Source organism: Chelmon rostratus, chromosome 20, assembly GCF_017976325.1.
Source record: "Chelmon rostratus isolate fCheRos1 chromosome 20, fCheRos1.pri, whole genome shotgun sequence".
NCBI classification, from domain to species: Eukaryota; Metazoa; Chordata; class Actinopteri; order Chaetodontiformes; family Chaetodontidae; genus Chelmon; species Chelmon rostratus.
Genome location: NC_055677.1, coordinates 2,087,893 through 2,372,815, shown reverse-complemented (window position 1 = coordinate 2,372,815; position 284,923 = coordinate 2,087,893). Strand labels below are relative to the sequence as shown.

General features: G+C 43.8%; 15 protein-coding genes across 25 annotated transcripts in view; 11 read left to right on the top strand and 4 right to left on the bottom strand.

The window, feature by feature from the left end:
• The window catches only part of tnikb (TRAF2 and NCK interacting kinase b), a 55,287-nt gene extending 2,113 nt beyond the window's left edge, over nt 1-53,174 (top strand). The window contains exons 2-30 of one of the 4 annotated variants that reach the window (XM_041961261.1): nt 2,253-2,318; nt 13,004-13,060; nt 13,295-13,420; nt 14,014-14,124; nt 14,592-14,682; nt 14,935-15,065; nt 16,848-16,902; nt 17,707-17,785; nt 18,791-18,966; nt 19,073-19,139; nt 19,886-20,084; nt 21,531-21,647; nt 23,851-24,048; nt 26,453-26,746; nt 29,480-29,596; nt 31,339-31,445; nt 31,965-32,080; nt 32,438-32,529; nt 37,720-37,901; nt 39,421-39,535; nt 41,649-41,757; nt 42,973-43,149; nt 43,234-43,377; nt 44,205-44,339; nt 44,659-44,759; nt 45,144-45,293; nt 46,306-46,465; nt 48,724-48,863; nt 49,745-53,174. In XM_041961261.1, the coding sequence (XP_041817195.1) occupies nt 2,253-2,318; nt 13,004-13,060; nt 13,295-13,420; nt 14,014-14,124; nt 14,592-14,682; nt 14,935-15,065; nt 16,848-16,902; nt 17,707-17,785; nt 18,791-18,966; nt 19,073-19,139; nt 19,886-20,084; nt 21,531-21,647; nt 23,851-24,048; nt 26,453-26,746; nt 29,480-29,596; nt 31,339-31,445; nt 31,965-32,080; nt 32,438-32,529; nt 37,720-37,901; nt 39,421-39,535; nt 41,649-41,757; nt 42,973-43,149; nt 43,234-43,377; nt 44,205-44,339; nt 44,659-44,759; nt 45,144-45,293; nt 46,306-46,465; nt 48,724-48,863; nt 49,745-49,828 (3,696 nt within the window). In that variant the 3' untranslated portion in view covers nt 49,829-53,174. Of the gene's footprint in view, nt 1-2,252; nt 2,319-13,003; nt 13,061-13,294; nt 13,421-14,013; nt 14,125-14,591; nt 14,683-14,934; nt 15,066-16,847; nt 16,903-17,706; nt 17,786-18,790; nt 18,967-19,072; nt 19,140-19,885; nt 20,085-21,530; nt 21,648-23,850; nt 24,049-26,452; nt 26,747-29,431; nt 29,597-31,338; nt 31,446-31,964; nt 32,081-32,437; nt 32,530-37,719; nt 37,902-39,420; nt 39,536-41,648; nt 41,758-42,972; nt 43,150-43,233; nt 43,378-44,204; nt 44,340-44,658; nt 44,760-45,143; nt 45,294-46,305; nt 46,466-48,723; nt 48,864-49,744 lie in introns of all 4 variants that reach the window. The other 3 variants (XM_041961260.1, XM_041961263.1, XM_041961262.1) reach the window with 3 other exon arrangements.
• Nucleotides 53,175-54,625: 1,451 nt separating this feature from the next.
• eif5a (eukaryotic translation initiation factor 5A) lies at nt 54,626-59,317 on the top strand. 2 transcript variants are annotated; one of them, XM_041961238.1, is made up of 5 exons: nt 54,626-54,767; nt 56,856-57,043; nt 57,668-57,772; nt 58,419-58,550; nt 58,971-59,317. In XM_041961238.1, exons 1-5 carry the CDS (start codon nt 54,626-54,628, stop codon nt 59,034-59,036), a joined length of 633 nt encoding a protein of 210 aa, XP_041817172.1. In that variant the 3' UTR covers nt 59,037-59,317. The 2 variants fall into 2 exon arrangements, with proteins under 2 accessions (XP_041817172.1, XP_041817173.1); XM_041961239.1 differs by lacking the exon at nt 54,626-54,767 and adding an exon at nt 54,786-54,856.
• A 2,414-nt stretch (nt 59,318-61,731) lies between these two features.
• On the top strand, nt 61,732-63,794 carry rpl22l1 (ribosomal protein L22-like 1). Its single transcript, XM_041961614.1, has 4 exons — nt 61,732-61,772; nt 62,903-63,016; nt 63,316-63,437; nt 63,598-63,794. Exons 1-4 carry the CDS (start codon nt 61,764-61,766, stop codon nt 63,740-63,742), a joined length of 390 nt encoding a protein of 129 aa, XP_041817548.1. The 5' UTR covers nt 61,732-61,763; the 3' UTR covers nt 63,743-63,794.
• A 5,421-nt stretch (nt 63,795-69,215) lies between these two features.
• On the top strand, nt 69,216-74,777 carry slc7a14b (solute carrier family 7 member 14b). The gene is made up of 7 exons (XM_041961570.1): nt 69,216-69,516; nt 69,639-69,875; nt 70,808-71,025; nt 71,116-71,262; nt 71,356-71,564; nt 71,646-72,430; nt 74,389-74,777. The coding sequence occupies exons 1-7, from the start codon at nt 69,216-69,218 to the stop codon at nt 74,775-74,777; spliced, it is 2,286 nt and encodes a 761-aa protein (XP_041817504.1).
• Nucleotides 74,778-76,526: 1,749 nt separating this feature from the next.
• cldn11b (claudin 11b) lies at nt 76,527-78,057 on the bottom strand. Its single transcript, XM_041961826.1, has 3 exons — nt 77,832-78,057; nt 77,357-77,521; nt 76,527-76,786 (listed from the first exon to the last, which is right to left on the bottom strand). The coding sequence occupies exons 1-3, from the start codon at nt 78,055-78,057 to the stop codon at nt 76,527-76,529; spliced, it is 651 nt and encodes a 216-aa protein (XP_041817760.1).
• Nucleotides 78,058-78,812: 755 nt separating this feature from the next.
• si:ch211-230g15.5 (polyhomeotic-like protein 3) lies at nt 78,813-97,228 on the bottom strand. Its single transcript, XM_041961599.1, has 11 exons — nt 96,678-97,228; nt 92,956-93,613; nt 90,518-90,670; nt 87,930-88,137; nt 84,902-86,044; nt 84,192-84,535; nt 83,898-84,063; nt 83,125-83,236; nt 82,742-82,862; nt 80,864-81,164; nt 78,813-79,624 (listed from the first exon to the last, which is right to left on the bottom strand). Exons 2-11 carry the CDS (start codon nt 93,592-93,594, stop codon nt 79,470-79,472), a joined length of 3,342 nt encoding a protein of 1,113 aa, XP_041817533.1. The 5' UTR covers nt 93,595-93,613; nt 96,678-97,228; the 3' UTR covers nt 78,813-79,469.
• Nucleotides 97,229-100,030: 2,802 nt separating this feature from the next.
• On the top strand, nt 100,031-104,200 carry zgc:194621 (uncharacterized protein LOC795037 homolog). Its single transcript, XM_041961827.1, has 5 exons — nt 100,031-100,446; nt 102,027-102,085; nt 102,184-102,267; nt 102,386-102,462; nt 103,349-104,200. The coding sequence occupies exons 1-5, from the start codon at nt 100,031-100,033 to the stop codon at nt 103,391-103,393; spliced, it is 681 nt and encodes a 226-aa protein (XP_041817761.1). The 3' UTR covers nt 103,394-104,200.
• Nucleotides 104,201-106,388: 2,188 nt separating this feature from the next.
• LOC121623735 (cullin-1) lies at nt 106,389-128,118 on the top strand. Its single transcript, XM_041961158.1, has 22 exons — nt 106,389-106,535; nt 115,899-116,306; nt 117,734-117,908; nt 118,059-118,226; nt 118,979-119,029; nt 119,229-119,319; nt 120,305-120,468; nt 120,625-120,787; nt 121,698-121,828; nt 122,290-122,397; nt 122,521-122,627; nt 122,961-123,009; nt 123,241-123,372; nt 123,491-123,608; nt 124,029-124,105; nt 124,872-124,990; nt 125,727-125,832; nt 126,041-126,088; nt 126,573-126,655; nt 126,803-126,908; nt 127,195-127,308; nt 127,931-128,118. The coding sequence occupies exons 2-22, from the start codon at nt 116,167-116,169 to the stop codon at nt 128,009-128,011; spliced, it is 2,331 nt and encodes a 776-aa protein (XP_041817092.1). The 5' UTR covers nt 106,389-106,535; nt 115,899-116,166; the 3' UTR covers nt 128,012-128,118.
• Nucleotides 128,119-132,557: 4,439 nt separating this feature from the next.
• ezh2 (enhancer of zeste 2 polycomb repressive complex 2 subunit) lies at nt 132,558-149,081 on the bottom strand. Its single transcript, XM_041961482.1, has 19 exons — nt 148,715-149,081; nt 146,356-146,479; nt 144,811-144,939; nt 144,599-144,718; nt 144,377-144,497; nt 143,943-144,122; nt 143,089-143,194; nt 142,301-142,464; nt 140,606-140,703; nt 139,014-139,251; nt 138,444-138,610; nt 137,994-138,129; nt 136,299-136,424; nt 136,011-136,189; nt 135,801-135,896; nt 135,351-135,432; nt 135,074-135,154; nt 134,887-134,971; nt 132,558-133,747 (listed from the first exon to the last, which is right to left on the bottom strand). The coding sequence occupies exons 2-19, from the start codon at nt 146,470-146,472 to the stop codon at nt 133,687-133,689; spliced, it is 2,286 nt and encodes a 761-aa protein (XP_041817416.1). The 5' UTR covers nt 146,473-146,479; nt 148,715-149,081; the 3' UTR covers nt 132,558-133,686.
• A 752-nt stretch (nt 149,082-149,833) lies between these two features.
• On the bottom strand, nt 149,834-157,599 carry LOC121623617. 3 transcript variants are annotated; one of them, XM_041960962.1, is made up of 3 exons: nt 157,453-157,599; nt 156,731-157,097; nt 151,346-155,845 (listed from the first exon to the last, which is right to left on the bottom strand). In XM_041960962.1, exon 3 carries the CDS (start codon nt 155,523-155,525, stop codon nt 152,754-152,756), a length of 2,772 nt encoding a protein of 923 aa, XP_041816896.1. In that variant the 5' UTR covers nt 155,526-155,845; nt 156,731-157,097; nt 157,453-157,599; the 3' UTR covers nt 151,346-152,753. The 3 variants fall into 3 exon arrangements, 2 of the variants coding, with proteins under 2 accessions (XP_041816896.1, XP_041816897.1); XR_006007843.1 differs by lacking the exon at nt 151,346-155,845 and adding an exon at nt 149,834-151,004 and having other exon boundaries at nt 156,731-157,599; XM_041960963.1 differs by having other exon boundaries at nt 156,738-157,599.
• Nucleotides 157,600-164,450: 6,851 nt separating this feature from the next.
• LOC121623670 (NACHT, LRR and PYD domains-containing protein 12-like) lies at nt 164,451-177,337 on the top strand. The gene is made up of 8 exons (XM_041961035.1): nt 164,451-165,001; nt 165,130-165,249; nt 167,207-167,439; nt 167,642-169,469; nt 170,242-170,415; nt 172,581-172,754; nt 173,643-173,816; nt 175,238-177,337. Exons 1-8 carry the CDS (start codon nt 164,829-164,831, stop codon nt 175,278-175,280), a joined length of 2,919 nt encoding a protein of 972 aa, XP_041816969.1. The 5' UTR covers nt 164,451-164,828; the 3' UTR covers nt 175,281-177,337.
• Nucleotides 177,338-178,772: 1,435 nt separating this feature from the next.
• Nucleotides 178,773-182,226, top strand: LOC121623634 (caspase recruitment domain-containing protein 8-like). 3 transcript variants are annotated; one of them, XM_041960989.1, is made up of 2 exons: nt 178,773-178,808; nt 180,369-182,226. In XM_041960989.1, exon 2 carries the CDS (start codon nt 180,416-180,418, stop codon nt 181,724-181,726), a length of 1,311 nt encoding a protein of 436 aa, XP_041816923.1. In that variant the 5' UTR covers nt 178,773-178,808; nt 180,369-180,415; the 3' UTR covers nt 181,727-182,226. The 3 variants fall into 3 exon arrangements, with proteins under 3 accessions (XP_041816923.1, XP_041816921.1, XP_041816922.1); XM_041960987.1 differs by having other exon boundaries at nt 179,919-182,226; XM_041960988.1 differs by lacking the exon at nt 178,773-178,808 and adding an exon at nt 178,955-179,028 and having other exon boundaries at nt 179,919-182,226.
• Nucleotides 182,227-182,988: 762 nt separating this feature from the next.
• LOC121623647 (LIM zinc-binding domain-containing Nebulette-like) lies at nt 182,989-261,673 on the top strand. Of its 2 annotated transcripts, XM_041961010.1 has the most exons (9): nt 182,989-183,050; nt 183,720-184,019; nt 187,402-187,496; nt 206,166-206,250; nt 211,008-211,115; nt 258,116-258,293; nt 258,906-258,998; nt 259,794-259,930; nt 260,707-261,673. In XM_041961010.1, exons 2-9 carry the CDS (start codon nt 183,729-183,731, stop codon nt 260,881-260,883), a joined length of 1,164 nt encoding a protein of 387 aa, XP_041816944.1. In that variant the 5' UTR covers nt 182,989-183,050; nt 183,720-183,728; the 3' UTR covers nt 260,884-261,673. The 2 variants fall into 2 exon arrangements, with proteins under 2 accessions (XP_041816944.1, XP_041816943.1); XM_041961009.1 differs by lacking the exon at nt 258,906-258,998.
• On the top strand, nt 240,188-257,842 carry LOC121623615 (nebulette-like). The gene is made up of 26 exons (XM_041960958.1): nt 240,188-240,255; nt 240,425-240,532; nt 241,688-241,798; nt 242,505-242,615; nt 242,737-242,847; nt 243,447-243,557; nt 243,923-244,030; nt 245,418-245,528; nt 245,627-245,734; nt 246,397-246,507; nt 247,562-247,672; nt 249,965-250,075; nt 250,284-250,385; nt 250,960-251,064; nt 251,180-251,293; nt 252,705-252,809; nt 253,305-253,409; nt 253,504-253,611; nt 254,146-254,256; nt 254,614-254,730; nt 254,869-254,979; nt 255,174-255,278; nt 255,380-255,484; nt 255,830-255,934; nt 256,174-256,266; nt 257,172-257,842. The coding sequence occupies exons 1-26, from the start codon at nt 240,235-240,237 to the stop codon at nt 257,529-257,531; spliced, it is 2,979 nt and encodes a 992-aa protein (XP_041816892.1). The 5' UTR covers nt 240,188-240,234; the 3' UTR covers nt 257,532-257,842.
• Nucleotides 261,674-263,447: 1,774 nt separating the features above from the next.
• On the top strand, nt 263,448-271,558 carry ssr1 (signal sequence receptor, alpha). Of its 2 annotated transcripts, none has more exons than XM_041961016.1 (9): nt 263,448-263,580; nt 265,726-265,859; nt 266,429-266,525; nt 266,636-266,739; nt 266,878-267,036; nt 267,312-267,388; nt 267,531-267,609; nt 267,760-267,853; nt 269,056-271,558. In XM_041961016.1, the coding sequence occupies exons 1-9, from the start codon at nt 263,511-263,513 to the stop codon at nt 269,121-269,123; spliced, it is 882 nt and encodes a 293-aa protein (XP_041816950.1). In that variant the 5' UTR covers nt 263,448-263,510; the 3' UTR covers nt 269,124-271,558. The 2 variants fall into 2 exon arrangements, with proteins under 2 accessions (XP_041816950.1, XP_041816949.1); XM_041961015.1 differs by having other exon boundaries at nt 265,726-265,868.
• The last annotated feature ends 13,365 nt before the right edge of the window (nt 271,559-284,923 follow it).

The window sequence follows — 284,923 nt, the reverse complement described above, 5'->3', positions numbered from 1 at the left end:
GGGAGCGGGAGTGCTTTTTAATGTCCTCCTCCAGGAACGGTCAGTTTTATTTACAACCCGGGTCTTTATTTCTAGTTTCGTCATCAGCTGCGGTCACAGCTTCGCTGCTGAGACGTCTAGAAGAGTCCAGCAGGTCAGCAGCACGAACAAGTAACTGTCATCCAGAGCAGTGATGTGGAAATGTCGGACGTGTTGTAAGAAGCCGCTCGACTCGAGGATAACACCGCCCTCAGCGCCCCGTTCCAACGGTCCACTGCATACAAACACTGCTGCAGTAGCTCAGCCGCAAAGTCCACAATTATTTTATCACCTCCCTTAATTCCCTCTTCCAGATAACTACAAGAAAGCTGGTGTTAGTCTGAACACGTCGTCATACGACTGATTCTAAAGCAACATCAGTAAAACCAGAATCAATCATTTCCAAACCAACAGTTTCCTGAAGTGTTCCTGAGTCCAGGTATTAATCTCTTTATCCAATCACGTGCTGACAAAGTGTTGACCCTCGCTCCATCCTCGCTGTGAACCACTGAGCCTTTCAATCATGATACTCTCACCTGTTACCAATCAGCCTGTTTACCTGTGGAATGATCCAAACAGGTGTTTTTGGAGCGTTCCACATCTTTCCCAGTCTTTAGCTGCTCCTTGTTTGAAACGTGTTGCTGCATCAGATTCAGAATCAGCAGATATTTACAGAAATCAATGAAGCTGATGAGCTCAAACTGTAAATATATTGACTTTGTGCTGTTTCCAGGTGAGTGTATGTCAGAAAGGATGAACATATTTTCACATTCTGTTTGATTCATGCTGTTTTGGGATCAGCTGTGGATGCTGTGAGGAGTTTGCTCTGGAGGCCTTGCTGCTCTCAGACCTGCTCTGTTCAGTGTTACTTCAGAGGAACTCAGTCAAATGTTATGAAAAGCAACAGAAATGACGCTCACCAGTCATTTGCATCCTGGTGTTTCTTCTCTGCTGCTGTTTTTCTCGTGTGTGTGGTCCCACGGTGGGTGAGGGATGGAACAGGCGTGTGTGTGTGTGTGTGTGTGTGTGTGTGCACATGAGGCGTGGTCTTTCAGGATCAGATGTGCTTCTGTTTGACCTTGAGTGAAAGGGAACGCTGTTTTTTAAGATAATCCCCGTCAGGAGGCTCCACTGTAATAGTCCATAACGCTCTCCTGGGGCCTACAGTATGTGCACACACACACACACACACACACACACAATACCAAACACACACAGGTATGTCTAAAGATCAAGATCTGTGTTTTGGGAGGTTTATTTCATTTTAATCAGCCTGAAGATAAGATTATCTCCTGTGTGTTTGTGTGTAGCTGTGTGTGTGTGTGTTTTACCTGTATGTGTGTGTTTGCTGGCTGGCCTTCGCCCATCCATAGTTTTCTTGTGCGGGGGTGTCCTCGTTCATTGTCAGAGTTCATACTTATACTCCGTTTGCAGATGTTGATGTTGGATTATAAGACCAAAACATGACCAGACGCGACACAGAGGCAGAATGAGCAGGACTCCCCTAAAGATACATGTGTAGACACCTTTGGGTGGGTGTGTTGCCCCCAGCCGTGGAGACTAGATGAGGAGATAGCTACATGTGAAACTACAGCCAGCAGCCAGTTAGCTTAGCTTAGCATAAAGACAGGAAACAGAGGGAAGCAGCTAGCCTGGCTCTTTCCACTTCCCAGCACCTCCAAATCTCACTAACGAGCATGTCTGTACAGTTCAGGGCTCTACCTGGTTCTTTTACCTGTGTGTGGACACACACACACACACACACACACACACACACACACAGATGGCATGTAGGAATCCAGAGGGAGCACAGCTGTAAGCTCATAGCTTCCCTATTGAAGGATTAATAACAGTGTGGTGACACAGAGAGGCTTTTTACACAGTAATACCACAGGTATGCAGCGCTGGGTCAGCCTTTCAGTGTGTGTGTGTGTGTGTGTGTGTGTGTGAAGGTCAAATTCCAGGCATACAAAGTCCCACATCCATCTTGTGTCCAGTTTATGTCCTCCTGACTAACTTTATCTTTTTGCTTTTTTTGTCCTCCTCCTCATTCATCTCTCTCTCTCTCTCTCTCTCTCTCTCTCTGTGTCTCTCTCTGTCTCTCTCTCTCTCTCTCTCTGTGTCTCTCTCTGTCTCTCTCTCTCTCTCTCTCTGTGTCTCTCTCTGTCTCTCTCTGTCTCTCTCTCCCTCTCTCTGTCTCTCTCTGTCTCTCTCTCTCTCTGTCTGTCTCTCAGGACCCGGCTGGTATCTTTGAACTTGTTGAACTGGTTGGAAATGGCACGTATGGGCAGGTCTACAAGGTAAGACTTCATAATCTTGGAGTTTAACGCTGCCGTGTGTGTGTGCGTGTGTGTGTGTGTGTGTGTGTGTGTGTGTGTGTGCGTGTGTGCGTGTGTGACTTTGATGCCTATATTTAGTCATTTTCACCTTAACTCAACCGATTTATAAATATCTTTCAAATGAATTCCACCTCATTCATGTGCATGTTATCGTATGAAAACAGCTTTTGCATGTGCAGCTTCGCTCACCTGAGAGGACTCACCTGTAGCCACGTCATGTGCAGACATGCGGGACTGTACGTCCATGCTCTGTGCTGCACACGGGCCTCTGAATGGCGTGCGCTCAGTCATGCACGGCTGCACTGAGCACCACAGCGTTTGTCAGTTTGCTGTCAGTCTGGTGTCTTTATTCGCCAAAGCTCCACCTGTGGGTGGTTTCCCTCGTTTGTTGCCGCCCTTTTGATTGATGCAGCTCAATCGGACTCATCTTTGAAGCATTTCTCACGTTTAATTTACGCTCGGTGTACGACACACCACATTTTCCCAGCTGCACGTACACGGCAGCGAACCTGGACTCTGTAGTCCAGCTGAGCTGAACAGGCGGCGGGATTCGCTCTCCATGTCGCCTGCAGGTTGGTGCGATGTGGATTCTGGTTTCCACCACGCAGGATGAATTCTGTGCTGGTGTCTCGCAACCCAACAGGTCAAGGAAGATGGCCGCCCACCCAACATTTTCATTTATTTGCTGTCTCAGGGGCCGTATAAAATGGCGACATGATGGGTTATAATCCTCTCCTCCTCCTCTGACTCCAGCATGAGCTCAGAGAAACGACACAATTTCATTTTTGACCAAACCTGAAGTTACTACTGAGAGACGCCCACGCAGACAGAGAGGCTGAGCGTGTGTGTGTGTGTGTGTGTGCGTGTTCTCTCACACCGAGCCTTGACACATTCATTGTGGTTTTCGGATGTTCGGTATCGATCGGCTGTTCCAACAAGGTGACGCCTCCCTTTGGCAAAATGATTGATAGAACAAAATGATGAAAGCATGGTGGGTAAATTAAGACTTCTTATTATACACAGAGAGAAATATCACCTCATAAAAGATACAATCGCACCGAGGATCCAATAGCAACACCGAATAAGAGCGAGCAGATCAATGCATCAAGTATTAATACTATAAAAACTGACTTGAGTTAGTATTTCAGTGCTGATAATACTGTTCATACACAGCAATTTAAAACAAATGCAGAGGAAAGGCACTACAGGAAATATACATATAATCTGTAAAGATTTTCCACATTTTTACATGTCAACAGACCTGCTGTGCACTCAGCAGAAGACTCTCCAGGCTCAGCGAGAAATTAACTGGAATTAATTAATTGGAAGTGTCTCCATTTTGCCTATAATTAGTGCCAAATCACATCTTTTTTTTTTTTTTTTCCAAGAAACCTCATCAGAAATTTGCAATTACACGTCAGCCGCTTCTCAGGAAATTCACACGAAGCTGTGGGAGTCGTAAAAAAAAGCATTACCCAGCATTCTCCTCTGAAATGAAGCGGTGGAAAAGCAAGAAGTCATCCAAAGTGGCAAGTCTGAGTAGAGGAGAAAATGTACTCAGTTACTTTTCAGTTGTGACTCTGGCATTTCTTGACACACAGCAGAACCTTTTTTCATTCGCCCTCCCTGCCGACGTCCTCCAGCTGGTTCCTGTCCCCTCGGGGCTGCTGACGCCTCCCCTCCCAGCTCCCTCGTTCAGTAATCCCTCGCAGTGAGCGGCCTGAGAAGAGGAAGATCTGAGTGATGGTGGAAGGCTGTCAGTTCTTGGAGAGCATTAAAGAGTAAAAAGCACTCAAAGCGGGCGTTTCGCTGCTGCTGTCGACGTTATCAGAGTTTGGTGTCGTGCTGAGCGCCATGTTTGCAGCAGGGGAATGGAACCAGCCACCTTTTCATCGCACTGGTTTCACTGGTTTGACGAATCAGCGTTTAGAAAGTGCAGTTTGTTAAACGCGTCGTGTTGATTGACACCCGGAGAGGCTTCTGCAGCCGGCGTGCCCCGTCTCCCAGCGTCTCTCTCGTTTTGTCCCTCCGCGCTGGTGTCGTTGTTAATCAGAGTGAGCTGTTAATTCACTCACTGCCTGAAATGAGGATTTGAACGCAGCAGCAGCTGATTAACAAGCACATCTGAGAGCTTTTATTGTCAGAAACAGCTCGTGACTGCTCGAAACAAAGGGAATACGCCATGTATAACAGCGTCTTTTGGACACTTGCTTGGTCATAATAAGATTAGATAAAACAAAGATTTAAATGAAGAGTTTTTGTGTGCAGGAAGAATGTCGACATAATAACTTTAAGAGTGTAATTAAAGCTTGACACTTTTGTGGTCTTCATTTGTCAAAACTTAACGATGAATCGATTCCTACGCTGGAGGCATTTAGGCGTAGACTGAAGCACGGATCTGGTTTAAAAGCCCTCCAGCAACGCCTCCTTCCTCATTCAGGCCTCATTTTCAGCACATTCCTGGCAGCTGGAAGGCTTTTGTCCTGAGTCAGATGCAAACACGCGAGGTACACGGAAGTGTTTGATTTAGCTCCGAATGCAAATTCTCTGCTCTATAAGAGCTGATCTGAGTCCAGTGTTTCCGTCTCTCTGGTGTTCTGATGTCACAGCCTTTTGTTTGCTGGGGTTCAGTGTTTTGCAGAGGTGGAAGGTAACTAAGTATTTTTATGCGAGTACAAATTTGAGGTACTTCCGCTTTACTTGAGCATTTAAATTTGATGCAACTTGATACGAAACATCTCAGAGGGGAATATTTACTCTGTACTCCACTACTTTTATCTGACAGCTTTAGTTACCTGTTACGTTTCTGATTACTGTATACCCTTGTTTTTCGCGGGGGTTACGTTCCAAAAAGAACCCGTGATAGGCAAAATCCGTGAAGTAGAAACCTTTATTTTTTTTTTACAATTATTATACAATTAAATACTCTATTATACATTGAAAAGAAAGAACAAACCATTTTACAGGCTCAAGCATTTGTTTCACAAATAAAAGTACTTTAGAAACGTTTTTTTTTAACAAATAACTTCTGTACTGTTCTGTCAAATAATAATTTTAATCATCGATGTGAACAGAAGGCTTCAAATTGAGGAGATTAGCACCGCCCACCGCGACCCGAGTGATTGGATTAAACGGGAGAAAATTAAAAATGATTATGAAAAAATACAAAGTACAGTCGGACAAATAGTGACTCAGGTGTGTTTCACTGCTCTTCAGACTGAGCCGCTGCATCCTGACTCCGCTCTGCAGTGTTTTCTTCTTTTGAAGCCCGCGGTGCAGGTGTGTTTGTTCGGGAGAAGAACATAGTGATAGGCAGTTGTTGTCACTCTTTTTTTTCCGCATCTTCCACTGCCTTTTGGGCCCTGCCGCAGGTGCTTTTGTCGGTCCAGAGCGTTTTGTCGACATTATGGGTTTTAGAGAAACTCGAAATTGCAAGAGAATTTGCACGTATGTTTTACGTACGTGTACGTAAGAAGAAGCGGAGTGACTTTTTAGCCAATCAGAATGCAGAACACAATGCACGATGCAAATCCGTGAAGTAGCGAAACCGTGAAAAGTGAACCGCGTTATAGCGAGGGATCACTGTACAGCGATTCTTCCCACTTCCTGTCCTTCTCCTCCAAATGTGGCGGTTTTGAATGTTTGTGATGAACTGAGAGAGAAGGCTGAGTAATGCCGATGAGTCAAGTCTCTCATTTTGGGGACATTTTGAGCATCATCAGTGTCTGACAGTGACAAACAAAATAGATCATCGACTTTTAAGCACCAAATCAACACGATCGTTAACGATCATGAAAAGTTGCTCCCCTCGATCACAGTAAAAAAATAATCTCCTGATCGTTTAAACGCTGGCGGAGCAGGAACGTCCATCACATGCAGAGCTCTGGATCATTGTTGTTGTTGTAACGTCGCTGCTGTCAGTCAGTGCTTCACCTGCTGAAGGCTGCTCTGCTCTCTGATTTGAGCCCCGATTGAACAATTTGTTGATTTCTCATACATATTTTTCACCACGTTCACGATAGTTAGAGGACATTCAGAAAGCTGTTCACATTCTCTGACAGCTCCTGATTTCTCTGTGGCCACTGAATTTGGGCTTAATTCAACATCAGACTTGGACCGACCTCCATGTTTGCTTTGTTTTCAGGCAGCTTACAGTCGAATATATCGGAGCTCTCAGAAAACACAGTTTCCCAGTCGTAATTAGGCTTTGGATATTGACATAAACACTGTTTAGAAGTCAGAAACTGGTAATTATGATACAACGCAGCTGAACTCTAAGGTGCCATTTGAGCACGAAAAGCAATTGGACGAAACAGCTGCAGCTGAAAAGTTGTATTACTGTAATAATGACGTTTCAAGATTGGACTCGAGCTTCAAACCACGAGAGCTGCGTGGAGGCATGACTGAGGTTTTGTTTCAGTGCGTATGACAGCCACACAAGTCCACACATGCTTAAAAACATCCTGGAAAACCTGGAAAAGGAAGTAAATCTCCTGGGATTGCTGAGCTCTCCATTCATCTCTTGTGTTTCCTGAAAAATGTGATTCGTTGGGCAGCAGAAGATGCTCTACTCGCTCAGCTAACACCTAAAACACAGCTCTGCTTCGCTCATCAACCTTTTAGGGTCACCTCTGCCGAATATGGTGCAGTATGCTTTCCCATCACAATAATACGTGAACAGAAAGTGACGCTGATTACCCACATTTGTATGTGCTGTAATGATTCCTGTGCCGGGATGGAGTCTCGCTGCGGTGTCTTTCCGTCCCTGCCTCTATGTGTCGAGGCTTGTGTTCAGGTTAAGAATGTGAGGCTTGTCTGAACGCGGGACCTGAGGTGTGTTTTTACGCCTCAGGCTGCCTCTAAAGGATATTCTGCCCTTTCCTATCTCCAGTCATCCTCCTCCTCCTCACCTGCCACCTCCCTCTGTTCTCGCTCCGTCGCTATCTTTATCTCTCTCCCTGCATGTGTGGATTCAGGTGGTGTTTTAAGACGGCTTCCTCGTGCCATCTCGAGGCCGCCATAATCTCTCACACACGCTCACACGCCGGGAGCTCGGTGTCACCTCTGGGAGATTGTTTGGCCGGCCGTCGGTGTCGGAGGAAGAGAGATAGCAAAACAAAGAGCCTGTCTGAGATGGTATCGCTTCCTCTCATCTCTGCTGTTTTATCTCCATCGCCTTTTATTGCTTCATCGTGGTGGATCGCTGCCATTTGTCCTGCAGTCACAGCAACACTTCATACTCTTAACCTGAAGCCCAAGAAGCACGTTTGCCGAGTTATCTGGATAATAACTTTGCTGAGTAAATCCCAGAATCCCCCCAAAATGTGGAACGACTCGGTAAAGTCTCCAGTAGATCTGAGTGAGCCCTGGAAACAGCTCAGTCAAGGCACTGAAACAGTACATATCTATGAGCCGTCATTTATTTTAATCTGTGACAGGAAGCTGCTGCTAACCACCTTGACGAGGTTTCAGTTAATTCCTGTTTCGCACCTTAGACCTACAAATCACAGAGAAGTTCAGGATGGATCAAGGATAAATCTGTCAGATAAATATTTGACCGCAGCAGACACGTACAAACGTCCTGCTAAAGGTTCAGTATGTTAACAAAAACTGGTCATGCAGTGTTGTCTGTTGCAGCTGTTGGATGTTTCTTGCTGAAATGCTCCATGAGAGTCGTAGTCAAAGTCTAATCTGAAGGTTTTGCATATTTTTTATCAATTAAGCAGACACTTTCTAATGCACCTTTTAATTTTTCATGCTAATGATTCAACCAAACCAAGCTGCAGAAGTGTTCCAACTGTAATGTCCTCTATGGGAAAAATGAACAGCACTGGTTTGCTTCTGGAACCAGGGACGCCTGAAATAGCTCCACAAACAATGTCGCTCATCCCCTGAATGGAGAGTTTGAGCTCCTGCCCTGCGGAGGAGATTTAGACAAAGAGAGTCCAGGTCTAGCAGGGTGAAGTAGTCTTTTATCTCTCAGGTCGCTGTTAAGTGCTCGTGATGACTCAGCCGATGATTCGTTTCCCATTAAACTGCTGGTGTGAGTCCTGGCGGCCGATGATGTTTTTGATGGCTGAGCGTGCTCTCTGTCTCTCGTGGTCGCTTCATGTCTTCGCATTTTTTTGTGTTTGATCGTGCTTCATGTCCTGTAGTCGTGTCCTCTGCGTGTTCTGTGTTTGACGTTGCTGCAGGACATGTCAAAGTGATCGCAGCGATGCTATAACCTGAAAGAAGTTCAGAATGAAATGTCAAGGCTGGAGGTGCGGCCCACATGTTAGCATGTTAGTGCTAGCATTAGCATGTCATGTTTAGCATATTTTCCTGCCACAGTGCTAAAATGTAAACATTAATATGCAAACTGTTAAAAGATAACTTTTGTTTTTTACAACCTGGACCTTATTTGTAGCATTAAATACGACCATTTACTCACCCAGACAACTTTGGTGGCATTTGGAGTCGTTTTGAAGAAATTAGCCCCAGAGGAGCGGCGCGTATATCCGTATAATGCGAGTACTCGGGGCATCCATGCGCAGCCTCTATAAACGCATAATCTGCGGCGAAACTCGTTCATATTCCAATATTTAGTTATGATATGCTGGTGCTATTCCCCTCTGAGCCGGCGGTCGGCTAGTTTAGCTGTAGTTTGGCACAGCTATGGTTCGTTATTGTGTATTCGTAGCCGACCGCCGCAGAGTCAGCTGTGTTGTGGCTGGCTGCTCGCAGCTCCCGGCGTTTGGTAATGACATCATTCATGTCAGAGGTAGTTGTCTAGAGACGCCGGATATTGATAACATGCCACCACGGGCTCAGAGGGGAATAGCACCAGCATGAACGAGTTTCGCCGCAGATGCGCATGGATGCCCCGAGTACTCGCATTACACGGATATACGCGCCGCTCCTCTGGGGCTAATTTCTTCAAAACGACTCCAAATGCCACCAAAGTTGTCTGGGTGAGTAAATGGTCGTATTTAATGCTACAAATAAGGTCCAAGTTGTAAAAAAGTTATCCTTTAACTCAGCATAGGCAAATGCTTTGCATTGCTGGTTAGCTTGCCAATATGGCATGCTGACTTTCATGCTAAAATTCATGCTAACTATAACCTGTTAGCATGCCTGCTAGCTTGGCTTAAAATCAGACATCCAAAGTAGAGTAAGTATCCAGAGTAGATTAAAAGATGTTGACTGACTGTTAAGCTAAAATTATACAGTTCTACATATAAAGTGTCTATAAACAAGATTTTTACAATAACAATGAATGAAATAATAAAGTGAAAACAACGGTGTCACTGTTCTGGTTCGCTCTCAGCGCTCTAACACACAATTGGAGACGAGCTGGTGAACGTATAGTGCACCATTTAGCAGCTAAAGAGCCATGAATTTCCCTCAGGAGCTGGAGGAGACCAAAAACAGAGCTAAAAGAGAGAGGCTATTCATTCATCAGGTGACACAAACACGACAGCAAATGAATGATCATGTTGCTGCGTAACTGCTGCATCTTCAAATTCAAGTTCATCATATCAACATAAGTCTGTGGGGTGTTCACAAGTCGTTTCAGTTATTGCAGATTTCCTGACAGGAACGAGGCGTAAATGTTGCTGTCGTGGACATGGTGACTTTTGAACGTTGCAGCTCACACGTCACAGGGATTTAACAGTTTTCCTTACCGTTGTTCTTTCAACTCCGTTAAACAAGAATTACAGGAAAACTGTGTGTTATGACATCTTATTTCTGGGCGTTTCCATCACTGAAAAGACAGCAGCCTTGTCGGAGCAGGTAGAGGTCAGAGGTTAGCTGTGGTCGCTCTGCTTCATTTGGTTTCTGCCTGTATGTATTTTAGTGACGCAGAGGTATAAACGCAGAGTGAGGTGTGACATAAAGCGAGCATAAATCAAGCTTCAGACTGACAGTAACACTCACACTATCCTCCAGCTTATACCTCGTCCACTTGCCCTTCATATGATTGCTGCTGCTGCTGCAACATGACTGACAGAGAGACACCGAAGACTGAGAGAGAGACAGACAGACACAGAGAGACAGACAGACAGACAGAGACAGACAGACAGACAGACAGACAGAGAGAGATAAAACAGGAAAAAACATGAGACAGACAGAAAGATGGGGAAAAGAGAACAAGAGACTTTCCGTACTCTGAGGTGGTTTCAGCCTGTCAGATACATTCAGTGTCTGATGCAACACTGAGTAACCAAGTGTGTGTGTGTGTGCGTGTGCGCGTGAATCTGAGCAATTCACATGTGCAAGTGACCCACAGTGTGAAATATCATGGCCTGCTAACACACACATAAACACACAAAAACACATACACTGCCATCACTTTGCCACTTCCAACCCCCCCCCCCATTTCATTGCCCTCACTAAACAACCTACCAGCCCTGTTGCTAGGTTACCATGAGGAGACGGTCTGTGTGTGATGGGGTGGTGGGCTGGTGGTATGAGGTGGATAAATTTCCACTTTCTCGCTTTAACAGCTGTGGCACTGGCTTCAGTTTGGAGGAGGAGAAGTTGGACTCGGTGTTGGATTTAATCACTTCTGCAGTTACACTTTCATCCTCTAGTGCAGCAGCTCACAACTGAGGGGTCGGGACCAGGACTTACTCTGGGACCAGCACCTGTTCGATGGGATCCGACACCTCGTTGTCACTATCAAAATCATTTTTCATGTGAAACACTGGATGGTTTTCCTGTTTAAGACTGCTGACTCTGAACAATATTTGAAGAGTCGCAGGTCGATGTTGTTACATCTCTGTTGGTCACAAAGCAGGAAGGTTTGAAGACAGTGACTCGCTCAGGAGACGTCGGCTGTCAGCCTCCCTGTCGGCTCAAGCTGATTGATTGATTTTACCAGAAAACTATCATTTACAAGATACTTTTCTCATAATTAAGAGAAACACTAGGTCATAATTAAGAAATATGAAAGTTGCGACATAATTGATTGACAGCTTTACAAACTCACCTTAGATTTGCTTTAATCTTTACTTAAATAATAACAAACGTCCCTAAAGTTAGTGACTGTAAGGGGGAATGAATATCTTAATTTGTCTTTTTGAGACTTTTTGAGACCATCTGAAACAAAGCTGTAATTTTGACAGTTTCTACTATGAGGAACATTTAAGGCAGGCATGTCAAACTCATTCCATAAAGGGCCGTGTGGCTGCAGGTTTTTGTTCCAACCAAGGAGGAGCACACCAGGCCAACCAATCAACATCAAGGGATCACTTAGTTATCAGCTGAAGACTGAGATCAGCTGATTAATTGATTCCAGCCAGGTGTCCTCCTCCTTGGTTGGAACAAAAACCTGCAGCCCCACGGCCCTTTATGGAATCAGTTTGACACGCCTAATTTTAGGGGATAAAGAAAATAAGGTCATTTTAGTAGATGATGTTACCGGCACATGTCACCACAGCGAGTTGCTCTTGGAGAGAAGGCAGGACGTTGTCCTGAACAAGAAATCCAGAGATCTAAATTTGGAGCCTTTTGGGTCAAACGTGGCGAAATAATTTCCCGGCACTGCGGAAATATTTTTCCACGAGCTCCAGGACTGAAAACAGTATTTTTTTATTAGGGAATTTTCTGTGGTGATTTGGCGGTAAATCAACACAGATGGGAAACAATTATCTAAATTAGCTCATGAACTGGAACCTGTGATCATCAACAACAATTGTATCCAACTTAAATAAGTTTTTTAGGCAGCTTCATGAATGTTCTTCTGCAGAGCCAGAACATTTAAATACGACAGCCAATCACATATCAGCACTGAGTGGTTTGGTCTAGAAACAGGCGTGCATCTATGGGGGTCACCTGATTGATAGAGAGAAGGTATTTTTCTCTAAATATATATATATATACACACTATACATATACATATATACACTGAGAATCAGATGGAATACAGCCTTTACGACTGTCAGGGACATAATCATTAACACACTTACCTGCACTGCACCTGCGTATATGCCACTCATGATACATGCTGCTAACCTTATATTTATAACATTGTGTGTATTTGCAGTTTATGGATTATGGATTTCTGTTTACTAATATTTTTATATTTGCGCCTTCATTATATTCTTTATTTGCACTCTTCCCAACTTTGTACAAAGTTCTGTCTTATCTTATCTTAAAACATGACGAGCAATAACGTGATTTGAGAACATTTAAGGGTTTATAAGGGGGGTCTATATGCTATAGCTCTCCTCCACAAACCCACAGCAGTGACTCACTGACACACACACACAAACGCACACTCCTGATTCTGCAGAGAGGTGAACACACACAGGTCACATGTTTTCATGACAACAGATGATTCGCTGTTGTCTTACATGCCTCTCCTCGTTAACTGCAGCAGCCAGCAAAAATAAAGGTTTTTATTTCCCAACGCCAGAACGAATCTCTGGAGGAAGCTCAACATTGCTTTATTTAAAATGAACACAAGTGTTTTCTAAAGGTATCTGATAAGTCACCTGTCAGCCTTTGAATAGGAGCTGTTTTGCAAGAGTAGTGTCATTGTTAGTCGTTGTCATTGATTTTTAAATGCAATATGCATAATGACTGACAGCCCCCCCCCACACACACACAAACACCCACTGAGCCTCTTGCTCATTTTATCCCTTTTCTGTGTTTTCCAGGGTCGCCATGTCAAAACAGGCCAGCTTGCTGCTATTAAGGTCATGGACGTCACGGGGGTAAGTGCCACACACACACACACTCTCACACACACACACAGCCTTATTAAAGCTGCACGTACCCACACACACCTTGGGAATGAGCGTACGCCGCCTGGCTCGAGGGCAGTTTGTCCTCACCAGCCTTTTTCTTTATCTGATTTCCTCCAGGATTCACATTTTTCACATTTCAGTAAACACAGAGTTTCCGTGTTAGCATTGTGTTGCGTGTGTGTGTGTGTGTGTGTGTTTTAGGATGAGGAGGAGGAGATTAAAGCAGAGATCAACATGTTAAAGAAGTACAGCCACCACAGGAACATCGCAACCTATTATGGAGCCTTCATCAAGAAGAACCCCCCTGGGATGGATGACCAGCTGTGGGTACGTACATGTGTCTGGAACTGAAAGAGCGACGTAACACCTCGTTGCATCTTGAACACACACTCTGCCACCTGATGTCGGTCAGAAAAGTTTTCAGTGTCTCAATTTCTGCCTGAATTGCTCCTGTGCTTCTATAACTTTTGTAATAGCTGAATTTCTCCACACAGCAGAGTTGATTTCTGCTTTTATTGTCCTTAAAAGGGGGCGTTAGTATGTTTTAGGTTAACCTGATGTTGATCGTCTAGGTTGATTTTTTTATTATTTGGAGGAAGAAATGTTAAGAGCTGCCATTGCAATAAACACCAGGGACAACAATCAATTGACAGTCTAATAAAGTGATCTTACATGAAATTTACTAACTCAGTGGTGGATTTGGTGTTAAGTTCCTCTTTAAGTTAAGCAATTTCCTGAATTCTGAAAAGAGCTGATGTCAAGTAAATGTCTGCAATGTCTTAAAAAGACAAACTGTAATTAAAGTGAAGATAAATTAACAGTTCTTTCATCAATTGTTTTCTGATTTTAAAATCTTGAACTATAAGTAGATGTAAAAACGTATGATAATCTGTACAGTTACGTTGTTTCTGTGTGTGTAGCTGGTGATGGAGTTCTGCGGGGCCGGCTCGGTGACAGACCTCATCAAAAACACCAAAGGGAACTCTCTGAAGGAGGAGTGGATCGCCTACATCTGCAGAGAGATCCTCAGGGTGAGAACTGGAATTATCTGTCATAAAAGTTGTAAATAAAAGTTTGGTAGAAATATAAGGGAACCCCGGAAAGATCCCTGAGGAACACCTTATTCCTATATTCTGTATTATTTCTTATTTTTTCTGCTGCAGTGAAGTTGCACTCAGGACATTTTAAAATTAAAAGCTCTTAATGAGGACGTGTGTTCTCTAAAGGAACCATAGCAGGAGACTGAGGACTCATTGTATTAATGTCTGTCAGAGCAAATGTTCCACAAGCCTGTTCCACAATGTTCCACAAACGTTTATCACCTGTACTGTAACCTGGAGATATGGCCATCAAGACCTGAATGTTGTAGAAGTAGAACAGTGCGGTACAGTCGGACATGTTTACTGCAGTATACGTTCAGCTGATGAAAGGGGGGCAGCAGAACGTGTTTAAGGCCTGGAGAACAGGAAGTAGTTAACATCGGTTTCTCTGTCTCCAGGGTCTGACCCACCTCCACCAGCACAAGGTCATCCACAGAGATATCAAGGGCCAGAACGTGCTGCTGACGGAGAACGCAGAGGTTAAACTAGGTGAGAGGGCACACGCACACGCACACGCACACGCACACACACACACACACACACACTGTGTCATCTTGCATACTGTCTGCTGGTGCTGAGCAAAGCGTGTACGGCTAAAAACACTGTTTTTGTTATTGTCACAAAGGAGTAACTCGATACATTGATACTTAATAATATTGCACATGATTTAAGCCTTTAATTCTGTGTGTGTGTGTGTGTGTGTGTGTGTGTGTGTGTGCGTGTGTGTGTATGTGTCCACAGTGGACTTTGGTGTGAGTGCTCAGCTGGATCGTACGGTGGGACGGAGGAACACGTTTATCGGCACGCCATACTGGATGGCCCCGGAGGTCATCGCCTGTGACGAGAACCCCGACGCCACGTATGACTTCAAGGTACACCTGATGCGTGTGTGTGTGTGTGTGTGTGTGAGTCTACATGATGCATGACTTCCCTCAGCACATGTCTGTATGATACAGTACTGTATGTACTGCATATAGACCAAACACTGTTTAAATTAAATGAGGACAAAACTGAAATCCTACTAGTCGGTTTCAGAAAATGAGAAATGCTGTTTAATAATCTAGGAAATTAACTATCTGGATTCAGTCTGAGGTTTCAAGTCTTTGTGTTCTCCTGGATTCCGGTCTAAACTACAAGCCCAAGATCAAAAAGATGACGAAAATTAAATTTTTCCACCTTAGAAACAGCTAAAGTACCATTTATACCTCAAAAAGATGCTAAAAAGATGATTCATGCCTTCATTTCATTATTTTGAAGCACATTATTTACTGACCTCCAGACAAAAAACACTGAACTATGAACCAGAACCAAGAGGAGAGGACACGTCAGTCCAGTTTTAGCCGCTTTCTGTAACATTCAGAGTTGATTTTAAGGTCCTCCTCCATTTATACAAGCCCTTAATGAACTAACTCTGTTCTTAGTTATCTGCCTTCAAGAACACTGGGATCATCTGCTGCTGGTTTATTTGAGATTTCCAGCAGATGAAAGAAATAATAATCATAATAATAATTATAATTTTTATCTTGTTTTCTGGAGACGACTCAGTTTAGTTGTTTAGTTGTAGTGTTTGGTGAGAGTGACTGAACTGAAGCTGGAAGCTCGGAGTTCTCTTGTAGTTTTTGTGGATGTTTTTAATTTTTTTATGAATTTGTTGTCTTCTCCTTCTTCCCAGAATGCCACTGGAATATAAAAAAACAAAACATGTGATTCTTCCTTTGTCTGGCTGCTTTTGTGCAGTCAAAACAATGAGCTAAAAGAGGCTAAAAACTGCACAGAGCTACATTGATATTGATTCTCAGTAATTTGATTTAATGTTAGCATCACAAATATTGATAAATGTAAGCTGAAGTCTTTCCTCCAGATATATCTGAGCTCCTGCTGGTGAAGCACAACAGTGAATTTTCAGGCGACTGGAACGGTAATATTTGTCCTTTTGCTCCCAATGCTAAGAAATCTATAAAACTGAGCTTATTTATTGAAGGAAAATGTTGTCAGAGAACAGTGGAAACAACAAGAAAGAATGCAGTTTCTGCTGTTTTTTCTCAGATCGCCGTCGTAGAGCTCCCAAAGTTCAATTTCTCATCAATCACGGAGACGAAATGCTTGTAGCTGCGAACAAGTAACAGCAGCTGACCTTTAAAAACCTCTCAGATCTGTTGTTTTCCGGAGACATTTAATCTCTGATCTTTGCCACAAGCGGCCCATTGAAAGTCCTCTCGCAGAAACAAAGCAGTGAATCTGCAGCCTGACTCCTGCAGTCAGTGCTGTGTGAAGGATGAGCAGTAATGGGGACAGGACGAATCCCTGTGGCGAGCCTGTGGAGGACGAGCGCTGCTCTGTTAAGACGCCATTAACTCTGACCCTCCGGGGCTTTACGTGTCAAGAAACCCTCAGTTCATCTCACAGTATTAACATCAACTTTAAATAGCAGTTTGTTGGCTGAAATACGCAGATAAATTGTGTTAAAAACAGGTGATATTGGTAAAAAAGTTAGCCAGAGATCTACAATAGCGGTGGCAGATGGGTGGTTTGTGTGTCTGTATTTTTATCACCTAACAAGTACAGTGACCGGCGGACCCAAAACATGATGCGAAAAGTCGGTAACAGGTTTTCAGGATGTGAAAGTTTTCGCTTTTCTCTCTGTGTCTCTGCAGAGTGATCTGTGGTCGCTCGGTATCACAGCGATAGAGATGGCAGAGGGAGCACCACGTAAGTGTGAAGCATCACCAAACTATTACGACTGAACACAGAGAACAGTTTGTCCCCGACATAAACGTCTAAATCAATGTCATTTTTTCCCCTTTCCTCCTTTCCTCTTGCCTCATTTCCTTCTTTCTTCTTGTCTTGTCTTCTCTCCTCTTGTCCTTTCTCCTCCTTCCCTTTCCTTTCCCTTTCTTTCCCTTCCTTTCCCTTCCTATCGTTTCCCTTCTTTTCCTTTCCTTTCCTTTCCTTTCCTTTCCTTTCCTTTCCTTTCTCTTCTATTATCTTGTCCTGCCATATCTTTTCCTTTCCTTCCCCCCTTTCCTCCTTTCCTCTTGTCTTCTCTCCTCTTGTCCTTTCCTTTCCTTCCCTTTCCTTTCCCTTTTTTTCCCTTCCTTTCCCTTCCTATCATTTCCCTTCTTTTTCTTTCCCTACTTTTCCTTTCCTTTCCTTTCCTTTCCTTTCCTTTCCTTTCCTTCCCTTCCCTCCTCTCCTTTGTTCTTCTCTTGTCTTTCCTCCTCTCCTCTTCTACCCTTTCTTATCCTTTCCTTTCCTTTCCTTTCCTTTCCTTTCTCTTCTATTATCTTGTCCTGTCATGTCTTTTCCTTTCCTTTCCCCCTTTCCTTTGTTTTTTTTCTTGTCTTGTCTCTTCTCCTCTTCTGTCTTTTCCTATCCTTTCCTTTCCTTTCCTTTCCTTTCGTGTCTCATCTTGTCTCCTGCTCTTCTGTTCTTGTTCTTTTCCTCCATTTCCTTTCCTTTCTCCTCCTCTGCTTCTCTTTTTCCATCTCCTCCTTTACTTTCTCTCCTCCTCAGCTCTGTGTGACATGCATCCAATGAGAGCGCTCTTCCTCATCCCCAGAAATCCTGCCCCCAGACTCAAGTCAAAGAAGTGGTGAGTCACTAAAAGACACACACACACACACACACACACACACACACACACACAGAGATGTTTCCTCTGCACCTGTTCATCACGCCTGCTCATCATGTGCCACATTCAGCGCTAACCTGACTTCCTCTCACACAGTCAGTGTGAAGGTGCAGCTTTAAAACGTATTTTTCTGCCATGTGTACCTTTAAATGCTTTTTAAAAGTTCTTTATGTTGTGTATGTGAACAAAGCAAACTTGAAAAGCATGCTGTTTATTCTGATGGTTTAAATCATGTTGTGATGAAAATTGTCTGCCTTCAGAATTAGATCTTTGTCTCAAATAGACAAAGAGTACCTGATAAAATGAACATGACGTTCAGTATATGCTGCCCATCTTTTAATACCTTTCCACATTTGTTGTATCATAAAAACGATGCAGTTATACGTCTTTGCTTTCAGTATTTTAATTTAAGAATAGTAGTTAATGTGTTTAAGTTATGAACCCTTTTAAAGAGCAACTCAGCTGAGACTTGTGTTTTTGCTGACCTCTAGTGGTTTGACTCCTTGCTTTGCTGCAGTGATGTGGAGGTGTACTCCAGGGTGTGTCAGTGCACTGTGACATCACTGTGCTACTGCTACGATACTATTAATACTGCGACTGTTATGACTACTGCAGCAGTGGTTGATAGTATTCCCACTACTACCACTACCTCATCTGCTGCTACTATTGCTAATACTTCCACTGCACTTCATGTTGCTGCTACGACTGTTAGATCTGCAACTGCAAGCACTACTGCACTACCACTGCTATTACTTGTACTGTTGCTGATGATACTGCTATTTGTACCACTACATGCACATTTGATTTAAAAATCCTCCACACACGTCTTTTTAGCTGGGTACTAGATTAATCTTTAAAGTCATCTTATGAAGTCATGTGTGTCTGTGTGTGTGTGTGTGTGTGTGTGTGTGTATATGTGTGTGTGTGTGCGTGCGTGCGTGTGTGTGTGTGCGTGTGTGCGTCCAGGTCGAAGAAGTTCCAGTCTTTCATAGAAAGCTGTCTGGTGAAGAGCCACAGTCAGAGGCCGAGCACCGAGCAGCTCCTCAAACACCCGTTCATCAGGGACCTCCCCAACGAGCGGCAGGTCCGCATCCAGCTGAAGGACCACATCGACCGCACCAAGAAGAGGAGGGGGGAGAGGGGTGAGGCTGCACCCCCGCTGACTCACCTCACAGCTGCAAACAGCTGCGTGAACGCCGGCTGGTTCAACGTATGTGAACGCTAACCTGAAGTCTGTGTTTCCTCCAGATGAGACAGAGTACGAGTACAGCGGGAGTGAGGAGGAGGATGAAGAGAGGGACATCGGAGAGCCCAGGTATGACCGCTACTACTGATACTGCAGTACTGTTACTGCTACTGCTGTTACAACTCATGATACTACTGCTACGGCTGCAGTACACCTAATGCTACAGCTACGACTTCTACTACTTCTGTGACTGCTACACTACTACTACCGCTGCACTTAGTGCTACTGCTACTGTAGTACTGCTAGTGTTACTACAACCACTACCACTGCTGTTAGTGCTACTAGCAGCTAGCACTGCTAATACCGATGCTGTGCTAATGCTGCTACTGCACCTTGCTTCTGCTGTCACAGCTACTAGCTAATGCTACTACTACTGATGCTGCTATTACTGATACTACTTCTGCTACTGCTAATACTGCTACTGTTACTGCTGTTAGTGCTGCTACTGACTCCAATAACACTGCTAAGATAAGACTTTTAAGGCTTTATTAATCTCACAATGGAGAAATTTACTCTTACAGAAAGAGTACTACTCCTACACTCCACTACTACTATTGCTGCTACCTTTACTGCTTTTATTGCTATTGTAGCGGGTACTGTACTGCTACTATGACTGCTGTACTACCATTACTTGAACTGCTACTACTATTACTGATATTCTAGTTATTACTTCTACTTCCACTGTTATTGCCACCGCTACTTTTACTGCACATGATGTTATTGCTGCTGTTAGTACTGCTGTACTATTTCTGTTACTTGTACTGCTGTGATGAGCTGAGCTTCACTGAAAAACTTTAACTGTAACTTTCCTCCAGTTCCATCATCAACATTCCCGGGGAGTCCACTCTGAGACGGGACTTCCTGCGCCTCCAGCTGGCCAATAAGGAGCGGTCGGAGCTGATCCGGCGTCAGCAGCTGGAGCAGCAGCAGAACGAGGAACACAAGCGCCAACTACTGGCCGAGAGGCAGAAACGTATCGAGGAGCAGAAAGAACAGAGGCGACGGCTGGAGGAGGTAGCTGCGAGTCCTTCATTTGTCTGTCTGCTGCAGAAATGTGTTTTCAATCCACTGTGACAGTAAGAGACAGAGTTTAAAATACATTAAAGTATGTCAAGTGTTATTCACTCAGTTCTCAGGTGAGCTTAAAAGAGGTCTGCAGGTAAGAGGTGTTCAATGGTGCCTGAAAGGGAGACTGTAGAGCATGATAATGTAGAATTTCCATCTGGTTTGCATGCCTGCTCCGTGCTGTGCTGTGATGGAGCACAGCAGGAGCGTTGATCTGATTTGAGACTCACCCAAACTGCAGCTCTGTATCTAATCAGCTCACTGTGGCTGATTTTACTTACTTCCAATGTTTTAAACTGATCACTGGACAAGAAAGCCAAGAAAATGTCCATATCTTGAAGCAGGCACATTTGTTTTGCTAACAGTCTGTTGCTGGCCCCTGTGAAAAAGCTACACTTCCTGTAGATGCGTCACAATAAAAGTCTTGTAGTGGTTCATGGGTTGATAGTGTGGCAGCGAGTCAGAGGACCATTTGTTCATCTGTAACATAAATGTTACTACACACAGTCAAAAAATGCAGTTTCCACACAGTCGCCTGCACATGTTAATACTCGTCAGTTAACGTGACGACACGGCTCGAGTGAAGCTGGAGGCAGTTGTGGTTTGACCATTTGAGAGTAGCAATGCATGACATGCAATAGCATGCTAAGGCTCATGAGAACTTGCTTTTGAGCAACCCTGTTCGTATGCGTACCTGAATGCATACCTGTGCATTTTGCGTGTAGGTGTATATAAAGCTGTATCCACAAGCAGGCGCAGTGGGGACGAATCATCCCGTGCAGACAGCAGAACATGTTACATGAGAACTTCCAGTTTTGCACAAAGTAAAGTAAACATGCTGACACTGGAGTTTTTGTTTATGTTGAGATCATGAGAGGAAAAAGCAGCAGCTGCGACAAACAGTCTGTTATTCTTCCTCAAAACTTTCCACCACTGTCGTTGTGAATCAGTCTGCTGCCGAGCTTCATATCCTCACACTGCGTGTGACGTTAAGTGTTCTGAGGGTGTGCACAAACTGTACGAATATCAAGCTCAAAGCGAATATATCAGAGCTAGCGTTAGCTGTATCAGGCTAATACATGCATACAAATCTATGTTAGAATGTTTAGAAGCATAAAAGACACCTGAAGAAGCGCCCGTACCTACTGATGGAGCTGGAGCATTAACACCTGAGCATCACCTGGAATAATTGAGAATGACTGTCTCCCTGATTTAGCCTGTGGCTGGTCTCACCTTTAAAAAACATCTCAGCTTTCATTAGAAAATGACTTGTCTTCCATGCAAAACTCAGCACACCTGTGATGTTAGCACTTATTCAAATGCCAGGGAAACACACCTGATGTGCACAAACACACACACAGCTGAAGAGTTGTGTAAAATCTTCTCCACCTACAGCAACAGCGTCGAGAGCGAGAGATGAGGAAGCAGCAGGAGCGAGAGCAGAGGAGGAGGTACGAAGAGATGGAGCAACTCCGCCGGGAGGAGGAGAGGAGGCACGCAGAGAGAGAGCAGGTAGGAAAACACCTGACCCGTGGCATCACAGGTGTCATCAGAGAGGCGTGGCCTCTCGCTGATCAGCTCACTGACGCAACGCTCGAGGTTCACCAACCTTCTTTATAGGTTATTTCCTCCATGTAATCTGTTATGAAGTCACCAAACTTTATTCAAATGGCATACTCTTTTCAAGTAAACAGTTACTCTGTGATCAGCTCTGCCAGATCAGTTTATAAAGGATTGTTTTTATTCAGACGTCCCAAATTTTCTGCCAAACTTCCACAGCTTTTGCTCAGCACACACACCTTAATGTGTTATTGATTGATAGGTTTTTGGTCTGTGTTACAAGCAATAATTCATCCAAAAAAAACATGGCAGTAGTTCCTCATCTGGTCCTGTGAAAACTGTGATCTCAGAGGGTTGAAACGCTGCACGCAGCACCTTTAAGAGCTTTCCTAAATTGTCAAGATCCACAGGATTATTCCTGAATCAATCTGAAAACTTTAAAAATAATAATAATATAGTAATTGGGGTCATGATACACAGTCAAACTTTGTGGTGTATTTAGATTCGATGTGCTTCTAAATATGAATATTTAAATGGAGAAAGATGTGCAGAATCTTCCACATATCCAGTACCACAGTATAACAGAGGAGACAGGAGGCTGCTGACTAACAGTTAACTTTTCCTGCAGTGTAATGCTTAAACGCTCAACTTTTCAGACATGAATTTCTACCTCTTGCTCCGCTGATTTCATGCTGATCTTTAACATCTTCCCTCCAACGATTAGCACGTCTTCCTCTTCTACTAATTGCAGCCTCCCGCTGTGTCTCTCTTTTATCTCTCCTCGTCTATTTCTGACTAAATCCCTACTTCTCTGCAATAAATCTACTTTTCTCTGCCCTCCTCCGTCGTTCTCTCCTCTTTCCTGCTCTGCTGATGTCACTGGTTGCCTGGGCTCCGATTTGCTTCCCGCCTGCTTTGGCGCTCTCCGATTGGCTGCGTCTCTCGCTGACCCGGGTGCTGATTGGTTAGGAGTATATCCGTAGACAGCTGGAGGAGGAGCAGAGGCAGCTGGAGATCCTGCAGCAGCAGCTCCTGCAGGAGCAGGCCTTACTGCTGGTAACATCACACACAGACACACAAACAGTTTGCGGAACAACTTCCCTGAGGTCATGTGTTTTAGACTACAATGACAAAAGTTTCCATTACAACAGCATTAAGGTTGGTGACCATGGAAACAGCGCAGGCACCAGGTCGTGGAGGCTGTGGCGAGCGCTGGATCCATGTCATCCTGTTTGTTATTTACACACAGAGATCGTGATGGGGCGAAGGCCGTCAATACCTGATCAATACTGAGGAAAGACAGACTCGCACGTCAGCTCAGGTTTTTTTTCTTCGGGAAAAAGTTCACAAACATCAGATCAATAAATACACACAGCGAGAGGCGTGCCGGTCGATCGCGACGGCCCTGAAATGACACTTCATTCAGCTTCATTGTTCACGATGAGGTCGTCAATGACATTAAACCCGACAGCAGAGCCCGTGTGCCGTTAACAAGCGGTCCAGCTTCACACACACACACACACACACACACACACACACAGACTTTCACACACAGCTCAGAGAAATGCCCAACCTTTGCCCCGACGAGACGGTGTGAGAAACAAGCTTCAGACTCACCTTCCAGGCTGATCAGTCGTGGCATTTGTCAGGTTTGGCTCCAGAGTGAGAACTTGTGAAACTTCTCCTAATAATAAATATATAAGAAAAATAATTTCCCTCTGAAATAATCAATCAAACACTAGGCTGATGTATGGGGATGAACGCCAGTCATGATTTTTATCTCATATTGGATGACCTGTCATTTTTGCCTGCGATCAAAATGATGAAGCCTCCTGTCGAACCACGTCTGCACAGGAGTTCTTTGTATGTTTCCCTCAGTAATTGATTTTTTCTGCTGGGGCTTTATCAATTAATTATGATTTGACGGCATTTTCTGCACCGCTGAATCAGAACAGAGTCTCATCCTGCATTAAAGAGATGCCAACACTTACAGCATCTCATCACTCTGCTTAAGTTTTAGTGTCTAATAAGGGTTTAAATCACCTTTTAACCAGACATGACTGAGGTCACCAGAGAGCTCGAGTACGTGACCTCCTCGCTTACTTTCCGTTTTCTCGCCCGTTCACCTGCTGCCTTTGTCCTGTGTGATGTGCAGGAGTACAAGAGGAAGCAGATAGAGGAGCAGCGGCAGGCCGAGCGGCTGCAGAGGCAGCTGCAGCAGGAGCGAGCGTACCTGGTGTCGCTGCAGCAGCAGCAGCAGGAGCCGCCGCGGCCGCCGCAGGACAAGAAGCAGCTGTACCACTACAAAGACCAGGCGCCCGGCAGCAACGACAAGCCCGCCTGGGCCAAAGAGGTACAAACCGCAGTCCTTTACACTTAGCTGCACAGAAAACCGGGTCCAAAAAACTTTACTTTCTTTACTCCTTAACGCTGATTATCACGAATTTGCATCATTAATCCACATTGCAGCCGAATCGCACAAGCATTCCTCTAACGCCGGTTTGTGCATATTCAGCACACACCTAGGAACCTTTGCAAGCACTGGTTTCTCGTCAGACCAGTCAAAGTGAAGAGTGGCTGTTTTGATGAAATAAATGAATTTTGAATGACTTTTATGATGCACATTTATGAATTTTGAAAAATAAAGTATTTTTGTTGCATTTAAGCTTAAATGCCTGTTGTGGCTAATTTGCATCATACCTAAATTTATATCTATTGTATGTGCTACAGAAAAATGAACAAACTCCTCTTAAATTAGGATCAATTTGAAAGCAAAAACACAAAGAATTAATTTTTTAATATAATTCTAAATAAATTCGGGCGTCAAGGGGTTAAAACAAGTGAAAAAAAAGTGCAGTAAGACTATTTCAACATTTGTTTCAGGAGATTTGTGGCTTAAAAAGTCATTTTTCTTGATCCCAGCATGGAGACACTAGTGACACCTTTCTAGAATATTCTGGAGACAAACAGATGACACACAGTGCATATTTTAAGGAATAATTCAGATTTAATGCTCATGTATAGATAAAACGTACTTTTTGCAGATTGTTAGTTTGAAAAGTTAGTAACATGTAAATTATAATCAGCATAAAATCAGTTATTTACAAAGTGATTGCAAGAAGACATAAAAACAAGGATTATAACAGAAAAACATGAACCTAATGATCTTTTCATCGCATTTTATCTTTACTTATTTCAGAAACAAGTAGAAAATGACACCAACTGTGACTCCAAACTTGTTTTTTCATGTTTTTGAAGAAAACAGTTTATTTCACAGGCAGCTCTGCTAACATGGAAGACACTCAGGTGAATCTGTGCAGGTGAGAGACGGGTTTACATGTGAGAACAGGTCTACGCCCACAGAGCGGCTCACAGTTAACACACAGCTGAGTCGGCTGTAAAGTGGTAGTTTTCATGGTTCGGGCTCTCTGGAGGTAAACAGTGTGTTGGTGTGTGCTGAGTTTTCTGGCCTACAGGTGTCATCTGTACTTTACCTGCAGGACAGTCTCATCTGTGATGCTTCAAATGACAGCAGGGCCGTGACTCACATGCTGTGAAATCCCTCTTGTGTGTTTTATGTGATGCTTTTGTCAACGGCAGAGTTTCATTCCAAAAATGATGTTTATCTTGCAAGAGTGGGCTCGTATCAAAGGTGTGTGAGTACAGCCTCGACCTGAACCACCTGGAGACCTTTACTCATCAACAGTTAGAGAATAGAATCATTCTCACGTCATGAGGTGATAAATAATGTGTAGAATCAGCCTTTATTCTTTGTTCTGGGTCTTCAGACTCAACAAAGCGTTTTGGAATGAAACTCTTTTAAGTCTCGTTTGCTGTTCGGTGTTGATGTGGATCACAAATCCTCTCGCACGTCTGTTTTTGAATTGGCCACTAAAGCTGAAAAGTGGCTGTGAATTAGTCTCCACAGCGTGAAGTTAAAGGGGATGAAGGTCAAATTCAAGATTCAAGATTCAAGAGTCTTTATTGTCATTGAGCATGTCAATGAAATTTTCATTGCAACCCCCATGTTAGGAACAGATGGTAAGAAAGATAAGAAGATTAGAAAGAATAAAATTAAGATAACTACAATAAAATAAAATAAACCAACATGCAATAAAAATATTCGTAAAGCAATTAAAAATATAACAGAATAAAAATATACTAAGGCAATAAAATATACTAAACAATAAACGATAGAGTATGGAAGTGAAATGTACCGACAGAATAAAATATACCAGTGGACAATAAAAATACCAATGAAAATGAAATGTGCCAATATACTAAAATGTATATAATTTAGTTAAGTGTATGTGTGTACCTAAAAGTTGAGTACACATGTCTGTTGAGATGTTTTAAAATGTTTCAGTTTAACTGAAACAAACACGTTTTTTTTATATTCAAACCATGTAGATTATGTTCAATTCAACTGTTGTCGCCGTTGACAAGTTTGTTAAAACAAGTTTACTTTAGTTTTCAATCATAAAATGTGTCGTATTTCAGTGTAAAACAGCTGAAAACTGTAAGACATCACGTGAAAACAATGATTAGTTTGCATTTTGATGGTTAGCTGAACAGATGCTGTAATTAGCTTCATTATTTTAACAAAATCCGACCGAAGTGAAGGATGTTGTGTTGATGCTGTCAGCGGATCGGTGAACCTCCAGCATGGCTGCCATCACGTGAGGGTCCTCTGTTTTCCGGACCGTCTGCTGTGTTCATTTGTCTGCCCTCTTGTAAACACTCACCTTGCTCTCCAGGTGATGCGTCGAGCTCAGAGCAACTCGCCTCGCATCCCGCCCAAGAAATATCATTCCTTCAAGGAGACGCGAGACGTCAACCTCGACAACCTCCTCTTACTTCCTGGTTACAAACCTCGCTCCCGCCCCCCTTCCTACCCGGCCCATGTCAGTCCCTCCAGGGATCACTTACACGTGCCTCGAATACGTGTCACCTGTGTCCCCGGCCACACCCCCAGCTCCTCTCAGGCAGCGATGCGTCGACGGAGCCCCGGCAGGAGCCCCGACTCCAGGGGCCGGAGCCCCGGCCGCCGGGTCAGTCGGAGGATGAACGGACTCGTTGCTCCTCTTTCTCTCCCTCTCCTTCTGGATCCTGCCGTCTGCGCAGGCTGACTTACTAACCCTGGCCGGGGGGGGGCGGTTTCCTCTTAAATAACTCTGAACAGTTTCATTTCTCTAACCAGGCGGACTCACGCACGTTAACTCTGGCAGAAATGACAATGTGGCGTCCTGTTTTTTAATCCGTCACCTCTTCATCTCACTGTTTTTCTTCTGGTTAATCTCCTCTTCGATTGGTGCTGTCACTGCTTCCAACCAGCTTCTATCCAAATCTCCCACTTCCTGTGTGAAAACACTGACTCACATCAGATTTATTCAAAGTTGAGGCTGTTGAATAAAAGTGAATAAAAATGTGTTCTGTACTACGAGTGGTGAAAAACTCCACGAGGTGCCTTCACGTGTCATCTGGAGCTGTTTTTTTTAGGACTGTATGTTAACACCCACCGAGCGGTGCACAGCTCAGTCAGTTCACAGAAATGGTTAAACGAAACTGTCGACATTTGAGCAAAATTTCCAGTCAAATTTCAAAGCGAAGTGTTTGACAACTCGTTTCTGTCAGCGTGAAATCAGTTTTCTGATTTTATGATCCTGAACGCTGAATTTGAGGCAGTGTCGCATTTTAATTGCATTTCCAGAAAAGGAATTTCTCGTCACGGATACAAACATGACACAAGAGCAGCTGGAAGTAAACACCTCGTCTTCTTCTCTCTGAATCTCTTGTCCTGTTCCCTCCTCTGCACTCTGACTTTGAGTCGTCCCTGCAGGTTACTGGCTCTGTCTGGGTGCTGCAGGTTGATCTGTGGGATCTTTGCAAGCCTTTTACTGCAGTGGCTTTCAAACTGGGGGCACGGTTATCATATAAAATAAGCAAAAACGTGTGACAGTAAGGTAAAGAATGTTTGCTTGGTCAGATTAAAAAGACGACTGGAAAGGGAACATTTGAATCCTGATTTGGTTGAAACAGGGAGAGATACAGTAAATATTAGTTTGTTGCAAACAGGTTGAGAGCTGCTGGTTTACTGCATGCTGTTGTGAACTGGGATCTACTGGGTGCTAACTCCAACAACTCCAACTAACTTCAGTTTAATCCTCCAGGCTTTTGTTTCTGTTCATTTACTGACCAGGTTTCTCTTCAGTTCCAGGCTGTTCCAGTCTTTTCTTTCTTTCTTTCTGTCTTTCTCACTCTGTCCATACCAGGATGTTGAGTGTGTGTTACCTTTTGACCTTCCAGTGAGTTTAAAATGTCCACATGTTGTGTTAAATGCCAGTAAAGTAGCACCACTGTGAGTTTAGTCTGAAGAAGACGTGAGTGTAGAAAGTGCAGGTCAGTGCTCCATATTTGAACTCTGCTGGTTTTCTGATCACCATAAATTAAGGCCATAAGCAGTCCCACTCACATGTGAACCCCCCTCTCCAGTGGATACACACACATTTAGGGCAGATCTCCAGGCCTGCCCTCTGGTGGCAGCGGGTGGTCTGATGTAGGGCAGCTGCAGCTATATCAGTCCGCCTCCCTCTGGACTCCACACATAGAAACACACACTCTGTGCAGATAGGTCTACCCTCAAATCAGCCTCTCAGGATTTCCCTCGAAGCTTCAGAGGAAGAAATATTTCCATCGCAGAGACACAATGTTCCACTCTAAAAACAGACGAGCGCGGCTGAGTGCAGGTGACGTCTGCAGCCAGCTGAAGCTCTGCACTGTTTGAGCTCAAATCAGCTGCTTCTGTCAAGTATTTGCTAAAGTTACGACTATTTGAAACTCTCTTTAATTGAAATTTGCTTCGTATTTTCACTGCCTGACTGCATTTAGCTGCTGTGTGAACCAGGCAAAGTCATCAGAGTCAGATATCCTGGTTAAAACTGGGCTGAATTTGACTGGAAAGTCTTTTAGTTTAAATACAAAGTTTTTTTTTCTGCAGTCTTTTAAGGTGGAGGTGGGCTATCACCTCTGCTAAGAGCAGAGCCTCTATTTCACACAGTAAACGCCATGTATTTAATAACTGTGGCTGCTGTTTAGGCCGACACAAAGCAGGTCAATTAATCACGTGTCGAGATGTGTGAAAACCAGCCCGCCTTTATCTGAGCGGGTGCTGCCAGCCAGAAGAAACTCTGCCGCCAGCTCTCAGCAGCATTTCAGTGGCGATAATGAAGCAGCAGGTCTGCACTACCTGTTGAAATACAGCCACTGAAACAACAGTTATGTGTAACTTAGATGTCTAGAATTTTTTTTTTTTTTCAGCCACATTTCACTCAGGTGTTTCCCAGGTGTCTAAATTCTGATCTGGAAAACTGACAGCGATCAAATGTCTCTGGCTTTTATAATAATAATAATAATCAGCTTTAAAAATGTGCCGAAATGGAGCCTCATGTCGTTTTGACTGTTTCCAGCTAGTTGTCATTTCTAACATGAAAAGCAGAGACGAGTAAAGGGAATTCAGCCTTGAAATATTTTAAAAAGTGTATTTAAAGATTTCTTCCATAAGGAGCTAACAGAGTAATAGAGTAAACTTCTGGAAAAGTTAAATCTTCTTTCATTTAAGCCTAAAAATCAAACATGTGGGCGTCACAGATGAAACTAAATGGAATTAAACTGTCTACACACACCTCACTGCATGCTGTGAGTGACTGTGGTCTGATGTGTGTGTGTGTGTGTGTCAGGTGGAGGAGCATTATAAGATGAACAGACAGACTTCTCCTGCATTGCAGCATAAAGTCTCCAACCGGATCTCGGACCCGTCGCTGCCGCCGCGCTCCGAGTCCTTCAGCAGCGGAGGCATCCAGCAGGCCCGGACCCCGCCGATGCACCGCTCCGTCGAGCCGCAGGTGTGTGTCCTACGCTTTTATGTGGGTGCGCGATGTGTGTGACACAAACTTGCGTCCCTCGGGGTGCGATCGCAGCTTGGTTTCTTTGTTTGCATGAAGATTTCTGCTCCAGCTGCAGGAGCGTCTGCAGGTTTCGTTCACAAGTGACAGCGAGGTGGAGCGTGAGATCGGCGGTGAAGGCGAAGCTCTGCCGAGGTCGCCCCTTTTTTCACGGATTCTGCGTCTGAAGCTCATGGGCAGAATCAAAGAGTGTGTGCTGGTGATTTCAGGACTGCAGCTCTCCTCTTTGCAGATGATGTGGCTCTGTTGGCTTCGTCAGACCTGAATGTGAAGCAGCTGAGATGAAAGACAGCGCCTCTAAGTCTGAGCTTATGGCACTCTTTTAAAAAACAGTAGAGTGCCCTCTTGAGTTTGGGAGCAACTTTCTGCCCCAAGCGAAGGAGTTCAAGAGTCTTGAGAGCATCTGTAATGAGGCCAAGATGAAGGAGAAGATTCAAGGATACGGGTGTAACACCTGACATAAGAGTGGAGCTGAGCATGAGGGTGAAGCTTTTGATTTCAGAGGATCTCCTGCTCAGAGTTCGTCAGGTTGGATCTCCTCGCCCTGATTACCTGCTGCAGTGAGCTGAGGGGGCAGCTGTTCAGGGTGGAGGTGACCCTGTAGCAGGAGGCGCTGTCACTGCTGTCACAAAGGAGCAAACAGTTTTTGAACATGGCCGCTGTGAACGCACCCTGAGGCATGTGTTTCTTACTTTCCTCACCTCATCTCTCCCTCCTCACCGCTCCTCCTGCATCATTTCCTCCTCCGCTCTTCCTCCTGACTTGCATCCCTCATCCTGATCGCACTGTGTGAACCCAAATCCTGATCCTGCTCTTCCTCCTCAACCCTGCCCGTTTCCTGCTTGTGTGTGTGTGTGTGTGTGTGTCCAGATGGCCCACCTGGTGCAGGTGAAGAGTCACGGTCTGTCGGGCTCACAGTCTCTGTACGACCCCCACGGCGTGTCCTCCTCCTCGGCGTCGCCCTCCCCCTCCCGGCCTCCCATGCCCCGGCAGAACTCCGACCCCACCTCCGACACCCCTCCTCCCCCGCCCCTCTCCCGCCTGGCGCCCCCCCTCGACAAGCTGGACCGCAGCTCCTGGCTGCGGCAGGACGACGACATTCCCCCCAAGGTGTCTGCATGCCGCGACCCGTGTGTTCTCGTCCGAGTGTGTGTGTGTGTGCGTGTGTGTGTGTGCGTGTGTGTGTGTGTGTGTGTGTGTGTGTGTGTGTGTGTGTGTGGCTGGAAGCTTTTCTTTGTCTTTGTCTGTTCTGGTGTTCCTGTCTCTTTAGTTTCTGTGTCTGCTGGGAGTCTCTCCTGACATCTGATGTTTTTTGTGTTATTTTTTTTTGAACACTTGATTTATTGATTTTAATCTCAAATGCCATCAACTGCAGTAAAGTAAACATACGTTTAAGACCAAAAACAACTGTGCAAACTTGCACAAAAGTGATCTATTTGTTCAGAAAGGTGCACCTTCTCTGAGGGAATTTACTTCACTAAAGTTGTGGCGTGTGTTTTGCATGTAGAAAATGTTACACAGCTAGTTAGTTAGTTAGTTTATCGTGCAAGATGAAACCACAACAGAACAGACGTTACAGTTAAAGACAGACATTTAACAACAAAGTGGACAGCTTCACCGGCGTGAGTGATGAGGAAACACGTTGGAGGCGCTGAACCAGGCGGGGATGTCGTGTGTTTCAGGTTCCTCAGAGGACCACCTCCATCTCTCCTGCTCTGGTCAGGAAGCACTCTCCTGGAAATGGACCTGGCCTGGGGCCTCGGGCTGGAGCTCACCTCATACGGGCTAGGTACACACACACACACACACACATAACCGCTACTTCCCTAAACGTAAGCCCAAGTCTTCATCCTTAAATCTAATGATTCACATTATGGGGACCTGCATTTTGTCCCCACAGGTAAGGCGGGTCCCCACAATGTGACTGTATAAACAGATTTATGTCCCCACAACATGAGTAGTACATGGCCACACACACACACACACACACACACAGGAAGGTGTGAAGCTGCTCAGCTTTTCTTAACGTGTCACGTTCACCTTTTGTTCCCCAATGACAAATCTGTCCCTGTGAGTCATGTGACTTTTCAACCGTGGCTATCGTGGTTAGCGTGAAACCCCCCCAAAAAAACCTATTTGTTGTTTCTTAAATAACACACACACACACACATGGAACACACATACCATCCCGATAAACACACACACATGCACATACAGCTCTACTGTGGAAGTGCAGGTGTGACTTTTTTTTTCAGAATTCAACAGTTTCTCACATGAATGAGACAGCGCTGTGTTTGTGTTACCGTAGCAACCCCGACCTGCGGAGGACCGATGTTTCCATGGAGACGCCCCTGAAGAGGACGAGCAGTGGCAGCTCCTCCAGCTCCAGCACCCCCAGCTCCCAGGGAGGCTCCAACGAACGAGGTGCTCACACGCGCACGCGCACACACACACACACACACACACACACACACACACACACACACACACACACTTGTGCTTCCACACTTGTGAGGGCCTTCATTCATATAATGCCTCCCTAGTTCCTGATCAAGACGTTATTAATTTAACAAATTAAAAAGGTGAGTGCAATGAATTAATACGACCTCAAATATTTTCCAATATTGTCCATCTTTCCTTCAAATATCCACACTTTCACAAAACTACTTCTACTTTTCTAAATATGTGCTCATTTTCCACAGACGTCCTCTCCGTCCTAAAGCGAAGTCCTCGCTTTTCAGATTTGTCCACTGTCCTCAGCGTGTGTGTTTGTGTGTTCAGGTAATTCAGCCATTAAGACTGAAGGCTCCACACTTTCTACCCACGAGACCAAAGACGACAGCAGGGAGGTGACACGACCCAGCAGGCCTGCAGTGAGTGCACACACACACACACACACACACACACACACACAATAGTTTTATTACTAGTTACTTTGAGCAACCCTGATTCCAGAACAATTTGAACTCTGTGTGAAACATCAATAAAACCAGAAGCAATCATTAATTATCAGTTTCCTGAAGTGTTCCTGAGTCCAGGTATTAATCTCTTTATCCAATCACGTGTTGACAAAGTGTTGAACCTCGCTCCATCCTCGCTGTGAACCACTGAGCCTTTCAATCATGATGCTATCACCTGTTACCAATCAGCCTGTTTACCTGTGGAATGATCCAAACAGGTGTTTTTGGAGCGTTCCACATCTTTCCCAGTCTTTAGCTGCTCCTTGTTTGAAACGTGTTGCTGCATCAGATTCAGAATCAGCAGATATTTACAGAAATCAATGAAGCTGATGAGCTCAGACAGTAAATATATTGACTTTGTGCTGTTTCCAGGTGAGTTTATGTCAGAAAGGATCAGTAAATTGTCACATTCTGTCTGATTTATGTTTTACACAGCGCCACAACTTTTTTGCAATCAGGGTTGTACATAAAGTAATTAAAATAATCGCCACCTTCACCAGCTGCAACATGAAAGTGATGAACACATTAATGCATCAATATTTATAATCCAAGTCTAACTTTTACTCAAGTAAAAGTACTTCGTTCACCACTGCAGGAGAGTATGATGGAGAACACACACACACACACACACACACAGTGACGGAGCGACTCTTCTCTCTGAACTAACCACGTTGCTGTTCATTTCCACTCTCTTCCTCTCTCTCTCTCCTCTCATCCTTTCTTCCATCCCTCCTTCCACCGTCCTTCAGAGCTATAAGAAAGCTGTAGACGAGGTTAGTGGCATTTCTCCTCCTTCGCCCCTCTCTGTCTCACCCCGTCTCTCCCACCTCTCGCTCCACTCACTGAGTTTGCTGGTTTCCTGTGCGGGGCTGCGACGCTACGCGACTCTTATTTTATTCATCTCGTGTCTTGAAATCTGAGCTCTTCATCAATCGCGGTTGCTGAACAGTGGAGAGCTGACGTAAGGCCCCCTGATTCGTTCCAGTGCGACGGGTTAACATGCAGACCAGACGGCTGTCGTCCTGCAAAAAGCCAAACATCTGGGTCAGATTTTACCGTTTTACCATCTACGCTGACAAACCCAACACGTGCAAGCACCCAGTCCTGGTAGGCTGCTTTAACGTGAGCGGTGTATTTCCACCTGTTTCGAGGATAAAACGGTTGTTGCTGTTGTAAAATCCTCCTCGTGGTTATTATAAATCACTGTACAGTGTTTTGGTGTCTCGTAAGCCTTCAAACTCTTTTTCGAGCAGTTCATTGTTTCGCTGCTACGTGAAACGACACGCCCACGGCACCGGAAGCAGGAAGCGTTTTACTGTCACTGTGAGCTCCGGGTGAAACAGAAACACTTCAGTTCATTAGAAATATCATTTAAGTATAGAAAAATCAGAACAAGTACACTTTTACTTTTTGTCCTTAATTTAAAATGTGTTTGACAGAGACTTTTAAAAAGTGGACTTCTAAATAGATGAAGTCTTTAAGTTCTTCTTAAATGTGTTAAAAATAATATATTAATAATATATAATATAATATTTCAAAGTACTTAGAAAAAGTACACTTTATTGTAAGTGTATTATAAATTGTACTTTAGTTTACTTTAAAAAAGTGTACTAAATTACAAATACTTTTAATAGTAATAAAATTTACTTTTTGTAAAACCCTGTTAGCAGTTTAACTAAAGTGTACTTTAATTTCACTTCATTTTAAGTATATTGAAGTATATTTCCCACACATTTTGAATGCTCATGAATCCTGGTGGACTTCAGTACTTCAAAAAGTTTTGTCACTTTACACTTAAAGGATAACTTTCGTTTTTTACAACCTGGACCTTATTTCTAGCATCAAATACGCCCATTTACTCCCCCAGACAACTTTGGTGGCATTTGGAGTCGTTTTGAAGAAATTAGCCCCAGAGGAGCGGCGCGTATATCCGTATAATGCGAGTACTCGGGGCATCCATGCGCAGCCTCTATATAACGCATAATCTGCAGAAACTCGTTCATATTCCAATATTTAGTTCTGATATGCTGGTGCTATTCCCCTCTGAGCCGGCGGTCGGCTAGTTTAGCTGTAGTTTGGCACAGCTATGGTTCTTTATTGCGTATTCGTAGCCGACCGTCGCACCGTGTTGTGGCTGGCTGCTCGCAGCGCCCGGCGTTCGGTAATGACATCATCCACGTCAGAGGTAGTTGTCTAGAGACGCCGGATGTTGATAACATGCCACCCCCGGCTCAGAGGGGAATAGCACCAGCATATCATAACTAAATATCGGAATATGAACGAGTTTCTGCAGATTATGCGTTTATAGAGGCTGCGCATGGATGCCCCGAGTACTCGCATTATACGGATATACGCGCCGCTCCTCTGGGGCTAATTTCTTCAAAACGACTCCAAATGCCACCAAAGTTGTCTGGGTGAGTAAATGGTCGTATTTAATGCTACAAATAAGGTCCAGGTTGTAAAAAACCAAAGTTATCCTTTAAGTATACTCTTCATCAAAAAGTAGAATTTAAGTATGATGATTTTTAACCTGGGGCAGATTATTTGCTTTCAGTCCTTCATCTCGTTCATTGGAGAACCTTTAAAAATACAGGAAGCGTTTTTTAACCTCCACACAGTGATTAAAACATCCCCACAGACCCCCAACATGGCTGCCTCAGATAAGACCAACAGCCTCTGAACTATCAGGATGAACACACTGCCTTCACAAAAACAGCTCTCTGATTGGACAATGGCCTCCACTGTTGTTTTCCTCTGTCGTTACCCGGGGCGACGTGTTATTGATGGGTGATCAGTTACCGTAGGAGTCACGTCTTCATTCATTCACTTACTTCCTGTTATCACTTCAGACGTCTCTGCTCCCATGTTTCATTTCCACGGTCACACTCTTTCTCTTTCTCCCATTTTATCTCTTCTCTCGTTCTCGTCAGGAGGAGCTGGTAAGATAACCCCCTCCCCCCCCCCCGTTCCTCCCGCCACCTCAACCACAACTCCCCACATCGTCCACTTCCTGTCACCTGACCTCTCACATGCACAGCCCTTCTTGCTGCAGACAGTGAGATGTGACAGAGGCTGAATTTACGGGCTCGCGTCCTCTGAACTTTAACCCTCGGCCCTCCTGCACTGAGGCATGATGGCATCTGACCCCCCTCCTCTGCTCCTGCACTGTCCCGCTGCTCGCTGCCCTCCCCGCAATCGACACTCAGTGATGTGGCAGAAATATAAATGAATCTTACTAACAGTAGATAGTAAACGTCCCCTTTGGTTGTTCTCTCCTGCTTGGTTTTTAAAGATGCATATACAGTATACCCTTGTTTTTCGCGGGGGTCACGTTCCAAAAAGAACCCGTGATAGGCAAAATCTGTGAAGAAGAAACCAATTAAGAATACAATTAAATACTCTATACATTGAAAAGAAAGAACAAACCATTTTACAGGCTCAAGCATTTGTTTCACAAATAAAAGTACTTTAGAAACGTTTTTTTTTTAACAAATAACTTCTGTACTGTTCTGTCAAATAATAATTTTAATCATCGATGTGAACAGAAGGCTTCAAATTGCAGAGATTAGCACCGCCCACCGCGACCCGAGTGATTGGATTAAACTGGAGAAAATTAAAAATGATTATGAAAAAAAGTACAGTCGGACAAATAGTGACTCAGGTGTATTTCACTGCTCTTCAGACTGAGCCGCTGCATCCTGACTCCGCTCTGCAGTGTTTTCTTCTTTTGGTGCAGGTGTGTTTGTTCGGGAGAAGAACACAGTGATCGGCAAAACTCGAAATTACAAGAGAATTTGCACGTACGTAAAGTAAATTTGGCGAGCTGTTTTACGTACGTGTTCATATTAAACTGCAACGTTATTGACGCACAGGTAGAGAAGAAGCGGAGTGACTTTTTAGCCAATCAGAATGCAGAACACAATGCACGATGCAAATCCATGAAGTAGCGAAACCGTGAAAAGTAAACCGCGTTATAGCGAGGGATCACTGTATGCTGATACTAAAATGACTTCATACTTGCAAACCTTGGCAGAATTATTTTGCCCAATACGAAGCAGTAGAAGTGAGCACATAACTCCAGCTCAGGCCTTTACACTGGCTTTCAGTTGGTCATGAATATGATCATTTATAAGAGCTGCTGTACTTAGCTTCACGCGTCCTGATGACTTCGTGGCCACAAACTTAAAAATGTGACTTTTTCCAACTAAATTTATATTTCATTTTATTTCATTACGTTGACTTTCTTAATTTTGCCCGATGTGAACTCCTGCTACTATAAATTGAAGGCCTTATCCAGACTTATTAAGCATTTTGAGGTTTCCAGGTCAACTCTCTCTTCTCGACCACACGTAGCTGAACTGTGTTCATTCAGATTTTTACGTCCTTTTCAGATTTTCAGCTTCTTCTTTCTTTGCTCATTTGCAGTTTTGGAGCTGTAATTAGACTTGTTGTTGGGCAGCTTTGTTTCACGTGCTTCCACACAGCACAGAACTCTTGATCCGGATTTACTGCCGTGGTATCTGTCGTCCCAAACTCCGAGACAACCATCAGCATCTAAAAGTCGTCTGGCCTCGCATGTTGAATGGCTGTTTCGTGGCTGATGCATTGCGCTGCACACTGTGGCAATGCAATGGACTGTCTGATGGCGTCTGGTGTTTGTTTTCAACGCTAAGTTTCTCAGTTGCTAATTAAACACTTTGTGTGGTATAAGATATTGATCTAAATTTGAATGAAATGTCAACTATATCCCACTAGAGAGACAAAAGTAGATATTTATGCTATAAACAGCTTCCAAACACCTTTAATGTGGAACAAATAAGCAATATGTTTAATATATAACAAATACATTTCCCTGACGACATATATGATTTGCGTCTGGAGGCGGTAATTCCAGTTTTGAAAATAAAACCTGTAAAGTAGAAAAAGTTGTACTTGTATTTGCTGCATGAATGCAAGCATCACAGATGTTTAAAAAAATAATCTCCGTAGTCAGTAGAGGTAACTGTCCTGCAGGGCTCCAGCTTTAGCTTTTCCTCATAAAGAAAAACCCAGAAACATCAGAAGCGGTTTTTGACTCTCGTGGTTGGTTTTCCCGTCCCTCAGGACCTGACGGCTCTGGCCAAAGAGCTGCGAGAGCTGCGGCAGGGGGAGGAAACCAGCCGCCCGCCCGTCAAAGTGACGGACTACTCGTCGTCCAGTGAGGACTCTCACAGCAGCGAGGATGAGGAGGGAGAGGGCGGCGCTAATGACGGAACAGTGGCTGTCAGCGATATACCGCGCATTATGTGAGTATTAGTGTTCCTGTTAAATTCAACACATTTCTCCTCATCGATGGAACGACGAGGACATGACCCCCACTGGCTCAGTGGCCACTTTATTATGTACACCTGTGCAGTCCAACACAACGACTCTGCCACAACACCTGCCTTCACGAAGCTCATAATGTTCAGTTTTGTTGTGTAAATTCAATTATATGTTAATTACTGCGGTCACAACCTAACGACCTCATTGCTAAAACACATGATGAATTAACACCTCGGGGACAGTGTCAGCAAAAACATGAAGGCATCATGAAAGAGGAAGGAGCGTTAGACTGCACAGGTGCACCTGGATTGTGTTTCATATCACCAAATATGGAAGCTGTGCATCTTGAGATTGATGAAGCGCCACATTCTGCGTGCCGCTTCAGCTGTTTCCTGTTCTTCTCAGTTTCAGAAAAACCTTCTCAAACCTCTTGCATCACTTTACCAAAATAAGACACAGGATAAGGAAGTCACTGGTATTAGTTAACCACCTACAGCCCTTTTCATTTAGTGGAAGCTGGAAATTACGTATTGTATCTTTAATTCTACAGCACTTACTAACTTAAAGGATAACTTTTGTTTTTTACAACCTGGACCTTATTTGTAGCATTAAATACGTCCATTTACTCACCCAGACAACTTTGGTGGCATTTGGAGTGGTTCTGAAGAAATTAGCCCCAGAGGAGCGGCGCGTATATCCGTATAATGCGAGTACTCGGGGCATCCATGCGCAGCCTCTATAAACGCATAATCTGCAGAAACTCGTTCATATTCCAATATTTAGTTATGATATCCTGGTGCTATTCCCCTCTGAGCCCGTGGTGGCATGTTATCAACATCCGGCGTCTCTAGACAACTACCTCTGACGTGGATGATGTCATTACCGAACGCCCGCACTGCGAGCAGCCAGCCACAACACGGCTGACTCTGCGGCGGTCAGCTACGAATACGCAATAACAAACCATAGCTGTGCCAAACTACAGCTAAACTAGCCGACCGCCGGCTCAGAGGGGAATAGCACCAGCATATCAGAACTAAATATTGGAATATGAACGAGTTTCTGCAGATTATGCGTTTATAGAGGCTGCGCATGGATGCCCCGATTACTCGCATTATACGGATATACGCGCCGCTCCTCTGGGGCTAATTCCTTCAAAACGACTCCAAATGCCACCAAAGTTGTCTGGGTGAGTAAATGGTCGTATTTAATGCTAGAGATAAGGTCCAGGTTGTAAAAAACGAAAGTTATCCTTTAATGTTGTAACAAAAGGTTTGAGTCTGGTCCCATATGAGCCTGTTAAAGTTCGTCTCTAAAAAATGTAGTTTTTGGTACACAAATGTACACTTCCCATATCTTCCTATATCATGTGTCACTAATACAAAGCTCAGGAGTAAAAGTGCAAGGAGAAGGGTGATTTAGCATTAACAGCACAGAAAAGTTAAAATAATACTGAATTTAAAAACAATTAAACATTAAAAAATGTTCTGTTCCCTCTTTCAGGCCAGCAGCAAGTCAAGGTACCAATGAGTCCTTCGGCATGATGGGAGGTCACAACGACGCCCACGACGACTCGTATGGAAATAGCTCCCAGGACAGCACCCTGATGATGCGCGAGGTGAGCCTCTCGGTTCTGACCTTTGACCTGGGGACTGTAGCCTCGCTGACTTCACACATACTGATACTCAGCGCTCAGGCGTCCATTCACCAGCTCTGCATGCCTGCTGGCTGACGCACGTTTTCATATTTGTTCATGTGAGAGTGAATGAGACCCGCTCGGCGTGGAGGATATATTATATTCAGTTTGATTATGTATTTAAACAACAATGCTGTAGTTTACTGCAACTTATCATTTCAAATGCATTTAATAATTATTCCCATTTTTAATTAGTCTGCTGATTATTTTATTGATTAATCAATTAATTGTTAGGTCTGTAAAATGCTAATAAATTGTGATTTTGTTCATCACAGTTCCCAAATCCCAAATTTCTCCCTAAAAAATTGCTTAAATGATTATTAGACTTTCTGTTGTTGCAACAGAATAATCATCTCAGCTCTGTGTGTTCATGTGTTCATATTACTATGATGTTGTATAGTGTTGTTACCAGGGTCTTAGTGGAGGGTTTTAGCATCCTGTCTTTTTTTTCCACCAAAAACAGAAAAATATTCAAATCAAAACATTTTGGGGGACTTTAGTTGGCAAGAAAATTGTCAAAAGCCCAAAACACCAAAAGATGAACAGAAAACTGACTGTAGGCAGCTTCAGTCCAAAAGGTGCATGAAGGAGTACTTCTGTTGAAAGCTTTTGGTTTCAGTGCCCACCCACCAGCAACACAAGCCCAGAAACAAGCACAGCCACACACAGCAGGCTTCAGCTCCCCCCCACCCATCACCTGACCTGTCAATCACAGCCTCGCTGCACAGTAGCCCGCCCCTCTCTCTCTTTTTCCAGAAACTTAGGGAACGGAGGCGGAGCTCTACTGCCAGCAATGGTTTCCCTGGCAACGCTAATCTGTTCCCTGGCAACGCCAATCTCCCTGATTTGGTGCAGCAAAGCACCTCCCCCCTGGTCTCCCCTGGCGACGCCTCTGGGGCCCAAGTAGGTGGAGCAGCGACCCAACTGTCGGCCCAAAAACCCCCACACCTGATCCTGACAGACCGGCACCCTGTCACCTGTTCACCCTGCTCACCCCGTCACACCCCACCTGCCCACAAACCTGCAACCAGCTAGCTGTTTGCTCCTTTATCAGGGTGGGAAATTAGCAACAGCCACCAAACAGACGCCCACATGTTAAACAGGATGTTTCAGTGGGGGAGCAGACGAGAAGAATAAAAGGCTCCGAATGTAATTCAGGATATTAATATCAGTAAATCATCATTGATTTTGAGTTATTGATTTGAACAAACAGGAGCTTTATCAGCATGTGCTCCTCTTATTGAGTTGAGTTTAAGGGAAATCTGTGGAGCTGCTTCAGGACGCCATCAGATTTCTGTTGCGGCTGCTTTAATTCCACTGTTCCAACGACAAAATCTCAACTTCCACCCTGTGACACAAAGGCACAGATCAATCAGTGTTTCCTGCCCGCCGAGAATTGATTAATTGTGTCTGCTTTTTGAGTTAAATCAACACAGCGTTGCATAATTCTGTTTATAATGATGTGAAACCAGAGTGTTACAGGAATAAAAATGTCCATCAGCCAGTTGATTAGTCATGTCGCTGCTCTCCTCAGTTAAAATCTGAAATGACATGTGGCACCTTTAATTTCCCGCCCTGGTCTATTTAGTTGCGTCCCGCTTTGGCTCCAGTGTTTTCCCCACAGATGGAACAAACTGGATTTCCTCCCTCCCTCCTCCACAAGTTTTGAGCCCTCTCTTTCTCCCTCCCTCTCTGGGTTTTCCAGCCTCTGATCCAGAAAGTGTCCTGCACGTGATGCAGATAGCTGGCGGAATAAAGGAAACGCTGAGCGTAAAGTGAAAGTGATGGAAGTGGAACAGTGCGGGAGGATTTGCCGAGATCAGATTTCATTATTGTGACACAAGAGATGAACAGACAGGAAGTTATTGAATCCACTTTAGAGCGAAGAACTTGATGTTTTTGTGGCTCGGCAGGACCACAAACACACTGCGATTCCTTTATTTCAACAGCTGTCTGTTTCACTCAGTTTTCCCAAAACTAACAAACCATCAGACGACATGCGGCCAACTGAATCCTGTGTCTCTGTGACCTGCAGTACGGGATGGGAGGCGGCAGCGGCTCCAAGGCTTCCTTCACACCGTTTGTTGATCCGAGGGTGTACGGCACCTCCCCGACTGATGACGATGATAACATCTCTGCCACAGGTACATTTCCTCTCTGACTGGTGGTTGGCAACCCTCAAAAGGGGGTCACAAAACAAGAAAAACAACATTCTGCTGCACAGAATTATGTTTATTTCTTTTATTTTCTCTACAAAATTATTGAAGTAAAAATGATCCAAGTAGGAAAAATCATTCAAGCACCCTGTCGGGGGGGGGGGGGGTCATGAGTTGGAACACATACATTTTGAAGACCCTAAGATTTTGGTTAAATCAACTAATTTATTGTACGTTAGTGAGAAATTATTGCCTGGATTAATCATTTATTCTTTAAGTTACATTTACTTTCTTCCTCTTTGTAATTTACTCGCCAAAGTAAATTACAATAAGAACCTTATTGATGTTTTTTTTCTCTAATCTTCACCATTTACATCTCAGTGGTCATGTTGCATTCAAATGCTGCAGTTAGAAATTTGGTTGCCCTTAAAGGATAAATTTAGTTTTTTACAACCTGGACCTTATTTGTAGCATTAAATACGACCATTTACTCACCCAGACAACTTTGGTGGCATTTGGACTAGTTTTGAAGAAATTAGCCCCAGAGGAGCGGCGCGTATATCCGTATAATGCAAGTACTCGGGGCATCCATGCGCAGCCTCTATATAACACATAATCTGCGGCGAAACTCGTTCATATTCCGATATTTTGTTCTGATGTGCTGGTGCTATTCCCCTCTGAGCCGGCGGTCGGCTAGTTTAGCCGTAGTTTGGCACAGCTATGGTTCGTTATTGCGTATTCGTAGCCGACCGCCGCAGAGTCAGCCGTGTTGTGGCTGGCTGCTCGCAGCGCCCGGCGTTCGGTAATGACATCATCCACGTCAGAGGTAGTTGCCTAGAGACGCCGGATGTTGATAACATGCCACCACGGGCTCAGAGGGGAATAGCACCAGCATATCAGAACTAAATATTGGAATATGAACGAGTTTCTGCAGATTATGCGTTATATAGAGGCTGCGCATGGATGCCCCGAGTACTCGCATTATACGGATATACGCGCCGCTCCTCTGGGGCTAATTTCTTCAGAACCACTCCAAATGCCACCAAAGTTGTCTGGGTGAGTAAATGATCGTATTTAATACTACAAATATGGTCCAGGTTGTAAAAAACGAAAGTTATCCTTTAATAATCGCTGTGAGACACTTTGGGTGCAGTGAATAAAACCATCTGATAACGTGCTGTATGTGTGAATGTCGTGCCGCAGCACTGTTTGCCGATGAGCTGCTGAAACATGAGCAGGAGCAGGCGAGGCTCAACGAGGCCAGAAAGATCTCAGTGGTCAACGTCAACCCGACCAATATCAGACCGCACAGCGACACGCCCGAGATCCGCAAATACAAGAAACGCTTCAACTCTGAGATCCTCTGTGCTGCCCTCTGGGGTGAGACAGCCGCCAAAGCACTTCGTTTTCATTCATGTGCAGTCACGCAGGCAGTGAAAAGCAGACGTTTGTGTGTTTGTGCAGGGGTGAATCTGCTCGTGGGGACGGAGAACGGCCTGATGTTGCTGGATCGAAGCGGTCAAGGCAAAGTTTACAACCTGATCAATCGACGGCGCTTCCAACAGATGGACGTGCTGGAAGGGCTCAACGTCCTGGTCACCATCTCAGGTTGGTATGCCTCTGAAAAGCCTTGATTAGAGGCACAGTGGCAGCTGGTGATAGCTCCATTGATCACATTTAGCTGCCAAGTGTCAACATCTAAAAGGTCCTTTTACTTTGGCCATGAATTTGATGTGTAAATGAGTTTTGATTTTCCATTTATTGCAATCAGGACATTTTAGCATGGAAGCGTTGTGATTGGCTGGTTGTGTGGAGGTAAACCATTACTACTTCTGTCACTTTTCATTTGAGCAAAGCAGAACAATGAATACGTTCCAGGAAAGACTGAGTCTGGAGCCATATGAGATCAATGCATCTCCTCCCATCTATGATGGAAGGTTTTTCACTCGGTGGCGGTTTGTAGCATCTGTAGCTTTTTCGTAGCATTACCCAGCTCTTAGCGTTCACTGGAGGAGACTGTGAGAAGCAAGTGAATGCTCCCATCCTCAGTTTTCCGCAGCTGTCTTTGTCGATAATAATAAGCCTTTCTTGTTGCTGTTGCCCTTGGATGCAGTTTGCTCTTTAATTTTCAGGTGCTCCCCGCTGGGTTTGAATAAAAAAACATGCTGTGAACATGACAGAGATGTTTCTGTTTGTTTTCAAATCGCCTGTTGCTGCCTTCACAAATAAAGCTCTCACTGATGACATTTGAACGCCCAGGATGTTGGTGATGACGACATAGAAACACAGCGCTTTGCACTGATACTATAATTAGTCACAATGGACGATCGTCATCAATGCCTGAAATGTAAAACCTGTAGATAAAAACAGATTTACAGGTGAGCAGAATATTATTTCTCTGAATTGTTTTCCTTGCTGTTCTCTTTCCTAACCAGGGAAGAAGAACAAGCTGCGTGTTTACTACCTGTCCTGGCTGAGAAACAGGATATTACACAACGACCCTGAAGTGGAAAAGAAACAGGGTTGGATCACTGTTGGGGAGCTGGAGGGCTGCGTACACTATAAAGTCGGTACGAAAACTCACTTACGTGTATTGTGAGGACATGGGCCTGTTAACACACCCACAGTATGGGGACTCATCTCTAATTTGGGAACAAAGAGCTGGTACACGCAAAGTTAGCAGTTAAATTTTAACATTTTTGAGTGGGTTAAGGTTGGCTTTGATTGCTTCTGTAAATCTTTTCATTATTTGTATGACTAAAAACTAAACTATTGCTGAACTGAAGGTTTACAAAACTTTTTATCTGCAGTTTAAGCACAGTTTGGTGTACATCTCTTTATTAGCGCTACATGTCTGACTGTTCGTGCTGCTCTGCTCTCCTCCTGCAGTGAAGTATGAGAGGATTAAATTTTTGGTGATTGCTCTGAAGAACTCGGTGGAGATCTACGCCTGGGCGCCTAAACCTTACCACAAGTTTATGGCCTTCAAGGTAAGAGCTAACAAGACAAGACACAGTTTCTTTTCACTGAAGGGGGCCTGGCACAGACAAGAGTTCATAAAAACATAGAAATAAATCAGTCAGCCAGCCAACAAACCAAAGAGCAAAGAAGTAACTGCAGGCATAATGTAGTGTAATTGCTTAAAACCGAAAGAAATTACATTTTTAATGCCAACCCCCTGTTTTTTCTTCGTAGATCTGACTGTATTTGCTCGAATGATAAATGGGATTTGTTGGCCTGCTGGCACTTCACTTTTATTTTGTGGTGGCAGTGTGTGTATGTTGTTCGAAGTGTTCAAAGCCAATTTTAATGAGTTTTTCTTCGTTGATTGCACCTCAGTTGTTAATCCCTCCATCTTTCTCTCCGTCTGTTAGTCGTTCACTGATCTGCAGCATCGCCCCCAGCTGGTCGATCTGACTGTGGAGGAGGGACAGAGGTTAAAGGTCATCTACGGCTCCAGCGTCGGCTTCCACGTCATCGACGTGGACTCTGGCAACCCCTACGACATCTACATCCCCTCACATGTTAGTCTGTGTGTGTGTGTGTGTGTGTTTGTCCTGCAGTGTTAAACGCCATCAGAACATACTACTCTTTAAACTTTAATTTGATTTCATGTTTAATTGGTTTAAGTTGGCAATTTAATCAATGAAAAAATGAGAGCATGAGAGACTGAGTGAGAGCAACGAGCATGAATAGCATGAAAGCATGAAATAATGAATGTGTGACCGAGTAATCAGGAGAGCAAATAACCGAGTGAACTTATGAATCAGTAATAATAAACAAGTTAATGAATGAATGAGTGAATGGATAAATTCACGAGTGATTAGCAATTAACGGAGTAAATGAGTAAGAATAAATAATACATAGATGAGTGAGTGAGCGAGTGGAAAATGAAGGAATGGGTGAGTTAATGAGGTGAATGAATGAATGAGTGAGTGAAGAAGTGAGTGAGTAGGTTAGTGAGGAAGTCAGTGCGTGAATGAATGAATTCACTGCTTTGTTCATTCAATGAGAAGGAGAGTTAATGAATCCATGAATGAGTGATTGAACAGTTGAATTGAAAACAATTGAATGGCGGAGTTAATGAGAGAGTGAATAAACGAGTCAATGAGTGAGTGAGTGAACGATTAATTAATTGAATGAAGGACAACACGAGTCGTTAGCTTGTTAAATGACTGAGTCAATAAATAAAGTGCTGAATGAGTGATGAGTGAATGAATGAGTGGTGGAGTGGGTGAATCAGCGTCCTCCTCTAACCCTGGTCTGGTTACAGTAAGAGATGGAGGGGAAGGAGACGGTAACCACAGCAACCGCCTCACATTGCTTTTAGCAGCCATGAATCACGCTGTCCTCATGTCTGTTTCCATGGCGATTGCGTGGCTGCGGAGCGGGAGTCTCTATTGTTGCAGCAGTTTCTTCTCTCTCAGGGTGGGGAAGGGGGGTCCGAGGGGGGTCCAGACCCCCCGTAGGCTCACGGCAGCTCCTAATCCCCTGCCCCCACCCCCTCCAACCCCCTCCCGTGTGTCGCCCCGGCAGATTCAGGGTCAGGTGACCCCGCACGCCATTGTGGTTCTGCCCAAGACGGACGGCATGGAGATGCTGCTGTGCTACGAGGACGAGGGCGTCTACGTCAACACCTACGGACGCATCACCAAAGACGTGGTGCTGCAGTGGGGCGAGATGCCCACCTCCGTCGGTACGTCAACCAATCAGCTCGCTTCTCCCTGACCCCTGACCTCTGACCTTTATAAGCGGTCTCAGCAGATCATCTTTCACCCTCACTACTATCTGCCACACCTCCTCCGTTCAAAGCAACACTCCTCTCTCTCCTCCTGCCTTTTGCTTTCAGTTACACCTTTAAACAAGAAGCCAAGACTGTCGTCTCACCTGTTTCATCATGTGCTTAAAGGGATACATCAGGTTTTTGGGAGGTTTAACACACTCTATGTAACTCTGTTAGGTAAAGTGATGAAAACATGCTACGCACTGTTCCTTCATGCTAACACCTTCATCAACGTGTGTTAAGTGAAATCACTTGATAAGAACCTGCTCGTGGTTTTCGTGTTTTTTGAATGACTGGAGGAGATATTGGCAGGAATCGGCTCACACAGTTGCATTTTACATGCGTTATTACCCAATACTGGCTTTTTGAGCCAATAACACCAATATTGATATTTGAAATATCAGCCAATATTTATTTTTTAACATTAAATCATAGAATAACAAATGTTTTGGCACATTTGGTTATTAAAGAATTGCGATCAGGATATACAGCCACACCAGCGGCTTTGTAAGGCTCGTTAAACTGTTCGATTGATAAATCAAAGTGGATTGAAACTGATCGGAGAGTTTTGGTGTCAATGTTCTCATCACTTCACAGATGAGTGGACCAAAGAACAACAACCCAAAAACTCAATGTATCACTTTAATGTCAAGTGTTGAACACCCATCTACTGCATGAGCTGACAACAACACACCCGCAGAGCATTACCTCTACCCTCAAACCCACCACAGTCATCATGTAGACGCACACACGTTACGTCTTTTGCTTTGGACACTCCTTTTTTATATACAGTAGACTGTATCTTTGCATTTTTTTCGATGCATTGGGGGAAATGCTTGTGTGTTGTTTGTCTGCTGTGTTGAGTTCTGTCCTCTCGTTCTGTATGACTGCGATATATTTCAAAACGAAATTTCACACCCATTCTTACTTTCATCCTTGATTGCGTGAGCTCTGAAGTAACATAAAGCAAACAAGACATTTGTGCGATTCAGCAGACGAAAAGTGAGATCAGAGTTTCGCCTGAGATCATAGCAGAGTGCAGCGCATCTAAATGAATCTATTATTCATCAGTGCACTCAGTCAAACCCCATGAACAGGAAACTCGAGCACATCAAGGATGGATCTTGGATCTTATGATCCGAGTCGATTAAAGCCTGTGTTTTTCCATTCGGCCTTCACTCTCTGAGTCTCAGATGTCAGTGTACGATACCCTGATTGATGAAACGTGTATGTTTGACTGACTGCGTCTGTGTCCTGAAGCACTGGTGGTTGCTGTATGTGTTCTGTGTGTGGACTTCATCTCCTGTTAACATGTTTGTGTGTATTTTACTGTCAGACCAGAGTTTCTCACAGCCAAGCCCAAGCCTCAGCCCCCACAAACATAAAACCTGCATCGCCGCCGCGTTTTATTCCGCACGCTGAAGCTGCTGGTCGAGCCCCTTCCTCAACAAAAGAAACTTCGATTGCAAGGCAGGAAAAAACAAAAAGACCTTCCACTGGACTGTATATCCGTGACAGAGGAAGGCCTGCGTCATTGCAGCTGGACCCTCTTTATGACTCTTTTCCACTGGTTTGGTATTGCACAGTGCTAAACTAATTGGCTCAACACTGGTGGTCCTGGCGAGGAGAGCTGCTGATAGCAGCCTCACTGGTGTTTTATTTGCTCTCCTTTGATGCTTCAGATTTAAAGTCTGGTCCACTAGTGAACCACTGGAAGGACTTTTATTATGAAGTAGCTGCAGAATGTCACTGAAGCTGTTCGACATGCGCACAACTTCATCCAATGCTGCTGCTCACGTGCAAAGTTCAGACCACCGGCATCAGTCAGCGTTGCTCAAATAGCTCCTTAAATCAAATACTGACATCTGACTGATCGACACGAGTGGAAACCCAGCAAGCAGCCTGCTACTGCGTTATCTGTTGTTGACAGCATCGCTCCCACCGCCAAGCTTCTCCTCACATGGAGACCTCAGAGGTCGTGATCGCTGAAATCAGTCAGAAACTGCTGCAATAATCTCCTGCCGGAGGCGAGGCGGAGGAGGCCGCGATGTGTGACTGGCTTGGGTGTGAGACTGGTGCTGAGTCTTCTTCTGTCCAATCCCCCTCTGTGTGTGTGTGTGTGTGTGGTCGTGTGTGTGTGTGTGTGTGTTTACCCTCTCCTTTCCCTGCAGCCTACATCCACTCCAACCAGATCATGGGCTGGGGAGAGAAGGCCATTGAGATCCGCTCCGTGGAGACGGGACACCTCGACGGAGTTTTCATGCACAAGCGAGCTCAGCGACTGAAGTTCCTGTCGGAGAGGAACGACAAGGTGAGTGGGACAACATCTGGACATGTGTGTCCCTCTCTCCATCAAAACATCTCTGAATGAGGCACAAACGTCAGGGATCAATCTGAGTTAGATCCCATAATTAGATTTACCTAAATGTTCATTAAATATGCATCTGAGACACTGAAATCACAGCTTCATGTTCCAAATACAGAAGCTCTGGATTAATAATTGATAAGATATGATATGAATGAAAGCTTAACTGGGAGAATTTGACTCCAGAAATTGATGGTGATCCGCCAGAGAGAGGAGGTCTCACTCTGTTGGGGTTGTTGGGCACTGTTACAGAGTGCTGCTTCTCTTAGCTCTTCAACAATCTTCGTCAGGGCACAGACACAGACTTGCAGAGAGCAAACCATGAAGTTATTCATGGCATTAACGTTAATTAGTAGCAGCTGATGCGACCTTCTGCTGGCAATGTTTGTCACTTTAACAGCTGAAACAGTTAGCACCAGCTAGAACGAGAAGCTGCTCGCTAACAGATTTGTTACCATCTGATCTTGACAAAACTGTGCCAACTGGTAATAAAAAATATATGAAGAAAAGTCAGAACACGTGTCCTAATGAATCATCTCAGAGCAAAGGAGCTTTTTTTTGTCTTTTTTTCTGTGGTGCCTCACCTTAAAAGCAAATCACAATATATCTTTGATGGATAAGTGATCATTAAGCTCCATTTGTTGTAAGTGTTTCTCACATGCATAAACACACACTGTGGCTTGTTTCCGTCAGCTTTATAATATATCTTCGCTGTATCATGGGTGGATGTTTGCCACTGTGGTCAGCCGTCGCACTGAAACATGTGCTAAAATAAGCAGGAGTGAGACGGGCTAACGCTGTCGTCTCCACGTGCCTCCTTCCTGCAGGTTTTCTTCGCCTCGGTGCGTTCTGGAGGCAGCAGTCAAGTCTTCTTCATGACCCTGAACAGGAGCTCCATGATGAACTGGTAACACTTCTCCTTCGGCCCACACCCCTCCTCTTCTTCACTCTGAACTTCGCCCGACATCTGGAGAGAGGGACGACGGGATGGCAGGAGGAGAGTGAGTGTGTGTGTGTGTGTGTGTGTGCGTGCGTGTGTGTGTATACAGTGTGTGTGCGTTTGTGGAGGAAAACAACGAGCTGCTGAACAGACGATTGAGCAACTTGGAGGACGAGTTAAACCACAGGAGTGCGTCCCCCACATTGATCCCACTACAGGGGGCGCTACAGGCCCATTGATGGTGTCACCGCCTGCTGGGGGGCTCCACATACAGAAGTGGACCATGCCTTCTCCTTCCCTGTGGACTGTTCGTCTGGGCTGATGGTTGTTCTTGAGAGTTTTGATCCGGACTTTAAAGGACACTGACATCATGCCGAGTAGCCTTTGACCTCCCCATCTGACTGAACGGGGAGCTGTAGAGAAGTCCTCTGTGTAGCACATTAATGATTTCTCACAGGGTGTTCACACTGCGAGTACGATTTGTCCTTCCACTCTGCGTGTTGGTGGTGATGCAGGTGTGCTGACTGCGTTTATTGCAGCGAATCAGACATCCTTTCCTGCGCTGTGTTATAGCGACTAAACATTGCTGGCTATTACGGTAGCATCAAAAGAAGAAGAAAACTTGAGCTTGTCACTGACCCAAATAGTGGATGCAACATTTTTTGACATGTGCTTAAGTCAAGTCTCTCAATGTAAAAGTCACTCTGGGGTGAACCAAAGTCTCTTTGCAGGCGACTCGGTACATCCACACTAAGCCGGCTGAAGTTTCTCCCTCCAACCTGTCCCTGTGTCCACACTAATAAAACAAGCTACATGCAACAACACACTCTGAGCAAATGTTGGAAAACAGTGTCAGCCTGCGCAGACGCCATCGTGGACTGTTCGGCAGTAAAGCTAAGAGGCAACTGCTGACCAGACGTTTTGGTTTTTGTTTGTAGTTCGTTCTCGAGATGTCGAGTAAAGTCCTCTTGGCGATGTGGGATGTCAGGTTGTCAACTGTGCAAAAAAATAAAATAAAATCTGCGATCCACCACCACCGATTAGAAGACCAACCGCTGCCCGCATCTAACTTATGAACCGACGATGTAACTGCTGCTACGAGCAACATCTACAAACCATCCAGTCGAAATACGGCACGAGCGTGCTCATGTAATGCTACGGCCAAACGGGGTGACGTGCAGGAAGGGGCTGGATTTGGACTCACAGTTCAGCACGCATTCATCACACAATCCGACATGCCTCAAAACGAATATCGTTCAGTCTGACGCAGACTGTGACCCAGACTTTACTGAACACACCTCCTGTGATATGCAATGAACACCAGAGTGTGTAGGCGCCTTAAAAAAAGCGAGATCTTTTCAAAAACAACCTAATGTGGACTCGTGTCATTTTCAAGCTTTTCTGAATCAGCCGGCAAAGTGTGGACATTCAGCCTTTAACCTCTCCGAGCCACTGACCAAATGTTGAATTCAGATTACATACATGATGGTCTGTGGACGTCTTCTAGACCAACATCTTGTAGCAAAAACTTAAGGGTGTCTTCTTCGCGCTGTCAGATGCTTCAGAATTGCTTCAGAAGGGGCTCCATCAAAATCTGTTGACCTCGTAAAGTCCAGCTGTGGCCGACATGCGTGCTGTTTCCCTGATCATGACTCTGACGGTGTCACTCCCAGTGTGAACACTCACTTTGAGTGCTGCTGCCGAAACACCCTCTACGCCTGTTCCCCCATTGGGTGAGAAAAATCCGACAAACAAGCAGTTAGTGCCACAGGGGAAATGAGAGATTTCACACCTGTCGTTGAGGACGCTGCACTCTTGGTCTCAGCTCCTGTGGCTACTTTGTCCGGGTATATTTCTGGAAGGGAAGGAAGGCTGTAGATATTGTATTATTGCTGCAACAGCAACACAAAATCTTCACATCATTTCTCACAAGAAGAACTTGGCGTAGAGTAGTTGCCAGCTTCTGGAAGTTTCTACTTTTGCTGCCCTTTGTTCTCGCCACCGTTTTCTGTCCCTGCTGTTCTGTGTTCACTGCACTTGTGTAAATACTCACTTTGATGTTAAGGGCAGACTCTGCAAAGCAGGTGAGAACACTGAGGAAAAAAAAAATAACAGTCTCGCTTTTCTGTCATCCCTCTGTAAATCTGTCCGTTCTGTAGTTTCTCTCCGATGGGAGGTTTTTTTTTTCTGACCAACGAGCCGAGCGAAGACTTACACAGAAGTTTGGTTTGGGTTCACTCTCCAAGTTAATCTTTTTCCCCGTAGTCCATCGCTGTTTATTTAGTTGTGCATTTTGCATGGTGACATACATGTTTTGCAGTACCTGTCGTCACTCGTTATGAATGGTAAGTTTAAGGCAATACACTGACTGCTCTGACTGCAGAAGCGAAGTGACTTCTGCTTGAGCCCTGAAGCGTTTTTCTCACAACACTGAGCTGTAAATTGAAAGTTTTAACTTAGCTTAGCATCGGGGCTTTTATCTCACGAACAGTCAGATATGTCAAGATTGTACACTGGATAATTCTACATGTACCATTAAGTTTATATTTCAGGCATTGTGTGGATGCTCACACCCAGAGCAGCTTCTAAAGAGCGAGCGAGCAGGAAGGGGCTCAGCATCACTTTGGATGACGTTTTCTATATTTTGCGGGGTTGACACTTTGATGACGGTCCCCAGACACGCTGATGTTTGCGGGACTGTGAGGCAGGCTGGGGGAGAAAAGAGGTTCATCTTTTACTTGATATTTCTTTTACTGTTCATTGATCTTAAAGGATGCGATAGGTGTAAGCGATGCCACTTTAAGGCCAGCTGAAGCCTTTTACATGTGCAGGATGTTAGCATTAATCAACACCCTGTGAATAAAGGTCAGGAGGCAGGGTCAGTTGGAGGAAACATAGATAAAAAGATATATATACTGTAAGAATTTTCGTTATGATGATATCTTGCTGATCATTTTAGAGAAAGACAAAAAAATAATGTTCACTTATTAAAGCTTAGTTGTCTTTCTACAGAATAGAGAACATAGCTATAAGAATTTCTAAAAAAAAAAATACAATGTTTTTATTGTGGTATTATTTGTATTTGTATTTCAATTTTTGTACGTATCAAGACTGTGAACGTATGTACGGCTGTCAGCCTGTGAGTGTGCGTGTGTTTGAGTGTGTAGGTGAGCAGGTGTGTGCACAGGTGTGTGACATGCATGTGAGTGTATGTTTTCACCTTGTCTGAATCACTGGAATCAGTCAAAAGACGACCTCAATCTGGTAACACACATCTGTGATGTTGGAAAATTCTACAATAAATGTCCTCTCCTTGTACAGCAACACCATCTGCTCCGCTCTCTTTCTTTACACCCGATTTGGAGGTTCTTGCACCATAAGGTCTTGTTCAGGGCTGCCCAAAGTGTGGCCCGTGGGCCAAAGTTGGTTCACTGGATGAAAAAAAATAAAATAATGTTTAAAAATACAGTAAAAATCACCAATATTTTTGAATTCTGAACTATTTTTCATGTTCTAAGCACATTGAGCATAGTGATCCTCGGACCACTTTGAATCTTTTGTTTCAAATATATTTATTGTGAAGAGTAGCATCATGGTACATGGCAGCCAGAAAAACATTTTCTCTTCTTTTTTTTTTTATCACATACAGTGTGAACAACAGTGAGGAGGGCTATTCATCATTTGTTTTTGTTTTTTTTTTTTTAAAAAAGGAAATGGTCCTCACATTATAATATGAACATAGAACATAAACAGAAAGAAGTTGAAGAGAAGAAAAGAGAGGAAAACCCGTCCTCCCACTCAGACCCTCAGCCCCTCCCTGGAGTGTTACCTAATGTTACGCATAATGTAGTTAATATACAGGATTTGAATTAGTTTAGCTTTTCAAATAGGAGATTAAGGGGTGAAAAATCTTATCAAATTCTCTGAGTTTGTCTCTCAGAAAGAACCTAATTCTTTCTACATGCAGAGTTTCTGTTAACTCAGAGAGCCAGTGTTTCACAGTGGGCACTTCTTTCTTCTGGACCACTTTGAATCTTTAACAATACAATACAACACAACAGGTGTTTGTTTTTGTCCCGTGGCCTCCGTTAAGTTTTGGAAGGGAGCATGTTTGGGTAACCCTGGAGTTGGTGTGAAGGATGAAAAAAATCTCAGCTGTGAAGAAACCAAAAGCTTCCTGCACACTGCTGACCACTTGTACTCATGAATAAAATGAAAACGAGAAAGTTCTTGCACTCTATTAAATCTGTTTAACATGGGGCAAAAACTCCTGACTTTGAAGAAATTTTGAAAAAAATCACTGAACCACATCATCATCACACCACAACCTCATCTCCAGTGGTGGAAAATAACTACATGCATTTACGCAAACACTGTGCCTACGTACATTTTTGGGTCACCTGCACTTAACTTGAGTATCATCAGTGACACACCACTACATTGATTTGACAAATATTATTTCTAATCACTGAATTTCGACTTTACACAAAACATATAATGAGCACTGAATGTGCACTCAAAAGCTTGCATGTTAATGCATCGACAATATCAATCATTAGTTTTAATGTTATTCATTAGGATGGTGACAGAGATACTTTTACTTAGAAGAAGAATGTGAATACTTCCTTCAGAGTATCGCTTGTATGACTTCATTAATAACACGTTGGGATGGTGGTGATGGTGGGGTGGTGGCCCAACTCTTCTTGGGACCCCAAAGACGCGTCCTGCCTCCCTCCGTGCCTGAGAACGACTGACCTGACGGGTTGCCATGTTGGACTGCGTCAGACCTGGCATCCCTTTCTGCCAGGCTCCAACCGGAACACATAAACGCCCCCCTCCCGTCTTCCTCTACGGATGCTGCAGTAAAGTTGGCCGCGCGTGCGCACTTTCGGTCCTCTTTTTCTTGGAAGGTAAGTGTGGCATGGCGCGTGTTTCTGCCTTGGGGGGGATAAACGGAGAAGTTAACGGATTTTTAAGTGAACTGATAACCGATTCGGAGGTACGAAAGTAGTTGTGTGTTGTTTTGAGAAGCTGTGGAAGTAGTTATTTAATTTCTCGGTGGATGTAGAGCGTCGCAGGGCAGGGTGTGGGTGTCCATGTTATAGCTAACATTACCAGGTTTAATCAAAGGGACATGCGGCCTTCGGCGGCGCGGTCGGAGGAAGTCGCTTGTCATTCTCTACGCTAATATCAGATTTTCTGGTACGCGCTGAGAATCCGCGGTATATTCATCAAACGTTTAAATATTGATCATAAAAACATAAGGGCCCACACGCCAGCCGCTGTCGACCGACCATCAATCGCTTTTATTTGGACGGAGCTGAATGGATGGCTAGCGTGACTAGCCGCGGTTAGCATCGCATTAGCTAACAGAGCCGGATAACTGTCCGCTATTTGTGAAGCAGCAGCGCATGTTGCCTCATTAATAACCCTCTCGGCACCTAAAGCGTATCCCAATATTACAAACGTTAGTGAATTTGATGCAGGCTGTTAAAACTTACAGTCTAAGATCATCTCAGCTAACGTTGGCGTATGTAGCGTTATTGTTAGTTCGGTTTGTACCGTTATCTGGCGCTGTTGCACTTGTCAACTCCAGGCCAGCTAGCGTTAACGCTAACTTGTTACAGCTTGCGCTAGCTGCTGTATCAATGGCAGATCACTAAAATTACCCCTTTTGGTCCCCGGAAGAGTTTATGTTTATATCTTAAAAACACTGACTATTGTTAGCTACTAGCCAATGTTAGTTTTAATGCGTAACGAAGTTCAATTGAAGTTGCTGTTGGCTAACATGACAAACTAGTGGTAGATTTGAAAGTGGCGTAGCCGGCCACCCTCGTGTTGAGCCGAGCTAGTCGTCCGTGCTTCCACTTTTCGTTACGCTATGTTAATAATCCGACTTTATTGTTTAAAGCGAACTGAATTTATTCTGCGGATCAGATCATCAGAATGCTGCGTTTTTCGAAATCACGTTAAATCGATTAGCAGGTTAGCGCTCGAACCGCACAGTCGGGCCCTGAAAAGGCTGCAGTGGCCCCGAGCAAAAGCAGGGACAGGGCCGTTAAACTGGTATTTAACCCGCTGGAAACCAGGAACCGTTTTCTTGCCAAGTAAATTTTCACATACACGGAATTGCCATCGCGGTCAAAATTAAAGCAGAGAAAAAACGACTGCTGTAAAAGTCAAGAGTCCTATTTATATAATTCTTATTTAGCCACGTTGCAACAGTAGAAAAATATTCATTTGGTCGCAAATGGAAACCTTTGTATGAATTAAACCTAAAGCTAAATTCCTCCTATTGGGGTTTGTTGGACAGATCTTAGTGTTTTTTGATGCATCTTCCTCAAGGTTTTAATTACAGAATATGAACATTTTTATTTTGTGTTTGAAGTGGCAGTAGTTGATTGTGTTGCATCATTCACAGTCTACCACTTTAAGTAGAAATATATATTAAGCAGCCTTTTCATTATGGCAGCTGTCATGTCAGATTTAAGGTTAAGCATGCTGCTGTTCTAAACGTTTTATTGTCAACGACTCCCATTAAAACAAAAGTAATTCAGGACTTTCTCGCCCTGTCAATGGACAAACCAAGTCCATTGATTTCTAATGTAGATGTAAATCATAAAACAGCTCAAATACAGTTGAATTTTTAAAAAGTTCTGTTCGCTACTTCAATCAGTTGTGAATTTAGCTTTGTTTAAAAAAAAAAAAAAAAAAAAACCTACCCCACAACAGCTAAGCATGCATAATGTCAGTAAATTGGTTACTGCCAGACCAGCCACGTTTTTACCTCAAAGCATCAATAAAGTTTTGTGTATAAATCATGGCTGTCAAAATCAAGATGAAGTTTAAGCGTTGGGGCTGGTGTGCAGCTCCAGAATAAATCGTGTCATGGCTACATTTGGAAGCATTAGTTATCAAGTATTTACCCTTTAATCAGGGAGCATCTGAATAGTTTGTTTTTGACAGTAAGGTGAATGATGTGTGAATGTCTTTCACAGCGCCCCTGACCCATCGCACCATGGCAGATCCCGATCTTGACTTCCAGACTGGCGAGTCTGGTGCCTCCGCCACTTACCCCATGCAGTGCTCCGCTCTGCGTAAGAACGGGTATGTGGTGCTGAAGGGACGTCCCTGCAAAATTGTGGAGATGTCCACTTCCAAGACCGGCAAGCACGGACATGCCAAGGTAAAATTATCTTTAAACTCATGTAGCCTCTTGAAACTCAGCTGTTAGAGGGCATTGCAGTGTTTTAATGAAGTCTGGAAAGAAACAAACTTGACCAGTGTCGGAGATGTGCTTGGCAGAGGCCAGAGGCTCAGCTTGGGTTTGAGGATCTCAGGTTTCAGTCTGATCCAAGCGGCCTGAAGTGCTGCTTTAGTAATGCAGTCTCCTTATCTTTTTCTTCAAACACCAGTGTGCTCCCACATGTACTTTGCCCCCCTGTGGGACTTGATTATGAGTGGAAAAATTAAGATATTTTAAAAGTTGTCACGGCTATTTTATTAATTGGAAAAAAAAGGAGGCTTGGCATTTTGTATTGGTTACGTCAGGGTGCATGACTATCCTGTGACTACAGATGAAAAATAGCCTTATGGCTGACTCTGGCACTTTGACAGCAGTGTGTATTAATGTGCACTTTTCCTGGTAAATAAAGCAATAAACAATTTTTAAAACGCTTTAAATTTAAAGGTGGGTGGGTTTACTGTTTTGAATGTCATTTTGTTTGATTTGTGTGCTGCTTTCATAAACCTTGTGCTTGACAGGTGTTTTAAACACAGAACAGTCGTTAAATAAAATCTTCCTCTGTAGGTTAACCTGGTTGGTATCGACATCTTCACCAACAAGAAGCATGAAGATATGTGCCCCTCCACCCACAACATGGATGTTCCCTCCATCAAGAGGATAGACTACCAGGTATGCAGGTCCAAACATCTCTGGAACTCTCACACAGGTGTCACAGCAGTTAACCAAAGAATGTGTTGCTCAATTAGAAAGGACGTGTGGCCGCTGTCTTCTGTGCCGGCTTCAACATGAACTTCAACTCTTAATGGTCAGGCTGGATGTCAGTAGCTGCGGGCTACTTGAATAATTTATATCATGCAGAAATGGGCCACTTAGTTCGGTCATGGGTGCAATTTCTAGTCAACATTTAAGAAATCAAGTGCAACAGAAGCCAGATATTTCCAATGCATGTAATAATGGCTTAGAGAATACAGTTAAGCATCATGTCAATATGAACAAGATATAAGAAATATAAACAGCACTTCTGACTAATCAATGTCAGAATAATCAAATTGAGACATGCAGAATCTGCTGTTAGTCATTTTATTGGAATTACCAGTCATGCTCTGTCATGAGTTTTGCGGACAGAACTGGTTTGAGGTCGAATGCAGAGAACTGATGCTAAAATCATGAAGCCTGGATGTGCTCCATAGCAAATAAACAAATGGAATAGCTGTCTTTTTAATTTGACCCTTTTAAACTGTCAACAGAGGTTTTGTGTTGCCGTTCATGTAAAGGTCATCACCGACTGTTTTCTCATGTGTCCTCACCTTCCCAGTTGGTTAACATCAATGAAAACTACATGTCCTTGATGAGTGACAACGGTGACATCAGGGAGGACCTGCGTGTCCCCGACAGCGAAGTCGGCAAGGAAATCGAGACAAAGTTTGAAGCGGGTGATGAATTCATGGTAAGTGTAGAAGCTCAGGGGGCTTGTTAGATGCAGATCTTTTCTGTTACTTACTGAACCACTGCGCGAATATGTTAAATGAATGCTTAATGGAACTGTGTAATCACTGGACCGTGAGCGTTTTGAATCATGTTTTATAGACATGAGGACGCCTGACACCAGAAACTGAGAGATGTAAATGATGACAAGGCAAATTTTTTGGCAATGTTGGCAGCAGTGCGAACAGGATACCGTCTTGAGACGCGGCACACATGCGTCTGCCATGTGTTTATAATTCTGACAATTTTAATTTTCGCTCCACTGAAAGCAGACGGGATTCGGTCCTGAATTAGAGCAGAAAGTTGTCGCGCAGGGAAAATGTGAGGAGCTGCATGTGTAAAGTTTCACATGATTGACTTGAACATGTTGCGCTCTCCGCAGGTCACCGTGATTTCTGCCATGGGGGAGGAATGTGCTGTCGCTACCAAGGTCTTGGCCAACAAATAGGGAGATGGACTTTGCTGCCCAGGCAACAAGCACCACCCACAACCAGTCTCTTGCATTCTCATTGGTTCTGTCACCAAAGCGTCGGCCTTCACAGACAACCTCAATCATTCTGTTGTGATTTCTCTCATCATTGATCTTTTTTTTTCCCCCTCCCCTTTTCGTTTCTCTTTTCCATTGCTGTTGGGAAAGTTCCACCGCAGCTCGCTGCGTGGTCCTCTGCCTGATCGCTGAGGTTTTGTTTGGCAACAAATCTACTTTATATAAAACAACTTCAAAACTAATGATCGGTTGCTCATTCCTGCTTATTTTTGCCTTCAACGTGTTGGTTTTGCCACTCACATTCCTGAATGTTTAAATAACAACGGGATTCAGCTTTTGTATGATTATTTTTTTTATATTCTTGAATATAGCAGGTCTAAAGCCTTTTAGAGGGAAGGGAAGGGGGGCAGTTTTTGAGTTGTTAAAGCAGTGGGAGGGAGGGTTGCCCCTGTAGATACTAAATTCTGGTTTAGGTCGTCCCTCTAGCAGCCATACCGCTTTCCAGCATGGCCTTTGCTCTGGTTCCTGAGTGGATTGGGCACGACAAGGTCCGTTTTTCTCCTAATCGCTGGGAATGATGGTGGCTAGCACTTCAGAGCACTTGAGGTCCACCCCAGCATGTCAAAGCTCTAAAACCAAGAAAAGAGATTTTTTTTTTAAATTTCTCCCCCCAAGAAGTACAGAAACAAACTTCAGTGATTTTACCCTCATGATGCCAGTCTCTTGTCTGTGTAAAGTTTGAGGGGCGTGAGGGTCCTGTGCACTCACACCTCTGGTCCACCGGGGCAGTCCAGGGCTCACCCGGCTGCCTCGGTCATCCCCAAATACAAAAGGAGTGTTCTATCTTGTTTTGAGAGGCGTGAGTGTGTAGCGGTGTGGGCCTCCGAAATGTGGGAGGCGGTTTGCAGTGAGGCGTGTGTTTCTTTGGAGGGACTCGATCGGGTTGGGGAGGGTGGTAGAGTTGCAAACTTTTTGTTCACTCGAGGCCTTTGTCACCTGACTGGAGATGGCAAAAATAAAACGATGTAACAAATGGACAAAAACTGCAAACTATGTCTGGTTTTCTGTCTCTTAACTGGTCCAGTAATTAAGTCAGGGTATCAAAGTGGTAAATGCAGTGATCACTGAAGCACAGTGGTGGACATGAAAGTGCTCAAATCCTAACAAAACTGTGAATTCCCAAAAAATGGTGCATTTTGTAGCTTACACACGATTGTTGGAGCAGGTGTATTCTGCGGATGTCTTGATATAACAAGTGTAACTTGCACAAAAACAGCAGCTCTGATGATGAAATGAGTACACTGCCTGCTAACATTTACAAATACTTTTCTCAATACTGAAATATTCAAAGTAAGCATGCTGCTTTTAGTTTTTTTTTTATACTTGAGGTGTCAGTGATATTTTAATTATCGAAAGCTCAAAGTACATGATCTAAGGTGTTGGTGATTGAACTGTTGACATATCAGAGCTCAGCAGTGTGCGAAGCAAGTCATTCTGTGCAAATGGCACCTGAACTTCATTATGCACTGCTGATGGGGAAAAACATCTGTCTTTACTGTTCAAAGCCTCTTGCGACAGCAGAGCCACACTGACTCGTCTCCGCAGACACTAAACCTAACAGCACACTAAACGAAGTGTAGAAAACTGTTCAAGTAGAGCTGCTCTGCTGCCGCACATTTAATTTGCTTAAAGCAAGCAATGCGATTTATAGCCACGGAGTATGTGAAATGACTATTTTGAGAAACATCTGATAATGTATAATTGTGTTTAGAAGACTAACTAAAATTAGATTCCAAATGGGTCTAATTGAGAGTAACTAGGGTTAACAAGAAGCTCAAGGCAAACACTAGTTTTTGACACTCAAAGAGACAGAAGTGCAAATTTGACTGATACTTCTGAAAATAACTTGCGCACATGAACAGTTTTGGGGTTTGTGCAGCGTGTTGTGTGTGTGATCACTTGGAAACTTCTATTGTGTATCTGCACTTGGAGCCATGGCAGCAGACACACCCTGCCTGAATGTCCCCAACCGTGATGTGGCGTTCACCATCACTTGTTCCTGTCTGCACACTGAGTCACGAGTGGCACCACAATGGAAAGAAGGATGCAGGGTTTTTTTTTTTTCTTTTCAGTCTACCCAGCTGAAGAATCATGGTTTCTCTGACTCATCAGGTTGGATTTTATTTTCTCTCTTGAAGTTCATGTGAATGCAGCTGAATGCACTGGGCAGGGCTCAGGCCTGCGGCAGAGCGGGCACGATAGAGGTATGTGTGAGGAGGCTGTCAATGATCGACCTGGCTCAGCAGGTTTAGAATCAGGGCGTGTTTCAGATCTAGTTGACCTTTGGACTTGAATCATCTGACACAAACATCTGCCGAAACAACAGGCAAAACTTGAACTGTAAAGTTATTTCTGTTTAGACAAAATGTAGCCAAATCTACACGTAACTGTCGGTGCTGCAGGTTAAGCACGTAAAATAAAACTGACACGTTTCAGTTAGAAGTTCTGCCAGAGCTAATGACCTCCACGCTGGGCGTTAATCGAGCCATTTCCCAGGTTCGTGTGTGGAAATGTTTATTTCTGCTGCGATACTGGCTTCACCATATTTGGTAAGGGCGTTCCACGCGGCACGATCTACGTCACTGCTCCGTCAGATCCGGTTCTTTCTTTCCTGTCCGATCCTTAAACATGGCGCCGGTAAGTTCAGCCAGCACCTCCGCGGTTTACGCGATGTGTCGTTAAATCCTTTACTGTTTTTACTTATAGTAGTCGGTATGAAGTAAAATAAAGTACAGCTTTGATATTACAACGTTGTGTCAAACCATGAGCGGTTTTAGAGGGCAGGAAACTAGTAAGATAGCAGAGTTAGCATTAGCTCCAACTATTGCTTACGTTAGCTTACACGTTCCTCTCATCAGTCCATAATAGGAGGCCTGTCGCCGGAGAATGACTCAAGCTTTTTTTTTCCCATACCGGTGATTTTAACGCCTACTAGTCAGTAGCGTAGCATAATTCATATATTAGCTATCCGTATAGATTATAATATATTAGAAATCAAACCATCGGCTCTACAACTGTATGACTAGCTAGCTGTCACCATGTGCGCTATAGCTTGGCTGTGCATGCTAACTGAGGACTTTCAGTCTGTTTCCATTCATACTGCATATGACATGGTAAATATAGGATGAGCAAATGACCCTTATATATGAATTTTAATCCCGTTATTTCCCATACATTCCAGTCTATTCCCATAGAAAGATTACACCTTTAATATTCCAGGAATTTTCCAACCCTAACAGCCACCTCTGACTATTAGAACTGACAAAGCACTCCTGCCTGTTTCAATGGCACTAGTCAGTTTTTACATCTTGAACTGAGAACAGAGCCAGAATCTTTTTATGTCTCAGTAACTTTTATATTAGGTGCTATTATCTAATTCACTAGTGACTGTGTTAAAATCTCTTAAATGTTAAAATCTGTGTTAAAATCTTTTAAGGACACTATTTTCTGAAAGATTAACTTTCTCGTGAAGAATTTGGTGCATTAACATGCAAAGTGTTAGTGGAGATAAGGTACCTAATACTGTCTTTATATAAAATTGTAGTTTAAGTTATATATATAAAACGCTGTTTAAATATAATAAAACACCAAAATTAAACTAGTGTCTGGCAATACTAAATTATGTACTCATATTAGAATTGGATAACAGTAAAGAAAATAAAAAAGGAAAGCTGACCAGTAAAAGTTGGCATAATCAGTTCAAAAGAACAGTAACAGAAGCAGATCTGTGCTGCTGCTAATTTGAAGTTGTGCTTTTCATCTCACAGATCAAACAAAGGAGGCCAGCTGTTGGCAAGAAGGCCAAAAAGGGAACTGCCTGGAAGTTCACCTTGGACCTGACCCACCCTGTGGAGGATGGGATCCTGGACTCCGCAAACTTTGTAAGTCTTGTTGCACTATGTCACATATTACTGTAGTTGGTATGCCCTTTAACGGTTAGAGACTTCGGTGAGGAAATTTGAATGGAGACAAATTTGGTAAAAACTGAGTACATTTCTTGTGCAGCTATAATCCTAATTATTATTTAACACCGTGATCTATACCAAAGTCAGATCATCAAAGGGTTTATTTAGTGATGTTTGCAAACAGCTAACCTGGTGTCTGGACTAGGGCTCCCTTCCCTAGCTCCTGATTGGCTAGGGTTCCCTTCCCTAGTGCATCACTGTGCTCTGTCCAACAGGAAGCCTTCCTCAAAGAGAGGATAAAGGTCAACGGAAAGACGGGGAATCTGGGTAACATCGTCCAGGTTGGCCGTATGAAGAACAAGATCAACGTCACATCCGAGAAACAGTTCTCCAAAAGGTGAGATGAGATGTGCTGCAGCTCCTGAAACAACATTACTGGAAATCAAAAGACTGCTGTTGCCTACATCAAGGGTGGAAACTAGATATTACCTAGAATAATACATTTTATTGCACTTTGACATTTCTGGGACTTAACGACCTCCAACTCTCCCCTCTAGGTACCTGAAGTACCTAACAAAGAAGTACCTGAAGAAGAACAACCTCCGTGACTGGCTGAGAGTGGTGGCGTCCGACAAGGAGACATACGAGCTGCGTTACTTCCAGATCAGTCAGGACGATGAGGAGTCGGAGGCAGACGAGTGAACAGCTGCCTGTGAATCAGCAGCTGGAGCACAACAGGAGAATAAATGTGGAAAAAGAACATTTCTGTCTTGTGTTTTTTTATTGTGGTGTTCTCACAGTCTTCAAAAGTCTGCACACCTAACTGCGTGACAGGAGAGTGGACTCCCACATGGTGCTGCTGGTATTTTGGTTTACACGCCCATTAACTGACACAAATACATCAATTAGTGAATGAAACATTACCTTCCAGTTGATTAGGTAACAAAGGTGCTTGTCTCGTAAGTCTCTGGAACACGCTATCAAAAAGTTTTAAACTTGCAGGGCAACTTGCAAGCCTTTAAAAATATCTTACCCAATGACGTTGATTGCCAATTTGCATGCCAATCAAGCTTTAATTGGGTCAGTGACTATTGCACAATACTAACAGGACTTATTTGTATATTGTATCGTATTTTGGGCAGGCTGTTTACATCAATGAGGGTAGGCTTGATAAACACCTAGGTTTAACAGTACAATTGAACAGTACCACAGTTGAATGTCCAGTTTTCTAAAGCAGTTTCAACATAAACTGAATATTAACATGTTCATGAAGACACATTTATTGCCACTCAGTTAGACTCTTTAGTTCCAGCTCAGTGTACCTTTAAAGTGGCACCTGAAGCTGCTGCTGATGTTTGTCCATGCACCTGAAGATGGATGTGAAGCAGTACGCTAAAGGCCCACTAGGTGGTGCTACAGGTGGTGACGGTTCATAAACGCATCAATCAGACCAAACTGATGCAGCTGAATATTACAGCTGTGAGTAAGTAAGTAGAATAGAACAAAGTAAGTAAAATTAGCACTAAAGGAAGAAATGAAAACTAAACTATATTTACAATGAAGATACAGTTAAGTGTATATTTTGCATACATATACCGGTATATGTGTATAATATCAGTGTAATATGCAGGTTATGATGCAAAAAAGGCTTTGTAGTGCAAAGGTAATGCTAACCCTGGCAGCTTTTGTTGAGGATTTGAGAAGTCTTCAGAATGGCTTTGCTCACATCCCAAAAGTCTTAGCTGTCAGTGCATCATGGGAGCTGTAGTTGTTTAATACTAACAAGTAAATACATGTTTACATTAGCAAAAATATTTACCTGTGAATCTATGGACAGAAGCATGTGCTTCAGCTTTACAGAGATGGAAGAAAGAAACACTAAACAACAACAACAACAACTGAAGAATCATTTTCTCCTTCATGGAGTCTTCCACAGGTCAGACCGGCATGATGAGACAGTTTTCTCTGCTCCTGTGCTGCAGGAATCCCTTCAAGCTGCAGACGAAAACCTTTATTCCTTTAAACAGAAAAGGATGTTTGCTCTCTCTCCCTCTCTCTCTCTGTGTCTCTCTCTCTCTCTCTGTCTCTCTCTATCTGTGTGTGTGTGTGTGTGTCTGGATTCACTCCCATTTGCTCATCTGTTGTGTATAAAGCACATAGCCTGAGGAATGCATCCACCTTCAGCTGTCTGCAGTCAGCAGCGGCTCGTGGCGTCTCAGATCTTCACATAAAGAGACAGTTTTCTGACATACAGACACTCTGACTGTGAGCTGCTGAGCGTCTGTTACAGTCAGAGTCCTAATTTAAAAAGCACACAGACCAAATAACTCAATGAGAGAACAGATGAAGACAAACAATAAAAATGGAAGTACAGTGTGTGGATGTGATGTTTTTTTAGCTCTGTACTGTCCACAAATGAACACCACAGTCTTTAGATTGAGTTTCCATAACACACACTGTTTTGACTCTTTTAACTTAAAGGATTATTGCTCCTTTGGATTTGTCTTGTGCTGATCAATCCCTTCAAAACCCCATAAAATAAATGATTAAAAAATTTGTCATATGTTACATTAGCTTTTTTTATATGAAGCACATGTTTCGTTCAATTTATTTGTTTTAAAGCACTTTAAGCTGCATTTCCTGCATGAAAGGTGCTGTGCAAATAGTTTATTATTAAAGAAAATTACAAGCTCATGCACAAAACATTCGGAGTACAAGATGAGACTTGGGTTTGAATATCAGTTGAAGAAATACAATTTATACTGTACGCGCTGTTGACAAGCACTTTGTTAAAGCCATTTAAACTGTGAAAATTAGAGTTGAGGAGGTTAAAGAGGCCAACAGAGAGAGAAGGATACGATTGAATCTAAATCTGGGAGGATATGGTTAAATTACGTTCTCCAGTCCCGCAGAGCAGCTCACCAACAAGTTGAGGCCTGGATTCAGGATTCAGAACCAGCCCACAGAATGAACTCATCATGTCTGGGGCGATGTTACTGGTTGCATTCGCAAGAAACTCTGATTCACTCTGATCAGAAAATCTGATCAAAGACTGTTCCCAGCAGCCCAAATACATCACATGACTGCTTCCCAGACTAGTGATAAATAATGTGTCAGAATACACATTGTCAACTCAGAGAGATTGACCCTGATGATGTCATAGTGATGTCATCTGGGTTATCTCAGTTTAGGATGGGGCCCTCAAATTTATAACAGAAGCTCTGCGTTACAAACTGGAGGTGTGAAGCTTGAAAGACGCCGCTGTTACTTAGGTAGGAAGCATCTAATGAAAGGAGCTTGAATTGCATTATGGGAAATGTAGGATTTTAAAAGAACCTAAAAGACCTAAAACAACAGGTGCTGGTAGGAAAGCAAACACTGGTCCAGGTGCTGCAAACTGGATCTGATTATTAGACCGAAACAGCTCAAGCAGACAGGATCAAAGCATCAGCAGTCAGACAGCACGAACCAGCTGACACTTGCTGCTGGAGGTCTCTGGTGCTGGAGGTCTCTGGTGCTGGAGGTCTCTGCTGCTGGAGGTCTCTGCAGCTGGAGGTCTCGCTGCTGGAGGTCTCTGCTGCTGGAGGTCTCTGCTGGTGAGGTCTCTGCTGCTGGAGGTCTCTGGTGCTGGAGGTCTCTGCTCCTGGAGGTCTCTGCTGCTGGATACCTCTGGTGCTGGAGGAATCTGCTGGTGAGGTCTCTGCAGCTGGAGGTCTCTGCTGCTGGAGGTCTCTTCAGTTGGAGGTCTCTGCTGGTGAGGTCTCTGCTGCTGGAGGTCTCTGGTGCTGGAGGTCTCTGCTCCTGGAGGTCTCTGGTCCTGAAGGTTTCTGCAGAAACCGTTTTTCCCCAAACTGTCCTTTAAAGCAACCACCAGCTCATGTAGACAGCGTTAGCGTGTCTAGTTTCTCCTGTTTTAGAGCATCATGTTACCATGTCTGCAGGTAACGCTGTGATCGGACTCTGCGTATCAGATTACCAGCAGATAACAGCACAACACATACTGTACGTGCACCCATACACTGTGGACACTTTGGGCAGGTTTAACCTGAAGTTTCAGCGTATAGAAGATTCACACTTTAATGTGTTTGATTGGCAGGAGGACGCCTGCAGCAGCAGTGTTGAAATGTATGAGTGGTTTGATTTGTGTTGGACAAGCAAAACGACCTCAGAAGACTGATAAACACACAGAGTCAAGCACCAAAGCGGTGTGGACATGCTGTCATTCACGAGCTCATCATGGCGCTGAGCCTTTAGTCAAGTCTTTGATAAAAAATAATGAACTTTCCCTTTGACAAGAGATGCAAAGAGACGCTCGTAGCCAGTGAAAAGAGAGACAAGCTATCCTGTCCTCACGGCTCTGGACGACCTTTGTCAACTCAGAGAGATTGACCCTGATGATGTCATAGTGATGTCATCTGGGTTATCTCAGCTTAGGATGGGGCCCTCAAATTTATAACAGAAGCTCTGCGTTACAAACTGGAGGTGTGAAGCTTGAAAGACGCCGCTGTTACTTAGGTAGGAAGCATCTAATGAAAGGAGCTTGAATTGCATTATGGGAAATGTAGGATTCTAAAAGAACCTAAAAGACCTAAAACTACAGCTGCTGGTAGGAAACTGAACAAACTTTCCATGACACACCTGGTCCATAAACACACGCACACACACACACACACACACACACACACACACACACACACACACCTGGTCAGTTCCCAGCTCTGCATTCAAAGCATAAAGAAACGTCACCATTGGCAGCCAGCACACAAACCTTTGCAGTAGCTCTTCTACCCGCCCCCCCAGCTCAGTCTCAGGGAATCAATAATGCATCAGCCTGATCACGTGGTGTCAGGTCTGAATGATTAACACTGCCGTCTCCTCTTGTCACTATTTCCTGCAGCTCTGCAGAAGACGTGGACTCCAACCAAAAGCCTCCTGCACTTCCTCAGGAAAACACACAACAAGTGAGTGTATTACCTGTCTGCTCAGGTGTGCCTCTTTAAACTGCATGTCAGGTGCTTTCATCAGTGTGTTGTATTGGAAACTGCCTGTGCTCGTCACTCTGTTAAATCCAACCTGTTGATGCTGACCAGGGCTTGGTTTCAGCTCAGGACTTGATTAAAGGGTGAAGCAGGTATTTCAGATGTGTGGAGAAGATGATTCAGGTGTGTATGTGGTTCAGTTATAGCTTCCACAGTCGTACCTTTCCGTTGTGAAAGTAGATCCTTGGTCCTCATCAATGTTTCAGAGAGGGAGTCTCGCTCTAGTGAGTGAGGAGAACAGCTGATGGTATCCCATCATCACCTGCAGGCTCACATCATCAGCACTGGACAGGTACACCTGCCTGATATTCAGCTTTTATTCAGAAATCAGGTATATCAGGTAAATCAGTCAGTGTTGATGGAGTTTGAATGATTGTGCTGATTATTTGTTGAAGAAGTGATCAATAGCGGGGTCACAGTGAGGGAGTTTGGATTCTTGACCTAAAATAACGACCATAGACCTGTTTCTGAAAACTAACAAGTATTTAGCCTTAAACTTGACTTTCTTCTAGTACTACAACAACAATGTCGTTATTCCACAAAGTTATAATCAATTATTCTGTAACTGTTCCCAATTCTATACATTTCTGCTCAGCTCAGTGCTGATAGTTGACTGTGATCTATGCTGAGTTCTAACAGGAAGCTACTGGACACAGTAGATAGTTGTAATTTGGTTAATTATAAGGGATATTTGTGGGATTTAGAGGCATTAAAACTGATCAATCACGTTATCAATTTCAATTCCTATCCTGTATATCAGGCTTCAGTCCTTTTCCCAAACACTGTTTATAGACTCTGGACAAACATGGTATATTTTATTGTTTATTTCAGCATTTCATGAACCATAAGGGCCACTTCTGACAGGTATCTTCATTTGAGTTTCTCTTATTGTTAGTGTACTTTTGTTGTTGTTCTGTGAATAATTGTATTAACCCGTGATGGATAAATGTTGTAATGTAATAATATTTCCTGCTCTGCTTTCCACAGTCGGTGCGGTCCATTTGGATCTGTCGCTCTTAAAGAACAAACCTATCAAAGAGGAAAGAGGATGATGAGAGGATGATAGAGGGAGTGACAGAGAAAAGGTAGAAGGAGTCTCAATCACAGACTTAAACAGGTAATAACCAGGTGTGGTGATGGCGGCGTGGCTGGGCCGGATGTCTCTGGGCGACGCCTGGTTCAACATGTATTCTCGCCTCCTGCGAACCAAACCCGTGGGCTCCATGGCTCACAGCTCCGACGACCTCACCGAGCTTGCGGAGGGGTCGCCGGTTGGGCTCGCCAAGGTCCTAACCACCGTGGACCTGGTGTCGCTCGGAGTGGGCAGCTGCGTCGGCACGGGGATGTACGTGGTCGCTGGACTGGTTGCCAAGGCGATGGCTGGGCCTGGGGTCATCCTGTCATTCGTTATTGCAGCGGTGGCGTCCATACTGTCAGGTGAGATGACATGAGGTGACACAACGGAACATTTTTCAACCAGAGGCAAAGAGTAACTGTTACAAACCCAACACTGTGTTCACGCCTGTGTCATTGAACTGTGTATGTGTTTTCTTCTTGAGGCGTGTGCTACGCAGAGTTTGGTGTCCGGGTCCCCAAGACGACCGGCTCGGCCTACACCTACAGCTACGTGACAGTGGGGGAGTTTGTGGCATTCTTCATTGGCTGGAACCTGATCCTGGAGTATCTGATTGGCACAGCGGCAGGGGCGTCAGCTCTCAGCAGCATGTTCGACTCACTGGCCAATCACAGCATCAGTAACTACATGATAACACACCTGGGCACACTCAGAGGACTCGGTATGTACGATCAGTCCGCACGTCGTTCCTCAGCACGTTAAAGAGCAAATGAACACTTTTAGCTTCAACTTGCACATTTAGAAAAACCAGAATACTGTTGTTGTCCCTCACTCCCAGACAGACTGCTGTATTTGAAGAATATCAATATGCTCACATGTCAGAATGACAATGCTAACATGATCTTTAGCATGTAGTATGTTCACCATGTTTACCATATTAATTTAGTGTGTTAGCATACTAATATTTGCTATTTAGCACTGATCTGATGTCACTAGTTTTGCAGGTTTTTGTTCGTAAAGTTTTGGACAAATTCAAGCGTTGACCTGATGCTGGAAGGAAAGTTAAAGAAACACTGAGCACCAGGCTGAACAGCAATGTTTTCTCTCTGGTTGAAGGTTAAAAGACTGTCTCACTTCTGTCCACACCCAGCATCCCTGATAGGTGTGGACAGAACCTGTAATCACACCCACCAGTGATGTCACGGTGTCCTGGAGTACACCTGTGCATCACTGCTGTGAGGTGAGAAGTTGAACCACTAGAGGTCAGCGGAGACAGGTTGTCCCAGAGGTGTTAAATCACTCTTTACTGGATCACCAAAGTTATGGCAGCTCATCCTGACGAAATTATCAATGTCTGAACCAAATTTCATGGCGATCAGTTGTTGCAACATTTCACTCAAAACCACAAATGTGACCGTCATGGTGGCGCTGGAGGAAACTTCAGGGTCCTCTGGGGGATATGAACATCTGTACAGCATGACATGTGTCATGTCGCCAGCATGGCTAAAGAGAAAAAGCATAAATGCTCTTTAGCTCTTAGCTCTTTAGCTCTGATGGGAAGCCCTTTATGTCTGACAGATCGTACATGTGCTCTCTCTTCCTCATGTTGATGGAATATCTTTATTTAAATGCTGCTGTGTCTGTGGGTTTCAGGTAAGGGTGAGGACACCTACCCGGACCTGCTGGCCCTGTTTATCGCCCTGCTGGTCACCGTCATCATCGCTCTCGGTGTGCGTAACTCAGTGGGCTTCAACAACGTCCTCAACGTGGTCAACCTGGTGGTCTGGGTCTTCATGATCATCGCCGGACTCTTCTTCCTCTCCGCCAGCAACTGGGAGAGCGGCAACTTCCTGCCCTACGGCTGGTCCGGGGTGAGATACTGAACCACACGTGTTGCACTCACATCTTCAAATCCCCAAACTGACCGGAAATTAAATGAATGATCTCTCTTCGCTCATCAGGTGATGCAAGGTGCAGCGACTTGCTTCTACGCCTTCATCGGCTTCGATATCATCGCAACGACGGGAGAAGAGGCGAAAAACCCAAACACCTCCATCCCGTACGCCATCACTGCCTCGCTGGTCACCTGCCTCACTGCCTACGTGTCGGTCAGTACAATGTTGCTCATGCCCCCCCCCACAGTCTCAGGTGATCATTAACAGTAATACTCTCCACCTATTCGCATCCTTTCCTCTCTACAGGTGAGCGTGATCCTGACTCTTATGGTTCCCTACAACCTGATCGACGGCTCGGCTCCTCTCATGGAGATGTTCGCAGTGCACGGCTTCCTGTGGGGGAAATACACCGTGGCTGTGGGCTCCATAGCCGGACTCACGGTGTCTCTGCTTGGCTCTTTGTTCCCCATGCCCAGAGTCATCTACGCCATGTCCCGGGACGGACTGCTGTTCAGGTGACGGTGCAGGAGACTCACGCACACTCACAGAGTTTGGACGAGCACTTCTGCCTGACTCTCTGATTCATGTGTCTGCAGGTTCTTGTCACATGTTTCTGCGCTCACGCACACTCCCGCGGCGGCGTGTGTGGTGTCGGGGAGCTTCGCAGCCGTCCTTGCCCTGCTGGTGAGCCTCAGAGACCTGATCGAGATGATGTCCATCGGCACCCTGCTGGCCTACACTCTGGTCAGCGTGTGCGTGCTCTTACTGCGCTACCAGCCCGACGAACAGACCGACACGCACCAGTTTAACGCCGGGGAGGACGTGGACGGGTTGAAGCACCAGGACGACAGGGCTGTCCACACCAAAGACGACCAGATGCTGATTGAAGGCTCAGACGGCGATGGCTCGTCGTCCTACCACGCCGGTGGGGCTGAAGGAGAGGGCGATGACTCTGATTTCCACACAGGCCATGCCTCGCTGCTGAAAAGGCTTCTGGGAGGTCATTACTACACCCTGCGGCTGAGGCTGGGAATGCCAGACGCGTCGGCCCGGCCCACCCCGGCCACTGGACGCATTGTGACCCGATGCACCCTCCTCCTCTTCCTCATGTCCTTCCTCCTCTGGTCCACTGTCATATTTGGCGTTGAGCAGGGAACAGGTGCCGGGGCCGTGTTTTCAGGCCTCATGGCCACACTGATGGCGGGGTCCATGGCGAAGCTTTTAATTCTGATTATCCAGCAGCCAGAGAGTGGGCGGAGACTGCCCTACATGGCGCCCTGTGTGCCCTTTGTCCCTGCGGCGGCCATATTGGTCAACAGCTACCTCATGCTTAAACTGTCTCCTCTCACCTGGGCCAGGTTCACTGTCTGGTGCTTCATAGGTGAGATGAAACCTTCTTTAACATAATAATGTTCTTTTATATAATGATCCAGCTGTAATGTGCTGACTATAAAGGTTGTGAGCTGAATACAGTGTGACATTACGTCTCTCGTCACCAGCAGAACATGAGGCGTTCAAGATAAGATAAGATAAGATAATGCTTTATTAATCCCACAGTGGGGAAGTTGACAGTGTTAGAGCTCAGTGGCGAGCGAGAGCTGCTGTAACAGGCTGCCACTCGTGTGCCACCATCTTGAAGATAATATCTTAAATCCTATTAAATAATTAGGCTTAAATTCAAGCTGTCTGCGATGATTCTGTGTAATTTACAATAACTGCTTCTCCCGTATGAGTGGACCTAAAAGATGAGAAATAACTTTACAATACAACCCTCAAAAGGCAAGGCCACTTGAAGAGGATTTGAGGATTTAGGGTCCATACATCTGTTCTGGCATGTGGTTTGAGTTGCTCCGAGAGCTGCACGGTGCCTATTTTTAGTTGTGTCCATCATATACGTAGGCTCCTCTGCTCTTTTAGTTCTTGTTGTTTTTTGCACAGTCAGGACAGGTTTAGACTCCAGGACTAATTTTCCTGCCATTTGTTCTAAATGCTGTGATGGATCAACCAACCGCACATCTCTCACAGTCATGTAGCCCGACAGCGAGTGTCAGCTGTGTTCAACTAATGCTGTGAGCTCACATAACATTCACTTGTTCACAAACTTCACATCTAAATCTTTTCATCCGTCATATCTTTGGTAGCTGGAACAGCTGTAAAAGGTTTATCACGGTTTGATTTTAGCAGTTTTAAAAGTCTTCAGTGAGGCTGTGCTGAAGGCACAGTGGTGCTTTGAGTTAAATGCTAACATCAGCATGCTCACAATGACAATGCTAACTTGCTAATAATGTTTACCATGTTCAACGTATTCCTTCAGTGTATTATCATGCTAGCATTTTTAAATCAACACCTGACAGAAAGTATAGCTGAGGATGATGGGAAGGCAATTCAAATTCTGACCTGATGATGGCGCTGGATGAAAAATGAAGGGATCAACACTGTTTGTACGGTTCATCCTGAGGGGGGCATGAATCCGTGTAGCAAAGTTTGTGACAATCCATCCAACAGTTGTGGAGACATTTCACTAAAAATCACAAATGTCACTCAGCTGGTGGTGTAAGACAGAAAGTCAAGGGACCAAAGTCAGTAAGATTCATCTTCTGGGCACCATGAACATTTGTACAACCCCGATTCCAAAACACAAACCACACAATATGATCACCTGCTGATCCCTTTTAACATAAACTCAACTGAGAACAGTCTAAAGTCAATATATTTAATTGAGCTCATCAGCTTCATTGATTTTTGTAAATATCTGCTGATTCTGAATCTGATGCAGCAACACGTTTCAAACACGTTGAGACAGGAGCAACTAAAGACTGGGAAAGATGTGGAACACTCCAAAAACACCTGTTTGGAACATTCCACAGGTAAACAGGCTGATTGGTAACAGGTGAGAGTATCATGATTGAAAGGCTCAGTGGTTCACAGAGAGGATGGAGCGAGGGTCAACACTTTGTCAACACGTGATTGGATAAAGAGATTAATACCTGGACTCAGGAACACTTCAGGAAATGTCTGTCAGTGAACACAGTTTGTTTGATTGATTCTGGTTTTATTTACTTGTCACACAGAGTTCAGACTGTTTTAGAATCAGGTTTGTACAAATTAGGCATAGAAAGAAGAAAACTGGATGTAGCTCCGGATGATGGATCTTCTTCGTTCATTTTGTTGAGGTGCAGCAGAGAGAAGAATATACTGTACACCTTGTGCTCTGTTAGATCTGCAGTTGGTTGACAGATGACCAAGTGAGAGAAGACCTTCTGGACTTCCTGCAGGTTGATAACACTCTGCAGCTGGACAGTTTCTCAGCCTGACGTCTCTACCTGCTGTTCCCCTCAGGTTTGTTGATCTACGGTTGTTACGGAGTGTGGCACAGCACGCTGGAGCTGAACGCCCGGGAGCAGCAGGCACACGCCAGCTCCTACCAGAGCTACTACGACCACCTCGATGACACCTTCGCCCCCGATGACAACCTTTACCCCCAGGAGCAGGACGAGAGACCCTACCAGGGCTGGTCTGCCCTGGAGGAGAGGGGATATCACTCCCAGCAGCACAGCGAGTACCAACAGGAGAACCAGAATGACGACCAGCAGCATCACAGGCAGTATGAGGATGATGGTGACCAGCATGGATACCAGTCCGGGCCAGGAGGCCAGTATAGTAGGAGAGGCAGCAGGTCCAGGGGACAGACCAATCATGGCTTTGATGCGGGCGAAGGGGAGGACTGACTGCAGGACATTTCCTGCTCCTCCAAACTGAAATTACTTTGAAAGTGCCTTCTACACGAGACACTGAATCTAATAACCTCCAAGACAAACAGAGTCGCACCACAGCTTTTTATTGCAATATTTACCAGTGAGCCCGTGTCTTTGTCTGCTCAGTGTGCAACCAGGTGTGGGGGGTGCATACCGGGGGCCGCAGCAGCTGCACCAGCACCTGTCCTGCATCCAGCCTCAGTTTGTATGTTTGTGTGAGACACCAGGTTGTTTCAATACAAAACTTCCCTCTGGAAAATGGATAATTTAGTGTTTCTCCTCTAATTTTTTTAATGGCACTGAATCAATGGCTGCCTATAAAGGGATGGGACAGTTAGACTGTGTTCAGACTGACTGTTCACCTCACAATACTTATAAAAAAGGTAAAACATTTTTTTACTGGACTTCCTGGATCTTGTTTCTTTGTCTCACTGGCACCTGTAATAACCCCCCTCCTCCACTGCAGCCCCCACATACTGTTTTAATGCTGTTAATTTGAATGTGTGCTTGTGGACAAATGACAAGACTTTGTACGAGCCTGACTAACAAGCTTCTGTGTTGAACTCAGTGTCATTGCTCACCACAGATACTCAGATTGCAGGACGCCTGTGGACCTCGACATTCTTCTCAGTCTGTATGTGGTTTCTGTTTTGCTGCTGGCGTCTAATGAAAGTCCTTTTCTTTGTCTTAACCAATGAGACGACGGCTGTCGTCAGAATAAAAATTTGTTAAAACTCAGATTTCTCCATTGACCATCAGTCTCATGACCCAGCTCATGTTTTATTTTGAAAAAAAAAAAGATTTTAGGATCTTTCTACTTCCTGTGGCTGTTAAAGGTATTTCTGAAGCCCTGAAAGTAACTCTATAGCGTTTGTTTTTCTTGTTTGAGTGAATGTTGCTTACAGTGTTTGCTCTGTTTGCTGTCTGCAGCGACAAACTGTGTTAATGTGTGTCAATGAGAATGGCCGCCATGTTTTTTGTGCCGCAGGAATAAATGTCTCACATTGAGTGAAGTTATTTACACTGAGACTTTTTGTTATTTAGAAACTTTATTATTTGTAGCACCAGCCAAAAATTGTACAATACAGATACACAGTTGATACATGTTGGATATACTGTGAATATGAAGTCTAAAATCACAAAAAGTTAGCTATTAGTACATAAAACAACCTATTCGTATCATCTAACCTCAGTCTTTGTTCAACAAAACTGAATTCTCTGTTCTTCAGGTAATATTTTGGAAAAGCGTCCATGCTATTTAAAGTGTAATAATCATTAAAAAACATTAAAGCTATAAAACGACAGGAGCTTATCAATACACACAAGCAGCTGGCGATGATGAGCTAGTTCACCAGCGAAGAAAAGCACATTTATGATCAGACATACATCATTTATTCTGTATCATGACTGACTGTAAGACCTACAGGACATAATCAATGCATGTCAATGGAACAGCACTCATTCCCACATTACTGGAGTCTATCTAAAGCTGTAGTTGTCGGCCTACGTGGATGATTGACGGATGATTTATGTGGGAGCATTACAGTATAAAAGATTATAAGACCAGTTTTGAAGAACTGCTTCTTCGGCTCTGTGGCCCCCAGCTTCCCTTTGCAGGCACTGAACTCCACACGCTCACGTTATGAATCATTCTCGAAGTCGTATCAGCTAGAAGTGAATCATTATGATAACCTGCAGTCTATGAGATGAGGGACCACGTCCTCACACTCGTGCACTCTTGGCGTGGTTGGCGGGGGGGTCCAGCGGCATGGCGGTGCCGCCCTGTCTGGAGTAGTAGAAGCTGTTCTCCCTGCGCGGGGTCCCGGGGTCGACGCCATGGCAACACAAGATCACAGAGCCGCCCAGGAGACAGAGAGCGGAGCCGACCCAGCCGGCGTACAGGGAGAAACCAAACGACATCAGACCCTCCTCCCGGTGGGCACCGATGGGGAACCAGACGGTCGATATGATGCCACACACGGCTGGAAAAGACATGAAGACCGAGGAGTTACCGAGGAGACAGACATTTTTAAAGACAACAGTGAAGACAGAGGAGAAAAATAAACATGAGGTAACATCTGGACATGGATTCACTTTGTACAGCACTGTTTTCATGACTATGAGTTTCTGTACGGTCTCCGTCTGGCTGTCTGTCCCTCGGGCTGTCGACAGGAACTACCTGTCTCTTCCCACAGGAAGCAAGCCAGTCTGACAGATGAACCCGGTCAGGATGAGACCTGGTCTGACAGACCCTGACCCTCCTTCCACACCTCCTCCCTCCTGCAACAGCTGGGAAAGACCCCAGTACTGTACATCCTAAAACCACTGTCCTCTAAAACCAAAACTAGTGTCCCACCAGACCAAAACCACTGTCCTCTAAAACCAAAACTAGTGTCCCACCAGACCAAAACTTGCAAATAGTTTGTTTTGTTTCAGCAATTCAATTTGTGTGTGTGTGTGTGTGTGTATGTGTGTGTGTGTGTGTGTGTGTGTGTGTGTGTGTGTGTGTGTGTGTGTGTGTGTGTGTGGAGGTCTTTGGGAGGTCTCCTCACCCATGAGGATGAAGAGGACGCCTCCCACCCGGGCGCGGCGCTGCTTGACGGTGGAGGTGTCGTTCTGCAGCCTGACGCAGGGCATCGACATGAGCACCAGCAGCATCCCAGGGAGACCGAGCAGACATGCGCAGATCATCAGAGCACGAGACGTCTGGACGTAGGCTGAGAGAGCGAGAGACAGAGAGAGAGATGCAGAGACAGACAGACAGAGAGAGAGAGAGACAGCGGTTTTATAACCGAAGCGTTCTTGCTCACCTCTGGTACATAGAGGAATGCACACACACACACACACACACACACACACACACACACACACACACACACACTTATAATAGAGAGACTCGTTTTTTGGTACAAAATAGGCCATTTAAGGTCAGAGGTGTGAACAAATTCTGCATTTTAAACAGTTTTAAACTTCAGTTGTGTGTGTAATATAATAATTACTATCTGTCCCCCTGTCTCCCCCTCTCACCGGGCAGGGTGAGGATCTGGTTCAGGGCCACGCAGTGATAAAGCGCCGGGGAGATGACGCACTCTGCCCATAGGCCCCGGGAGCCCAGCTCCTCCATGCGGACGCAGGTGGCCACCGTGTAGTCGCAGGTCCGGACCCAGTCGTTGGTGGCCGTGGCGACGATGATCCCGACCCAGCCCGCACAGCTCGCCGCGCTGCCGGTGACCTGCCTGCACATGTGCGCCATGGAGCCGCCGTGCGTTTTTACGCGCTCTCCTCTGACGAAAAAATCTGTCTTAAAAATGCGGGATTTTTTTTTTTTAAAGACTTTTTCTCTTTGCAGCTGTACGAAATAAAAAGTCTTGTTTACTGTTCCAGAGATAAAGCGAATATTATTTTAGTCTGGAAAACGATGCAAAGCGCAGAGGTTAACAGTTATATTGGTATCCTTCTCTGCTCAGTTCATGAAGGATGAAAAGTTGAACTGTTGTCCTCAGACAGATCTCTGCAGTCCCCACTTACAACAGTAAAGTTATTTTCCCAATTTGTGATTTAAACAAGTATTTTACATCCGAATCCTTGAAAAATTGCAGAAATTAAAAAGCAATCCTGCTGAGTCCCGTTAGTGCGCGCGGGCTGATCCGCAGAAAAATGCTTAGAATAAGATTTATCATCGGGTGTGGTGAAAAACACCCGTCAGCCCAAACTGTAAGCCAATCAGCGCGCATGAGAGATCCTAACCTAAACCAGATATGGAGAGACAGACAGAAAAAATAGTGAACCCATCAGCAAAGCTGCAGATACGGACTGACCTGGAGCATTCTGGATCCGGACGAGCGTCCGGAAGGATCTTTGAGACATGAATTCAAATCAGTTTGGTTTATAAAATCCAGATTTTCTTCATGTTTCTCTCACCTGTCTCACTGTGGCCCTCTGCTGGTGACTTCTCCAGCCTTCTCATCTCAGCTCAAACAATAAGATCAATCAATCGTTTTGATTAATTATTCATTTATTAAATAATTTCAAGCAGGATACCATAAAAATGTGACGATTAAAGACACCAGCCTCTACCCTGATAGTGACTTTTTTTAATCCACAGACATGTTTTTGTCCAGAATATAGTGATATAAAACATTAAACTTTCATTAATCACTTACAAAGTCTACGTATCATTATTATTATTATTTTACACACCGGTTATGTTAGCTACTGGATAGATTTGTCATTGACGTCACGTTCTAAAAAAACTAAATAGACAAATTTTATATATTAAATGTTCAAAATCCTTCATGAAATAGCTTCAAATTTACACTCTCCAGCGGCATGTAAAATGTACACAAAGTTACAAAAAATGGCGCCTGGTCTCCTGCTACAGTCAGACGGCCCAAAACGGATGAAATTTCTTCTGGAATCTGGTTTCTCCACGCTTCTGCAGACCTCCTCTGTTCCCGTCTAAGGCCACACCTCGATTTATAATCTCATAAATTACCACAAATCTCTTTTTGTGACTTTGTTCTGTCATCCTTGGTGTCAGCTTTTGTTTCTTCCGGAACCACAAAAATTCTCCTGTCTCTTCTCCTTTTTCCCCACATCTTTATTGCCTGTTTTCCTTCCACATCATGCCCTGACCCTCTCGCTTTTTTCTCTCTCTTTTTGCTCTCATTGGTTTTTCAGTGAGTTGATGTGAGCGCAGATCTTGAGAGCCGGCCCCAGTTTGATGTTCATGCTGGTCATCAGGTGGTCCTCGGTCAGCAGCAGCAGAGCCTGGCCGTCGATCTCCTGCAGCCGGAAAGCCTCCGCCACGTCGCTGCAGCCTGAAACACAGCAGGACAGGCGGGGGTTGAGGTGAGTTGTAGACTAAAGTGCGTCAACGCTGAGAGGAAAACCACTTCCTGTTTCACTGTAACCGCTAACAAGATCAAAAACACCCCGTTTCCATGGTTTTACCCCTCAAGTGAACTTCTCATTGGTCAGTGCTCTGAGCATCATTTGCATGTTGTCACTACCTGAAATACCAAAACAATATTTATTTTACTACTTTGTCATGAGGAATATAAACATGTTTTTGTACAAATCAGTTTTTAATTGAACAAATTAGAGCAAATTCCTCAGATGATCACACACAGCAGAACTGTGTCTAGATGAAATACAGCCAATTAAAAGAGTCGAATTCAATCAGCTGATTAAATACTCAGTAAACACGACTATGAATCTTTACTGATTTCGTAATCTGCACCACACAGAAAGTGTTGATGCCTGGTAATAAAATAACCACGTGAACACAAATACCTGTGACAACGATGTGCGTACGTTATACTTCCCGTCTTCACCTGTTGGTGAAGACTGCCTGAATGCTGCATTACACTCCTGACTAGCGCACAGTGGACTGTGGGATCCTCCAAAACAAGGCTGCATTTCTCAGCTTGGAGTAAAAACCACATTCCAAGAGGGCTTCTCATTCATTCCTATGGAAGTTGCTCACCGGGCAATAATAAAAAATGTTTTACTCTGCTGTTGGTTTGACTGAAGAGAGAACATGAGGACAGTTTGGTTTGGAGGAGCTCTGACACGGAGCAGGTCTTGTTGGCCTGTTTTGAAAGATTCAGGTTCCTAATTTGGGGTCTAATTTACTTGCTTATATACATCAGGTTAAAACTTTGTTCACGGTAACATCACCATCAGCTTCTGAGGTGAACCTGAGGTGAACTTGCAGACATTGACAGATTGGAGTTTGGGAAACACGGGCGGAGCTTCACCCTCTTTTGTTTTTTCCAGATGTTTCTCAGTGATGTCACTCAGGCTGACAGTTGGTGGTTAAAAGTGCGCACGTTACCTCACTCAGTGGTTAATTTCAACGTTTTGCGAAACACTTAATTGGATGAAGAAGCTGTGCATGAGCCCCCCTCATCTGCAGGCGATTAAGACGCTGGAGCGTTTATATAAATCAAACTGATGGTTTGAACTGAGGCTGCCAGTTCTGAAGCGGCTGCATGGCGTCCACACGTGAGCTTTTTGTTTAGCATCTCCTCCTGTGCGGACCAGCGGAGGTTTACCTGGCAGCGTGTGGATGAAGGCGGTTACTTCCTCCACGCTCCACTGGGAGGGGGCGGGTTTGAACGTGGTTGTGGGCGTGGAGGTGGTCAAGGCGGGTGCAGACGCCCTCCTCGCTCTCCGTGCCGCCCGACGCTCCATCCTGGCCGTCATGGCGACAGCAGGATCCTCCTCCTCACCATCATCGTCTTCCTCCTCCCCTCCTCCCTCCATGTCCTCCTCCTCCTCCTCCTCCTCCTCTTCTGCCGCTGCCTTCTCCTTCCCCTCCTTCTCTCGCCGGCCGGCGCTCCAGAGATCACGAGGCTGCAGGGAGTCGTGAGAAAAGAGCGAATGACCACGGTGTTGTTGGACTGAGGGCAGCCTACAGTGACTCAATATCACCTCTTGAGGTACAAAGTGGTATTACAAGACAGGACGGGCTAGCTGGTTAGCATGCTAGCTTCAGTAGAAGTCTCTGCACCACAATACATGGATGGCTTTAACATAACATCAAAACTGCTTCTTCAGCTTCTCTTTGTTTTTTTTAATGTTTTAAACTATAATTATCATTTTGATTGATCCAAAAACTGCAGATAAAGACAATTTTCAGATTTAATTTTTATAATAAGGGATTTTAGAAATAGTCATGAGTCCAAGTTCCCTCCACCTCAGCTAATGTTTACAGACACCAAAATGTCTTCACCTAATTATTTTCTACCATTTTATTTATTTAATCGTGTTAAATGTTCAGTTATATTGGTCGGGAAACAGTTAATGCTCAAAATCAGAGTAGACAAAAATACTACTAGTATCAAAAAACAGTGTAATCAAGTGCTTGATGTTTTTAAATGGCTCATAGAGGAGGATGTGTCCGGGCATGTTGCTTTGATTTATAGGCCTCAGCTCCACCCAGCCGCCACCTTTTGCTGTTTTCTCGCTGCTGAAAACGACAACAAAATGGCCGCGACGCTCCAAAACAACCCTGCGAACTTCACTTCCCATAAGTCACTGGTGCTCGTTGACACCTGTGCAAGATGTCTGAGATGTGATCAGTGTATTCAGCTGCAGTTTGGTGAAAATATGACTGTTGGGAAAAAGCTGAGCGAACAGGTGGACAGCAGAGAAGTGGTTCATACTGCAGGAGCAGTTTAACAGGTTTCTGCGGTTGTGAGCTGCAGTGAGTCTGACCACAAACGCCGCTCTCTGTGAGCGAGGTGTTCAAGTGTTTACTGGGTGAGTGTTCAACAGTGCATGAAAGCATGCTAACATCCACAGGAACAACACAGGCTACATGCTACATGCTAACTGTGCTACTCAGTTGTTCTCGCCAGTGACTTCTGGTGTTTTGTGGATCTGAATATAGATCAGGATCAGTTGATGAAATTATAATCAAAAAACGTGTTTTGATTCTCACAAAACTAATGCTATAGTTTTTTTTAAGCTTTCATCTGCGTCTCCTGGTCTTCATCGGGGGAGGTTGCTCACTCTTCATGCGAACTCCATCTGCTGATGAAGACCAGGAGGCGCTCTTCAGAGCTTCAAAGGAAGCTTGTTCATGTTTTTTTTTCTTTCTATTGTTTCCAAAGTGAAGAAATATCCAGATTTCAAAGGGGTTCAAGAGGTTGTTGTTTTTTTGTAATTAATTCATGCACATCAGCTTTGCAGAGGTTTTCTATGGGTCTGTTTCAGACTGTGTCTAAAGTTTGAGATCAGTGGATAACAAGCATTTCACTACTTTTTGGCATTTTGGAGACAATCGTAAAAAAAACAGTACTGAAAATAATCATTAGTTGAAACCTGAATCGGGGCTTCGCTCTGTTCACTCAAGCTAACTCCAGTCGTTCATGCAGTGACTTTTCTTACAGTGTTTTAAAGACTAGTGGTCAGTTCAGTGTCCCTACCAGTCGCAGCAACAGAGGTTTTCCAGGAACTGACTCCGCCCTGTTCAGAGCTGGGCGGGGCCTCTCCGACCGACTGCCCGCGCTCAGGGCCCGCAGACGCTTCGTCAGACGAACGTTGAACCTGACGGAGCAGGACAGACAGAGACAGAGAGGGAGAGACAACGAGACACGTGGTGTGTTTCCTCGCTCTGCTGCTTTGATTCACTCCACTATCTGTTTTTAACACCTGTGTGTTCGCAGGCAGGCCACACACCACATCCTGCCAGCGCTGCTGCTGTCACGGCAACACCCCTAAACGCACTTCTGCGTCTCAGAAACCATGTCTTAAGGTCATGCAGTACAAAAGGCGCTTTTGTTTGCGAGCCAATGAAATCAGGCCTCACCCGCGTGCACAGGAAGTGGAGCAGAAGCGCTTGGACCGCATGAAGTTGTGCGCGTGGCCTCTCTTCCCGCAGAACTGGCAGTGCAGCACTGTCCTGTCGCGGTGGGCCGACCCTGGATGTGTGACACAGACGTGTTCATGGTCGGCAGAAAGCTGCTGTAAACCTGCTTTAGATTGTCACATGTTGAGAAGCTGCTGCACAGAAATGAATTGCCAACAATATCGAGTCATTATTTAAGACACCTCAAGATAAATGTCTGGATCCAGCATCTCAGATGTGAAGAGCTGCTGCTTTTCTAGTTTATTTGACATATATAAATCAAATATCTTTGTGTTCAGACTAAATCATCCCTTTAATATCACCTTGAACTGATAAATCAGATGGATGTTTTTAAAGAATAACTTTTCCCTGTTTCTAATCTTTCAGTAAGTGTTAAACTATTAGCATAATAGTGCACTTACAGACGTACACTTACATACAGATACTTATACAGAATAAAAGTATATCACTTTTATGCTGTCATTGCTTGAAATTTCGTCCGTTTTTCATTTGACTTGCGTTTGACGATGCATTTGATGCTCTGACAGTCGAGTGTTTAAAGTGATCGTCACTCTGAGTGAGAGCGAGAAAGTGACAGCGGTTTAGTTTCAGGTATGTTTCACACAAATCTCAAACTGACCTGGTGGTTATCAGCGACAGTTTCACTTCAGCACCTGACTGAGACTGAGAAACTCCTGCGCACTTTAGAAACCTGCAGCTGATCAGACTCTTACTGTTGCCGGGGTCGTCTGTGTCTCCTGCCTCGTCCTGCTCCGAGTCAGTGGAGACCTCGGCTTCTTTTACCGTGTCCGTCACAGGTAACGCTGCTTTCCCATTGGTCCCGTTCACTTCCTGTGGCTTGGTCACCTGCTCTGGAACCAGCAGGGACGAGCGGTTCACCTGCACGATACAGAGGTATTTTTAAAAAAACTAAATAATTCAGTTAACTGACTCTGCATCTGTTTGCGACTGTCTCCAGGCGTCAGTGTGAAGTACACCAAATATGTCCTGTGTGTATGTGTCCGTACAGGAAACGGTTGGAGCCCCTCCTGGATGACAAATCCCTCCACCAGGTGAGTCAGAACCTGTCGTCCCTCGGGCCACGCCCTCGGCTCCCAGGGGCAGTTCAGCGATTGGTTAAAGCTCTCTGATTCGTCCTCCGATTGGCCGGGGGGCTCCGTCTCGGTTTCGGCCTCAGCAAGGTGCTGCGACTCGCCTGCGACCACTTTGTCGACCTTCTCCGTCTCGTGCTGTGATAGGCTGAGGTCGGTCGGGTGGGCGGTCTGAGCGGGGAGGAGGGGAGGAGGGTTTTCTGCCGAGGGGGGGATGAAGGGCGATGAGGGTGGAGACTGAGAGGAGAGGCTGGACAGCGCTGCGAGGAGCAAAGACAGTGAACAGAGTTAGTGCAGTTTGTTAGTCACACACACACACACACACACACACACGCGTCCACACACTTTTGGCCGGGGCTGTTCTTCATGGTTTAGTTCAGACAGTGATATTCTAGATGTTTGTGTTCTTCATACTTTGTGTCAACACGACATGTCTCTGTGCACACCTTCATAAAGAAATGCTTTACTTGACTGCACAGAGCTGGAACACCGACTGTGATCCAGACCTGATCACCCACATCAGTGCTGGACCTCACTGCAGCAGGTTCAACACGTGGTGGCAAACATACTGTCCACACACTTTTGGCTATGTACTGTAGAAGTAATCAACATTTGACTGAAGGTACCTGACTGGTTGTCAGACTGTGTTGACATGCTTTCACAGAAGTCCTCCTGGCTGACCGGCTGGAGGTCCCGATGAGGCTCTGGTAGCCTCTGACTTTGGACAGAGACCTCCGGGACTGGAGCTGGTACTGGTACTGGTGCTGGGGTTTGGACTGGAACCGGAGCTGAAATGAGACCCAGGGTGGGTTTTGGCTCCACGCTGGAGTCTTTAACGCTATCAGGCGTTGGGATAGGGTCCGTGTTCTGGTACTGACGGAGAATCTGACTAGTCAGGTTCTCAGACTGGTCCATAGCGGCCTCTCCTTGCTCTTCCTCCTCCATCTTTTTCTCCTCGACTCTTTCTGCCCTCTCTCTGTCGCTCTGGCCTTCCTCTGTCACTTCCATCTGTTCTTCCTCTCTGACTGTTTCCACTTCCTGTTCCTTCTGACTGACGAGGCTTCCTCCCCTCTCAGGTGAAAGCCTCTGTTTCTCCTCCTCCACTTTCTCTCTTTGGTCATCTTTCTCCACCTTCAGGTCCTTACCCTCACTCCCCTCTTCTCTGACTCCTGGTCTTACCCCTCGTCCTCTCTCCCGCTGCTCCTCGCTCTCCTTCACGTCTCCTTTCGGCGTCAGAGTTTGCGTTGGAGGACCAGGCTGACTCGGAGGAGACGCTGGACTCAGGAGAGATGGGGGTGAGGGCATGGGAGAGGTGGTTTTTGGCAATGTGGGGTTCAGAGGAAGAGGAAGCAAGTCTTCACTGCTCGACGTCCTCTTTGATTGGCCGGACAGCTCAGGCGACTCTACCACGGGGGGCGCCGACTGCACGGCGTGGGCGTACGTGCCAGTTTGCGGCTGGCGGCCAGAGGAAAGGGCGATGATCTGCAGCTGCCTCGCTGCAGAAGGCGGCCGCTCGAGATGGGAGGAAACAGACATGGGGTTGGTCACAGATAATGAGCCGTGCTGTGATTGGCCAGGCCCGAGCATAGTTTGAGTCAACGGGCAGCTCTTCAGTCCGGCCAGCGGCCTGCTGATGGGAGAGGCGCGGCCGGCGGGAGCAGCAGCGATCGGCTGGAGGGTTGAGGTTTGCCTTGGCGACGCCGCTCGGTGACCGTTTGGAGAGTGAAGTCTGGGTCTCAGAGGGACGGCTCGAACTGGAGAGTAAAGAGCTGCGAGGAGAGAAGAGAAGACGCGATGAAGATGACACACCGAATTCAAGGTTAATGAGCAGCTGCTGGGTCTTTCTGACTCTGATGAACACAGTAATCAACTGATCAGTACTATTAACCACACTGAGTAATAGTTTGAGTAATATTCTATATTTATACCTTTTAAAAAAGGGCAAAACCAACAATGAATGAACCTACTAACAAGTGTGAAATATCTTCTTCCTCTGTGGTTCCTCTGCTCTCTAGGGACCCCACTTAGACCAGTAAAACCAGTCTGGCCTCTGAGCAGCTCTACTGGACCAGTCAGTTCAGGTTCTTGCTCCAGGACACCTCAGTGGTGGTGCATTTACTTTTCAGTGCTGGATGTTTGGATCAAATTTAGACCTTAATTGCAACTAATGCCAAATTAAATAATTGATTCTTGATTTGATAGACGTTCAGAATGATCAGTGAAGTGTTTTTGTCTATAAATAAATATAAAAAGTAATAAAAAAATAATTAAAAATGAATAAAAGTAGTGCAAAATGCACAACCCAGTGTCACAGAGCACAGAGGTGATGCGTTCAAATGTCGTCCAACCAAATGTACAAAAAGGAGAAAATAAATAAGTCCTTGATTTTTTGGCACTTTGAAGAATAATAGTTTATTAATAGATGAATTGTTTCTGGACTGAAAGTTAAAGTCCAGTGGTCTGTGAAGATGCAGGTGGATCCTGCTCCACTGTGATCTGATCTGAGACCAGCACCACAACACCTGTGGCCTCACAGACAGCTCGCAGCGACTGGCTCTGCTTCTGCCTCTTTCCGTTAGTTTCACGCCTGTTTGCTTCGTGCTTGCTTCACATTCATTTCACGTTTGCTGCTTCGCTCTGTTTTCTGTCACAGTAAAGTGAAAACTGTTGGGGTGTCCTGCTGGTCTGGGGCTGAAGTCCCCGACCAGTCTGGCTTCTTTTGGCTTTAGCTGCATTTACTTGGAAGTCCTCGTCACAGGTCGTACATGTCAACAAGTTGTGACCAGTTAAACGAAAACGTGACTAAACGCGTTGTTTTAATAATTTCCAGGAGCCTGAAGAGGAGAAATGATCCAAGAAATAAAGAGAATGAGAATGAAAAATGTTGTTTTGCAGACATACATTTTTCTGCTTTCGGCCATCATCAGCCCTCTCTACTGTCATTTTTTAATAAAAAAGTAGATGCAAAAAAGAAAATGACACATTACTTGCAGCCCTCGTGCAGATCAAACACTATTTCCTCCTTGTTTTTGTGACTCAGTAAGATTATTAGATTATTATTATTATTATTACCAGGTATCACTCAGATCGCTGCGCAGCACCAATCCCAGGTGAATAACTGTGTTCATACAGGAGGGGATCAAGTTACCTGAGGAAGACCTCCATGGCAAAACCTGCATCTGTACTTCACATCCAGGTCATGAGCATTTTCTGCTTTAATTAAACTGAAGTCCAACAATGATCTGCTTCATAAGTGGACGTTCCTGTCCCTAAAGAAGGGACCTGTCTCACCGTTCAGTGTCCTGCTTGTGTCCCCTTTGATTGACTGAAGTGAAATCTTTCTAAACACTGTTTTCTAGCTGCTTTAATTCAGCTGAGAGTTCATAAAACTAATAAAGTAATGGGTTAATAGGTTTTAGTAATAGTATTTTGTGGACTTCTCTTTGCCCTGGGTTTCGCCTCTCAGGTTAGACGACAGGCTGACCTACGCTGCGTTTAACGGGGCCACAAGAGTAGAAAATTAGATAATCAATCATCATTAATGAAACAAACTGGATATTAGTATTAGTAATATTAGCCTGAATTAAAGGCCACACTGACGGGAACAATCCTCCCCCATCATCACAGCCAGCTTTACTTTCCTTTGAGACCTACTTGGAGGCGGGACGGAGAGGTGGCGGCTGGGCGTGGTCGGGCTCTCTGTTGCCGTGGTGCTGGGCTGCGGTCGCGGCCTGAGAGGGGGGAAGAGGGGGGCGTGGGGGCGAGAGAGGGGAGGCGGGGCTGAGGAGGGGGGCTTGAGGCGGAGGGAGGGGGGGATGGTGAGGGCCCCGGGGGGAGGGGGCCTCAGGGTGAGACTCTGGAGCTGGAGAGAGAAGAGACAAAGAATTCTGTTCAGTTACATCTCAAACACACCTGTTGACATTCAAGCTTTGATTCCAGGTGTTCAGGGGTGACCACTCCCCCAAAACATCGTCCAATCATAGCTTAGCAACCGTAGCTAGGCACGGCAGATTTGTCAAGCTTTCTCTACAAGTTGAATTGGTGTACATGGTGTCATTTTTAAAACCAAACGTAACAAAAGTGTAAAAAATTAAATTAACAGTGTGTTTATCTGTCCTAACGTAAGCTACAGTCATTAGCACGTCCAGCTAAGTACCAGCAGTAGAAACCCAGCTTTACTTCTACAGCCGAGAGTTGGTTAGCATTAAGCAGCTACATCATTTTTTGAGGCTACAGGCTACGTCACTGTGTAGTCCCTGTTTCTGGACTGCGTGGAAGCTGATCCTGGATGCTAGCAGAGGTTTTCGGTAAAGCAAAAGTCAAAACTCGCGAACATTAGCTTAATTAGCTAGCTAGCTACGGCTGAATGCTACAGCCTCTGGCTAGAAATGAGCAGCTGCTTCTGTCTGAAATCAAACACCCATCATTTCTAAAATAACGATGAATTTCAAAGGTAAATGTGCGAGCGTTATCACTGAAAACCGCCACGTGAAAATGAAAGACTGACGGTCATGCAACAGGTGCTAAGGGGGGCGGGGCTTAGCTAACGGCCGACTGAAAGTCACACACGCACACAGGTAAAGTCGGATCTGCTCGGCTGCTCACCTGAGCGGAGGCAGGGTTAGAGGAAATGGGAGAGGAAGAGGAGGAGGAAGAGGAGGAAGAGGAGGACAAGGCGGGCCGCATGGCAGACGTAAGAATCAGCTGCAGGAAGAAAAGGAGAGAGAAGGAAGTGAAAAGAGGAGAGCAGGGATTAAAGCACCCGTGTGTGTGACGGACTCCTCCACCTTCATCTCATCCCGCACTGCTGTGTCCAGTTTACTGTCATCGTGGAAACATTTTTAGCATTTTATAGTTCAAGGTTCCTTTCCTGCCGTTCATTTTTTACAGTGGGATACAGGATCATCCGAGGGTCAAACTTCATTTCAAACTACAGAGAACAATGAGACATGGACTCATTTAAGACCAAAACCAACAACACGTGACTCCGTCTCTCGACACTTTTTGAGTTTTTATCAAATGTTACTTGGGCAGGAGGAAACATAAAGTTGTCGTGGACTATTTTCAGCGAGGGATTAATACACATTTGATGCTTCAGTGCAGTGATTCCCAAACACACACTATCACATTACTATTTATTAATATCATTATATAATTATTTTAACGTCTCAAAAGCAATACATGTGAAAATTATATGTATAAAATGACATTAAAAACTGTTAAAAATGCAGTCAGTGATGACATGGTAACTCGCAGCTGCCGGCTGTCATAGCAACACAACACGATTTCCCGCTCGGGAATTTCTCAGGAGCAGAAAAAGTGAGACGCCAGCTAAAAGAAATGCTGATACATCTCAGCCCTGAACACGGTCTGACAGGACTGAATCTGAGCCCACCAACAAAACTATAATCAGACTCAGCACGTCTTGACTTATGGTTAATGGACAGGTTTGATCTGCTGGTGGGAGACGGATATCCATCATATTCTGCTCTTCTTCTGTTTTACTGCTGTTCCAAACATTCATGTGATCTGGTTCAGGCTCGCATCCCATTAAAATGCCTGCAACCTTTTTCTGTTTGTACTTTTACACTTAAAATATAAGCTGATTTTAATTAAGATAAAAATGAAAAGAACACATTTAAAATATTAGTGTATTTAATTCTACTTTGTTAGTTGAGTTTTAAATCTTTCCATCAATATGTTACTTATTCATCAGGTATTAAATTTACTGGATCAGACAAAAACAGACATTCCTCTCTGGTTTATTTCACTCATGTTCTTAAAGTTTTTTGTAAGTAAGTATAAATAATACGTATTTCATTGATTGTTAATTTTTTCCAGTGTGTAGTTTTCTGTTAAACTTCATCTTGTGAAGCACTGTGTGATGCTCTTTAGTGCACTAAAAATGGCATGTATTATTATTATTACATCAAATCTTAAGATGGTACATCTCAGCAGGTTGATCCTGAAACGTAGCAGAATTTAATAATTAATGGTACATCATTACACACTAATGTACAACTGCCAGTGGCTGTTCAGATGTTTCTGGTCTGCTGCTTTAAAAACTGATGTGAAACATATTTTCAAGCAGAAGGGTTACAGCGTCTGTATTTCCCACAGAACATGAATGTATCATCACTCTGGCCTTTGCTCTCCCTGCTACCACCTCATTTTAATACTGGAAACCTGATTACACGAAGAAATCTATGTAAATGTTGGGTCGTGTGTGCGTCTATGTTTACCATCTGAGCTCTCAGCAGCACCTGGTCTTGGCCAGACCCTTTGAGACCTTTGCCTAGGAGCAATGTCTGCTGGGATACCCTCTGCCTGACAGGGGAGAGGTTCTGATTGGCTCGCGCAAGACCAGGTGTGCCCACAGGATGAGCCTGTGATACCTGGAACAAAGGGAAGAGAGGAGAGGGGAGGGGAGGAGAGGAGACAAGAGGAGAGGAGAGAGGGAAGCAAATCAGGAAGAGCTTCAGAGCAAGAACATCTTTGTCTTACATTTCCAAACAAAGCAAGACAGTAGTGTGTGTGTGTGTGTGTGTGTGTGTGTGTGTGTGTGCATGTGTACAAAGGGTAGAAAACAAACAAGTAAATATCTATGGATTCATATTGTGATAAATTAGAGTGACAACTATGTGTGAAGTGTGTGTGAAGGACACATTTTATTCAGCAAAAGTTGTTAAACCCATTCCAGTTCATTCATTTAGCAGCAGTATTGATGATCCACTGCCCTCGCAGAACTCCTGTGCAGCTTTATTCACCAAACGTATTCCACTGGCGACAAATAGAATCGTTCATCTTGATCCATCCATCATTTTTAACCCTCAGATCCAGCATACTCAAATCTCTTAATAATTTCAGTCTACAGCAAACAGAGCCTGAGACGTGTTACGTACTGTAAGGCTGAGTGTGTGAAAGACACCCAGATGAAAGCAAACCGAGGAAACTGACCCACAAAGCACCACCCACACCATAATACTTTATATATCCATATTTTTGTATATATGTCAATACATCTATTATATATATAAGATGAATGCTGTATCTCAGGAAACTCTGAGATGCTTCTTATGTGTTTAAGCTTCTTAATCAGCAGTAATCTGTTTACGTGCTTTGAAAGGTCAGCAGTGAACAGGATTAAGGTTCAAATGATCTGAATTTGGAGCACAGTGGCAAGCTTTTTAATCTCAGCGCCACACAGCGTGCCAAGGTTCAGCTTTATCGTTACCCCGGCTGGCCATCGTCTGACTTTTCTTAATGCTAGAGTCCAGAATCACAGGTCTTTATTGATTCTTAGCTTTAAGGAATATCTCGCTTTTCTGTTCTTGGTTTAACATATTAAGGTACGGTTCTCAGTGTAACAAAAATACGAATACCATATGTAAATCTCTGTGATAGTTAATGCTCTATTTGCATCTTTTTATCATCATTTTACTGTCGTATCTTTGACTGATGATCAATTCAAATCCTTTTAGCTTAGTTCTAGCTCAATAATATTTTGCTCAAAGAACAACTGTGGCATCTCTTTCAGCCCTGAGCCGTGTCTGAAGGTTTCCCTCTCAGGCTGCACACAGAACCACCAACATTCATCAATGAGGCCGAGCAGCGTGTGTGTAACCTTAGAGGCAAAACCCAGGCCTAAAAACCCGTTAAAGCCCTCCATGCACCACTGCTGCAGCATCAATGTTTTCATCTTCTCTTATCTGAACTCTGCTGCCCAGACTGTAAGAGAGACTTTGGTAAGAAAACCAATCGCTAGTGGACATTTGGTTTGTAGTGTGGAATTAATATAAAGGACAGGTGTTGACTCCAGGTAACGGCAGCAAAATGCACCTTTTCCACAGCAGCGCGGCTGAAACATATTTCATTAACGATTGCGGTACAGATCAGGCGGTGACCAGCAGCTGTCTTCTAGCCACACTGCATGCTTTTCTGAGCAACATGCTATTAAACACCTGTGTTTACACTGTAGCAGCACTGAGCCTCTCACAGGTGTTGACTTTTTCAGGAAGTTTTCCCACAGGGGACAATATAACTCAGGAAAACTACAGCGAGATGCAAACTGGGGCCGAACGTTTCCCTGACACGCAGTTTTTTTTGGCCGAAGTCATCAGAAATGTTTTGTTATGTTTGCTGCAAAATTCTGCGCGTCTGTGTGTGTAATTAAGCACTTTAACCTCCCAGTATGACGCAGAATTTTATAACTACCACTAAGAATTTGAGGATAATTCAACCAGAAATATACCAGGTGACACTTAAAATAATGGTTTCTCTACCTCTTCTCTATACATTATGCAGTGTTTTGTCATTTATGAAGCATTGGGCCAAAATTAAAGGAATAGTTTGACAACTAACCAACCAACCACCTGTGAAAGTACAACTTGTCATCTTCACACTTCACTCTTTGTATAGATTAAACAAACAAGATAAAACATGTTAATTAGTGAGTTTTAGAGCTGCCGGCAGGTGGATTTTGTTTCCTTTCAGCAAAGATGGGCTGTTTCCCCCTGTCTCCAGTCTTTATGCTATGCTAAGCTAACTGATTGCTGCCTGTAGCTTCATAATCACTGGACAGAAAGAAAGCAAATGTTTCTTAAATTAAAGTTTCACGTGGAGAGCGGCGTGTCTCCTCTAGCGGGGAGTTACATTCGACTTGTGTATGTGCATCCGTTACCTGTCTGCCAGGTGGACTGGCTGGCGTGTGAAAGGGCGTGATTGGTGTGGAGGTCGGCGTTGATACAGGCCTTGTGTTCCCGTTGGTCAGGCTGGTGGAGGTCTTGGTTGATATGGTGTTGCTGCTGTGCGTTGCAGAAGAAGAAGAAGAAGAGGAGAGGAGGGGCGAGGTGGTGCTGGCTACAACAGTAGAAGAAGAAATAGGGGAGGAGGAGGAGGAGGATGAAGAAGGAGGGAGAAGAGAGGTGGAGGTTTGTGTGGTGGGAGATGTCTTGGAGATGCCCGTCGGGGAGGGAAGGATTGGGCGAGAGTACGTGCGGAGGGCGGGGGTGGCAGTGGAGGTGAGTTTAGGCGGAGCCGGTACGAGGATGTGGGGAGACGGAGCGCCGGCTGTTGCCGCCGCCAGCTTCGGAGCTGCGGAGACAGAGGGAGCAGGGGTGAGAGGGGGAGGCGGGGAGGAGGTGGTGGGCGTCAGCATGGGCGCGGGGGAGTCCAGGAGCATGGGGTTTGGGGTGAGCCGAGGAGGGGTGGGGGTTGTGGGGGTGGAGGGGTCGGGCGTGGCGGTGGAGGTCTGAGGGCTGGTTCCATTGGTGGCCTCTCCGTGTTCTGATTGGCTCTGTCGAACCAGCTCCCTGTCCATCCTTCAGCACTTTAGCACACTGCAACAGACAGATAATCAATACATCAAATCACTGCAGCTATAATCAATGTTTTTAAAATATTAATGTCACCTGAGAGAGTGACAACGATGGGACGATGTTAAAGGATGAAGCTGAATCTGCAGCTCCGCTCAAAACCCACTGAACACGACCTGTAGACAGCTGGAGACGAGCTGGTGGAGCATTTAGCAGCTAAAGACACAGATATTTCCCTCGGGAGCACGTGGAGACCAAAAAAAGAGCTAAAAGAGAGAAAACACTGCCCCCAAGTGGCCAAAAAAATGTTCGGGAAGGTTTCGGGAAAGAGCGTGTTATGTACGAGCAGGTCGCGATGCCCTCTGAGGCAAACTAGTGACTAAATCAACACCAGGCATCAGTCGGTTCCAAGAAAAGCTGATTTGTGGTTGGTTGATGGCGGGGCGGTAGCTACCGCTCACCGCATTTAGGGGTTTTCGGGACTGGCCAGCACCGCCTCACCTCTCACGTCACACAAACTGCCGTGACTCAGTTCACAGATCAAAACAAGACTCCTCCTAATGCTTTATTGATCTCATCAGACGTTGTCAGTTCATCAGTGTGGTGAGAATTAACTCAGTGTTAGATGTGTTGTTCTCAGCACGCTGGTGAATAAAGCACGGTACACTTGAGAAGGTTTGTTTGGCAGGAAATCAAACAGCAATACCTCATTTTTCATGGGTTTGTAATTTCCTAATAATTTCCTTTGAAGTTTCCTGGACAGAACTGTGTGATCTGGTGCTAACTACTGACAAAACAGAGACGAGGGGACAGTTTAGTCACTCGAGTGGAGTTAGTAAGCAGCTGTTGATTCTGCCACATTTTAATAAATCTTGCAGGAAATAATGGAGCAGCAACATTTTGGAGACATTTCCTTGGGTGGGGGACCTTCTAAAATCCTGCTTATGGTCCAGGATGATGGGCATGTCAGCGGTGGGAACATAAAACTAACAAACATCATCTTTGTTAAGGGTTTTTGAGGAGCAAAGATAAGTCAAAGCAGACATCCACAGATGTAACTAAAAGAAATGTGTGAATGTTGGTTCACACTGAGGATAAAATCTACACTCACAAGGTAAAACTAATATTTTATACAGTATATATACATCCGCTGGTTTGACTGATGGATTGAACGTGTTAAACACTTTGACTGAGTTGGTTTTGAGGCGTTGATAATGAGGCAGATCCGTCGTCTGAAGCGTTTATCACAGCTGTCACTAGTGTTAAAGGTAACATTTAAACACTGCCTGTGCCTCCACTGTGTGCTGGGAACACTGTGCAGCCTGACTGACACATGATACCGTTATTACCGACCTTAGATGTGTGCTTTGGATCAGAGCCATGGCAGCAGTTAACGTGAGCCGCCGCTTTCTTTCCTCTGATGTCACGACAGACGTCTGAACAGCAGCTTGATTTGTGCCTGAATGAGTTTGCGGTAGTTTTGTTTTCTAGCGTCGCTGTAATTTCTTTTAGAAAATGAACCTGCGGCTGTTTTGACAATCGATTCACGGTTTCAGTCACAAATATCGTCTGAATCGAGCTTCCCAAATGTGAGGATTTTACTCTCCTTCTTCTTAAATCAGCAGATTAACTGATCATGTTATCGATAATTATTTACTGTCCTGTGTTCTGGAAGTGCATTACATAAATGTACTGACTTTGCATTGTCGTACTCAGCAGTTTTGTGAACTCGTCATAAGGAGGTACCACTAAACTTTTTACTTCTAATATCACTACAATACATTTATAATACTCTTACATGGAGGTGAAGTATCTGTGTGGTTCTCACAATGTTCTTTTTCTTAAGGCAGTGATGGCACTAGTGTAAATATTGTACCAACTGAGGCAACAACTAATGATTGTTTTCATAACCGATAAAATATCTTTAATTTTTAACAATTAATCGATTGTGATCTGGTTTCATCTATAAAATGAGAGCAGTCCCAAGTTCCCAGAGTGCATGGTGACATTTTCAGAGCTCTAGTTTTATCTGACCAACAGTCCAAAACCCAAAGAAATTCTGTTTATGATCAAAAAGATGCAGAAAACAATCAAATCTGATGTGGTGGAACCAGTGACAGCTGCCTCAAGCAAATGATCATTGGGAGAATTCTTCCAAATTATTTTTGTGGGTCATCAAATCAATTAATCGGCCACATACACATATAAATGTATACATATTTTGTAGAGCTGCAACTATTCATCAATTAGTTGTCATCTATTAAATTAATCACCAACTATTTTGATAATTGATTAATCTGTTTGAATATATTTTTTTAGAAAAAAAAAACACATTTCTCTTATTCCAGCTTCTTAAAGGTGAATATTTTCTGGTTTCTTCCCTCCTCTGTGACAGGACACTGAATATATTCGTGTTGTGGACAAAACAAGACATTTAATGGACGTCATCTTTGATCGCATCTTTCATTTCATAAACCGAACAACTAAACGATTAATCAAGAAAATACTCGTCAGGTTAATCAACAATGAAAATAATCGTTAGTTCCTAATATTTGTCCACTCATAATTAACAGAAAACGAGTTTGGGGGTCCCAGTGTGACGCCCCCCCCCCTGCAAAATGAGGGATATCCTTATGTCACTACACGATAACCCACTCTCACTTATCTCTGCCGCGCGTGGACATGAGTGCAAATACGGCCGAAAATCTTATCAAAAGAGGGTCTGTGGTGTAACTGGGGGCTCAGTCTGCAGCCTGAACTCAGCTAAATCCACGCAACAGCAGCACGCAGGCAGGTGCCAGTCCACGCACGGCGGGCAGATGCTGACATCTGGCCCGCAGCTTGTTAACTGGACTTGACGGGCTCACTTTATTCTCGCAGACGGAGACGATGACAGTCCGGAGCTCCTGTGCATGTCGGTGACAGTTAGGCCAGAGATCATGCATGTGACTATCAAAAAAAAAAAAAAAAAAAAAAAAAAAAAAAAAAAAAAATGGAGACAGGCCTTCACAGTGGAGAAGTCTCACGATAATAACATTTTGGGAAATTGTCATGTCCACGCTATGCGTAAAGCGCTTCGGCCACCTACCCCCTGAAATCGGCGTCGTCCTGCAGCTTATCCCCGGTGTCGTCCATCCGAAAGTGGACGCATGTTTGGAAAGTCTGTTGCTGTTATCTGATGAACGGGTCCGGGCTTTTTGAGCAGGGTCGACAGGCTGAAATGGGCGTGTGTGAAGCCTCACTTCCTCGTCTGACAGCGCAGGGGCTGTTGTGAAGTGCGCGTCACCCTCCCCCAGACAATAATTTCACCAGCCTCACCTCCGATTATCTGCCTTTAGCCCCTGCAGAGAGGCGAAAACGCAAAGTTGCAATGCAAGGCAGGCCCGTTTATGATGTGCACGGACTTGTGTGTGTCGCACTTTGATTAGGATTTCATCACATCTCGGGCTTTCCCCGCGGAGCAGTCCGTAAATCCAGCATCCACAAGCGCTCTGTCCGCCCGCCGTTCTCCGGTGAACCACCGCCGTCACACCTGCCGGGTCTGCGGTGGGAATCAGCCCGGCTCGGGGCCACCGTGTATCGGCTGCGAGGGGCCTGGTTAGTCCGCTGGTGGGGAAATGCAATGGAAGGCAGTTTTCATAGCCGTGCAGAGGCGAGACAGCACCACGCAGAGCTCAGGAGGACCGCAGAGACTCGTTTCCACCGCCAGGCTGCTGCACAGCGAGCAGTGTGATACTGTGGGAGAATACTGCTTCTAATGCACAGTGCTGCAAGAAGCATCCACATCCTTTGCTGAAGGAGCAACATCAAAATACTTCATTACAAGTTAAAGGCCTGCATTCAACATTTAAACGAGTAAAAGTACAGAATTATGGGCAACAGTTTGTTTCAAGCATCAAACTCATAATGCAGAATGACTCCTTTCAGAGACTCCTGTGATATTATTCCATTATTATAACAGATGTGTAATGACTTTATCAGCTGTTCTATAGTTAATAACTATGCATCAGATTTACAAAACAATTTACAAACTGATCTGAGGTCAGAGATATGAAATCTTGACGCGACCAGCTGTCACATAAACGTAGTGCCATATAAAAGTAGGATATATCTGTCTGAAATGGAGTGCAAGTATAAAATGAACATAATGGAAATACTCGAGTAAAACGGACAAATACACCAAGCTACTGAGGTTAAACACTTGAGTAAATGTACTTAGTTACTTTGCACCATTGCTAATGTAAAACCTGTTCACTTAACATGTATGACTGGAATACACTCATTTAACATACATGTATAGTGAGTGTGTGTTAATTAATCTGGAAACAACTAACAGCCTGTAAAGCTTTAATACAGCAGATGTGAAGTGTGTCTGGTTTGTTAGCTGGGAGCTAATTATATGAGCATTCATTACACAAAATGCATCAAAGTGAAAAACAGTCATCAAGCAGCAGACTGAGTCCTGTTTTTTATTACTGTGTAATAAATCAGATGAACACGGTTACTGATGCACTGACGTGTGGGCAGCATTTTAATGCCGCAGCTGGCCTGTAGGTGGAGCTACTGAGTGTCCTGTGTCTGTAAAATGTTCATCTGCAAAGTATGTGGCAGATGTAGTGGCTTGAAAAGTACCGAGTGTTGTAGGAGTATTAGAAGTATTAAGTAACACAGCATAAAAAAGTACCTCAAAACTATGTACTAGTGTACTGCCGACTGTGCTCACACCAAGCAGCATAATGTATTGATGTATCAGTGTACTACTGTATGTACTATATCTATACTCAGTTATTCATAGTAATGTTATTAAAGACGACTTTGTATTAATCTCTCTCTCTCTCTCTCTCTCTCACACACACACACACGTGCATCTTCAATTTAAAAGCTTTGATCTCGTCTTGAATTAACTCAAATTATTCCTCTTTTTCTTTCCTGTTTAACCTGTTTGCTTTTGATGTTTTTATTGATTTTAAGACAAAAATAAAAGTGGCACTTGAATAAAATTTAGTTATAATCTTCTCTTCTTTCTTCTCTCCCTCAGTCACTTGTTATAGAATATCTGTTTATGTGTGTTTGCTTCACTGAAACAAATTTATCTGTCCAGTCATAGATTCTGTATCGTCTAATCTCGCCGTCTGTGGTCATGTGACCTGTGTAGAGTCGCGTGTCAGTAATCGGATGAGCGTCTGTTATTGGACAGCAGACTGGACTTGGCTCTGTGCGCGCGGACACCTACTGACAACAAACACCGTGCTGCGTCACTCACGTTAATCTGCAGCTGCAAGTTCAACACGGACACTCAGGACCAAACCGGAAGCCAGGCGGCTGGGCCTTCAAAATAACACGAACGGCTGCAAATTGAGTGTTTCAAAGCAAAAGCACAATCACTGACCAGAGGAAAAAAGACTTTAAACATTCATGTTGCATCCAGTCCGCAGCACAATCAGTGACATCGCTGCAGGTTTCAGGTTGCACTGCAGCTGCGGGGTGCAGGGAAGCCATGGAGGACAGGTGATGGTCATGGAGGGCAGGTGATGGTCATGGAGGACAGGTGATGGTCATGGAGGACAGGTGATGGTTTTCTGTAGGTCTGCACTGTATATTCTATGGTCGAGAAACAGTGACGCTCTTATGATCAGCATCATTATGGATTTACCCTCAAACTGTTTTGACGGGACAACAGAAATGTGTTAGAGGCACAGGATAGTGGACATAGTCTGAATACCTGGTGTCCTGTAAGTCAAAGGACAGAAAAGCATAAAAATACTAATGACGCATCAGAGCACCACCTTCATTATCATTTCATCTAACAATTATTGTCGTGGTTAATCATTTGGTCAAAAACTGTCAGAAAACAACCCTGACATTTACAGACAGTTTGTTTTGTCCAACCAACTGTCCAAAAGTCAAAGGTGTTCAGTTTAATATCATAGAAGAAGATGAAAGAAACCAGAAAATATCCAAATTTGAGAAGCTGAAGTCAGCAATATTTATGTCAGTTCAAGACTGATGCAGGTTAATTTTCTGTTTCTTATTGATTAATGGACTAATTAATCGCTTAAAGCCAGTTTATTGCCAGGGCTGGTTTTGATGGGTGTCCTTAATGGTTGTAGTCAATGATGAAATTTAGAAATGATCACTGATACTCCTAATGCATCCACCTGTCCTGCATCATTCTAACAAATGAAACTTCAGCCCTTGATTGTTTTGTTGGTTTCCCATTCGTATTGGTTCGTTTTGATCGTTTTTGCTTTTATTTTGAAAATTGTGACCAGAAGTCCTACCCTGATCTGTGTAGCTTGACAGTTCAGTTGCTAGGGTGCCAGCTCCATAGCAACCAGCCGCTGAGAGAGAAAGTTAAGATTTTAAGTTTTTGTCTTTTAATCGAAGGGTAGAAGATGACGGGTCTGCGGCCGGAAACAGAAGCATCACCTTGAAATAAAAATGCCATCCACAAAAGTTATTAAGCCAAAGTCAGTGGAGGCGTCAGGAAAAACCCTCGAGAAAAGCACACCGGTGAAGGTAAGAGCCGTTAACGCAGCAGAAAGTCAACTCCAAGTGCCCGCTGTGCGTAAAGGCCGCGCGTCGAGCTGCCCGAGGTGTCCGCAGCGGGGCAGGTGTGAGGGGAGTACCGGAGCGCAGCGCACAGCCTCCAAAACGGGCTGTGGAAGGAGGACCAGGTCCAGCTCCACCGCTCCAACAACTGCCTCAAACTGGCCCAGAACAAACCCGGAACACCGGAGGACCACCAGCTCTGCGACACATGCTGCTGACAGCGCGAAATACCGGGAGATGACCGCCTGTCCGGGTCAGAGGGAGCAGCGGAGCGTCAGGGCTGAGACAAAACACGCCGGTCAGAGGTGAGACATGAGCGTCTCCGAGGACAAGTGTGCTTAATATCTTTCCATCAACATGAGACAGCCGGAGAGCAGCTCCTCTGGGTTTTCTGTAGTGACCAGAAAAGGCTGGTTTATTCTCAGCCTGAAGAAATTCACCTGGAAGCCTTCAAGTGAGATTTACTCACAGATTAGTGTTGGAGGCAGGTGGAAATTTCAGCACGTCGAACCCTGAACTGTAATAATATTCATTTTCTCTTTCAGGATTATTTTCGGGGCGTGTTTGCTTTGCTCAGAGACTAAAATAAAACAGATCTCCTGTCGAACTGGGGCCTCCTCAGCACCATTTCTGCCCCTCTCAGTGTGTGCAGGTGAAAACATTTTGAGGGCCCTGGCTTTAAAAGGCAGGTATACTGTCCTGCTGCTGTCTGTGGCCATCTGTTGCAGTGGATTAATCCCACACGCTTTACCACCCACTGTCATGACAGACGTGCAGCTGAACTGCAGCTGAACTGCTGCAAACCTGCGCGTCTGCGTAAACATCCAGAAACAACACCGGCTCTGTTTGACCGTTTGAGATTCAAGCCTGGAGCCACATGCACTGTGGTTACTGTGTGTTAGCCCAAATTTTCATCTGCTGAGTCCTCAGATCTGGGACCCTCAGGGGTCCTGACCCCCAGGTTGGGAACCACTAGACAAAGTGATAAAACTAGCCCTGTCACCGGAATAAAACGTTGGCATTCTGCAAACCACAGATATTTTTAGTTTTCACCGGGTTCTCCCACAGTCCAAAAACATGCTGAGGTTGATTGATGATTCTAAATTGTCCGTAGGTGTGAATGAGAGGTGTGCTTGGTTGACGAGCCCCTGCCTTCGCCTGAGACGGCTGGGATAGGCGCCCCGTGTCCCTGCAGAGGATTAAGCAGTGTATGGATGGATGGATGGATGGTATCAATGTGACGTAGTTCAGGTGCTTGTATATGAGCTGACCCTCTCATGAGGAGGGGGAGAGAGAGTAGTCTGTGTTTGGCCCGACTAAACTGGGTTTTTTTTAAATGAGTCGGGACATTTCCCAGCCTTCTAAACCAGATCTGAACCAGACCTTAACCACAGCATGAAACTGACAGCTGAAACAGAAAGAAACTTGACGTTTGAACATAAAGAAGCGCAAAGTTTCAACATATCTGTGGTTTGCAGAAACGTGCAATGCCAACGTTAAACAGCTGACCAGCTTTTTGCCTCCCAGCTCAGGAGGTTGTTTGAGATATTTTTAATTACTCTAGATTTTGACTAGAGTTCCTTCTTTGGCATTTGGGTTGACTCTGTAGTCCTTCAGCTTCACTGGACTGAATATATATCACATCAAAACATCATTCTCTGCTTGTTCAGCAGACGTAGAAAAACATGATCTGAAAGGAAAGTTCAGTTTTTTACAATCTGGGCCTCATTTTTCAGAACTTTAGCTGCTTTTTCTCTCAGTAATGTTTTACTCAGGGCAGAAAATATGACATGAAGGGAACCAGCCAATAGGATTCAGTCCCAGACCCTCACTGACTGTGTCACCCTGTGCAGGTAGAGCATCACCTGGTGTTTTTCTGTTTCAGTCACAAAGCTTTCACCGTCATCCCCCCAAACCCCAAGAAGAGACGAGAGATCCAGAGAAGTGAGTCGCGTCATCTGCGGTGTGTCAGTCAAACAGGACTCATGTCGCTGTTTTCCACGTTGGGTTAATTGTGATGTGATTTGTGATTGGTCGAGCAGAGGCGGAGGCGGAGCTCGCCGCTTTAGAGGAGCTTCGGCTGAGCAGAGCGATGGCTTATGTCTCCATCAACCCCAGCAGCGTTGGTGAGACCCAGAAACACACACAGAGGAGGAGCTTTCATGTTGAGTGTGTTATCTCTGTTCTGTTGATCTGACTGTGCGTGTGTGTGTGTGTGTGTGTGTGTGTGTGTGTGTGTAACAGGTGGCTGTATGAGTCTGGAGGAAGTCCGGTTGAAGCAGCAACAGGAAATGATGCAAGCAAAGAGGAAACAGAAACCGGTCTGACAACTTGTCACTCATTTACTTCCATTTTTACATTTCGAGCATTAAGCCGAGTGAAAAAAGCGTTTGACGAATGTTACATCCAGCATTTTAGCATTTATTATGACCACAGTTATTATTTTTGAACTGTGTCACACATATAGTTCTGCTCATCAAACATGGACTCCACACATTAATGTAAACCAGATCCAGAAAGCAACGCACTTTTAAACAGCATGACAAAGAGCTAAAAGAAATACACAAAAAGTAATTCACACAAGTTTGCTGAAAACATGTAATCTGTAATTATAACCCACTGAGAAATCAAAATAGAGGGTCATTAAGTTCTTCCTCTTAACTTCCATTTCAGACAATAAGCTTTTTAGAAAATGAAACGACCACTTCTGTCCTGTGACTGTATGTGCACCAGATCATCTAAAGGTTCCATCGAGCTGTTTCATCACAGTAGAAGTGGCTACAATACGTGTTTGTTTTGCCACATTTGGAGGGAAATCCTCTGGGATGTTTCACAGCACAAAACAGGAAGTGGGCGCTGTTCTTCAGAGCAACAGGAGCTGAAACTTTCACAGTTTCTCGTCAAGGACAAGAAGCCACTTTCAGCACGTTCATGTTGATTTGACTGGAGAAGTAACAGCTTTGACCTGAAGCAAAATGGTTTTAACGGAAATGCAGTACCTTTATTTTTAGAAACGCTGATATGAAACAGAGGCCACCAGTCACCTCAGACATGGTCTCTTGTCTGCAGTTGTTTTTACCAAAGCTCTTTATGAACGCAGCACCTTTAGGGGTCTTTCTGCAAATGTGCACTCATGCTTTCATCACACACAACGCACTTCTGTTTTCAGCTCATTCACAGTGTGTATTTACCTCGTTGTCGTTTCAGATGAAGATGCAGGTGATGGAGCAAATACCTGTCCTGGAACACTGAGCGTCACCTGTCCTCCCGCCTCCGCTGGTCTCGCTGTAGCTGTTCAGCTCACATGGTTTCAAACTGGATTCAAATCACAAATTTAAATACAAACTTTAAATGGAACATTGTTAGAAAAATGCACTCACAAAATCATTTGTATAAAGCATTTGTGTATTCTGACATTCTTGTGGACCCATTTATGAAGATTTCATACAGCTATATGTTTTGTATATAGTTGTTTAGTATGTCATGTGTTATGTATTTTGTCTGTAATATGTATGTCATGTACAAATCAAATTACAAAAAACACATTTCCTCATGTGCACTATGAGCGTCTTGATGTGAATGTTTCACAAACGGGCAGCCCAGAAGCTTTTTATTCATCTTTGAACTGATCGAAGCATCACAGATGGACTGAGAAACCCTTAAAGAGGCTGTTACTCAACTCTAATAAAGCCTTATTAGAAACTGCTACCAACATTTGACTTAAACATTGATTTCAAGACTTAATTGTGAGCTTCAGGTGTCCATGTTTTGACATGTTTTTTTTGAAAGATTTCCATTCTGCTGCCACCTCAGTACAATTGAGGTTTGTGGATTTTTCTTTTTTCTTTGAGAAATGTCACTGATGAAACTCAAAAGCGGTTGTTTCCAGAAACGATGTCCTAGTTACACAAAATAATCCACAGAAAACACGTCTACTGAAGAAGTAGCCCATGCGAAAGCTGTTCTGTTACTGTTTTTTTTAACATGATGTAATTTTTAAAACACAGTGGGAAGGGGCAAGTGGGTTGACATGCAACAATGGTTGCCAGCCAGAATCAAATCAGGGGAATTGCTATTAATAGCCATTAGAAGTCCATGTACAAATATACATAGCATGTATTTGTACTGTAAAATAAATTATAAGAACACAGAAATTGTCTTTGTGGTTCTGTCGTTCTCTCATCCACCAGCAGAGGTCGCTGTCTGCCTGCTTCAGAGCCGGTGAAGGTGCACGGGGTGGAATAGTGATGATGACCACACAGCTGTGTTTTGGTAACCCCATGATTAAATTTTATCATAAATGATCGATATAACAGTCAGTTCATAGAACTTGAAACAGGCCTATGATCAGATCACAGCCAAACATTAGCTGTCCACATGAGCCAATACACCTTTGCAGGAATCTTGTTCCCACTACTTTAATTCTGCTGACATGACACCGCGCCCACTCCTGAGTGGACTCGGCCTGGATGGGGGTCTGGAACAGGGCTATAAAACAGGTATGACTGTAAGGCGGATCTGCCTGTTTAGAGGCGGATCCGGTGCAGAGTCAGCTGTTATCTGAGTGTATTTTAACTGGGATGATTCTAATGTTGCATTGGCAGTCTTTGAATAACACACGCACACACACACAGATTGAAGGACCGGGAGATAAATGTCAGCATCGTGCGTCTGTCTCAGGAATGCATAATTTAAATGTCATATTAGGTGACTGAAACAGCCAAATGCGCATGCGTGAGATAGATTGCAACATCCGATTGTTTTGTGTAGCCATCATTGTAGTCCAGTAGAGACGCCATTGTGTGACGATGATGCTGCATTCGATGAATACTCGTCAGCTCCGATTTTTCATTGCCGAGTACTTAAAAGATTACAGATGTTAATCATCTATAAATATCAGCACATAATAATTTGATGATTTACTTCAAGTGTGTAGGATGTATGATGTAATCACTCGCTCACAATTATTGACTTTTCATATCAAGTTTTGACACAGGCTGCAGGTTAGTCTATGATCCTCCGTCAGGACTGGAATTATAGCAGAATAGAGTTTATTACAACAAAACAAAAGATCATGGCGTTGTGAGAAGTGCAACGATGTTCACGGAAAGACAAAAGTTTAATTGTGCAGGTAAACAAGTGACACCATGTTATGATAATATGAGAACAGGATACAAACATAAGGATAAGAAAACGGTTTTAAATTGTGATTTTATTATTCTTATTTATGGTTCATAAAACATTTACGATCTCTACTGCAAAATAAATAATAGTCTATGAAAGTGAAAAAAATTCCCACTAGGAATGAACACCTTTAGTGGTTTATCAGTTATTCCAAAGCTGGTAGAAAGACACAAAATCAAAAATCAAAGACATGAAGTAATATATTAGGCATAGCTGGAAACTATATCAGAAAATGTATTCTACAAGGAAGTTTTTGGAAGGTTGTTTTTATGTGGACTGAAAAAACACTTGATTGATCCCATAGAGATACATATGATAATACTAAAAGGTAAAGGAACTCAATTTTACCAATAAATGCTCTCTGTTTGCAAAGTCCACTGACTTGTCTATATTTGTATCTTCTGCATGAAAGAATGAGAAAATGTTATTCATATTTTTAAAGAATGCAGCGCTATAGAAACTTATTGGAATGATGTAATGATGCCACTTCATTCTTGACAAATTTGATGGTATCTTGTTTTGTAAATTTTTTATATAATATATTAAAAAAAACAACAAGTCAATTGTGGTTATTTTATTAGTATCACTTGCAAAACTCTGTATTCTCAATCAAAAACTCCATGAGGCTGTAATGAAGGTTGAAACAAATACAGCACAGTTTTTTAATGTTGCATGATTTGTTCTGTATGTTAAGCCTGCACAATGTATTTTATGCCATCTTATTTTTTGTAATATGTATTATTATTATTATTGTTTTTATGTTCTAGTTCTCATTGTTACTCAAACGGACCTCTGATGTTTTGGATTTCTATATCTATATTGTTTTGTTTTTCTGTATTGTTGTCTATTCTGTGTAGCCTAAAGAAAAAAGATAAGCAAAATGTTCAGCGTGCATTTGATTTAATTTCTTAAGTACGGATTATTGTTAGGATAGGAACCACCATTCTCATGGAAAACTAATTCATTTTTTTACTTCATTTGGCTGTACATGTGCGCTTTTTGTTTAATTCCCATATTTCCGACAGCACATGAAGGCAGCATGATTCGGTGGCTGCTGAGCTGATCTTTGTGCGAACGAAGCAGAGCGGTCGCAGTTAGCTACGGACAGCAAACACACACATAGAGACGAAAGACGGCAGAGGGGACAGCTTTTGGATCCGAAAATTCATACATACAACGATTATACAGTGAAAGCGACGGCCTTAAAATGGTAAGAAGACACTTCAGAGTTGTGAACGTAAGCCGGCGGCGCTGTTTTTGTATGACAATCAATCTAGCCAAGCGCTAGCTGGCTAATGCTAAACGGTTAGCCAACTGTTTTCCTGACTCATTATTGAGCAGCCCGAGAGGCTAGGCTGCCATTTTACAGCAACAACACAGGCAGTTCGTCTGCCCTGGCCACTGCGGTTTGATCGGCCAAGACAGCATTTATCTCAAGTATCTATCGAACATTGAATCGGTATTTAATTTGATTACAAATATGGTCCAATAGAGACTGTACGTGGATTTAAAGCTATTCCACTTAGCGCCAGACAGCCAAGCTAACGTTACGTACAAGCTAACTGGCTAATCGAGGCTGAGAAGCTAATGATAGCTAGCAGCATTGCGTAGCAGTGTCTGACACCATTCGCTGCTCAGTGTAGGATAATCTTAATAAACATTTTCAATAGCCGTTAGTGATTAGCTTTGTCGTATTTTATGGGATGATTAGAGTGTCATTATTTAGCAGACGCTACTCTAGCTCGTCATTAGGCAGAACAGATCGGCCCTCCACCGCTTTGGAGTGAAGAATAGTGATTTGAACCTGACATAGACTCCCACACTCCTGGAATACCTGGAAAAGACCCGGTCTTCGCCACTTCCTAGGCCTGGAGGTGTTTGGAAAATAGGAAATGCTCAGGACCCCTCGGCTGAAGGAAGGTCCTGTTGGTTGCATGCTCTGTTTCTCCTAGATTTTAATGGAAAATAAACACAGTTCGGCATATCTTGCCGTTAATGTTAAATTCACATCTATTACTTTTTGGTCGTAAACGATTAACATTGCTGGAGCATTAATGGAAAAGTTGTGGAGCGTCTTGTTTGACATGGTACAGGGACAATCACGACAAGTAATGTTTTATCTTCTGTGTCTTTTTTAAGCCAGTTTTCTCTAATGTATCCTGTGTTTTCTCAGAGGTGCTGTACTTATTTTCATACCATTTGCTTATATGAATATGTATTTATGGAAGATTTGAGTGTTTTGAATCTGACACAAGGCTCCCACACTCGAGGGAATACTGGACAGAGCCATGGTATATTAAAATAGTCATTTCCAGACCTGGAGATGTTGGAAACAACTTAAGTCCCTGGGACTGTATGGATCGTATTTTTCCATTTTAGTTATGATTCCTCTGAATGATCAGGACCCCTCTGTATATCTTGAAAGTTAAGTGAAAAAACACCATGGTCAGAGTTGGTAGTGGTGGTTGCGCTGTCTTTTTTGGTTGACAATGTGTAAGAGCTCTACTGTTGTACTGTCAAATATTTGGAGTTTTAAAAACTGAAATGTTGTCAGTAATGTACTCTTCAATTGTCGAGACAGAGAGATACAGGAATTAATCGCTGCATTTAGTTGTGCATTGTTTCATAAGGTGGAAAGGTTAAAATCGGACATTTATACTATTATTGTATACTGAGCTTAATGACATATATGGAAGAGGCAAAGAATATACCCTGGCATAAACAAAGTAAAGCTTTACAGAAATGCATGCTTGAGTGTAGAGGGTTAAAACAAACATACTCTTTATTATGTTTGTAGTATGTTTTTTCTGTAGTCAAATAGATACAGATTCAGAAACTTTATTGATCCCCACAGGGGAATTGCTGTGTTGATGTTGCTCTTTAAAGCAGATGTAGCCTAATAATAATGCTATGTTGATACATCTGATTATTTTTGCAATAATACAGGTAATTACAGGAAAATATATGCTAGGAAATTGGTTAGTTCTTTGCATGAGCTTTATTGTGACTAAATGTGAATTATGTTAAAATATTTTTAGCTTGCAGCCCTTGAGATAGCATTCAGCTTTTCCATTTGCCATGTTAGCCGAATTTTAAGCTGCCTCTTTTTAAGGGCACAACAGTTCAATTCTATTGATTATATTGATTGAGGGGCTTAATTGTACTACAGCTTATCCCCCTCAGAATCAACTTTTTTGAGTAGGTGAGTGTCCGTATGTTGGTATTCATATTCAAAAAGAGCACCTACTGTAGGATGGTAGGATTTTTCATGTATAGCATGATGAAACAGCTGCAGACTGTCCATCCTTACATACATGGTTATTCAGAGACTTGTGCCCTGTGGCAAAAAGCAGCAAAGAAAATATTCTTTCCGCACTTACATCTACTATCTCATATCTTGTGGAATTTCATATTCAAGGGGAACCATGTATGTTCACTCAAATAATGCTAAAATACTGACTGCACTGCTTGACAGTTTTACAAGATAATCTTTTGTTGAGCCCCTGAGAGGAAGTGTTGGTGTTATTAATGTTGTGGAGATGGTGGTGCGTTACATTAGAAGATTCCTGGTGGTGCAGGTTCGACAAGAATGTTGCATTTTCATATGTATGTGACGGGAAATATATTTTCAGGTTGTTTTCCGTAGTGATGTTTATGCTACATGGAGCACGTTTCTCACCTCATGCACAGCTCATACACGCTGAATTTAGTGGTCTGATTCTTTCTCTGCTCAACATCATGCTGGCATACACGACTAAAATCAGTCTGCATTAGTGTTTGAAAGCATGAACTGACTAGTGCTCCTCGTAGGACAGCACTATTGGCAAATCAGCGCAATGTCAACATACTGGTATTGTTAGAAACAATGTGCTTGTTGATGTTGTGTTTAAAGCCATGTCAGTCATAGTTGGGCTGTCCCACCTCCTCCTTTACCCAACCTGACCCATCCAGGTCTGTCTGCTTAATATGTACAAGGTGCTGTGAAGTGACAGTGCTGTGGGCAGTGATTGTAAAGTCAATCCAAAGGGGCTGCGAGTCTCAGCTTGGCTGCTCTTCTGAATGCTGAGCAGAGCAACAGAAATCAAAAGCTGCTTACACTAATGAAATGTCCTCCTGCACTGCCTAACCCAGCACATGATCGGTTTATGTACACACACACACACACACACACACACACACACACACACACACACACACACACACACACACACACACACACACAAGAATGTCAGTGTTCAAGAAGTGTTCATCACTGTGATTCAGATTCAGTTGAAGTTATTGCTCCTCATGAGTCACCCTCTGTAAATGTTTTTGTTTTGGTCACCAATACCAAGATTTAAGGAAGGAGATCAGATCCTAAAATCAGACTAAGAGACGTGTTTCTGTTGTCTGACTGTGCGCTCTGTGAAAATCCAGAAGTGACGGCTGGTTCTTGCGTTTGTGTGTATTTTGCTGTGGTTTGCATTGTTTGTGTTTTAAATGTAGGGTATTAGGTTGTTGAGTCTGGCCAGGACACACGGTGACCAGGGTAATCAGATTTACCAGGCTGAGCTTTTTTTCCCACGAGCGCCACTCTCCCTCTCTTTCTTCCTCTCTGTCTCTCTCTCCACCACTCCCCGCATCCTTCCCGTTCAGCAAATCTCTCTCACACACTCGACTCTGAGGCCGACACACTCTGGTTCCTGACTTGTGGTAATACCTACTGCACTGAAAGGACAGTAAAGACATATATGGTGTGGGACAGTAGAGACCACCAGCTGAATGCAGCTGAGATGTGGCTGTTCGGTTTGTCTGCCAGTCACTTGGGCAGATACACAGTCATCACCTAAAAGTCCTAAAATGAAAATCTGCAGGGATTTTGGATTCATCTTGCCTCTGTGGACGGCAGATAGCAGGGTAAGAACTGAATTTGTGTGCCATTTTATTTACATATGAAGAATTTGTTTGCTCCTGCTGGAAACCAACAGCAGGTTTCAAACAACGGGATGATGTGCTGGTTTCCCCTCTCTCTCCACAGTTAGTCTCACTCATCCCTCCATGAGTTTTTTTTTAAACAATACTGGCTTTTGGTGGCACCAGTGACTTTTAGTGCCTCAGACTGTATAATCAGTCACTGAAAACATTTGAATGTAAGGTAGCATGAGGCCAGGGATTACTGTGGTGCTAAAGACTGAGTCGCAGGGTCACCGTGTCTGAGTATAACTGATCTGTAAACACAGATTTTTTTAGTGACATTGACAATAAAATCATATTTTATAAGTACTCATTCCTCATAAATTAGGTCTGTATTGGCGCAGCTACTGATCCGGGTTGTTGGATCTGTGCATCTCTAACAGAGCTGCAACTCATAACTATTTTTCATTATTGTTTGATCCGCTAGTTATTTTCAGAATTAGTTGTTTAATCATTTTGTCTAAAAAATGTCAAAAAATAGTAAAAAATGGCCATTTTAATTTGCCACTAGCCAAGGGGATGCTTTCACATTGCTCAGCTCAAATCCTTAATTGAACTCATGCTCTTATTATTTGAAGTCTAAATGAAAAAGATGTTGTATTGCTTTTTGTGGCTAAGCGATGCCATCATAAATATAAACAGGCCCACTAGACTGTCAGCAGCACTTGTTGACAGACACATATAGGCTAGCTGGTCCCTGAAAAGAACGTGTTCCCTGAAATGAGTCATGACCTTTGAACTTTGCTGCCTTCCTGCCTTGTGTGAAAGAGAAGCGAAGCAACTTTGGTGCTGTTGTTGATGACCTGGTATGGGATTTCTGTTTCACAACAAACTTTCTAGAAACTGTTGCCACTCAACAAGCCGTCCAGATCCTGCAACTCCTGGTCACATTGCCAAGGAACTGATTGTAGGCCAGAAACTGTAGCGATGCATATCTAGTACCTTCTGGTGTGGGAATCTGCAATCTGATCCCAGTGCTGCTGTGAAGGGCACCTTTCTTTACCACCAGTGAATAGAAGCAAAAGAGACAGAGAGAATGAACGCTCTACCTTGTGTTGTTGAAGGGCTACTCTGAAGTATTGTCTGCCCTAGTTGCCATGGCAACTGCTGGAGCACCTCAGGTAGGGCTGCCTTTCTGAGTTTAATGAGGATCTGCCGAAGTCGAGCGGAGGCTGAAACGGGTCTAGAGTCTGGGCCGAGCTGGGTGGGCTTGCTGCCGACAGGCCCAGCTCTGCATCCATCAGTTCCTGTATGAGCCAATGCTGTTGAGGTTAGGATAGTAAACAAACACCTGAGGTTGTCATTAGTTGGATATTTGTCTGCAGTGTTGGTAAAAGTTTTGTCCAGGTTTATGTGTCAGCCCTATGAATATTCTGTGGATGTTCTAAAAGTTTCCCACCCATAAATGCACTATTAAATTGTGATAACTTTTGGAGATCAAATCCAAATCTCCGATGTGTAATAATATTATCCATTGATCACTTGTGTACTGTTAAAGCGGAAATATGCAGTCATGAATCAGTTTGAAGACGTTCGTGAGAGATGAGTGAGTGGTGCATGCTAACGTTTTTAACACTTTTCTCTCTTTAATTGAGATGGCGTTAATGTGAGATATTGAACTTTGCACAGCTCGGCCAACCATTTCTCACATCCGGTCTGAATGTTTTAAGATGTCAAGCTGCAAAATGGTTTGTGTCCCTGAAAATTAACTCTGTTTGGGATGTTTCTGGGCATCAGCCTTTGGGTATGTAGCCCCCAGCCAATAACCAGATGGCAAGCCCACATCCAAGAGGGGCTGATGTTAAATGAGAGTACTCCTCTAACGTTGTGGCAGTTCATCACCTTAGCAGGTCACAATCACACTTTGGAGATCCTGTTGTATTGAACAAATGTCTGTCTGGTTAGAAGTTTAAACCGGCCGAGGAGTCTGTGGATTAACCGGCCCTCTGTGACTTTGTAGACCCAGAATGTGCTTTGGTGTAGGTGGACTAAATGTCTTCTGCTGCATAATCCTGCTGGGTGAATATAAAAAGGCTTTATGTTGCACAAGCGTGTGTGTCGATGTTGCATATCATTCTCAGCACAAAGAACCACTGGTTCACATTTGGGAATTTAGCTTTGGTCATGTCGTGATAGCATCTTCTAAATTGTGAGCGTTGCAGGAGGTTGAGCACGAATGTCGTTTAGTTCGAATGTATTAGAGTGGCAGCAGACTGCAGCTGCAGTGGTCACTGTGGGAACAAGGGAAGTGATGCTGGACACAGAGGTTGGGCGTGGAGAGGACGAAAGATGTTAGTGACTGATGAAAGCTGAATCCAAGCCCTGATGGTGTCTGGAGCTCACTGCCGTGTCAAAGCTCGTCGTCTGCCTCGATGCTTCTCTTCATCAGTTTGCCCATAGTGTTGCTTGGAGAACTAGAATCAGTAGCTGAATTGAAAATTGTGATGCACAAGTTTTTCTACAACTGGTACTCTCATTTCATGTTTTTTTCTTAACTGCTTCACATGAAGTATTTCAAATTTAGTTTTGTTTACAATAAATTTCTTGTTAATTTGCATCAATCACATGCTCTGTCTGTTGTGATATCGGAGTTGTTTTTACATTGATACCATGATACTTAAGATGCTGTTGGTTCTCAAGTCTAATTTAAGGAATAGTAACATTACTCAGCCATGTTCTGCTTTGTATTTGGGGAAAGAGTGTGTGGTAGAAACTAGAGCTGAAAAATTAGTCGAATGGTCGATTGAAAAAAAATTAATCAGCAACCATTTTGATAGTTGATTTCGTAGCGAAAATGCAGAACATGACCCGAATTCAGTGTTCTCTTCTCCCATGTCTTTATAAGCAGCTGTGTGCTTGTAGCCGCCATATCCCCGTAGCTACTCAGGCGTCAAGTGTTCATTCATTGTCCGGCAGCAGTGGCCAGGACTTGTAAACAGAGACAGGAAGTAAACAGAGCAGGTCAATCAGCTTCCTCCCCTCTTCCACTAACTGACTATTGCACTTGGGTCACGTCCTGAGTCTCTGGCCCTAATAGCTGTGAATGACCAGTGACGGGCAGTGCTGCATGCCTGGTCCTTCTAAATATAGCAGCGCTGCCTACATGTACGCAGCAGTTTCTGCCCATACACCCTCCCTTGAGTCTCCCTGCACAGCAAGGCCCAAGCACTGTTTTCTTTTTGAATAGCTGATCTCAGATGTTCTTTGATATCAGTAACAACAACAATGTCATATCTAGGTTTCATACCTGTGTGTATTTAAACACAATATGAACCCCTAAATATTAATATGTATTATTTTACCCCTCTGATCCTCACTGGTGGGTTTGAAAGGCATGTTTTACAAAATCGCCAAAATGACTCAATTTGTCATAGCTAGACACTGTAAAAACCAAAATTATCCTTGGATTATCAATGTCCTTGAGTGAATTGTTAGCATTGCTATGAATGCTTCCATCAGGTGAAAATATAAGGTGAAAATAGTGATATTTTATCAATTTTTACTATGGCGGCTCCCAACCCGTTGTTCATAGAAATGCGGCATAGTGAGGATACAACCATTTCATACTTGAGATGTGCTGTATTCATCGTGGACCTGCCACGTGCATTCTGTTAGTTGAGAGCGCGGTCTGCGGTGTAGATCATACACTTCACTGACAAACCAGAGAATTGTAGAGTAACATTGTGCATGGAAAGTTTGTGTGTGACGTCGACACAGCTGTTGTTTGATGTGTACTGTGATTCCACGCGAGGTATATTGGAAATTAGATTATGTCTGAATGCAGCTGTTTCATAACAACTGTGTCACATGAGAAGAATGTGGATGTTCCATGTATGTTGGTATGAACGTAACCATAAAGTCTATTTCACATCAGAATTTCCACTTGCAGATTTTTAAAACGGCAATTAATTTTCTGTATTCTGAAGAATACATTTTAGTGAATACAATGGCTTACCCTGAGCATTTTTTCATAATGTGCTTTAGGTTTTTTTTTTTTTATCTTAATCATTATCCTAAGATCAGTGGTAGACTGTAGCACAGCACACATACTTTTCTCTCACTCTGTCTGCTACTTAATTTAGAACAGATTTAAGATTTTCACTTTGACATTTGAAAGAGTTTTTTTCTGTTGATCATTGTCCAAAAGCCTAATCGCTTCCACTCTGCTTCATTTAGTAAAACAATGAAACATGAAAAAGTTCAAGGGGCTGAAAGCTTTTTATTGGTCTTGTATGCACAAACAAGATATTCATGTCTGGTGTGAAAAGTCCCTCTCTCGCTCTCCCTCTCTGTCTGTGGCTTCAAAGTTGTTGATGCTGCACATTCTGGCGTTCATTTACCATCTCCTCTTGTCCTGGCAGTGGGGATGAAATTACAGCTTCAGGTCTGTCGATTAGCCTTAATGATGTGGCCTCCTTGGACCATCAGTGCCACTGTTAAACCAGCTGCATTTACTTTTGTAGTAGTGTCAGAGGGATGACCTGACTTCGTGGGGGGGTTTCACATTGTTCAACAATTGTGATTCTTACCCTCTATGACTGACGTTCTACGTTCTTCATAAAGTTGTGTTGATGCAATAAAAAAAGCTAACTAAACTGCAAGAGCACAGATGATGTGCATGTGAAAAGGGCTGGCTGCATTTTGCATAACACTCCAGCCTCAATCATCAAAAGCAACTGATGCAGTTGAAGTGTCTTTAAGACAACATGGTGAAGAAATATGCTCCGCTTAATGATTTGGATGAAACGTTTGGACAAATGCTTGAAGGTAAAAATTGGCTGGTCATGGTCTAAAAGGAACTGTGTCGACGAGGGGGACCGGGCACAGTCTTGACTGGACTGGAGAAGGAAATCAGGGAGGTGCTGAAGTGGACTAATCTGTCATTAGCTGAGTGACGTCAGAGTCTGGTCAGCTCTGTCTGCAGGGATCAGAGCCAGGTTCCAGCAGATGAATCCATATAACCTACCTGGCTAACTACTAAAGGTACTGAGGAAACTGATGCCTGGCACTCACTGCCTTTCTGAACTTGAACAGCACGTGTGCATCACGACACCGCTTGCTTTTCGTTTTGGTGCCCGTGTTAACATATGGGAGCAGCCGTTAGCAGCGCAGCTGCAGCAGATCATCAGATTCAGTGTGTCCTCTATCTTTCCTCCTCTTGATAGTCATATTGACGTCATATCAGCAACATTACACCTTTCACTGCAGATTACATGTCTGTATCTGTCGAAAATGTCATGGACGTGAAAAAATAGATTTTTTTTTAAACTCAACTCAACACTTCCTGTATTCTTCTGATAATAAATGAAATAAAACATGGTCATCATCAAAGATGAACTTGATGTAGAGCTTCCAGTAGCAGCAACGCTGTGTGTGTGGTCACCGGGAGGCACAGCTGTTTGGCGAGGTAGTCTTCATGCACAGGGAGGGGTACGCAATGTGTCCGGGTTTGGGGCGTCTCTTATTGATATTTGATGCTGGGATTTGAAATCAATCCTCAGAATCACCATCGTCTGTTTACATTTTTAGTTTTTTATGTAGCTTTTTCCTAGCAAAAACAAAGATAAATCAAAGATTATTAATCCAAATGTTTTTTTTTCTTTACCTTTTTCCTTTGCAGGTCACCTGTGAGGAGTGCCAAATCTTTTAGTTGGAGGAGTGGGAGACAGCGCCACCCAGGCGTGCAGAGTGGGACTGCATCCCATCTCACAACCGACGACCGGCTTCCTGAAGCGCTGCTGCCGCTGCCAGATGGACTGCGCACTCTGAGAACAGAGCGAGTCAGGACAGAAATCAACCGAGGAGAGGAGCCGGGGGGCCAACGCTCGCCGGAGCAGGAAGGGGAGGACATTGTTCGGTAGGGAGAGGAGAGGACAAGGGGCTCTACGATGTCGTCGAACAGGACCCAGAACCCCCATGGACTGAGACAGATAGGCCTGGACCAGATATGGGACGACCTGCGGGCTGGCATCCAGCAGGTGTACACACGGCAAAGCATGGCCAAGTCACGCTACATGGAACTCTACACGTATCCTGTGAGGTTGGGGAAGGCCGAGGCTGTGAGGCTGTGATTACAGTTTTGAATGTTGGGTGGATTTTTCCGGATTCATCTCTGGGTTCAAAATTTATAGTTAAGTCGATGAAGTAATCTTGACGTAAAATTCACTGGTTCTAACTTCTAATAGTGAAGAGAATAATTTTGGGTTTGGGTCTGACAAGCAGTTTGAATATGTCAGCATGGGTTGTGAAAGGGGAAATGCATATTTTTTAATGACATTTTTTGGCCACACGATTGAGAAAATAATTGGCAAGTTAATTGAACCACATAAAAATCAGATCTTTTAGAGCAAAATAGAAACATTTAAATATTTTTAATGTTAACTCATATTATTAACAGCACTTACTCTCTAATTATTGCTCTAATGCCTGACACATCCTAGAGTTTCTAACGATCAAATTTCACTTAACAGCTGATTTTTTTTAATATTAAGTTCAGTAATGTTAACCTTACAGTAGAAAATATTTACCAGTATTTTGCCAGTTGTTCAGTCAGTAGCCACCTTTGCTGTGTGTGTTAAGTGTGTGTTGTCGTACTTGGTGGCACTGGCTTGCTGCTTCCTTCTTTCTAAAACCAAAACCTGTTTGATAGCTTACCCAGCTGAGTCCTGACAACAGGACACATATTTGCTTTACAGAATTGCTGTTCCACTTAACAAGTTGTATGTGAAATGGGCTGGATGATGCCCCCGCCCCTCGTCATATGCCAATTCTGCAGACGTGGCCCAACCCTAATGTTGAAGGAAGTATTTATTTGAAAAACATTTTAGGGTTTCATCACCACATTGTTTTTTTGGTAAGTGAAGTTCATGAACTGTTGGATTCACAGTCTTACACAGTCTTACTTTATGACCCTTTAAATATGCAAACATAATATATAGACAATACACAGCGTGCATGATGCGAGTAGAAGAACAGAGGATTTTCCCTGAAGGCACATTTTGTTGTTTCACAATCACACGTCCTCTCCTGCACCTTTCCAGCACCTAAGAGATGTTATCGTTTCCCTGAAGTACGACATGCACACAGCCATGTAAGCTGAGAACTGTAACCCCATCACGTCAGGCAGAAGGAAAAGCACTAATTCAAACCATATACAAGCTAAAATCTGATTAACATATTTGAGTTTTTGGCCCGAGTCTGCATCGCTGGTCATCAATTAGAGCAAGCGTTGTTAAAGTAAAGTGATGTTCTGTATAAAAAGATTTAGAAGCTCCTTCCTCAAATAGTTCACTACAAGCAGCGAGATGTGATGAATACAAGGATCAGTGCTCTTCCTCATGATTTCTGCTTCTAAAGTTCAGAGATGAAGAGATCTTTGCTGACACAGTTTAGATTCAAACACCTTAGTCTGTGATGTGTGGTGTCGCTGTGCTCATTCCTTAACCCTTCCTTCAGACATGTATATAACTATTGTACCAGCGTCCACCAGTCCAGCCAGGGCAGGGGCTCCGTGCCTCCAGCCAAGCCCTCCAAAAAGTCCACGACTCCAGGAGGGGCTCAGTTTGTAGGCCTGGAGCTCTACAAGCGTCTCAAGGAGTTCCTGAAGAACTATTTGACGAGCCTGCTCAAGGTGAGTCCACAGACTTCAGAAGACCTCGTCACTGGATGTCAGCACTTCCTTTAGACCGGCACAGATCCTGAAACACCCTCTGCGTTTTACTAATGTTCTCTTCCTGTTTGTACTTTCTCTTTCTTGCCTACTCGCTGCTTTTCACTCCAGGATGGCGAGGATCTAATGGATGAGTGTGTGTTGAAGTTTTACACCCAGCAGTGGGAGGATTACCGTTTCTCTAGTAAGGTCCTCAACGGGATCTGTGCCTACCTCAACCGCCACTGGGTCAGACGAGAGTGTGATGAGGGACGCAAGGGAATCTATGAGATTTACTCGGTACGTCTAATATCTGCATGTGCTGCTGCTTTGTGTCAGAACTTAACAGATGCTTGAGGAGCATCACAGTGGAGGTTCAGTGGATACTGAAGGTGTGTTTGGATCTAAATGGGAATTTTTAGCGTAACGCTTAAACATACTCAGTTCTGTTGGAAAGAATTGTGATGTACATTTTGTGTTACAAAGCATGAAAGACGCTAACAACCAGCCACAGCTGCTGTGCGACGCTGTTAAACGTTTCTGTCCTTGGGGACAGACAAGCCAACATGTTTGTCTAATAAGTGTCACATCATACCATAAGTGGTGTCTTAAAGGATTAGCTGATTAACAATACAGGTCTGACCTGTCAAAAAGCTGGGTGTGTTGTCTGTGCACTCTTCTTCTCAGGATGTGGGAGGTCTGCACAGCGTTTCATGGTCAGATCTGATCGCAGAACTTTGTGTTGATACAGCATCCATTTCAAGGAGTTCTTGATTCAAAGCATGTAAGAGTACAGAATGAGGCCTTTGTGGTTTCCAGTTTTGACCCAATGAAGTGTTCTAAGCCCTTGAAATTCACTATACAAGACCTTGAAAGTAATTTAAAACTCATTTAATTTGATGTCAAAGCATTCTGGGGGTTCTGGATCAGACTGATCAAAAGGAATGGAGACAAACGCCAAACAAGCCCCCTGAAGTCTTGACCTTTTTGTTAACTTCTCATTCTTGTCCCCTCTTCAACCTCCCCTCTGCTGCGCTGCCGTTTCCTCCCAGCTGGCACTTGTGACCTGGAGGGAGTGTTTATTCCGACCCCTCAACAAACAGGTGTGTTTAGTTTCTTTTTATAGCAGCGGAGTGAGAAATAACAAACCGCCACAACACTCATTAAATAATGCAAACAGTTAACAGTATTCAGTGTTATCTGGTTTTTGGCAGGCAGGTTTATGTGCTGTAATCTTACCTGCAGCATTCTGTATGTGTCCTCATTACATCAACTTTATTTTTGTCATTGTCTCTTTTCCAGGTAACAAACGCTGTGCTGAAGCTGATAGAGAGAGAGAGGAATGGCGAGACCATTAACACCAGACTGATCAGCGGTGTGGTCCAGTCTTATGGTAGGTCAATAAGTAGGAGAAATAAATACAGATGCCTTTTCTTGGCATTAAAGAGAGGAAATATCCTTGTAACTCTGAGGTCTGTGAGCAAACAGAGCCTGACTCTCAACAGTGGGCACTATCCCCTGAAACTCCCCCCTGAAAACCAGAGTATTCAGTTATTTTACTGTGGTTGGCACTTGAAGGAAGTGTGACCCACCACATCTGTTCAGTGCAGCAGACATCTGGGACGCCTTATTTAAAAGTGAAAATACGATCGAATAAATGACTAAATTCTGAAACCGAAATTAAAAATTCAACATGTTTTTTTTGTTGTTGTTGCAGTCCTTTGGGCTTGGTTAAGATGAGGTTAAGATGAGGCTCAAATGTAAACACAGCCATCTTTAATGGTTTGGAGGGCCAGTTTCAGCCCTTCTGCATATAACCCAGTAAGACCTTTAAGTCTGTTTTCTCCAGCTGTGATCATGAGTATATCTCCATCAACAGTCATCGGTCAGTGGAGGACATTGATATCAGGTTTGATTGTAGGCCAGTGCTATCCTGATAGATCTAAAAATCTAATTGAATTATCTTGTTTCATGTTGAAGAGCACATTAACCAGACAACAGCCAACTGTTTAATTGTTGTTAAGAAATCAACACAGGTATATATGGGATGTGTATAAATAGAATGAATATCTCACCTGGTTTGGTCAGCTGCTTTTATGTTGAGGCTGAAACAGACAAAATTTAATTAAGTTTTATGTTAATGAAATGTTGAATCTCACTAGACACTAAAAATCAAGTCTAGGTGCTCTTTTCGTTATTCCTCTTGACAATACCTCACGTCCAAATCATCTAAGTGAGATGAAATGATTGGACAGCTTACAGACTGAATCATGTTCAGAGACCAGCAGACTAACAGGGTTTATCATGTGGTCTCTCTGATGAAGCCTCGAGTTCACCTCACGTTCATTCACCTGCTCTTGTTTCTCCTCCCTCTGCAGTTGAGCTGGGGCTGAACGAGGAGGACGCCTTCGCCAAAGGCCCCACGCTGTCCGTGTACAAAGAGTACTTTGAGTGTCAGTTCCTCACTGACACAGAACGTTTCTACACGCGTGAGAGCACAGAGTTCCTGCAGCAGAACCCTGTCACCGAGTACATGAAGAAGGTAGACCGTCTTCCCACCTGCACGCAGTTAGGAATGAATGAATGGATCCATCTGATTTGTTGCTGTCGGGGTAACATTTAAACTGCGAGTGACAGCGATGATCTTGACATAATAAGGAAATGACTGTTTGTTTGTTCCTTGTGTGGTTCTCCTCAGGCGGAGGCCCGTCTGCTGGAGGAGCAGCGGCGTGTGCAGGTTTACCTCCATGAATCCACCCAGGACGAGCTGGCCAGGAAGTGTGAGCAGGTCCTCATAGAGAAACACCTGGAGATCTTCCACACCGAGTTTCAGAACCTTCTGGATGCCGACAAGAATGAAGGTAAACCTGCGATTTTATTTTAGTGTATCGTCACATTTTTGCCATGTCCACTGGCCCTGCAGCAGCTGATGGAGCTCAAACTGACCGAATAGAAACACCATCCAACTATCAATTCTGTACTCACATTTTAACCAGATGAGTCTGCTTAAAGTTCCTCTCCTGATGTTGATTAAACCCCTAAAAACTCATCTCAGAATGACATGTTTAGAACTTTCTCCATGAAAAAAATCCCTTAAAATGGCCTAAATGTAACTTTGCTTTCATCCAGTTCCACCCCTCCACTGCTCGCCTGCAGCTGGAGACTCTCTGCCATCGTTTTGGAAATGGCGAAACTTAGCTTGCAAAATACTGATATGTAGCTACGCCTGGCTTCTGCTCTGATAGCCCTCGACCATTTCTCTAGCCAGGAGAGGCCATTCTGCTCGGCAGAAACACATAAAAACACTGTATTGATGTTTCCTCTCCCACAAAAACACACTCACATGCATAGAGCACATTAACCAGACAACAGCCAACTGTTTAATTTTAGCCGTTCATTAGCTACAGGTGATCTAATCTCCTGCCGGTGATGGTTGTCATCTAAACCGGTGAAAGGGGAAGTTAGTGCTGGCTGAAAATAAGAAGCTGCTACCTGAAGAACAAGGGGACAAGATTTCATGAGGAAGTTGAGAGTTTAGGAGTTTAACGATCTGGATCTGGACTAGTTCACTGCTGGTAATGACGAATGGAGGTTTTGTGTGATTTTGGCATTTGAAGTGGGAGATGATGCAACTTCACTCAGTAGCTTCATTCTTAATTATATTTTCTTACTGCAGAAGAAAAATCAGCAGAAAAAACTGAAGCCAGCACATTTTATTTCAGAACACAGTTCTCCCCTCAGCTAATAACACGGTCGTTCTCCTCCTCTTAGACCTCGGCCGGATGTACAACCTGGTATCGCGGATCACAGACGGTCTGGGTGAACTGAAGAAGCTTCTAGAAACTCACATCCACAACCAGGGCCTGGCCGCCATCGAGAAGTGTGGAGAGGCCGCGCTCAACGTAAGGGCTGCTCTTTCACAATTCTCTGGACTTTAACTCTCGCTAGTTTACTTTAACGTGTCGACTGATGAGAAGATGCTGATCCAAACACTCTGCGGTGTGCACAGCTAGTGTGATGAGGTCAGGTGATGATTTAAAAAGCTGGTGTAAGTAGATAATGTCAAAGCAAACATTTTTAGTGTCAGTATGAAATCCATGTGCTGCTGAAGAAGAGGTGAGCAGGAGAGAGCTGGAAAAAAACATGAAGTATTTGCAAAAAAGTGTTCAGTCATGATCAGAAGCGCTATCAGGACACGCTGAATTGATCAGTCAAGAGTTTGGGCTGCACGCAGGAATGTGAGTGCAGTGAAGGTGACTTCAGCAAGTTTTTTTTGGAAGAAGAAGAAGAAAAATGCAAAGTGAGATGTAGAATTCATAGCGATGATTTGTTATCGAACCAAAGATGCGTGTGTTTCTTCCAGGACCCTAAAGTGTACGTCCAGACCACCCTGGACGTCCATAAGAAGTACAACGCCTTGGTCATGTCTGCCTTCAACAACGACGCCGGCTTCGTGGCAGCACTCGACAAAGTCAGTAATCCCTCTGTGACGTAAACTTTACAGGAATCAGAACGTCTGTCCACTAGAGGGCAGACAAGTGAAAACATCTCGGCTCAGGTCTGATTCTAACGCGCTCTGTCCGTCTGCTCACAGGCATGTGGTCGATTCATCAACAACAACGCCGTCACCAGGATGGCTCAGTCGTCCAGCAAATCTCCTGAGCTGCTGGCCAGATACTGCGATTCCTTACTGAAGAAGAGGTGGGTGACATGTGTGCACCTGAAGGACAGATGCAGTGATATGCAGAAATCTTAGATCTTCATCCACTCAAGATCACAAATGTCTTCATCCTGCAACTGCTGTTAAAGATCAATAATAAGTGGAAGAATGAAAAAATAATAATAAAGACGTTTGAACTCCTCCAGTCTCAGGAGATCTGAGCAAACAGCCGATGGCTGATGAACGTGAGAAACCTTAAGTCCAGATTTTATTTTCTGCTGTTTCTAAGGTCAAGCTCAGGGAGAGAGACACTAACCAGCACTTATCTGTCTGTCGGGTTAATGTTCTGAGCCGTGTGTGTGTGTTTTCTTCAGCTCTAAAAACCCAGAGGAGGCCGAATTGGAGGACACACTCAACCAAGTGGTGAGATACTTTGACCTGTGTGTACAAACGTACACGTATACTGCAGAGGAGTACCTCTGCACTTCTCACCTAGTTGCTAATGTGTATTCTCCAAAACTGACTCCAGACTGTTTTGGAATCACAGTTGTGTGTACATTTGTGTCAGTACATGAAGTATTCACTATGTACAGCTGTAGCGCTGTACTCAGGTCAGCAGTACATTCGTGTGAAGTCTCGTCTCTCCTCTTTCAGATGGTTGTTTTTAAGTACATTGAAGACAAAGACGTTTTCCAGAAGTTTTATGCTAAGATGTTGGCCAAACGTCTGGTCCACCAGAACAGCGCCAGCGACGACGCAGAGGCCAGCATGATCTCCAAACTCAAGGTGTGACTGACTCACAAACAGCAGAGAGTGTCCACAGTAACTCGCGGCTGTGAGCTCCTGCATCCCGGCAGACTGGAAACCTCCGACTGAAGCCGCTTTTCTTCTTGTTCTCCTGCAGCAAGCGTGCGGGTTCGAGTACACGTCCAAACTGCAGCGAATGTTCCAGGACATCGGCGTCAGTAAAGACCTGAATGAACAGTTCAAGAAACACCTGACCAACTCTGAGCCTCTGGACTGTAAGTACACACACACACACACACACACGCGCTTTACACAGTTATTTAGCCAGACTGCTTCATTAGACTGCTTTGTGTTTAACTCGGTGTGCCTAATGAACAGGTGAGGTGTTAAACACCACTCAGGGTTCTGTTGGGTTCCACTTCAGTGTTTCCAGCAGTGTGTAGTGAACCAGAACAGTCACGGCTGCAGAAGTGAGGGCATGAGAGTATGAGAGGAAGGTTGTGCTTCCTGAGAAATACTTAAAGAAATACATTCAATTTATGGTGTTGTTCTATTGTTTTGGAGCTCTTTAAGGCATTTGTGCTCATCATACACTCAAATTGACCGAATTTAAAGTGGATCTGGTGTATCAAAGCTGGTGAAACCCACATGTTTGAATTGAAACAGATTTTTTTCTTTGTGCATGTATCTCACAGTGGACTTCAGTATCCAGGTTCTCAGCTCTGGGTCTTGGCCTTTCCAGCAGTCCTGCACCTTCGCTCTGCCTTCTGAGGTGAGACTAATTCAATATTTAAACCGCTTAAGATAAGAGATAAGATAAGATAAAACTTTATTTATCAGATAGAGAAATTCAAAAAAGCAAAATAAAAAATAAAAAAGTAGCCTAAATAAACTTACATATTATACAAGCAAAATGACATTTTTGACTATATAAAAGAAAAAAAAATGTAGAAAAAATATAGAAAAATATGTATTGCCCAATAACTGGAGTTATTTATTTATTTAGTTTTTAGTTCTGTGCAGAGTAGATTTTATGACCCAGGTGAAATAATCAATTAAGATGAAAATCTGTTACGCTTTAAAAACTGCATTCAGGAATTAAAGCTTGATCTTCCTGCTTTGAGAGAAAAATGCGTTTGTGTAGCTGTAACTGCAGACCTGTGAGCGAGCGTTGACCTGCTGCTGCAGTTTCTAATGATTGTTGATACACAGTTGAACCTTCTTCAAAAAAAGAAGATGGCTGCAGTTTGTTTTTCACTATAAATCAAAATTCCAGTCTTTTGGCGTTTAAAGCTCACATGAAGTCATCAGTGCTGTTTGTTTGGTTGGAGCACCTTTATTCTCTTAACAAGGAGGACTCACACTGATCCCCTGCAGTTTGAGTGAACAGCCGTCCTGTCAGGGCAGTAAAACACTTCTAAATCCCTCTTTTACCTGCAGACCTCCCATAAACCTTCTCCCCGGCCCCTGAAGGTCCCCGGACCTCCGTTTGAGAACCACTGCTCTGAACTCTCCTCTTTATGTCTCTTTCTGTGCAGCTGGAGCGAAGCTATCAGCGCTTCACGGCGTTTTATGCCAGCAGACACAGCGGCAGGAAGCTGACTTGGCTCTATCACCTGTCCAAAGGAGAGCTGGTCACCAACTGCTTCAAGAACAGGTACAGTGTGTTTACAGTGTTTTTACAGTGTGTTTACTGTGTGTTTACTGTGTGTTTACTGTGTTTTTACAGTGTTTACAGTGTGTTTTTACAGTGTATTTACTGTGTGTTTACTGTGTGTTTACAGTGTTTTACAGTGTTTTTACAGTGTTTACAGTGTGTTTACAGTGTTTTTACAGTGTTTACTGTGTGTTTACTGTGTGTTTACTGTGTGTTTACAGTGTTTACAGTGTGTTTTTACAGTGTGTTTACTGTGTGTTTACAGCGTGTTTACAGTGTTTTTACAGTGTTTTTACAGTGTGTTTACAGTGTGTTTGTTGTGTGTTTACAGTGTGTTTACAGTGTGTTTACAGTGAGTTTATTGTCTGTTTACAGTGTTTTTACAGTGTTTTTACAGTGTGTTTACTGTGTTTAGTGTTTTTACAGTGTGTTTACTGTGTGTTTATTGTGTTTACTGTGTGTTTACTGTGTTTTTATTATGTGTTTACAGTGTATGTGCTCACAGGTAGAGGGCGCTGGCTGCTAATCAGAAAACCTATCAACAGCTTTCTTTAAAACATTAACTAGTTCATGTCCCCCGTCAGTCTTGTGCTTTAAAAGCTGTGATTATTACAGCGTTACTTCTCACAATCCAACATTTCCAACGTCTTTGATTGAGCCACACAAACTGAAGCGTTTGTCAGACACTTGTACTTGAGGATAACAGGTTTCATACTGAACCTGTTGTTGTTTACAGGTACACGCTGCAGGCCTCCACCTTCCAGATGGCCATCCTGCTGCAGTACAACACAGAGGACAGCTACACCGTCCAGCAGCTCACCGACAGCACACAGATCAAAACTGTGAGCAGACATTTAGATCACACGTTCTCACACTCTGATGAAGTTTGAGGCTTCAGGATGGACTTTTATTCTTGTTGACTCATGAAGGGTCGCAGTTCACCCGATCTATTTTTATATTCTTGTGATGACAACACAAGCTATTTTTGGCTTTTTCCGTAAGTCGAAAAGTTAAATTTCTTTACTAACTGACATTTTCTTTTATTATCAGGACATCCTGGTTCAAGTTTTGCAGATTTTATTAAAATCAAAACTGCTGGTGAGTAAAACAAACTCTCTCTTTTTAACAGAAGTCATTTACACAAGAGTCAGTTGAGGCTTAAAGCTGCGTGTTAGACACACATTCATCTCATTAACCCCTTCAGTCTCATTTTGTCATTCCCATTCTGAGCACCAGAGGGCACCAAATACAACATTTAATGTGTTTATAGGCTGAAAATTGTTACTTTATTCCCAGTAATACATGTTAATGAAACAAACCGTCCTCACGCTTCTGTCTTCTATCTTTATTGCTGCTGGATGACAAAGTTCCATCAAATCGTCATGTTTACTTTTAATGGTGGTTTGTGATTCTGAGACGCTGCAGTGATTCACTGTTTGTTGTGTATGAATGAAAGTGGAGAACTTTTACAGAACAGTGTGTTGTCTCCAGCCCACCTTGAAAAGAAATGACTCTTCAGATCACTCAGCTGCGTCCCTGATGTCTGTCTGTCTGTCTGTTTCTCCGTCTGTCCGTCCGTCAGGTGATGGAGGACGAGAACGCCAACGTGGACGAGATGGATTTTAAACCCGACACCGTCATCAAACTTTTCCTCGGATACAAGAAGTGAGAAACTTGTTTGATTTCCTGTTTTTTAAGCAGAAGCACAAAGATGCACCACAAATGCCTGGATGCCAGCGAACGCGTCGTACAGTCTTACAGACACGATGCCGCGCGTTTGGTTTAGTTCACTTTATTTTCTCTCCACCACAGCAAGAAACTGAGGGTGAACATCAACGTCCCGATGAAGACGGAGCAGAAACAGGAGCAGGAGACGACTCACAAGAACATCGAGGAGGATCGAAAGCTCCTCATTCAGGTGACTGTTTACTCCAAGACGTCTTTCAAGGTTGTAAATGACAAAAGAATCAAACTCACAATGCAGTCAGAGTTCCTCAAAAACTTCAAATATCTTAATTTAACTAAATATAAAAATATATATATATATTTCTATTAAAAAAAAATGAAGTGATAAAGTGTAAATTACTCTTGGAATAGAGCCATGCTTGTAGAGCAAACAGGGAAATGTGGCCTCACGCTGCCTTCAGGTTTCAGTCTGTTGTGTTCAATTAGTACTGAGTGTGTGTGTTTGTGTGTGTTTGAAGGCTGCCATAGTGAGGATCATGAAGATGAGGAAGGTCTTGAAGCACCAGCAGCTTCTGGCTGAAGTCCTGAACCAGCTGTCATCTCGATTCAAACCCAGAGTTCCTGTCATCAAGGTAACACACGCACACGCACACGCACACTTTGTAACACTCATTTAATACTCAGGTTTTATTTTCAAACTTTCATGATGACTTGAAGATTTAGCTTGTCAAATAGACATAAAGCCCACGGTCCGAGCCAAACCAACGATGACTGAGTCCTACCAACAAGTACTGTGTGTATCCACAGTCTGATACTTCTTATTCCTCTGAGCCGTAGAGAATGTAGATTAATCCGCTGTTGAAAATAGTCCCCAACAAATGCTCTCCTGTTTTATTAAAAAAGAAAAACTAGTGAGCAGCTGTTTTTAAAGAAGTTAAATAACTTTTTGTTTTAATGAAATTTTTTGCATATTTGTGAGGTGTTTTTTAAAGATTTATGTGTTCAGTGGGAACCAATGGGCTTGGAGCTGAGAGGCACAGACAGGAAGTCAGAAAGTGCGTAGAGACGGACTAACAAGTTGTAGGTGTTTGTCATTTAATGGGATTTATTGACAACAAAAAACAGTAGAATAATGCACAGGTGTGTTTAAAACTGCAGCTTTTTCAGAGCATCAGACTCACATGTTGACTTTATTTGAATGGTTTTCTGTGTTCCTGGTCTCACGTTTGGGTTTTGTCTCCCTCTTGTGGACAGAAATGCATCGACATCCTGATAGAGAAGGAGTACCTGGAGCGAGTGGACGGTGAGAAGGACACGTACAGCTACCTGGCCTGAACGCCACCCTCCCTCCGCCCGCCGGCTCTCCTCAGTTTTATTTTTATTTGTTATCTTCATTTGTTTTTTAATTTTCTGTCTGAGTAATAAAGTGAGGATCCCTCTGAGTGGCGGACATGTTGTGAGTGTGTCGCTGACCATGTGACCGCCCTGATAATGACAACCAACCACCAACCTGAGGGGGAGGAGGGTGTGAACTTTCTGCTCTCCCTTCAGTGATGAAGGAACAAACCCCTCCTGTCGAGACTGGGAAACCCCGTCTACACGCTCGCCTGTCCCGTCCCATCTGTAGGACTCAAACACACACACACACACACACAGACATATACAAACACACACTTCCTTGTTGTCATATTGTAAATAACAACTACAGACTCTAAGAGGAAAAACAAACCCTACTCCCTCCTTTACATAGCGCAAATGTAATGAAGCTAGCCTACAGCCAATCAGAGGAGAGCCGCATCCAAAGGTTTCTGCATGCTACTGCCTACCTGCACCACAGTGACCATGAAAAAAGATTAAAGGTAAAATAAAAGTCGAGTCACTGGGCAGCCGACGCAGTCCACCGTACGACTACACGAAATCAACGCTGGTCCTGTAATTAAAGTCTGCGACTGAACCAGAGGAGGAGGTGGTGAGTTTAGAGCCGCCATGACGCTTCTTTATCTGCTGAAGTTGTCTCTTTTGGTTTGAGGTCGGCCGGGTTCGTGCAGGAGGCCTGTTTCATTTCTGAACGGTGGACATTTGTATAGTGTGGTTCATTTTCTAAATGTGTGATAAATAAAAACAAGGAAAGATTTCTCTAACGCTGCCTCCCTGAGACTCTGTTCACACCTGAGACACCATCATCTGTGCTGGTTTCCAAACAGCCGCCACCAAACTCAGGGTGGATGTTTAAAGGGATACATTGGTATTTTCCTACCTGGACCCTATTTCCTCATGTTTCTGCTTCTTAAATAATATTTGGGCTCGACGTGCTGGTTTCCACCCTCCCTCTTGCTCCATTTTGCATGTAACTCAGTGAATTAACTGGTTATTTCAACCAAACCAGAACTGGTGACTGCCGGGACAGTGCAAAGGTGACCCAAGGCCGCTCAGGTGAGTTTAAGTTAATGAAGTGTGTTTTTACAAAGGATAACATTTCTTTAAATGGAGTCTGTGGCTTATGTATATATGTTCATCATTGACCCCACAGCAGCCAGTGAGAGCCGACGAAAGGAAGTACCAAAAATCGAGCCCATTGCAACAGGTTGTGCAGATGATTGACGGTTCCTTCAGCCAATGAAATTCTGAAAATGAGGCTATGCTGCTTCAGTGACTAATTTACAATCAATCAAATTAAGGAATTCAGTGCAGATAGATATTACACAGGATTCAAGTAATGTAGTAAAAAGCCTAATATGACTATCGATACTCTCAATATAAAAACATTTATCTAGAATATAAAATTCCATATATATATATCAAACGGTCTTTCTTTGGATAACGCCTGGACATACTGTTCGAAAAATGGATAAAATATTCAGTTTCTGTGGTAGCATCAGTTTTTCTTGGACTCGGCGTTCCCATAGCGTTTTCCAGAGTCATCTGCAGATCTATCATTGAGCATAAACAAGCAGATGATGACTCGTGTAACCAGTCACAGGAACATGACGAGAACTTAAATGTTTTTAAGTTTTAAATGCGTTTAAATCCCTAAAAAAAACAGTTTGTTCGCTTCACCTTCACTGAAACTTATTTTAAAAAGTGAATCATTTCCCAACTTAAAGCAGTTACCTGCTAGTTTAAATCAAAACAAAGAACAACCAACCATTTATAATACTTTAATCTGCATCACTTTGAACAACAAAATCCCTGTAAACATTACAAAATCAGCACCTGTGTCATCAGAGGAAAAAAGTGGTCCTGGTTTGACAAGAAGAGCGAAAAGTGAACGCAGGCGGCGTCTGAGCGAAAAATAATCTGCAGCCGGGGGCGGGCAACTCTGCACGAGTTTTTACTCTTTCAACTCGTGTCCTTTTTCACATTAACTGATGTTCAAACACTTTGAGAACCTGTGGATACTTCAGAGGTCTGTTTTGTTCCTGATTGGCTCTTATTTTTCTGTCACCCAGCCCTCCAATCACAGACACACAACCGGCAACCTTCGTTATGCTGCGCTCACCGTCACAGTTTTCACCATCAGCGAGTCTTTAAAGAAACTCCACAGGAGCTGATTTCTCCGGCTGACACGTCGGTTTGTCAATGAAAACAGCTGCTGTCGAGTTTGTTTGGGATGGAAACAAGTTCAGAATCACTGGTTCACGTGGTCTTTAAATGCATCCACGCTGTGAGGAAGTCGGGGACGTGGGGAGGCTCGTCTGAATCAGCAGTAAAGGTTCGTGATCTTTTCTAAAAAAAACAAACAAACAGGGTTCCCACACATGTCTGTTTTGAGATATTCATCAGATCCTGGTTTTCATGCACATAAACGTCACCGACTCTGACGGATCAGTGTGAAAGAACCGTTCAGGACATGTGTAGGAACCCTGCGAGTGAAGCACCAGGTTTCAGAGCCCCTGAAGTCTCTCATCCATCAACTACAGACATCACAGCAGCACGAGACGTCCCTCTGTCTGTCTCTGTGAAGGGTGTAATAAATTACAGGTGTGAAGTACGAAGGCGGAGCTCAAACAGGAAGCTCCTCAGCAGAAGAAAGAAAAGAAACGAAACGAGAGGCTGGTATTGCTTCAAGTCGGCTGGACGCCGGGCCGAGAGTCTGTGGGGTTTTTCTGAGCACCAGAGTTCACATCAGAAAAGATGAAGAGTCAGCATGATTGTTGGTACGTTATTCAAAGGCTTAATTAACAAAAGGACTTTTAAGATTACACGACACTGATTGGACATCACGTGGAGGAGGCAGTACAGTCGCTGGAAGAGAGTCAGAGTCAGAGAGGAGGATCCTCTGAGGGGCCGTAACACGTCTTCATCATGCAGAGAGTTCGACAGACTGGACCGGTGAGTGTTCTGATCAGGACTAAAGGCACAGCAGAGCGTGGGGGGGGGGGTTAAACATGGACGAACGCCTCAGCACTAATTCATATTCCACACAAAGTGTTTCCCATCGCGCTCTCGCTGCGCTCCACTCGTACCGAAGCCTCTCAGTTCAGCGGCTGATTTCAGTCACTTCACAACGAAAATGCAAATCCAGCTTCTCAAATGTGAGAATTTGCTGCTTCATATCACAATAAAGTGAATCTGTTTAGACTGCGGAGACAGTCGAAGACATCAAAATAATTCTTGATCAAGCAGGGATGATAGATGATCATGTTATACAGTGATATCTTCAAATATGGGAAAAAAACTATTTAGCAACCTGAGCTTGAGTTCATTCTTCACTCTGGAAACTAAAACAGTCTCAACTGGCTTGTTCTGGAGCTTCAGTAGAACAAACAATTAGTCGATGGACAGAAAAATGATAACCGATCGATCGTATTGATCATAAAGCGTTTCACATTCGGCGTTTCCTGCTTCTCAAATGTGACGTCTGGGCGTCGGACAGACAGCACAGGGACAAGAAGTTAGAGCTGCAGCAGTCGATATGATGATTCAAATGACTGAAAATTAACTATTTTATTAATTGGTTATTTGATTAATTTGAATTAGGATTTAAATTATGATTTAAAGCGGAAGCAAAGACGTGGGAAACAAAGTGGACTGGGTCAGTATGAGCGGAGCGCAGACGGGACAGACGGCGGAGCCTCAGAGGAGAACATGAATGAAAACCTTCATTAGCATCAGCGGTTTGGTTGAGTTTGGTACAAGCGGCGCTGCTCAGTGAGGAGACAGCACGTGTTCACGACAGGAAACTGAAAGTACACCCAGACAACAAGCTTCAACATGTTTCCTGTGGTGGTGAAGTAGTGCTGGTTCTGTTTTCACATTAGCACCTGAAGCAGAGGCAGCGTCACAAAGCAGAGTCACCCCCCCAGTTCTCTCAAAACACGGCGACTTGTGTCCACCAATAACGTTTAGTCAGGAAACATCTGCAGCTCTGTGAATGTGTCTCAGAGCTGATGTGTGCTGGTGTTGAGTGGCAGGACTTCAGAACGTGAAGTGACAAAATAGGATTTTTTTCAGTAGACCCTGAAGGCATCGCAAGGTCTCCAAAATAAAAAGTTACAGCCTATCTGGCACTTCCCCCCCCCTCAATTATTCAGCAACTAATTTGATAACCAATTAATTATTTCAGTCATTTTTCAAGCAAAAATATCAGAAACTTGCTGGTTCCAACTTCACAAGTGTGAAAACTTTGTTTTAGATCTTTGTGAAGTGAATATTTTTGGGTTTTGGAGTGTTGGTTTAATTTCTATTTAAATCAGATTATTTCTATCATTTTTTTGAGGAGCTGACTCTGCATCATGGAGAGTTTTCTAAATGAACATGTCAGACAGGAAATTAATCAGCAACAATTTGGCTAAATGACTTAAAATGAATTCAAACTATTTTCTGTTTTCAGCTCCTTTAAACTGAACATTTGCTGCTCGTCTTGGTTTTTTATCTTGTGAAGTGATTATCTTTGGGTTTTGGACTGTTGGTCAAATAAAACAGGATGTTTGAAGAAGTCTGGACTTGGACTCTGGGGAACTGGGACGTTTTTATCAAAACTACTTTCTGACATCTCAGAGAGCAAATGATTTAATGTAATGAGCATCTTTTACTATTTTTTGACATTTAAAAGGTTCGAGGCCTCGTCTAAACCCAAAGATTCTTTTGAAAATACAAAAAAAAAAAAAAACAATTATCCACTAATTCAATCTTGAGCTGCCGACTGATAATTGCTTTCATTAGATTAATGTGCAGACTTTCTGCGACAATGCATTTACGTTTCAGTCAATAGTGTCCAAACATCCGTCTTCAAATATATTATTCTGTTCGAACAGCCAAAACCTAAAAATAATCAGTTCATGACAACATGTGACTGAGAAAAACAGAAAATACAGTGAATGTTTGGCAACAAAAATAAAAGTCATTTACCAAAGTTGTTGCCGCTGAACTTAATTGTTTAATCCGTTCTGACCTGTCTGATGACGATGCAGACGTTACGTTGGATCTGGTGTGACGCTGCTTTGTGAGCCACCTCCTGATTTACAGACAGACAGTGATCTGGCACTGAGGAGTGTGTGGCTGCTTCAGTTCACACTCTATAAACACACGTAACAGGACAACTGACCCACATGTGGCACACAGTACAAAGTCCAGAGTCGGTGGAGGATTTTGGTCCCTGAAGCTTGAACTGAAAAGCAGACAAGTCGTGGGTTTGCCTCCTCACACCGCAGAACACTTACATTAAAAAACAAAACAAAAAGCGGTCAGTGTGTTGGTGATCTGCAGCTTCAGCTGAGGGAAGATTTATGAATCTTAGACTGCTGCCTCGACAGAAGAGGAAGATTTGTTGACAGAAGAAAAACCACAAGAAGAAAAATGAGAAACAGATATGAAAAATGTTTTTTAAAAAAACAAAAACAGACCAAGGTGGCAAAGAAGAAAAAACTCAGCATCAAAATTCTGCTTCAAATATTCCCAGTTTTCCTGAAGCTTTCTAGCATTTTGACAACGTTTCCTGAAGTGAAGGTGTGTTTGTGTTTGAGTGTAAGGCCTTTGTGTCGTTGATCCACAGGAGGTAGAAGTCTGAGTCAGGCGATCTCCATCTCCCGCTCGATCCCGACGTACTTCAGAGCGTCAGCCTGGCTGTACCTGCCAGACAGACAGACAGGCAGGCAGGGAGACAGACAGACAGACAGGCAGGGAGACAGGCAGGCAGGGAGAAAGACAGGGAGACAGGGAGGCAGGGAGACGGACAGGCAGACAGACAGGCAGGGAGACAGGGAGACAGGCAGGCAGGGAGACAGACAGACAGACAGGCAGGGAGAGAGACAGGGAGACAGGGTGGCAGGGAGACAGGCAGGCAGGGAGAAAGACAGGGAGACAGGGAGGCAGGGAGACAGGCAGACAGGCAGGGAGGGAGACAGACAGACAGACAGGCAGGGAGACAGGGAGGCAGGGAGACAGACAGGGAGACAGACAGGCAGGGAGACAGGGAGGCAGGGAGACAGACAGGCAGACAGACAGGGAGACAGACAGGCAGGGAGACAGACAGACAGAGAACAACATTAGTTTTTTTCTTTTTTTTAGGCGCAGTAGTTTTTGTATTTATTGTTGCCTGAAAGTACTTAGAAATAATAATAACAATCATAATAATAACAATAAAAAAACAAAGCATTGAAAACTGAAGCCTGGGAAATAAGATCCAGATATTTGATGGGGATTCAGAGGCGGGTCTGCAGACTGAAAACTACCACATGTATCAAAGAGCTCACTTTGAGCATCAAATACTTTAAAGACAATGATATGACTGGATGTTCTCTGTTAACCTCTTTCTTTCTACTGAAGAGGAAGCTCTAAGTCCAGCTGGGTGCCAAAATCTGCAAACCAGAACTACACAGGCAGTTCAGTCAGTGGACTCCTCAGGCCTGCAGATTGCAACTAGAGCTGTAACGATTATTATTATTGTTATTATTATATGAACAATTCATGGATTTTTGTTTTCTACTGTTCTGTTTTGTCCGACTGTAAACTGAAGATCTTTATGTTTTGGATTGTTGGTCAGTCCAAACAAGACATCTGAGTCATCTGGGAAACTGGGATGTTTGCGATTTAAATATATAGATTTTTTTAGACATTTTAGAGAGTAAATGATTTATTGATTAATCAAGAGAATAACTGGTAGATTAATTGGTGATTAAAAGAATCATTACTGATTTATTAGTTGATATTTTTGCTCAATGAATCTTGTTGTCAGTAAACTCACGTGTCAAACTCTGGGTGTTACTGACCTGTAGTCAAAGAAGAGCTCCTCTCCGGTCTGGATGGCTCTCTTAGCAAAGATTCCTATCCTGTGATCCCCGTTCACCATCATCACTGCGTGACAGCGACAAAGGTATTAAGGACATCAGTGTGTTAATACACATGCCTCATAAGGCTGCAGCTCATCCACGCTGCTTCTCAGTAACATCTTCTTACCTTTTGCATAGCAGTTAGGGTTGACAGAATGGTTAGCAAAGCGGATCTTGTTGCCTTTCCTCGTGGCATCAACAACAAAGTCTGTGGAGAAAAGGAAACACTTTGTGTTGGACGACATGTTCAGATTTGCAGTTTTTACTTTTTACCACAAATTAACACTTTGATGAAGCTTGTCGGGCTTTACTCTTCTCAAATGTTCAATAGCTGGTTTAAGCGTGTATGTTTTCTTTAACATGACTGCTTAAAGGAAACCAGACTCTGTATGTGTGAGTTTTACCGTTGTTGAGGTTGAAGAGGAAGCTGCACATGTACTTGTCGTAGACTTTCCCTCTGCGGTCTGCTTCATCCTGAGAGATAATCTGCAACGACAGAGGTCCAACAAACATCAAAATGTATTCCTATTTCAGCTTCTTCAGTTGAAGAGTTATTCAAAATTTCAGAATAGATTCTCTCAGTTTTTATTTGTGTTCTTTGCATCACACAGTGGGGATTATCTCATTTAATAAATTAATATTAATAATTAATAAAGTACATTTGAGAGCCCAAACAGATTTTTCTCTATTTCTTCCTGTCAGAGGTTTACACAGAATAGTGCATCTTTATGCTTCTGTATCGATGAACTAACCAGAAATTAAGCTAATGAAGGCGTCAGATGAAACTGCGCAGGCCAGTCGGCCTTTCACGTCTCTTTGTCCCAACAGAGAACACGCAGACAGTGAAGTCCTACCTCTCCACAGTACTCAGAGATGAACTCGTTTTTCTGAACCGGCTCTTTGATGAAGATGCCCCAACCTGCCACGTCTGACGGGGCCAGCAGCAGATGCTGAGAGACAGAAAGTTAAAACATTAGAACATTAGAATGTGGTTGAACTTGAATTCTCTGAGGACAAACGTGTCGGTTTTGGTAAAAACAGGTCAATAAAATACTGTGTGCTACCTTCTTGGCGCCTCTCTGAATAGAGCAGTTCTTGCAGGACACATTCTTGCTGTCCCAGTGGTCTGCAGCGCCACAGGTCAGGCAGAGGTCGGGGTCACACTCCCTCACTGCCAGGTAGCAGGGACACTGCTTGGTGTTACACTGAGCTTTGCACCGACAACCAGGGAAACGATTCTGACCTGCATCCACACAGCAGCGCACAGGAGGGGAAAAACACCAGAATCTGTTTAATTTCTGATGAATTTCTGCACAAATCAAACTGCCCCAATCGCGAATGTGCGTTCTTACATTCAGAGCTGCACTGGCAAAACTTCTCGCAGAAGTTCTGAGCAGTGACGCAGGGACACGAGGAGTCACAGGGCTGCCGCGGGTGGTCACATGGCTGGTAGTTATACACGTGATTGGACGAGCCGTCTGTATAAGAGATTCAGCGGTCAAACTGGATGTTTCAAATCCATCTTCTGCATGTTAACAGGTCGACATATGTTTGCTCATTTATCTGCCTGTTTATTTCACTGTGGACATCATCGACTTTGGAGCTAATATGTTCAGACATGTTTTCAGACATGGATGCTGATGTTCGTCTGTCTTTCATCCTCCTGGTCATGAAATTTTTTGTTGTGCGGAAATTCAGGGTGAATCCTCGTGACTTCAGCAACACTCGGACTTTTCATCAAACACCACCAACAATTACAACATACTATTCACTAATAACTAAAGGTACAGTTAGAAGTTTCCAAGATCTTAAGAACAATTTTGGTTTACAAAACCAGGACCTATTCAGGTATATACAAATAAGAGACTATATCGGGAAAAAAATTATAAAAAAATATGAACCTGAAAATGATATTCTACAGGTTTTTGTAAAAGCTTACAAAGATGAACCTATTAAGAAGATAATTTCAAAACTATACACAAGTCTTCAATCTCTTAACAAAGAAAATACATACATGTAAAATCAAGATGGGAAACTGAAGGCAACACCAAATATTCTCAGGAGAACTGGACGGACATTTTTAAACAACAATGGAAAACAACAAATTCTCCGCTCTGGAGAGAATATGCATGGAAAAATGTCACTCGCTATTTCTGTACTCCACATCAAAAGAGAACATATTCCAGTCAGATAGATGTTGGAGAGGTTGTGGAAGCACAGAGGCCAATCACTATCATATATTCTGGTGTTCCCTGTTGTGACCCCATTTTGGTTACGTGTACATCAAACTCTAGAGACTGTGTTTTCAACAAAAATAATTTTTTGTTTCAGTTTGTTATATTTGGTGGATTTACAGGAACTAGATTGGAGGAACAAAGATAAATATTTACTGAGAATACTACTGATGGCCTGTAAGAAATCAATAACGAAGACGTGGCTGAAGAGGGAGGCACCCAGTGTAGATGAATGGATTGATACAGTGTACAGCATCTTTGTAATGGAAAGAATTACGTTTAATTTAAGAACACAAAAAGAGGCATTTATTGATAATTGGCAAAAAAGGTGTGCTTTTGTCTCAACCGTAAGACCGGATTTCAGGTCATTTCAGACTGTACGATCAGATTGCCTATATTCTCTTAACTGGAGGTGATTACTAGTCCACTTATGTATGTTTTTATTTTCTCCTCTGTACTTCTGTACTCATCTATAGGTCTTCATGTTGATTGTTTGAATGTTTGTCTGTTTACATGCAAAATCAAAAACCAATAAAAAGTAAATGACAAAAAAAAAAAAACACCACCAAAAGGTGAAATGTCCAGATTCTGATTGAATTGCACACAACTGGATATTTATATTATATCAACTACTTACCGAGCATTATGGCCTCACAGTTATTCTGCCATGGCATTTGACTTTTAGTTTTTTTATTTCATGCGTTTCAATTCAAACCGGCGTAAGAACCAATAGTAAAATAACACGGTTGGGTTCTTTTCTGGCTCAGATTAACACTTTTGTTTGCTTTAGGAAAAGATGCATTGACCTCTGACCTTTCTTCAGTTGGATCTTTCTGCAGTGAGTGGCCCACAGTCTATGTTTTCTCTTCTTCTTTCTGGGCGGTGTGTCCTCGTCTTCGGCAGGAGCCCGAGCGATGATGCTCGACTCCTTGACCCTGAACTCGTAAACCTGCAGGACATAGTCAAGGTACCAGTTCAGACTGTGTGTGTCCAGACTTTGTTTTGCCTTCACTTTTAATCTAAAACATTACAAACCAGTGCAGGGTTTTTAGTTTGAAGAGAAACTCATAACGTGAGACATGACTTTTACTGAAATATATCAAATTGCAAAATGTCTATCTTATGTTTCGTCACTTCTAAAATGTATACCTTTATTCCTTTACCCCATCTAGAACAACCTGTGAGAACATTGTCAACTTGAAGTCTGATAAGGTGTAACAGAAATGGATGATCCACTGTTAGTAAATGTCACTGATGGCTCACCTGTCTGCAGGTCTTGGTGCCGATGAGCCGTGCGATGGCACAGAAGTTGTCGTAGTATGTCCCAATGAGAACCCTGAACAGAGAGGCTTCAGCGCCACTCCACTCCACCGCTTCAGCCTCAACAGTCAGCTTCATCTTCACTGGAGTCTGACACCTTGAGTTACCCTCTGTGCAAACATAATCTAGCATTTAGGACAGGAATTTTCACCAAGAAGACCAAGAACCTTTTGAACAACACAGGAACGAAAACTGTGGTTCAGCTGAAGTTCCAATGTTGTTTCGTCTGTCGATGCGATGGAAATGCAAACAGGAACACACAAAAGAGACTTAAAATTTATAAGATTAGTTCCCCCGGTTCCACAGTTCCTGAAAGTTTTGGTTGAAAAGGACTACAGTTGTTAACAAACAGCAACACTAGAAACCTTGAATGTTGCTTGTAGCCTTTAATAAAATGAAGTTGGGTGTTGTTTGGGTTTTCCAAGGAACCTACAGTGAAGTTTATTGACAGAATGGAACCCAGCTTCAACGGCAGCGTCGTCATTACGCGATGTAACGAGTGGGAGATCGTACCTGAGCTGCTCGTGTTTTCGTCCTTCTTGTCATCGTCGTCTTTGTCATTGTCTCGTTCGTCTTCTTTGCTGCCCTCGCGGTCGCTGTCCGTGTCTTTGGTTTCCAGGGAAACGGTGGGGGTGCTGGGCCTGCTGTTGCTGTTCGGCAGTCGTCCGCGGCGACGGCCCACCGTGCGTTTAGAGGGCGTCTTGGCCCGTTCTGCAACCACACCTGAGGGGTACTCACTCACCATCCCGTCCTGGTGATCAAAGCATGAACACACTGATACACTTAATAACTGCTGGTAGTGTTGGTAATGTAGCAAACCAAGCTAATACTGTGTTTAGGGCTGGGCGATATGACCTAAAAAAAAAATCTCCGATTTTTTCACAAAAAATCCCAATTCACGATTTAAATCGATTTTTTTTTCACCCCCTACCTAAAATCAATTTGCAGATGACAAAGAAATAGTTCAAAACAAGTTTCACTTTTATTTTGTTTAAAGTCTCCCTTCTGGGGTTTAAGTTACATAAACAAGCCACAATAAAGAGATGGCAAGCCCTCCTACCATCGTAAACAGTGACAATGTAACTTTTCAGTGAGCTTTATCTAGTTTCAAAATGACACAATGCACTCTAAAACCAACTTGAAAAAATAAAACATAAAATAAAGTGCAAACAAAACTCTCAGCTTATGAAGTGCACCGTTAAACTGCATCACTCTGCTGGACTGCAGATCGGTTGTCGCGGAGTAGAACGGAACTTCTTCCAGCTCCGTAGCGATCCTTTGGCATGTACTGTTATACAGCTGAGGCAAGGCAACTTCAGAAAAATGTTTGCAGCCTGGTAGCGCGTACCTGGGGTCCAAAACTTTCAGCAGGTGAATAAATCGCGGCTTTTCCACTGTGTATATGGGCACGATATCTCTCGTAATATACATCGCGACTGCATCCGTGACAGCTTTCCACCGGGCTCCTTTCTTATCATACGGGATACAGTTTGTCAATGTTTCCAATACGGTAGTTTGTTATTTTGGTGACGGTGCTTGGGCTGCCGCGGTCTTGATCCATTAGTATGGAGCAACACCTCTCCCACTCGGCAGCATGCTTCTGTTTGTGGTGCTGCAGTAAAGTGGTCGTACTGCTACCTTTTGTAGCGACAGCCTTTAAACAGACTTTGCAGCGAGGTGCTGTTTGTTCAGTGTCTGACGCCACAAAGCCGAACCAATTCCAAATCATAAAAGTTATCTTTCCTTTCTTCGGGGTGAGATCTGCACCGCTCGCCGCCATGTTGTTTGTGTATCAAGCACCGGGGGGGCGCACTCTGAACTACGGGAGTCCAGCAGGCAGGCGTTGGTGGCGGATGTTGATAAGAAAATCGATTTTCATGAAAACAAATCGAGATTAAGTACAAATTCGAATTAATCGATAAAATCGATTTATCGCCCAGCCCTAACTGTGTTATACTTTTTAATTACACAAATGTCCGATAGACCTGTGAAAGTGGACAAAAAGAACTGAACGACAATTAACACTGTGGTGATTAACTAATTCATTCAAAGTTTCAGAAGTTAGACATTTTTATCTGGGAAGCAGTTTATAGAATTTTACACACCTGCACCAGGTACATGTAGCAGTCGATGCCGCAAGGTTTACTGTCCACCAGGTTCTCCAGGTTTTTTCGCTTGTAGGTGTTTGGAGTTGCATGAAAAGCTAAAAGAGGAGACATAAGAGTAAAACATTTAACAAACACCACACCAGCTGCCTGTTCCAAAGATGCTCGGACCACGTGTACTAAATATCTACGTCTTAGTTTAACTATTCCAGTACGACACTTAAACTCAGGTCGTTGGCCAATAACAGCACTCTATTCCAGAAAAATTAATTCTTTATACCCCGCTGCATGGATCTGATCTAGGCCACACTTCTTTGTGTAGGTAACATGACGATATATAATCCTACAAATCACCTCCCAACTTTAAGTGGAAGCTGTGAGTTATTATTTATGAAGGTGACATACTTTAAGTGCAACAAATGATGGAGCAGAACAGAAAACAATGCTGTGAGAACGATGTTTGTGTGACTAGACTGAACTATAACTGCTGGGAATATCACAAGGGTTTACTTTGGTGCCCAAAACTCACTATGTAGCCTGATTTAACTAAATAATGACTGAAATAGTGCCAGTGTCCAAGCATATCGGCTCAGTGCATTCTTACTTTTCAAGAGTTGATAAAATGGTGATTTTATCATTAGTTCATTTAAACACAAGATACTTGTGCTCAAAAAGAGGATTCATTCTCAGTGAAGAACCTTGGAGCTCTAATCTGCCTCTATACCTGCCAAAGAGCAGTGACTCCTAACACGTCTCTGGGGGTCATCAGGTGGAAACCTCCCTTCAACAGTGTTTCGCCTACTTAGTCCCACTACACCTCCAGGAGGTTAGGCAGTGAACTCCGGCGTCCCAGAGTCACCCCCCCTAGTGCCAGTTCACACTGCTCCTACACAATCCAAACAGCACTGCCACATTCAACTGACCCAGAGATGCTCCAGGTAGTGGCCAGTACCGATGCTACCATTTAACTATTGCTAATGCTAATGCTAACCGCTAGGAAGAACAGAAGAAGACAATACAGTTCCGATGCTACCATTTAGCTAATGTTACGTGCTAACCGCTACCTGCTAAGAGGAACAGAAGAAGACAATAAAGCTAGATTCACCTATGCTGTTAATGTTAATTGCTAGCTACCAATACTAACTGCTAAGATACTATCATACTCTCACCGCTTTAGCTATTGTTAGCTGCTACAATGCTACCACAGGCCTAGATGCCACATGTAACTGCCGATTGCCACACTACCATCATCTACCCCTGCCTCTCACCAACTGCACCAAGAAAAAGCGGGGTGGGAATACAAACCCTGGTTCGGGTAGGGGTTAGAAAATAAAGAGGTAGAGTCAAAAGATGAAAGTAGGGATTGGATACAGACCCTTGTTCGGGTAGGGGGTGGAAAATTTAGAAGGTGCTGAAGGTGGAGGCCTAAACCACAGACTAGATTTAACAGCCTCTTCTAACATTTCCTTCAAGAAGCAGCAAACCCTACCATTTCCTTCAAAAAGCAAACAGAGCAGGAAAACAAACCCTAACATTTCCTTCAAGAAGCAAACAAAACAGGAAAACAACCAAAAAGATCAAAAAACAAGCCAACTCTGTGTCTTACCACGCAAACTCACCTGAACATTAAATGTCTAATTCGCATGAAATGATAGCTCAATGTTATGCCTGAGAAGTGTTGGTGTGTGTACTCACGGTGGAGGAAGCAGTCGTATTTGAAGCACCGTCTGCAGAACAGAGTGTGGAAGGAGTGCAGGCTCTGTTCACGCTGCACGGAGCGAGCGTTTGGACCGTCGATGTTGGGTGTGCATTCAGGGGGCAGAGCGCCGGGCAGCTGCTGCTCCGTCAGCTCCTTGTACCTGACAGACAGACAGAAATCAAAGCTGCTTGTAGTCATGACCTAAAACAAAATAACACACTGAGACACACACATTTTTCATCCTGTCAAACTCGTAATCACTTTTTGTTCTTGTAGCATCTCAAAACTCTGCTCTAACATGAAGGTATTCAATTAATTTGGTAAAGACGAAAAAACTCCAATATGACAAAAGGAGCTTTTATTTATACAATGGAGTAAACAGATCTGCCATCTCCAAACAGTGACATTGGGAGAGTCACACTGTGTCATAAACACTTTGGGGATTTGGATTTAACAAAGAACCTGTCACCACAATACTCCTCGAGACATCTGTTTATAAAACAGCAGTCTAAATTAAATGTGTGACAAGTTTGTCTTCTTCTATTCCAAACAAAAAGACTGATCTGAACCTTGAAATGGTAGTTTTCCACAGCTGTGTAGAAACCCTGATACACATACAAAGATGATTACAAAAGCTCAAATTGCATTCTAAAAGCAGATTTTAAAACACTTAACATTACAGTAAAAATTAGACTAAATTTTTTCTCTGTATGCATAGAAATTAATTTGCCCCTGTTATTGTCACACAACACCAACACACTCACATACAAATAAACCCACTAACTTCTCTTTGAGCTCCTCAGTGGAGCCCTTGTCAGGGAACATGGAGGAGATGGCTTCAAAAATCTTGTCAGAGGGAAACTTCTTGGTGCTGTCATTGCTGGTTCGGCCTGGAGACGACACATACACGCTTTCCATCAGGGCACAAAACTCACTTTGTCTCCAATGGCTGTTGTCAGTTACCGACGTTTTTTGAGAAGAATTTAAAGCTCAGAAATGTTGTTCTGCCACTAAGGAAAAAGGGGGGTACTGAATATTTTTAACCCCTTGACATTTCTTCAAAATTAGAGCAGTTGTGTGTGGCACATATGTCTTTTTAAACCTCGAGAGTCTGACAGATTGCTGCTTAGGTCTGACTACCAGCTGTACATTTCTGTGCAGGCGACACTGAGTGGTGTTCAGTCAGCTTCCCCACGTGTCCCCTGATCCCCACGGCACATACCACTCTGCCACGCCTCCTACAGTCGTTCCTCACTCCTCTGTTGCATTTTTAAACAGACAGACTGGTGGGAGAGACGGTTCTGGCACAATTAAAAGGTGAAACTACTCTTTACGCTCACTTTGATCAAGGTTCAGCTAGTTGTGCTCAGTTAAACAACATTACTAGTTAATAAACATATCAAATGCAATGCTAGAACTGGAGCTGTATTGAGTGTCGGGGGGGTCAGTGTTACACTTTAACAGATTTTTTTCTGTTTGTCTCTGAAATTTAAATGATGCCCAATTAGCACACGTTAGCACTGACAGTGCATCAAAATGATGCAAAAGCAGCAGTAAACACTGAAACATGATGGTTGTATGCTGTCACCACATTCACATGAATGTATGATGATCACTGGTGTCTCAGTGACGACTTACTCTCATTGTTAATGAGCCCATCCTTGCGGGGGTCCTCTGGATGCTCCTTGCTGTCACACAACTCCATTTTGTCTACCTTGAAGTCTTGTTCTTCCTCCTCCTCATCATCCTCATTGTCACTATACTGTGCCAGAGCGCTGACCAACTCCACGAATATCTCATCATTGATGAAGCCACACTCTGTGAAACACAAGACATGCACCAAATGTTTTATTGAGCATAAAAGTATGTGTCCCCCTTTGTCATCTCTGCCATGGTAGATCTAATGGTGAGTCAACACAGCACAAGGTAATCCAGCGAGACCTCACCTTGGCCAATCAAATATGTGCAGGTATTCCTGGCACATGACGTTACAACATAACTGCATATTTCTACAGTTTACCTTTCAAGTGTTGAGAGGGAAGAAAAATGATGAAACGTTTGCTGATCCTCACCTCTGTCTCCGTGGACCTTTCCGTCATAGTTCTTGATGAGCTCTTCTATAAAAGTACCGTCCTGGTCCAGAATCTCGTCTCCCATGTAGGGAATGTTATGGAGCACCGTCTCATCCTCCACCTGATGCAAAAAAGCAAAACAGACACACAGAGTCGGTTGTGGTTGAAATGGTCCCAACCACTGACAAATCACTCGTGCTATTGTTACATGTTTACACACACCATGAAGTTCTGCTGCAGCGGTGACCACGAGTACATGACCGGGACTGAGGCCACAGCGTTGAGAGTCTTCAGGGGGATGATCTGCCTGGCGAACTCAGAGAAACCACTGTCCACTGTGCACTGCACAGGGCAGCAGAGACAGGGTACAGTCAGAACACTTTCTCTAGACCTTCACAGAGGCTTTTCCTACATGTCAGTGTACACCTGCTGACCTCTCGGGTGCCTCTTAAGGAGCCGACAGACGTCATGATGTGAACTGGCTGTATTCGCCTGGTCTTCCATTCCTGGTTCAAAATGTCAGTTCGCTCCATGATTTTCTGACGGTTGGTGTTGAACATGCTCTGGAAGAGTTACAAGAAATTTCAATTTACCAAAAAAAACAAAAGACAAGAAACATAACAGTCAAAATGTGCCATCATTTGACGGGTGTTGATGTTTGAAGTGTGTGTGATTATTGATGCATAGAAGCAGGTTTCCACAAGTGCCAGCTGCCAGTATCACCTCTGCTCCATCTGGACCATTTCACACCATGTGCATGTGCTGGGCGACCTTGGCCTATCTAACTTTGAGGTGTACTGACTGATTTTTGACGAGCTAAAGAGGAGAGTTCAAAATGCTGCAGATGTAGAGAGGAAATGAGAGTGCTAGCAATACCGGCATGCAAGCTTGATATTTCCTGTTGGTACTTTCATGATTGAAGACGTCTAGGAAGAGAACTGAGCATGGATTTAACTGTCTAGTCACCACATTAGGGATTGTAACTTGCAGTACTTTAGTTTAGTTTTACCCAAGGTAAGAGACCTCCGAAAATAATGGAAAGTTGAACATCTACCAATAATGTCAACTTTGTAAATTCCATCATTTGCCAATAAAGACCGGTTAGAACAGGAGTTAACAGATCAGTTTAGAACAGACTGGTCAAGAAGGCCAGTGGTGGTGGGAGAAAGGAGGATGTCGGCTAAGCTACGCTCCCTGATGGAAAGCATATCCCACCCCATGCATTGCTAAAGCAATGGAGAGCTCCTTCAGTGACGGGCTGCTTCACCCGCAGTGTGTGAAGGAGGGATACTGCAGCTCCTTCCTTCCTGCTGCTGTCAGATAGAACAATCAAAACTTATCCTAGTAAACCACACTGAAACTGACAAAGTCACTCATGTACAATATTAGCGTGTAACTGTGCAATATCAATTAACACTTCTGATGTGCAATGATGCTAAATACAACCAGTCTGTTTACCCTGTTCAACTAATTATATTATTTAGTTATTTATTCTTTATTCTTTATTTATTGCATTTTTTTAACGCTTTTTTGACGCAAATTTCCCTGCTGTGGCTTTTCTTATCATGTGCTTAAAAGTTCCAGAGCAGCAGTTTAATGGACCCTGTGGACTGTTTTCTCTTCTTAATCTAGAGCTGTTTTACACATGGAAATGGTGAAGAGCTGTAAGAGCATACTGCAGTTTTTACATTCATATTCAGTTAATGCCTTTTGCTGTTGCTAAGGTTAAAAGAGAAACTTCGTTCAGTGTCATCATACAAATAAGTAGACAACAGTCGACAAGCCAACTATAATACCATACTAAACAACTAATCCCATATACCAGTATTTCGGCTAGTGAAAACATCTATTGTTCAATTAATGTTTGTGTCATTCTAATATTGTTGATTTCCACAACTGAGCCAGCCTGTCTCAACACCAGTCCTTTAGCTGACTTCTGTGAATATCTGCTTAGTGTGAAGGTCTGTGTGTGGACAAACCTTGACCTCATCAGCCCGTCTGAAGCGTTTGAGCTGCCGAAGCCTCATGTACTCAGACTTCACCCTCCTCTTCCAGCAGGCAGGACCTTTCTCTGAGCGCTTCCCTGTCAGCACCATGATCAACCTGGAGGCAAACAGAAGAAGGATGAAGGTTAATACACACTGAATGCCGTCACATTTCATATTTTTATTCTTTACAAGAACTTCCATCATTATAAAAAAAATAATGACATATAGTATGTAATTTCAACATGCTATGTTTCTTTGGTTTAAAAGAAGATGATGAACAACAAGAAAAACTAGAGTAATGGGGTTGTCACATTGCTGCCCCCCGAGCTGCCAACTGAACTGGCACCTTCAGTCCTTATCAATGTTGCCATGTTACCAGAATTTTTAAACTTTAACGCAATACTAGCATGTATAATTAACAGAGATTGTATCGATTTTAACACCTGATATCATACTCTCATTTTGACAAGCTGGGTGCACACTCGACTGGCTTCTGACACACATCTCACAACTCTGTTCAGGTGAGGCAAATTACCTCAGAATCTGTGTAAATGATGTTTAGACTCAACTACCATTATATTTTCAATTATGTTTCTATTCAAATTCCAGAGGTGGAAAAATAAAATCTGGGCTGTGCGTCAAATGGCTAAAAGACTCCCAGCAACAATGTGAAAACAGCTTCTATTCAGTTCTCAGCTCTGTGTTCACGTGTCAGCACTGAAGATGGTTAAAATGCAGGTGACAGGATTTTCCTGTCCCCTTCGCCAAATCTGGGGGGAAGTTAAACAGGAAATCCATGTGTTCACATTTTTGTTCTTTCTCGACTCCGTGTAAATTACAACAGTTGTCCGTTCACGTGTAGCAGCAGGATCCATTTGCCACTGCGTTAGTCAGCATGAGTCCCTGCCTACCAGCCTGGCTGGTCTGATTGAAATCTCACACTTTCGATTAGACATGTCAGACGGCTGTCATGGAGACATGCCAGTAAGCCATGTGTCAGATTGTTAGAAATGTGTAGGACAGCCTTGGTTAGACACATTTTGCCAGACTTAATCTTCAAACCACAGACTGAGTTGAGATTTGAAGCAGCCAAGTATGAAAATAAAAATGGAGCGTTTCAGTGAATCCCTCTGCCAAGTCAAGTATATTTTGCTGGCAATAGCCAGGTTATTATGCATCATCTCTGCCAATAAGATCTTACAGTACACTCAGTTGCCAGTCAGAGACATACCTATTAACATCTAATCTAACCATACTGATATACAGAACATTAGAACCACCTCTCGGTACAATGCAAAAACTCAAGGGCACCACAAACTACAGAATTAAAAATGACCATGAAGTTGAATCAACTCCTCTCTAAAACACTTTTACCAAATCTGAATGTTGGGGTATGGTTTATTGCAGGGCTGATGTATTAGTGTGCAAGTTTGGTGAACCGAAAAGCTGACAACTGAGTTTATATGAAACTTCTTATCAACCTGTGGCTGTTTAACTTCACTCTGGTAGGTCGGACAAAAGCTTCCTGGGTCATGTGTCAGCACGATGGATCACTCTATTCTTCCAGTTCATATAATGTCGTGAGTTTTTTGTGTGCGCTAAGTGGCTGAATATCGCACTCATTAAGTCATGCTAGACAAAAGAAGACAGGGTAATTTTTACATCGGGGAGTAGAACTGTAACTTTTTTTTCCGGCATTCAAGTAGAGACAATCCCTCAAATGACACATGTTGATGCTGACATTAACAGGTGAAGTGTCAATCACTTTATTAATTTCAAAAATCGCCCTGGTTTTAAGAATACCCTCCTCACAGACCGTTGCTCTCCGTCTCACTCGCCATTCAACTATATAGTCATAAGAAAGCAGTAAAATGTAACGTTACAAAGACGACCAGAAAGTCGTTGACTTGGGTAACAACATAAACAAGTCTGGTTAAGAATCGTATCAACCAGCATTCTGAACGACCATCGGGCGAGCTAGCTACACATAACAAGCAAGCTTCAAGCTAACGATAGCTTGCCGATGTCGTGCCAAGTTTGTGTCCCCTCAAACTGTGTTTTCCCTAGCACACAAACCGTTTCACCATGGTCCTATAGATTGAAGCCTTCGTTTACTATCTGTCATAAATGTGTTCTTCCCACAAACTACGTTAAGAAAGTTGCCATCTTTACAAGGGACTCGGTTCTGACAGGTATACAAAATTTGGCACGACACCCCGGCGAGCTAGCTAACAGTTGGTTAGTTAACAAAGATTGAGGCATCCACAAAGCATCAAGAACAGACCCGGGCCATTTGAATCGCAAAGAAGGCGCAGTAAATAAAGACAACAGCACTGACAGCTTCTCTTACCTGCATAGGAGGCTCAGTCCTCATTCAACGGAGTGATTCGGGATCGATATGACAAACACTGGCAAAGTCGTCCTTTGTGTTGGGGATTAGCTGGCTCCGTGTTCCGGCTAGCTGTAACGTTAGCTCGGCGCCTAGCTAGCACTTAGCTCAGAAGGAGGGAGCGATTCACTTTGCTCGACACCGGCTTAACGTACCCGGAGCCGGCAAACAAAAAAGCTGCCGTTTTCACCTCTTTAGGCCTGGCTTTCACACAAAACACGCAGAATTTCTGGATGGTAATTACGCCGTTTAATTTCACCTTGCCTATAAACAATTTGTCCAATTTCAATGTTTCCGCCTCAGCACAGCTAAGGTTCAAACTGTTCACCGTCTCGCACTCACCGCCCACTACGGCTGCAGCAGATTCAAGAGGCGCCAAACGTTTGGGCCAATCACAGAAGCCGACGTTAGGTCTTCTCAGTGTGGTGTCTCACGATAGGTCGGGTTGTTAAACGGTGCTAGCCAATGACAGTTTGAGCTACGCTAGGGGGGCCTGCAACGGGGACATGTGGACTGGTTCCCTTTGTTCTCTCATATGTCATTGGAATAAAATACAAAATAGGTTATTTGACAGCTAAATTAGTGGTGACCATACATCATATTTTATTTTTCACCAGTATTGGAGACGTATGTCAGTTGTCATACTCATGTCGGTAAGATAAAAACGTTTCATATTAAGCTTACGGCTGAAATTAAGTCGAAAAAATCTTCATAGCTTTCTATGTATACAGTTTGTTAGTCATATGGCCATACGAAGCCCTATTGTCTCATTTACTGTCCCTCAATCCTGTACAGATAAACCCTGTCACCTCGGCAGTTTCTCCTCCTGCCCTGCGGACAGCTCAGGTGACAGTATCTCCTCTGCTGTCACCTGTTCATCTCGTGCTGGACAGCTTCGATTTTGGTAGCTATGTAAATCTGTAAATCATAAATGGGAACTCTTTGTCCACAAAATACACACGAAGGCTGTGATCAAGCGAGTTTACGAAATGAATGAGATTCTGTGGCCACGGCCAGCAAGGGCAAGGGTCGACAAGTTTATTGAGCCCCGCCCCTTCTAAACAGCCATTGGCTCACAGATCGACACTGTCTTCATGCTGCGTTCAAGGTCAAAAGGAAAAAAAAGATAAAATCACGGTACATTCATGTATTACGAGCTGTTATTTTGTTTTTCTTTAGGACTCCCTGTGAACATGTTCGAAGTCATACACCATCAGTCAAAAGTTTTCTCCCTCAATGTTTTTTCTTTCTTTTTTATTACTTTCTACATTGTAGATTCATACTGAAGACATCAAAACTATTAAGGAACACATATGGAATTATGTACTAAAGAAAAAAAGGGTTAAACAAACCAGAATGTGTTTTATATTTTAGATTCTTCGCAGTAGCCAACTTTTGTTTTGATGACAACTTTGCACAATCTTGGCATTCTCTCATTCAGCTCATAACCAAAACCAATATAACCAGAGAACCAACATAAGACAATGAAGAAGATACTCAATAAATATAAAGGAGGAGAATAAACATCAAAGAAAAGACAGACAAGAAAGGGGGAATACCACAGGAACACCATGAGCTGAGAGAACTGTTTGGCACAATCAAAAGGTCCAGAACAGCCCCTAAAAACACCCTGTGGTGAGATTGTTATGTGGAGCTCCTGTCAGCCAGCAGGTGGCTGTAAACCTCCTCAAAGTTTTCTCTTATGTTCTGTTTGATTCATGAACTAGTTCACACAGCCTCATCGACAGGAAACCAATGTAACTTATCAGGTACACTCTGCTTCCTTTAGCTCTTAAATTTTAGATCCATTTACAACAGTACTTTAAATGTTTGATCAGATACAATGCAAACATTTACAAACAGCTTCTTATTTGGAGGGAGGTTCAGAGCGCTCGGCCCACAGGACCTTGTCACTCCAGTGGATGAGAGACAAACTCGTCTCTCCCAGACGCTGCAGGAGCTGTTGGCTTCTCTCAGCAGCAGCTTCACGTGTTTCATGATCTTCTCGAAATACACCTGGAATGATGGGAAGTAGTTGTCGTAGTTGTCACAGTCAAACTCTGCTTCTGTTGGTTGAACTAGAACGGACTCGTCTTCAGGACAAGTGGACAGAGTATATTTCAGAGTGTATTCCAACTAATTTCCTCCTGGTGCGCAGCACATCCCGCAGCAACACATTGAGGAGGGACGTGAGCTCAGGATCAACCGGCAGCCTGTAGAACAGCAGAACCAGCGCTCGGACCCTCTCATCCTGCAAATGATAAAAGGTAAACACACACTTTACCCTCACACTTCAAAATGGCCACATCAGCAGCTTCTGCCTGTCTCATTCTCTACTGTATACTCAGAAAAATAACAGAATTCAGTGACTTTTCAGGGTCTAAACTCATCACAGTGGTCTCATTCAATGAAAGGTAAAACAAGACAAAATACACACTCACCGCCACGAGTGAGAGAGAGAACAGTTTAACTGCATAATACCAGATATGCCTAACTTTAGAGTAATGTCTGACTATCTTGCAGGACATTGTAATATGGAATGAACCATTTTGTGTGTAAATATGCAATCTGTTAAAAAAGATGCTCACAATGTGACTTAGTACAAAAACACTTTATTATCCATATCTTACTCATGTACAGTTCAAAATCTTACCCTGTGAATCTGAGCCATCCTCCTCAAGGCAATATTATTTTTGTGCTCTTTTGTATATATTGTACATGTATAGTTGATTTTGTTCTGTATCCTCTTGTATTGTCTGTTTGTTCGTTTTCTGCATCTCCTTTTAATTTTTACCATTTGTAACAACAAAATTTTCCCAACATGGGATCAATGAAGTTTTATCTTGTCTTATTTTAAAGAGTACAAAACCCCGTTTTCCTTCGTTTTTTCTTTCACCTACCCACTTGAGCATTAAATGATGTCAATATAACAACTTTTTTGTTGTCAAGATAAGATTTCAAATATATGCTGGAAAATCCAAAAGCAACAATAAAACAGAGCTTCCTTCTAGGCTTCCTCTTGCACTATTCTTCCACTGGCATAATAAAAGCATACAGATACACACTTTACTGTTTTAGGACCACTTATTCACACTGTTGAAAAGCAAATGTCCCCCCCTACTGGCTGATGAAGGTATGAAATCAAATCTCATCTGGAAGAAATTGGATTGACTGCAGAGTCAGAGTTACTGACACTACCGACAAGAAGTAAAAAGTAAATAAAAGGGTCACCTGAAAGTAGCTCTTTCACCCTGCTGGACCTTAAAATTTGAATTCAGTTTTTGTTGTTCTGGTAGTTTGTTTACTTGGATCAACATTTGCTGAAAACTTCATGACACCGGTTCTTGCTGGGACCTTACAGACAGCAATGTAACAGCATAAAAACACAAAATGCAAGTAAAGTAAATTAACAACAAACATCAAAAGTGTACTTAAATCAAATATCCAAAGCTTGAGTGAGAAGATGACAAACATCATACAAAGTGCAACAGACTGCAGTCGCAACATTTTGTAAAATGTGTTTGTAAAAGATTCATAAGTAACAGTGAAATACTTTAAATTCAGCATTTAAAAACTATCCTTGTTAAGGTTGATTCAGTTGAAGATGATAAATAAAATACAGCTTGGCTGTGATGAAGAGATCTTTATAAAGTTTATATTAAGAAAAAAAATGCACAAATTGCACATTTTGTTGAAACATATCTAAATGAATATACAGCACATGAACTCACTAGATCACAAGGTCGCCATGTCTTTATCAAATGCAAGACATGGCTATTGACAGCTGGGAAACAGTCTTTTAATAACAGTCTTTTAATAACAATGGTAGATAAGTGAAGGCCAACAACTAATTGTCTTAGACAAGAACAATATGCTCTGTTCTCTCTATTCGTTTTTCACTGTGTCAAGGAAAGATAACAAACAATGACTGATGCAGAGAAAACTTTTGTGGCCGTTACAGGATGATCAGTTTCAAACTCCATCACCGGTTCATTGAGCTTCAGCTCAAGCCAAGGTGTTCACAGAGGAAGGGGTCGGCCTCACACAGGAACTCAATCATCTCTGAACTTGCAGCGTCACCTTTCTGCCTCACTGTGTCGATGACAAAACGAGCTTTGTCTCTTCTGTTCAGCATGTCGTCTGCTGACTCCCTCTCAGAATCACTCATTACCTTTTTCTCAAGCAGTTTGTCCAGCAGACTCTTGAGAACAGGTCCTGATATCCCTTCGATGAAGCTGCTCCGGACGTCGAACAGCTTCTTATTTGGAGGGAGGTTCAGAGCGCTCTGCCCACAGGACCTCATCACTCCAGTGGATGAGAGACAAACTCGTCTCTCCCAGACGCTGCAGGAGCTGTTGGCTTCTCTCAGCAGCAGCTTCACGTGTTTCATGATCTTCTTGAAATTCACCTGGAATGATGGGACGTAGTTGTCGTAGTTGTCACAGTCAAACTCTGCTTTTTTTGGTTCAACTAGAACGGACTTGACTTTAGTGGACAGAGTGTATTCCTGCTTTGGCTGCAGTTTACAGTGCGAGGTTGTCTCTATGTAGGTCTCATCTCCAACTAATTTCCTCCTGGTGCGCAGCACATCCCGCAGCACGACGTTCCTCGGTAGCAGCAACACATTGAGGAGGGACGTGAGCTCAGGATCAACCGGCGGCCTGTAGAACAGCAGAACCAGCGCTCCGACCGGGTCAGGTGGTGAGTCTTCGTCCTTGACATTCCCGAAACCAGAGAACCCTGTGATGTTGATGATAACGTGTGTTTCTGTTATCTTATGAGGGGCGATAAACTCTACGCTGTCATCGTTCTCATGAGCAACTGACAGGAAGTCACACCCCCCTGCGGAGGAGATCTCACAGTGTGGGAGATGAAGCTGACTCACAGACTGCTGCACACATTTGATGTCAAACAGGGGTCCTGCAGGCTGCTTGTGATGCTGGGCCAGTCGCCTCCTGTTCCAAGGGATGATCCTGTAAACCACGTCCCCTTCTCCCTCCATGTGGAACACCAGGCCTGTCACACTGCACTGGTACAGGCCTGGGCAGGAGCACTGGAACCTGTAGGTTTCATCGTGTCCATCAGCAGTGACATCAGGCGTGAACTCCTCAAAGCTGCTTTTTAACAGCATGTCAGGTAGGCTCTTTGCTCTTGTAAGGGAGTTTACTGGACTCAGTGAGGGCATGCTGTGAGAACGAGGCAAACGACTGCAGCTTTGTGTACTCCAACCAGGATCTGAGGAGATCTGGAGGTGAGACCGGACTGGCAGGGTGACTGAGTTGTTTACAGCTGTTGCAGATGTCTCCATTTCCATCAGAGCACCACCGTCATCCCCTGACTCACTTTCAGACTGCAGAAACAGCAGCTCAAATGCATTTTGTGCTCCACTTGCTTCAGCGCAGACAGTTGAGTCCTGGAGGACTGCAGGCCTGCCTTGTGGACATGGAGGACCAGCAACAGTTGGGGCTATGGACTGCGAGCTGTCGGGTACTCTGAAAGTAGAACTGGACTTATCAAAGCTGCGGCCACCATCATCTGTGTTTTGTCTGTTTGGAAGATGTAAGATCTGGTCTAATGTTAGTGAAGGAGTAGAAAGAAAACGAGTGTCTCCGGATTCACAAGACTGAGTTTCCCAGTCAGAGGGGGTATGTGATACGCTATGGACACGACCAGACGAGTCATGAAGAGCAGAGTCTGTATCATTGTCATCGTTGGTGGGGAGTTGACATGTGGAAGGACCAGCTGATGCATGCAGCTCCATTTCCCTGGTTTGATCTTGAGGGGAATCAATGGTGGAAGCAGGAGTAAAGGAATATATCTTACGTTTTTTCTGCCTTCTGAAGCTTCTTAAGTTTCCCTTCAGGGGTTTATAACTCAGAGAAGACTGGAAGGGAGGAGCAGAAACCTGAAAGAAGGGCTGAGGAGAAGGGTCAGTATAATAATTCCCTGCAGAGAAGGGAGTGGATGCAGACGAGCTGAAAATCGGAAAGCTGTGGGCGCCAGATAGTGACACTCTTTCCCCAGAAACTCTCTGAGGGTCTTGCTTATGTTGTAGTGCTAAACTGACGCCAGTCAAATAATTGCTATTATTTTTGCCTGACATTTCAGGCCATGGTTTATATTGAAGACTGGCAAAAGAATGTTCTGTTTCTGGGTCATGATGGACTGTTGTTGAGGGTAAAACCTTATCTCCTGTCTCCACAGTCTCACCTTTGGTTTTGCTCATGTCAACAGGACCCCACATGTCGAGTAGCTGGTTGTATGGGTGGTTTAATCCTTCAAGTGACTGTTGATCTGGAAGTCTGACATTATGATGTTCGGACTGAGCTGAGATGATACGCTCGTTTTGCTGTCGTGGGAGAATAGAGGGAAGCGTGGAGGGAGGAAGTCCTGTGGATGGAAACCAGATTTCATAATCATGACGCCTCCTGAAGGAAGAGGGACAGGTTGAGGAATAACTGTCAGATAATCCGTGGACCCTTTTTCTTCTTTCGTTCTTCTCCTTTTCATCTGCACTCATTGTTTTTTCAAATAATTTCAAATAATTGCTTTCATTTTTGCCTGACATTTCAGCCGATGGTTTATATTGAAGACTGGCATAAGAATGTCCTGTGTCTGGGTCATGATGGACTGTTGTGGGTAAAACCTTATCTCCTGTCTCCACAGTCTCAGGTGGAGGACGTATTCTAGATTTAAGACAGCTTTTATATTCTTTTACACCCCAGGTGGGATAGGGAGGAGTTGAGTAAGATCTATCCAGTGACCTGTGCATCCTTTTGCTCAGCCACTCATCTCAAACACTCTGCTCTGAAAACTTCTCATCTGCAGTCCTCTTTTTTTCTGAGATGAAAGTACGACTTCCTTCCTGTTCGTATAATGACTCATTTCTGTCTTCATTCAGCTCTTCCGCCTCAGCCTGTGGTGAGTCACATGTCTTCTTACACCTGCCTGTGTCATACCATGAAGCAAAGGAAGAGTGAGTATTTCCTCCTTGTGGCTCCATCGTTTTATTTTTTCAACTCGATCTCAGACAGAAACTTTTAAAACATCTTCTTCATGTTGGCTTCTGTGTTTTTCACCTGGTCTCAGAGCCTAAAATAAAGAAAAGAATGAAATATTCAAGTATGAAGCACAATTCTTCATTGGTGCTTACAAAGAAGAAAAAGAAGAAGAACTTGTGGATGCAGAAAGAAGTGAACATTTTGTGTTCTGTCTGGATGACTGTTGAGCTCTTCTCTGTTCAACTTCTGTCTCCTCTCCAAACAGGTTTTTCTGCCTGTGACACAGGCAGAAAAACCTGTATGGCCAGTATGTTTCACATAGGTGAGAAATCGCCACTCTGCTCATTAATTTTCAACAATAAGACTCCTGGCACTCCCTGACATCTGTTTCACAGGTCTATACATGTTCTAATATAGATATGTAGCATACCAGATAGAATCTATTCATAAGCGAACCAGCTACTGAAATGAACGTGGAAGTCTGAGCGTGGCTGCATCAGATCAAACAGAAGCCAAACCAAATCTACAAAACTCACTGTGATGATACGACTTCAGGAAGTCACTGCACAGCTGCTGTTCAGCTTCTGCACTGAATCCCCCTGAAACTACAAACTGTTGTTTCTACATTTATGTTTGTGAACAAGTTCAGGTTTCTAAGTTTGAGAGAGCACACACAGCGAGGTGCAGACCAGTGTGAGCTTCAATGCCAATCCATCGAAACTCAGTGGAATTTAACTCAGTTCATTAACTCCAACACTGTACATAAGTACAGTTTTGAGGTACTTATACTTGACCTGAGTATTTCCATTCTCTGCTGCCTCATGTTTCTCCTGCAGGACATCTCAGAGGTAAATTTTGTACTTTTTACTCCACTACATTTAGGCTACTTGATAACTTCGGTCTACAGGAAACAGTAAAAATCAGCTCCATCTTTACCAGCTTTACAGTCATCTTTTTAAAAAGTCTGTAAACTTACATCACACCTGAGTAAATCTCGGCATTCAGGCGTTAACTCGGTGCGAGCTGACGGTGCCTTGTTGTCCTCTAACCTGGTGAGAACGTCAGCCGGTCAACTGCGCCTCTCTGGATCGGGTCGCTGAGTTGTCTTTGCTTGGACGGCCGCAGTCCCTTTTTGAGTTCGACCCGGTCTGAGGACTCGAGCCGACGAACTTCAGTCCTCCATCAGAGATGTTCTTGAGAAACTCTAACTGCCACGTTTCCACGGTTAACCTGGGACTTCCGTGTCAGCGTGCTCACAGTATTTAGAGCTATGAAGGTCCACAGTTTCACTTTTGGTTTCACAAGCGTTCACGTTACTTTGTGCAGAGTGTTATGCCCCTGGTCTAGGGGTGCAGAGGCACAACACAAAGAAAGGCGGAGGAGAAATTACTATAGAAAACAGGCAGCTTATTGCCAACAAAAATCGTACTTTTTATAATTCACAGATAAATTTACAAACCAAATGGACTAACAAAAGAAGCCTGGCTTCAGGGTGGACTAATGGCCAAAACAACAAACAAAACAAGCTATCTGAAAACCCCCAAAAAAGTAACTAAACCCTGGTAGGAACATAAATAAACAAAAAAACATTTACTAAGCCTACCTCCCAGTCCCTAGGCTAAGTAAAACAGGAGAAAATAGTCAGTAACAAAAATGCCAGCCCACCCCTACTGCTTCTAAGAAAAACAAAATACTTACAGTATTTACACAATCTGATCCGATTTACAAACAAACAAACAAACTCTCACTTAAGCTAGCTCCAAATCTATGGTATACAAATTTCAAAACGATTTACACTCAATACATTCAGCAACTACAAAGTGAGGCTTTCAGGTACAGCTGAGTTTGGCCGACGCAAAGTGGACTCCAGTCCAGACAGAATGGGTTTAAGTCCTGCCCAGCTTGATGGTACAGCCAATCATCAGCCTCCAAGTCTTCCAAGCGACGCCCCTGCTCACAGACACAAAGATGGGACAGAAAAGAAGAGGTCTCACTCTGTCACAGAAAAACAATCAAAATATTTACGGCAGGGGCGGTAACAAGAGAAAACAGCTATACAGTATATAACAGCCTATAAGGTCACACTTTAGGCTTTGACACCAGTTTAAAGTTTGAGTCTAAACAGTGGTGAGATTGCAAATGATGCAACATCTATAAATACAAAGAAGGTACGCCCATAATTCCTCCTGTCACCAGCCAGCCCTGTCCCTTTAACCCTATAATGCCTGACCCAAGAAATGATAGCAAATATAGAAAAAAGTAATTTAAAAAAACTCTAAAATGTCCTCAGTTAAATTTTACAAATATGACACTTTAAGACATACACTCTTATATAATATGTAAAAAATCTGAACCTGACAACCTGACCAAAAACAGACTAACAAATATTAATAAATAATATAACAAATAGTTTCCTGTAAATGTATTTATTTTAAGTGATTCTGGTCAAGCTAAATTTATAAATGATTGCTATAAAATCCAAAAATGGCCTTTTTAGTCAGTGCCGAATTTTAAACAGCAGCATCGCTTCATGTTTCAGGAAACATGGATTTACATGAGTTCCAACCACTCACTGTGACCTTTAATAAGCAAATATCTCTACCTACTGGCTGATGAAGGTATGTAATCAACTAAAAAGAGTTATTATTACAGATCCAGCAAGATAAGATCATTTATGGTACAATAAAATAAGACATTATTGTTCCCAAGGGGAAAATTAAACACATCTACAGATTAACTGAAGATGAATACCGAGCAGATGAAGTCATGATCTCATCTGGAAGAAATCTGACTCGACTGCAGAGTCAGAGTTACTGACACTATGGACGAGAAGAAAAAAAAAATAAATGTCCCTAAAACTTAATGACACCTGATTCTTGTTGGGGACCTGACAGAGGGAAATACCACAGTTTTAGCCTGCTGTGTTAGGGTGGGCTGGTAGAAATGATAGATGGGCAGCTTATCGTGTTTTGTTGATCACTCTCAAACTTAGAAACTGGAACTCATACAGTTCAATCAAGTTTAACGGTTCAAGTGATTGTCTGCAGCTGATGTGTTAATGCAGCTGTAACACTGCTAATGAATACAATACTGACTGTGTTGTTGCTATGTGACACCTCGGAATTAAGAAATGATGTAGTTGTTGTTGTTATTGTTGTTATTGCTCTTCTTCTTCTTCTTCTTCCTCTTTGTAAGCACCAGTGTTGAATTATACTTTAAAAAGGGATTTTAATTTGTGCTATATCTGTGCTTTAGGGTCCTGGGCCAGGTGAAAAACACAGAGATCCCCTTCACATATTCGATTAAAAAAGCTAATATGTAAAAAAAAAAAAAAAAAAATCTGTATCCAGATACGTGATCCCAGATTGAACGTGGGCCACCACATTTCACTTGCTATTGCGGACGTTGGTCACAAGGTGGCAACATTATTGTCACTCCTCCAAGTGCATCGTGGTCTTTCTTCCTGTTTCCGTGGAGACAACCAGGAGATTTAGAGAGTGGACTGCGACCCTGTTGTATAAAGTAGTCGGTAAATACACTCATATCTTTCTAAAATTTTCGTGTACAAATACATGAAGGACATTATGTGTATAAGATAATACTTTATCAATCTCAAAATGAGGAAATTAAGTTGTCACATGCTGCAAACAATAATAGATAAACATTAGAGGATCAAAGTAGTCAATAAAAAAGGTATACAGAATAGAAAATAGAAAAACAGCTGTGTATATGTATGTTATATACAGAAGTATGAGAATACTGCTGCCACAAGAGTATATTACACAGGGTCTGAAATGATAAATACTGCAAATGATCTCAATACAAGATGTAAAGCTGAAATATAAGTGCAGATAACCGGAATGAATAGAGATGGCTTTAATACAGATTGCCTGAATACAGACATAGATATTTTTCCAGATAAAACTTCACATATTTTTTGACCTTGCATGTTTCTAAAAAGAGTTGTTGAAGTAAACAGGCATGATTTCCAGTAAATGGCGAGGGGAGGAACGACCGGGACAATAAAACAATAAACCTGAATGTGTTCAGTCGTTCCAGAGTTCAGACTCCTTTTTGATTTGACAGAGCAGAGCAGACGGAGGAAAACTGAATCCTGAGGCGAGGTGAGTGAGAATTTAACATTATCACTGTTTTACTGTCAAAGTCTCCGGCTGGCTTTTACATCCAAATTGTCCCCTGTCTTAAGTAAACTTTTTGAGGAAATCCTTTCTGTGCAAAAGTTACCTTCCACAATGACTCAAGCAACCATAATCGTTTTGCCTAAAAAAGATAAAGACCCCCGCGATTGTGGTTCCTACCGGCCAATAAGTCTCCTTTGCTGTGATTATAAAATTCTTGCCAAAATTCTTTCTCGACGTCTCGATCCCCAGTGATCCCCAATATAATAGACCCAGATCAAACAGGTTTTATACCAGGCAGACAATCATTTTACAATATGCAACGTTTATTTAATGTATTGTATTCTTCCCACTCCCCCCGACATCCAGAAATTGTTGTCTCCCTTGATGCGGAAAAGGCATTTGATCGGGTGGAGTGGGAATATTTATTTACAGTATTGAAAAAATTTGGTTTTGGTTCGGCCTTTATTTCCTGGGTTAAAATAATTTACTCTTCTCCATTGGCCTCAGTGTGCACGAATTTAGTGACCTCCAGTTATTTCCAACTACATCGTGGCACAAGGCAAGGTTGTTGTCTGTCACCATTCCTTTTTGACATAGCCATAGAACCCTTAGCCATAGCCTTAAGAAAAGAAGATAAGGTCGTTGGAGTGACGAGGACGACAAAAATACACAAAGTGTCGCTATATGCAGACGACCTTTTATTATACTTATCAAATCCCATGAATTCATTCGGTAGAATATCTGGTTACAAATTGAATTTTTCCAAGAGTACTCTTTTTCCTATCAATCGTCTAGCAAGAGCATTAGACTTATAGTATCCCTTTTAATGAAGTCGAAACATTCACCTACCTGGGGGTCAAAATCACACGTTTATTTAAAGATTTGTACAGCCAGAACTTTAAAAACTTGCTAGAGCACACAAAACAAGATCTGTTGCGGTGGTCCCCGCTGCTTATCTCTTTAGCTGGAAGGGTGAACACAATTAAGATGACAGTCCTGCTGCGTTTCCTATACTTATTTCAAATGATCCCTTTCTTGCCTAATTCTGTATTTAAAGAATTGGATAGCTTAATCTCCTCCTTTTTGTGGAACAAGTCTGTCCCGCGAATGAGGAAAACTTTTTTAGAGGTGCCCAAATCATCTGGGGGCTAGGTTTGCCTCGTTTTAAATATTATTACTGGGCAGCAAATATAAGTAAATTAATGTATTGGGTCTCTACTTGGGAAACAAATCAGGGTCCTGTTTGGGCTAGCATGGAATTAGATGGCGATTTAGCAATTTCACCTATTTCATTATTGAGTTCTATAATACCTACAGGCCCACACCCTCAAATCTTAAATCCTATTGTGAAACACTCCCTAAAAATTTGGTTTCAGTTCAGGAAACAGTTTCATATTAAACAGTTAAGCTCGTTCTCCCCCCTGGTTAATAATCACCTTTTTCCACCATCTAAAACTGACACATCATTTCAAATTTGGCATAAAAATGGTCTGGTCTTTATAAAAGATCTCTATCTCAAAGCAACATTCATGTCATTCGAAACACTGCAAAGAAAACATCATATTCCTACAGCAAAACTTTGTATTTCTACAAATACGAAGTTTTGCTAGTAAACATTTTAGACTTCCTAATATACCAGCAAAGAATGTTATTGATGATATACTTGCTCTAAATCCCTACAAAAAAGGTAATATTTCCAAAATCTATACTATGATTCAAAATATTAATCCACCCTCATGGGGCAAAACAAAATTAGCTTGGGAACAGGACTTGGGCATTAAACTCTCTGAGGAATTTTGGCAGTGCAGCCTAGAAGGCATTCACTCTTCTTCTTTTTGTATTAGACAGTGCCTTATTCAGTTTAAAGTGCTACATCGCCTACACTACTCAAATGTAAAACTTGCTAAAATATATCCTAATGTCAGCCCAATGTGTTTAAGACGTCATCATAGTCTAGCTACTGTAGGTCATATGTTTTGGCACTGTCAGTCTTTGAGCAGTTTCTGGCAAAAAGTTTTTGAGGTTCTTTCATGCATAAGTGGCAAAACAATTGCCCCATCCCCACATATTTTGATCTTTGGGATCCGTCCTCCAGAAATTACAGTTTCTACATCTCAAGCTAAGGCAATCGCCTTCGCTTCACTAATGGCCCGAAGACTCATTCTCCTTCAGTGGAAATCAGATAAACCCCCCTCTTTTATTAATTGGACTAAAGAAATGCTCTCTTTGTTGCAGCTAGAAAAACTGAGATACAGTCGGACTAATTGTTATGGAAAATTTAGTGTGACCTGGCGCCCTTTCATTGAATATGTTAAAAACCTGAAGCTATCATAAAAAGTTTCCCTGCCGGAGTATGTGTAATGGAGTAATATCCCCTTTTTTTATTATTATTATTATTTATGTTTTTTTATGTATTTATTTTTTCTATGTTTCGCATAAATATGTGTAATACATAAATCCTACAATGGGTTAGGGTTAGGGTTACACACAATGTGGCTGTACTTTTTCTTTTAGACCTTAGCGCAGCGTTTGACACAGTTGACCATAAAATTTTAATTGACAGACTTGGGAATTGGGTGGGTCTCTCCAATTGTGTTTTAGCTTGGTTTCAATCTTATTTAAGTGATGGACAGTTTTTTGTCAGCCTGGGTGATCATGTATCAGAGACTCACAGCACTCAACATGGTATTCCTCAAGGTAGCATTCTTGGCTCAATTCTGTTTTCGTTATACATGCTCCCACTAGGAATCATCATCAATCACCACCAGGTCAACTACTATTTTTATGCTGATGATGCTCAATTGTATATCTCTATCTCACCGAATGACCCCACTGCACTGCATCATCTCACTGCCTGTCTCTCTGACATCAATGTGTGGATGAGCAAAAACTTCTTAAAACTAAACGAAGAAAAAAATGAAATTCTTTTAATAGGACCCATAGCAGCAAGAGAAAAATTGCACTCAATGCTTGGTGGTTTTAGCGGTCATATCAAAACTCAAGTTACGAATTTAGGAGTGATTGTAGACTCAGATTTAAATTTTCATTTTCATTTTAACAAGGTCATTAAAATTTCTTTTTTTCACCTTAGAAATATTGCAAAAGTCAGACCTTTTTTAACTCCGAAAGACACAGAAATGCTTATTCATGCTTTTATCACTAGCCGCTTGGACTACTGTAACTCTCTTTTTACTGGTTTGCCAATTAAGTCCACAAGAAAACTACAGTTAGTCCAGAACACTGCAGCCAGAGTCGTGACAAAAACAAAGAAAATCAATCATATCACCCCACTCCTTAAAACACTACACTGGCTCCCTGTTTCCTTCAGAATAGATTTTAAAGTTCTTTTATTCGTTTACAAATGTATTTGGTAATTATGTACCAGCCAGAACACTGAGGTCCTCTACTGCTTTTCTTTTAAAAGTTCCTCATATGCTCCACAAAAGTACAGGTGAAGCTGCCTTCTGTTTTTATGGCCCTAAACTGTGGAACACATTACCTTTTGACATCAGAATGGCGAGCTCTCTCTGTATTTTTAAAAGGAAATTGAAGACCTATCTTTTTAATCTGGCTTTTAATTTGGAATAATGTTATAACCCAGGCTGACAAAACGCTGCTGTTTTTAACTATTCTAATTTCAAACACTGTTGTTTTTGCCCTAGTCTATTTCAACTTTTTTTTCTTTTCTTACTGTTTTTATTCTTGTATTGTTTTATTGCCATTTTATTGTTTTATTGCCATTTTATTGTTTTCTTTCTTTCTTGATGTCTTTTTATTCTGTTTTGTGAAGCACTTTGGGCTGCATGATTGCTTGAAAGGTGCTATATAAATAAAAGTTGAGTTGAGTTGAGTTGAGTTGAAATCTGTCATTGATTAACTGATGTCTTTTGCAATCTTAAAATGTAAAATTGAAGTACAGGATACAAGAAGGTCAGAAGGATTGTGTTCCTACATGTCATTAAATTCAAGACAAGGAGATGGTTACTTTTCACTGTTTTATTTTTATATTTTAAAAAGAGGAGTAAAGCCAGTTTGTATTTTGTGTTACAGTGAGAAGGTTTAATCACAATGTGCTCCTCAGTAAAGAGAACTAGACTCTGGACTTAAACAAAAGCTAACACTTTCATTTATATTGATCTTGATAAAACTGTTGACAGTGTGTGACTTTGTGAAATATACCTGTGTTGTATATTTTAAAACATGTCTTATATGTTGTGATTGAAATTTGCAAATGGAACATTATCTGATAATACCATAAATAGTGTGTCATAAAACAGCCAATTCAGTCCAATTCTTTAAAGTATAGCTAATATCTCTAATTCAGCATGTGACGTTCAGTAGGGTTTTGAGTTCAACATGCAGAGAGTAAGGCAGCTTTTTCTGATGTATGTTGATCTTTTCTGGCAGATGAATTACACTAAGCATGATAACCATCTTAATCTTGATCACCATCAAACTTTACCAAAGGTCTAAGGTCTGTTTTATGGACTTGATAAACTGTACTCACATACAGGAATACATGATAAATATATGATAAATATGGGTCAAAAGCAAATTCTTTGTGTTAAATATTAATAAGACATGTTAATGTTTAACACTAAGACCTATTAAATTTCAAAGATGAAACATAATTGCAAAACCAAAATATTTTTCGACAGAAATTTTTGGGAAAAGATTCCAGATTTTCAGACAAATCCACCATTTTACTTAACAATTACCAATTTAATAGAAGATATTATAAAACCTACATGAAAAAATCCAAGAAGCTTCTGAAAAGCTATTATTTATTACGCGACTATTCAACTAGACTACATTAGACTGAACAAAAAATAATGAAGCCGAGAGAGTTGGTCATGAATTTAAGTCACCAAACACTTAGAGGCATCTTGCTTCACCTGTTTGTCTTCCTCGTCTTCATGCTGTACGACTTGCATGCAGGACATATTTGCCTCAACGCCCTGTGAAATGCAGAAGAAGAGTGATTGTGTGGAGGAAGATGAGGGCAGTGCAGAGCTTCTAGTATCCAGCTGTCTGTCGATGAAGAGTGACCGGTCTCAAGGTCTACCTTTGCTCTTCAGTAATGAACCTGGACCCCCAGACACACAGTAAGAGGACTGCCAGTTCTTTTAAACCACTAAAATATCAGTAACAGCAATTTGTTTATTAACAACTCTGCACTGATGATTTATCAGTGACTCTCATGAAATGAATAAAAACATCTTGGTGTTTCCAGACGTCAGGACCGCAGAAAGAGAGCGGCGTCTCCAGTACCCAGCTGTCTGTCTTTGAAGAGTGACCAGTCTCAAGGTCTACCTTTGTTCTTCAATAATGAACCTGGACCCTCAGACACACAGTAAGAGAAGTGCTACTAACGTCAGTTTCTATATTATATCATCCTTATCATATGATTCAAATATAAGACAATATGAAAGTATATTTGAAAAAGTCGGGGATGTTTTAAACCTGAGGACTCAACAATTACATATTAACAACAGGTGTTCTTTTTGAATGAACCAGTGTGACAGTGGCTCCTGCACCAAGTGTTGCCTTATGGGTAGTTTTTCTGCAAAGTCCATTCACAATGTGTCTGCGAGAGTTATGTCAGTCCCAAAAGTGTTTATTTGGTCCAGTTCAACCTTCAGGAGTTTAATGGCCAAAAAAGCACCCTGGTGTTTCGACTGCAAATAGATTAAATGATCTGTTAAACAACCAAGAATTAATGCTGTCTCAGAATATCAGGACCAGGATCTCTTTACAGAGTGATACCAACACAAATGTGGGTTTTATGTTTTTTAATGTAAGTATCTCATGTTTTATTTTTTATGAAGGACAAGGCTTGGTTGATTAGGATAATCAACCAAAAATTATCTCAAGGAAGTTTCCCCACCACCAGTCTGAAATTGTATCTTCAAAAAGCTTTTTCCCAAACCCAGCTGTTGGATAAGATGGGACCATCCTGTAATAAGGATTGTCTTATCCTCTGACCGATATGGTGTATATTTCATTACCTGCTAATGAGGTTGTGTTTTGTGGTCCCGTTTGTCTATTAATATTTTCCATTAAAATGATCAGGAAGAGGGGTTACAGGGGAACAAGGATGGAACCTATAACAGACATGAGGGGGAGCTGATTCAATTTAACAAATTTATGTAACTGAAGGAAACCAAAATCCAAAACTCAGGGAACCAAGACCACACTGGAAAAACACAAGAAACGTGGCATGGCTCATGAACAAAAGACACCACTAGAAAAACACTTGCTAGGAAAGTGGTGTGGCTAAAGACTAAGACACACAAAAAACACTTGCATGGAGCATGGCATGGGAACATAAACACTAGAGGACGCAGGACAAACATTTACATGATACTTGGCAAGGCTAGAGAATATAGAAAAGACAAGGAAAACACAAGAAACATGGCTAGGCTAAAGACTTAGATAACACTAAAGAAACACATGAAAATTGGCATGTCGTGGGAACAAAGTCAATACTAAAACACACAAGGGGCATGACATGGCTAACAAACACAGACAACACTAAAGACGCTCGACAAACACTTACATGACATGTGGCAAGGCTAGAGAACAGAGACAAGACTAGGAAAAACACTTTCAAGATACATGGCATGAGAGGGTACACGGACAACACTTGAAGAACACTCACATGAAACGTGGCACAGACATGAACAAAGACAACACCAGGAAAAACACTCACTATTTACATGACATGGGAAGGAATCATATAGGGGAAGACACGGGCTTAAGTACACAAGGGAAGACAAGTATTGACACATGGGTGAAACCAATCCGACAATTACAAAGGCGGGAAAACACAGGAAGTAAAGCCAAAGAAGAAACATAATGTGAACCTTCAAAATAAAACAGGATGTGACAAGAATGGACCATAACACAAACAGAAAACCTTCAACATAAAACAGGTGTGCTTTACTGATGTTTGCAGTATGTGTTGTCTTTGCTCGACTGAGAGCTGCGATTTTTCTCATTTATCAGCCTCAGCTCTCACTGCTGTGTCAACTGGTCCCAAAACATCTCAGAGAAGACAAGTTTCAGCTTCTGTCTTTTGTTACTAATGATGGCAGAAGGCAGAAATTAAACATCTTTATCAATAAAAGCATAATGAAAGTAACAGTTTGATCTCTTCAGTGACTGCGTCTTCAGGCTTTGACGTATGTAACTGTTGTCTGATCAAGATGGCAGTATCTCTTGTCATTCACTAAAATATTACCACATCTTTTTTACTTTGAAATACAACTCTGATTTCTAATCTGAGTGATTTTCCTTTATTTCCCCAGAAAGTTGACAAGAGGTGTTTCTGTGGAGGAGCAGCCGTCCTGCTGTGTTTTGTGTCAGGACGTCCTGAAGGATCCAGTCTCTACCAGCTGTGGACACTGGTTCTGCAGACAGTGCATCACCTCATACTGGGACCAGTCTGCTTCATCAGGAGAGTCCTCCTATCCCCAGTGTGGAGACAGATCCAGAACGAGAGCTGGACTGCAGACAGCCAGTCAGACCTGCACTGTGCAAAGTAAGACTGTCCATCTGTCTACTGATGCCATTACGTCTGATAACTGGAGTTTGTAATTTATCACAAGGATATTTGTAGTATTGCAGTGCATTTAATATTATCATGTATATCATAAATTCAAAAACATTTTTATTTATCCAGATTCTTGCTCTCAGTTTAGTCTCAGTTTAGTTTAGTCTCAATGTTTCTTCTTCTCTCTCAGCAGGTAGTAATTTGCAGGATGTTGTTGATGAACATAAGATCAGTCTGAGGAGGAGATGTGAATGTGTGACTGAAGGAAGTGATGAAACAGGAAGTGGAACCCTCCTCAACAGGATCTACACTGAGCTCTACATCACAGAGAGACAGAGTGAGGAGGTTAATACCCAACATGAGGTTTTGCAGCTTGAGACAACTTCCAAGATGGAGACCCTCCATGAGACTCCAATCAAGTGCCAGGACATCTTTAAAGCCTCACCTGACCAGCAGAGACACATCAGAGTCGTTCTGACGAACGGCATCGCTGGCGTTGGAAAAACCTTCTCAGTGCAGAAGTTCAGTCTGGACTGGGCAGAGGGCTTGGAAAACCAAGACGTCAGCCTGGTGGTTCTGCTTTCGTTCAGGGAGCTGAACTTGATCAGAGATGAGCAGTACAGTCTTCTGACGCTGCTCCGTGTTTTCCATCCAACATTACAGAAGGTCACAGCAGAGAAGCTCGCTGTCTGTAAGCTTTTGTTCATCTTTGACGGCCTGGATGAAAGCAGACTTTCACTGGATTTCCACAACAACGAGGTTTTGTCTGATGTCTCGCAGAAGTCATCAGTCAACGTGCTGTTGACAAACCTCATCAAGGGGAATCTGCTTCCCTCGGCTCTCGTCTGGATAACTTCCAGACCCGCGGCGTCCAATCAGATCCCTCCTGCATGTGTTGACAGAGTAACAGAAGTACGAGGCTTCACTGATGCCCAGAAGGAGGAGTACTTCAAGAGGAGATTCAGTGATGAAGATCTGTCCAGCAGAATCATCTCACACATCAAGACGTCCAGGAGTCTCCACATCATGTGTCAAATTCCAGTCTTCTGCTGGATCACTGCTACAGTTCTGGACCACATGTTGAATACAGACCAGAGAGGAGAGCTGCCCAAGACCCTGACTGACATGTACTCCCACTTCCTGCTGGTTCAGACAAAGAGGAAGACGGAGAAGTATGATGAGGAACATGAGACGAGTCCACAGGAGCTGATGGAGGCTGACAGGGAAGTTCTTCTGAAGCTGGGGAGGCTGGCCTTTGAACAGCTGGAGAAAGGAAACATCATGTTCTACCAAGAAGACCTGGAGCAGTGTGGTCTTGATGTCACTGAGGCCTCTGTGTACTCTGGATTTTGTACAGAGATCTTCAAAAGAGAGTGTGTGATCTTCCAGAAAACAGTTTACTGCTTTGTTCATCTGAGCATTCAGGAGTTTCTGGCTGCAGTCTACATGTTCCACTGTTACACCAGCAGGAACACAGAGGTACTGGAGGGTTTCCTAAAAGACTCAAAACCAAGTTCTTTTCTTGAGAAGATTTTAAAGCGTTTTGAGAATGACAGCCTGGATGTCTTTCTGAGGAGCAACATGAAGAAATCTCTTGAAAGTAAAAATGGTCACCTGGACCTGTTTGTTCGCTTCCTTCATGGCCTCTCTTTGGAGTCCAACCAGAGACTCTTAGGAGGCCTGCTGAGTCAAACAGACAACAGTCCAGAGACCATCCAGAGAGCCATCAACAACCTGAAGGAGATGAACAGTGATGATATCTCTCCTGACAGAAGCATCAACATCTTCCACTGTCTGATGGAGATGAACGACCCCTCAGTACATCAGGAGATCCAAGAGTTCCTGAAGTCAGAGAACAGATCAGAGAAGGAACTCTCTGAGATCCACTGCTCAGCTCTGGCCTACATGCTGCAGCTGTCAGAGGAGGTTCTGGATGAGTTGGACCTGCAGAAGTACAACACATCAGAGGAGGGACGACGGAGACTGATTCCAGCTGTGAGGAACTGCAGAAAGGCTGAGTAAGTCCAGATGTGATCAACTTTCTAAATCTGTGTAGAACAGTAGTTTAGTGCTTTAAATAAACACCAGAGAATTATCATTTCTAAGCAGTGTTCCACTTGCTTACTGCAAAAAAAATTTTGGTCAGTTGTATTTTGCCACAGATGTTCTTACGCTGTTTAAAATGTTGAGAATTTTTCAGTTGGATGCTTGTAGTTGTCAAGTTAATGAAGATATTTATTCTTTTTATTTCTAATAATAATTAATAAGGGACTTTTTCTTTTCACCACTACGCTGATAAGGTTGAATATCAACAATTTGATTCTGCTGGCTAAATATTATTACTCATATATACAATTTTAAGATTTTCTTCTGCTATTTAAGCATTTAAAAAACAAATACTTCAGTAACTAATTGGATGAGTGATGTGGTACCACAAATAATGAATCATCATCAAATCACAAAACTGATGCAATGTCAATTAGCCTCCTGCTAACTTTCTGGAGACACACATGGGATCACTGACAGACTGTGGACATTATGGAGTGTAAATGTAACTACATTTTCTCTCAGTCTGCAAGATTAAAGCAAAACAAAGGTGAAAAGTCTGCAGGAATGAAAGAGAGATGAGAATTACAGTTTCGTGGTGGGATAAAATTAGTTGAACAATGATGTGAAGAGTAAATGTTAATGAATGCAGGATGTGACAAACTGTTTTGACATCAAATGCATGAAGTAACCTTTCACTGTAACCTTTTTTCATTTATTTTTGTATTATATGTGTCATGACAGACTCTCTGGCTGTGGACTCTCAGAGACTCACTGTGAAGTCGTGGCCTCAGCTCTGAAGTCCAGCCCCTCCCATCTGACAGAACTGGACCTGAGTATGAACAAGCTGCAGGATTCAGGAGTGAAGCTGCTGTCTGCTGGACTGGAGAGTCCAAACTGTAGACTGGAGACTCTGAGGTCAGACATCAGTTTTTACTTCTGTGCTGAGATTAATATGATGTGAAAGTTGTGTTGACACTAAACCTTAATATAACAAGAAAAATCTACACTAAATAATTATTCATTCTGAACCATAACTCATGAACAGAAGGCAGACTGTGAACATATTTCACATTTGGTCAGATGCTGAATTGGTGACACAAATCTTGGGCATCCACCTTGAAACTGTGCTGATTGTGTAGATCTTCTGTTGTCGGGTTTGAAGTATAATGTGGAGGGAGCGGGTTTCTGTGGAGAAATAATCCGCGACAGGATGACATAGAAGCTTCTTCTATCTCATCCCACTTAGAACACAGTTTACCACTAAAGTATTCAATAATGTGACACAAAATAGTGATTAAAACATATTTTATTGATTTAAAATGAGCCTACTCTCGTCTGTCGCCGCTCTCACTGCGCAGCGGCTCTGAAAGTAAAAAGATGTAGCTGGAGACAGAGTTTGGTTTCTATGATTTTGTACTGATGGATAAAAGTCCCGCAGCAGCTGATTTCTGCATTCAGCATCATACATTAAAAATCTGTGTCCAGTTTTGTCTCCACTAAGCAGTCTATTAGCAGGTCAATCGTCCATGCTGTGTTTTTCTTGGTGTTTTTTTCATGTCTATCCGCTTCAATCTGGTCGATCTTTGTGTCCTCAAGCTCTTGTGCCTTAATATTGCTTCTCCTGTCGGTCCAGCTTTGTTCTTTACTTTTCTTGTCTTTTTTTACTGGGAAGTAGTCATTCTCCAGCCAAGTGTTTGGTCTTCTCCAAACAAATTCAAAGTATTGTCCACAAAATGCTCCATATATTGCCACTGAAATCTGCTGGCGATTTGTTATTGAGCTTGGTACATTAAGGGATTGCCCCTTTAGTGTCAGGAAGGTGGGGACTAAGGGAGAACTATTGGACAGAACCTAAATGCAGACACACGGGGTGTGGATTCAAAATAAACAAATTTATTTAACTCAAGACACGAAAACCCAAGACAACTAAAACTCAGGGGACTAATGACTAATGACACACAAGGGTAACAGAATTCACACAACAACGAAGCAACACAGGGAAAGACAACACATTAACACAAGACACATTAGAGCTAGGGACAAGACTATGAAAAACTATCAATGAATAAGATAACGAACAGAAAACGCTTCTGAAGGAGGAAAACACAAAGGGCTATGAAACGGAACTGACCAACTGAAAGAACTAGATATGAAAAACTAACAACTCAAAATACACTCCTAGAAAACGGAGAAACAAGAATCTAAATAACAAAAGTAGTCAAACAGAAAATCACTCTTTAACGAGGAGAACAAATCGGCAATGCAATAACTTTGAAAGGAAAACAGAAACTAGATTATTAAAAGTTACAAACAAATATCACTCATGAAAGGACTATGGGCTGGAAACTCAACTAACATAAAACAAGGCATAAACAGGAACAAAAACAGGAACAAAAACAAGAACAAGACAAGAAACAAACCTACCGGAACTGTGGCAAACAAAGGACAAAGACAAACCAAGGAGACAATCACATAATTCACAGCGCGGACATGAACAAAGAGACATAACAAAGAACACTCACTTACATGGCCATGGCTAGGACTATGACTAAGGCAAGGAAACGTGGAAAACAAGGTGACGTGGACAACAAGGTAGCACAGACATCTAGGTGACACAGACAACGACCCGATAAAGACAGTGGAGAAGACACGGACTTAAATACACAAGGACGGAACACTAATGACACACAGGTGAAACACATCAGACAATCACAAGGACGGGAAAACACAGGAAGTAAAGTAAACCAAAACACATAACATGAACCTTCACAATAAAACAGGATGTAAGAAAACCCAGACAAAGACAACACACAATGGGAAACTTAACAAAAACTGGCGTGCAGAGCACGGGTCATGACATTTAGTCTCTGACTGGTAGGAATTCCTGAGCAGGCGGCCGTCTGTCGAGAAATAAACACCACTGAATTTAGGCGTCCTGTTGGGTTCAGGTGTTTGGAGTTTCCATTTTCTAAATTTCCACATTCCGAAGCTTCCTCAGATCTGAACAGATTATTAAACAATGAATGATTTCAAGCAGGAACATTGTTTTCTAAAGTCACATAATGTATTTCTTTATTCAGGTTGAGTTACTGCAGGTTGTCAGAGATCAGCTGTGCTTCTCTGGCCTCAGCTCTGAAGTCCAACGCCTCCCATCTGACAGAACTGGACCTGAGCTTCAACTTGCTGCAGGATTCAGGAGTGAAGCTGCTGTCTGCTGGACTGGAGAGTCCAGACTGTAGACTGAAGACTCTGAGGTCAGACACCAGTTTTTACTTCTGTGCTGAGATTAATATGATGTGAAAGTTGTGTTGACACTAAACCTTAATATAACAAGAAAAATCTACACTAAATAATTATTCATTCTGAACCATAACTCATGAACAGAAGGCAGACTGTGAACATATTTCACATTTGGTCAGATGCTGAATTGGTGACACAAATCTTGGGCATCCACCTTGAAACTGTGCTGATTGTGTAGATCTTCTGTTCTGTCGGGGTTTGAAGCATTGTAGTCACCACTAGCTGATTGGTTCTGCTGATATTGATCTGTCGGTGATTGTTGTTGTACCATGTGATGAAGCTCTCTATCAGTCCTCTGGACAAATCGTCTCTAAGTGAAGACAGCATGTTTCTCAATCGTCCATGCTGTGTTTTTCTTGGTGTTTTTTTCGTGTCTATCCGCTTCAATCTGGTCGATCTTTGTGTCCTCAAGTCTCTTGTGCCTTAATATTGCTTCTCCTGTCGGTCCAGCTTTGTTCTTTACTTTTCTTGTCTTTTTTTACTGGGAAGTAGTTATTCTCCAGCCAAGTGTTTGGTCCTCTCCAAACAAATTCAAAGTATTGTCCACAAAATGCTCCATATTTTGCCACTGAAATCAGCTGGCGATTTGTAATTGAGCTTGGCACATTAAGGGATTGCCCCTTTAGTCTCTGACTGGTAGGAATTCCTGAGCAGGCGGCCGTCTGTCGAGAAATAAACACCACTGAATTTAGGCGTCCTGTTGGGTTCAGGTGTTTGGAGTTTCCATTTTCTAAATTTCCACATTCCGAAGCTTCTTCAGCTCTGAACAGATTATTAAACAGTGAATGATTTCAAGTAGGAACATTGTTTTCTTAAGTCACATAATTTATTTCTTTATTCAGGTTGAATTGGTGCAAGTTGTCAGAGATCAGCTGTGCTTCTCTGGCCTCAGCTCTGAAGTCCAACCCCTCCCATCTGACAGAACTGGACCTGAGTGGAAACGAGCTGCAGGATTCAGGAGTGAAGCTGCTGACTGATCTGGTGGAGAGTCCAGACTGTAGACTGAAGACTCTGAGGTTGGTAGAGGGTTGGAGTCAGTCCATGCTGGTCTCAGTAGCCCTCTTTCCATTTTTTAGTCAAGAAACTTTTAAATGAAATTTTGAAATGTTGCAAAAAAGAAAAAACACAGAAAATGCAAATTAGGCACGTTTCCATAAACTGGTTTGGAGCGAATAAACCGGGCTAGGCAAAGCGTAGTTTTGTCAGAAGTTGCAGGTATAACCTGCATCACACAGAGTTATAACATACAGAGTAGAGGACGACGAATGTTGAAAACTGGAAGCATCTGAGAGAAAATGGAGAGAGGACTGCAGGAATTTGCTTTGTTTGGGCAAGTCATATTTGATCTGACATGTCAGCTAATATTGGTCATGTGTCATGGTGTCTGGAGATGAAGATTCTGAAGATGGTGACAGCGGAAACAGCTTCTTCTTCTTCTTCTTCTTCTTCTTCTTCTTCTTCGGTTTTGTTGTGGAAGCAGCTGGTCAGTCATGGGAGTTACAGTATGTTCACCACGTCAGAAGTTATTTGGCAAAGGTGTTTCCATCTCTAATTTAGCTCTTTAACACCTTTTAGAAAAAGGTAAAAAGCAACTCAAACCAGCATAAAAACTTTTTTGTGAAATTAAGGAAGTTTTTTTTTATTCGCCATTTCCATCAAGCTTTTAAAATGCACATAAAATCACCTTCATGGAAACATGGCAGATGAAGCTGTGAGAGGAGAATGGTAACATGCTTCAGGATTGGACAGAAGGACAGAGAGAGAGAGAACAGTCAGCCAATCAGAGGAGTCAGAATCTTGTTGTGATCATGTGTTTGAGTTGATGTGCAGACGACTGTTGTTGTTGTGTTCATGTCTACAGGAAATAAAGCTGGATTACAGCTGACAGCATCACAAGCTGTATAGAGACAGAGGTCCTCCTTCATCAAACTGTCGTACCATCAAATCTGATCTCAAACCGTTTGTTCTCTAGTTTCAGCACTAAAGAATTGATCAGCACTAAAGCATTGATCAGTTAATGTTTGTCACAGCTCTCAGATCAGTGTGACTGAAGCCTGCACATCTCTGGCTCTCATTTCAAAGAACCATCATTACATTTAGTAACCATGTGGTCTCACACATACAAGCTCCTTTTGAGCAGAGAAAGCAGTTTTTCCACTGTGTACTTGAGTGAAATGTGTAGAGTAAACAGACTTGATGGCCAAAGTGTCTGCAGGTGTGTGAGCTTCCAGCTCAGTGTGTTCACTCCAACACGTTAACATGAGAGCTGAGAGGAAGCTGGCTACGCTACACAGCCGCTCCACTTCTGGTCTGAACAGGACTGAAGTCCCTGCTGCTCTTTATACTGGATGTGCTGCATCACTGACTGCCAGCTGATGAAGGAGTCTCTGTAAACTCTGATTCATGACTTCTGTTGTCTGTCTTCTTCTCTCATCAGATGGACGTTATCTCTGTCAGAGTGTGAGCGATCAGAAAGGTGATTGGCTGAGAGCCGATCATTGACGGAGTATCATCAGTGTATCTGGACTGCTGTGCTGCTGCTCTGTCCTTCTACACAGTCTCTGCAGACTCTCCTCCACTCCTTCTGCTCCTCACTCACACACCTCCTCCACCTGGAACCTAAACTTCCAGGTGTAAGTCTATATTCGATCAAGGCTTTGCTGAAGTTTCTCAGCTGACGACAAACAGATTATATCTGAAAAAGGGAAACAGACTTAGTGAGTAAATGATGATGTACATAAAACACATATGACTAAAACTTCCAGTGAAGAGCCGAAAACATCAGATTTGTGTGGAGTGATGAGGAGGCTGTAATCTTCCTCACACTAAGACATGAAACTACATAGACATAGAAATGTCCGTGAATGTTTTTTCTGTCATGTTTCCTTCCTGGTTTTCCATCGTTTGACCTTTGACTGGAGCTCATTTAATGACACTGACTGGAGAATTAGCTCCACCTTCTGTTTATCTCAGGTTCTCCCTCTTCCTCTGTGATTTTTGGAAATGAAATACTGAAATCACAGTTCCTCCTTCCTCCTTTTCATACAGCAACAGAATAACTACCTTTGATCAGTTTGTGGTGCTCATATTGAAAGATTCAACAGAAAAGCAACTATATTAACAAAACTGTATCTGGGTATATATATATATATATATATATATATATATATATATATAGTGTCTCTTTCGTGATGGACAAGATTAAAATGGAAAATTTGGGTTTTGAAACCAGAAGATTTTTACTTTGTTGAGTGAGAGTGGAACATACAGCCCATGCTTTATTCATCAATCTTTAAATGCCTTCTCTCTTACTGCAATGTATACAAACTAGTGTATGACAATTCTGTTGAATACAAATACAATTTAATCTCATTACGCATCATGTGTCCTTAAAAACATACTTACTGGTGCAAATCAGTTGTGTATAAGCAGAATTTGGAATTAATGTAAATGTGGGAACTGTGTGATCTGCTCGATCAACTGACTCAGATGTACAGCTTGTGCTCATTTTTTTTATTTGAATACATCTCTTCATCACAACTGCACTTTTTTTATATACAACAATAAGCTCTTCAAATGACTCACCTGTACATGTTGACCGTTTTTAAATGCTGAATTTAGAGTATTTCATTTTTACCAATGAAGAAATTTAAAACACCTTTGACCTCACGCTGCCCGTTTCTCTCTTAATCATTGAGTTAATCTTTAAAGACGCTTCATTTCCCTCCTGGGCAACAATAAAGTCTTTTTTTATTCTACCTCAGATGATCTCATCTTACTGGATCTCAAAATAATAACTCTCTTTAATTAAGTAAGACGTTTGCTTTGTAATGATAAGTGGTTAGAAAACAGTAAAATCTACTGAGATATTTTTTCCATTGTACCAGTGGAAATTTAACAGTGCAAAAAGAGCCTGGAAGGAAGCTGTATTCTGGCATGCCCTCCACCTCTGGCACATCTAGTGGCAGTACTTCCCCCTCCCTCCTTTCCCTGGCAGTGTGAGCATGACTGCCACGCTGGTGGAGGGCAGGTGCAGCTTGTCCTAATTAACAGATTGTTTCCAGCCGTGGTGGGGAGTGGTCTCCTCATCTGGAGCATTCACCAGCCCGTATATAAGACTCCAGCAGACCACTACCCGACACCAGTCCGTGAATGAACTCCATTCCGACCCTCTATGCCGCCTGGAGATCCCTCCTGCCACACTCATTTGCCTCTGATTGTCCAGCCTGGAAATTCCCCTCACTCACCTCCATTATAAGCCAGCAGCAGCCACACTGCCACTCCACCCAGCCCTGGACCTATTCCCTTTCATTTCCCATTTCTGTCTGTCAGTAAGCTCTGATCTCTTGTTGATTGTTTCACTTCAGCCTGTGTAGGATCTTATGTTCATTAGCCTTGTTAATCTGTTCAGTTCTCCGTTCTAGTTTTGTTGTCTAGTAGTTTGTTCGCCTAGTCGCTATTGAGCACAGGTAGTTTTGTTTTGACCACGACTCCCTGTTTCTGCAATTGTGGTTGTAAATAAAGTTTTCCATTTGTACGCTTCTGTCTGCTGTGTCTTTGTCTGCGTTTGGGCCTCTGAACCTGATCCGTGACAGTATTCAACACAAAATAGTGCTGTTTTTTTTTAAAGGCATATACTTGAAATCATATCTTGGCCACAATTATTAAAAATACATTTAAGGGACTCTAATCAAAAATGTTTGATGTTTGTTTATGTTGGAACATCATTTGTAAGGATATTGTTTAACTCTCAGGTATTGAATGGCTGTATTGTTTCAAGTGAGGGGGTGAAAGAAAAATGAAGGAAAACATGTTTTAGTACGCTGAACTGTGTGTTGTTACCATATTATTGAATATTCATGTTTCCATTAAAATACTCTCAAATACTGATTTTGATATATGCCTTAAAAGTGCAACAGTGATCGAGCTGTAAGGTTGAGTTTATTTTTATGTTGGAATTACATTTATGACAAAGTGTAATATTAAAGAGATTTTAAGCCTTTTAAAATCACCTTTTAATGTTTTCTGCTATCTAATCTATGGATGTATAAAGAGACTTATCACTGTGCATTGAAGTCATGGCAATGCACATTACTTTCTGTACATTACTCCAGATTCTAACACAATGATCTTCCTAGACTCAGACTTGAGATGTCTTAACCTTTGAACTCTGTGTAATGTCTGTTTTAATTCAGAGTATCTGGTTAGAGATGGGGTCGAATCTGAACAAACTGCTGCTCTCACTGGTCTCGACTCTTTAGGCCACCTTCCGGTTAAATTCTGGACAATGAATTCAGTTTTATTCACTGAATTCTTTGGAGCATCTGTATGGATCTGAATTTGGCTGTTGTCGCGACTTTCTCTATAATGTAAACATTGTGTTTATTGTTTGTGAATTAATGTAAAATCTCCAGTGGGAACAAGATGTATTCATGGTCATGTTGCTGGTAGCTGTACAGCTGACTGATGCTTTGGAGATATTTCTAGTTCTGTTGCTTTCTGCAGAACTGTCCATCCACAGCTTTTAATTCCCCTTCTCTGCTTTTCCCAGTAAGGCTTTAATGTGTCTTGTGTTGGATGATCTTGACTTTGAAATGTATGTAAATTCACCCAGTAATTAAGTGAAAGCAGTATCCGTTTTATTTATAACTCCCATTCAACTTGTAATGTTGATACTGGACTTGTTCAAAAGGCATGTGAACATAATCTCTGATTTAAAAAGTTTGGTGCAGCTGTTCATTAAGACACCTCGTCATTATTCTCAATTTTCTGTTAAAACTTTTGCCCTCAAAGGCACATTTTTATCAAATAGGTTTCAGTGGTTTTTCGGCTCTGGAGTGTAATACAGCCGCCGACCGGAGATGGCGGTGTTTCCAAAAGGAGTGGAGAGCGACTAAGAGGCCTATGCGGCCATGTTTGTAGTTCCGTTCCCAAAAAGGCGGGATCGGTTTGAGGAGATGCTGTACGTTTCCGGGTACGTGTGTGAGCACGGCTGGAACTGAATACAGGTGAGCTGTGATCTGGAAGACTTTGCTCCTCGTTTTGTTTTTGTTTGTGTGGTGAAGAGCCGGAAATGTCCCGATATAAGCACTGAGAAACAGGCTGCTCTGGTGTGGGTGTGCCGACAGAAAGGAGACGGCGATAAACTGGTTCACAGGAACAGGGAAGTCCTGGTTGAGCCTTAGATTTGTTTGAAAATGCGTCTCCTAACTGTCTGCATTCTTTAAGGTTTGTAAAACTCTTCACAATCACTTTATTTGAGACTCACATTCATGAATTTATTCTGACACATTTCTCTCCAACAGCGAGAGCGTAGTGAAGTTAGCGTGAGGATAGGCACGTGACCATGTCCGGTTGTCAAAATAACACTAACGCACATCAACATACCTGGAAATAAGATTAGTTTGAGTAAAATAAAACATATGAGCCATGTCTCATATATAAGTAAACTATCCTTTAAAATGAAAAACACTTTACTATTTGCATAGGCGCCGATTAATGTTTCTGCCGGTGGGTGCTTAAAACAGCTGAATGCCCCTCTGGCACGCCCAAGATAAACCTTGTGCAAAACTGAAGCCCACATGACTTACTGCAATAAAGATTTAGAAAAAGTACACAGAAGCACTCATTTCAGCACCATCGGAATTTAACCGCAACGACACAGGCACACACACACACACAGAGGAAAAAAATACTCGGGGATTAACGATTGTTAGAACACGTCACACTTAAATACTCAATTCTGATATATATATATATGACACGTTTCGTATGTTTCACTATAATCAAATTAATCTCATTTCCAGGTATATATTTGCTGTGCATCTTATTTTGAAAACCGGACATGGTCAGATGTCTATCCTCATGCTAGCTTCACTAGCTCTCTTTGGAAAGTGAGAACTGCGTCGGAATAAAGTCGCTCACTCTCCCCCACAGCTCGCGCTTTCAATGCATTTGCTGTAAAACTGAAAATACGCGCGCACTCCAAGTTTATTGCGGCTGTTTTAACCACGGATTTGCGGATGACAGCTGGCTTGACCGCAGTTTATGATCAAATTAATTTTTAACTTTTTTTATGGGTGAAATTAACTTTGCATTTTCTGCTTTGCTTTCTCAAGGTGAAAATATGAGCCAAAAACAGCACCATAAACGTAAAGTCAGGAAGAGTCGAGCTGGCACTGCTGAGTTTACAACATGTGACTCCGTTTGGGATGAAACGCTGCCCACTAGAGGAAGGAAAGAAAAAACAACGTTCCTGTGGCGTCCCGTGTACAGAGCTCCTTCCTTTCCTGTCTTTTTCTTCGCTGGTCACAGAACATATATCAGAGTGCCGTCCAGATGTTGTGAAGATGAGTTACTTCACACTGGCGAGCTAGTTGACTTAATGCACGTTCTACAAGACATCCGCTTTATTGGAGATGCCCTCGCGAGCAATGATGTGTATTCAGCACGAATGATTGCGTTTATAGGCAGAGCTAAAGAGTCGTCCATGCTCAGCTACATCTTACACTTCATTCACGCTGTAACTTCTGTTGCTCACTTTTTACTCCAACGTTTACGCCGTTCAGGTATTTTCACAAGGAGTTACTGGAGGAACCATGAAGCCCCGGAGGAAATGGAGCAACTTGCTATATCTGAGCAAAACTCAGCTGAATCCTCCCTGCGAGGCCATTCCCACCTCCAACACCCACCAGAGTACTTCAGGAGCAGGAGTGACTCCAGCTGCTGGCCCTCACTGAGTCCAGGACACTCTGCAGAAAACAGGACAGGAGCAAAGAGCCTACCTGACATGCTGTTAAAAAGCAGCTTTGAGGAGTTCACGCCTGATGTCACTGCTGATGGACACGATGAAACCTACAGGTTCCAGTGCTCCTGCCCAGGCCTGTACCAGTGCAGTGTGACAGGCCTGGTGTTCCACATGGAGGGAGAAGGGGACGTGGTTTACAGGATCATCCCTTGGAACAGGAGGCGACTGGCCCAGCATCACAAGCAGCCTGCAGGACCCCTGTTTGACATCAAATGTGTGCAGCAGTCTGTGAGTCAGCTTCATCTCCCACACTGTGAGATCTCCTCCACAGGGGGGTGTGACTTCCTGTCAGTTGCTCATGAGATCGATGACGGCGTAGAGTTTATCGCCCCTCATAAGATAACAGAAACACACGTTATCATCAACATCACAGGGTTCTCTGGTTTCGGGAATGTCAAGGACGACGACTCACCACCTGACCCGGTCCGAGCGCTGGTTCTGCTGTTCTACAGGCCGCCGGTTGATCCTGAGCTCACGTCCCTCCTCAATGTGTTGCTGCTACCGAGGAACGTCGTGCTGCGGGATGTGCTGCGCACCAGGAGGAAATTAGTTGGAGATGAGACCTACATAGAGACGTCCCCGCACTGTAAACTGCAGCCAAAGCAGGAATACACTCTGTCCACTAGTCTGGAAGACGAGTCCGTTCTAGTTCAACCAACAGAAGCAGAGTTTGACTGCGACAACTACGACAACTACTTCCCATCATTCCAGGTGTATTTCGAGAAGATCATGAAACACGTGAAGCTGCTGCTGAGAGAAGCCAACAGCTCCTGCAGCGTCTGGGAGAGACGAGTTTGTCTCTCGTCCACTGGAGTGACGCGGTCCTGTGGGCCGAGCGCTCTGAACCTCCCTTCAGATAAGAAGCTGTTCGACGTCCGGAGCAGCTTCATCGAAGGGATATCAGGACCTGTTCTCAAGAGTCTGCTGGACAAACTGCTTGAGAAAAAGGTGTTGAGTGATTCTGAGAGGGAGTCAGCAGACGACATGCTGAACAGAAGAGACAAAGCTCGTTTTGTCATCGACACAGTGAGGCAGAAAGGTGACGCTGCAAGTTCAGAGATGATTAAGTTCCTGTGTGAGGCCGACCCCTTCCTCTGTGAACACCTTGACTTGAGCTGAAGCTCAATGAACCGGTGATGGATACAGTTTGAAACTGATCATCCTGTATTTTTTTAATCTAATCATGACCTTGTGGGTTTGAAGTTGAACAATGTTTTTCAGTTTGGTGTCAAGTTAATCTTTAGGGACACTCACTGTCCCTCCTGGGAAACAACAAAGTTTTATTTTATTGTACTTAAATTATCTTATTTTACTGTATCACAAAGTAACTCTCTTTAATTGATTTTATATCTTCCTCGGCCAGCAGGGGGCAGTATGTCCTTGCTAATGGTCAGTGATGGTTGGGGCTCTGTGATGTGATGATGTGAGACTGCTGTTTAAAATGCTGCTCTGACAGTTTGGCTCTTTGAGATGATTCATCACAAAAATTAGATGATCTTTTTATATATTTGCACATCTTGTCACAGATTTATTGGTATCAGCAAACATGTTGAACAGTAAGTATTCAGAGGCTTTTTTCAAATGTGAAATGTCCGGCTCAGTGCATCACTGAATATTCATGCTGCAATAAAAAAACACAAAAACTCACTTCTCAAGGAAAAAGGCCATCACGGCTCAGGCTGTGAGGCTGAGGTGTGTTTTCATGTTGGGATTACATAAAGATTTACATTTTGACAAAATTCAGTTGAAGACTTTTCAGATGATTTTATTATGTTGCCCGTTCTCTCTCACCTACAGGAGGATTTCTGGGTGTCATGCAGATGGTTGCACCGCTTGTTACTTCAGCTCTCTGCAGCATCAGGGGAGATTCAAACAGTCACATTTTAACAGAAATACAGATAATGACATTTTACAGCTTCAGTTCGTGGATCTTCTCACTGCACATGAGGAGCTGAAGCAGTAACCGTTATGTATTATTGTGACATGAATTCAAGGAATCCTATGTTGTCGGTGAAGGATGAAAGTGCCAACATTTAGCAGGCGTTGCACCTTCACAGTCTGCTCGATTGAGGGTTTGTATTTGGGGACGTCACTGTGGAATTCTCTGTCTTTGAATTAGACGACTGAGGCTTTCAAACACCTGTTAAAACCTCATGTTTGTCACTGTCCAGGTCGTCTCTGTACCACTTTCTATAAAGCATCTGTAAGTTTTTATTAATGATCATAATGGATCAGGAAATAATTTATTCATGCTTTATATATCACTAGCAAGCAATTCATATGAACATGTTTTGGGTTGCCAGATTATGTGTTTATCCTCCTGCAGCAGTAACTGCTTTCCCCTCTGACAGAGATCTGCAGAATGTCTGAGGCAGCTTGTTTACATTTGCAGCCTCGATGGATCTTTATAAAAAGGACTTACTGTAAATCCATTACACACAAAGTAAGTTAATAGTAAGTAAAAGTGCCAAACGTTTCCTGTTCCAGCCTCTCAGACTTGAGGTCTGATTTTCTGTGTCATGTAGGGTACTGAACGTTTTATCTTTGGCTTTTGGACTTTTTTAGTCTGGCTAGTCTAAACAATTAAATAATTGAGAAAAATAACAGTAATGACAATAAGATTAGCCCTACTAACAGCCCAAACTCACAACTGATCAATAAACATTTAGTAAATGATGTATTAACCATAAATGAAGCCATTTGTTAAAACCATCAGGTTTGGTTTGGTAAAGCTCTTCGAGCTTCATTATTATCATTATTATTTGTAGTAGTAGTGGTAGTAGTATATGTAGGGCTACGACAGATGATAATTTTCATTATATTTTCATATTCATTGTATTATTTTCATTTTACAATCACCCAAAAGTAATTAATATAAGACAAGGAAAGGCAGCAAATTCGTACATTTGAAAACCTGGAAGCCTCAAATCTAAATTAATTTAATAAGAATTTAACAATTATTTAAATAGTTTCTGATATTTTTTTGTCAATCGCCGTGTCAGCTTGTTCGTGCAACTGTTCTTATTTTTATTTATTTTGAAGGGATCATATAGGCTTGCTTCCTGTTTTGTCCTCGCTAACTTCCGGTCTCCTCCTGACTAACTCCCGCCAGCTTGTCGCGATGGAGCCCAGGTCCCGGCGCAGCATCAGGCAGCGTTCAGACCGGACGCTGAGCCGCTGGGTGCAGGAGCGGAGCCGCGGTCACTCTCACACGTTTCTGCTGGTCCGCTGGTTGAAAGGGGGGCAGCGGGGACCTCTGGGACTCTCGATCCGGACAACATTAACTATCTCTCTGTATAACAAGTGGACTGAAGCTGCCGGAGAGCAGGAGGAGGTTTGGAGGATGAACCCCCAGTGCGCCCGCTGTGGGAAGATCGTCTACCCGACGGAGAAAGTCAGCTGCCTGGACAAGGTGAGCACTTTGTTTCCGGACCAAAGGAGATCCAGAATCCCTCAGGTGTTCCTGTCCTTCACAAACTGATAGCTGGAGCTGGATCACAGGATCTGAGAAGTTGTTAGACACGCAGGTGGGGGTGAAGTGGAAGGAAAACACTTTTCTCTGGCCTTTAAGATCAGAACATGAACATCAGAGCGACGCCGGGCTCCAATCACACTGCTGGGAGTGTGTATCAGAAAAAACAAGCTGATGCAGTTTATTGATTGATTGACTGATTGATGGATTGATGATCATCTGCTTTTAAAGGTCACTGAGTTGCGCTGAGGACAGAACTGCTCTGATATTTAATAAGGAATTATTAAATAATGACGTTACTTGGGTAACATAAAAGAGAAAAAGCGAGTTTCATCGATTAAAACTGGTCATCTGTGAACTTTCTGCCCTTTGATCTGTTAACTGAATGTAGCTGATCATTCAGACCATGTTCAAACCTATAATCATGATTCAGTTAGAGCAGAGCTGTAGGACGGGTTTCTGGTGAAATTAGCCCACTGTGTCTCATCTCATCATTTTAACTCATAAAATGTTCCTTTAATGATCAGCCTGAATGAGTCCTGCTCTGCTTTTATAAATAATTGGCAGCTTGTGATGAGTTTGTCACATTTAATGGGAATTCCTGTCCTGTGGTGACGATGTAATCCTCAGTGCTCAGGTGCATGTGATATTTGCAGCAGTATTTATGCAAGAAAAATCCTATGAACCAGTTTTTATGTCATACTCGAAGACTTGCACAGCAATGGCAGAAGTTCTTTGAAATAGCACAAGTGCTGATATTGATTATATGATAATATCAGGAATATTTAAAGGTCGTCTTTGCCTTTTTAAGCCAGTACACTAAAGTAAGTGTTGCTTTTTGTGTTTGCATGGTAACACCTCTGTAATAGTCTGTTGCATAATGCTGATAAATTATTAATTTATCTTCAGCAGTCTCATGCATTCACTGTCTGTCCTATGAGGCATCAGATGACACAACAGCATGTAGGCACTGCACGTTACACCAGCTCCCACCTTTCACAATAAAAGACGAGCTGTTAGCAAAGGCTGTTTGTTCCAGCTTCTTCAGTCAGAGTCCCTAAAATCAGCAGGACCCAGTCTGTACGGACCAGAAAGCACCAGATTTACCTTCTGTCCTGACCTGTAAGAGCTGACATGACTTGCTTTGAGAGAGACTATAAAAGAGCTGAAACAGTGTGAGAAGCAGTGATGTGGAGAGGAGGGGGCTGGCAAAGAAACAAAGAAGTAAGAGGAGAAAGTGAGAAACGGAGTGTGAGGGCGAGAGAAAGGAATCATTTTGCTGTCCGTTACCTCAGAGTTCCCTGCTGTCGTTTACAAAAGCCTGTTTCATCAGGCCCTCTGATGAGCAGGTGTCACTGCTTCCACATTTCAGCTCCACACACACACACACAGGAAAGCCACATTTCAGGAGGGAATAAGAAAATGTGTTTTTCCATGTTTGTTATTTCTTCGCTGGAAGTTGCTGCAGGATCTGCTGCTTACAGGAGGCTTTGTGTGGGAGGAGAAATGTTTGCTGCTGCACAGCAGAGATCAGATGTCACGTGTGATTTTAGCCGCTTTTAAAGGTGCGTAAACCCACAGATTTCCCTCGAGTCGTGACGGGATCTGAGACGTTATCGGTGGGACTCACGTTCTGAGTGACGACAGCTTCACAAAGTGGACGCACCACAGCGTTAACGTTCTGGCAACTAAAATGCTTCGGTTACACCTCCAATAACTGATTTTTTTGGCCACTTGGGGGCAGCAGAAACAAGTCGTGAACACAGCACTGACATATCATCACCTTTTTCATTCATTCAAACTTTATTTAAACCTTGAAGAATCACTGAGGGCGCGTCTTCATTTCCAGTGATGTCCAGAGGACACATTAAATACTCGTTATTAATGAGAGAAAACAAACCACAGACAGACAGAACGCACTGAAAAATGCTGAGGATTGAAGTTTGTTAATGTGTGTTGAAATTCAGTATTTGCATGCAGGAGTTTGGGCATTAGCCAATCAGTAGAAGGCGTCAAATAATGACTGTGGGACCAGTATAATGAGGAAGTGATGGCATGTTTTTCATAAAATAAATGTCTGCCACATCTTTCTGTTAAAGACCACTCAGCCTGTGACGAATACAATAACTGTCACCAGTAATGAGTCTTAGGGTGGAGTGATACTGAATGAAAACACAGCCTCAGTTAGCAGCTTCCTGCTGAGCAGAGGGAAATCTTCTGAACCTGATACAACTCACCATCGCTCGTTATACACCTGCACTTTGATTCATCATTCTTTCAATGCAGCTAAGCTCAGGATTAATGCATATGACCATATTAACAAGTCAAGCAGCAATAATCCTGACGCAGGTCAGATGGAGGGCGATCTGATCTCGATCTGAAGGAGCTAACGTGCGGCCGTAAACTCTTTTTCCGCATTTTGACCTGAACAAATGTCAGTTTTCATCCAGCTGCTTTTATATTTAGTTCATGAGAGATTTCCACTTGCTTCTCTCTAAACACTAGCTGTCACACTGCATCAACAGAGAACCCGAGGCAGACAGTCCCGCCCCTGCAGTTTGATTGACAGGACACATCTCAGGCCTTTCTCTGCACTTGCAGACGTTCAGCTTGTTGTTATCATGTGACCTGTGGTATTTCAGTCATGTGATCACCGGTCGTAGAAGAAGTCAAAGTCATCTGTTATGCCTGAACATCTAGCCAGAGTCACGACTTGACAACGCTGTTAGATCTCTGCTGTCGCTTGCCTTTATTTTCATTAATCTGCAAATTATTCTCTTCATTCATGATTTGCTCCGTAAATGGCAGAAAATATCTGACTTTTGTGCATGAAAAATTACTTTAACATTTAATTAATTATCAAAATAGTTGTTGATTATTATTCTGACTGTTCTCTGCTGGTACACGTTGAAGTCAGGGTCACCTGACAGGAAGAGCAGAGCGGTCTGTGACTACAGGTAACATCTGTAGGCAATCTGCATAATTGGCGTCGGTGGACGACCCGAAAAACGATGAATGACGTCTGAACAGGGACACCACCCGCCTGCACCCACAGCCCCGTGCTATAACATGACCAACACCCCATAGTCACGTGATAACAACTGAACTGTCTCCATGACAACCGAGAAAACGCCATCAGCAGCAACGACATGGGGGAACGGGATGAGATTTGTTTTGTCTGAAGTCTGAAGGTATTTTTTTGTGAAAAATGAGAACAAATCTGAATATTGAAATATTACTGTGTGTGTGTGTGTGTGTGTGTGTATGTGTGTGTGTGTGTGTGTGTGTGTGTGTGTGTGTGTGTGTGTGTGTGTGTGTCCAGAACTGGCATAAAGGATGTTTCCACTGCGAAGTTTGTAAGATGACCCTGAACATGAAGAACTACAAAGGTTACGACAAGAAACCCTACTGCAACGCGTGAGTCCTGCTCTCTTTCTCAATGCAACATTTAGGTCTCTCTCCCTCTCTCTCTCTCTCTCACTTTCTTTCCACTGTAAATAATATCATACCGCCTGATGTGTTGCCTGTTTTAAACTGTATGATCGTCTCATTACAATCACTGTAACGTGCTGATGTTGAGCTTATTGATCCCTTATGTCATCTATGCTGAAAGTTGTTGTGTATTTCTGACCTCCGTCAGAGAGTAAACACCGTCCTCTGCTTGTAGCTGCTGTGTTATTCTCTGCATCTGCTCCCGGCCTGCAGGCTGTTCGTATCTGTGGGGTTTTTATAGCAGCGCTGGTCACGGTCCGTGGTTGTTCTCGGTGGTTTTGGTTGCGAGCCCAGCCCTGCTTCGCTCCCCGCTGCTGGTTCTGTTTACAGCCCTGAACCCGTGCATTCTTCTGCGCTGTTAACATGCTCTGCTGGTGCACCATGATACGCTGCACCGCCAGGGCCCAGAAAGACAAAATCAAGATAAAAAAAGCCTCAGAGGAGGTAAAACCTGGATCTGTTTTCATGGATGTCGGCGGTGAGGCTGAGGCTTTGACCTTTGACCTTGTCGCTGCTGGTCGCTGATGAACTGGGAGTCGTTAACTTTCCACAACAAACACTTGATGGGAACTGAATCGTTCATTTGTTGTTGAGAGAACACACTTAGTGCACCTCCTGTTAGACAAACACACACACACACACACACACACACGCGCGCAGTGGACTTAATGGCAGAGCGGTTAAGGTGACCTTTGGCCCTGTGAGGTTAAGAAGGTGTTTCCTGTCGGCTCGTGGAACACGCCGTCTTTGTTTCCATCCTGCAGAGAACGTGCATGTCGCCGTTCATTCGGCCGTGAAACGTTGCCTCAAACACTCACCGCTCAGACAGAAACATTGACAAACTCGTTATGTGACGTCTGGTTGTTGATTATTTGAGCGGAAACTTGAGTCCATCTTCACGTCGTAGGTTCAGCGGCACGTAGACTCACTGACCTGCAGCACGCAGAGCCGCCGCCTGTCACTGCGGTATCTAGTTTCCTGTAGCTGATGTTTTATAATCTCCTCCTCGCTATGACAACCAGCTTCTCATCCCACCTGCTCGGCGTGCGTGGTGCATTGTGCTGCACAGCCCTGCTCTGTGGACTGTGTGTGGAGCAGCGTCTTTGTTAAGGTTCTCTGGTTGTCATCGATGACTTGTTGAAGTTTTGTTTTGTGCGTCCACAAACTCTGAGTGCAGTAAAATCTGTTGATCAAAGAGGACACGGCACAGGTGCACAGGTGAACAGGTGCACAGGTGCATCCTGGTTATTGTAGCTGACTGATTTCTGCACATCGTCACTGTGGAACAGCTTTAAACTGAGTAGGAGATCCAGAGGGAGGTGAGATGCATGATGGGAGCCATCACCATGGTCGCCGTGCTGTGGGTGTGTGAAGCTGCTGCACGTTCACGTTTGTCTTCAGATCTCTGCGGGTGAATCCAGGCCAGTCGTCCTCGCCGCCTCACACACTGAACCTAATGTCTTCAGAGTGTGTTTTTCTTTCCACACGCCGTGTCGGAGTGTGTTTGCTCTCTGCTGAAGAATGTCACAGCAGGTCAATAAGGACCTGCAGGGTTATTTATTCCACTTAACACGACCGCTGGAAAAACTGAACCCAAACTTCGACTGTCACACGTCTCAGGTCTGACGTTGGTTTCCAAACTTCGTCTCAGTTACTCAGCGTTTGTTGAAACGGATGTCCTGAAAAATCGTGTTTTTTTAACAAGACTTTAACCCCTTTTTTTAGTTTTTGGCAGTTAAAATCATTACGGTCATTTGTTTAGTTCAACTCTACTAAAAATATAGATTTTCTTTGATGAGAAATCAGTAGAAAGTGCTCAGAGCAGCCAGATTCCTGTTTGTTAAATGTTGCTACGGCTGCCTGTGTTTGTCTGCGTGTGAAGTTAGTGCGACGGACAAGTTCACTGTGCAGAAAACAGCTGCAGACTTCCTGAAGGGCTTTTTGCTCGTCAGTGTTAAATGTCGCGCTCGGCGTCCTGCAGTCACAGAGAGGCTCCGCGAGGCTCCGTGTCGTCCGTGTCATATGATAACTGCTGCGTGTCGTGGAAAAGCCCAGCAGCTTTGTTTTTCTTGGCTCTTTGCGTCTGACCTGTCTGCATTGTTGAGCTGTGGCTGCGGTCAACACAGCTATGACAACAACAACGTCTGAATTGACGGGCTCAGCTCTGCCCGCAGTGGCTTTCTATTCTTTTCTTCTGTAGCTGCTTCAGTTGATTCTTGAGGTTTTGGATCCTAAAACATCCGACTGGATCCACGGAATGAGTAGAATCTGCACTTCCTGCTCTTGTTTTATTTTATTTTTTTCAAATCTATTTCAGAGCAGCCACTTAAAATAGACTCTGGAGAAATATGCATCGCAGCCAAGTGGGTCAGTGGTGATACTGAGTGCTGCTTCACTCAACGGGTTTTGTTTCCTGAAATCAGTTTTTCACTCCAATAAACAACAATATTGTCGTACTTTTAACTGCATTACCTTCTGCAGTTCAACCTGCAGTGATGATGTTTTCTCAGGAGGGTGGAGGCCTGCACCCAGCAGGATGGGATGTGTAGGCTGTAGAGTCTAACTGTATGGTGCACGTGAGACCAAATATACAATAAATGCATACGGTGACTAGTTCATGCTGAATGTTCATCCCTTCATATGTTGTTAAGGGAATAATATTTGCAGCTTTTTCTTCTGCTGCAAGAAAATTTCAGAATGACCATGACTCTCCTCTGAACGTCAGTCCAGAGGGAACTTAAAGGTCTGCGGATTTTGCGACCGTGGTCCCGTGCTTCTTAAGATCCTATCTGCAGGCTGACCAGCAGGAGGGGGATTAAAGAAGCACATGAGACTCAACACACTCTGACTGGCTGACTTTATTAAAGGACTAATAAGAAAAGAAAAGAGTTTTAATGAACTTACGACGACGTAAAGATGGAAATCAGGCGTGATTTTAAAAGTTTAAGATGCGACGCACAGAAACCACAGAGAAACACACCTGTCGACATGCAGACGGATTCCTACGGCAGGTCATGGGTTTTAATCTGCAGAGTATGACTGCCCCCGTGAACCAGGATGCCTAATGACCTCTGAGCTGTTCCATCAGAATCAGAGTCAGAATCGCCTTTATCGGCCAAGCATGTGTGCACATACAAGGGATTTGACTCCGGTTTAAACACTGCTCTCAATGCACTTGCATCAGAAAAAAGACAAACAATAAGTTAATTATGTAATATAAAATCAACAATACAAAATACACAATATATACAAAGAATGATGTGGCAATCAATCAATTTCTATGAACACTTCTGAACCAGATCTTTCCCGCTGTCTGGAGAGAGACCCACAGTTATTTATCTGTTTTTTATCTGAATTTGTGGTTTGTTGTTGTTTGTTTGCCATATGTCGAACCCACGCCCCATGACTTTCCCCACTCTTTAGCAAGGCTTGTGACGTGTATGTGAAGTAAATTAGTGTGTCAGGTGTTCAATCAGAGCGGTATAAAAACTCATCTCTAGCAAGTAGTGTCTCCAGATTAGATCTGAAACAATAAACTGATTCATCGATTAGTCAATTGACAGGAAATTGAAGTTCAGCTCTTTGATAATCAACTAATTGTTTCAGTCTTCAGTCAAATGATTGGCACATTAATCAGTAATGAAGATAATTATCACTTTCATTCCTACAACAAATGCACATTTTGTTTTTTGTCACAACAATGGAAATGGCTTTAGCGCAATTCTACAAAAGGACAACAGTAAGAACAAACTCTGAGAACACAAAAGACAGAATAACAGAAGAGAAGTGGTGGACTCACATCATAATGAAATGTACACAGTGTTCATCATATTAACCTGACATACACCTGACTTTAACCTGACTTCAACCTGACTTTAACCTGACATTGACTGGACATTAACTGGACATTAACCAGACCTGCAATAAACTGTCTGGAAAAGAGCAGGCGCTTTCAAAAAAAATACTTGGCAGGTGATTGGATGAACCGTCTGTCTATCATGAGCTAACTCCAACCAATCAGATCAATGAACTGGAGTGAAAGCATCTTTTCATGGAGAAAAGCCTCCAGTGACGTACTTTGCTCTTAGAACTGATGCTGCAGCAGCTTCCACGCAAACCTCTGTAGGAGCCGCCACCATTGTTGTCACACTGAAATCATGTCTGTAGCTGTCAGTACTTCCTCATAGAACGCTTTGGCCAGAAGAGCTTAACTTGAAGCAGCAGCAGGCTCTCCCTGACCTGAGTTTGTGTTTAAATTCACAGTTTTTTCCTGCTGAACCAGATATGTTGGATTAGCCTCCTGGCCCAGAGGGTCATCCAGGTTTGGGTCCATTTCTCATTTTGGCATCTATTTGATGAGCAGCTCGGTCTGGTTTTTCTTGCATAATGTTCTGTGGCGTCTTTTGATTTGAACGGATAAAGTCATAAGAACAAAAGTAGATAAACACCAAACATCAAAAGGTACATTAGAAAAGAAATCTTTGACATTGTCAGTAATAGATCTCTGACTGATGACGCCCATCCAGCGACGTGGCAGAAGGCGTTTCCTGTTGGCTGCCGGTTTAAAATACAAACCTGAGCAGTGAAGCTTCAGCCTGCAGCACAACAGAAACACTGATGACGACATTCGTAGCAGTGTGTGAGAGACTCATGTTTAATTAAGTTACCCTTCATGCTAATTAGTAATAATCAAAGCTGCTTGTGTAACGCTGCACAGCGGCTGAACAGGAAGACACATGTGACTGCGGCCTGAACGAGGTCACTTCCTCTTTCTCCACGTCTGTGTGGAAGTTGATGTGTTAACGTGATTTTACATGTGGTGTGAATCTTAATAGCAGCTCAGATTGTTGTGATGAGGACTGTGTGATTATGTAACGCAGCTGCCCACATAACCCAGATTACTGCTGTCTCACAGAGCAGCAACACAGCAGAACATTTCTACTCTTTTCTGTCTTCATCGTCTCACCGAGAGACTGGAGACGCAGGAAGGAAACAGAACCTGCGGCGGCGGAGGACATGGTGTCATTTACATTAAGGCATGAAAATGTACTTTTACAGTAGAAAAGCAGAACTGATGTGGTAGAAAATGTGTGGTTCATTGATAAAAAGTCATAGATGGAAGCATCTGGATGTAAAGGATTAATGAGAGAAGGCTGAATTCTGCTGAAGCGAGTTGAAATCCGTGAGTTCATTCAGGAGTTAACGGTTCATGGATTCAGGAACTGTGGTGTTTTGTTTCCTACAGCTGTGATTTGACAAGGTGTGCGCGTTGCCCAACGTTTCCACTGGTTGGAGGAACAGTCGACCAATCGTAGCTCAGCATGCTGCAACCCAGATTCAGTCTGAAGTCAATATATTTACTGTCTGAGCTCATCAGCTTCATTGATTTCTGTAAATATCTGCTGATTCTGAATCTGATGCAGCAACACGTTTCAAACACGTTGTGACAGGAGCAACTAAAGACTGGGAAAGATGTGGAACGCTCCAAAAACACCTGTTTGGATCATTCCACAGGTAAACAGGCTGATTGGTAACAGGTGATAGTATCATGATTGAAAGGCTCAGTGGTTCACAGCGAGGATGGAGCGAGGGTCAACACTTTGTCAACACGTGATTGGATAAAGGAGATTAATACCTGGACTCAGGAACACTTCAGGAAACTGTTGTCAGGAAACACAGTTCGTTTGGAAATGACTGATCTGGAATCAGCCGTGTGACACCTCTTAAATCTGCACATTTCTTAAAATCAGCCGCTGTGTCAGCTGATGGGACAAACACGTCATTTCACACTGACGGGCGAGGACACGACGAAACAATAGAATCCCCCAAACAACAACGAAGAGTTTGTGCCATAGCAACAGCAGAGCTAACGGCTCCGTTATTCGTCAAATCAAACTAAAGAAAAATGTGATTTCTCAGTAATTAACCGCTGACTTTAATCTCTTATATCGCTCAGTTATCCAGGAGACTCCCCGGCTGCTGCTGTTAATAACACCAAGCTTATCATTTAAAGGCATCAGCATCAGCTGCGTTTGAGAGCGGGAGGCTGGACGGGTTTACACCTTGACCCAGATTAAAACCCTGAGACCCTTTAAGGCGACATCAGCTGCCAGACTGGCCTCTGCTGGTCAGCCAAAGGAAGCCATGAAGGTGAGTTAGAGATCTGCTCAGAGTTCAGGGATTTAAAGAGTGACACCACAGAACAACCGGCTCCATCTTCCAGAGAGAGAGAGGAAGAGGAGAAGCTGCAGGGAAAGAGAGGAAGCTGAGAATAAACCCAACTGTGAGAAACAAAGATGGCGAGAAAGAGAGAGAGAGATACGACAGGAAGCTTATGTAACCCTCCGAATTTTCACGGTTGGAGTCGAGGATCTGCTGAAGGGGGACGAGGAGCAGCCGATCCCAAACAAAGACCGAGTTCAGCACAGTTTTCAGACAGCGAACAGAAGGAGGTGCAGGATCCGAGAGGATGGAGGGATGGAGGGATGGAGGGATGAGGGCCGGCGGAGAGCGTCACGCATGAATGAGTGAAGAGAAAGACGGAGGACGGAGAGGACAGATCGCTGGAGACGAGTCCTGCTGTGTGATGACACTCTGTGTTCGCTTGTTGTTTTCTGCTCCGCCATGTTTAGACGAGGCCCAGAGAAACAGGAAGCTGCATCATGTTTCCTCTCCAGCCTGTCTGCTCTTTCTTCTTCTCTTCTCAGCTGTTGCTTCCTCTGTTTCCATTTCTTTGCTTTTCTTTATCCTCCCTCCATCTTCTCTTCTTCCTCTACCTCTCCTTTCCTCTCCTCCTCTATTTTGACTTCTCCTTTCCTCGCCTTAATTATGATTTCCTTTCCTCTTTTTTATCCTCTCCTTTCCTTTCCTGTCCTGTCATGTCCTCCCATAATCCTTCCTTCCTTTCCTTCCTTTCATTCCCCTCCTTTCTTCTCCTCTCTTTTGTCTCCTCTCCTACCTTCTCCTCTCTTGTCTTCTCCTGTCCTCTCTTTTCTCCCCTCTTGTCCTTTCCTCTCTTGTCCTTACCTCTCCTCTCCTCTTCCCTTCCCTCCTCTCCTCTCTTGTCCTCTCCTCTCCTCTCCTCTCCTCTCTTGTCTTCTCCTCTCCTCTCCTCTCCTCTCCTCTCCTCTTCTGTCCTCTCTTTTCTCCTCTTTTGTCCTTTCCTCTCCTCCTCCCTTCCCTTCCCTTCCCTTCCCTTCCCTTCCCTCTTGTCCTCTCCTCTACTCTCTTGTCCTCGCCTCTCCTCGCCTCTCCTCTCCTCTTCCCTGCCCTCCTCTCCTCTCCTCTCCTCTCTTGTCGTCTCCTGTCCTCTCTTTTCTCCCCTCTTGTTCTTTCCTCTCTTGTCCTCGCCTCTCCTCTCCTCTTCCCTTCCCTTCTTTCCTCTCCTCTCCTGTCTTGCCTTCTTCTGTCCTCTCTTTTCTCTTCTCCTCTCCTCTCCTCTCCTCTCTTGTCTTCTCCTGTCCTCTCTTGTCCTCTCTTGTCCTCTCCTCTCCTCTCCTCTCCTCTCCTTTTCTCTCCTCTCCTCTCCTCTCCTCTCCTCTCCTCTCATCTTTCCTTCCCTTCCCTTCCCTTCCCTTCCCTTCCCTTCCCTTCTCTCCTCTCTTGTCTTCTTCTGTCCTGTCTTTTCTCCTCTCTTGTCCTCTCTTGTCCTCTCCTCTCCTCTCCTCTCCTCTCCTCTGTCCCCATGATGAAGATGAACTGCTAAGGCCAGTCAGGACACTGTGGTCTCTTGTCAGCTCCCTAATAAAGACGTAAACCTCTTTTAGAAACACTACAGTTTGCTGACGGAGACTCAGAGGTCCTGTCCACTCAGCCAATCAGCTGCAGCATCACCTGCAGGTGTGCGAATAGGTGCAATAAATACGGAGACTGCAAGCTTGTAGTGACTGCACCTGTCACAAATCACGCTTCTTTGGTAAAGTGAGCGGTGATTGGAGGATGATGGAGGAGGACGTGGCGGGTGGTAAATTGATGTGACAAGCCTGATTCCCACGGAGACGAGGTCCCAACCATCAGAGATGGAGATGGAGAGTTTTGTACCTTATTTTGAAATGAGAGGATAAAGTGAGATCTGTTTTCCACAGAGGAGGCAGAATAATAGTGTGAAAGTGTTTTTTACAGAGGAAATAAAAACGTGAGGTTTCTGAAGGAACTTCTATAGTTTGCTTCCTCCTGATTTTCTCCTCTTTTCTTGGAATGATCCCTCCATCATTTCTCCAGCGAGTCCGACGCTTGTTCTGAGCTCTTCTAATCGCAGCCGTTGATCAGCCCAGCAGACAGCCATTAAATCCTCTGGCTGATGATATCTATTACTTAAATAAGCACAGCCTGAGTTAACGGCCCTCATCTGTCATGGCCTTTTATCAAAGGCTGCCTACCAACAGAAAAGACGAGGGGGGGCGGTTCGAAGCATTAAACGTTGCTGATGAAGGTGAAGTAACTAAACACGAGCTGGCGCAGAACTTCAGCCTTTAAAGCCCGTCACACACGGTGCAGCAGGGCACTCGCCTCCACCCCGTTAAAGGTGGAGGGAGAAGGTGATGAAGGTGGTTTTGACTGATCCTGTGCTGATGTGACACAGAGGCACCGTCCCCCCCTGCTGCCACACACACATTCCACACACTCGTACGCTGCATCGGTCCACGCCCGGGGGTGTATAGATGCAGCAGAGTGTCTGATGTCAAACTAGGCCACTGGTTGCAGAGCAGACTCACAGGGTGGTGGCTGCAGTCATCAGTGTGTGCTCATACTGTTTGTGCTACGCCTCGTCGTGGCTCCTTTCTGGGCTGAAATTAGAATATTATGTAAGAAGTAAAGTGATCCGGTGCTCAAATTATTAGTGGAATGATTGTTTGAAAACTCGTCCGGTGTTGAAAGATGCTGTCACAGTTTTCCAGGTGGCATCAGCAGATCTTTGAGGAGCCAAAAGATGTTTTTATCTTTTAAAACAGAGAAAAGAAAATCCTAAAAATGTGTAAATGATTCATCTTTTTATCACAATAGTTGACAAATACTCTTTAGTTGATTGATAATTGGTTAATCAGCTGTATGGTGGAGTTCATCAGAGTTTCTGCTGTTTGTGCAGTGAATAACACAGCATGTGTCTGACATAGAGAATATTTTATTATCTATCAGGTTTTTTACAGCAGGGACACACCATCTCAGCATTGAAGGGGTTCTTCAGCGATTTATTTTTCTACTTCCATAAATTTGGACGACTTGTGAAATACGTATTTTAAAAACTGGGTCCATGAGGGTCCATGCCGCCCAGCGTGCTGACCATCATCTGATGGTCATTTTTAGTCCCCTGAACTGGGAAAGCTTCAAAAAGCTCGAGCCTACATTTCCCATAATGCAGCGTGATATCATCTTCTCTCATTCTCTCACACCCTGTCTGACTGGTAAACAGCCACAACTTTCAAACTCCTTGCTCCCACTTTGCAGCGCAGGTTCCTCGAAGGCTTGGCCGAGATAACCCTGATGACATCACTGTGACATCATCAGGGTTATTTTATTACACTTGGCAAAACTGTTCCAGACATTTTCCCGCTGTGTTCACAGGCGTGCGTGCGTGCGTGTGTGTGTGTGTGTGTGTGTGTGTGTGTGTGTGTGTGTGTGTGTGTGTGTGTGTGTGTGTGTGTGTGTGTGTGTGTGTGTGTGTGTGTGAGAAACAGAGCAGCTGGACTGATGTTGGGTGGTGATTTCATATTTCCGCCTGCTGCAGATTTTTCTTGGCTCTTGATGCTTTGCTTGGTTGTGGTTCCACGTGTGAACAGTTTTAATATTCACGTTGTGCACATCACTTCCTCTGAGCTGACACCATCGGACGCTTTCGTCTGGATGAGTTTCTCAACTTGAGGCTGCAGCTGTGGCACAATGGAAATGTCGGTCAGCTGATCGTCCACCACTTTGAAAGATGGCCGTGAAATTTGGTTTTACCCTGCGCACCACCAGGAGTATGACTTATTCATTTACTGGATTATTTAACAGGGACAGTGCACATTAATAAACATTGCTGTAAATCTGAGTTAGCCATGAGGCTGTTTTTCATCTGTCGTCCCTGGACAGAGTCACTCTATAAACAGAATGTAAGATCAGAGCAGCAATAAAGAGGAAAGATGATTAATCATACAGGACATCATTCAGAGGGATGAATGGATTTGATGATCTGCTCACTTCTCCTGTAGCGCCACCAGCAGGTTGACATTGAAATATCCTGTGACTGTGATTGGCTGACTTTGTATCCAGCGGCATCATCAGTTTGTCCAATAATTCAGTTTATGACCAAAAAACAGTGCTAATTGGCAAATGTTAGCATGCTAACACGCTGAACAAATGCACTGTGAGCGTGTTAGCCTGTAGCTTCAGTGCAGCCTCAGTAGCCCAGCTGCTAGCATGGCTGTAGGCTCTTTCGTAGAAGAGTCAGAAGCTGTGGGTGGAGGTGCAGACATGACTGGCGTCCTTTCACTCGTGCATCATGTGACCTGTGTTTCTTGCGTTATCGTCGCTGGCAGGTCGATCTGCGAGACGCTCTCGCGCCTCTGTGTGACAGTCCAGAGTTTATTCAGTGTTGGCTTGATTCAGAATTTCACTGAAGCAACATCTCACTGCTTTGAGAGGAAAAATAAGACTGAACATAAAGTTTTTAATATCTGCATCATCGCAGACTTCCAGTTGCCTCGCGCGTCGCTTAGTAACGTTACACATTTCCTGTACTCCTGCAATCTAAATTTCATATTATTGCTAACCGGAGGATCTTGATTAGAATTTAAAATGAAGTTACTGAATGTGTTTGTTCTGACTGACCTGCTGAAGAGGCTGCAGGGTTGAGCGGGTCAAAGAATTTGAATAGAAATGTCTGCCAGATATCGTCTCTGCATCTATGAATGTCTGAATATTTGGTTTCCTGAAACATGAATGTCTTCAGGCTTTTCTCAGAGATGAACATCAACAGTGAGCAGAAAGACATTTAGGAATTCTGGGGCGTTATTATGAAATCACTCGTCTTTGCAGCTACCAAAACACACGTTTGAAGTAGAGTGTTTTTGCATATTTTCACATGGTTTTACGTAAAAACGCTCCCTGCTTGTGTAACTGCAGTGACTGTGATACAGAAGCATCAGACTCAATACGTTCCCTGGATTTAATGTGTGTTGTGCTGCTGACCTGACAGCGAGGTTCACAGGAGCCAAGCCTGTCCTGAGCCCACACTGAGAGTTTCATCAACACCTAAGCAGGAAGGTGGAGAGCAGCCAGGCTGACCAGCGAGAGCACACACACACACACTGACAGAGAAACACACACACACACATACACACATTCAGCTGTCATCCCTGCCCTCTCTTCCTCCTCTTCATCTGTCTCACTCACCAAAAGAGCATCCACGTTGCTTCATGTCAGTTTGTAAAGAGGCTCCAGCAGCTCCTGCGTGGACACGTGGCACCGTCCGCCGTCCATGTGCTGCTGCTGCTGCTGCTGGTGCTGCGGCGAGGACGGTGGTGTCTCAGCCCCCATCATGCACCACGCCTCCTGGTCTGCGTGGCATCAGGAAGCTGTTCGAACAATGCGTCTGTCATGGATTTATTACAGCTGATAGGATGAGGAGAGCCAGCTTTCTACGTGCTGAAAGCTCCTCAAACTGTAACTGATGCACTATTTTGATCAGGCGAACATGATGAACAACATCCGGATTATTTTAGCCATGCTAGTGGCTAAGGATGGCAGTATCTGCCATATACGTCTGCCGGCTGGTCCCTGAGAATGAGCTGTCATAACTTTGATCCTCTGACTGTCCAGTACTGAGTACGTTTTTGATGAAAGCTAATGAGATTCCCATCAGCCTCAGCTGTGCTGTGTGTTTGTTGCTACAATTAGCTAAATGAAGGAAGTGATCACGCCGACGACACGTTAGCACCGTCATCGTGAGCATGCTAGCATGTTAGCATGCAGCTCAAAGCAGCACAATGTGTACGAACAGCCTCAGAGAGCTGCTGGCATGGCTGTGCACGCCGTCCAGCCGCTTCGCCTCACTTATGTCTGCGTCACGGATGCGATCAGGTGAAACGAGAAGAAACAGAAACCTCTATTCAGCCGTTATTTACATTTTGTATTAGACTGCGTCCGCGTGAGGTCGTCCTCTCGTGAACTCGTCCCACCCTGAGCTGGATCAAAATGTGTTATTCGGATCAAATAGACGTGTAAAGATGAGGCTGCGTTTCTCTGGCGCTCGCTCAGACTCGAGTGCGTCAGCGCTGCTGAGCGAGGAGACGCTCGTCGTTTGGCAAATGCCACGGCAACATTCTGCACAATGGTTAATCTAAATCTGTATCCACAACACACCCACTCACACACACACACACACACACACACACAGTATTGTAAATCTGGTGTCTTAACCAAGCAGTGAGAGAAAGGCAGGATGTGTCTGAGGGTATTACTGGAAACAGTTTAAAGGATACTGTGTGTGTGTGTGTGTGCGTGTGTGTGTGTGTGTGTGTTATATTTAGCACATGTCGTAGATGAGTGAGGTACGAAACACCTACACAAAGTGTTTGTTAAGCAGCGTGTGTAATTAGTTTTTATCCTGGAATTTGTGCGTAATGTGTGTCTGTGTGTGAGAGACACACACACACACACACACACACACACACACACACACACACACACACACAGTGAAAGTGTTATGTTGCTTGAACCCGTTCAGTATTTCCACCTCCTTTCAGGTTTTATTGCTCACCGTCGAGGTTGCAGCTGGTTTACCTGTAGCAGAAATCCATTTCAAATGTAAATGGAAAGGTTGAGTTTTTTTACTGACATCAGTCGTTTCCTCAGAGCTGAGATCAAAAGATCGACGCTGTCGTTTGAAAGGATCATTCAGTCGTTTGAAAGGATCATTCAGGAGATTTGGGTTTCTCTTCGCTGTGGTGTGTCTGAACTACACTTCCCAGAGGTCACCTGTCATCTTGTCCTGCTGCTTTTCTCTCCATGTTGTTGCTGGTGGCAGGGTTCAGAGGCTTGAAGGACTTGGGCTTACCAGGCAGGGAGGGAACTGTTGAGTTGCATTATGGGAAAAGGAGGATCTGGTGATTTTTGAATCTTGGCCCATTAAAGCCAGGATGAAGTCAGGACGCCTGCGGCAGCGATTTCTTTGCTGTTTTGTTTAATTTGCATTGGTGAAAACTGCAGTTTTTGGTGGTTTGAGCATAAATTTGTTCATCAGAGTCTTTGATTTTTGTCGTTGGCCAATAAAAACCGACGTCATGTAAAGGACCGAGCAGACAGGCCTGTTTGTCTCCTGCAGCCGTCTGGACGGCTGTTAAAGACTCCACACAGACTGAGTTATTGTCCCGAGCTGCTTGTCCAGCCAGCACAGAGTTACCTTGGCTAGCAGTGTGTGTGTGTGTGTGTGTGTGTGTGTGTGTGTGTGTGTGTGTGTATGTGTGTGTGTAAAAGTGTGTGAAATATCCCACAGAGCAGCTCTTTGTCTCAAAGGATTGGGTTGCACCAAACGAACAAAGCATCCATGGTTGCCAGTAGCGACGGGACCAGGTGAAGTGAAACTTAAGGACAAAATTAGTTTGTGTGTGTGTGTGTGTGTGTGTGTGTGTGTGTGTGTGTGTGTGTGTGTGTGTGTGTGTGTGTGCGTGCCTGTTTATATAAGACTAAAACTATGAGTAACAGTGAAACAAAGGGACTCTTAGTTGGGAAAAAAGCCAGAGTTTCACACACACACACACACACACACACACACACACACAGTCAAGGTCGCCTCTGGCTGTGTTTTCCTGTCGTGCTCTCTGACGGGGTAACTAAGCCTCTGCAGGAAGTCTCTCTGTGTTTGTGTCTCAGGGAAAGAGAATATGGGTCAGATGCCCATAACAAAAGCAGCAAGACGAACGTGAGACGTGGAGGTGGAGAGAAGAAGAAGAAGAAGAAGAAGAGGCTCGAGGAGCCACGCTTGTCTTTTTGAAATCAATAAATCACTCCAGAGTTCAGGGAATGCGTGAAAAGCAGCGACAGGTGGAAAAAGAAAACATTGCTCCACAGCGCCCCCAGTGGTCAAAACCCCACAGTGGTGGTGGTGTTAAAGTGCTTCTGCGCCTGAGATGTGATGACCAACAGATATTTCATGTGAGGCTCACTGTGTTCAAACAGAAAACGAGGAAGAAGACAAAGACAATGTGCCGCAGCAGCGACAGTTTTAGGAAATGTCCCACACATGCGAATCGTTTTCCCCTCCACGATGTTGTTTTCCTCACACAGAAGCAGCGAAAGCAGCGAAAGCCTGAAGGGAACTCCTGTTTGTTGGTCCGTGTGGGTTTTCTAACTATAATGGACTCGTTAAGAGCGCAGACTTACTGGAGACAAACACGCTGTGAGACAGACAGACGATGATGACTGTTTATGATCTCCCACTAATCATCCGTTCAGAGACCGCAGCAGACTGCTTGTGACCCATAATTATTATCACGATGATAACTATTAAGGAAAACAAAACATCTGCGGCGGCAACATAATGATGCTGTTGATCCAAGTCCAACTTTAGCAGCGTCATTTAAAACTGTGGGTTTGTGATGTTTTACATGTGAAAAACACAAAAATACAGTAAGCGGAGTCTGTGTCAGGTAACAGGTGATTCACCTGTCCAGGTGTGTGTGTTTGTTTCTGTGTGTATCTCATAGTCTGTGTATTGTGGTTGGTCTCCAAGGGTCAAACAGGGGTCAGAGGGTGGCTTCAGTAGTCGCCCCCACAGACCCACTGGCAGCTGCTGTGGCTAACCTTGTGGCTAACCTGCTGTAGCTAACCTGTTGTGGCTAACCTGTTGTAGCTAACTTGTTGTGGCTAATCTGCTGTGGCTAACCTTGTGGCTAACCTGCTGTAGCTAACTTGTTGTGGCTAACCTGCTGTGGCTAACCTGCTGTGGCTAACCTGTTAGCAAACAGTTGCCTGTTTACACATCCAGCAGTCGTGCAGCAACGTTAGCGTTCACTTTGTTGTCTGCAGTGGTTTAGTCTCCACTAGCACCTGAGCACAGGTATCTGCCTCTTCACCAGTTAGTGTCTCACTGGTTTAACTGGGTTTATCGGAGTGTGTTTGATGAAGACAGCTGAGACTGAACCAGACAGGAAATAAGACAAAAAAAACAAAACTGCGAGCTAAACAAGGCTGAAAAGTAGAGATGAGGAGAGCGATGATGAGTCATTTCCTCCTTTCTCATAGTCAGCTGATCTGTTGTTGATATAAAATATTGATGAGCAGCTTTAAGTTGAACTTTTCTCTGCAGTTAATCTACAGTTCTCATTGGTTCGTTGTTTTTTCTTCTCCTGTTCTGCATGATAAACATGTATTTCAGTCGGTAAAAGGACGTAACAATGACGTGATGGAATGAATATACATTTAAAGCTGTAGAAAATTGCTTAATTCGAGGAAAATGTCCGAATCGTTGAGGTTGAACTGGTCTTTAAAGGCGTCTCACAGCCTCACCACACGATACCAAGAGGAAAAATACAGCTTGAAATGTGGATTTTAATCTTAAAATCGATCACATGATGTGAAAAGAACACAGTCAGGTGTGACTGAGGATACAAATGCTCGTGTGAAGAGATCGTTTGGTTCGGTCCAATCATCAGTGTGGGAGAGAGAGTCCATGTGAGAGTGAGAGTGGGAGGAAGAGAGAGGTGAAGGACAGTTCAGTGGAGTGGTGAAACGGTGCTGCTGAATATGCTGCTGGCATCGATGACAGACACACACACACACACACACACACACACTGTCAGCAGAGCTCTCTTAGTGTTTCTCTGGTTATTTCATGTGTTCAGCTTTGCAGCTCAGACTAAATGCATGTCGGTCATTTCAGTGGCTGCTCATTGAAATGACGCTTGTTTCTGCTCAGAGATTTATTTTAAATAGCTTGTTGCTAAACTGAAGTCTAGGCCGAACTAATGTCAAGAAGAAATGCTCAAAGACAACTAATGTTGACGGACACGTGATGTTGTCTTCAAACGATGATTGGCAGCGGAGGAAGACAAAACTACGTTTCTGGAAAAAACTGGATGGAGGCGACTAAATTGGACAAAACTTTTTTGCTAAAGAGGTTTTAAACTAGCTGGAGGTGTTTTTATTCCTTCATTCCTACTTTGGGTTCATGCAACAACCTGCTGATGGAAGCGTGTTCGTGGAATAAATAAAGAAGTGGAGAATATTCTCACTCTAAACTGGGTTTAAGGACTGTAAGTGATCTCCAGGAGAACATTGTCCACTGCTGCAGCCGGAGCAGAGGCCGCCTCCTATAGCTGAAAACACTCATTATTGGCACCTCTCTGCCGTCACCCTGCTTTGGAAAGAACTAAGGTCCCGTATGAGCTGAAATGGAGGAACCCTCCTAACAGCAGTAACATCTGCACAGAAAAGTCATGTTTTATAGACCAGCTGATGGAAACATCATCCCCTCTTTTCATTTTTTATCCCACATTTTGCCATGTAGCCCTCACCAGTCCAGTGAAGATTAACCTGAAACACCTGAAATTGAACGCTGTTGTTGAACCGAACTTTGGTCTCTTTTGAAATAAAACACTCTGAACTTTTATCCCCAGCGGCCAGAATCACTGTAAGTGCTGCTGGTATTAATACAACATTGAACACACTGAAGTAGAAGATTTTTTTCCACTTATATATATCGTCACCCTATTAAAATAATGGCCTAAGTCATATTTTCAAGTTTTTGGGAAAACACAAAAAACTTATTCAAATTCAGAGCATATGATATTTATTAATTATTTTAAACAAAAAGGCCTTGACAGTGGATGACTGTTGACATACATAGATCATTGTGTGTCAATAATGTAACATTAAAGAATAAACTGACTTAGGCCAAAATCCAAACATTCTACTGTGACTTAGGCAACTTTATACCTGGCAAAAACTGTCTTTTAATTCAACAATGCAAACTCAAAATTGAAATTTCCCTGAGTTATATTAATCAAATGTCAGGTAAATCAATTTGTAACAGGAGGCAGTCTCTGTCCTCACTTCTGGGTTGGTTTTTTATTGAACTTAACCCATTTTGAACATCTATTTTTCTAAAAGTGTATATATATATATAAGTGTGTGTGTATATATATATATATATACATACATATATACACTTATATATACACATATATACACATATATACACTTATATATATATATAAGTGTGTATATATATATACACTTATATATATATAAGTGTGTGTATATATATATATATATATATATATTAATTATTAACTGTAAAACACAATGGTATGAAGCCTTCCACTAGTCCAAGATCAATAAAACCTGATTACAACCCCACAAAAAATGAATGTTTTCATGTTTTCTCTAATGGTGTATCCAGGCATCCCCAAAGAAGGTAATTTATTATATTAATCTACATACATAATCATCTATATTCATATTTAACAGCTATATTTGGGCTGTATGTACCCAGGAACCATTTCAGGAACCTCATTTACATTTGATATGAGAAGAACCAGGGAGTAATGTTCCTCAGTCAGGGGTCAGTACTGAACAGGTGGTTCCTGTGGCTCCATGACCTCTCTGGTTCCCACCTCAGCATCAAGCTGTTTGAAAGGTCGAACATGTGATGAGAAATATCGCAGAGGGTTTGTCTTCCTGCGCTAAACGCTGCTAAGCATAAAAATACCTTCAGATGTGGAGTGTGGGGGTGCCATGGGGTCCCAGCAGCAGCCTCACACAGCAGATCTGTGGTCTGCTCCATTGTCCTTCACGCTGTGTGTTCCTGCTTTGAATCCAAACTCACCGCCGCTCTTTTTAAACATGAGCCAAAGGTCAGGAGAGATTAACGCGTATCCTTCGCTCGGCCTCTCAGGGGGTCATTGTTCCTGCTGGTGTCGCCGTCTCGGTGGGTCATGAGCTCATCGAGGTCGCTCTAATTGTTGAAAGGCTCTGACATTTTTCAGGCTGCAGCTTTTATTGTTAAACAGGACTGAACATTTAGAAAAACTCGAGATTAATTTGGTCTTTTTTTCTTCCTTTGTTTTGTATGTTGGTCGCACACTTCGGGGGTAGGAGCCTCGTGTGTCATTCATTTTAAATGCCAGCGTGGTCGAACGCTCAGCACAGCTGCTGTTGGTTTTGTCTGATGTGATTACAGAATGAGGGTTTTCTGTGTTTTGACGACTGCAGGTTAACATGTGGTGTTTATGGGCCGCCATTAAATCATTTCATCTATTTCATATCATTCAGAATCAGAATCAGGAAAATGAGAACGGCTGCATTGTGAATTCATCTGCTTTAAGAAACACAGTATAGAGACTTAGCTTTATGTTGAGGTCTCTATGAAAACCACCTGCTGGTCCAGCTGCTGCCTGTTGGCCGTCTGGTTCGGTTCAGGTTGTAACGGCTCGCGTTGCGGTCGGCTTGTCGTCCACTGTGTCCTTTTGATGGCTCAGTGTGACCCGTGCAGTCGCTCCCTCCTCTTCCTCGTTCTTTCTGTCTTTCTGTGGTGTTTTCGTGTTGATGAAGGTGTAACATTTACATTCTGACTCGAGTAGATTTAATGTGTTAAAACTCTGTTTTGTCTCTTTTCAGACATTATCCCAAGACGTCGTTCACCATCGTGGCCGACACACCAGAGAACCTGAGACTGAGACAGCAGAGCGAGCTGCAGAGCCAGGTGAACACACACACACACACACACACACACACACACACACACCTGACTGGAGAATAAGCTCCGCCTCCTGCTGCAGGAGTGACGTAGGTCTGTTGGCTTCATCCTGGTTCCCTTGATTTTTACACTGGATTCTGGTGGAAAATAAGATCCGTTTTTCTCAGCGAGACGCCACTTTTATGATATTTGAAGCGTAAAAATCCAGAAGTGAAAAGCTAACGGTCACATGAAGTGAAAGCCTCAGAATTCATTGGTGATGCATTTACTGACGTGTTTTATTTAAACATGAAAATATCAATTCCGGGCATCGCACTGAAAACCTGCTGACTTCAAGACGAGGGAAGCGGAGGTCCAACAAAGCGAACTCACGTCCTGGTTTTAGGACTCCTTCCTGCAGAGCTCCAGACGTTCAGCTCCTGGTCTTTGCAGAACAGTAGAGGTTGGAAACACAGACTCGTTTGCATTTTCTTCTTCTTGAAATTCTGTTAAAGTTTGGACAGAAACCTGCCTGCTGTGATCCAGCAGATCCACTTCAGAAAGGAATCGTTCTTCTGAAACAGAGAAAAGGATTTTGGACCGTAGTTTTGACTTGACTGAGAGGAACATGTTGGTTTCTGAGCGCTGAAGCCGACAGATAACACGTAACGCCTCAGCTTCAGATCCTCGTAGCTTTGCCCATGCTCAGTTCACAACATCTGTCTGACTGACGTCTGGTTTAAAGCAGCGTTCTGGCTCATATCTCCGCCCCTCTGGCGCCACACGGAGATGAAAACAAACGCTCAGGTGTGTCAGTAGAAGCTTCTCTGACGGCTCCGGCGTCCTGAGGGCGAGATGAGTCACTGTGCGGATTTAGTGACACACAAACTGATGCAGAGAACATGAAGGAACCAGCTTTGCTTCTGGGCCACATGCCCTCATCCTGTGTGTGTGTGTGTGTGTGTGTGTGTGTGTGTGTGTGTGTGTGTGTGTGTGTGAGCCCTGCAGACTGCAGTACAAAAGGACAGATGTCCACTCAGCGGTCAGCAGAGGGGGACGTGCTGTTTGTCATGGGATGTGTGTGTGTGTGTGTGTGTGTGTGTGTGTGTGTGTGTGTGTGTGCTGCTCTGCCCTCATAAAATCCCTTTATTACCAGTTTGTCATTTACAGACCAGAGATTTACACATTCAGTCCTTCACTCTGTCTCCCTCTTCTTCTTCATCATTCTTTCCTTCTTTCTGTCTCTTAATTTAAACATGAAATCTTTTACATGCAGGGTCTGATGTCCTTTAAAGCACAGAGCAGATCAAGATGTAGAGCTTTGTTTCATAAGATAAGATAAGATAAGATAAACTTTATTTCTCCCCAGCCGGGGAAATTTGGGCATTACAGCAGCATGTGTAGCAGCGGGAAGAGAACATTTGAAAAAACAAAATACAAAATAAAACGTAGACTATATATATATATATATGTACGTATTATACAAGCAAAATGAAATCTGAATATATAAAAGAAAAATAAGGTATGTAGAAAAAATATATAAAAAATATGTAAAAAGTGTGTATTGCCCCAGTAGCTGTGGAAAAAGAACAATGTAAGCTGCCTTCAGATTAAAAATAATAATAAAAAGTGTTATCCAATCAATCCATCTTTATTTATAAAGCACAGTTTAAATAAACTCAAGGTTTCCAAAGTGCTGTGCATTAAAATAGGCAATAAAAATAGAAACATGCTACATAAAGGTTAAAATACCTGAGCACATAAAATAAACATCTCAACATCTAAGTGGTGATAAAAGCGAAGGAAAAGAGCTGCGTCATAAGAACAGATTTAAAAGCTGAGCACCTGACGTGCAGCCGCAGTTCATTCCAAAGTTTAGGGGCGCCAACAGAAAATGCTCGGCCCCCTCCGAGCTTCCGCCTTGTTTTGGGAACACTCGGGAGCAGCTGGTCAGCTGACCTGAGGGATCGAGTAGGTGCGTGAGGGTGCAGGAGCTCAGAGAGGCACATGGGGGCAAGGCCATTCTGGGCTTTAAAAACAAATAAAAGAATTTTAAAATGAATTGTAAAATGCCTGGTGCCAGATTTTCAGCCAGTTATGATGGACTAGAATCCAGTTTCAGACTGGGACAAAGACAGGCTGAACCATGAGGTGGAGCGTTGAACCCTCGTATCTGCTCGTCCTGTCCTCTAATGACGCGTCGATGTGCGTGTCCGTCATTGTAAAACATCTCTGACTGTGTGTTCAGCTGCCTGCCGTGATGCATGAGGCTGATGTCAGCGTGGCTCCCCTCCAATGTGGCTGCAAATCATTTCAATCAGTTTTATCTTCAGTGAAATCTGACGGGAGAGTCTCCGTATCTCTGCAGACACTTCTCCTGTAACTCCCCCCTGCTTCCTCCCCCCTCCTCTTCCTCTTTAACTTTTCCACTCCACATGTCTGATGAGCCTGGAGGGGACGTTAGAATCACTTTATATTAGCGCTGAAGCTCTCAAGTGCTGCTGATTATAATAGACAATGACCACACACACACACACACACACGCAGTGGGAAAACACCCTTATGTTCAGCACTGACCTAGTTGTGTGATGGTACTGAGGAGTGGATGGGACTTGGTCATGTGACCCGGTGATGTCTGGTGGCGTCTGTCTCACATCCAGAGCAGCTGCTGACATGAACTCAAAACTCAGGAGCGAGCTGATAACGATTAGCTCCCCTTTATTTAATTATTCACACTTCAGATCACTCTGAAGTCCGATGGAACTGGATCAACATTTATCACCAGATCCCATCTTAATCTGATCCCTCCTCATTCAAATCTGTCCTCCTTCAGGTCCGTCCCACATCAGATTCTGTGTCCGCTAAACCCACCATCCATCAGATCCTCTTCCATCACACTGCACCCCATTAGATCCTTTCCTCCAGTTTTTTTACACCTTCCAGCTAGTTGTGTGTGTGTGTGTGTGTGTGTGTGTGTGTGTGTGTGTGTGTGTGTGTGTGTGTGTGTGTCATTCAGCTTGTTAGCTTGTCATATTAGCTCTGCAGGGAGCCTACGGCTGATGAATGGGGATTTAATCAGCTTTGTATTGAGAACGGGGACAATCACCGTGAGAGCGGAACAGCAGAACACACACACCCTGACTGTCTGAGTCATATTCCTGCAGTTTACAGCCTTATGTAACGCTGTTCTTTGGGCTAATGGGCTGTTACTGACGACTTATAGACACCGGCAGGATGGCTTTGTGGCTAAATGAGCTGCGGTGTTTCCTCTGAAGGTCGAGCTGAAGTGCAGGCAGGACCCGAGTCAGAAACGAGCGGCTGCTGTCTGCCAGCAGTCATCTGGCTGTTTTTGTTTTTGGTCCTTTGCTGACGCTGCACCCGCAGATGAACATGGTGCTTCACCTGAGTTTCACTTCTGCTGCCAGTATATTAACCTTCCTTTGAGAAATATTAACCAGGCTGCTGATATCCAGTGTTTCTGTTAGTGTCAGTAAATCCCACGAAGCCAACGAGTCCACCGCTCAATACTTTGTGGCTTTCCTGCCCCGTCTGAGGCGCTCAGCTCCAAGCCCACCGGCCCTCCTGAAGGTGGAAACCTTTCAAAAAAAAACAGCTTTTATTTTAAAAAAATCTCCTAAAACGCTGCTCACTGTAGTTTTTTAATCAAACAAACAGCAGAACAAACAAAAAACAAAACAAAACAAAAACAAAACAAACAGAAATAGAGCATCTGTTTGGGACTACTTTCAGCGGCGGATGAATCCTAATTTGGTGCTGTGGTGAGTGTTTGTGGCAGCAGGACGGTGTGTATGTGTGTGTGTGTGTGTGTCAGAATAAACTACAGTGTGTGTGTTCATGGCGATGAAGGAACATGTCAGCCAGAGCGACACTGAGGATCACTGATGTGTTTTTACTGGAGTTCTGTGGCTCAGAGGAAGAAGATGGATCAGAAAATACTCATCATCAGCTCGTCGTTCAGGGTCAAACCTTCCATAACCGTCAGTTCTCAGTTCTTTGGTCACACTTTGCTCAGAAGGTTGGAGGTTTAATACCCAGCCCTCCATCTCATAAACAGATAACCAGTCATCACTGAGCTAAATTCTACTATTAACCTGCATCGGGGGCCAAAAACGCCGCTGTGAGTCACTGCTGCGAAGATCATGTTCAAAACTCAGAAATAAAACCTTTTATTTCCTGCATATCACTGTTTGAGGAGCAATTATACCACGTTTAACGTTCCTTTCACCCCGTGTGAAGCTGATTATAGCTGCGGTCTGTCTGCATGCACGGTGCTGTCATTATTTCTGCTGTGTGGGCGCATTCAGAGGTGAAGTCCACCTTTATCGTCGCCGCCGTGTGAATTCTGGGTTTCGTTGCCTTCACTGATCTCATAGCCGAGTCATCCAGCTCATTAGTTCATGTAGCCCTCAGCCTCTTTTTGTGTCGTAGCTGCGATGCTTCCTGGTCTGCTTCCTCCGTCTGGGCGTAGGAGCTGATCTCGCTATCTTCTCTGCACGCTTGTTGCATTTTAAACCAGATCTGGAAAGAAGTAGTTCTTTTATTTAGAGGCACCGAAGCCAAAACTTGTCATTTAATGTTTTTAAAACCATTTGATGGACGTCGGTTGAGCTCAACTTACCGTAAGTCTTTCAGCATTTTGGTAAATATTGCAACACGTCGCGCTAAAATATTCATGTCGCTCGAACGTTTGCAGAGTGCATCACTAATAGATGAATCTGAGGGAGAATTTCCTTTCATTTCAAACGTCTCTTTGGCTCCTGCAGGTGAAGTATAAGAAGGATTTTGAAGAGAGCAAAGGTCGAGGGTTCAGCATCGTGTCCGACACTCCGGAGATGCAAAGACTCAGAAGGACTCAGGAGCAGATCAGTATTGTATGTGTGCGCACTCACACACACACACACACACACACACACAATGTTTTGTTTTTGTTAATGTTTGAATATGCAAGTGTGTGTGTGTCATGTGTGAAGTGAAATGTATGAGAGAAAGTGAGGGGTGCACTTTGGTTAGTGAGCACACACACGCACACATGCATATGCACGCACACACACACACACACACACACACACACACACACACAACAAGCCCTGCAGTGTCGATGACGTCGGCTGTTCGAAGAGGATCTTCTCCTGAAACCAGTGACCGTAAGTCATCATTATTTTTCATTTTTAAGTCAAGCTGTCAGTCATTTAATCACAAAGGATGCAGGACTCGTTTTTGAAAGGCGGCAGAAATAAGACGCGTTGATGCCGTTGAAGCGGCTGAAGACTCGGAGCGTAAAAACTGACGGCAGCTTCACCACATTGTGACTTGACCTTTGGTACGGCAGGAGTATCGCTGCTGCAGCAGCTGATCAGAGAGGCTGGCTCATCGTCTAACATAAAGTTTATGGTGGAGCTGAGCCATTCAGACCTTTATAGACAAGCAGGATGAAGATGAACCACTATTTGAATAATTTAGTAAGGGATGATACATGACAAGGTGTCCCCAGACAAGTAAATAATGAATGTGGTGGAGGTGAATAATCCAGGGTGGGTGCATTGAACACCATTAGTTCTCTGTCTGCGTGGGTACAGAACCCACAATTCAATGCAGCCAAGCAAAGTGAGCTTAATTTTAAAGTGTAAAGTCAGCGTTCTGTCAGCGGCAGGCGGTCTAACGGAGACAGAGGGCCATATACTCTGAACAACAACCAGCATTAGCTTTCCTGCCAGCGTCTTCCTCTGATCTGACTTACAAACACGAGCACGCCTCAGCTGGTCGAACGAGCCACCAGACAAACATGCACTGCTAACGTCGCTAACGAGCCGCTGAGCCGCAGCACATTAGCTAGCATCTAAACGTACCTGCAAACGTCACTTTGCTGATCGGGTGGTTAGCTGCAGCTAACACCACGCTGTCTGCATGTAGCTTCTAAGCTAGTTTGTTTAGCCTTTTTTTTTTTTTGTTCTCCTGCAGGGGCTCAGCCCGCCAGCTGCTGTCAATCAAAATAAGAGAATATAAGACTTTATTGATCCCACGCCGGCGAAATGTGCTCGTTTCAAACAGCAACAATAGACAGGAGAGGTAGAACAAAGAAAATCAACTATAGAGGCTTTGTGCGTTATATACAGGCGAATATAAGGAATAATGCCTTGTGAAGACACCTGCAAGCCAATCAAAAAGCAGTATTTTCCGTTGGGTTTATTGTGAGAAAGTAAAGCAGCAAAGCAGAAACGATGAAGCAGAAAATTTGCATTAATTGAATTAATTAATTTAATTGAAATCTTTGCATGTGTGTGTGTTTGTGTGTGTGTACAGATGTCCTGCTCGTGTGTGTCCTGATGATCCAGATGACGGATGAACAGGTGATGTCCAGGTAGGTTGTTAATCCTTCTCTATCCCTCCTGTAGGTTTTTATCTCTCTTTTTTCCCCAAAAAACCATTTTGAGCATCAACGAACATGAAAAATGTGCACATAAAACATGAATATGTAACTTCTGTTTCCTTCCACCATTAAACCTCATCAGCTCTCCTCTCAACAGCCACTGAGTCCATTCCCATCAAACAGTCTTCAGTAGCTCTGCTGCTTCGTGTCCGCCCTGTTGTTTCCTCTCTCCTCGCTGTTTACCTGACCGAGTGATCGAATTATTCCGCCGCTGACTCTCTCTCCTCGTTTGCTCCGCTTTAATTAACACACACACACACACATGCATCTCTTTCAAACGGTGTGACATTCAACAGCCCACGTGTTTATTGTATTACTCAGCTCTTTTCAAGGTTGACCTGGTGATGAAGAGGAGGAGGTGGGAGGAGGAGGAGGAGGAAGGTGCGAGGGAGGTCTCGAGAGCGGAGAGAATAGAAAGTGTTTGCTTGCAGCTGAATTTGACGCTGCCGTCTGTTTACGCGTTAGCGGAAAAGGAAGAATCAACACGCTCGTCGCGAACGCGGATTTGGATTCTTCTGTTGTGAAGTTCAAAGTCCGAAGGCCCCGAAGAGACGAGCGAGGCTGGCGGCGGTTCACATCAGGACGAGATCACAGGGATCTCTCCCAGGAAAAGCTCTGTGTTTCAGAATTCATTAACAGGATCTGAGGGAGAGAGCCAGAGGTCCTGGTCAGGGAGGGGGCCTTCGGGTTTTTAGCATGAAAACTGTCTCCCAGTTTAGCTTCAGTAAGGGACAGATTTTACCAAAGCCCAGTCCCCCGGAGAGCCTCGTTTACCGTGACGACTGCAGGCTCGACGGCAGCCAGGGCTCAGCTGTTACTCAGGCCTGTAAACCCACGATGTGTTTAAAGACCTGATGAATTGGTTGTCCTCTGAACAAGTCAGATTCATCTCTGTTTTTATGGTGTATTGGAGTTTTTCTATGCAGGAACATCATGAAAGAGTTTTTAACAGCAGCTTAGAAGAGCAGCTTACTTCAGTGTTTTTGGGCTCTTTCATGAACAGAAACAGAAACATCAGCTACACACTTGAGCCTGATCAGTAGATCATCCAGGCTGATATGTTAACAACACACACATGCACAGGCTTTATGTGGTAGTTTCTCCCTCGCTGCAGGTTGTTGCCTGTCATCTCGTCCCTGTCGGCTTCATGCATCCCGCTCGCTCTGCAGCCTCCTGAAGCTGCTGTAGGTTGATGTTTGATTCAGACTCTCTGCTGCTGTAATATGAACTAACTCATAAAGTAATTAGATGTTTCCATGATTATACCCTGCCTGACCTTCTTCCCCCTCAGGCTTCTATTTCCTACGTTTCCCATAATGCCCAGAGTGAGTGAAATTAGCCCTCTGTCGGATATTAGAGCTTGTTTTTCTGCCATAATCATTAATTTATTTAGACGTTTTCATTATATTGCTGTGCCTGTGAGGTCTGTGTGTGTTTATAAAGGAGATGCTTAACTTGACATGCAGATGATGCAGCGTCGCTGTGATAGCTGCGTCTTATGTTAGCGTAGCAGCGTAGCAGCAGATGCTCGTTTGGCTCAGTCAGTCCTGCTCTGCTCGCTCTTTCTCAGGTCGATGTCCCGTTTACCTCGGCTGCCATCTGACCCCGATCACGCTGCCAGACTACCTGCTGCCTCTCGTGCTCACTTTAATCATCTTTAAGGATTAAATATCTGTGCAAAGCGATTAATCACACAGAAAACAGAAGGAAGTACTTTTTTTTATTCTCTTCTGTCCATCTTTGCTTGTCTTTTAGACTCTGTTTGTCTCTCCGTCTCAGCGCGTCGCCTCAGTATCTCAGGAACATGGCCAGGTGGCTCGCCATGAGCTGTCCTCTCATCTTCAGTAGGTCAGGAGACGAAGACAGACGAGGCATTCACACCTTCTCTGTGATTCGATTATTATTTGTAGTGATTAACCGAAACAGCTACACGTTAGAAAGGCTGCCGGTGGCTCACTTAAAATGTGTCACCAATAAAAAACAGATGTTACGATCAGTGAAGAGAGTCTGTGTCAGAGTGGATGTTTGGTTGCAGAAAGGTTCACTGAAGTAATAAAAAAAAGCAAAATATTAAAGATTAAGTTCGGCTGTCAATCAATAGCAGCAGGATGCACCTGCAGCGTTACTAACGAGTTAATGTGTGTGTGTCTGTAAGTAAATGGTACATTCCTTCCATCTTACGATATGTTTGAACTCACTGACACACACACACATACATGAAACCCCTCACACTGTGCCCAACACTGGTACGCTGTGGGTGAGATGAAGGGCACAGCGGTGATAAGGTCTTGAGTAGAGGGCTAAATGTGGAAGCTATAAGTGATAAGAAGCCCCCAGTGAACCAACAGCCAGAGGACAGTCGGCCATCGCAGGAGACAGTCCGGACCGGACGAGGCCGTTCAGACCCTCACAGGTTTATGCATTTTGAGTTAGAGGTAAAATACGAAGCTGAAAGGTTGATGAAGACGTTGTGAGGAAGAGCACGACGTCAGAGAAACTGAAAACGTGTCCAGGACGTTCAGAAGCAGGAGGGGTGAAGAGTCCTTGAAACATGCGGAGATACTGAGGAACCAAAGATCGATCAGCACATCAGAGAAGGGAAACAACGTTTGGAAAGCTGAAGGGCCAAAACAAGCCAGGCAGGAGGAAACTTTATTAAGAGACGGCCATCGATCAGACAAGGTGAGTGCTGGGGAAGCTAACGGGGGGGCGTCTGGGCCTCGGGAGAAGGTTCAGGGAAGGTTACTGAAAGCTGAAAAGTGTGAATACGACATTGAAGATCCACAGATGATCACTGATTGGACGACCATGTACTTAAAGAATCTGAAAGGAAGTAGAAGACACTCAGTGACTTTGATGAAGCTGGACAGGTGACCTTGACCCCAGGCGAGAGGTGTGTCGAGAGCCAGAACAGGAAGGTTCTGACGGCAGAGCCGATCAGCGCCTGGATGTCTAATCAGTGGCATTAATCAGTTTTCAGCTGGTTTTGTTCCGTGTATAGTCACCTGGTTGGGAGACCCGGTTCATGGGCGCTAAAATCACCTTCAGTCCGGCTTAAGCTCTGCGGGACAAAACTCAGGCCTCTCATTCATTTCGATGAGGCCAGTCTGGCAACACGCTGCCAGCGCAGAGACTCCGGCCTCGACCGTGGTGAAAGTCGCCCGGCGAGGTGTTCTGTCGGCCAATAAGATTTCTGAAATTTACCTCGTGGTCGTTCCCACACTGTGCAGCCTCAAAGTTACGCCTCACACACACATTTGCCCCCCCTCCACCCACCTCCCACTGCTCTGCTGCTGGAGGGCAGGTGGAGGGTGTCATCACTCTTTCAGGACTCACTGTTTTCTGTGGCTTTGCTCCCTTTTCTTCCACCAGGTTCATTTTTTTACTGTGAGATAAAAACTTTTCTTTGTCTTCAGATTTTATGTGTAAATAAAAATGTCAGCGGAGCTCGGGTTTGATCGTTACGTTCTCTGAAATTAATTCCTCACACTCGTTTAGATTTTTATAGATTTCTATGAAAAAACCTCTGTTGTGTTTCCTGTTTTAATGATGCTGGCTGTGTTTTTATACCTCTGCTGCTGAGTTTGCTTTTTAATTGTGTTTGTGAAGTGTTACATTAAAAAAAAAAAACAGTGTTATGAACATTCAGTGACCTGTGTCCTCAGAGGCGACTGACATGGAGGAAGAGGAGGCCCCAGCCGCTCAGGTGTTTGCTGGAGAGAGGAAGGAGGTTATGACAGTGGAGGAGGTGGTGGAAACAGCCGTGACGACGCTGACCACGGTTGTTGGCATGACTATGGGAAAGACAGACATACAGGAGGAAGAGGAGGAGGTAACAGAAGTAACAGAGGAGGAGGAGGAGGAGGAGGAAAAGATGGAGGAGGAGCAAAATGAAGCAGAGATGGATGAAGGAGAAGAGGATGGAGAGAAAGAGGAGGGTCAAACAAAGAAGTTGTTGGGATCTTGGGAATCAGAGGTGAGAATTTCACCTTCCTGCAACTTTTAAAACCCAAAATTAAACATTCATTCATTCATTTCATTCAGCCGAAGCCTAAAAATGATCGGATAGCAGGAAACTTTGTCCAGAAGGAACTCGAGTCAGTAAGATCACCAAGTGAGCAGCTCTGCACAGCTGCAGAGTGTGGACATTCATCCCAGTCGTGTTCATGTTAGGAAGCAGGTGATTAGTTTGTTATCTTTCAGATCAGACCTGATTTTGTGCTCGTATGATATTTTTTGGAAACTTTAGTTCTAACCTTATTTCACAATCTGAGACTTTTCACACCGTTTTTTAACCCTACCTGACAGTTTGGCTGAACGCTCTTAACTTTAAGGCGTCTAAGATGTCAGTCCGAACAAAACAGGTGTGATTTCACATCGTTTCAGTGGCTGATCTTCCTTTGAATCCAGAGAAGACCAGCAGAGGGTCTCATGGGAAGCCAGTACAGTTTCCTGTTCTTTTCCTCTGGTTTTAAATGTGCAGCTGGACCTCTTGGTCTTTTAATGAGGTTGTTCTTTCTATTAAGTAACCTCCCTGTTCAATACGTCGATGCACGCAAACGGCAGCTGAGTCCTGTGCTGCTCAGCATCGTTGAGGATTTTGCTTTTCTTTGATGAAGTCTGCTGAGAGGCGGCTTTAGTTCCTCTGCAGAGAGCCCCCCCCTCTCAGCTCTGACTGCGAGTCTTTGTATTGACCTTGGCGTGGGGCATCGCCTGGCACTGCAGGTTTTTATACGGGCTTAGAGAGGATTAGTGGAACTACAAATGAAAATGTGCCATTATTAGCCTTTGATAGTGGGATTTTTAGGACTCAATCGGGCCTGTTAAGAGAGTCGAAGGATTAATGGCGCATGAATTAGAAAAGTTTCCTGTGCTTGACTCACAGGTTTCTCAGTCTCAGTTTTATCAGCAGCGTAAATTTCTGATATTTGTCTGAATTTGTGTCAGCGGAGAGAAGCTGGATCTCATACTGGTTTAAAGACCGTTAGAGACTGGCTTCCATTCTTAAGGTCTTCTAGGAAACACTCGATGCTACAGTACAATACAGTTATGGACCTGAAGTCTTATGTGCATTTCTGTTTTCAGGCCTCCTCGGACGCAAAGCCTCCACTACCAGACCCAGCGTTCAACAGGAGGTGCAGCTTGCTCGCCAGTGACGTAAGTTCAGCCGCTGTCAGTTCAGTTTATTATTTCACAGCTGGACTCTGGTCCAGTTGGTCCAGTTTAAGTTCTGGTTCGGTTCAGGCTGGATTATTACAACCACACAAACAGCTGGAAACATGAAGGTGTGCAGACCAACAGGCGACCGTCATCCTGCGTTATCAGCAGCGCAGCGTGGAGCCGTCACAGACGTCACACATCAGACAGATATTAAGATGTTAGTTTCTGTGTGGTCGCTGCATTTAAAAATACACACGAACGCAACACGCCTCTGCTTTAACTCCTCTTCACTTTCTGTTACATCAGAGGAAATCCAGCTCATGCACAGTGACACACATGCTGCTACCATGGTTACAAAATGATCTTGTATCAGTGTGTAATGTAAATATGACCGGCAGGCTGATTCACAGCAGTTTATGCTTGAATTCATGCTGAAGTCACGTGTGCACAGTCGCTCTGCTGCGTTCAGGGTGTTTCCACACTCTGCTTCATTTTCTGCCGTGGACTGATGTGTTTGGGCAGGTGTGAACACAGTAATCACACTCGACAACTGCACCGAGACCCTTGGAATGAACCACACCTGAGTTCACCTCAAAGATCAGGTGCTGTTGGTCTTCTTCTTTAGTCCACACGAAAGTTTGGACGGCAACTTTCACAGCAGCCACATGGACTGAACCAAACGTTCAGATGCACCAGAGTCGGACTGATCCAACTCAAACGTTCGTCAGATTTTAACATAAACATGTGGTTTTAGCATGAATTCAAAAATAAACTGTAAGTCAATCCATCGTACTGAACAGTCAGGGAATCGACCTTACAAGCAGTCTGTACAAGCAACATGTGTTTCCGTGCCAATCATTTGGTAACCATGGTAACACATGCATTTGCGTTGCCACGGTAATAATGAACGAAGTGAAGCATTGTGAGCACGCAGCGGCACAGTTTCAGTCTCTACCTGGACCTCAGTCTTCAGAAGTTCTGTTAATAGTTGCTCATTCTTGCAGTTTTGAGTGTTAAAATCACTTTTTTCTTTTTGAACGACAGTTTTAAGGTGAATCCTGAGCTCGTTGTGTGTTAATAATCCATCAGTGGTGGAAACAAACTGAGCACAGTGTTGCTGTTTTGACTCAAACTGGCTCCGTTTTTAACGCAGTGGTATTTCAGCATGCATCGACCGCTTCATTTTCCAGTCATGAATAAAAGTCGTCGTGAACTCTTCCACATGTGTGAGGCAGCAAGGCGTCGTCCTCTTCCTCCGCCTCTTCATCTCCAGCGGCCGGCCTTTATTCAGCCCAGAGGGAGCGTGAACTCGAGGGGAGAAGCGTCTTTTGGCTTCTGCAGCAGCGGTGTGAAGCGTATATTTGGCAGTAAGAGGGTGAATGAGGGTGAAAGCTGTTGTAGGATGTGGGAGGGTGAGATATCGATTCCCTGGTGTGAGTCAAACATGGCAGCTTGGCTGTTCGCAGCAGCAGAATGACTCATCAGCTACAGTGGAAGCGAGTGAAGCCCCTTTATAAAATCATCCTCGCTTCTTCCCCCAGCTGCCGCCGCTCTGCTGCCTGTCTGTGTGTCAGGAAGTCGCTTCAGAGCTCTTTAAGGCTCAAAGACCTCCAGACTTTGGCGACACGCCGCTGTGAAGGCAGAGTCTGCGCCACACGAGGTGGGATGAAACGCTCTTTTTTTTATATCCTGGTGCAGCTCTGCGTTAACCACAGTGATGAAGCCAGTTTAGGGATGTTGCTGTTACCATGGAGACATGAACCGCTTCAAAGTTGTGCTTCTGGCAGCCTGGATGGGGAGGGAAGCAGCTTTAGTATGTAACAGCACAAATATACACTGTGTTATCTCCGAGAGGACATTAGAGGTGCATGGAGGAGCCGAGCTGAGCGTCACGAAAATGTTTCTCTTTTCAGTTTTAATCATGAACATTTTTAAATTCATGCTGATGCTGAACTTGGCCGGACCGTCACATGTTGAACCGGCATGTGGGTCTGGTTTCCTCTCGCAGACTGGAGAGGACAGCTTGTCGTCTGTGGATTAATTCCACTTTTCTCTCGGGTCTTTCCACAAAATCTGCCCGTCTGTCGTTTTTAACCGAACGTCCAATCAGACTCAGCCAAACTCCAAACTGTGGCACATGCTTAAAATACAGCTCGGTGCTGTGAAGTGCTGCATTATATGAAAAATGCACGATGAGCTCGTTGCTACTGACCAATCAGATTTCATCCCAGGTTTAATGTTGTTTTAATGTGCTCATTACACCTGCACACAGCTCTGCACTTCCCTGCACAAAGAATCCCCTCAAAGCTCCCCAATGCTGCAAAAATAAATCTGACAAACCTGACATGATATAAACCGGAATAAAAGCATATATTACATAATATTATCACCTCTTTCCCTTTAAATGATTTTAAAACCCGACTAATTTCCTCTTCCAGATGTTCTCATTAAGGAGAAAAATATTATTAATATCAGGTTTCGTCAAAGAGGAAGAAAAAGTGTGTTTTTTTGTTTGTTTTTTGAGCATAGCTTCAGTTTTTGAGTGTTTCTGCAAAGATCAGCTCTGAGTCTGATGACACTTTTGATTGTCTGCTGCACACTGGACTCACCTGAGGGCTGAGGAGCCAATCAGGAGAAAGATCAGCAGTGATGCAGCGTCTGGAGTTAATGCAAAGGGCTCCACTCATGCAGTTATTGTCATTTAAATTCAGTCTAAATGTCAGTCTGGTCTCTTTTTGTGTGTTTTTTTTTTTTTTTTTTTACAACATTATATTTCAGGGTTTTTATATTTTAATGGTTTAAGTGTTTTGAGCTCATAACACACACACACACACACACATGTCTCCCCCCTGCAGGTGAAGTATAAGGAGGACTTTGAGAAGATGAGGGGTCAGAGTCTGTTTGTTCCCGGAGCCGAACTCATCCACTCCAAGAACATCAGCGCTGTGATATCTGAGGTCTGCACACACACACACACGCACACACACACACACACACACACACACACACACACACACACTCTAAAATCTGACCGTGTTCAACTGTTTCAGTCTAAGTACAAAGAGGAGGGGAAGAAGGAGGCGTCCATGTCTCTGTACTCCATCCTGCCGGAGACTCCTGAGACCCAGCGAGCCAGAGAGGCTTCAGAGCTGCAGAGCGAGGTAGCTCCACCTTCACAGATCTGATCCATAAAGCCAGCAGCGTAGTCCACACGGAGATTAACTTTAAAGCATCCTCACAGGAGAAATGCTGTGGAAGTATGAAAACGAGACTCGGGTGGTGAACTTTTCTGTGCGTGACCTGGAATAAAAGCAGAAGTGCTAACGCAGCCAAAGCTAACACGCTTTTATCAGCTTCTTTACTGTCTGACCGGGTGATTTTTATTGGTTTTACAGAAACGAGGTTCTGCACTGACCAGGTTTTGTTTGTTTTTCAGATTAAATACAAAGGAAACACAAAGGCGGAGATTTCCTCCTCTCTCTATTCTCTGCTGCCAGAAACCACAGAGACCCAGTTTGTCAAAGAGCTGACGGAGATACTGAGTGAGGTCAGACATGATGGAGGGATGGAGGGGGCGTTAGGGGTTAATTTGACTCAAAAACATTATTTCAGTTCATCTTGCTGTTATAAATAAAGGAAACAGCTCCACTGATTTCAGTCCAGACCTGAGAGTCCGGACCACTGCTCACAGTGAGACCCTCTCTGCTCCCCAGAACAAGTACAAGGAGGAAGGGAAGAAGGAGATGAGCAGCAGTTTGTACTCTCAGCTTCCTGAAACCACAGAGATGCAGCTGGCCAGAGCCGTCCACGAGTTTCAGAGCGAGGTACTCGTTCCGCGTCGTTCCCTCTGACTGATACAGCAGCCGCATTTCAGCATGTTTCATCAGTTCTCTGCGGCCTGGGCTCCGACACTCAGGTCGTTTGATGCAGGTTTGATTAAGCTGCAGGTTTGGCTGAGAGGCATACCACCGCAAATGAATTAAACACATAAAGCAAACACAGGAGTCTTATTTAAAGTTTAGCTTATCAGGAGAGAGGGTGATCTGATCTATGAAGCTGAAAACAGTCTGAACTGAGCCGAAAGATGTGATCTGATCTGTTCCGCTTCAGAAAAAGTACAAAGAAGACGGGAAGAGGAAGGCCTCCATCTCCCTCTACTCCCAGCTCCCCGACACTCCGGAAATACTGCACGCTCTGGAGGTGTCGCAGCTGCAGAGTGAGGTACACACACGCACGCACACACACGCTGAACAGCATGCAAAGACGCATTCAAAGCACATGAGCAGAGTGAAGGGTTGAGGGTTTATGGGAAATGTGGTCTTAAGAACAACCTGTGCAGAAGACACCAGCAGTAGTGACACTCTCTCTCTCTCTCTCTCTCTCTCTCTCTCTCTCTCTCTCTCCCTCCCTCCCTCTCTCTCTCTCTGCCCTCCTCAGGTGAGCTATCGCCCGAAGGCGCTGGTCAAAGGAGCTCCCTCCTCTCTCTACTCTCAGCTGCCCGACACCACAGAGATCCAGTTTGCCAGAGAGATGACGGAGATGCAGAGTGAGGTAAAGCACGCCGCGTGTCATCAGTCGCTCCATGTTTAAAGGTCACTCCATCACAGCAGCTCGGAGCTCGTTTATTCTGGTCAGGACCAGCCTGAAAATGTGTTTATTTAGACTGAAGTGAGAGAATCCAGTCTGGAAGCTGTAAACCAGCACATGATTGATATTTTAATTGACTGATAGATTGCAGTCAATCTGCCTGGTCCCGGCTGGTCCTGATGGGTCCTGTTGGGCTCAGGTCAGGCATCCACCGTCTGTATCAGACTGACATTTAAATCTCCCCCTCTGACGTGGTCGTGCACTCCAGACGTCGTGTTCTGCTTGAAATTATGCTTTTTTTTTGACATGTTTTGAAAAGGAAGCCCGCTCTTGATCTGTCCAGCTGACTGACTTCCTTCAATCATGTCTTCAATACGTTTGAATCTCAGAGTAAATACAAGGAGGGCGGCAGGAAGAGCCTCTCGCAGAGCTTCTACTCTCAGCTGTCGGAGACCGCCGAGACTCAGTTCGCTAAAACTGTAGCTGAGCTGCAGAGCGAGGTGAGCCGTCTTTATCCTTACCGAACAATCGACCTTCTTTGATGCTCGCTGATCACTCAGAGGCTCAGATGCTTTAAAACCCACATTAAAATGTGTTTTTATTTCCAGATGCGGTACAAGGAAGCGGGCAAGAAGGGTGTGAACTCGTGTTTGTACTCTCTTCTCCCGGAGACGTTAGAGACGGCTCACGCCAAGGAAGCGTCTGAGCTCTTCAGTGAGGTACGATTACTATAGTAACTAACGGCAGCTAATGATATTAGGTCAGTTATCCATGAAATGAGCTCAGTCGTGACCATTGTTGTAGCTCCTGAGGCTTAGACAGGAAGTGAATGAATTTCTGCTCACTAGACTTGAAACCGATCAGAGGCGAGTTGTTAATGACTTAGTGACTTCAGGAGAAAAATATTTTTTCTTAATGAAAAGTGTCTTTTATTCTGTTAAGCTTCCGTTCTTGCAGGAATTGCTGCTTCTTCTGTTGTTTTCTTTTTCTAAAAGCACAGCAGCTAAAAAGATAAACTGAGAGATTTTTACGTTTTATTCTGATGTGAAATGTGATGGCGATACATCATGTGTGTCCTTGTGTGATTATTGAATTATTGCAGGTGAAGTATAAAGAGGAGGGTAAGAAGGAGATGAGCGTGAACCTGTACTCTGTGCTGCCGGAGACCATCGACACCCAGCACGCCAAAGAGGCGTCGAACCTGCAGAGTGAGGTATATTAATAACTAGAGCTCAAAGCTCAAAGGTTCCTGTGACAGCGAGATGACAACAGCGCTAGCTTTCATTCCCACTCCCGTCTGCTGCAGGTGAAGTACAAAGAAGGCCTGAAGCAGAAGATCCAGAGCAGTTTGTACCATCAGCTCCCAGAGACCACAGAGACGCAGCTGGCCAAACAGCTGTCTGAGCTGCAGAGCCAGGTACAAACAGGACGCCACGCTCCTTCTGCACAGCAGGCGGACGGCCGCTAACACAAACACCTTTTCACCCCCGACACCTGCTGCCTTTTTGGCTGTAGGTAACAGAAATGTGAGAGTTTGAGATTCACGTTCTGGCCTCCTGCAGAGAAAAAAAGATCCACGTGGAGTCTTCTGGATGGATTTTTACTTCCTGGAGCCTCCACACTTAGCGCTGCAGGAGAACAGCACTGAGCTGCGAAACAATGACACCAAAGAAGAAGAGTCTTCTCAGATCTGACGCAGGCTGAATAAATGATGGATTTTAAAACTTAGCTTCCATTTGAATGTTTGATATTCATGCCCGGATGGCTGCCTGTAATCAGTGCTGGAGGGAATCAGGACGTCAGAGCAGCTTTTTCAGCCGTGGTCCTGACATGTGAACACGTGTGAAATGTGTTTGAGAAGCATGACATCCAGGTTTCCCAGCAGCAGTGAAGCAGCATGAAGTCAAATTTAGACATTTGTAAAAGCTGTTCAGATGAAGAGGACTGTGCTAAATATGCTGCTGTATTGTGAACAGCTGCACATTCAGCAGAGCTGCTTTCAGCCTCTTTCACCCTCTGAAGCGTCACTTCTCATCCAGAGCGTCCAGAGAATCACTAAAACCCAAAATATCTGATTTCTGAAGGCAGATTACTGGAGTTACTTTATGTGATGGATTTATTCACTTTATTACTGACCCGTGATCAGTAATATCAATCAGATCAATTGATCAAATCAATTTTCTAAATCTCAAAAGTTTCAGATTTCTTTATTACGACACAACAAACGGCAACATTTGTCTGTTCTCTGCAAGAAAAGTCTTAAAAAGCCTTCAGTTTCCTCAAAAAAGGCAGTCGAAGGTATTAAAAGTTTTTTTGATTTTTAGATCGTTTGTTAGAAAACGTTTGTGTGTCTGATCGCAGGCTGTCGGGAGACGTTACATGAAGCAAAGGTGTGATTGTTCTGCGTCAGCACTGTGACTGCAGCAGCTAATAATGGACAAATCTCGGTTTTAGCTTTAAATTTAAATGAACTTTGAATTTTTAGTAATTTATTTAACCGTTGTTGTCATTTTCTGTCACTTATCCAGATCCAGATTAAATTAGTATTATTGTTTTATACTGCTGGAAAGGACTGAGAACAAACTTGATATAATAATAAGTAATTCTGGTTCATATCATCCCGGCTGATTGTACATCTTATTTCATATTTTGGTCTTTAATTACATTCTATGTGATATTAAAAAGTTCGGATCATTAAGAAAACAGCCAAACGTTTGTGTTTTTGTTGTCTGCAGGCGAAATATAAAGAAGCTGGAAAGAAGGAAGTGAATAGCTGCTTGTACTCTCTGCTGCCTGAAACTCTGGAGACCCAACACGCCAAAGAGGCCGCGGAGCTGCTCAGCGAGGTACCGAGCACCTTCGTCTTCAAACGCTGAGGGTCCACGGGGGGACGGAGCTGCTGTGATGAAGACTACTCAAGCTTCTCAATAAACTTTTTTTTTTCAGATTAAGTACAAGGAGAGCGGGAAGAAGCAGATGTCCAGCTCCCTCTACTCCACCCTGCCCGACACGTCACAAACCAGCTTCGCCAGAGAGATGACTGACATGCTGAGCGAGGTACCAGCTCTCCACCGGACAGGAGGAGGATTAACACCAGGACTGAGTTTCTGTTTTAGCTCAGTTTGTTCGGAAATGATTGATTCTGTCCAGACTGTTGAAGTCAGGGTTGTTCTGTAAATATCTGCTCTTCAGGAGCTGATTTGCTGCTCAGCCTGTTGCATTATATTATCTTCAAATTAGAGAAGCTGCAACAAAATGGCTCAAAATGTGCTAATATACATTTAATGATGTACATAATGGTTTGAATACAACTAATATACATTTTCATTAAAATCCTGAAACTCAGTAACGGTCAGGTGCTGAGATGAACGCTGCTTTGGATGAGGAGAGTTTGATGTAACGCTGAACACGCCACAGAGTCCCTGCAGAAAGCTGCAGCCCGTCGCTGATCGTGAACCGATCCTCACGTGTGCGATTATGATCAAAAAGGATCAAAGAGGGTATCTGGCCGCAGCCTTTCATTTGCATTTCAACACTCAGACTAATGAGGCCCGGCTCGGCGTCGGTGCCGATCTGTGAGGACACAAAGACGTGTTCATCAAACGCGCCGTGAAAAGAAAACCGTTAAATATACACGACGACAGAACACAAAGACGAGCAATGAATATGCAGGCCACGGTGTTAGCGCTGACTTAATACAAACTGAGGTTAATGTTCATGCAAAGTGTTCATTTCTCCACTGAGAGACAGAGAAACTGTTCTGTTGTTGTTTTCGAAACCGATAAAGTTTGTTGTACGAGCGTCTGTCGGCCTCTAAGAGCAGCGGGTTGAGACAGACTCCTGATGTTAATCTGAACTGAAACAACTGATGTTCTGTCTTTTACAGACTAAGTACAGGGAGAACGGCATGAAGGGTCTTTCACAGAGCGTCTACAGTCAACTACCAGAGACCACTGAGACCCAGTTCGCCAAGACTGTGTCCGAGCTGCAGAGCGAGGTGAGAAAAAACTGTGGATGTCCTGATTATTCTGTCTAAACAGAGAGAAACCAGAAACCTCCAAGACAAAATCCACTTTCAGTGTATTATCACTTTATGTAAGTCTAAGATTTCAGTTTGGTTGCCCGCGGTAACAGCCGGTGCAGTTTAACTCCACATCGAGCAGCTGCCGTGTCTGTTTACAGCGCAGCCAAACAAACTCACATCACTGAAGACGTCTGTCAATGATAAATAATCATAACACGCTGCACTCGCTGGTAGTTTTCCACACGACATCAGGACGCAGTAGTTTGTTACCTGCCGCTGAGTCGGCGCCGTGCAGCCGGTCACCTGCAGCTCTTTAGCTAACAGCTCACCTTGGCTGCTCCTGACTCTTCATCACGCCCTGACACATTTACAACGAGTCCAAAAAAAAAAAGGTAGCACGGTCAGCGCTTCATGTGGCTCCTTCGCGATTAAAGTCACCCAAAGTCACAGCAACAGGAAGTGTTTGGTTGGGATCAGCAGTGATCCAGCTCTGACTGAGGCTGGTTCAGTCCCTCAGGCCTCTGAAGGCAATGGGAATCCAGCAGAGGAGCGGCGGACTCCGCCACTAACAATGCAAACACAGCTGATTATGTGATGTACATTGAATGCTTATTGCTTAAAATACCGACTATAAATAGTTAACTTTATATAAAATGTGTATATTATTTTGAAACAGTTAGATTTGAACTCACCTGTTCAGTTTCAGTTACTGCTCACAGATCATTGTACTGTAATGACATGTTCTGCTCTTAGGCGCCTGTCGTGTGTCTGAACTGGCAGCAGCTGCAGTTTCTCGTCTTAATTCGAGCTGATTGTTTCCGTTTCTGACGCGCTGAATGAATCATCACCAGGTTTGACTTTGCTCATTAACAGTTATCATTTCATTGATTTTAGATGAAGTACAAACAGGGAAGGAAAGAAGTGTCCAGCTGTCTGTACTTCACTCTGCCTGAGACTCTGGAGACGCTTCACGCCAAAGAAGCTTCTGAGCTGCAGAGCGAGGTGAAAACACACCTGTACCTGCAGCACACACACGCCTACACACAGACACAGACACACGTTCAGCCTCCCTGTGTCGTCATACATGGATAATCGTCTCTGCTCCTGTTTGCGCTCAGCTGAAGTACAAGGCGGCTCTGAAGAAAGGCCGTTCCTCCAGTCTGTTCCACCTGCTGCCTGAGACCTTAGAGACGGCCCACGCCAAGGAAGTCTCCGAGCTCCTCAGCGAGGTAACAGCAGGGACGGGCCTCCTCCTTCGTGTGGAGTCATCTGATGCCTGGAGGATGAAGCTGCAGACCAGAAATCTGTGAAATACATGTTCTGTGATTGTTGAATTATTGCAGGTGAAGTATAAAGAGGACGGTAAGAAGGAGATGAGCGTCAACCTGTACTCTGTGCTGCCGGAGACCATCGACACCCAGCACGCCAAAGAGGCGTCAAACCTGCAGAGTGAGGTACTCCTCTTCCTCACTTCTTTCCTCGTTTTGTTTGTGATATGTTCACCTCTTTGTCTAATAGTGCCAAAAAGACATTTCTGGGTGTTATAAGCCGTCATAAAGTCTGCACAGTTATCCACTGATAACTTAAAATATGTGCATACTTTGTTCTTTGAAACAAAAGCTTCTGTTCCTCCACTCCAAAAAGACGTTTTGTGAAACTCTCTAATTAACAATTGACCTTGTTTCCATCCAAGTTTGACTGAATCTGCTTTAAAGGATATGTTGGAATATTCTGGCCTTATTTCCACTTTTTTTTTTTTGCCATTTGACCATTGAAATGTTCATAGTTTTCAGTTCAGATGTTGGAGTGGCGTAGAGCCTTTTTTTTTTTTTTTTTTAATATATTTATTGAAGTTTTGTGCAGATATATCAAAGTTACACACACATATTTAACGGTAAACAAACAAATAAACAGACATTAGGTACATTCAAACTCAGCATTTGAGACCATGAGGTGGAAGAAGAAATAGAAAAGAAAAATAAAGTGCAGCTCATGATTGTGGTCCTGTACTGGGAGTAGTTATGTTGTCCCAGTTTCGCTCAGCAAATTAGACAAATCTTTGTTCTTAATATACCAAATATAACCCCCCCACACTTTCTGAAACATTTCTTGCTTATCTTTTAAAGTATAAGTTATTTTTTCCAATGGCAAACATAAAGACAATTCTTTGAACCACTGCCCAATGCTTGGTCTGCTGATCTTCTTCCACGACAGAGCTCTCACTCTCTTAGCTTGTAATATTCCTATATTTATGAAGAGCTTTTGACAGCTATCTGTGTTCAGACCTGTAGGATATGAGCCCCGAAGAAATAATTTAGGTTCCATGCATAGAGCCTTATTTAAATATACTTTATGAATAATTTCCCACTGATATATGTGATTAATATATACAGTAAATCATTGACCCGTGGGCCGTGGGTCATTTGGTACTGGGCCGCACAGAAAGAAAAAATAATTTCCATTATTTTGTTTTTTCACATTAAAAAACGTGGTGCCTGACAGTGGCAGTCTGCAGCCAGGTCCTCTTGACATGATTAAAAAGTGGATTTACATTCATTATTATTGTTATTATTATTGTTAAAGAGAAAATACCACAGTTTTTAATGCCGATCTGATCATTTTATTTTGTTTTTACCTTTAGACTGGGCCGTGAAAAAATTGTCAGACATTAAACTGGGCCATGGTACAGAAACGGTTGGGGACCACTGCAGTAAATTATACAGAAACTCCTACAAAACTGAACTAAATGTGATGTTGGACTAGTCTCTCTTTCCTGAGGACCTGATGGAGGCACCATGTGACTCGTACCTGTCTCCTGCAGGTGAAGTACAAAGAGGGCCTGAAGCAGAAGGTCCAGAGCAGTTTGTACCATCAGCTCCCAGAGACCACAGAGACTCAGCTGGCCAAACAGCTGTCTGAGCTGCAGAGCCAGGTACGGAGCAGGATTTTAAATGTTCGTTGATGTGAACCGGGGACGATGAGAACGAGGCCGCCGCGTCATGCCGAGTGACTGCGTTCATTTCAATCTGCAGGCCAAGTACAAGGAGGCGGGTAAGAAAGAGGCGAATACGTGTCTGTACTCCCTCCTGCCTGTCACCATGGAGACGCAGCACGCTAAAGAGGCTGCAGAGCTGCTCAGTGAGGTAAAAACGGTGCTTTCTTCTTCTGTTATCTCTGAGACACGTTCAGGTTCCTCATCACACCAGTGTTCAGTTTTCCCTTCTCCATCTCAGTTAACACAAGTTCAAAACCTTCCTCATCCTCCTCTGCTTCCCGATGCTCTTATTTTCCAGGTCAAATACAAGGAGAGCGGGAAGAAGGAGCAGTCCAGCTCCCTGTACGCCACTCTGCCCGACACGTCAGAGACCAGCTTCGCCAGAGACATGACTGACATGCTCAGCGAGGTATCATTTAACCCGTCTGTCACTGGAACATGAGCATCAACAAGGCTTAGTTCAGCAGACATCAGGTCAATCTGCTTTGTTCAAGTTTCTGACGGCAGAAGTACCAAAATAACAGATAGACACGAAGGTGATGAAGGGAATGAAAGGTTTTGGAATGGATGCAGCTGCCCGGAGGATGAATATCGAGCTCTGTTTGAGAAAGAACAACCGACCAAAATACTGTGTGAACCCGATGTTTACACATGTGATTATAAAAAAGCTTGAAACGAGTGAAATGTTCTCACATAAAAACTGCCTGGTAAGAAGAAGCATCCTGTCAAACAGGCACATATCACCTTGATTTAAGACCTTGGAGCCCTAATCTGCCTCTATACATGCCAAAGAGCAGTGATTCCTAACACGTCTCTGGGGGTCATCAGGTGGAAACCTCCCTTCAACGATGTTTCGCCTACTTAGTCCCACTACACCTAGGCCACCTAGCCAGTTCACACTGCTCCAAACAGCACTGCCACGTTTAACTGACCCAGGCCTGTTTAGAAGATGCCCAAGGTAGTGGCCAGTACCGTTGCTACCATTTAGCTCATGCTAATGCTAATGCTAACCACTAAGAAGAACAGAAGACAATACAGTTCTGATGCAACCATTTAGCAAATGCCAATACTAATGCTAATGCTAAATGCTAACCGCTACCTGCTAAGAGGAACAGAAGAAGACAATACACCTGGATTCACCTATACTGTTAATGTTAACTGCTAGATGCCAATACTAACTGCTAAGATGCTATCATACTACCACCGCTTTAGCTATTGTTAGCTGCTACAATGCTAGCACAAGCCTAGATGCCACATGTAACTGCCGATTGCCGCACTACCATCATCTACCCCTGCCTCTCACCAACTGCACCAATAAAAGCGGGGTGGGAATACAAACCCTGGTTAGGGTAGGGGGAGAGAAAGTAGAGAGGTTTAAGTTTAGTTTAGTTTTATGTTTGTCCTCCTTTAAACGATGTGGTCTAGAGAAACATGAAAACAGCCCGGGGTCACATGACTCGGGTAAAGACGCAGCATTTCTAGGTTTTGACACGACTCGCCATCAGATTACTCAGAAATGTGCGTTTCTCATCAAAAAGATGTCATTCACAGAGAGAGATCACACATGATTCAGATGAGTGGAGGTGCACGTATGATGTGTTCAGGGGCTGAAAGATTTAACTGAGAAATACCTGGCTTACATTTGTTATAGTGTCACACAGTCTGCTAGTGTAAGTCCTTCAGATACAAACAACACTGGACTCTAGAAGTTCCTCCACGTTCGCCTCTCTGAACCCTTTTTAAACATCAAAGTATGTATTTATAGGCTTTTATTTTTAAAGTGTTCAATAGGAACCAATGAGCCTGAAGCTGAGAGCCACAAACAGGAAGTTAGAGAGCAGTGAGAGACAGACTTTTTATAGGATTTGTTGACAAGAATAAAAATATTGAACAACACCAACTTTATGTAAACGGATGAAAAAATCTATACACAAACCGTATGGAGAGTGAATCAGTAAAGTTAATCAGAAACAGTACAGACCATATTTTCCCTTTTTTATTCCGCCACATCAACTGAGCTAACAGTGCTGATTTTAAAAAACAAAGTTTTACTAATGTGGGGAATCATGAATTGTTTCTTCACCCTCAAACATTTTGGAATGGGATTAAATAAACATGAGATCTCCAACATGCAGGCGGGATCCTGGATGTGCTTCAACCGAGCGCTGATGCCTCCTCAAAATAACCAGAGAGAGCTGCAGTAAGAATGCTGTTTGATTAGTTATAAATAATCACTACCCCATTACCCAATGCTCTCTGATGTTTTTATACCTTAGACACTCATCAGAGGCCAGATTAGCATCAGAAACAGGATCAAAGGGGTATCGCAGTCTGTTTGTAATGTGCATTGGAGAAGAGGCATTAACAATATCTGAAGTGTGGCCAAGGAAAGATGGGAAACCAGATTTGAACCAGTTTTTTTTGGGACAGACTGAAAACGAACTTTTTCGGGGTCTCGTAGTGCAGCTGCTCAGTATTCAGGTGTAGATTCGCAGATTTTTAAACATGTTTGCTGTTGCAGTTTCTTCGCCCCTGCTGGGAAAAGCCGAGTTTTGTTCCCCTTTCCATCTGTCAGTCGCTGGAAAATCTGCCTTGTTTACGAGTCAGACTCATCTCTGCTGTTTCCATCCTCTCCAGAACAAGTACAAGGAGGACGGCAGGAAAAACCTCTCCCAGAGCTTCTACTCTCAGCTACCAGAAACAGCCGAGACTCAGTTTGCTAAAGCTGTCTCTGAGCTGCAGAGCGAGGTGAGGGAGAAACTCACTTCACGGATGTCCTGCTCTTTTTACCTTCCACCTTTGTCACAACATGTTTTATTCTCTCTCTCAACATAGATACAAAGCTTGTACTTTAAATATTCACGTTTTAATAACACCTTAGAGTTACTGTATCTCGTTTAAAAGCTGATTCCATGCAAACGAACCCTGAATCAGGTAACACTGCTATGCAGACGACACACACCTCTTTATTTCAGTGTCGCTCTTGCGTGAGCACTTTATGTCCAACAGTATAAATGAAACCAATCTCTCAAAGTCTCAGAACTAACTTCAGTTATAACTTACACATCTAAAACTAAACGAAATATGCAGTATAAATAATATACAGTACATATACACCGTAGTTTAAGTCACAACTAAGGCGTAAATGAAAAGCTGTCACAGAATTATACTCACTCATGGTAAAACAGCAGTTTTCTGCAGTACACTGTAGTTTTTCGTTAATGGCCATTTTGCTGCACAGTAATAGAGACGTCATATCACAACTGCTACGATGCCCAGCAGCTCATGCCGTTAACGTTAACCATGATGATAGAACTCTTGACTGCTGATTGGCCGCTTGCCTCAGTTGTGACTCTATGTCCTAACTAGTTAGATTATGTCCAAAGGACCAGTGGCCGAGGTTAATACTGACGCTGATGCTACGTTTGAACAAAATTGATTCAGTAAAATAGATTTTTGAAGAGGACGTGAAACAGGTTTGAAACCAGTTTGAAGCTAAAAGTTTGTTCTATTTTAGGTGAAATACAAAGAAGCAGGAAAGAAAGGAGGGATGAGCTCTCTGTACTCGACTCTGCCCGAGACTCTGGAGACACAGCACGCTAAAGAGGCTTCGCAGCTGCAGAGTCAGGTACACACACACACACACACACACACACCAGCCAACATCTGGCCAGCTGTCTCCTGTTTACACTGATGCAGGCAGCTCAGTCTCAGTCACAGCGATGTGCAGGATGGCGGTAATGCACCTGAAGCTGTTTGCTGACTGACAGTAACACCACGAGATGAAGTTTGGCTCCAACAGTAACAGCTCAGTTGTGCAGCAAACCACGAAGCATCAGCTAATACAAACATTCAGGCGCCGGACTCATAACGTGACTGAGTGTAACTTATTCCTGTTTCTGCTTCCTTCGTCCTGTTCTCTGATCTGTTTGTGCTGAGTACATTTATTGATTGAGCTGAGCTGAATGAAGTGATTGCGTGTGTTTGGACATGTCTGCTCCAGCTGAAGTACAAGCAGAGCCTGAAGAAAGACTCCTGCAGTCTGTTCCACCTGATGCCCGAAACCATCGACACTCACTTTGTCAGACAGCAGACGGAGATGCTCAGCGAGGTACGGCTCGTGCAGAACTTTGCATGTGTGAGCGACTCTCCCGCAGACTTGTTCTCATCCCTCTGGCTGTATTTCGTTTCATCACAAGGTCAAGTACAAAGAAGACGGTAAGAAAGAGATGAGCGTCAACCTGTACTCTCTGCTCCCGGACACCATCGACACGCAGCACGCTAAAGAGCTGACGGACATGCAGAGCGAGGTGCGTTCAGGCTGCTGTCTGTGGACTGAATATTCAATGCACGGGCGCTTCCTGCATGTGATTCAGCACATTCATGCAGCACAGTCACACAGAATGTCATTTTCTTTATCAAGTAATTATCAAATAAAGAGATGCACACAGGATTGATGATGAGCTCAGAGCTCCGGGATGAATGGATGTTGGATATTTAACTCTTTAACAAACAGGCAGTGGAGCTGAATCTCAATCTGGTTCCTCATCGTGTCTTTCAGACTAAATACAAAGAGGCCAGTAAGAAGCAGAGTTCAGCGTCTCTGTATCACCGACTGCCCGAAACTCTGGAGACGCAACACGCTAAAGAGGCGTCGCAGCTACAGAGTCAGGTACGCACATGCATCACGCAGCTTTGGCAGGCACTGAGAGTGTACAGAAATCCTCTCGCTTGTTGGTGCAATCAGGATGCTCCAACATCAGAGATTTCAGAGTCAAACAGCTGATTTTATGCACCATTCAAGTCGACTCTGCAAGTTGAATCTCATATTATAACGGCTGTAAACCTAAAGTATGCTCAGCAGTAATATGACGTTTACTCAGTGTGTTAGAGGTTTCTGCACGCTTCACAGGCTCGTTGTATTTTTCTGAATGTCTCGTCCTTCCTCCTGTCCGTGTGTCGTCCCCCCTCTGTGTCCTGCAGATCTTGTATAAAGAGGCTGTTAAGAAGGAGTTGCCGTGTCCAGTTTATCACCAGCTGCCCGACACCCTGGAGACCCAGTTTGCCCGAGAGCTCACCGACATGCAGAGCCACGTAAGAGCAGGAACACTTCACAGTGAAGAACTTTCTCCCACTTAATGGAAATTTACCAGAGCTTTCAGCCACATCTCATGGCCTTCGTCAGCAGAGGGGTTTGCTCAGTTGTCATTAAAATGGCTGTTCCACTCGCTTGATAACAGCTGGGACGTCAGCGTGACGCAGGATGTGTGTTTCCTGCAGCTGAAGTCTGCAGCACTGATTAGAAAGTGTTTTTACAGACGACGACTTTCCAAAACTTTTCAAACCAAATGACGAGCTCTGTGGAGCTCTGAGTTCTTCTGACGAGGAGAAAAACTGTGCTAGCTGTTATAGAACAGCTGTTTATTGTTAATATCATATTTTTGCTAACCGAAATCTGCCTGTTTTCTGTCTCTGGTTGCAGAACAAGTACAAGGAGAACGGCATGAAGAGCCTCTCTCAGAGCTTCTACTCTCAGCTGCCAGAAACTGCTGAGACTCAGTTTGCTAAAACTGTTTCTGAGCTGCAGAGCGAGGTGAGGCGGGAGGAAAGAGGATTGTCGATAAAGCGTTACGAGCCAATAAACCCGGACGGGAATAGATAGAGTACATAAATAAGACAGCCGAGAGGGTGAAGGTAAGTGAGCTTAAAGCTCCGTCAGGTGACTCTGCACATCGGTGGCTTCGCTGTCAGTGAGGCCGAACGTGACGGAGAACAAAGATCCGTCAGTAGACTGTGCACAGGAGGATGATGATGGTGCTTTAACCTCTTCATCCCTCAACTCAAGCATGTGTGACGTCATACCTACACGTGAACAAGTCTGTAAAGAGGATTTGGAGTTAAATATTGTGGCGTAAAAAGAAGAAGATTTGCTGTGAAATGCAGTAAAGTAAAGTGGAGAGCAGCAAATAATGGAAATACTCAAATAAAGTACAAGTACCTGGAAGTATCCACTGTCCGCCCCCTCTGTCCTCGTGTGAGCGGCAGTTGAAGACCAATGAAATCAGCCGTTTGCTCTCCGTCTCACGAAAACATTAACGGCTCCATCCAGCTTTACACCTTTGATCAGAACAAGGTGCATCGAGCTGCTGTAGCATCGATCTGATCCCTGATCAGTTCAGCCACTGAATGATCCGTGTGGGCGAGGAAGCAGCGCGAGTCAGAGGGTCAATCTTCAGTTGTTTGCTGGCTGAAGAACTTCTTTCTTCTGGTGTTTTTGGCAGGTACCAAACAGCTTCAGGTGCGTCTCCGCCTCCCACTGAGCTGGAGGGAGGCGGGGGGAGGCGGAGATGTGACTGCCTGTAAATGAAAGTGTCTTAAGAGACGCTTGAAGTAGAAATGGGATCTGTAAAAACTATTTAGTATTTCACAAGAAAGAAGAAAAATTAAAAACGTCATCTTGTGTATCAGAATTGAGATTTTTCTCTTACTTCGTTTTCCAGCATCACGGGTCAAAATAAAGTTTTCATGACCTCGCTGACGGCTTGATTTAATATAAAGAGACGGGATGAATTAATCAAAATGTTTCAGATTCAGGGTTTGAGACGCTTGTTGTCATTTAAACATGTGGAAATGTTTTGTTTTTTCAGGTCAAGTATAAGAAGTCGGGGAGGCAGGAGGCCGGCGGCTGTCTGTACTCTGTGATGGCAGAAACTCTGGACACTCAGCACGCCAAGCAGGCCTCACAGATCCAGAGCCAGGTACCGATCACACACTCACACCTGCACGCGCCCTCCACCACACACCTGAAATTCATCTGATCATTGAATACAAACCAAAGATCTCATCCCAGGCAGCAGCTTCTCATCTTCATGTCATCATTTTCAGGACATTGCGAACACAAAGCCGTCAGAAAAAACGTCTCATTTTTATTTTACACATTTTACTCAGGCTTTTCCTACCCGACAAACAAACGCTGTCGTCCCTGCAGGTGAAGTACAAAGAGGGGGTGCAGAAGGAGCTGTCGTCCAGTCTGTTCTCCAGCCTCCCTCAGACCCCCCAGACTGAGCTGGCCAAGGAGGTGACGGAGCTCCAGAGTCAGGTGACGGACGTGTGTCTGCTCATGCAGCCATGCAATTTCTCCAAAACTGTAAATATTCATAAATCTGCAACGAACACAGTAAAAAAAAAAAAAAACATCCTTAAGAAATGTTTAACACTCAGAAACTTCATGTGCAGGAATCAGTCACGTGACACAAACAAAACTGCTCAAATACTGTGCTCGCACTTTATATTAAGGTGCACGTGTTCACCATGAACTGGTAGCTTATTAGCATGCATGTAAGAAGCATATATGCTCTGTATTAGTCATTATAAAGCACTTATTCATGCTTAATTCTGCATGAACAGATTCTACAACTCAGGCCATTAACATCATTTTAAAGTAAGGAAGTTTTTGTACAATAATCTTGATCTTGATAATCATAAGTCCCAGGATGAGGCACTAATAAGTGCTTTATAATGACCAATAAACAGCCATTATGCTGCTAATGGTTATGCTAATATGCTAATAATAATGGTGAATGTGTGCACTGTGAGAGACTGAACCAAGGACACGTGGAGCCAGTGTTCAGGAATAATGAGGGATGGAAGATGTTGTGATGTGTTTGTTTGTGGTGCAGGTGAAATATAAAGAGGGCTGTAAGAAGGACGCGTCCTCGTCGCTCTACCACCTCCTGCCGGAGACGGCAGAGATGCATTTCGCCAAGCAGATGTCAGAGATGCAGAGCGAGGTGCGGCGGTGCTCTCTTCTACTTCTCTTTTTCTTCTATCTTTCTTTCAATGCAGTTTTTCATTTGTTCTGCCACTTTTTTCTCCTCTTAAGGCGAAGTACAAGAAGGACAACGAGGACCTGCCCAACACGTTGTTCTCTCTGCTGCCTGAGACGCTGCAGACGCAGTTCGTTAAAGAGATGACGGAGACGCACAGCGAGGTGGGAACTCCATTTAAAGCTGTGATCAAAGAGAGATTAAAAAAATAGACTTTGTTCATTTTTGCTGTTTTAGTCGCTTCTGGTTTTGCTTGATGCAACAGTTTAAACATGTGTTGCAAAAGAGAGGGAGCAGCTCCAGCAGTCACCGTCCAGCTGGGTCAAACAGGCCGGGGAGCTGGAATCCTATTGGTCTACTGCTGATAAGTCTGATGATGTCACAGGATGGTTGCTATATGAACCACCAATAGGATGCACAGCTGATAACATAAGAAGATAGCTGTTTGTACATTTTTAGCTGTTCGTAGTGAAAGTTTCAAGGAGGAGGACTGTGTGTGTGTGTGTGTGTGTGTGTGTGTGTGTGTGTGTGTGTGTGTGTGTCAGGTGAAGTACAAGCAGGCTGGGAAGCAGCAGACGGCGTCGTCTCTGTACTCCAAACTGCCCGAAACTCTGGAGACCAAACACGCCAAAGAAGTGACCGAACTGCAGAGTGAAGTGAGTGTCTCTCGACCTTCATCTCTCTCTCTCTCTCCCCCCTCATCTGTCGCTCTTTCTCTCCCTTTCTCTCTTTTTTCTGTCTCTTCTCTCCATCTGCCATTCTAGTCTAATTCAAATATGCTTTGTGGACTTTAAAAGGTGAATTTCAGCAGCTTTGCCTCTCGTGGCGTCACGTCATGCGGACGGTTTTGGTTTCATCTGTTCGTCTTCTGACGACTGAAATTAAACTCGAAAGCAGAAACCAAACACTGAGCGACACACCTGGACTCATGTGCAGCCTTTAAATGGTTTACCTGTCTGCTGCTCTCAGTTTGCTTTCTCTTTACTCGCTGCTTTGATCTCGTAAAAGCTCCTCGAGTGACGGGTTGTAGGTTTGTGTGTTAATTCATGAGCAGCGTCTGAACGACACGTTTCTGGAGATGAATCGTTTTCTGTGTTTGATTGTTTCTGTCTGACAGAAGAAGTACAAAGATGGAGGCAGGAAGGACATGATGTCGTCTCTGTACTCGCAGCTTCCTGAAACCTCAGAGACTCAGTTTGCTCGAGAGATGACTGAGATCCAGAGTGAGGTACAACACACACACACACACATACACGCACACACACACACACAAACAGAGACACACAGACACAGACACACACACACAGAAAGACACACACACACAAACACAAACACAGAGAGACACACACACTCACAGAGAGAGAGACACACACACACACACACACACACACAGACACACACACAAACACACACAGGCACACACACACACACACACAGAGACACATACACACACACACATACACGCACACACACACACACAGGCACACACACACACACACACAGAGACACACACACACACACACACACACACACACACACACACACACATACACGCACACACACACACACACAAACAGAGACACACAGACACAGACATACACACACAGAAAGACACACACACACGCACACACACACGCACAGAGACACACACACACATACACAAACACAGAGAGACACACACACTCACAGAGAGACACACACACACAGACACACACTCTTGTTGCCAAACTGTTGCAGAGTAAAAGTATAAAGAAGCATAAAATACTCAAGTGAAGTAGAACCCTTAAAACTGTACTTATTGTAAATGCAGTACTTGAGTACATGTACTTAGTTACACTTGGCCAAACCACTACCCAGAGTTCAGTGTTTGTTTGCAGTTTGATCAGACTGAACGTGCTTGTGTGTGTTTTCTTCTTGAATTAGAGGAACCTGGATTACAAACCATCAGAGAGTAAAACTCAGACTGAAGGATCCTCTTCAGGGGCTCAGCGAGTCTTTCACATCTCTAGAAAACCAATAAACAGAAACACTGAAATATAACCTTGAAATGGAAAAGTTAATGTTTGCATTCAGTTACAATCATTCGTTCGTTAGAGGCTTTGTTAAATGTGCTTGCGAACATGTTTTGTCGTCTCCAGAACAAATATAAAGAGAGTGGGAAGAGGAGTCAGAGCGTCAGCGTTTACTCTCAGCTGCCAGAGACCAACGACATCCAGTTTGCCAAAGCCGTGTCTGAAATCCAGAGCGAGGTAAACGCCACAGTTTGAGCTGCCGAGGCGACCCGCTGTCAAACCTCGGAGTTCGACGGCAGATGGGAAGTTAAGTTTTGTCTGATGTTCCAGAGCAAATACAAAGAAGCGGGGAAGAAAGACGTGTCCAGCTGTCTGTACTCGAAGCTTCCTGAGACTCTGGACACTCTGCACGCCAAAGAGGCTTCACAGCTGCAGAGTCAGGTGTGTACACATGCAGCGTGATGCGTTCAGGTGCAGGCCTGTATTAACACCAGTTAGAATCAAAAAGCAACCTCCCTCAAACCCTGATTCACTCTCTGATTCTTCCATTGAATATATTTGTATGTTATATTGAATATTTGTCTCGTTTTTGTTGAATAACATTCGCTGAAATTTGAATCCTGGTCAGAAAATCTTAATTCTGCCACTTTTCTCTCTGCTCTGCCGCCTTCGTAGGTGAAGTATAAGCAGGACAGTAGGAAGGAGGCGAGTGGTGCTCTGTATCACCAGCTGCCTGAAACCACAGAGACACAGCTGGCCAAAGAGCTGAGAGACGTTTACAGCGAGGTGAGACGCGCATTTCAAAAAGCATCGCTGCTGCATGTGCGTGTGCGGGTGTGGTGAAACAAGCCCTGTGCGCTCCCTGGTAGGTGAAGTACAAAGAAGACGGCAAGAAGGAGATCAGCAAGAACTTGTACTCACTCCTCCCTGAGACGGCAGAGACCCAGTTTGCCAAGCACATGTCGGAGATACAGAGTGAGGTGAGGACCCTGAACGCCTCACACAGTTCGTCCAATCAGGATCTTCACACTGTTTGTTGTTAGAATCGTTGCAGCCAGACAGAAACTGTGAGGATGCATTTCACCCAAAAGAAAGTTTTCAATCAATCAATCAATCAGTCAGCTTCCTTTCTCCTGTTTTTCTGTCAAGGCAAAGTACAAGAAGGACAACGAGGACCTGCCCAACACGTTGTTCTCTCTGCTGCCTGAAACGCTGCAGACGCAGTTCGTTAAAGAGATGGCGGAGACGCACAGCGAGGTGGGAACACGCACTACAGCACCAAGTGTGGATTAATCCGCCGCTGAAAATAGTCCCCAACAAATGGAATAAACAGCTAAAAATGAGCCTCTTTGAAAATGAAACTCCATGATTTTGAAGCGCTCAAGCTCATTGGTTCTTCAGTAGGAACCAATGAGCTTGCAGCTGAGAGCCACAGACAGGAAGTCAGAAACTGCTGCTGGCTTTGTCTTTTCTTGTGATTTGCTGACAGTCAGAAAATGAAGAGCAACACCCCTGTGGGTTCAGGTAAGAGTCCAGCAGAGGTGGGAGTAAAACACACGTGTGCAGGTCACGAGCGAGTCCTCGCGTTACTGTGGTGACATGCAAAACAAGTCACGTCCCTGCTTTACGTCAAGCAGGAGGAGTCGAGTCACGGCTCAGATCAAATCCAATCAGGTTAGCTTGTAACCTGCCTGCAAAGGTTAACAGGTTATACGGCCCCGAATCAGCCCCTGATTGTCTTTTACATTAACGCCATGTCTGCTAATCCAGTCGAAGCCTCGCCCAGCATATCTTAAACTGTAGCTAACGTTTGACCTGCTAATAAGCTAGCTGTGTGCTTTGTAGTGAGAGTGTCGAGTGAAGCAAATCTCAAGTCCTCAAATTTGCGACTTGAGTCTGACTCGAGTCCAGTCATGTGACTCGAGTCCAGTCATGTGACTCGAGTCCCTCTGGCATGCTGGGAATGTCTGTACGTCAAAAAAAAGAGTCTCAGGCACTCTGACATGCTAACACGCTGAAGATAAACTGACCACTGGCGTCTATTCTGGTCTCGTTATCAGAAACACATTCAGGGCTGCTAGATAACTCTTCCTCCTCCTCCTCCTCCTCCTCCTCCTGTGCTGCTTGAATACACTCAGATTCTCCTTTGAGCAGCTTTTCCTCTCTCAGCCCGTCCTCTCTGCTGGACCTGTCTTCACTCTCAGCTCCTGGGTTTTGCTCTTTATGTGACTCAGGTGTCAAAGGTGTTCATGACAGTTCAACAGTCCTGAATGTAAGCCAGCGATGTCAGCCACAGCGAAGCAGGTGGACATGAAAACCAGCAGCTGCAGACGTGTTGGCGTGTTCGCTGTGAGATGTAGAAGGACTGTGATCATGAAGGAAGCAGATGTTTCACCTGTTTTCTTCCTGCAGGTCAAGTACAAGGAAGCGGGGAAGAGAGTGGCCAGCAGCTCTCTGTACCACCGGCTGACGGAGACTCTGGAGACGCAGCACGTTAAAGAGGTTACTGAGCTGCAGAGCGAGGTACACGCACCCATCATTCACGTCCACGCTCAGACTGTCCAGCTGCAGCCGGAACGAACGCTCACCCGTCCAGACGTCTTTCATTTTTCAGGCAGAGAGAAGCTCAAACCGAGCGCGTCGTTACTCCTCAAAGAGCCGATGAATGAGTAATATTTTGCACTTTGGATCTTTGCGATGCTGTTTGTAGCCGCTGCAGCTTCAGCAGCGTTTTGTCGGCATCATCTCACCGAGGAACACAAGAGTTTATGTAAAGCAACGCAGACATTCAGCCGAAATACAACAAGCTGAGAACTGAGAAAGCTGTGTGTGTAATCCTGGAAATATCACACACACACACACTCACACACACACACACACACTCTGGCCCTCCACTAACTGGTGGTTTGAGGTTTAGACCGGCACATCAGTTTGCTGCTGTGGGATCATATTTGGCTCCCAGCTGCTTGGTTTGGATAGAAAACAGCACGTGGACTCATTTATTCACTCCTTCACTCTTCTGACGGCCTCCTTTGTTTGAGTCAAAAACAAACCAAACTCAAATTTAAGGATCCATCATAAACCTTTTCATCGGGCGTGTTTCTGTGATGATTGTGTGTTAATTAATTTAGTGAAACGTGACAGGAGGAGGTTCTGGTCTTCACGTTGTTCACACACAGTGAATTAAAACAGCAGAGGTTGACGATGGTTTTGTTCCACCTGCTTCCAGAACAAGTACAAGCAGAGCGGGAAGAAGTCGATGTCGTCCAGTTTGTACGCTCAGCTGCCGCAGACGGCGGAGACGCAGCTCGCCGCCAAGATGTCCGACATGCAGAGCGAGGTAACGCGCTGGTTTACACACGCACACGATTCACATGAGGATGTCAACAGTCTCTCTGGTTCATTCCTGCCGTCTGAAGGAGTTCAATCACAGTGTCCTCTGTGTCCTCCTTTCTGTCCAGAGTAAATACAGGGAGGACGGCGTGAAGAGCCTCTCTCAGAGCTTCTACTCTCAGCTGCCAGAAACTGCTGAGACTCAGTTTGCTAAAAGCGTCTCTGAGCTGCAGAGCGAGGTGAGAAACAGCCAGGACTTCATTTTCTTCTTATTCTTTCAAATGAAATGGAGGAAATGTTGCTAAAAATAAGATCGATTATCTTCCAACAGAACTGAAAAACAGAACAAAAACAAGGACGTTTGTCAGGATGTGAAGACTTTCTGACTTCTACTCGTCAGTGTCATCGTAATAATCCTGGAAATTCTAGTTTCAAACATTAAGTTATATCAACTGCTTATTAAGATAATTAAGGACAAAACAGCTTGGAAGTGAAATGCTGTCTTGTGAAAGAAGATGCATCTGCTCAGACTACAAACCAGCAGGTGTTTGAACTTAAAGATGTTTTATCTTCACTTTTTGCAGTGAACTGATCCACTGTGCCACGTAAGATACTCAAACCGTCAAATTTAGCACAATTAAAGGTCTTTGCACATCGATAGCTCATTAATAACCTTAAATTCAGATTAAACTGATCAATAAAAAAAGCTCCAGAACTTTGGAAACCCCTTTTAGTAAAACCTGAATGAACTCGTGATGCTGCGCTGACTGTGTGGAGATCAACATCCTCACTAAACTGAGCTAACAGCTAACAGGCTAACAGCTGATGTTTCCTTCAGGCCAGGTATAAGGAGGCGAGCAGGAAGGAGGCGAGCAGCTGTCTGTACCACCAGCTGCCTGAAACTCTGGAGACGCTACATGCTAAAGAGGCTACTGAGCTGCAGAGCCAGGTAGGTGGCCATGAAATACACAGTTAAAACAGAGCATAGACTCGTTCAGGCTCTGTGGTTGTTTGTGTCGGCGGAGAGCAGAAACCTGGAACTGCTTTTGTAAGAGTATTGTACTTATGACAGATTCCACACACTGTACTTTACTGCAGAAATTAAAAGCATGCATTTACACACATTAATGCACACTTTACACAAATTTCTATTCTTTTTGCTGTATTTAAAAAGTCAGTGATCAGGGATTTGAAACATGCCGAGTTATTTTTCCATCCTGTGGGACTGCAGCTGAAAGTTAAGTCCTCCAGGTCGACCTGAAGGCAGCTTTGAGGAGGTTTTCGTGTTTTGAGCCTGGTGTCTGTCCTCTGCAGCTGAAGTACAACGAAGGGAAGAAAGAGCTGAGCAGCAACCTGTACTCAGCGCTGCCCGAGACCGAGGAGATGAAGTTCGCTAAAGCCGTCGCGGAGCTTCAGAGTGAGGTGGGTGGACGTCTACGAGGTGCGATCACACCTGCAGCCATTGTTCATTTTAATGAGGTTTTGAGTCAATGCTCTTAAAGGATAACTTTAGTTTTTTACAACCTGGACCTTATTTGTAGCATTAAATACGACCATTTACTCACCCAGACAACTTTGGTGGCATTTGGAGTCGTTTTGAAGAAATTAGCCCCAGAGGAGCGGCGCGTATATCCGTATAATGCGAGTAATTGGGGCACCCGTGCGCAGCCTCTATAAACGCATAATCTGCGGCGATGAACATATCCTCCTCTGTTGTCATCGATGAACATATCCTCTTCTGTTCGTCCACAAGAACGCCACCAGTTACCGTCTACTCATGGACGCGCAGCCGTTTGTTGTTGTTTGGCTAGCTGTTCCTCTCTCTGCCTCCGCGTCCTCCTTTCAACGAGCTCCTCGTCCGTGCACTCTGGCTCAAAACGGTAAGGACGTCCATCGTAAACAAAGTCATCGTCCACCACCTCAGAGTCGGAAAAATATTCATCCATTTTGTGAAAAATAACAGTCGCGAACTACAGCTAAACTAGCCGACCGCCGCAGAGTCAGCCGTGTTGTGGCTGGCTGCTCGAAGCGCGCGGAGCTCGAAAATGACATCATCCACGTCAGAGGTACTTGCCTAGAGACGCCGGATGTTGATAACGTGCCACCACGGGCTCAGAGGGGAATAGCACCAGCATATCAGAACAAAATATTGGAATATGAACGAGTTTCGCAGCAGATTATGCGTTTATAGAGGCTACGCATGGATGCCCCGAGTACTCGCATTATACGGATATACGCGCCGCTCCTCTGGGGCTAATTTCTTCAAAACGACTCCAAATGCCACCAAAGTTGTCTGGGGGAGTAAATGGTCGTATTTAATGCTACAAATAAAGTCCAGGTTGTAAAAAAACAAAGTTATCCTTTAAAGGGAGATGGAGACACCTTTTTCAAATAAGTGCTGATGCAGAACATTTGAAGCAGCAGAAGAAGAAGAAGAAGTTTCAGCAGATTTAAACGTCTCCTCGTCGCTCCACACAGACCTGATGAAACCTTCCTCACAGGACTACATGTTACAGAAATGTCATGTTTGAGCTTCATCTGCTGCTCTTTTAATTCTGACATCGTTTGCACCATCTTCTGCAGCGGAGTTATGGTCTTCTGACCGGAGAGTTGGTGCCACCTGCTGCTTTCCATCCATCATCCAGCTCTTTAATAGTCGCCTGACGTTTGTGGATGGAAACTAGCATTCGTTCACATTTTCTTTTGCAGATTTGATCAAAATAAGTAAAAATGTGCAATACATTTGGTTGGAAACCAAGCTTGTGTGTGTGTGTGTGTGTGTGTGTGTGTGTGTGTGTGTGTTTTGCAGAATAAATACAAGCAGAAAGGCAGACTGGAGATCAGCAGCAGTGTTTTCCACCAGATGCCGGAGACCAAAGAGACGGAGTTCGTTAAGCAGCTGTCTGAGCTTCAGAGCGAGGTGAGAGGTTTCTGTTCACAGGAGAGGAAATAACAATAAAATACATGTTCACATCTCGACACGTTCATGGTGGTTCGTGTGTCGTGTTTGTCTCTCAGACAAAGTACAAGAAGGACAAAGAGGATCTGGCCAACACGTTGTTCTCTCTGCTACCTGAAACTCTGGAGACGCAGTTTGTGAAGGAGATGGCGGAGACGCACAGCGAGGTGGGAGCACTCGCTCTGTTGATTGATTAATAATTAATCAAAAGATTCAGCGCTGACGAGCTTTGTTGAACTTCTGAATCGAACTCCCAGCATGTGGCTGGAGTCCAAACTCTTTCTGCTTCTTAGTGTTTATTTGTCGCTCGTCACTACAATCTGACTTTATCCTTTCTTTATCGCCACGGTCGTCTCTTTCCTTCAGTAAATAACGTTGAAATCATTACGGTTTATTCACTGTAATACACGAGGCGCCTGCAGGCCATTCAAGTCTTTTATTTTGACATTTATTTTGCAAAAAACAAACTGAAATCTGAATGTCAGGTTGTTCGTCTTCACATGTCAGAATCAGTTTTATATTGAACAGTTTTATGTCATCAGCAAACAAGTTTATATTCCAGTAAATTATTACCTCTCCCGTGTGGAGACAGCGCCCTCCTGCAGGACGTCTTCAATGACGCTGATTACTGAACTTCTTATTTTAAAACCAGGACGAGCTCACAGTTAAAAGTGACTTTCCACTTGAAGCAGAAAGAAGAATTTTTCCGTTCACGCCGGTGAAGAGAGAATCTGAGAATCTGTCGTGTTGCTCGTCTCTGCAGCGCTTCGTGCAGCTCTGTGCTCTGTCGCTGCGCAGCTATTGATCTAATGCTGCCTTCTGTTCCCAGAGTAAATACAAGGAGGCGGGTAAGAAGGAGCTGGTTAACTGTCTGTATTCTCTGCTGCCGGAGACCAAAGAAACTCAGCACGCCAAGGAGCAAACTCAGCTGTACAGCGAGGTACGAAACAGAGGGTGATCCGTCTGCCCACAAACAAAGCACACTCTGTTCTAAGGTGCTCTGTTTGTGACGCTGCTGCAGCGTCTCACACAGCCAGTAGAGAGGGGTTTTTAGGTTTTATTCTCAGAGATCTCTTTAAATCTTCATCTTAATTAGTGGAACAACAGCGTTCCGTCATCATCACATTGAAAAACGGAATCATTTTAGAATTCACTCATGTAATTCATCTTCCACTGTGGATGCAGTCCATTCACAGTTTGAATAGAGGAAGAGGAAGGGCCTATGGGAAATGTGGTAAATCTGGCATAAGATAGGGGTCGCCATTGCTTTGATCCCATTTCATAATATTGGTCCCACCAAATTACCTCATCAGGGACTCATTGACCCATCTTTTCTTCCCCAGTACTGATTCTAATACCCAACCAACCTGCTGACACTGAGTATCATCCAGTACCAATGCGTTTTTTAAAATCTGAGTGGAGCTGGATGACATCCCTTCAGACCGGGCGTATTCTCCTGAACGATCTACCAAAGGGATGGAGTTGGTGTAAAGAATATAGGGCTGTACCAAATTATCTTTTTTTTTCTTTTACATTTGAAGCTTCTATTGAGGTTTTCCAGTGAACATGAGAATGTCTGTCATCATATTTTATGATGGTATGACCCAAAAAAATAATCCTCAAACAAAAACCTCAATTTGAATAAAGTGATTCATCGGATTAAACCAGGTTGTTTCTCTTTTTTTATTAAACCAACTTTCTTTAATGAAACTAACTCATCCAGCTGTTGTTGTTGGGGTAACAGTGATAACTTCTCGACAGAACTCTGAGCTCCAGTGCAGATACAGGAAATTATCATTTGTAATGGTGGTTATGTAAATGTAATTAATGCTGCTGGACCGCCACATTAACTAACAGAGGTGTGCTCTTTATATTCAAATTAGCGGTTGTAGAAATGGCCGACGTGTGGTCGTACTGGAAACGGGATCTTGGTCATAATTTGGGGGGTGCTTTTAAATGTTTTGTACTGTAAAAAGTGATGTTTTGTGTTGCAGAAAGTGTACAGAGAGGAGGGCAAGAAGGAAGCCGGCTGCAGTCTGTACGCTCAGATGCCCCAAACCATCGAGACCGTCTTCGCTAAAGAGCTGACGAAGACGCAGAGCGACGTGAGTCTTCCTCTGTCGTCTTCACACTGCGACGTGATCGGACGTAGAAGATTGAGCTGCAAACTATTTTATGGCTTCGTTCTGTGACTTTTAGTGCAAGTAAAACCAAATAAAATGTCACACTGGTTGGATTATAATCAACCTAAACCAAAAAGATGAGAGCAGCAGGAGGAGCCAGGATGACGCTCATGTTTGTGTTAATATGCTCGTGTGCTTTGATGTAGCGTGACGCTAACAAACAAACCCGCTGATGCAGCGTTACGATAGCAACGGTTCATTTTAGCAAAACAGTGCTAAAAATAATGTGGAGTCATGTGTCAGATGAACATGTTAGAGACAAATGGTGAGCAAAGGAGATTTCTCACCCAGTTTGATCCCAAGATCTCAGTTTACCACACACACACACACACACACACACACACACACACACACACACACACACACACTCACTCAGAGGGAGTGTGTTGGTGTTAGTATCACTTTGTCTGCTGAGGCGTGAACACAGAGAGCAGCTGTGTTGTGTTGTGCTGCCTGAGGACACAGACACTGACCTACTGCACACACACACACACACGCATGCACACACACACGCACGCACACACACACACACACAACACCTCTGAAAACACAACACATGTGAGTCAACTTAAAATCTACATGAGCTTTTTAGTGCAGGTGTTAATGGACAAAGAGGCCGAACCTGCAGCCCTGAGAGATGGAGTGAAGGAATCAGACTGCAGAGCAACAGACTGCCAAACGAAGACATGTCAAAGTGACGTTCACGTACAAAGACATTTTAAAATGCAAGCGTAGACATGACGAATGCAAGTGCACGATGAAAAAGCTAAACTAAGCAGAAACATGGGCTGCACTTGTATGATATTTAATCCACTAAAAAACAAAGGGACTTACATTCAGATGTGCAGATCACACTTCAACACGTTTCCATCAGATCAAAGACGTTTTAAATAAAGTGAATGCAGTCATCATCTGAAGGTGTTTGTAGTAACCTGCTGTCAGTCTGCTGCGCTCACAGAGAAGATCTCCTGTTTAAATACATGAGCAGATTCTATGATAATGATTCCTCAGACGACCCAAACTGAGATCGATGGAGCAGCTTTAGGCTCTTATGTGTTAATAATGGGCATCGCTTCAGTTTACCTTAATTTAACAACATTCCTGCATGTTTTTTTTAATCTCTGTGACACAAATGGGACCAAAATGCTCCTCTGCTGCTTTAAACACTGCAGGAAATCATATAATCCAAACTGACACCGACCAGTCAAACGTGCATGAAAGGCGAATCTGATGCATTCAGGTTCCCCTCAGTGAAAAAATATGAAGCAAACACCACCAGGAAGTGGTGTAGCTGCAGTCTGACAGACAGTTTCTCCGTTTAGAGCCTCCACTGGTGGACAGATGGAGTTTATTGTTGGTGTCAGTCGGCCCAGAGGGCAGAAAATCAGAGCTCGGGGTAAAGTGGGACACGGGCCTGATGCTTTCTGGTTTCACGTCTGTTGACCGAGCAATGTGACGCTAACTGGAGCGTATAACGTCGACTACCTAGACAACGGCAGCCCAGACTGTGCCGCTGTCTGCGACCCACGGGCTGGAGAGGTGCGGGAGAGACGCTGTGTGATGCCTGATGTTAGCAAACGTCTTTCTGTGTGCTTTACTGCAGCACCGAGGACGAATCCAGTCAGTCTGTCCAAAACCATTTCAATTCATTTTAATTACAGACTGCTGACTCGACAGTTTCTACTGTAAGGACATTGTTCGTTCGCTCAGTGTTTGCGATCAGAAGCACAGTCACTGAGCTTTGTCTCCTCATCCTGGCAGATTTTTATGCACATTGTGTTTGGCAAAGCTGCTCTTTAACACCTGAGTTTTACCTGCTGAAGGTCTGAAAACCAAAACCTCATCAGCTTTTTATTAGTTCAGGAAGAAAATCTCAAGCATCTTAGATTTTACATTTCTTGTTAATCAGTTGTTTCTGAAACACATTTAAACTAAAGCCAAACAGAAAGCAGCGGGTTTGTTTTTAATCTTCACTCAGTTTGATTCTCATTTCTGCGTCACGCTGTGAATGTCTCATTCTCACAGTCGGAAGCTGCTCGTCTTATTTTTAGTGTGTTTTCGGTCGTTATTCAGCACCGGGCCGAATGAGTCATCAGATATTCTCTCTCTCCATCCATCACGCGGATTTTGTCTTTATTTAACTGCCTCTCCGCCTCCTTTTTCTGGCCTCTCGTTCACTCCCTCCTTCTCTTCTCCCCCCCTGCGTCTCTGCAGAAGTTCTATAAGGAGAAGTTTAATCGGGAGAAGGGGAAGTCCAGCTACACCAACATGAAAACACTGCCGGAGGTGGAGCACGCCATGGAGGTCAACAAGAACCAGAGCGATGTAAGTGCACACGCAGGCGTACAGAAGTCAGGCGGGCCGCACCTGTACTCTTTGCACGCCCGGGCGGCGAGCTACGTCACTGACGTCCACACAGGCATCATGCTCAAATCACCACTGAGTGTTCAGCCTTGTCTACGTACGCTGCCTTTAAATGTGGTTGTTTATTTTATGCAGTGCACTTTGTAATTTTTGCCTCTGCTGGTCTCAGGTCAGCTACAGAAAAGGCAAAGAGGAGCTTCATCACTACAACACGGTGGCAGACAGACCCGACATCGTCAACGCCACCAACGCTGCTAAACTGGCCAGTGATGTGAGTGTGTGTGTGTGTGTGTGTGTGTGTGTGTGTGTGTGTGTAACTTTGTCCCATCCAACACTAATTTCCATGACAACGGTCCCGTTCTCCAGCTGTTCTCTGAGTGGAGCCGCTCATTAATTATAGAAAACATTCTGCTGTTGATGCTGAACCGGCATTATGTAAGAGGGTCCTGCAAGGTTCATGTGCATGGGAAGTAGGTGTGTGTGTGTGTGTGTGTGCGTGTGTGTGTGTGCGTGTGTGTGTGTGTTAGAGACAGAGAGTCAAACATCTACACAACATGTATAATCTCTCATTAATTTTTCAGAATACCAGAATGTACGTGTATCTACTTTGTGTGTCATTTTGAATTATTTGTGAGTGCGTGTGTACATGTGTGAGAGTGTGTGTGTATGAGTGTGTGTCAGTGTGTGTGTCTGCATGCGTTGTTTTTATAAGTGTTTGTGCAACGTGTGCTTGTGTGTATGTTTGTGTTTTGTTTACATCCATGTACATTGTTTTGTATTGTGTTTGTGTGTGTGTGTGTGTGTGTGTTTGTGTGTGTGTGTGTGTGTGTGTGTGATTTCCACAGGTCGCCTATAAGAATAACACCAAGCTGCCAGCTTACAGTGACGTCTCTCTTCTGGCCAGAACTGACATTCAGCACGCCAAGGAGGTTTCAAAGCTGGCCAGCCAGGTAACACACACACACACATACACGCACACACACACAGCCTACCCAGCATGCATTGGGCAGATGATGGGGACCCAGAGCCAGAGATTTGTTCATTCTGTGTGTCTGTGTGCTGCAGGTGAAGTATAAGGAAAGTTTCGACAGACATTTGAAGGGCCAGAGGCCTTGTTACAACCCGCTGGACTGTCTCTCCTTCAAACACACACAAGCTGCTGCTGCTCTGGCCAGTCAGGTGAGCGAACCATGTGGTCACATGACCTGTCTCGCAGGACTTAAAAGACTTTTAACAGATTGTACAGCATCACAGCATCATCATCACATCGTAAAGCGGCTGATTCTGTGAGGTGAACTAACCAGGAGCCGGAGACGAGGTCCACGTCTTGTTGTATTGACGCTCCGCAGACGGCTTGATTTGACCTGCACGTTTTGATTCGTCCTGTTCAGACACGTGCACAAACAGGACGAGTCCACTGCCCTGAAGCTGCGACGTTTTGTCATTTACACTAAAGATTAGCGTGTTTTTGTGCCCTCGCGTCCTCCGAGTGTCCTTCAGCAGGACGGATTTATTATGACGAGTCGACAGAACCGATTTGTTTGCTCCAGTTCAGCCGAAGACGCTTTTCTTTTCTTTTCAACCATTGAGATAAACGAGAGGAACAAACTATCTGTTAGTGTGTGTGTGTGTGTGTGTGTGTCTCATTCACTTTGACTCACACTCTAAAACTCTGCCTGTTGTGTGGGAGTAACCATAGCAACCTTTGTAAGGCAAATGAAGAGGAATTGTAGGATGAGAGCTGGAGAAGTTGCAGTTACACACACACACACACACACAACAGACACCCACACACACGCAGTCACACAGCAGCTGAACAGACATACACACACGCAAATACACATAAAGATGATCAAGCAACTGACGTGCCACACACACACACACACACACACACACACACAGTTTCAGTCCACTCGGTGCCCACACAGCCACAGAAAAGAGCCTTTCCTCTTCGCGGCGTTACGTAACGGCTTGTTGTGTTGAACGCTGCCTGGTGTTCAGGAACGCTGCACGTTCGCTGAGAGCCGCTTTTCAGAAAAGCCTCTTACCGAGCGAGAGACTCTCAGCATCATGATACGCGGGCAGCTCTCTGAATGCTGCTTTTGAGCGGAAGAATTTGGCCAAAGTGGCTCAATCTGGAACGCAATTTGGCACCAAAACATCAAAGAAATGTGGATGTGCGAGGAAATCGAATGAAGAGTTCAGAGCGTTTACTGAGCAGGAAAGCTCGACCTCCAAGCGTTTAGTGACGGATTCGCTGCTCGCCGCCATCTCTGTCATCGACTGGAGCCACAAAGTCCTGATTTTAGCAAAGATGGAGGAGCGAGCGATGCCTCGGCGTCGAAGCCTGCCATGAAAACATGAATCAGAGCAGGAGGCCTGATTGGATCAACAGGTGGAGCAGCGAGTGCGGCAGATCACCTGAATTACAGAGGTGTCAAAGAACAGAGCTCCTGTTTCTCAAAGCAGCAGAACACCCACCTTCTCTCCATGATTCATACAGTTCAGCTTTTCAAATCAGACCTCTTTATGGTGAGAGCTCCTGTGAAAACCACGGGAGAATCTTCATGACTCTCCTTCTGTCCTCCAGGTGAAGTATAAGACCAACCAGAACCAGAAACCAGAGGGTTCCACAGACCTGCCGAACCTCCTGCAGCTGGAACACGTTCTGCACGCCAGCAAGCTGCAGAGTAACGTACGCCATCCTCCTTCACCTGCTGTAGTACATGTACTCAAGTGCTGCACCTGAGCTACTTGTGCTTGAGTATTTCCATGCCATGCTACTTTATATTCAGCTCAACACACTCAGGACTGAATCTAAATGTGTGTTTCGATTCAGACTCCCATCAGGTTTATCCTCTGACCCCTCATCCTAGCAGCTACAACAGTAACTACACCACCTACTGACACAGCTGTCATATATAATATCAGTCACAGGGACACAACAAGTGCTTTTATTTTGATACTTTAAGTTTGTTTAGCTGCTAATACTCCTGTACTTTTACTTTAGTAGGATTTCTCATGCAGGAACTTGTAATGGAGTATTTTACCTTATCAATACTATTACTGTGTTGGTACTTTCACTGAAGTAAAGGATGTGAATGTGATTGTTCCAGTGCAGGTTAAACAGATAATGTGTGACATGCGTGTGTGTGTGTGTGTGTGTGTGTGTGTGTGTGTGTGTGTTCAGGTGGAGTATAAGAAGAAGTACGAGCAGACGAAGGCTCAGTACCATGTTCCTCTGGACACGGCAGAACAGCTCCACCACAAGGAGAACGCAGTGCTGCACAGCCAGGTTACACACACACGCACACACACACACACACATTGTCCTTCTCTGTCTCTCTGGTCATGAGTAGATGCATGAAGCAGTGTGTTTGTTGCTTCAGGTGAAGTACAGAGAGGAGTACGAGAGGAACAAAGGTCGCTCTCAGATGGAGTTTGGAGACACTCAGACGTACAAAGTGTCGAAAGAAGCACAGAAGATGCAGAGTGAGGTAAAACTCTGGGTTCTCTCAGTCCTGTTCATCAGAACCCTGCAGGGAGGTTCTCCAGCAGCACGCTGCGACACGCTCTGATGCAAACGGCTGAAGGCCTCCAGAAGATGATGATCATTCGTACACACTCGACATGTTTAGCCTCTGGCTTTGTGCTCCAGCAGTGTTCAGCAGGGCTTTTCTGTCGTACAGTGGTTCAGCAGTGGTCTCTAACACCAGCACGGAACCACACATACAGCACAAGACTGTGGCTCACACATTCACACACACACACACACTCAGAAAAACAGTTCTTAGAGGCAGCAGAGGTCAGTGTCACTTTAACTAACTCTGATCTGTGATCTGTGGTCTCTGCTGGCCTGACTGCACTCTGAGCCCTGCTGGCTCTCAGCACTTCCTGTAGAGATGATCTGAGAGCAGGTTCTGTTGTTTCAGGCTTTCTCTAAAGAGAGTACACAGTGTTTCAGTCTCTCTCTCTGCTGTATGTGAACCTCTCTCTCTCTCTCTCTCTCTCTCTCTCTCTCTCTCTCTCAGAGGGAGTATCGGAGAGACTATGAGGAGCAGATAAAGGGGAAAGCCTTGGTTGATGTCGACCAGACACCTGGATACCTGACAGCCTGCCACGCCAGCAGCCTGCTGAGCGAGGTAGCACACAAACACACACACACACAGATCTGGCCATGTTAAAACCAGAATCTGAATCTTTTTAGAGATCAGAACAAGTGAAAGGATCCAGTATCAAACTTAATTTAAGGATTTTTGGGGACAGAAAAGCTTCAGGTACCTCGTGTGAGTGAAGCAAAACATTTGAGAAAAGCAAAATTTTCTGTTGTGGACGCTTTTCTTTAATCATTTGGTGTGAAGGATGAAGACGTTGAGGCGTCTTCATCGCGTCCTTGTTCACTCACTCGGTCATTTCTATTACTCTTCTTGAGATTCATCATTGAGATGAAGTGCAGCAGTGTAGGAGTTCTGGCTCACGGTGTGGCTCTCTGTCTGCAGAAGGCGTACAGGAAGGACCTGGAGCAGGAAGTGAAGGGGCGGGGCTTATCTGGCATCGGGCTGGAGGAAACACCTGAGCTGCTGAGGGTTAAAAAGGCCAATCAGATCCTGAACCAGGTAAAACACACACACATATACACACACAAAAAAACAAGTGATCTGACTTTAACCTGAGTCCTGATGTCCGTGTGTGTGTGTGTGTGTGTGTGTGTGTGTGTGTGTGTGTGTGTGTGTGTGTGTGTGTGCCATCTACAGAAGGAGTACCGCAGGGACTTGGAGACGGAGATTGTGGGTAAAGGGATGGAGCTCAGTGCAGATGTTCTTGAGATACAAAGAGCAAAGAGAGCCTCAGAGATCCAGAGCCAGGTAACTGTGCGTGTGTGTGTGTGAGTGTGTGTGTGTGTGTGTGTGTGTGTGTGTGTGTGTGTGTGTGTGTGTGCGTGTGTGTGTGTGTGTGTGTGTGTGTGTGCGTGTGCATTGAAACAAGAGTTATATCACTAAAAATGTTGTTTTGACAGTAACATTTATTCTTCTGTTAAACGTGTGTGTGTGTGTCACAGAGGTCCTACAAGCAGACCGAGCAGCTCAGAGAAAACTCGTACGGGACGGTCACAGACACTCCTGAACTGCTGCACGCCTCCTACCTCAAAGACATCTACAGCCAGGTGTGTGTGTGTGTGAGTGTGTGTGTGAGTGTGAGGATGCTGGTATATCCTTTATGGGGAGTGAAAAGGAGCTAACTGGTTCTACTGGTTTCTCCTCATAGAAGAAGTATAAAGACGAAGCGGAGCGTCTGAAGGGAAGCTACAGTCTGGTCTCAGAAACCCCCGAGATGGAGCGAGTCAAAGCCAACCAGAGACACATCAGCTCTGTGAGCACATGCTTGTATTTTATACTATTCTCGTCCAGTGAATCCAGATTTCTCATCTTCTGAATAATAACCAGGTTTAAAATGACCTTTAAAGGACCAGTGTGTCACATTCAGGGCATCTAGTGTCAGAATATGGCAGAAATAGAATCTAATATTCATAATTATGTTTTCAGTAGTGTTTAATCACCTGAAAATAAGAGTCATTGAGCGCACCTTCCATGCCGGGAAACGAGGGCGTGCAGCTGCGATCTGCAACCTCGCCACTAGATGTCACTCAACCCTGCACACTGGACCTTTAATGCACAAACTGCAGTGTTTTTAAAGCAGCTCTCTGTCGCCCTCTAGCTGCGGTACTGCTGGGACTCCAAGCTGATGAGAGGCCTGATGTCTTCAGTCACAGAGACACCGGAGATCGTCCTCGCCAGAGAGAACGCTAAGAAGATCAGTGATGTAGGCATACGTGCACATTAGCTCGTAAACTTGCTGAAACAAAAAGTGCAGGGTTTTGTTTTTTTTTGCATAATTTGAGAATAAATTTGTGGGGACAAAGATTAGAAGAGTCTTGTAAAAACGTCCTGGAATCTCAGCAGGATCAGGACGTCATCAGGGTGATAAACGGCCCACTAAGCTCTGCTGTGGTCAGCTGATGTTGTGGACCCCCCCTCAAAGCTGCTGCTTCCTGTGTTCAGGTCCAGTACAGAGAGGAGGTGGGACGTGGCACCGCTGTCATGGACACACCTGAGATGGAGCGAGTGCGACGCAACCAGGAAAACATCAGCTCTGTGAGGAAGCACGCACACACACGCACAAACACACACACGCACAAACACACACGCACACACACACACACACACACACACACACACACAAAGTAATGAGCCTGAAAACAGATAATGTGTAAAGCAGAATGATAATCAGGGAGTGTGTGGTTGTTTGAGTGTGTGCGGTTGTGTGTGCATGAGGAGTGTGTGAACGAAGGAGTGTGTGTAAGTAATACAGGATGTGTGTTGTTGTGAAGAAGTGATGGAGTGGACCCAGAAACAGTGAATGAATAAACCAATAAATGAGCAACAAGTGTGTGTGTGTGTGTGTGTGTGTGTGTGTGTGTGATGTCATTAGCAGCTGTTAGCTGACTGTGCAGAACAATCAGCCATTCAGAGGACAGAACAGGACCACACACACGCACACACACACACACAAACACACACACCAGCTCTGGTGTCATAGCAACCAGGCCAGGTCACTATTGGCAGCTTTTCCCTCATGAGTTCATGACCCTTTTTATTCTTTGTGTGTTTGTGTGTGTGTGTGTGTGTGTGTGTGTGTGTGTGTGTGCGTGTTGCCAGTAGACCTTTTTCACAGCAGACATTTTGGCTCGTCCTATCAGGAGAAGCACAGGTGTAACTGATAACATGAGAAAGCGGCTGCATTCCATGTAGGTGAGCTGGTTTCAGCGTCCTGCCGTCGTGCACGCTGGCTTTCCTGTGCTGTTCGTGCCGTGATGAGTCAAAAGGTCTCGATACGTCTGTGAGCTCCGATTGGTCGGGGTCTAACATGTAGTCTCCGTGTCTCTCAGCCAAGTCACAACAAGAACCAATGACTGTACGATCACCTGACGCAGTGACAGAAGACAAAGCGGCGTGATGGCGGCAGATAACGTAGTGTTTCCTGTCTGTACTCCTGGCAGGTCAAGTACAAGCAGAGCGCAGTGAAGGCCACCAGCATCGGAGTGACTCCAGAACTGGAGAGAGTCCGACAGAACCAGGAGAACATCAGCTCGGCAAGACACACACACACACACACACACACACACACACACACACACACAGATGCTTGTTTCTCACATCATATGTATGATGTGTGTGTGTTTGTGTGTGTGTGTGAACAGGTGAAGTACCAGCGCGGGCTGCAGGAGATGAGGGGGCGGAGCTGCACCGAGCTGGACACACCCGAGTACAGACGTGTCAGGAAGTCACAGGACTCGGTCTCCATGGTAGCAATCCGGTTGCCGTGGCTCCTGCTTGGGCTGTGGGAGGAGCTAACATGAGTGACGTGACGCACCTCGGGTGGGACTGACGCACCGCTGCTAACACCAACCACCAGACGGAGCAGTGTGTGCATGTGTGTTGGTTACTAAAGGTCCTCAGGTAGACCTGAATCCAGAGAGTCCAGTCTGACATGAGCTGGTCTTGTGTTCTCTAGTCCACCATCAGTGGTGAGAGGCTGGTGTTTGGATTTATTTATAATTCTGCTTAATAACACAAATTCACTGCTGAAGAAACAAAACAGGCAGAGATTCACGGGACCGTCACAGGCCAGGTTCAGGTTCTCAGGCCAGTCACGACCTCTCTGCTCATGTAAGAGTACAGTGTGTGTGTGTGTGTGTGTGTGTGTGTGTGTGTGTGTGTGTGTGTGTGTGTGTGTTAATAATAAAAGATCTTAAAAACATTCCCTGTGTGTTTTATTGGCTCACTGACTAAATGCACCCTGACCTGTGTGTGTGTGTGTGTGTGTGTGTGTGTGTGTGTGTGTGTGTAATTTCTAACATTAATAGTGTGTATTAACTTTTTGTATGTCTGATTTCCATGATGCCGACTCTGAAGGTTAAAGGGTTTTTATTCCCTCCAACAGGCCAAGTACCACGAGGACTTCGAGCGGGCGCGCGGCCGAGGCTGTACGCCAGGATTGGATGATCCCAGCATGGAGCGCTACCAGAGAGCCAATCAGATGATGGGAGAGGCGGGCTACAGCAAAGGGATCCACCCCCAGGCGATGGAGATGGACAGACGACCAGGAGGCATCATCGTAGGTCAGTGACGGCGAGCTGTGTGTGAGAGACGATGCAGGAGATGTCCAGTGTGCCCTCTGATTGGATGGTGACCCACATGGTTACCATGGATACCACTAGTAGCTTTGCTTGCTGAAATTATAGAGACGTTTGCTACTCTTCCTTTTTGTGCTTACGCTTGGTTAGTTTACTCAACACGTCCTGCATACAGTGTGTTTCACAATAAAAGCATTGCATTAATGAATTCTTCAGTTAAAAATATGTTTTTATCAGAACAGGTCACGGTCAGACTGTCCTCCCTCTGCTGCTCTCTGGGTTTCCAGGTTGTTTTGAAATATAATGTTTTTTTAACCTTTGCTGTTTTCAGGTAAAGTCAACAGATCCAGCCTCCAGCTTTGGCTTTTGTGGTTAAAACTGTGTTTTCCATCATAATTACTTTCTTTTATTAGAGCTCAAATGACTATTTTCATGTGAGCTACAATGTTCTGATTGATGTTTGCTCAGGTGAGACAGGATTGTGAACAGGAAGTCACTGCATGCCTTCTCTGATCACCCTCATGTGAAGAAGTCGTGCACATGTTGGATTATCACAGTTTCAGTGTTCTTAAAGTGACCTCTGCCTCCTGTCTGAAGACCTGAAGGTGTGGAGGACAGACCCCGGCTCTATCTTTGACTTTGACCCTCTGGAGGACAACATCCAGTCCAAGAGCCTCCGCAGGATGTCTGGTAGCTCACCTGACCCCCCCTCCTGCAACTGCAATAACAAACCTGCTAAAATCATGTGTCATATGGATTTAATTTACCACAGCAGAGGCATCAGTGTTTGCATGAAGCAGATTTTGTGCCACTTGTTTTCATTAACTCCAGAGTGGAAGGTCAATAGAAATCCTTTGTTTTTGTGTATCCATGTTCTTCCTGTTGTTGTTTTCTTATCAGACTTCACACACACAGTTCATTAGCATGTTCACAAAATGTTTACGTCGTGCGACTTCATCAGCCTCATGCATTACAGTTGACATGATGTACACATGTTTGTCTTCACTCGCTCACTTTCATCTCTCTTCTTTCCTCTCCTGGTTTTCTGTCTGTGTTGTGTGTGATGTGGTGCTGCCACCTGGTGGTGGCGTCCTGTTAGAGCGGGCCGACCGCAGACTGAGCAGGCAGCACTCCCAGCAGTCTCTCACCCACAGCCAGGCTCAGTCTGTCAGCTCGCTGACCTCTGACCTCTGGGACCGCAGCAGCTCCGAAACTCCCGGTATCTTCGCTCATGTCGTCTTCCTCACGTAGACACACGATAGCAGGATGACAGAGACACACACTCGCATGTGTTTGTGTCGTCCACGTTGTTTCAAGTGTGTGATCCACAGCTAAACCTGACTAACTCACCCTCTTCTTGCAGGTGTTGTTTAACAGCTTGAATCACAGCGTGGTCACAGCAGAGGAGACTCTTCAGGTGTCAAACTGTTCAAACAGACCGGCTCATCCTCTCTCTCCCTGTGTGTTCCTTTGTCTCTCGCCCAGCTCCAGTCCTTCCTGGAGCGTATCATCAGGGCGTCCAGATGCAGCAGCAGCAGCAGCAGCAGTATCACGGCTACATGCACCAGACCAGCATGTCGTCTGTCCGATCCGTCACCTCCCCGCCACACTCAGCCAGCATGGTACGCCCCCGCCCAAAGCCCACCTCCTGTAGCCGCCAGAGTTTGGACAAGTATTTTATTCAGGATCCCATCACCAACACTGACAGACTGATATTTAGTGTCTATCAAGTGTTTTGCATTGATCACAAGAAGCTGCCTGCAAACATTCACATTCATGCTGAGCTGTCTTCCCTTTTCTTCCTCTGAGCAAAAGCATCCAAAAGCGTCATCTCGGTTCTCACTTCAGTTTTCGTACATCTTATTATTATCTTGTTTTATTAGTCAGTATCTTAGAACTCAGTGGACTGGAAAACTTGTGCACAAATCTAAATTACGCAGGACAGCTGCACACTTCCTGTTCACACCCCCTGACCTGCTGGTTTGAGGTCTGCTGACGCTGACGGGCCAGTCGGTCCGGTTCAGTATCTGCACGCTGGCTCAGATGCAGAAAGGTTTGCACAAACTCGCTGTGTGGCGTCCATAAAGCTGCCACAGGGGCGGCCTGGTGATCAGGTTCCAGTTCAGCCCAGAGCTGCTGGATGAGGATGAGGTCTGGGCTCTGCAGGACAGTCCAGGTCTGGGGAAAAGCATTTCTTTGTGGAGCTGCTTTGTTGACTGCATGATGAACTGTCATGATGAAGCAGAGAAGAGTCAAACACAAGCTGCTGGCGCCAAGTTAAAAGCATGTTGCTGTCTCGTGTATCACTGTTAGGATTTCCCTTCAGACTGAATGTGTGTGGGCAGGTTCACGAGACGTTAGACCACGTGTCAAAGTCTGTCTGTCATGTCGTTTGCAGCGGGTTTACCGGGCGCTGTATGACTACGCGGCTCAGGACCACGACGAGGTCTCGTTCAGGGACGGCGATGTCATCATCAACGCTCAGCCCATCGACGAGGGCTGGATGTACGGCACCGTGCAGCGGACCGGCAAGTCAGGCATGCTGCCGGCGAATTACGTGGAGTGTTGCAACTAAAGGAGGGAGGAGGGAGGCCGAGAGAGGACGTCAGGCAGTGAGACGTAAAGAATAAAATCCACCCTCGCTCTTATAAAACCAGCCGCTGTGATGTTCTTTGCATTTCAGGGATCGTTTTTAGTGTTTCTTCTTCCTCTGAAAAACAAAGTGGCATCACATCCAGATGTTTCCAGGTGTTCTAGTGGATTTAAAAAGCAGAAAACGGTTCAGCCTTTGATCAGCATTCAGGAAGCGAAGGAAATACCCAACTAATAGTTGCTGGAATACAGTGAACATCACAGACCGCTGACACCAGCTGACAGAATATCTGAGGGTGGAGATCTTACGTTGAGGAGGAAAGACGGAGAGAAAAGGTAGAAATCTAGCATGCTGTCGATAAGTTCCGTCAAATTTTACGACTCGGGGAGGAAATAAGAGAGGAGGGATGCATGAAGGAAGAAGGTGTGGCAGAGCAGAAACATCTAATTTTTTTAATGACCTGCAAGAAACTATACGAGACTTTAGGTTCAGATTATTTCAGCAATTCATGCAGAATATGAATAAAATCAGTAATAAAACTAAAAGCAATTCAGTCTGATTATCAGTTTCTCATTCTGGTGATTTTCTGTGTTTTTCTTATTGTCGACAAAACCAGCAGTGAATGAATCTGCTCACAGTTCTGTGAGAATCACAGTCTGATGGATCCTCTGAGCCACACTGCTGCTGACATGTTCCTTCATTACCATGAACACACACCCTGCAGTTTATTCTGACTCACACACACACACCGTCCGGCTGCCACAAACACTCACTACAGCACCAAATTAATCCGCCGCTGAAAATAGTCCCCAACAAATGGACTCTTTCCAACAATAAGCAGCTGTTTTACCTTTTTTAAACATGAAACATGAACCAATGGGCTTGGAGCTCAGAGCCACAGACAGGAAGTCAGAACACGTTTTGTTTTTTAACTGGATTTTTTGACAATAATAAACATATTGAATAACACCAGACTCATCCTTTAAGGGTGGGGAGAAATGTGGAGGAGCAGAGAAAGGAAAGAAGGAAGGAAGGAAACGCATTAAGATCTGTCTGTAAGCGATGAGAAGGAGAATAAGGAGGAAAAACAAAATTTAGGTAACAACTGAAAACTCTGGCTCTTTGTGGGAACGATGCAGCCAAAGGAAAGGGGGAGGACAGAGGGATGAGTGGAGGAATCGATTAATGGGAACACAGTTTAGTCATTTATTTATCCTGAGTTTTAATTCATGTTCAGGTGAGTGTAGTTTGTTGTTGACTTCTGATGCTGTCAGACAGAAAGATCACACGGCTTCGGTTTTAAACAGCAACACTAACCTCTGTGTTTGTGAAGGACTTAACTAACACACTGTGTCTTTCTGTTTCTCCTTTTTTATTTCTAACGATAAATTAAAGTTGTCACGTCACGTGCTGTCCAGATAATTTAACCTCCACACGGTAACATTTTATGTGGACTGAAATCTGAACAGATTGTGTGAGTACGTCAGGCCTTGAGATTCCTGTATGTCGCAGACTATTTTGATACACGGGCTCCTGTTTATGTTTTGGAAAGATATATTTTACTCTTTTACTTGTATGTATCCAGTATGTTGTGTTTTTAGGGTTTGTTGTCTTGCTGTGTGGATTGCATCCCGGTCACGTATTGAATAAAACTTGAGTTGTCATTCTAGCTGGAGAGCATTTTGTATTTTGTGTGTTTGAGTTCATAAATACTAGATGCAATAGGATATAATTTACTGAGTATTCATTTGTTAACTGTTGATTTTGGAGGAGGCACTTTGTGTCATTTTTATAAATCCTTTTTTTGGCTTCTAATGTCACCATTGTAAAGTTTTGAATTACTCTGTATGTCATCACAGATTATACTAAGTTTATTTGCATATTATTTGAAATTATATATCACTTAATCTTGTTTGAATTTTTTTTTTTTTGCCATATGATAATTGCAGTGTGTTACATGTGGTAGAAATAAAAACAAATAATTTGTCAACAGAAGTGTGGGTCTTCTTATTCAGAATATTAGATACTATTAATCTGAATTTGTACACATATTCATATATATTACATATAAAACTTACATTTTTATGAATATATTTATGTATGAAGTATTATTGCATTTACATGAGAAATAAGGTACGGACTTTTACGAGCCAGAATAAAATAAATCAGTGAAATTATTAAGCCCTAATAGAAAACATAGCTTGTTTTGTAGTAGACAAACCTTCCTAGCATCGGAAATCACTTTAATAGCTCTTTCAATTAGTTTATTGCCGTCTTTTATTTTGAAATTTGGTGCAGGAAGTCGCCTATAATCTGGAACAGAGACGGTGCCTTTCTAATGTAGATTTTATTCGCTTTAGATGAAACGGGGAGTTTAAATTATACATTATCCAGAAAGTCTGAGCTGCAGTCATGAAATAAACTTAATTTTTCACTCGGCTTTTCTGGCCAGCATCTAGTTCCGGTGAGTTGAACGAACTTCACCTCAACGCCTACTGGTCAGTGTCTTTTGCGCATGCGTCGCAGTAGTAACGGAAGTGGCAAGACAGCGTTCACAGCCTGGCTGTTCGACCGACGCTGAATGAGAACGCAGTGATTTCGACTTCAAAATGATGAAATTTCTACCTAAGCTGCTGCTGCTAGTGCTGTTAGCCTTCCCGGCGACTATCCTCATCAAAGGTAAGTCTGTAATATGGTTGCTCACTGTGGTGAGGGAAAAGGGACAGTGCTTTATTAGCTCATAACCGTTAATATGCTAGTGTTAGCCGCTCAGCTAACTAGCTGCTGTGAAAAAAGGGGAAGGCCATTCTCCATTTGACATGTGCTAACTGAAAGTAACTGGAAGTAAAAATGTTTCTTCACACTTTCTGGGCATTTCTGAAGTATTTGTCTGTAGTGTCTATTTCTTTGACTGTTTAATTTTCAGCATATGTGATCCACCGTTTTCAACATAAATGCAGTTTATCCGTCTGCTTAAACTGACGTGTCCTTACTGTGCTTGACATAATTAGCTGCTAGCCGGGAAGCTAAGTGGCTCTGTTAACGTGCTACCTGTCGTTCAGCAGCTTCCTGAAAACACAAGTTACACTAAAGTTAATTTGGTCTAAATATTGAAGAACTACTTATAATATCTTCAGTAATCAATATACACTAATATAAATTGCATTGAAGTTATGAATGTCACATGTTAGGCTAGCTAACATAGCTGGAACAGTTAACGCCTCAGGTAGATTAGTCTCACTGGCTTTTATTTTAAATTATCACTAACTTAATGTGAGTTAGTCATTTCAACAGCCAAACATTTTAACTTTGAATTAAGCCTGGTTATTATGCGGATTGAAGAAAATAAAGATGTATTTGTTCATGTGGATTTGTGGAGGATCCAGTAGTAAAAGCAGATCTGATTAACTGTATTGGCCGTGATAGTGCCCTGGGGCTCACGTTAGTTAATCTGTGATTAATCTCGGCCTTGAAAAAGTTGACATTTGTCAGTAACTACACAGACTGAAAGTAACAGCCACGGGGTGCAGTTGTAGCATAAATACTCATGTTGCAGCCACAGTTTGACTTGTATTTTTGGAAACCAAGAAGCGTTGGTGCAGATGTGTGAAGTGTGACAAAGCATTTTTCAAACCTACATGACTGGAAAGTTTCCAAAGAAACAACATATATTGAGCCAAATGTTTAAATACGCTGCACAAGCCTTCTATGATTTATTTATATATTAAAATAATTGTTCTGTAGGAGTGAACAGTTAGATATATTTATATTTAATGCAAGATCAATATGTATTATGTTATAGTGAATTTTACAGGAAACCAACTGAGAATCTGTCAGTGGATAATATAACCTGTTAGGGATGTCAGTGTTTTGCTAACCCAGTGAATTAAATACTTTACGATTCAAGGCACTTCATCACATTGATGCAAAAGTCCTAAAAATCAAATATGACCATAAAGCGTTCTCTGATGTGCGGCATTGATCACAATCATCTTATACACCGGATAGTCAAGTGAAAGCTATCACAGTAAAATTAATAAATAAATAAAATGTGGGGAAAATACAATGTTTGATGTTCTATGCAATCATATCACCCAATCCTAATTGGGAGCGTAGATGAATGCTCATATCAGGAGAGACCTTTTGTCTTCAGTTCTGTGTTGGTTACTTATCAGCTCTACTGCAAATGTGTCATGGACAAGCATTTTTCAGATGGTTAACAGTCAGCATTACTTCAAACGTTGCATTTCAGTTTCCAAAGATGTCCTTTATGCTCAGTTTAGCTAAACAAACATACAACCTGCAGGTCCACATTCATTCTAGATGTCAGGAAGCATTCACAGGAGTTACAGCATCAAGATGGGCTGAAAGTGTGGAAATGGGTGTCAATGCCAACTCTGTGTATGTACAGTTCAACCTATGTGAAGATGAAGATTTATCTGTACTCTTCTTCATCCTCCTTCCTCATAAGTGGCGAATGGCACTCAAAGGCTACGATCAGTATCCATTTCATTCTTTGTCCTCATCCCTGTAATTTCCCACACAAACATCCTTCATATAAAAACATGTTGAAGCACAAGAAAATTACAGTCTTGCAGCCATTTTTCGTGACCATTTCATTGCCTTGCACAGTAGTTTGTGTTTTGTGGGTGGGGGAGAGAAGTGGAGGTGTGTTTGGAGGAACATGATGAGACAAAAAGATTAAAAAGCTCTGAACAAAATCTCCCTCACTGAGTGCTGTGCAACAACGATAATAATAAAATAATAAAACATATTTTAAGAAAGCTTGTGTTTTAATGATGTTCATTGTTTCCCACCCATCAGGGCCAGAGGTGAGTGCCCAGGATCTGACTGAGGATGAGGAGGCTGAAGCTGTGGATGAAGATGCCGTGGATGAGGGGACAGCAGAGGACGAGGACGATGAGGTGGAAGTGGAAGACGACGAGAACGCAGAACTGGTGAGTGATGTGAGTAATTACATAATAATCAATACAGCAGTGTCCCGAGGCTGCCGGGATGAGGAAACCTTCCCACCCCAGATTACACCAAACATTTTACAAGATATTTGTTGGAAATGATTAAACACTTGGATTATGGAGTTAATTTAACTTTCTTCCAGTTGTTGTTTTGTTCAAAAAGGTAAAATTGTGCTTTCTTCTTCATCGTCTGTAAAATTGAATTTAGTGGTAAAAAGATGAGTCAACAGACAGAAAGTTAAAGTCAGCTGTCAATAAGACGTCTGTAGACATCATGATGGGGGATTTTCACTCTTCTCTGATGTTTTATAAACTAATCAGTAAATGACAAATTTGTCAAACGGATGAAGTGACGATAAAAGGAATCGTTTTTCTTCTGGTATTCAAGTCCTGGCAGCTCGTTAACGTTACATCACAGAGACCCGGGAAGCTGTTGACCTGAACGAGTTCAAAAACTACTGAATAGAAATATTTCTGAATAAGTGTTAGTTAACCTCACAGTCTTATCTACAACCATACTGAACCATACAGTGATCTGTGTGTGTGTGCAGACGGAAGAAAAAGAAGATGAAGAAGAAGAAGCGTTGGTTGGCGAGGTGAAGGCTTCCCCCAACGCTGACACCACCATCCTGTTCGTCAAAGGAGAAGGTAACGTCTGCCCTCTGTGGTGGATCACACAGTATTTACAGTATTTTGGACGTGTTGGCAGCGTTTAAATCTGATTTCCACTTCCTGTGCTCGGGTTTGTTTCGCTGCAGACTTCCCTGCCAACAACATCGTCAAGTTCCTGCTGGGCTTCACTAACAAGGGATCAGAGAACTTCATTGTGGAGTCTCTGGACGCCTCCTTCCGTTACCCACAGGTACAAAAACACGCAGCACACTTCCCTCCTGCAGCCTTTGACTTCTCAGGGTTGAACTCTATAAATAAATGAAGAAGACGATGAAGGAGCTCTGACCTGTGCAGCTCTCTCTGACTCGGTTCTGTTGGTCCCTGTCAGGATTACCAGTTCTACATCCAGAACTTCACCGCGCTCCAGCTCGGCATCGTGGTTCCATCCGGCAGACAGGCCACCTTTGAGTACTCCTTCATCCCCGCAGAGCCAATGGGAGGGCGGCCATTTGGACTAGTCATCAACCTCAACTACAAGGACGGCAGTGTAAGGAGGCGGGGGGGGGGGCTGTTCACTGTTCATCTCCTTCATCTCGTTAAAAAGTTTAACTAGCTTCTACTCATACTGATGTCAGAGTACTTGTGTCCATTTGATCAGTTCAGTTTGTCAGAGACGATGATGAAGAGGGCAGAGTTCAGTGATGAAAGGAGGAGGAATAACCCATATCTCTCCTCTGCTGGCATCTCTTATCCTTTTCCTGCTTCTGTCTCCCTGTTTCTCTTTCTCTGCTGTTCTTTCCTTCCTCCTCTTCCTCTCCGTAGGGAAACATTTTCCAGGATGCAGTGTTTAACCAGACGGTCACCATCACTGAGAAAGAGGATGGATTAGACGGAGAGACGTACGTCTTTTTAACTCTTCGTGGTGTTCTGCTCGTCTGCTCATTTGTTTGTGTGGAACGTTTCTTCCTTTCCGTCCCTCCGTATATTCCTGCATCTGTTCTTTCACTTGAATCTTCATTTGTTCTTCTTCTTCTCTCCCAGCATCTTCATGTACGTCTTCCTGTCGGGTCTCGGGCTGCTGGTCATCGTTGGCCTTCACCAGCTGCTGGAGTCCAGAAAGGTACGGATGTTATAACTCAAACATCCCAGTCAGGCTTGAATGTGTTAGAGGATTGAATGAACAGATCATTTCAAAGTCACCTGTCCAGGAAAAATGCTAACATCGCTGCCTCCACGCTGTGTGTGTGTGTGTCTCTGCGTGTGTGCACAGAGGAGGCGTCCAGCTCCAAAGGTGGAAATGGGAACTTCGAGCCACAACGACGTCGACCTGAGCTGGATCCCTCAGGAAACACTCAACCAGATCAGTACGTATGCACCACGTCCTGCATTCAAACACATCCGGTGAGCTTGTACACCCGCTTCTACTTCCTGCACCTTTGTTCCTCACAAACCACACCCACACGAGATGCTCCACCTGTGCAGTGTTTTCTCTCGCCGTCAGGCAGCCGGTGGGTTCAGTTCACTATGAAAACAAGCTAACTCTAGTCAAAACGCATCTGTGGCTGTTATTCTGGAGCCTAAAACTAACCGAACGGCAACGTTTCACAGCATTAAATACATGTTGGAAAGGCTTTCTGTGGAACGATTGTCAGTGTTTGCAGTTTAATGCACAGAGGAGCAACATCTCTGCAGCTTTTACTTAAAGATGACTCAATATTGACAGAACGAGGATGAAACCACTGATAAATATTCCATTAATGAAACAAGCGAGGTCCCTCGATGTCTCTTCTCCACAGAATCAGCTGATGTGTCTGTGCAGGTGTCTCTGTTCTCTTCCTGCTTCACCTGTTTCTGATGAACTTTAACCTTCACTGCATGAGGATCACTCACGTTTCTTTTTCTCTCTCTGCCTTCCTCGCTGTCATGTTTTCCTGTGTCTTCAGTGCAGAGTCGCAGAGGTGAGGTCTGCTGTATGTCGCCTGTGTGTGCGTGTGTGTGTGCAGTGTGAAATCTTTTACTCTCCTGACTGGTGCAGATGCTCTGATGTGTTTCAGCCGACATGAACGTCGCTCCAAACCTGCTGAATTCCACATCGTTATTATACATTTATCCATGTTGGTGAAAACGAAGTTAGACGTGTGAAATCTGTCCAGTAATGAAAGTAACCTTCAGTAATTCTTCAGTATAATTTTTCATCTCTTCTTTGAATTCGGCCTCATTCCTCCCCGTTTTGCCTCCGTCTTTCTTATTCCCACCAGACAGCGTCTCAGTGAAATGATCTGCATGTGTGTGTTTGCTGAGCTTCAGGGAGGGAGGAGCTACGGATAAACTTTGGAGCATTTTTAAACAGAACGAGGACTCTTCAGTTTCCATTGAAAGCTCAAAATGAACGAGGCTGTTTTGAAGCTCTCTTCGCCACGTGACTATTAAGACAGACTTGACAAATTGTGAAACTACCTTTAACCAAACCCTGAGAAAAAAATGTTGATGAGAGAATTTGGCTTCGGCTCTCAGCTGTGTTCGTGTTTGTTGAAATAAATGATTCACACTCAGTTTCCTTCTCCAGACAAAGCGTCTCCCAAAAGATCTCCTCGCAAGAGAAGCCAGAAACGCTCGGCCGGCTCGGACGAGTGACGGGCGCCTGACACCACGCCGACAGATCTTCACCCGCCCGTCTATGGAGGAGGAAGAGGAGGAGGAGGGGAGCTGTGAGCGCCACGCCGAGCACACTCTGCTCTATCTACTGAGAAACTTTAACCAGTGCCAAGCACAGCGATGGCTGGCTCTCTTTCAGCTTGAGGACTGTCAAACACACACACACACACACACACACACACAGCCCGTTTTGTTTAACCATTACCGTTCGGTGAAGCCGTCAGAGGAGGCAGAGAAGTGAAGAGATCATTCTAAAACAGGTGTGTTGGGTTAAAAAGGCGCGTGAGGACATTTTTCTAAAAGGTTGTTGGTTTTCTTTCCGATTCTGTTTGTTTGTTAAAGCCTCAGTAAGAAAACTGCTGATGATCATTGTGAGACAGTTTTGATTGTTTTGTTTATTACCTCCCACTGTGGTGCAGGGCTGTGACGAACAGAGGATTAATCAGTCAGTCAGCCAGTGAAGTGAAAATCTTCGGCTTTTGTTCAGACCGAGGAAGCAATCTGACGACATCATGTCGGGCTCTTGGAACTTTTGATGGACATTTGTTTAGATCAAATGATTTGTGTTTGCAGATAGTTTGATAATGGGAGGAAGTGTTAGTTGCAGCCCTGCTCTGGTGAGTAATGGAGCCACGATAACGTTGTTTCGAGTTGGTAGAGTCTTTCTGGATTTCGTAGTTTGTCTGCTCTGTCGCTGCTGTCCTGCTTTACAGTCTGACCCCGGTGCCGTCCTCCTGCTCGGGTGCAGCAGTCGAGTCCTCTGACAGACGTTTTAAGGCCTTTGTAAGGTGCACAGCTCTGCAGTTAAAACAATGTGTCAGTAACAAGAACATGTAAATTAAACATGGAGGGGGCTTGCAGGAGCTCGTACACAGAAGCAGTGTTGTTTTGTTTTATGCTGTGATGCCTTCAGACTGCACAACGGGTTTCACATTTAAGTTGTGTGAAATCTGTCACAGAAATGAAGAGCAGATCGAGATTTTATGATCGTTTCATCATTTGGGAAGTTGAGAAGTTAATCTGAAATGATTAACTGATGAGTCAGCAGTGATAAGTGATTAATAATTTTAGTCAAAATTCACTGGTTCTGATTTCTCAAATATTTGCTGATCATAGTTTGACAGTAAACTTTGTTTTGGGCTGTTGGACGGACAACATGAGCTATGTGAGGACCTTAATTTGTACCTTGACCACAAGTATATGGATATTTTCCTCCTCCATTGGGGGGAAAAAAAATCTGTCAACACATTTGTTTTGCAAAAACTGATTGCAAATGCTCAAACAAGCCTGCCGGGCCAGCAGGAGGCGATAAAAGCCTCCATCACTGTTACGTCCAAAACCAGAGAAGAACAATCTGAACGTTATTTTCCTTTGGTGGCAGTAACTTAAAAACTAACAACGGTAGCTAATGATTTATTTATTTGAAGTTATTCAACACTTTACTGGCACGTGGCTTAGCATTGCTAACCGAACGTGAGCTAACCAGTTGTTTGCCATTGTTGTTGTTTCGTGCTCGTTACACAAAGCAACAACCGGCATCGAATGATCTGTATACCTGTGGTCAAGAGCTCGGGAACATCACGTCAGCAGGTCGATCAAATGTTCCTGTGAACCCACAATCAGTGGATCTGTGGACAGAGGAGTCAGCGGTGTGGTGTCGGATATAAAGCCGCCCTTTAACCCCGACGCCCTGAGTTTAAACCCCAGCGCTCACAGGTTTGGGGATCGAGGGGCTTCTCCATGTGGGCGCAGAGGTCGGGGCATCATGAACAAGCTCAACGGTTTGCTTTCAGGTCTGAAAATGATCTCCAAACCCTCAACGTGTGCCTGTTTTCTACTTTTCTCTTTGTAGAGTTGTTTACGTCTGGCTTCTCTCCTCAAGCAGCTTTTCTTCTTTCAAAATCAGAAAAATCGTTTCTCAACTGGTGAATTTGTGTCTTTTTGTTTTCTTTTTCTTTGGATTGTAAAATTGTTGAACTGGCTGAAGCACTGGTGTAAATACTGGCTGATGGATGATGAACTGAGCAAAATTACCGAGCTAATTTATTTGAGTGACAGATGGGGGTTTAACGGCGGGGAGTTTTGTGCACTGTTTTTTTTTATTTTACCACTAGGGGGCGAAACTGACTCACCCTGCAGGTCTTGGACTTGGTTGTAGAGTTCTTGTACCGCGGCGTTGTGTGACTTTGAGGAGCTGACCTCAGTGCTCGGACACATGGTGGACTCTTGGATTCTGCAGGAAGAGGAAACATGTGGTCCAGATGTTAACACGCAGCTGAGGCTTGTTGGCACCACTCAAACATCCACAGAGAACTGAGGTTTTGTTTTTTAAATGATGGGGCTGTCATTCATAGATAGAAGCTTATACTTCTACTTGCTTTTAAATGTGCAGGAAATAAACTTTGATGATTTGCTGTACGCCTCGTGTGTTTTTTTTTCCTTAAAAATTGATCGATATAGTTTCACTGGGACTCACTGGCACTGTTATATACTATAACTATTTTGATAACCAGTTTATGGTTTTAGTCACTTTTCAAACATAACCAGAATTCTCAAAGGTAGAGACATCTGAGGAATCTGAAGACTAGAATTTTCCTTTTTTAACTATCTTACAAACCAAGCCATTAATAGAGGAAATAATTAGCCTGTGAAGTGATCAAGAAAATAAACTTTAGTTGCAGCTTCAATTGAAACTTGGTATTATTGTTAACATGCAGTTATAGTTTTTTTAGGATGTTTTTTTTTTTTTAATAACTAGAATTGTGTTGATATGAAGGTTTTTTACAAAAACAGCCACAAACTTCACAAAAGGCTTAACACGACATTAAAAGAAACACAGCAGTAACGCAGCACAGAATCAAAGCTGTTTCAGGAAATGCAGCTTTAGGTGTGTGTGTGTGTATATATTTACATAAATACATATGTGTATATATGTATATATACACATACATATATATACATATATAATAGATCCAAATATGTGTGTGTATATATATATGTATGTATACATACATACACATACATATGTATTTGTGTGTATATATATATGTGTATGTATGTATATACATATATATACACACACACACATATATATATACTACACAGTAGCCTATATAATCTACAGAGTAGAGTCACCTTCATGATTATCTTTGTTTTAAGGTGGTTCCTCAGAGTATTTCTATTGTCTGGTTTTGGATTTTAGTTGCTTTTCGAGATTAAGATTTTACACAAAACTTATAATGATGTCCTAAAATCTGGAGCCTTGTTAGAGAATCAACTACCCAACATTAAATAAGTTAACTAATACTGGCTCCACCTTAATGAACTGCCACAGTGAGATACTGTTGAAATGATCATTTCTGCCCTCAGAGTACTTCAAGTCCATTTTCAATGCACAGCTACACGTGTACTGCAGTACCCGTCTGTTCACCTTTATATTCATATTATACACTGTTAGAAAGCTAAGATTTACCTGAATCGATAGATGCAAACCACTTCAATCACAACAGGAGGCTCAATAAACACCAACAGCAGACAAACAACCGATTTAAAAATGACACAACATCGAGGCAACTCACCGATAACGTCTGTCAGTGATCCACAGGTCGACAGCACTCCGACAGAAACGTCTGGAAACGTCATCAAAGGTCCAGAAGATTCACTGCAGTCAAAAACAAGTACAGAACAAACACACCTGCACCAAAAGAAGAAACCACTGCAGAGCGGAGTCAGGATGCAGCGGCTCAGTCTGAAGAGCAGTGAAATACACCTGAGTCACTATTTGTCCGACTGTACTTTTTTTCATAATCATTTTTAATGTTCTCCCGTTTAATCCAATCACTCGGGTCGCGGTGGGCGGTGCTAATCTCTGCAATTTGAAGCCTTCTGTTCACATCGATGATTAAAATTATTATTTGACAGCACAGTACAGAAGTTATTTGTTAAAAAAAAAGTTTCTAAAGTACTTTTATTTGTGAAACAAATGCTTGAGCCTGTAAAATGGTTTGTTCTTTCTTTTCAATGTATAATAGAGTATTTAATTGTATAATAATTGTAAAAAAAAATTAAGTTTCTACTTCACGGATTTTGCCTATCACAGGTTCTTTTTGGAACGTAACCCCCGCGAAAAACAAGGGTATACTGTATGTGTGAGTCTCTCCATAACATGTATCTCATCAATGATCTCCATCCAGTTCCTTCAAGTAGGGGGGTCTTCTTTGTACCATTTCCTTGTGATGGCAACAATTTTCAGAGAGAGACAGACAAAGAGAGAGGCAGAAAGAGAGAGAGAGGCAGAAAATGAGGACTAAAATCCAGGCGCTGCAGCCGAGGAAAGCCAGCGGTCCTGACAGCATTTTAAATGAAATGCTACAATTCAATGAGCATAAATTTAACATTTACTCAAATTATTTAACCTCATTCTGGGTGTTGGACATTTCCCTGACCTCTGGAGTGAAGGAATCATCACACCAATATTTAAAAGTGGAAACAAAATGGACCCAAACAACTACCGAGGCATCTGTGTCAGCAGCAACCTGGGGAAGCTGTTCTGCAGCATCTTAAACAGCCGACTGCAAGACTTCCTCAGAGAACACGAGGTCCTGAGCAAGAGTCAGATAGGATTCACACCCAAACACAGAACAGCAGACCATATCTACACCCTCCACACCCTCATTAATAAACACGTCCACCAAAACAAGAAGAAAATCTTCTCTTGTTTTGTAGATCTAAGAAAAGCTTTTGACTCAATTTGGCATGATGGTCTGTTCCTAAAATTAATTGAGAAGGGTGTAGGGGGAAAGGTCTATGACATCATCAAGACCATGTACACACAGATGAAATGTGCTGTTAAAGTCAACAACATGGAAACAGAGTTCTTCCCCCAGAGCAGAGGAGTGAAACAGGGCTGCAGTCTCAGTCCCACCCTCTTCAACATTTACATAGATGAACTGGCCCAATCACTGGAACTATCTGACACCCCTGGTCTCACTCTGTCTGACACACACATTAAATGCCTACTTCTTGCAGATGATGTCATACTGCTCGCTCCATCAAAGGAAGCACAACAACAGCTGGATCATCTGCAAACTTTCTGTCAAACCTGGGCCCTGACAGTTAATCTGAACAAAACCAAGATTATGATATTCCAGAAACGACCCAGGGGTCAGGGAAACCAAACCAGGTTTTTCCTGGGCTCTCAGGAGGTGGAACACACACACGACTACACATCACATCCACAGGAAACTTGAACCTGGCTGTTGATGATCTCAGAGAGAAGGGAAGAAAGGTTTTCTATGCAATAAAGAAATCTTCAAACGTCAATGTACCCATTAGAATCTGGCTCAAAAAATTCAAATCTATAATTGAACCAATTATTCTGTACGGTAGTGAGGTGTGGGGTCCTCTTGCAAATCCCGATTTTGAAAAATGGGACAAACACCCCATCGAAACCCTGCACACAGAGATTTGCAAGAGCATCCTCAGAGTGCACAGGAACACCCCCAACAATGGATGCCGAGCCGAGCTGGGCCAATTCCCCCTTCTGATCAGCATCCAAAAAAGAGCCATCAAATTTTATAAACACCTTAAAACAAGTGACCCCCCCTCCGACCACTACAAAGCTCTGCAATGCCAAGAGGAGAACATGGAGAAGAGCCCCCTCAGCCAGCTCATCCTGAGGCTCAGCTCCTCTCAGAACAGCCCCCACACAATCTGGACCCCCCAAATCATAGAACAACAGAAACAACATTACATTAACTATTGGACATCTACCACAACAACACAAAGCAAACTTCAGTGTTATTTGGCTCTAAACAAAGTACACGGTGGCAGAATATCTGAGAGACACTGAGGAAGACTCTGACCACGTACAGAATCAGTGACCACAGCTCGGCCATAGAGACGCGCAGACACAGGCAGACCTGGCTGCCCAGAGAGGACAGGTTGTGTCAGCTTTGTCCACACAGACAGGTGGAGACAGAGACACACTTCCTGCTGCACTGCAGCAAATACGAACAGGCGAGAGCAGAGTTCCTCTCAAAGATAAAAGTTTCAGTCACTGACTTTGATTCTCTGCCTGATCAAATTAAAATGCAGCACAACCTCGGAGAGAACAGAGTCAGCAGCTTAGCAGCAGCTAAATATGTCAAACTGTGTCACAGCCTGAGAGACGACCATCACAACACCTGACACACCTGACACACCTGTCTATATTTACGACCTGTTTTTTTTTTATTTAATTCATGTGTTGCAGAAAAATCGTTCTGTGACACATGAATATAAATTCATTATTTTCATTATATATTTTTAAAGTTATTATTGTTAATTATCTATTTAATGTGCACATCTAATTTTATGTTTCTATATCTAATCTAGCTAATCTAATTTTGTGTGAATTATCTGTTGTGTTTATGTTTTTGCTCGGTTACTTTTGTTGTTGTACTTGTGTTTGTAATGGCTTTGGCAATATTGTTGATCTACAGTCATGCCAATAAAGCTTATTGAAATTGAAAAAAATTGAGAGACAGAGGGAGAGGCAGAGAGAAAGAGGGGTCGGGATGGACAGGGACGCAATCACAGTAACAGCGACAGCTCTAATGATAGACTTGTAGTTATATGAAGTATATATAGTATAGTATGTACATATGTGATATATTTATGTATGTGATGTATGTACTTATTAGTAGCAGATAGTATATGAACATAATACAACACTACAGATTTAATAATAATGGAAGTATTACTTGTATTAATAGAAGCTGCAGTGGATGTCAGGCAGGGCCATGGTGGACGACGTGGCTGTAATCCCCAATCCAGGTTCAACCACTCCCCATGTGGACCTGCGAGACGAGAAAGCACAAAGACTCCGGGGAAGAAGCCAAGTTAGTAACATGCCTTGGTAGGACGGGAACGCATACAGACGGAGAGGAAGAGAAGAACAGAGGAGCTCGGTGTGTCATTGGAAGTCCTGCCACAGTCTAATCTTACAGCAGCATAGCTAGGGGCTGGTCCAAGGCAAGCCTGAGCCGGCCCCACCTGTCAGCTCTGTCAAAAAGGAACGTTTTATGCCAGCTCTTAAATGTAAAGAGGGTGTGTGCCTCCTGGACAAAGACTGGAAGATGGTTCCACAGCAGGAGCTTGATAGCTAAGGGCTCTGGCTCCCATTCTGGTTTTAGAGACGTTAGGAACCACCAGTCTGAGACTATTCAGTGTTCGGTTTCGATGCCAGAACAAGGTGGAGAGTGTGGTTAAAACAGTGAGTATGTCCATGAACACTCTGACGGAAACCAGCTGAGTCCAATAATGAGACAAACGCAGTACTAAAGCTCATAATCATCATCATCATCAACGTCCACATGAACATTGAGATCACCTACAATAATTACTTTGTTTTAAGCACTAAACCTGAGAGAAACTCAGAGAATTCAGATATAAATTCAGAATCAGGACCAGGAGGGCGGTACATTATGAGAAATAAAACTGTCTGTGATGTTTTCCAGGTTTGGTTTGCAAGATTAAGAACAAGGCTTTCAAATGAGTTAGAACTGAGTTTAGGTTTAGGATTCATTAACAAGCTTGAGTCAAAAATAGCTGCACCTCCACCTCCAGCATTGATATGACTCAGAGAAGTGGCTTCATTTTAGCCAACACACTCATCGTGAGACAGCCAGGTTTCAGTCAGACAATAATAATAAATCAATGTTATGATCTGATATTAATACAGCTTTAGAAGACAGAGATGTGATGTGAAGGAGTCCTGTTTTAAGTTTTTCCATATATCTCCTCTCCTGTGTATTTTCGATGTAGTTAGTTTAAGTGGTCGGGGGGCAGACACGGTCTCTGTGGAGGTTTTGGGTGGGTAACTGGGCTGTGAGAAACACGAGGCGCTCGGTGATGAACCATGGGCTTTAGGTGTGGATTATGCCTCCCTGGTGGGAGCTGAAGAGGGACGTCGAGCAGGAGCTACTTCAATTTCGTGCGATGCCACGCTTCCAACTCACTAAGCCTCGCTTCCAGCAAACAAACTACACTTTTTACACGTACCACATTACTAAAGGAGGCAGAGGAACAGCTAAACGTCTAACACACCGAGCAGGGGAAAGCAGGGGAGGAAGAGAGAGAAGCATCGCTAGCTGCTAAGCTAAGCTAACGTGGCTAACAGAACAGGCAAGCGTGTGAACAAGTAACATTAGCGGTCGCTTAAGAGAAAGACCTTTGAGTGTTTGAGGAGAACCAATGTTGTTTTAAATCGCAGGTAATTAGCTGCTGTAATAAATGAGCAACTTTCACTCAGACGACCGAGAGCAGCAGCGGGACACCGCTACTAACTCAGCAACCGGAAACAGGAAATGAGACAACACGCTTACCTCAACGCGTCAGCACGTCATCACGCCAGCACGCCAACCAGGCCCTCAATAACAGCACTTTACTTCAGGTTACAATAAAAACACAAGTAATTCTATGATTTATGTCCCCCAAACACCTGAGAAACAGGTCTTTAAAGTCTGACGTGTTGTGACACGCTACCTTTAGTTAATTAGATGTACGTTAGTGACCTTTTCCCAACATTTTCTTTATTGAAAATATCATTAACAGTGACAGAAAGCCATACAAACAAAAATGTATTTAATTTCAGTGCAAAGTAAAAGTTCAAATTCCCTGTTTTATAGCCCTCGTGGTCTTCCAAGTTGTGTTAAAGAACCCATCCAATGAAAATCAAGTTTTAAGCTTTATTCACATGTTTTTTTATGTAGAGTTACAGCCAAGGCATTTTAAGGCACGATGGGATTTTTTTTCATAAGGAAAACTAAATGTGCCATTTTAGTGAACAGAGAAGGTTTTTGGGGATTAAATCGATGCCAGAAGAGGAAATGTAAAAGATGTGAGTTAAAAAACATTCATTACTTTGGTAACAGAGTTTAAAGTGATGACAACCAGCAAACTTCAACTTCAGGAAGATCATGTGACTCGATTGAAAGTTCCAGAGTAGCACTGAGCACCGAGCTGACATCGTCTTCATCACCGACGAAGGTGAAGGGTGAGTTTAGACTATAAACCCTGGCTTTACGTCACACTGCTAACAGAGCGCGCAGGTGCAACATTTCAGCCAACATGTTTACACGTAAATGTCAAGTCTTAGCCGCTGCTACATAATTCCCCAGTCCCAGGACACAGACCCTGACACCACCTGGTTTTAGACGAGATCCAGGTGAGACTCTAGGAATCCTGCTGTGGTGAAGGTGGGTCAAGCCTTGTAACTTAGCAGTTAGTTGTGTAGTTGCAGGTAGCCTACAGGTACAAGCAAAAATTTAAAATGACGAAGAAAAACTGTTTTTTCTTAATTTGCTCCAGATATTAGTCCCATACATTGAACTGCACAGTCACTGCTGTCTCACTCATCTTGCAGTCCCTCTGTTGTCCAGCAGGCGGCAGTATGACTCCATAGAAAGATCAACCTGATGAGGGACACCTGTCCTCACCTCTCGTCTCTCTTCCTTTATTCTTTCGGAGTCTCTCGTCTTTCCTCTCCTTCCTCTCTTCTCCTCCACCTTCTCTTGTCTTTGGTCTCCTCCTCTTCCTCCCGAGCTCTGTGTTTATTGATTGATTTAGATATTTTGCTGATGATCAAGAAACGATATTAATGACGAAGATGAGGATGATTAATGCAGAGGATGATCGGTCATTAGGTAGTTTGTGTCCGAAAATGTGTGTGTGTGTGTGTGTGTGTGTGTGTGTGTGTGTGTGTTATCAGTGAATGTCAGCTGGCTCTCTGCTTTGTTTTTAGGTCACTTTTACACCGACTCGCCTTAAATCAGAATGAAAGCAGCTCTGCTCTCTAAAATAGAAACAATTAGTGTGTGCTTGACATTCAGCTCTTTCTCTCTTTCATTCCTCCTTCCTTTCTTTCTGTCTTTTCTGTCCTTTTAGGTTTTTTCTCTCTTTTTTTGGGAGAAGTAGGCCGTCGGTCGGCGCTCGGCCTGCAGACAGACGCCACGTCAGCAAACAGCAGCTTTTACTCGTTTATTTTTGATGCCGCCGTCTGTTGAGGAATCATTTCTTTCTTCATTAAAATCAGTTAAAAATAATATGCACACACCTTTCACAGAGAAAGCTGAGAAATTAAAAGATCAAACATTCTTTAACTTTCCGATCTCAATTCAGATGAAAAATAAATCGCATTTTATCTCTAACCAACGTTAACAATTAATCGAAAATCAGTAAACGTGTTACACACTGCAGCTGCTAACACATACGGGTCACAGTGAGTGTTAGCAGCTTTCTGAAGTGTTGTGAGGTTGCCAGGTTTGTACCTCCGCAGCCACAGCCTCTGCACAGCAGTGCCTGGCGGATGGATACACTGTTGTTCGTTAAAAAAATAGTTCCAGAACATGACCCCCCTAAAACCACAAAGTTTTTTTTTTTTACATTTCTGATTGCGTATGAATCAAACAAACGAGAAACGATGTGTTAATTTCTGAGCTTTGGACGTGCTGGTAGGTGAGGTGTTTAACTTTGTGCAGAGTCAGGCTAGCTGTGTCCTCCCGCTTAATGCTAAGCTAACGACATCCTGGCTCCACAGACAATGTCGATCTTCTCAGACTCAACTATCCCTTTAACACACCTGGTTTAATTCCCGCCAACATCAACATAGTGACACACAACCAACACTTCCACTCACCGCACTCGTCAACATGCGCTCTGACGCGTGTTGCTGTCTGCCACAGTGTCGTTTCTTAATGCGACCACTGGAGGGTGCTAAAGCGAAGCTCGGACAGGAACTCAGCTTCTCGCTCGCTCAGGTTTAGTTTCCAGCCACACGAGGCACTCGCAGCTTAACTATGAGCCTGAACAAACAGGATCAAAACGACTTACGAAATGTTTTTCTAAACGTACGCCGCAGCACACGCTCATGGCACAAGACAACTGTTGGAACAGTTGTCCATGAGAGATTATCACGAGCATTTCTTCTGTTTTATCTCCAAATAAACTTTAAGGTTTAGGTGTTTTCAACTATTAATTTGTTGAGAATAATATGATTATTAGTACGAAAATGAGATAAAATAAGTTGATTTTTAGCACAGTGTTGAACCCCTCTGCTCTGAGTCAAAAGTGACAATATGAGTGTGTGTGTTTGATGTTCTTCTGGAGAGAGAGAGGTCAGCGAACACACTCATCTTTCCCTGTCGACTGTCACGGGACCTCATCAACACCTTGCTGCCACGGCAACAGAGAACACACACACATACACACACACAAAACCAGCGTGAAGGTCTTCCATGGGACTCCCAAACACTCGCTACAAAGGATGAGGAGGACAGCGGACAGAGGAGGAGGAGGTAAAGGAGGAGAGGAAGGATGGAGGCAGGAGAGTTTAAAACGTGTTTCTGTACAATCAAATGTTTACACTCGACGGCAGAACAACCACACACACCCCCACTGTTGTCATAGTGAGTGTGTGTGTTTCATGACTGAGCCACAAAGAAAGGAATGACATCACACACTCCCTCCGTTATGCTGTGTCAGCAGCTGTCTGAGTGTGTGTGTGTGTGTGTGTTGGACTGCTGTCACTCTCTGATGCTAACGAGCAGAGAGAGGGACAGTCACTCACACCAAGACGAAGACGAACAGGAAGAGAAATTAGAGTTTCCTTTAGTGCTGGACAAACGGGATAAATAGGTCAAATGTGATCTGTTTAAGGACTAGGGGGGTCAATAATCTTTTAAAACAGGCGGCAAAGGGATCCCTCCACACTGTCAACATACGTCCAGCAGAAGTGTTTCTGCCTGGGACAACATGCTGCAGATGATCCCTGCAGAGATCCTCCTTTGTTACAGATGAAGATCCTGTTTGTTTAACAGGAACCAGTCGAAGTCACCAGACTCCATTCACAAAACCAGCGATTTTATCTCCGCATTCATTCAAACAAAATACAACTCAGCAAAACCTTCTTGGTTCATCTTTCCTCTGAATCACCAACAAACACCAAATCTGGTCGAAATAAACCTTCAGTTCACAGAGTTAGCCGTGAAAAGGAGCGAGGGAGAGGGCGATTAAATATAATGACTCTGTTGGAGTTATTTTGTCAGTAAACACTGTTCACTTTGTCTGGGGATGCAACTAACCATCGTTTTCATTGGGGATAAATCAGCATAAAGTATTTTCTTGACTGACACATTTTTTGGTCCATAAAACTGCAGAATAGAAAAAAATCAGCATCAGAATCAGAGTCAGAGCTCAAGCTGACATTAAATTTCTTGTTTTTTGCTTTTTTTTTTTGGACCAACACTTAAAAAACCCCCCAAATATTCAGTTCACTTTTGTAGAGAATTCAGAAAACCGGCAAATATTCAAATTTAAGAAGCTGGAACAAGTGAATGTTTTGCATTTCTGCTTAGAAATGACCACAACGATAAATTTGTCTGACTGAATAATTAACTCCTTGTTTCAGCTCTGACTTCAGGTCACGTGTCCTCAGAATCAGCCTAAATTTGCCCCTTAAATCATCCAGCGACGATGTGGTTTGCATCGATCAGTAACAGTAAGTTTTCAGATCAATACTTCCTCTGATTTGATTAATAATATTACTGATTCACTGCATGAACACACACATATTCATACAAATATACACAGACACACACACTCTGCTGACCTGAGTTGACAACTGTCACTTTGTTTTAAAAGATGACTACACCACAGGGACACACACACACACACACACACACACACACAGAACGATCTATTTGTTCCTGTTTAGCCTTCAGTTCTTCTGAGCGTGCTCAGTACAGCCCCACTGGGAGGGAAACACCCACAATCCCACAGGAGGGACTGACCCTGTGCAAGGTGAAGTCTGTGTGTGTGTGTGTGTGTGTGAGTAGATCCACATCATGTGTAACATCATATCTGCAGTTTAACTTTTATATTTAAAAACGTATATGTATCCCGTTTATAATAGAAATGTCTCACTCTCTGTTAAATGTATGTGTATTTTCTGAGTTTCTTGTTGACGGTGAACTGCAGTGATCATCATTTCGTGGACAGAAGTCAGATTTAAAATGATCTGAAAAACAAACCTTTATTTTGGTGAAAACGTATTAAAAACAAAAGCAATGATCCTTTGCTGCATCGCACTGAAGGGCCCAGAACTGAGGATGGCAGTGAAGTGCACGTGGACAGCAGCAGGTTTAGCAGCACAGCCAGGTCCCTGGAGCACTGCTGGCCCCTGAGGTGAGTTTGATGTAGTGGCCACAGCTGGTACTGCAGGAGCACATGACGTGATGTTCCCATAGAGAATCATTACAGAGGAAGCGTCTGTAACACAAATACTTTTTCCTGAGCGTCACAAACACGGTGCAGAGAATATTTGTCAAATAATTCATTAATTTGGGCCGACAACATTTGGAAATCTAAAGCTGGAAGCAGGTGAACGTACACGTGTCATTCGAGGTGTTTTTAAAAGCTGCTTTCATTTGGACCCGATGCTCCCAGACTTGTGAAATAGTTGTTCAGTTTCATGCTGCCAGGGGGCGCCGTTCAGCACAGTTTACTCTCCATCAGTGGACAAACAGGCAGAAAGGAGGTGCAGAGTCTCCAATCATCACAACACAAAGTAAAAAACACCCGAAAGAAAGAAGTCGGGCAGCTGTTTTCATGTGAGAACTGATCGAAGCTGAAAAATGAAGCCGAACACTGTTCCTTTAAGAGAGTGGAGTCAGGTTTTTGGCAGGCAGACAGATGGGGAAGCTCCATTTAACATATGCTGAGGAACTCTGGCACCCCCTCTGTGTGTGTGTGTGTGTGTGTGTGTGTGTGTGTGAGACAGGGTTACGTAACCAAGTAAACAAGTCAGCACAAACAAACACACACTTCCTCTTTCTCTCTCTCAGGTCAGAGTCTTGCTCAGGGGCATCAGGGCAGTTCAGAGAGGACAGTCAGTGTTCCTGTGTGTGATCGCTCAGACGAGATCGTCCGTGCTCACGTTATTGATTATTCCGCTGGCACAAAATAAATCTTATCAATATTTTTTCAGCTTCTCAAACGTGAAGATTTGCTGTTTTTCTCTCATATCTCATATTTCTGTAAATTTAAAAATAAAGAAATTCAGACATTTAAAAGACTAAACAAATAATAAAAGACCATCAGGATGTGACAGGCTGCAGTTTCCTGTTTCACTGGTTGTCAGGGTGATGATGCTGTCGGTTGTCAGGGTGATGATGCTGTCGAAAGCACAGCAGAGGAGGAAGAGGAGAAGAACACCAAGCCGGGGATTAATAAAGTCGATCTTATCTGTAGTTTGTAATCAATCAAACAGGAGGAAGTAGTGGACTTGTTGGGGACTATTTTCAGCGGCGGATGAATCCACATTTGGTGCTGTAGTGAGTGTTTGTGGCAGCAGACCGGTGTGTGTGTGTGTGTGTTCATGGTGATGAAGGAACATGTCAGCCAGAGCAACAGTGAGGCTCACTGATGTGTTTTAATGGATCAGGCTGTGAGAAACACACAGAACTTCATGATAAATGCTGCTAAAGACAGAAAATAGCAGGAGGAGGAAGAGGAGGAAGAGGAGGGAGGAGGAGGAAGAGGAGGAGAGGTGTTAGTAAAGCAGAGGGGACATGAAGAGGAGGAGAGTAACAACAGACGGGTTTCCAGCAGCAGCTTCAAGTGTCCTCAATCTGCTCTGACACACACACACACACACACACACACACACACACACACAGTCAGACAGCATTACATCATGAGTTCGACTTCATGACACAAGCGGGCAGCGTTAGCGTCGCGGCGAGGCGAACCCGCGTGGAGCGTGAGATGGAGGGAGGAAGCCGCAGAGAGACGGATGAAGATGAGCGTGCGGAGTCGAGGTTGTGTGCGAAAGCCATCTGCCGCAGGGGCCAATCCTACCCAGCATGCCGTGAGAGAAACCGGACGCCGTAAAGCCGGTTTATTCAACATCTTTTTGTCTCAGTTTGATCTGTTCCGTCTGTTACCTGGATAATCACATCCAATCAACGTGCTCGTTATCTAGATTGTGTCTGCTCTGTGACCTGAGGGAGGATCTGCTAGCTGCTGCTGCTACTTTAGCTTTAGCCAGGTTTGCTTCAGCTAGCAGGACGAGGTGAGCTAATGTTAGCGGATAACCTCTCATCACAGTGGCAGGCGTTTTCCTTCAGAATATGGTCACGGCATTGGCCTGCAGAACGCATTCACACACATGATAACGAGAGCCTGACCAGCCTGGCTGATCCAATCAGGCTCCGATCGCTGTGTGTTCGGCGTGCACGTACACCTGACCTGCGTTTTTAGACACGGGTCAAACAGTTTGGTTCAAGTTAGCTTTAGATTTTGGTTCAAGTGGCACCAAAAGTCTCTCTAACAGTAGAAACTGTTGGTGTTTGTGGTGCTCGAACCTCTCCAGTTTACTCCAAAGTGTTGTTTACGCCTGAAAATGAAGATCATTTCCTGGTCCCTTCAATAAATCCCTCCCCTGAAAACACTTGAGCAACAGAAAAATGGCTAAATCCACTTGGGTCGACAACCGATAAAACAGCTGATCATGACCAACCGCTGTCTGGGTCCTGGTCGGAGCCGCTGTAAACCGCCTCAGATGTTTGCATGTCGGTCTTGGAGGCCGTGTTCAGTCCTGATCCAGCTGCTGAGCCTGGTTCTGTCCTCCACCAGCTTACGAACCACTAGCTGCACGACTCACTGAGCTAACTGAGCTAACGGCAGCTAGTGGCGACAGCGTTCAGGTGAAATGCCGCCCCTGTTCTTCGACAGGTGAT

Coding starts and splice junctions, on each gene's coding strand:
- eif5a (XM_041961238.1), top strand. CDS start 54,626: ATGTTGGACTGCGTCAGACCTGGCATCCCTTTCTGCCAGGCTCCAACC. Junction 54,768..56,855: donor GGTCCTCTTTTTCTTGGAAG/GTAAGTGTGGCA, acceptor TGTCTTTCACAG/CGCCCCTGACCCATCGCACC. Junction 57,044..57,667: donor GCAAGCACGGACATGCCAAG/GTAAAATTATCT, acceptor CTTCCTCTGTAG/GTTAACCTGGTTGGTATCGA.
- zgc:194621 (XM_041961827.1), top strand. CDS start 100,031: ATGCCATCCACAAAAGTTATTAAGCCAAAGTCAGTGGAGGCGTCAGGA. Junction 102,086..102,183: donor GAGACGAGAGATCCAGAGAA/GTGAGTCGCGTC, acceptor TTGGTCGAGCAG/AGGCGGAGGCGGAGCTCGCC. Junction 102,268..102,385: donor CATCAACCCCAGCAGCGTTG/GTGAGACCCAGA, acceptor TGTGTGTAACAG/GTGGCTGTATGAGTCTGGAG.
- LOC121623634 (XM_041960987.1), top strand. CDS start 179,927: ATGAGCCAAAAACAGCACCATAAACGTAAAGTCAGGAAGAGTCGAGCT.
- LOC121623615 (XM_041960958.1), top strand. CDS start 240,235: ATGTCGGAGATACAGAGTGAG. Junction 252,810..253,304: donor CCAGCAAGCTGCAGAGTAAC/GTACGCCATCCT, acceptor GTGTGTGTTCAG/GTGGAGTATAAGAAGAAGTA. Junction 254,731..254,868: donor CCAATCAGATCCTGAACCAG/GTAAAACACACA, acceptor TGCCATCTACAG/AAGGAGTACCGCAGGGACTT.
- rpl22l1 (XM_041961614.1), top strand. Junction 63,017..63,315: donor TCCTGGACTCCGCAAACTTT/GTAAGTCTTGTT, acceptor TCTGTCCAACAG/GAAGCCTTCCTCAAAGAGAG. Junction 63,438..63,597: donor GAGAAACAGTTCTCCAAAAG/GTGAGATGAGAT, acceptor TCTCCCCTCTAG/GTACCTGAAGTACCTAACAA.
- slc7a14b (XM_041961570.1), top strand. CDS start 69,216: ATGGCGGCGTGGCTGGGCCGGATGTCTCTGGGCGACGCCTGGTTCAAC. Junction 69,517..69,638: donor GGTGGCGTCCATACTGTCAG/GTGAGATGACAT, acceptor TTTCTTCTTGAG/GCGTGTGCTACGCAGAGTTT. Junction 71,263..71,355: donor GCCTCACTGCCTACGTGTCG/GTCAGTACAATG, acceptor TCCTCTCTACAG/GTGAGCGTGATCCTGACTCT.
- ssr1 (XM_041961015.1), top strand. CDS start 263,511: ATGATGAAATTTCTACCTAAGCTGCTGCTGCTAGTGCTGTTAGCCTTC. Junction 265,869..266,428: donor ACGCAGAACTGGTGAGTGAT/GTGAGTAATTAC, acceptor GTGTGTGTGCAG/ACGGAAGAAAAAGAAGATGA. Junction 267,037..267,311: donor TCAACTACAAGGACGGCAGT/GTAAGGAGGCGG, acceptor TCCTCTCCGTAG/GGAAACATTTTCCAGGATGC.
- si:ch211-230g15.5 (XM_041961599.1), bottom strand. CDS start 93,594: ATGGACAGGGAGCTGGTTCGACAGAGCCAATCAGAACACGGAGAGGCC. Junction 84,064..84,191: donor AGGGGCTCCAACCGTTTCCT/GTACGGACACAT, acceptor TGTATCGTGCAG/GTGAACCGCTCGTCCCTGCT. Junction 82,863..83,124: donor TCCACTTCCTGTGCACGCGG/GTGAGGCCTGAT, acceptor CTGCTCCGTCAG/GTTCAACGTTCGTCTGACGA.
- LOC121623647 (XM_041961010.1), top strand. CDS start 183,729: ATGGAGCCCAGGTCCCGGCGCAGCATCAGGCAGCGTTCAGACCGGACG. Junction 184,020..187,401: donor AAGTCAGCTGCCTGGACAAG/GTGAGCACTTTG, acceptor GTGTGTGTCCAG/AACTGGCATAAAGGATGTTT. Junction 206,251..211,007: donor AGAGCGAGCTGCAGAGCCAG/GTGAACACACAC, acceptor TGGCTCCTGCAG/GTGAAGTATAAGAAGGATTT.
- LOC121623617 (XM_041960963.1), bottom strand. CDS start 155,525: ATGCACAGGTCACTGGATAGATCTTACTCAACTCCTCCCTATCCCACC.
- LOC121623735 (XM_041961158.1), top strand. CDS start 116,167: ATGTCGTCGAACAGGACCCAGAACCCCCATGGACTGAGACAGATAGGC. Junction 122,398..122,520: donor TCGTGGCAGCACTCGACAAA/GTCAGTAATCCC, acceptor GTCTGCTCACAG/GCATGTGGTCGATTCATCAA. Junction 122,628..122,960: donor GATTCCTTACTGAAGAAGAG/GTGGGTGACATG, acceptor TGTTTTCTTCAG/CTCTAAAAACCCAGAGGAGG.
- LOC121623670 (XM_041961035.1), top strand. CDS start 164,829: ATGCAGGACATATTTGCCTCAACGCCCTGTGAAATGCAGAAGAAGAGT. Junction 165,250..167,206: donor CCTGGACCCTCAGACACACA/GTAAGAGAAGTG, acceptor TTATTTCCCCAG/AAAGTTGACAAGAGGTGTTT. Junction 170,416..172,580: donor TGTAGACTGGAGACTCTGAG/GTCAGACATCAG, acceptor TTCTTTATTCAG/GTTGAGTTACTGCAGGTTGT.
- cldn11b (XM_041961826.1), bottom strand. CDS start 78,057: ATGGCGCACATGTGCAGGCAGGTCACCGGCAGCGCGGCGAGCTGTGCG. Junction 77,522..77,831: donor CCAGATCCTCACCCTGCCCG/GTGAGAGGGGGA, acceptor TCGCTCTCTCAG/CCTACGTCCAGACGTCTCGT. Junction 76,787..77,356: donor CGTCCTCTTCATCCTCATGG/GTGAGGAGACCT, acceptor TGTCTTTTCCAG/CCGTGTGTGGCATCATATCG.
- ezh2 (XM_041961482.1), bottom strand. CDS start 146,472: ATGGTGCTGACAGGGAAGCGCTCAGAGAAAGGTCCTGCCTGCTGGAAG. Junction 143,195..143,942: donor TGGGCTCATTAACAATGAGA/GTAAGTCGTCAC, acceptor TGTCGTCTCCAG/GCCGAACCAGCAATGACAGC. Junction 136,425..137,993: donor AAAGATCCAACTGAAGAAAG/GTCAGAGGTCAA, acceptor TCTCTTATACAG/ACGGCTCGTCCAATCACGTG.